General features: G+C 47.4%; 4 protein-coding genes and 1 pseudogene across 17 annotated transcripts; 4 read left to right on the top strand and 1 right to left on the bottom strand.

The window, feature by feature from the left end:
• The first annotated feature begins 244 nt into the window (after nt 1-244).
• Nucleotides 245-9,083, top strand: Chrna2 (cholinergic receptor nicotinic alpha 2 subunit). Its single transcript, XM_071609322.1, has 6 exons — nt 245-317; nt 1,319-1,470; nt 1,832-1,876; nt 4,136-4,245; nt 6,565-7,585; nt 8,600-9,083. The coding sequence occupies exons 1-6, from the start codon at nt 245-247 to the stop codon at nt 8,723-8,725; spliced, it is 1,527 nt and encodes a 508-aa protein (XP_071465423.1). The 3' UTR covers nt 8,726-9,083.
• Nucleotides 9,084-10,563: 1,480 nt separating this feature from the next.
• Ptk2b (protein tyrosine kinase 2 beta) lies at nt 10,564-119,177 on the bottom strand. Of its 3 annotated transcripts, none has more exons than XM_027926832.3 (31): nt 119,016-119,177; nt 60,683-60,923; nt 39,899-40,077; nt 39,515-39,602; nt 38,347-38,426; nt 35,198-35,260; nt 34,938-34,992; nt 34,364-34,504; nt 33,985-34,059; nt 33,377-33,478; nt 32,641-32,758; nt 32,049-32,088; nt 31,676-31,722; nt 30,874-30,924; nt 30,375-30,472; nt 29,533-29,617; nt 29,318-29,418; nt 28,956-29,071; nt 28,213-28,313; nt 27,956-28,045; nt 26,936-27,140; nt 24,046-24,154; nt 22,759-22,824; nt 21,007-21,132; nt 15,940-16,086; nt 15,762-15,797; nt 15,503-15,527; nt 14,169-14,215; nt 13,433-13,570; nt 13,158-13,238; nt 10,564-11,641 (listed from the first exon to the last, which is right to left on the bottom strand). In XM_027926832.3, the coding sequence occupies exons 2-31, from the start codon at nt 60,884-60,886 to the stop codon at nt 11,426-11,428; spliced, it is 3,030 nt and encodes a 1,009-aa protein (XP_027782633.2). In that variant the 5' UTR covers nt 60,887-60,923; nt 119,016-119,177; the 3' UTR covers nt 10,564-11,425. The 3 variants fall into 3 exon arrangements, with proteins under 3 accessions (XP_027782633.2, XP_034491767.2, XP_027782636.2); XM_034635876.2 differs by lacking the exon at nt 21,007-21,132 and adding an exon at nt 92,937-93,082 and having other exon boundaries at nt 119,016-119,176; XM_027926835.3 differs by lacking the exon at nt 21,007-21,132 and having other exon boundaries at nt 119,016-119,176.
• An 8,481-nt stretch (nt 119,178-127,658) lies between these two features.
• On the top strand, nt 127,659-128,983 carry LOC114085918 (centromere protein N-like; annotated as a pseudogene).
• Nucleotides 128,984-138,146: 9,163 nt separating this feature from the next.
• Trim35 (tripartite motif containing 35) lies at nt 138,147-162,172 on the top strand. Of its 6 annotated transcripts, XR_003581544.2 has the most exons (8): nt 138,147-138,651; nt 143,814-143,909; nt 147,452-147,682; nt 150,231-150,253; nt 151,074-151,192; nt 152,001-152,473; nt 152,915-153,014; nt 153,935-154,450. XR_003581544.2 is itself a non-coding variant. In XM_027926942.2 (7 exons), exons 1-7 carry the CDS (start codon nt 138,217-138,219, stop codon nt 152,576-152,578), a joined length of 1,269 nt encoding a protein of 422 aa, XP_027782743.1. In that variant the 5' UTR covers nt 138,147-138,216; the 3' UTR covers nt 152,579-154,450. The 6 variants fall into 6 exon arrangements, 4 of the variants coding, with proteins under 4 accessions (XP_027782743.1, XP_027782742.1, XP_027782741.1 ...); XR_003581543.2 differs by lacking the exon at nt 153,935-154,450 and adding an exon at nt 157,911-162,172 and having other exon boundaries at nt 152,001-153,014; XM_027926942.2 differs by having other exon boundaries at nt 152,001-152,092; nt 152,306-154,450.
• A 30,138-nt stretch (nt 162,173-192,310) lies between these two features.
• Stmn4 (stathmin 4) lies at nt 192,311-199,455 on the top strand. 7 transcript variants are annotated; one of them, XM_027927152.2, is made up of 6 exons: nt 192,311-192,372; nt 193,984-194,079; nt 194,642-194,722; nt 195,139-195,347; nt 196,654-196,845; nt 199,396-199,455. In XM_027927152.2, exons 1-6 carry the CDS (start codon nt 192,360-192,362, stop codon nt 199,453-199,455), a joined length of 651 nt encoding a protein of 216 aa, XP_027782953.1. In that variant the 5' UTR covers nt 192,311-192,359. The 7 variants fall into 7 exon arrangements, with proteins under 7 accessions (XP_027782953.1, XP_027782955.1, XP_027782956.1 ...); XM_027927154.2 differs by lacking the exon at nt 199,396-199,455 and adding an exon at nt 197,517-197,537; XM_027927155.2 differs by lacking the exon at nt 194,642-194,722 and having other exon boundaries at nt 195,142-195,347.
• Nucleotides 199,456-243,793: the final 44,338 nt, after the last annotated feature.

Below are 243,793 nucleotides of genomic sequence, written 5' to 3'. Positions count from 1 at the left end.
GTCAAGCTGGGGGGAGTGCAGGAGCCCCCTGCTCCTGGCAGGCCTTGCCCCCCTCCGTGGAGTGTCGAGAGGCACGACTCAGGAGTCCTTCTCTGGCTTTGGTCAGGTTCATCAGAAGGAGCCTTGCAGAATCCAGTGGCCCCCTGCCATGCCAGCTCGGTGACGCCCTGCCAGGTTAGACCACAGCAAGCTGGACGGGCCCTCTTTTGGATGTGCAGGGGAAGCCAGACCCTCCTCTGAGACCATGGGCCCCTCCCATTCTGCACTGCCGCCCTGGATGAAGTTTGGCCTGTGGTGGCCCCTTCTGCTCCCAGCAGGTGAGCGGCTGCCTTATCTCTGGGACTTCACTGCTGTGTGCTCATGTGCCAGGTGGGGGGATCTCCTGCAGGTGGGCTCATTGCAGTCCTCAAGGCCGCAAGGATGTTAGAGGTCATAGGCTGGTGCCTGGTTCCACAGGGGGAAGGTGGAGGGGCTGTCACAGCACTGATATTAGCAGCTGTGTCACCTTGAATGTCCCCGGCTTCAGCGTTGCTCATCTGCAAAACACAAATAGTGCTGTGGACCTCCCGGAGCTATTGTGGGGACAGAAGGAAAGCCTGTGCCTAGCACCTGGGTCACAGCAGGCACCCAGGACACATACGTGGTGGTTATTGTCCTTGCCCGGCTTTCTGTCCCAGTTGGAGCTGCTGTGGTTCTGGGTTTGGAGCAGTAGCTGTCCACTCGCTCAGTGGCAGGGCCTTGGTGTGCCGAAGCCGTTGGCAGAGTACTGAAAATCCCCCGAGAGACCCATCGACAGTGGTTGGCCTTGTAGACGAGAAGTGGCAAGTGCCAGAGGTTTAGGAGCAACTCAGGGAGGTGCCCTCAGTGGCGAGGGCTACAGCCGGCACTACGTCCCACCCTCTGACGACTGGGTGGGAAGGAACGCTGCTCACCACCAGGCTTGCTGTCATGGGGGGAGTCCCTTCCTGCAGCTCGTTCCTCTGGGACCAGGTGTCTGGGCTCCTGGGACCTGGGCTGGATGTCCCCCCTCCCTGCCGCAGCACCCTGGCTTTGTTATCTAATATCACACAGGTACTGACGTCCATTTGACGACCAGCACGAGCGAGTGCACCGTGGCCTCGGGGCTGTGCACAGCTCTGATGGACATTATCATAGCGAGTCCTCCACAGGGTTTGAGGTGGGATCTGGATTCACATCCCACCTGACAGCTGAGCAAGCTGACGCTCACACAGATGGCGGCCTCTGCTTTGATGGGAAGCCGCGTGCCCGCTGCCTCCTTGGCTTCTGGAGACCCCTCCTCTTCTCTCCCATCGCACAGCGTTGGCGCAGCGAGGCCCCCACACCCAGGCCGAGGACCGCCTCTTCAAACACCTCTTCAGGGGCTATAACCGCTGGGCACGGCCGGTGCCCAACACCTCAGACGTGGTGATCGTGCGCTTTGGACTGTCCATTGCCCAGCTCATTGATGTGGTGGGCCTGTCTCCCCAATCCAGGCCCCTCAGAACCCGCCTCCAGACCCCAGGCTCTTCCCCAGGGTCCCCCCTGCAGCCCCATCCCCCCGCCCTCCTCCATTACAGCGGGGACCTCAGCCTGTTCCTCCTGGGCTGCCCCAGCCCCTTCCCCTCTCTCACCCAGATCCCCTTCTGGGGCAGCAGGGGGCAGCAGTGGGGTTTCTTGTGTGACCCTGAAGAATCTGAGTCCAGGGGAGTGTTGGGAGGGACACTGGGCTTGGGTGCCGCACAGAGGCTCTTCCTGTGGGTGGGGGTCCCGGCAGCCCCTCTCTCTCACCCTGTGCTCTGGATTCTGTTGCCCTCTCTCTCTTACCGGCCAGGACGAGAAGAACCAAATGATGACCACCAACGTCTGGCTGAGGCAGGTGAGGATTCTCCCCGCAGGGAGGGGACAGTCATCGCCGGGCCCCGCCTCCCTGCACCTTTCCCTGACAGGGGCAAGCTGCTGCATTCACGGTGGGTGACACCTGCCACTTGGGTCATCTGGTTGCAGGTGGCCTCTCCAGAGGACTGTGCTTGTGTGGTCAGACTCTGAGTCCACTCCCTGGACATGTCACCAGAGAACCAGAGATGCCTTTCTTAGAAATGGACATTTCATAGTCCTTGCTGCTTGGGGACAGGCTGCATTGTCACCAAAACCCCATGGAGGTCTCATTCTGCCCATTTTACAGCTGAGGAAAATGAGAAGCAGGGTGTGGCTGGGCCAGTAAAGGGGGCACCCAAGTGCCTGGCTCTGCTCCTTCTACCAAAGAACGCCGAGTGTCCCTGTTTGTGTTGCCTGACAAACCCGAAGCTCGCCATCTAGAGCCACTTGGGTGCTTCCTATCTCAGTTTCATGGTCAGGAGTTTGAGTGGTTTCCTCTGCTTTGCATGGTGACTGCTTGGGAGCATCTGGCTGGTGGCTGTCCTGTTCTGAAGGGTTAAGGACAACTTTACTCACAGCAGGGGTGTTTGGAAAGTTCTGAAAGGGTGGGCCTGGCTGGCCTCCTGGCCCTGCCCAGGACCTCTCGGGGTCTTTCCCTGCGGTGTCTCCAGGAGGGAAGTCAGATTCCCACCTGTGGCTCAGGGCTCCCAGAAGGAGGGTCCCCAGACAGAAGTGGAACCTGCTGGTCTCGGGTGGCCTGAACGGGCCCAGCATCCATCTTGCCATATTCTGTAGGTCAGGGCAGTACAGGAGTCCAGCTGGATTCAGGGAGGGGCCATAGACCCCACCTCTCAGTGGAAGGACAGCCAAAGAGCAGGTGGCCCTCCTGGATGGGCCACTCCTAGGGCAGACTCATTAGAGCACAGGTCTCATGAGAACCCCAGTGCGTTCCCTCCCTTCTTACTCCTCCTGCTCTGTTCTGCTGCTCTGAAGGCCTCTGACATGGAGGTGGCAATAGAATGTGAGAAAGAGGAGCTGGTGCCCTGCCCCGCCAGCACCGACTGTCCCTGGGCAGAGGTAAACATGCAGAGCCACACCCACCAGAATGTTGATTGGCATCTCTGTTTGAGTCCTTTGAATGGGTGCCTGGCCCTCCAGTGCCCTTTCTGTAATTCCTGTCCACCAGGGGGTCCCCGGATGTTGTTGGGGTGTGGTGCTTCAGCTACTCAGTTTAAATTAGACCTTGGTCCAGAGGCTCTGAGTGGATACTGCTCATCCCAGAGCTGCTGGAGTGTCAGGAGGCTCATCTTTACAGATGTGCCAACTGGGGACCAGAGCAGGGAAGGTACTGTGTGTGGTGGGGGCAGGCCTAGAACCTAGGTCACCGCAGCTGTCCCCACGGTCTGGTCACCTGAGCCAGGGGCTGGGCGGGAGGTGAGGACATACACTGCCGCGGGACCTGGGCCATCAATCCGTCACCACCTCTGACCAGCCTGAGATGCTGAGCGTGTTATTCTCTGAGCCTCATTTTCCTCATCTGTAAAATGAATGTGATTCAACCTACTACCACATGCCTGGGGACAGTAATATGCCCCAACTTGACGTGGGTTCCCCCAAATGTTGGTTGAAACTGAAGACATGACGAATGGAATGGAGAGAGAATAAGACCTGATCCAGGGAGAGAAACACAAGTTAGCTTGGACGTGATTTGGGGGGAGCAGGAGTGAAGTCCAGAGATCTCTTGCTCCCTCCTGGGCCAGTCCCTGGGTAGGGAGGTCTCTGGAACATAGTCTGGAGGTCACAAACAGCTCCGAGCCTCAGCCGCTTGCCTCTGGCAGGTGGCTTTTCCCCTCTGTGGTCCTCACTTCCACCTGCTTGGCACGCCCTGGCCAGCTGTCTCTGCAGCCTCTTCCTGGATGGAGAATCTAACCACCTCTGAAACTGTGATGTGCTGAAACCCGACGTCAGCTCAGATCCTGCAGTGCCTCACTGGAGTCAGCCAGGGAGGCAAGAGAGGACCAGGGCATGGCTGGGGACACCGCCTGCCTGCGAGTTAGCTACTGAAGTGGGGGCAAAGCGAGGAAGGTGTTTATCTGGGAGGGTGTGCCTGGTTCCTCTGTCAGAGCCCTTTCCTGGCATCACAGCCTCTCTGTTCTGTGGGGCTGGGCGGGGCTCTGGGGGCTCCTGAATCCCTGGCTCAGCCTAGGTTGACAGAGGCCTCTCCCTGGCATGGCAGTGATGGGACCCCTCCCCTGCACAGGAGTGGAGCGACTACAAGCTGCGCTGGAACCCAGCTGATTTTGGCAACATCACCTCCCTCCGGGTCCCTTCAGAGATGATCTGGATCCCTGACATTGTCCTTTACAACAAGTAGGAAGACATGGAGCCCTGGGCAGACCCTTAGGAGGGGCGGTAAAGGGGACTTGGAGGGCTTCGTCGTTTCCTTCTCCGTGCTTAGCAGAGAACCCCCTCCTCTGTATTCTTTTATTCCTTTCATCCTGTTCTCTCCCTCCTACACACCAACGTTTACTGGGCACTGAAGATGTATTCATTTGTAGCACGGTGACAGTGGGACCGATTTGCCAACTCTGAGTATCCTTTGGAAAATGTGGTTCAGGCTCTCTAAAAATGCCTAGGAGTTGAAATTTTAAAGGATGGCAATACTGTCTGACCAGGTAAGTTGGCATCCTGTAGTTGCACCTTTGAAGAACAAACTCACTGGGTATGTTTTTTCTTTAATCATGTTATCTTATACTTGCCTTGGATTCAAGACCCAAAGGATCAATCTCACCCTAACAACTAGAAGCTAACAGAAGCTGGAGGGCGGGGGGAGTCCACAGAGAATCCCAGTGGGCAAAAATCAACGAATTAATATTCGTTTTCATAGGAGAAATAGAAATCTATATTTTTATTAGTATGTTTGGTATCAGGCAATTCTTCATTGAGAAGTTAAAAAGTTCACATTTAAAAGAAGGTGTTATGATTGTCTAAAACCATTTTCTAAAGCAGGTTGCTGCTTCCTTGAGATATGAATAGCAATGACAAGGTTCTGTGGTCACGGTTTTGGATCACACTGTATGTCTGTCACCCCCTGCCCAGGGCTTTGGAAGCCAGCAGAGCACAATAGCGTTTTAAATGCTGTTTTAAGTCCTGCAGCAAAGAAACCAGCTTACCCAGCACTTCCCAATCCCTCGGACCCTACCTTGGAAATGATATTTTTAAACAATAAAACATAGAGAGAGGGTCCATTTCTGGTCCTCCAGAGAGGTCAGTGGTTCCTTATACCAGTTCCTTACACTGTCTGGTTCTGGGCAGGCCCAGCGCCCTCTCACCTAAACACACACATGCCACTGGGTGACCTGGCAGGTCTGACACCCAGGTACCTGTGTTTGCTGACTCACGCCCCCACCCCCTTGCTCTGTACCCAGGAGCTGGTACCCAGGAGCATTCTAATTTCTGCTTCCTGTGCATTTGGCAGAGATATGAGCAAAGTCCCAGGGTCAGATACAACTTCACATTGCAGGATCGTCAATAAAGCCGTGACCACTAAGACTCGATTTTCACAAGGAAAGTCCAGTCAAACTTCCGTAGACACGTAAAGAAACATCTGCTCCACCCAGGCACTGCACTCTGGCCAATCAACAGAACTGTTCCTTCCCCCAAATGGGTGCACGTTGCCATCTAGCGGCAACTATGTGAAATGACCAAAATGCCTTTAATTTCTTTTTCTTTTTGACTTTTTGCCTGATGTATTTATTACTCTCTTTCAAAGTTCCTGTTTCCAGCCAGTCTGTCTCTCTACCCTGGAACTACTCCATGGGAAACTCCCTTGTATTCTGATTCCCTGGACTTTAGGACAGACGGTAGGAAGCGAAGGGGGAGTTGAAGAAGTCCCATCTGACTGGTCACCATTGTACCAGTGTCCCCATAGTCCTTGTGGGTCTTTGGATACTCATTCCCACAAAGTCCCCCAACCTCATCGACCACAGTCCCCATGATGCCCACCTGGTGGCCCCAGTGAGCACTGTTAAGATTTTCCTTGGCCCCACTCTTAAGATTTTTCTTGTTCCAGCAGGGCCCTCTGCTGTGGTGCTCCCTCCCCTCCCTTGGCCGAGTCCTCCCTGAGCACTCCAGCCAGCCTCCTGTTGGTGCCAAGCTGCCTCCTAGGGGGGCCCTAGTGGTTGAGGTTAGATGCGTGGACTCCAGGAAGTTTCCTCACTAGCCAAAATCTTAGGTGTCTTGAGCAAAGAACAAAAGATCCAGGTGGAAAAGTCATGATCTTCTACCTAAGAGGCTACTTGCTCACTATGTGCTAGGAAAGTACGGTTCAAGATCATCACTCTAAAATATTAAAGGAATAAAAACAGGCAAGGGAACTGCATACACCCCGTGACCTCAAATAAGCAAAACCATCAGAATCATTGTCCGTGTGACAGTAGAATAGACATGACATGTATAATATCACAATGTTAATAGTGGGTATTTTAAAAATTCTTGGTACTTTTGCAATTAAAACAATGTTATATGAAAAGAAAACTCAGCTGTGTCCATCTTCTGGGGAAGTTTTATACCCTTGCAAAAGACGGGACACTTGGCCAGCTGAGAACTGCCTTGTTCGGGTTGCTCTCTGCAGCAGTCTGGGTGGGTCAGGTGGGTGTGCAGAGCCCCCAGCTGGTCTTCTCTCTGCAGTGCAGACGGGGAGTTTGCGGTGACCCACATGACCAAAGCGCACCTCTTCTCCACGGGCACTGTGCACTGGGTGCCCCCAGCCATTTACAAGAGCTCCTGCAGCATCGACGTCACCTTCTTCCCCTTCGATCAGCAGAATTGCAAGATGAAGTTTGGCTCCTGGAGCTATGACAAGGCCAAGATCGACCTGGAGCCGATGGAGCAGACGGTGGACCTGAAGGACTACTGGGAGAGTGGTGAGTGGGCCATCATCAACGCCACGGGCACCTACAACAGCAAAAAGTATGACTGCTGCGCCGAGATCTACCCCGACGTCACCTATGCCTTCGTCATCCGCCGGCTGCCACTCTTCTACACCATCAACCTCATCATCCCCTGCCTGCTCATCTCCTGCCTCACCATGCTGGTCTTCTACCTGCCCTCCGACTGCGGCGAGAAGATCACGCTGTGCATCTCCGTGCTGCTCTCGCTGACCGTCTTCCTGCTGCTCATCACCGAGATCATCCCGTCCACCTCGCTGGTCATCCCGCTCATCGGCGAGTACCTGCTCTTCACCATGATCTTCGTCACCCTCTCCATCGTCATCACCGTCTTCGTGCTCAACGTGCACCATCGCTCCCCCAGCACCCACTGCATGCCCCGCTGGGTGCGGGTGGCCCTGCTGGGACGTGTGTCCCAGTGGCTGCTGATGAACCGGCCTCTGCCATCCTTGGAGCCACACGACTCCCCAGGCCTGAAACTCAGCCCGTCTTGTTACTGGTTGGAGACCAACATGGACGCAGAGGAGAGAGAGGAGGCAGAGGAGGAGGAGGAGAAAGGCCGATGGGTGTGTGCAGGCCGCCTAGCCCCCTCCATGGGTATCATTTGTGGCCGGGGACGCCTGCACCCACAGGCCTCAGGGCCCAGGGCCGAGGCTCCCTCTGGAGAGCGTGAGATCTTGCTGTCGCCTCGCATACAGAAAGCCCTGGAAGGTGTACACTATATTGCTGACCACCTGCGGTCAGAGGATGCCGACTCTTCGGTGGGTGAGGGCCTCCCCTGGGTGACCTTACCAGCTTAGCAGGGAACCCTCCCACCTCAAGGTGGTAGCTAGACCAACCTGGTCCCCTCCCTGAGGGCTGGCCTCCCTCATTCATGGCTCCAAAGAGTCTGGAATCAATTGTGAGAGAACATTTAGCTGGTGGCTCTTAGGACATTTGTTGGCAGTAGGTCAAGAATGTCCCTGCTCAGCCTCACTGGGAGACAGCGGGCAGAGAGGGTGTGCTCAGATGTGGACTCTGCCATGCCACGCTTATGCCACTACCTGCAGGAGTCAGCAGGGATACGGAGGTGGAGGGGGCATTAGGAGAGCCTGGTGGGCTAGCCCCTGTGGCAGTGGCCTTCCTCTTTTGTGCTAGATGGTCCCCTCTCCTCCTTTCTCATCAGGCCCTTTATGAAGCTCATGAGTCAACCACAAACTCTGCAGATTCTTGGTTGTACCAGGCTGGGCCTCTCCGCAGCCCCTGCCTTATCTAGCGCTCAGCATCAGAATTCTCTTATCAACTTAGGGAAGGGTGAAAGGCTGGAGAGGATCACAGGGTAGCCTTGTTGAGTGAATGAGAAAATTAATCATTAATTTGGGAGCAGCTAGGCATCCATCCCTGGCCTGGGCTGGGAGTCCAAGCTGCACAAAGCCCACCCACCCCCTAACCTGCCCCGAGTCACACCTACCCCACCCTCTCTGCACTGAAATCGCTGCAGCCACTGGGAGTCCATCTCCTTAGATGGTTCCAAGCACCTCTCTGTGTCCCTCTAATCCCTTTGCCCAGAACCTGTGAGCCCCGGCAGTGTGGAGGGTGAGACGGGTGGGACACAGGAGAGGATGGTATGGGGCTTGGGCCAGCTCTGTGTCTCCCTCCACCCCATCTCTGCACCTGTGCCAGTCTTCGCTTCCCCTCAGGTCTCAGGGGGCAGCTGCTGCCGCCCTGTGGTTGTCCCTACAGGGGCTGAGCATGGGAGGACTGCCTCTGTCACTGTGAGCCCATTTCTCCCGCAGGTGAGAGAAGACTGGAAGTGTGTTGCCCTGGTCATCGACAGGATCTTCCTCTGGCTCTTCATCATCGTCTGCTTCCTGGGAACCCTGGGGCTCTTTCTGCCTCCGTTCCTGGCTGGAATGATCTGATGCCATGTCCCTTGTGTCGGCTCCAAGGCCGTCCTGCCAGCCAGCAACGACCACCTTTAACTGCAGCTGCCTCCAGAGTGCCCTCGGGGGGCCAGCGCCATCTGCCTGCGGTGCTTCTGGGGAGAGAGCACCAGCCCTGAAAGTCTTCCTGGAGCACTCACTGTGACGCTATGAACCTAGTACTGGGAATCTGCTGGACAGAAAGCCCAGTTTAGGAAGCAGAGGAGCTAGAAAAGAAGGAGGACTCTGCCCTGCAGAGGGGTGGGACTAGCACAAGGAGAAACAATATGGCCTTGAGGGAGGGGCACATGGGGGAAGGGGAGGCTGCCTCAGGGGTGGAAGGGCTATGAGCAATGGTCTAGATTTAGGAATGAGCCCGAAGTAACCAGGGGAACCCCCAGGCCAGGGTCGGGGAGGCTGGAAGCGCAGGTTGGGCTCTTTAAACCAGGCTGAGGAAGTGTTCAGTGTGAGTTTGCAGGGCTTGGAGGTCTGTGGTGTAGCAAGGGACTTTACAGAAGGAGCGGGGAGCAGGTGTGGGGGGGCAGTGGAGCAGGGCCTTCCCATCCACCCAAAGCACCTTCAGCACCCCCTGGGGCATCGTGCCTCCCTCTTCCTTGCAAAGAAGCAGCCAGAACTGAGAGCCGCCGCTGTGGGCGCTGTGTGCCCTGTGTGCCCATGAACCTGCAGTGAACAAACCAGGAAGGCCATCCTGGCTGTTCTTCCGCAGTGCCCTGGTCCCTGTAGTCTGCGGTCAGCACACCTCTCTGGAGTTGGGGATCTCTGCTTCAAGCTCCTTCAGTTCTGAACTCCTCACAGCCAGGGACCCTTCAGTTTCTCCTCTCCCTAGGACCTAGCCCAGCACAGGGTGAGGGGCACCGGCACTCTATGTTGTGCGTGGTGGAGGGGAAACACTGAATGTTTTGGGCTCCACGCCTGCTGGGGGATGCCAGTGCCCTCGGGTGTCCCTCCAGCCTGCCTTTCCTGTCCTCCCCAGAGCCTCACCACGTCTGACCTGCTGTGGGCCATTCTGTGCAGCTTGTTCTTGCTCTGAGGAATGCCGAGCCCGGTGGGTGGAGCCTCTCCTGAGCTCTGTCCAGCCCCTGAGGGCAGGACCTCAGCAGCCCCCAGAGGTGTACACCAGGCTGTGCAGACAGTGTGGAGCCCCAGGCAGGAAGCAGAGAAGGGCAAACTGCTGACTTCCTTCTGTCTTGGGGTCCTGTCCTTCTGAACCTCCTCCTCCTCAGCACACAACACTCCATCACACATCTGGAAAGACCTGCCTACCTGTGACCCTGGCCCAGGCCCTGCTCCTCAGTTCTCTCTGAGACCCCCACTCAGTGGCCCTCTGGCCTCACGCCTCCCTACTCCTGTGAATGTAGCCCCTCCCCCGGTCTCTCTATCTACCTGAGGCTCCCAGAGGTGATCTCCTGCTGCAGGGACGTTCCCTGTGTTGTTCATGTCTCCTGTCCATCCATCTCGCATGTGAGTAAAGTGGTTAAATAAAGCCAAGTCTGCTGCTCCTTCAGCTGTGTGACCCCCCCAGAGCCCAAGTGGTCTGGGTGCAGCTGGAAGAGGGATGCCACATGGACGAAACTGCCCTGGGTCCCTCCTGGAAAGTGGCCCCTGAGTCAGGCACCCTATCGTCCAGTTGGGGCAAAAGGGCTGGAGCACACTTGTCCCACTGCCAGGCGCTTTCCTTGGCCACGGCCCAGCATCCATCAGCCCTTGATCTGCACCCAAGAAGAACACCATCCATCTCTTGCCGGGCTATGGTTCACGGCCAGCCTCCTCCCCCAAAGGGCACATCAAACCAACACCACAGTCCAACAAACCGCAAAGCAAATGGTACGAGTTTAATCCAACCACAAATCTGATAGAAAGAAGGTAAGAGAAGGCTCAACACAAACACTTGAGAAAGGAAGGGATCAGTTGAGAAAAGGGGGGTGGGGAGAAGAGGAGGAGTAAGAAAAGGCAGAGAAGGTAAAGGAAGAAAGAGAGGAGGTTGCCAGGGAGAGAGCAGATTGTGGTCCAAAGTCCAGTCCTGGCCGCTGTCTCTCTACTCCTTCCCCTGAGACTTGGTGTGATAACAACACAGTGTCCTGTGCCAGAATTCCCAATCCGTTTGTTCTTGGACTGCGTCCCAGATTCCCCATCAGGAGGGAACCCAGCTGTCAATCCAGACCAAACTCACATTAAATAAATTTGAATATACACTGTACAAGAAAGCCAGCCCATCCCCCATCTTACAAGCCTCCTGACCCCCCCCAAATAAGGCCCTTCCCTGGCCCCTCTGTGCATCAGGGGATCCCCGAGGGCTGAAGAGGAAGGAGAAGAAATAGCTTGGCTCCCATATGGGCCCGCCATGTCCATGCATAAGCCATTTTGGCTGCTAGGGACACCACTGTGACCCCAATGAGGCTCCACACCCAGGCTGGGGTGGGAGGAGTAGCTGGCGGTGACAGTGACCTCTGAACCATGTGTGTCACACCCACCCTGCGTCCATATCCAGAGTCCCCTCCATCCAGCTGCAGCCTGAACAGCACAGTCTGGGGTGGGGCGGGGAGGGGGTCGTGCAAAGTGGTGAGGGAAGGACCCCTCACCCCGGGCCTTCCCTGAGAAGACCACGTGACCAAAGGCAAGGCAGGGGAGGTGCATGACGGGTGGGGGTGGAAGACGCAGGCGGGTGGCCCCCACCCTAGGTCACTCTGCAGGCGGGTGGGCCAGATTGGCCAGGACCTTGGCCTGGTCCACGGCATCCAGCAGGTTCTTGGCGTCCACGGCCAGGGTGTGGGAGGCCGTGAGCATCTGTCGCTTGCACTCCTCACTCAGGGAGGTCACGGCATTCTGCTGCGCCAGCCGCATCTTGTTGATGAGGTCTGCCAGGTCCTTGTTGAGCAGCTTCTGGGTCCCCTCAATCTGTAGGGAGAGCACACAGAGAGGCGGGGTGCTTGGGCCTGGGGAAGGGTATTGGCTGAGGTAGTCAGCAGTCCCTGGGGACAAGGTGGGTCCAGGCCTGGCTGAATCCAGCCCCCCATACAGATTGGAGTGGGCATCCCAACCCCTAGCCAATCATGTGTGAGCATGGCCTGACCCAGCCCCATACGCCATCCAATCACAGCAACAACCCTTCACACCACCAGCATTTAAGTGAACGGTCAGGGTCCACGGGCCTGTGCCGTTTTGTAACTGTCTACTGTCAAATCAAGAGATCTGGGATTTTTCTTTTTTAACCACCACATGCCCAGAGCCTAGCAACTGAGCACATGAAACACAAGAGATGTTTGTTGAATGAGCGAGTGGTCATCCCTAGGATAGGGAGCTATCACATCACACCTGACCTCTCCTCAGGAAATTTGCCGTGAAGCTGGCTAGGTCCCTGGTGGCCATCTCAGCCCTCTGGTGGTACCTGCCTAGCTGGGGCTCCTCTGTGGGCTACTGCTGCCACCCAGAGGCAGGTTGAGAAATGTCCCAAGTGTCCCTGCTCTGTCTTGCCTTGAGCAGGCAGATGGTTAGGGTGGTGATGGGATGGGCCACATGCCACAGGCAGAGGATCCCAGGGCTCCATGGGAGGTCCACATTTGGTTTCCAGACGGACAATCGACAAATGTCCAGTGGCCCTGGATCAGCTTCTTACAGCTGGAGTAACAAATGACCACAAACCCAGCAGCTCCGAGCAGCATGGGTCATTCCCTGACAGTTCTGCAGGTCAGACTTCTGAGCAGGCCCGATGGGGCTAACACCAGGGTGCAGACTGGACTGTGTTCCTTCTGGAGCTGGGCAGGGTGTTCCCTGCCTTTCCCCATGTTGAAGCTGCACCTTCCAGCAGCAGTGTCCCTCTGACTTTGGTTTCTGTCATCACAGCCCTTCTCTGACTTCCCCCCGCTGCCCATTAATAAGGACACAGGCCCACTTGGATAATCCACCTAATCTCCCCCTCTCAAGAGCTTCACACTGATCACATCCCCCAACCCCCTTTAGCCTTGTAAGATAATGCGTTCACAGGTCCCAGGGATCAGGCTAGGTCCCTGTGGCCATCATAGGGCTGTGTCAGCAGGACACTGGGATTCCCAGGGCTTCATTGACAGCTCAGGATTTCAATGACACATTCACCTTGACCCCTCGGTCCAGTGAGTAGATAAAGGATCAAGGGTGGGGAGGAGAGGTAGGCGTGCCCTCTTGCACATCCGCATTCAATGAGAATTCATGGCAATCTGAGATCCGGATAGGAAATTCACCCCAGAAGCTGGCCAGGCTCCTGGGGGCCTCTTGGCCCTCTGGTGGTGGCTGCCCAGACATGCTGTGCAGTCTCCTGCTGGTCAGAAATGGGGCTGCCCAGGTGGCCCGAGGGGCCTCTGCTAGAAATGCAACTAGGAACAGGTGGAGGTACAGGGAGAAGTGACAGATTCGATATCATCTAGGATAGGACACCTACCTCTGTCCTCGAAGATGATGGCAAGGAGGGCAGGAGATCATCCACACTCCCAATGAGCTTCCTCAGGGTCAGCCCCACGTTCTGAGGGGAGGAAGGTGCAGGGCAGCTGTTACCGCCTGCTGTTTTCTTTTCCAGAAAGCCCTGTTTGCTTTGGCAGGAGCACTTCTTGGGGGTTCCAGGAACCAACTTCCCTTTGACCATGGGTGGAGACACCACCCCTTCTTCAGGGGTGCACAGCCCCACCTCCTCGGGTCCCCTTCCGCCTGGGCTCTCACCTTCACCACCACCACGTAGCCCTCGGGGGGTAGCTGGCACAGCTCATTCTTGAGATCCAGCACTGCCCGCACCAGCTCCATGACATTGAGGTACACCAGGTCATCGGTTCGGTCCAGGTTGGCCGTGGGCTGGATGGACTAAGGACAAGAAGCAGAGGGGGCTTGGGGGACCTGGGAGGACCCTGCTACCACTGCTGTTCTTTCGTGGGTAGGCAACTCAGCCACCAGTCACCAGGAAGGCCTCTTTTGTGGAGTAATAGTGACCTTTCTTGGGGGGTATCCCTCCCTTCTGCCTCCAGGACAATGGCTGTCCAGCCAGGGAGCCTAATCACGTTCTGGTGATGGCCTCACCAGAACCATGGAACCATCAGCCTTGGGGTCCAGGTTGGTCAGTGCCCATCAGGTGATTCTAATGGGCAGCCGACATGGAGAACCACTGTTCTAGAGCAAAGAATACCAGTGGCCACCCAGGCTACTGCAAGGACAGGGCGGAGGGGGGTGCCAGAAGCTCGAGGGAGGCTCAGGAGAGAAAGGGGCCACCCCTCCTCCCCCAGGGCTGCACCTATGAGCTTTCCTCTGGGTCAGGCAGTGGGGACAGGAGCCTGGCTCTACCCCTGCTTCTACAAGAACCAGCTGTGTAGCCTGAGGCAAGGAGCTTGTCTTTAAAGTCCGTGGTCCTCAGTCCTGGGAATCCCCACTCCAATTCACAACCAGCCTTGGGGGAGCCAACACCTACCTGTGCCCCCAGTCGCGGTGGCTTCTGTGGGGGTCCCGTGAACTCCGCTGCAATGGGAAGGACAGTGAGTGAGTAAGTGGGCGGAGGGGTCTCAGCAGCTGGCCTTTTCCTTCATTCACGCTGATGATCAAGCAAAGCCCTCTCCTCTGCTACCAGGAGACCCAGGGGGTATTAGGCCCCAATCCCAGGAAGATGGCAGGGGAAGAGCATGCTGGCCTCCGTGGTTTGTATACAAGGAAAAAAAATCAAAGTCACAGCAGAGATGGGGTGACCTCATGGGAGTTCCAGCTCTGACATGCTTCCTCCTTGATGGACACAGGCCTGAGGGACAGCAACACTGTGGCCTTGGCCACCCATGAAAAAGAAGCCTCACCCTCTGCAGGCAATGGGGGTCCATGGAGCCCCCACCCTGGTGTAGCAGCTGCTCATGGGTAGATTTGTGAGGATGCTATATTGATTTTCCTTGAGCATTTGGGGCTCAAGGAAATGAAATACCAGCAGAGCCTTGCTATTCACGCCCACTCTGATGAACAGACACACACAGGCCCTGCGCAGCGGCTGGAAGGGAAAGCCCAGGATGGAAGTCAGAACACCTGGTTCTGCTCACACCTCCGCCACCAAAGAGCCCTGCCACCCAGGACAGCACATCTGTATTCCCCACGTCTCAATTTTCATCTGCAGAATAAGAGGGTTAGCTCTGAAGTCACCTGGAACCAGAGAGCCTAGGCTCACCCCTGAGCCACGTAATTAGCAGCTGGGTGACACTGGGCAAGTTATCAACCAGCCGGCATCTCAGTGGCATCCTTTGTAAAATGGAGACACACCGCCCGTCTCTGAGTTGCTACAATACAAATGAGTTAATACTTGTGACTTGGCTGGTGCCTGCCCTGTGTTAAGTTCTCTGTGTCCATTGTCCTTGTTCTTCTTATCATTATCATCAGCTCCTCCCCCTCCTTTCCCTGACTTCAGCACAGGCTTCTGGAGAGATCTCCTAGGCTTGGTCTCATTCATCCCTTGGGCTTGGAGAAGACCTAAGAAGTAGGGGAGGTGGGTGGAGCTACTTAACCTTCCTCCACCAGGGTGAGGAGTGGAAAGGCGAGAATCACCCACTCTGCCAAATAAAGGCGGGCAGGAGATGGACCGAGAAGAGGACTGAGGAGGAGGGCGGAGCAGCTCTCCACTCTGAGCTGACCCCCTTTGCACATGCCACATTAAAACAAGGCAAATAGATGGTTCTCAACATTGCAGGCATACTCTGCTGCCCCCTGCACAGGCAGTGAACAAAGATGGGGTGCCCAGGTGGGGACTCCCCAAGGAAGGGCAGGAACACTCACTGTAGCCGGCCTCCTTCTCTGGGGTCTACAAGGAAAGAAGGGAAGAGAACAGTCACTTCTACAGCTCTGGGGACCACCCACTGTCCCCCTCCCTCAGCCTGCTCCACAGTGTGATTAGAGACTATGGCCATGGGGTGGGAGGGTCCCAAGATGGGCAGCCCCAAGGAGGAGACAGGCAGGCCCAGGGACTGGTGATTCCTGTGGCGACAAGGCCTTCCTAGGCCGTGGTTCTAAAAAGAGGCCTCCTCAGGTGACTTACCAATGGGGACTTATCGTTCATGTAAACCATAGGGTCCTGCAGAGGAGACCAAAGGCAACAACTTAGGGTTCTGGAACTGAACACCGGAATGCACGGCATGCCTTTGTCCCAGCCAGTGGGAGGCAAAGAGGGCACGGGGAGAGCAGGGAAACCCCTCCGGGGATCCGCGCAGGCTCACCAAGGACTTCTCCTCCTGCCTCAGCCACTGGGAATCTTCCAGCATCTGCTTCTGCTGCTTGTCCAGGATCTGCCGCATCTTGACCTTCTCAGCCTCCCACAGCTGCTGGGCCTCTTCTCTGCTGCTGGGTCGGATGAAGTCCTCCTCCTGGGAGGACAGCGGAGAGAAAGGAGAGATGCAATGAGCCCATCCCCAGGCTTGGAGGAGGGACGGTGTCCAGAAGAGCCTCAGGGGAGCCACAAGCCTGGGCCTCGCAGCCGCTTCTTTCTAGCTTGTTCTGAGCCCGGCAGCCCTATATGCAGACAGTTACTATCAGGGCCTCACACACAGCCCTGGAGGCAGCAGGAATGACGAACCCCAGCACACACTGCTAAACATGCACCGTACTCAAGCTGCGACGTGAACTGTCGATGACATTTTGACATTATATTTTCTCGGTTGGCATTGGTGATGGTGCTGTCATTTAATAGATTTAGAAATGCAAAGCCAGCCTCTGGAAGCCCTTTGTTGTTTTTTTTTTTTTTTCTCCACCTAAGTGCCATGGTGGCAGTCCTGGAAGCTTCACGGGACACAGGTACGGCCTCCAGCTCCCTGGCACGCAGTCCCACTCAGCTTTGTTAAGGTAGCCGCCAGGGTTATCTAACCAAAGGCCAGAAGTGCAGGAGCTAGAGGCAGGATGAAGAATGAAATTTAAAGAAGCAAAGCTCTGCAGATCTCAAGGCAAGTGCTTCCTCTCCCCTGCTTTATTAGCCTCACCCCGTTTTCACTCACCTGTGGGACTGCGGACCTACAGACCGAGCTGCTGAATGGAAAGCGCGGGTGTCTTCCTTTTTTCCCTCCTTCTTTTTATGGTTCAATTGTGTAATTATCTGCTTAGTCCCTCCTACTACTCTGCTTTCCCCCTGCTGTACAGTGATCCCCTTGGCATCCGGGACGGAGGGAGAATGCCAGGGGCATCCTTTTGAGTACTCCCCAGGGAGCCTTTGCCAGTGACAGGACTCAGCCATGACATGGAAGCCCACAGGCACTCCAGCTCCTGCTATAGTCTGAATGTGGCCCTCACAGTTCATGTGTTGGATGTTTAATCTCCTGCACAACAGCGTTGGGAGGTGGGGACTTTAAGAGACCACTAGGCCACGAGGGCTCTGCCTTCATGAATGGGTCAGTGCCACCAAAGCAGGGGTGGGCTAGTTAGCACAGGAGGGGAGACTGACAGAATCACGAGTTAGGCCTCCTTCCCTCACTTTCCCATACTGTTTTTCGTCACAGGGGTGATGCCTCTGCCAAGCTGTGACACAGCAAGAAAACCCTCACCAGCTGTGGCCCTTGATGCTGGACTTCCTAGCCTCCAGAACTGTAAGAGATGGATCTCTGTTCATCATACATCACCCAGTCCCCAGTGTCCTGTTAACAGCACCACAAAATGAACTAAAACAGTTCCTTTCCTTCAAAGTGGCCAGTGCACACACAAATCACATAAAGAAAATTCTAGAAAAACTCTATATACTTTTAGAAAGCTACAATCCCTGCCAAGCCTCTCAAAATAGTTTCCCCAGTACACCCTATAAAACAAACTTGAATATTACAATATAGTCTAAAAACAGCTGTTTTGGGATAGTTTACCTAGAGTTCATTTAGCTTCAGTTACCAATATTGATTTCTAATAATATTTTCCCTACAAGTTAGGTTTTTTGCTAAAATATTCCTTATTCAATGATCTATTCAATAAGTACTCATTAAGCAATACTATGAAGCAGGCATAGAACTGGGTGCTGGGAGAATAGTGATTTTAAAATAGAAGATGTTCCTTTTCTCGTGGGGATCAGTAAACAAGAGTTAGGCCAGGGTTGGGGCCAGACAATCAACCCTTTATTTCAAGGAAATTTCCTTGTAGGATGCAAAGCAGCCTCTGGCCTCCACCCTCTAGGTACCTGCAGCCCTCCCCACTGGGACAAATGTGTCTCCAGACATTGCCAAGTGTCCCCGCAGAAGCAAAACACCTCAGCTGAGGATCACTGAGCTAGACTGTTTTAAAAGAAAACAGATTTCAGAATGTAAGGGTATTTTACAACCCTGGGATTGCTGAATATATGATCTACTTTACAGAGACAGAGTGCTATGGTTTGGGCATTGTTTGTCCCCCAGAGGTCCATGTACTGGATGGAGGCTGGGTTCCATGTGGCAGTGCCAAGGTGTTGGAACCTCCAAAAGAAGTGGGGCCAGGTGGGACATAACTAGACTGCAGGGGTGCCACTCTTACAAATGGTTTAATGCTCTCTCATGGGAGTGGGCCAGCTGTGGAAGGAGTGCATTAATTCTTGAGAGAGGGGACTGCTATGAAAAATGTATCCCTCTTGGGATCTTGTTTTCTGTATTGCCATGTGATCTCTCCTTCCTATATGTGCTCCCACCGTGATGCCACCCATCAGACTGTGATGTAGCCAGAAGGCTTTCACCACAGCTAAGCACATGTCAGTGTCTTTGGATCTCTGAAACTATGAGCTAAACAAACCCCTCTTCTCTATAAAGTATCCAGCCTCGGGCATTTTTTTATAGACACACAAAAAGGAATAAGTACTCATTAAGCAATTGAAGCAGGCATAGAACTGATACTCCAAAATGAACAAATTTTGAGGCTACAAATATCCTTGGTTAAGTGTCAATACCTGTAAACACAATGGTATGGCTGCCCCATGCTATTGACAAATAGTGATAAAAAGGAACTAAATGCCTGAGGTTCTATATACAGAGATAAGAATTTCTAGGTGTAAGAAAAAAAAATACACAGACTGAGAAAGATTCAATGCAGAAAGGATCAGTTACTGGAGTCCGGAAAATACTGTATAATTTTACAGATGCCACCACTTTCATGCTTTGTGTGTTCCAAGCTTAATCTTAGCAAAAACCGTAACGAACCAATATTACAAGACCCAACAGAATGAGTCTTTCAATTTCATAGTAAGACCAAAGGAAAAAATGAGAGCATTTACAACCTTGAATCTCTAGGCTGGTTTTTCTGAAATGCACTCTAGGTATTCTTCCCAGGTCATGGACAGTTAACACTCCTTTTGTCTTTTAAAATGATGTTCATGAGCCACGACACCTGCCAGCCTCGTTCCCCCACCTCCATATATACCCTTCCTTGCTCAAACACCACCCCACTTGCCCCTGCCTCTTCCACCCCTACATTCCAGTTTCTTCCAGTCCATCCTTCAGGGCCCAGCTGAAAGCCAGCAGCAAGCAGGAGTCACTCTCCCCTCTGAACACCTGCTTCGTGGCCCCCACAACTTTCTGGCTCACATTACCCGTGAGCCTGCACTTGACCTGCTCCTTCTGACTGACTGTAAGCTCCTTGAAAGCAAAACCACGTGTTCCTCCTTCAGCACCCTGGACAGCGCCCGCGAGCGCACAGGCGCACAGGCGTACAGGCGCACCGTGGCCTGTGGAACTTCAGTACTGACTTGCGAAGACTCCGGGAAGGAGATGCTGCCATCCTGACTCTGCGGCATCCCACAGGCTCCCAGATGAGCCAGGCCATGGGGCCAGTCAGGAGGAAAATTGCTGTTACCATCTCTGAGCGTTCCTTTACTGTTTCCAAATGCCTTGCAGGGGACCTCGTCAGCACTTCGCCTGGGGGAGGATTTTCTCAGTGTTTCTGATCTATATTTTTAATCTTTTTTTGTTTGATTAAAGAAGTGCTCATTATGTTCTTGCAGGCAGATTTTTTCTTGGCAATTACTTCTAAACCCCTGACACAAAAGGTCTTTTTTCCTGCGGCACAGTCTGTCTTTATGGAACGGAACAAAATCCTCCCAGTGGAGCAGGGCTTAGACAAAGGCCACGCAGCCCCTCACGTGTACAAAACAGCTTCTTTCTAAAAGCACAGTTTTTAAAGGAAAGCTCCCTAAAATTTAATTAATTATGTATAAAGAGTCGAGGGCAGAAGGGTAGAGAAACTGCCTACTGCCTAAATTATAGTACATGCTTAGAACCATAGTTTTATTATTGTTAAGCATATGAAAAGACAGAAATTGTTTAAATTAATGTGAGAGAGAAAAACGAGGTAGGTTTATTTCACAACAGATCTCGCTGCCTGGAATTTGAAGCTACCATGGGCATTCAAATTTTTACTAAATAAAGAATAACAGTACAGACATATATCAACATACTTGCCAAAAATTTCCAAATCTGTTATGATAAACACATATTCCCATGCCCCCAAATTTTTAGAGACATATATCTTGAGCCTGAAATATCAGACATATATACAAGTTAGAGCTAAAATAATGAGTTTAGCCTGTTTTGTAACCCAATTTGGTAAAATATGTCAAGATTTCATGACAACGAACGGCAAGAGGTCATTGAATTAAAGGAGATGATTGGTGGCAAGTGAGCATCTGCTTTCAAGCAAAGATGGTTTTGCTACATAAGATCCGACAATCAACAGATATTCCACAAAGCACTCAGGGTCTCACAGTCACTGATGACAAAGAGATCACTGGGGAGGTGGCTTGGCCCCCTCTCTAGCAGCTCATGAGCCTGTAACCACAATACCCCCGAAGCTCCTTCCCACCCAGCAACACCTTTACAAAAGCAGCAGCAGGAGAAGCAGCCGCCAGGAAGCCTTTCTTTCCTCTGATGGAGGAGAGATTTAGCAATCAGGCAGGACGGCAGAGTGGGGCAGAACCTCCAGGGTCTTTTATTCTCCAGCACCACCAGGCCTGGCTGCACTCCACCCACCAGCCTCCACACTACTGCACTGCACCCTGCCTCTGGGGCTCAGAAAAGGAAGAGAATTTTACATCATTTGCCACAGCACCAGTGTGGACAAGGGCAGTTCCAGCTGGTGTCCAGCTGGTGTCCCCAGGAGCAGAGCCTAACTTCATCCCCACTCTGATGTATTTTGCAAAGGGAAGAGTCACAGAACACCTCGATGACTTGACTGGCACACAGAAGCATGGAGGGCACCCCTGAGGCTGAGGATGTGGGGTTCCTAATATCCCAGGCCACCTCCCTCCAGCAGCCTCCTCAGTCCGGGCTGGGACTCAGCATGCAGTGCCCTCTTACCCGCATGCTGTGGCGCTTGAAGACATTGTGCCGGTGGAGAGGTGGGGTATGCAGCGAGTTAACGGGAGATGGGTACTCCATAGGGCTGGTGAGCGTAGGGGAGCTGGCACACAGACCCTCAGGGACCTATTCAGGAGAAGCAAAGAAGCACAAGGCACAGGACAAGGCAAGGGGGTGGACAATCAGCTGCTACAAACAGGAGCACAAAGAAGTGATACAGGAGCATCATGGGGGACACAAACTTGCTCTCTCAGAGTTGCTGAAGAATGTGGTGTGGCATTTCCTTGGCCCTGTTGGAGACACCTGGTGGAGCATCGTGGCCTCTCATCTGCCTAACACTCCCCCAGTGGTGTTCTGCACACACAGGGTCCATGCAGGCTGCTATTGAGACCATGACTCCTCCCTTGGGCCCTTTTCCAAACAGTTATGTTTCATAGTCATGTTACAAATTGACAGATATGATTAGTCCATGGATAAGTAAATTCTCACACACATAGTTGTCCTTCCATATTCAAGGGGGATTCATTCCAGGACACCCTGTAGATACCCCAAATCTGCAGATGCTCCAGTTCCTTGAGCAAACTGGCACGGTATTTGCATGTAACGTACATACATCTCCCAGTATGCTTTAAATCATCTCTAGATTGCTTTTGCCATCTAATGCAATGTAAGAGCTGAACAAATAGCTGGCATACAGTCATTTTAGGGGAATGGCAAGAAAAAAGTCTGTACATATTCGGTATAGATGAGATTTTTTCCTATGTTAATATTTTTGATTCCTGGTTGGTTGAATCCATAGATACAGAGCCCATGAATATGGAGAGCCAACTGTGTGTGTGTGTGTATGTGTGTGTGTAATTATCAATAATTATATATAGTTATATGTAAAATTTAAATAACATCACTATTTTAAATATGTTTAGTTTTTAAGGACATTGCTTCCACCTTCTGAATCAAAGCATTTTATTTTCACATAAAGGAAAATATTGGTACTGTTGGTTCTTGGTTGGGCTTACTCAGGCATGGGGCATTTCCTTGGGAGAAAATACACAAACCTGGGGCACAGCCCCCTGTAAGGAGCATCAGTAAACTGACATTGTTGCTGTTGGTTGAGATATTCCAGTTCTGAACAGCAACTCTGATGGGGGGATGAAAGAGAGGGACAGAGGGGAAGCCGGGCTCCCTCTTACCCAGTCATAAGAGAAGGACTCAGGACAGGGGCATTCTGAGTCAGGGACCTACAGCCTTGATGAGATCCATGGTTGGTGGTGACAGAGGTGGAGAAGGCTCAGATGGAACCCTGCTCCCTTCACTGGCTACCCAGGTCCTGGCCAGGACCTCTGCAGGGAGCCTCAGGGATCCACTCCATTCTCTGGGGACATCAACCATCCCCAGTTCCTTGGGATTACTTCTCAGAGGCTCTGCTCAGGGTAGGAGGCCAGGGAAGTCTTGGACATGGGGAGGGAGCTACAAGCAGGTACACGAAGCAGCAGACACTGCAGACAGACAGACTAGGCTGCAGGAAGGTCTGCTTAGCTGAGGACAGTCTGGCAGGACCGAGTTGCTATTCTTTTGATGTGAGTTCAAACTCACATCAAAGAGCCAAACAAAGAAACAAAGAAGAGTCAACCCAGCTATCTTCATCGTCTGAGCAGATGGCTGCTACTCCTTAATGGCACAGGAATGGAATTTCAAGAAGCACCTGACAAGGGATGGGCCCGGCCATTCCCAGCCCCCTGGTTACACATTTACCTGGAACTGTAGCTTGGGAGCGAGCAGGTTGGTTTGTGGAGGGGGTCTATACTTGGGCCGGCTGGGCTGGAAAAGAGGATATAGAGCAGTGTCAGTTGCATCTCTCCCATTAATGAATGGATTGGCCCACTAAGGGGAGCATCAGCTTGAATATAGCTCAGCCTCATTCACAATGAAGGAGCAATGGTGGACAAGGTTATCATTAAATCATTTTGCATCCACTTCTGAGCACCAATTACATGCTGAGAGATGGGAAGTCACAGGGGCTGGCCTCTGCCAGAGGGGCTATGGCCAATTGTAGGGGTTAATGACCTCTGTGTGTGCAGCCTCCCTGTATGTGTGAGTGCCTGACAAACCAGCCATGGATAGCCACATTCAGAGCAGGAGGTCACTGAGGGCTCAGGGACCCACAGAAACTTCATGGAGATAAAAGCTGCATTGGGCCCCAGGGAAAGGGCAGCACATGCCTGGCAGGAGGAACAATGAGAAAAGACCTCGGTTCAGATTATACATTATTATGGACTGAATGTTTGTGTCCCCTTTAGTTCATATGTTGAAGTCCTGTCCCCCAATGTGATGGTTTAGGAGGCAGAGATTTTGGAAGGTGATTAGGGTTCAATGAGTTCATGAGGATGGGGCCCCATAAAGGGATTAGTGCCCTTAGAAGAAGAGGAGGAGAGACCAGAGGTTTCTCTCTCTCTCTCCACCAGGTGAGGACACAGCAGGAAGGTGGCTATCTGAAAGCCAGGAAGGGGCCCTCACCAGATACCAAAGTTGCTAGAGCCTGGCCTTGGACTTCCAACCTCCAGAAGAGAGATAAGTGCGTGATTTAAGCCACTCATTCTGTAGGATTTTGTTATGGCAGCTCTAGCTGACAAATACAGGCATGGTCTCTGGACCCCTCCCCCCACATGATGGTGGAGCAGTGGGGCTCTGGTTCCTGAGCCCAAGCTGCCATGGAGAGCATGGACAGAGACTGGACTTTGGGGGCCTAGGATGCTCTCCATCCATGCATCCTCGGGGAGAGCTAACTTAGCCCTAGGAAGCTCTCAGAAGAAAAGTGCCCAGCCTCCCAAGGGGAAGTTCTGAGAAATTACAAGGTATCTGCTGTCTCAGATGACACCTGCCAAGGCCTGGAGATGACAGGGGGTGATAGACAGCTGAGTTGCAGAACTGAGAGAGGACTGTAGGAAAGCCTCTTGCTTACATTGAGCAGGCAGTGGGTCACACAGGCCCTGGCTCTGTCATGGCTCATGGGACTAATAGCAAGGCCAGGGGCTGGCTTACCTTGGGTGGGGGTTCCTGGGAGGCGATGGGCTCCAGTATTTTAGGTGGTCGGTAGCGAGCATTCCTTTCTTGCTCTATGGCAATGTCCTTCTCCATCTGATATATGTCACTGCCGAGGCAGCAGGTCAGACAGGGTGAGAGACAGGGTCAAAGCGAGTCACTCCTCTCTACTACACTGAAACTAGGAGAGGCCTGGACAAGGGCCTTGATCCCATTTTCCTTTACGTTTCCTCTGAAGAGTGGCCTGGGGGACCCCTCTGAGATAGGCTGGGGTATGGATCCTGAGGGCTTAAATCACGCAACTTTGGGAGGACCACGGGGATGGGTCCAAGGTGGGAGGAGGTCCCTGGAGAGCCAGACTTAGCCCAACCGAGCAGCAGAAGCCTGCTGTATCCCCAGCTCCCCACACTTCCTGCCCTCCTGTGCCTGCTATTGGAGCCAGTCCCCTGTTTAGATTTCCAGGTCCCAGTCAACTTCATGATGAAGGCCTGGGTTTGACTTGTCATAAACAATCCACCATCTGGTTTCTGATGTCAGCAAATGGGCTGTGGATTCACCTCCCCCAACCCCCACCTGTTAGCTGTTCTAGTGCCCCTCACCTTTCTGCCCCAATTCAGTGCTTCTCAACCTGGCATCCCAGACCCCAGAGGCCTCTGGAATTACTGCAGAGGCTCCATCAACCCACATGTTCAAATGGGTATGAGTGTTACGCACTTTTGAATACTGCCTGGTACTGTGTTTTCAAATACATGTATTTTGTCAATCAAAGGATTCTAAAATTACGATAACATGGAAGAATTCTCCAAATTTGACCTTTAAAACAGCCCTTCCTACCCCTGCAAGATTGGGAAACACTAATCAAAACCTTTCTTTCCCTTAAAGAAGGGACTGTGACCTGAGGGAGGCATCTGGGGTCCTTTGGATCTTTGAGTATCCTTCCTTTGCATCAGAGAAGCCTGCTTCAAACTGCATCATGGCGGGAGGCTGGCCCAGTGCCTCCAAAGGAGACAGCTCTCATCTCAGGCACCCCATCACACTCGGCTGGTTCTCCAGGTCCCAGAATGGATTAAGACCACACCCTCCTCACTCAGAACTTCTGCTCTCTCAAAGTACAGCTTCCAATACATTTCTCCTGGAACTCCCTGGCTTCTCCAATCTCCCTTGTGAGGGATAAACTCAGATGAATTAATCAGGAGAGCCAATGAAGGAGGGAAATAATTCTTATTTTGAGACAGGGTCTTGCTAAGTTGCTTAGAGCCTCACTAAGTTTCTGAGGCAGGCCTTGAACCTGCAATCCTCCTGCCTCAGTCTCCTGAGTCACGGGGATTACAGGCGTGCAATACCACACCCAGCCAGAGAGGCTTTTTAAGCTAGAGGTTTTGCAGACTATGTTGGGGACCCTGCCCCACAAACAAATGCAGGGTTATCCCTGCTGCCCCCAGCCTGGGCATTCCCAGCCTCCTCCTTGGTGGCCCTCTAACCAGCCAGTTTGTAGGGGTAATTTTCTTGCCCTCACTAAAATTTGCCAACATGTTTATATGATATCAATGAGTAGTATTAACAACAGGTTAATGTTGTTAAAGGTCAATTAAGCAAGAGATCCCCTAAAACAGAGGTCAGCAAACCATGGTCCCAGGCCACATGTGGTCTCCTACCTATTTTTCTATGGCTTCAAATTAAGAATGGTTATCACATTTTTTTAATAATTAAAAAAATAAAAATAAAAAGATATTTCATGACACATGAAAATTATGAGAAATTCAAATTTCAGTGTCCACAGATGAAGTCTTATTGAACAAAGCTACTCCCATTCATTCACTACTGTCTATGACTATTTTTAAGCTGTGGAGGCAGAGATGAGCAGACTCGACAGAAGCCCCAAAGATTCACTATCTGGTCCTTTACAGAGAAGGTCAGCTGATTTCCTTGCTAAAGTATGCCTAATGAAGGGGACCACCCTTGGGAGCACTGATGGCAGGCATGCCACCAAGCAAACTGGGGACTCCTGGACCTCTGAAATGGACAACACCCTTCACCTGTGACCTTCCAGTACCAGGGGAACAAGTGTCTTGGCACTGAGAAAGATAAGGCCTCAGACTCCTAACCCCACTCAGGAGACAGGTGTTTTCCAGCCAAACTCTGCAGACCACAGGTGTCTGGGACATCCTTTTTTTTTTTTTTTTTTTTTTTTGGTACCAGGGATTGAACCCAAGGGGTGCTTAACCAATGAGCAACATCCCCAGCCCTTTTTATATTTTATTTTGAAATGGAGTCTCACTAAGTTGCTTAGAGCCTCGCTAAGTTGCTGAGTCTGGCTTTGAACTTGTGATCCTCCTGCCTCAGCCTCCTAAGCTGCTGGGATTACAGGTGTGTATCACCATGTCTGGCTGCACCAGACTTTTTTTGATTCCAATAGAGAAAATACCTTCTGGGCACGGCATGAGCAAGGCACAGGGCTGGGGTGGAGATGCCCTGATGAGAAGGCTTCCCCAGGCTCACCTTGTCTCTGGGCTCGTGTCTGACAGTGAACCTGGCCTCAGCCTTTCAGCCCCTGACGGAGCTGCTTCTGTACTGAGTGCCCGAGGCTCACCATGCCTCTGCTGGAAGGACCAGTTCATTCCGTGTGGTCATGTGGCTCGTGATGATCAGAAGGGAGGTCTGGGTACACGTCCTGGCCCCCCTGTCACTGCCTTGGGCAAGTCACTGACTTTGAACCTGCACCCTTCCACTCAGCAGATGGGAATGGGGCCACCTGCTGCATAGGCCCGAGGAGCCCCTGAGTGCACTGACTTACCTGTAAACCTCTCAGTGCCACCAGCAGCAGCTTGCCTCTGGGGCAACCCAGCCATCGCCCCCCCCCGCCCCCCGCAGCTCCCCATCCCATGCTCACCTGAGGCTGCACACGAGCTCCGTGAAGCGGGGCCGGTCACTGGGGTCATAGTCCCAGCAGCGGGTCATGAGGGTGTAAAGGACAGGTGGGCAGAGGTCAGGCTTGGGCAGCCGGTCCCCTTTCTCCAGCACCCCGATGACATCCTTGTTTTCCAGCCAGAAGAAAGGCTGCTTCCCAAAGCTCAAGATCTCCCACATGCACACGGCTGAGGGCAGAGGGGGAAGATCAGGCACCCTGCTGGGAAGTGGGGACCCCGGGGACACTATGGCCATTGCATTTGGTCCCAGCAGGGAGTGTCTGTGTTATCTTGCAACTCCCTCTATGGCCACTGGGGTCTTACCCACCATGGTGGTCCACTCAAGGGACCAATGACCTACATCTGTGGTACATGAACCAGGGCTTCCCCTCCCTGGACTCCCTCAACATGGAGCTGTCTGGATTCTGTAGGATCAGGAGGTGGCCCATGTTGGAACCCTAGAACCTTCCTGGGAAGATTAGGAGCTGCAGTAGAAGGCCAGGCACCACCCTTTGCTGCCTGTATGATCATGGGCAAGCCCCTTACTGGTCTGAGCCTCAGTTTCCTTATTTGGAAAATGGGGGTAACAATGATGAGGTTTATGGTCAGCTGTGGGAGAACTGGCAGGTAACCTGAAGGGCTGTGTTTGGTGAGGGTGTCCATTCACACCCAGCTGGGCACTCTCCACTCCCTGCTTCTCCTTACATGAAACACCCGAGTTTTGTGTTTGAAGCTCCCCTCCAGGCGTCCCCACATTTATCCTTGGAGCTGGTTGGTGGGGTCCATGCTTCTCATCAGAGCCTTTTATAGGAGGATGGACCCAGATTTTCTAGGCCAGTCCTTGGCTCATGTCACCCCTGACTCTACTACCACCTTCCCACCTCTGGGACTTCTCAGTGGCCACAGTGAAATGGGGTGTTGTGGGTTCAGGGATCCTCCTCCTCTTGGTCCACCCACTCAGAGAGTCTGAGCCCATTCCCACACCCTCCTGAATTGCCTCGTACCAAACATCCAGACGTCACTGGCTGTCGTGAAGCGGCGGAAGTTAATGGATTCGGGGGACATCCATTTGATGGGGAGACGAGTCACAGAGGCTTGGGGTGGGCAAAGAGGTTTACAGGCATTATTAAGGGAAGAAAGATCCAGAATTTTCCAGAAAAACAGCCTACTGTCCAGAGGCCCGTGGTCTGGGCTGCCCAGTTGTAGGCTCCTTCTGGGATTTTGGTTTCAGGGACAAAGCAGGGGCGGGAAGTTCCCTCACCCTTGTAATACTCGTCATCCTCAATGTATCGAGAAAGGCCAAAGTCCCCCAGCTTCACACACTCCGGGGAGGCCACAAGGATGTTCCGGACGGCGATGTCCCTAGAGAAGGATGTGGAGACCAGGGTGAGGTACTGCCTGGGACCCTGGAGCAGGTGGGAGAGCTGAAGGAAGGTTCCCAGAGGTGAGTGCAGGAAGAGGTTGCATACAGGTAGCTTCCTGCAAGCTGAGCTCCAGCCTCCTAAAGGAGCTACTGGTACTGATGGCCCTGGCCCTGGCATGGCTTCCCACCCCAAACCAGTGGGCCTGTTGGCTTCTCGCAGGCAGCTCTGCTCCCAAAAGTCTGCTTCCGTTGTTAAAAAGCTGACTTGAAAGCATGCAGGCTTAAGTACCCCGAGGGGCCCGGCCCATCATTCCACCCCCTTAGCCTACAACCACTGACAGGGTGTACTGGACGCTCATGCTAGGACATGAGCTTCACAAGGACAAGGTTTGTCTGTTTTGGTCACAACTTTGTCCCAGAACCTAGTCAGAGGCTGAGCTTTGGAGTTGCTCTGGAGCTACTCCCAGTGACAGTTCTCTGTCGCACAACTGTTTGGGCTTTTTAGTGAGGAAACACTCTGTAGAGGTGCTCAAGCACTCTAAGCTGCTGGGCGCGGGCCCAGGCTGGGAGTCCAGCTCCACCCTGTGTAACCCTCTGTGATCAGTTAAAGGCTTGGCTTCCCACTGTCCCTGTGCTCCCACCTGTGCACACAGCTGATGCTCTCCAGGTAGGCCATGGCTTTGCATATCTGCAGCGCATACAGGACGAGGGTGGGCACCTTCAGGGAGTTCTTATTTCGCTCCAGATAGTGGCCCAGCTGTGGGGAGGGAAGTGCCGTCAGGCCCCCAGCATGGAGCCAGGGCTGCTGGCAGCCACTGACCCTCCCCTTCCTCTGGGGGCAAACCCCAAGTCAGCAAGATGTTCTGGCAATTTCCTCTATCAACAGGGCCTCTGCTTCTGCTGAGTACGGAAATCAGGAAACTGGGAGAAGTGTCCTTTGCTCTAAGTGTCCCTTGGTGCCCCAGCTATCCTCAGGGTGCCTGGCCTGCCTCCTCCAGCTCACCTCCCCATAGGAGTACAGTTCCATGATGATCCAGGTGGGCTCCTCTTCGATGATGCCGATCAGCTTCACGATGTGGGGGTGGTCGAGATTCTTCATGATCACTGAAGTGGGAGAGGGAGGTCACACAGGAGAATGGGGGAAAGAGGGAGGAGAACCCTCCCCTCTCCCCTCCCCTTGAGGGCCAGGGAGTCTGGGCCCCGTCCAGGCGTGCCTACCTGCCTCGCTCATGAACTTCTCCTTATTGTCCAGGGTGCAGTCCTTCTTGCAGGTCTTGACAGCCACATTGATTTTCTCCCCTTTCTGCAACAAGAGGGTTTAGGGAATCTTGGTCCAGCCTAGTGCTCAAAGGAAACTGTTCCCTCCCTGGCCTCAGCAGGGCCTTCCCACAGACTTTGCCGACTGCTGAGGGGCGAGGCGACCTGGCCTCTGCAGGACACACCACCCCTTCCTTTCTTCCATTTCTCTTCTCCCCTTTACCCTTCCCTTCCTCTTCTTCCCCTTTCTTCTGGACCAGGCAGGGTTAGAACCAGAATGGGGTTTGGAGATCAAAGAGCTCAAGCCCAGCTGTGTAGACCAGGATGCTGAGACGAGGTTAGCAGGTGACCCCAGGCCTTCACGAGATGCGGGCTGGCTGGCCTCGTTCTCTCTACAGTTGGCTTCAAACTGTGCTTCCTTCCTTCCCTCCCCACACCCCGGCGCTGCCCTCCCCAGGCTTGCTGAGTATGACCACAAAGGCGAAGCCAGCCCACCTAGAGGTGCCCCGAGACGAACTCCCACTTGGCTGGGTCCACCCTCCTGCCCTCCGTGTATTCTCCTACCAAAGCCACCGTGACCTTTCTCCAGGGCCTGCCTCTATTTTAATCCCCAGTGATTTTCTGTCCTCCTTGGGAATGACTGTCCTCCCCATCACTCCCTGAGTATTTCATAAATACTCCAAGCCATGTGGATAAGCCGTGGTCCTCCATGTCACGGCTTCCACCTCCAATAGCCTCAGGATCGAGTGCCTGCCTCACCCCCAGACAGGTGGACAAAGAGGCGGGAAGAGTCTGGGACTCACGTGGTTTGTGTAGACCCCTTCATAGACCTCCCCAAAGAAGCCTTCTCCTAGAATACGGTTGAGAACCACCTCCTCGCGGGCAATGCCGTACTGTGGACCTGCACAGATGGAGAACACAGCCCCTGGGCACACAGACTGGCTGGCATCCCCTGGTGCCCCAGAACCCCATAACACCTCAGCCAAAATGCACAGGCTGGGCTGGGAAAGGGGATCTAGAATGTTCCACTGCCTCAGATCCATGGAGGAGCCATCACCCCGTTTCCTGGGTCCCAGGTCCATGTTCTTAGAACCCCCATATCCCACAGACACACAAAAACACATGATCCATCAGGGGAGGACCTCAGCTTTCAACCCACTGGAGCCCGGGCTGGCTGCTGCCTGAGCACACTTGGGGCAGGAGGAAGGGAGGGCAGGAAGCTCCACGGTGGTGTCCCAGGAGTCCTCATCATGTCACTTCCCAGACCCCTGACTGGTCGCCTTGGCGGGGTCCAGGACCTACCTCCCGGCCGCCTCAAGGTCTCGTCAGGAATCTCTGCATAGATGTCTGACTCTGGAACGACAGGAGGACACCCAGCGCACGGGTGAGATGCCTCATCAGGCAGGGCCAGGAACCAGGGTGTGGCTCCCACCCGGAGCCCAGCGCAGCCAGAAGTCAGGGTGCTGGAGGGGGAAGCTGGGCAGGCTTTGGGGCAGCCACTGAGTCTAGGGTGCCTTGACACAGTCTCTGTTTTGTTATCTAGGGCAAATCCATCTCCTTCAAACATACCTGTTACCCATTTAACACCATTATGAACTGGCTGCTTGTGTCTCATAGCCCTAACTCACAATTTGATGGTTTTAGGATATGCGGCTTGGAGGGGCAATTAGATGAGATCGTGGAGCCCCCATTACAAGATTAGTGTCCTTATAAGAGGAGGAATGGCACCAGAGTTCCTTCTCTCTGCATCACAGGAGCACAGTGATAAGGCAGTCATCTGAATCTGCTGGTTCCTTGACCCTGGACTTGCCAGCCTCTGGAACTGTGAGAAATCAATGTCTGTCTGTAGTCATGTGGTCTGTGGATTTTGTTTGGGGCCACCTCTCGTTATGACAAACTCAGTGTGTGCACTAACTACTCGATATATGCTCGCTATTACAACTGGCGATATTTTAAAGCCAGTGCTGAGAAGGGTTAGGAAAGGTTGTTTTCTGTAACTTGGAGGGAGCGGTCAGAAGAGCAGGCAGAGGGACCAAGCCCGGGGAGGTGGGCACAGGCCGTGGGCAGGGTGGGCACAGGCCGCGGGCAGGGTGGGCAGGCTTACCTATGCTGCAGCTTTCCGAGAGGTGGGACTGCCTCGCCTCCAGGTTTCTGCAGGAGGAGAGAGGGCAGGAGGCAGATGAACACAGAGCTTGCAAAGCTCCCCCAGAGCTTTCCCCCCTCACCCACCGCCCGATTGCAGAAGCAGCCCACCTGGCTGCAACAAGCAGGGGCATGGCCTGGGCCTAGAGATGGGGCACAGCAGCAATCCTCCCAGGATGTCACCAGCGGGCAGCAGGGAGGACAACGCGCTGTGTGAAAGGCCAGGGTCTCTAGTTCTCTCAAAAATGAGGGGGTGGGGGCACCCTGCTTGTCCATCCTCCTCCCAGCACACACTGGCTGAGCTCAGGGCCCTTCCAACTCCCCACTGTACTCACAGGGTGGGGATCTGGGGCAGGCTGTTCCGCTTCTCACCATCTGGAGAGACAGGAGGGGAGGGAAGATTGGAGCCAGGGACACAGAATCCGGGATGGATGGAGGGCCTGTCACTGCTCCACAAGGAGACCCCTCCCCACCTTCTGTCCCCTCTCAGCATCAGGGTGGAAGCTATGTAGGCCTTGGGCCAGAATCAGAATCCTCCTTGTAGGCTTCCTCCTGCCAGCACCCCGTGATCCATCTCAGACCTACTTTCTGACCCTGGTCCCAAAACGAGGAAGGTCCACCATGTCCTAGCAATGGCTCTGATCTCCCTGGTACTACAAATGCAGCTCCTCCTGAAGCTGGCCTCTATGAGGCTCTGACTGGCAGGACCAGGGGTGGCTGTCCAGGACCAGGGCCTGTAGCTGGCGACCCAGAATGGCCCCACAGGAAGCACCTGCAGGGCTGCTTGAGCGCCTCCCCACACCCCTGAAGAATGCATTTGCGCAAGGGCCAGTGGCTCCACGCCCCCATGCCTCCACATCGCCATGCAGGCTTGGCTCAGCGTGCAGCTGTCCACTGTTGGGCACTGCGCCTTTCAGGGAAACCTACCTTTCTTGGGATGGATGATGAGAGAGCCTTTATGTTCCCCCTGAAGCCGGCAATAACCGTCTATGAGGTCAGCCATGTTCTCAGCCTCTGCCAGGGATGAGGTTTTGATGGACAGAGACTGCAGAGAAAAAGCCAGCCAAAGGTGAGACCTCAAGCCTTGGCTACACTGTACCCCCTAGTGCTGCTAGAGAGGCTGCAGGACCTCCACCCCCAGCCCTGCTGCAGGAACCCCAACCCCAGCCCACGCTTCCTCTCAGCTCTGCTGGCCTTCCATGTCACCACTAGGGGGGGCGTGCGTGTGCTCCCTCCTACTGACCACCCTGAGCTCTGGGAAGACCAGCAAGAGAGCGTGATGCCTTGCACCATGTGGGGTGCTCACTATGTAAAGCAGAAACTGAGAAATGGGAAGCAGAGCAGAGCAGGGACAGACAGGGAGAGATAGACACAGTTGGAGGTCTCTGATTCTTCCACCATGAAATCCCCCTGTCCCTGGGATCTTGACCGATAAGTCATTTTTCACTTGGTCAATATTAGACCCCACTTCTTTCCTGACATTAAAATAAAAATACCAACCATCACCCCAACACCTTGTTAGGGCATGGGTGAAGTTTTCTTAACAAGATCCCCAAAGCCACGGAAGCCCTGGCTTCCTGCTTGCCACAGTCAGGTCAACCCAAGGGCATCCTAACCCATAGTGATACCCCTGAAGAGCCTCCAGGTGTCCAGGGATGCTCACCTGGGGTGCGCCTTCAATGCCCAGCTGCAGGACAGCCTGGCCCTCCTCCAGCGGGAGGCACCTGATGGACCTGATCTGCTTGAATTCAGCCAGGCAGGTGGGCTGTGGAGAAGAAGGGGCCCTTAAGAGCATCCCATTGCTGGGATCAGGCAATACAGATGGGTCAGGAGGGGGAGGGAGGAGCGACTGGGAATCTCTCTGCAGATGAAGGGAGTTAATCTGGAAGGATCATCATGTCCAAGCCCCTCACCTTTCAGAAGAGAAAACAGGGTGTGGAGAAAGGCAGAACTTGCCCAAGGTCATAGGTCAAGATGGCAGTAGAGTCAGAACTGGACCCAGAACTGCCTCCCCTTGCCACTTACAGAGCTACTCTTCTCTCTGTACCACGAGAACGCCAAGCACGTCCTTTTCTCTCTCTCTGCACCTATGTCTGCAATAAGGAGCCATCTGCCCAAGCTGCCATCCCCAAATACTGTCCACAGAGCTCACACCAAGGGCGTGGCTCTCTGCTCTCAGCAACGGGGAAGAAGAATGATTGGGCAGACAGAGAAGGAGTCGGGAATCTAAGACCCTGAGCCAGGGGCTGGTGCGGCCTCAGTGCTCTCTACCTTCGCATCTTGACTTGTCAGCTGGCGGATGCCTTTGGGGCCAATGACCAGGTCCACTGTAATGTTCCACCCTTGCTGGAATAGAGGAGAGAGGGGACTGTTACCTCTGTTCTGCCACCTGGTGTGTTGACACTCTAAGAGAGGCTCACTAAGCTACACCTCACCATGCAGCTCACCCCTCTGGATAACTGCCCACCTGCCCATCTCCCACAGCTGGAGGCCAACATTCAGCTCCCTGCTCGGCACATGGATTAACACGAGTTCTGCCATAGGCAGGTTAACAGCAAGGCCCTGCTGCCTGAGCTCCGTTCCTGTCCCCGAATAGCTCCCTGGCCCCCTAGCCTGCCAGCCTGGAGAGAATGAGGAGGGTGGTCATTACAACAAGTTCACAGCGATAGGTCTCCTGATCGATGTTGGCAAAGCCCGCCAGGGTGTTGAAGAACTTCATGACACACTCCTCCTCCCGGAGCGAGGCGTACTGCTGGAAGGTCTGCTGGATCATCTTCCGGAACTGCTTGGGCTGGGGAGAGGTCGGCAGTGCTGAGCCAGGCCCTGCCCTTCCTGGCACCTGTCCTTCCACTAGGTCTCACTGAGAGGATGCCCATGCTGGAAGATGCCCCCAGGGCTCCTGCCATGACAGCAACACTGACCTGTTCCCCAAAACACACTCAGTGGTCTCGGGCGGGGCCTACCCTAACCCTGTGCAGGAGGCAGGGAAATCGGCCTCCCAGGGCTCAGGCTGCCTCTTGGGAGGCTGGAGGGAGGCACAGCCCGTCCTGATTCTCCGCCACAGAAGTGGCCCACTGGGGGCATTTGGCTCTCCTATGTCCTGGCTCCAGGCAGCACAGATGCCCCAGCTTCTTTGAGGATCCCCAGCCCAATCCTTGTAGTTCCAGCCCAGGGGATCTGACAAAGAAGGGTTTTCTGGGCCCCTCACCCTTTGATTTTCTCACCTTTAAATTCTCCTGCATCTGCTTTGGGAAAAACAGGTCGAGTCCCACTTCCTTTCTGAAAACAGGGAAACAGAAGCAGCATTTGGCTCTCCTTCCCTCCAGCTCAGGACTTCTGGCCAGTCGAGAGGGGGTACCAAGGCTTGGGGACCAGGAGAAAGGCCCTGACTACCTGGCTCTGGTCCAGGGCTGAGTGGGAAAGGAGGCTCTGGAGGGAAGGAAGGGAGGGTTGGGAGGGGGTCGGGAGGCCGCCCCGCACTTACTCCAGGAGCTCGAAGTTGGACTTCTTGTCAAGGGCGTTGTGGGGCATGTCCTTGAAGAACCGCCTGGAGAGAAAGGAGTCACGGGGGGAGAGTCGGTGGCTGGAGAAGGAGGCCACCAGGGCAGGACACTCATGTCCAGGCATTGGCCTTGGGGCCCCTTCCCCTGCCAGAGGTGGGATTCATGGGGACAGAGCAAGGTGGCGGGGGGGGGGTGTAAAATTGGATCTTCAGAAAACAGCGAGGACAAGGAAATCACACAGACTTTGTTCCCAGAAAGGCACCAGCCTAGTGGTCTGGGAGACCCAGCTCCTGGGCTGTGGGCTCTGAGGAAGAGCTGAGGAAGAAATGGCGGCTCTCTCCACAGTGCCCGAGAACAACCAAGCCCAGGAGGCTAACCCTCAGGCCGTCAGCCCGGGGACGGGGACGCCATCTGCACCTTCAGGTCCTGGGTTCCTGGGCACTTTCTTTTTTGCCTATTTGCTATCTCTGAAATGTGTGCATATGTTTGTGAGTTCACCTAAACAATTATTAAATGAACATGTTAAAATTTTTGAATTTGTAAAAGAAAATAAAAATAATTCATAATCCTACCACCAGAGGTGGCATCTATTAATATATGACACATCTTCTTCAAGTCCCACTTCTCCTAAAAATATATGCATTCATGAAAACTTGTATGTACTGTCAGATGCCACATAATGACCTTTTGGTCAACAATGGACCACAGATATCATGGCGGTCTCATAAGATTACTTCACCTAGAGTCATAGCTGTCTTAGTTTGTGTAAATGGACTCTATTGTGCTGACGTGACAATGAAATTACCTAATGATGCATTTCTCAGAATGTATCTCCACTAGTAACTGATGCATGACTGTGGTATTTATTTGTAGCAATGGTGGTTTCAGCTGAGACCAAATAGCCAATGTCCCTGCATATGCCAGCCTCCCTTCCCTGTCAAGATTGCTGTGTCTAGTCATTTCACTGACTATTGCAGACACTGTCCAATCTTACATTAAAGAAACTGGTTCCTCCAGGAGCGAACCTTCATGTGCACTGTGGTGTTTGGGTGATAATGACACATCAATCGGAGCAATCGCTCCACACTCGCAGAGTGGCAATGATGGAGTGCTGTGCGGGTATGGGATAGGAGGCACAGGAGAACTCTGTGCCATCTGCTCAGTTTAGCTGCAAATCTAAAACTTCTCTGAACAAAAGTCTATTAGAGACAAATAAGTAAATAAAATAAGGGTTGAGAGAAAAATGTCAGCCAAGTAAATACACAGTTACAGAACACTTTAGTCCCTGTCATGGTTGTAAGTACTTGAAATATAGTAACTCACTAATTCTTCCTAACAACCCTGTGAGGTTGTTCCATCATTCCCATTTTACAGATGAAGAAACTGAGGCACAGGGAGATCAGATGACTTGCCCAGGATAACACAGTCAATGCAAGCCCTAGGATGCATGCTCAGAAAGCCCAGCTTCTGACCTGTGCTGTACATCATTACACCCAATTCTCCAGATAGGATCTGATCTGAGTCCACAGAGGATTCATGTCCCTAATCTCATGTCTGCTGCACCTACCATACTTCTTTTTTAACCAAGAAACAAGGCATACTCTTTTCCTGGTGATGTCGTTATCCATAGGCAAGGTGTATAATCTGTGATGCTAACAGGACAAGGGACTGTTACCCATGATTTTCAAGCAAGAGTCACATCCCTGGAAGAGTCGACTTCATGGTATGATTTTTCAGAACCATATCTGACTCCGTTAGTGGCAATAGTCAAAACTTCACTTTAAAATAGCCCAACTTCACATACAACTGCATTCTATCTATCCTTTTCATTTAAAAATGATCTGAAAAATATTCTCAGTTTTACAAAGTAGGTGTTTCCCACGCCCTTTCCCCATCAGCACACCCCTGACCTCAGGGGTCACCGGTAAGAATAGGAACATCTATCTGATGCTCCTGAGACTCAGGAGACATGAGGCAGCATGTCCTTTTCAGGAAACAGTCCTGGGAGCAGTCCGGGGCTGATCAGAGAGCAGCCTCTCTAGCCTGCCCATTCCTGACCTCACTCTCTCACAGAGCCTGGTCCTCCAGCCTCTTAGCACAGCCCCTGCCACTGAAGCCACAACCAAAAACAGTTTAGGGATGACTGGAGGGTGTAAAAATGTGAAGTGGAATGCAAATGGATCCCCTCTGGGCTGCTTTCACTAAGTGATGAGTGACAGGTGATTCACTGGAGTCTCCAAGTGATACCACAGCCCTAAGTGTGAGATCCACCAACAAAAAGGAAAAGATAAGCTCTTTAGAACTATCTAATTTCAGAGGGGAAGACTATAGGATGCCATGCAGGGTATAGGGCTGCAGTGGTCCTGGAAGGCAGGCCAGGGCACACGGTGTCTGTTGTCCCAATAATGTCATTAGCCTGCCATTGTCATGGCCTCTTACATGCCAGCCATCTTTGCTCTCCAAGTTCACCCCACCCCCATTCTCTAGTCTATGCCTTTATTCCTCCATCCCTCGGCGGGCGAGGATGCATGTCCCACTGGGTGCCATTATCTGCCAACCAAGAGGTATTTTTTCCTTCCAGGGGCAGTTCAAATCCCCTCTCCCTGCTGCCTGCAGGCAAGGTTAATGGCTTCACTTGGAAGTGGTACATGTTCGTTCTGCCTTGTATTATGATTAATTGTGTACACATCTGTCACCTCCCAAACACTGTGAGCTTGAGGACATCGCCCAATGCTGTGCTAATTCCACACAGAGTGCCTCCTGGAGCTGGGGTGCTATAGTGGGCAGCACAGAGGGGGACCCCTACATTCCAACAGCCCCAGGGCCTGGCCTGGTGCTCTGAAGCATTTGCAGAAACACTTGCAAAGGACAGAGGGAGAAGCAGGCAGCCCAGAGGCAAGGGCAGGGCAGGGCAGGGGGTGGGGACTGAGCAGAGGGAGCTGGTCCTTCTCTCCCATTTATTCCAAGGACCAGATGGCGAGCACCTCAGAGGCCCACTCTGCTGGCTTCCTCTCCTCCCCTTCCCAGCTCTCACGTGCTCACTCCCACTTCCACCCTAGATGCTCGAAAGTCCAGGCCAGCCTCGGACCTAGCACGACACTCTCCCAGGAGAGACCTTGAGGCCACTTACCTGAGCTCCAGACAGCCCAGCTGCAGGGCCATGCCCTCGCTGACCTTGCTGGCATAGCGCTGCATGTAGTCATTCCGGAGCTGGCAGGAGAAAGATCACAGGTCAGACTCACGCCCTCACCGTCCCCCTTCCCTGAGCAGAGACCCAGGAGGTGACGCACCCCTGCCCCTGAGCTGTCTCATGCTCACCCAACCACAGACAAGCACTGAGCAGGGATGGGGAGCAGGTTGGGAGCTTCCTCTTGGCTCTGCCTCTGCCCCCTGGGTCCCTGAGTCCCTTCACAGGGGAACGTTCATACACATTCTCTCCCTGCTCCAGAGTCTTCACCCCATCCCAATTTGGAGAGAACTCCCTCCACCCCTGATTTGGGGAGGAGTTATTAATTTTTCCAAAGCCCTGTTGATAGGTAGGAAAGATGCCATCCATGGTCCAAGAAATGTCTGGATTCGTGTCCAGGAAACCAGACGGGAGATGCTGGAGGGAGCTGAGACCAGCTGGAAAATACTGGCAGTAGCTCACTCTTCCTTGGTACTTCTTTGCATAGGTGCTAGGCACTTATTTAATGCTATGGAATGTCAAAGAGGCTTAGCAATTGTTCAAGAGAGCCAGTTATCACATCTTTAGAAGTTTTGTGAACTGGTGGATATCCCATTGGTAGCTTGAATCAGGTCTTGGCGGGAGCATTTACACCATGGGAACTGGCAGGTACTCTAAACCAGGGGTCTCGTCTTCCCAGAGACAGCTTACCTGCACACTGCCAATGATGTCATTTGATCCTCACAATAACCCCATCGAGTAAGTATTAGTATTTTATAGACGAGGAGACAGTTTTTTGCAGGTAAATGAAATCTCCAAGAATACAAAGTTAGTAAATGGCAGAGCTGGCTAAAAACCAGGTATGAAAGACCTCAGAGCCTGTACGTTAACCTGCTCCTGCTTCATTAGCCCAGTCACCTGGGAAGCCAAGGGCGTCCTAGAGGAGCTGGGAGCTTATGGAACAGGTTGGTCTGCACCAAGGTTGGAGCAGCTGACAATGATCCTCAGGCATAGCACTCGGGGCTTTTGGGTGGGGCCTTCCAAAACCTGGGCTTTGTCTTTCCATCTTCCTAAGAAAGGATGGATACACTTGGCCTGGAGGGTGCAATGGGACTCTGGAGGAACTTTTTACCTGTTGGTAAAAATAAAGCAGCGTGGTCCTGTCCTCTTTCAGGCTCTCCATGAAGTCTTCCGGCAAGTAGCGGATTTGAAGGTCATACCTGTGGTAGGGCGGTCAGACTCTGGGTGATGCAGGGAAGCTCGAATCTCGAGGAGGAAGTGGGTCCCTCCATCCTCCCTACCCTCTGCTCCCCTTCACCATAGCACTACAGTATCCCAACTGGGGACATTTCTGGATACAGATTTATTGTGAGTCCCACGTCATGTTTTGAAAATGCATGCATTAGACATTGTAGGAGGTCTAAGTCTAGGATGCCACTTAGATTTTCTAGAAGATTCTGAGGATGGGGAGTGCTGTGGGGAGGACCTCCAGGGCCTCCCTACCCCACATTCCTACCTCCACTCGGCCTCCACGTGTAGACATTCATACTTGTCCTGCACCTCACCCACCGTCATCTGGGGGTGCAGCCAGTGGATCTCATCTGACTTCATGTGCTTTAGCCTCAGTCCATAGCACTCAGCCAGCTGGATGTTGGGCCCAATCCGCCCACTTAGCAGGATGGAGGTGATGATTTCCTGCAGAGAAGAGAGGGACACAACTCAGGGGTGTTCCTTGCTGGGCCCCCCAGGGTGTGATTCTCTAGGATGGGATTCTGCCTTAACGATCTACTTGTTTCTGATTCCCTAGCACTTAGTGCAAGATGTGGTACACAGTGAGCTGTATGTTGTGAATGAACAAATGCTGTTCATTTAGCCAAAATGAGACAGAGACAGAGCTGAGGAGACAGCACAGGTGCTGTGCTTCTGCACTGCATTCCAGTTGAACCACTGCATTCCAGTTGAGCACCTACCATGTAAAAAGCACCTTCTTAATGGTTCCCAAGTTCAGCATCCTTACTGAGTACCAGACCAGTCATTGCTAGATACTTTACACACATGATTTCACATGGGGAAGCAAGCAGGTGTCACTGTCCTTGTGTGACAAAGAGGAAACTGATGTAGGTCACACAAGCCATGGCATTAAGCTGGGATTTTGAACCCTGGCCTGCTGGAATCAAGATTTCTACTAGGCCAAGCTGACTCACTGGGATGATGGAGAGGGCGAGACACAAGGACAAGACTCACCTCAAGGGAGCAAGTGGCACAGTGCCCACACAAGAAGGATGGTCATAGGAAATGAAGATATGACAAGAAAGGTGGCCTCTAGTTAACTGGGTCACTTGCCCACAGCCTGATGTCCTAGCTTCCTGGCCAGAGCCAGAGCTGGATTGACAGGAGGGCCACTTGGGCAGCTGGCTGCCTGGATGTGAACCTCTGAGGCGTTGCCTGGTTCCGACATCACTTTTGCAACATTTTCCCTCAAGCCTCTCATGTGGTTCCACATGTAATGGGTGATTGGAGCCCACTCTTGATAGCAGAGAGATGGGCTCAGATGCAAACTTAGAAGCCTGCAGGCACTGACCTATCCTGTTGGATGGCTTGGCAGTGTGAGAGACGGATCCATGCCCAGGCAGTTGCTGTTCTTACCAGGAAGGGCCGAGGTAGTTTATTATTTAGATTTCATGATTTTTTTTTGTTGTTATTTTTTACCATGCCTCCCAAGAAGTTCTCTAATTTAGTAAATGAAATGCAGTTAATCTCTTAATTGGAACAAAAAGAAGGAGATATGACATCTTTTTTTCTCTGAAGAAAATCTGTTTCTTTCTATCTCCACTAGGAAAATGTTAAGCTAATATTAAAATAATACGACTATGAAGGAATGCCCAGGTGTTCATCTGCCCAACCACATGCGTGTGTCCAGCTACCTCCTAACAGGATGCTAGAAGACCCTCAGCCTAAAACCTCCCTTTGCCCTCAGGAGAAAGTTGACTACTACAGAGAAGTTGACTACTGCTCTGTGAGAGAGCTGGGGAAACTGAGGCACAGCATGCACATGTCAGCAGTTGTAACAAATCAGCATGGGAATCAACTGAGGCTCAGGATGTGGAAGAGGGCTCTGACCTAGGGTACCCACTGGGAAAGGGACGTGGGTAAGAGGATGTGAAGTAGACAGTTTCATCACTCTCCACCCACTTATACCACTCATCTGTACCACTCTGTCCACAAGGTCCTTATGATATGGTACCCAGAACCCCTTTTCCCTCCTGAGCCCCACCTGGAGTTCCCACTTCAGGTGTTTAAACTGAGAGCCTTCCCTCTTCCCAATTAAAACCGATTAGGCTAATGTCTAATTTCCTTAGGGCTGGGCTCCCTGTGCTGTTTGTTATTGAAAATCTTTAACATATGTAAGGTAAACAGAGGAGCATAATAGCTTCCCTTGTACACACAGCCCAGCCTCAGCAATGACCAACATTCTGCCCCTCCTGCTTCATCTGTGCCACCCCCTACTCTCCAACTGTGACTCAACTATTAATTTATTTTGTGGTTCTTCTTTTAAGGTAAAACTTATATACATTAAAATGCACAAATTTCAACGGTATGATTTTGACACATGAATGCACCTGTGAAACCCACACACCAATTAAGAAAGTCAGTTTTCCAGATCCCTGGAAAGTTCTCTCTTCTCCCTCCTCAGTCATCCCTCGTGGCTCACTCCCACCTCTCCCTCCCAGGAACCACCCCCTCCAGAACTTCACGTAAGCGGGATCATTTCATAGGTGCCATTTCTTTTGTGTCTGGCACAAGTTTTTTTCACCGAGGATAATATCTGAAATTCCCCCACATTGTTGTATGTATCAGTAATTTCCTTCCTTCCTTCCTTCCTTCCTTCCTTCCTTCCTTCCTTCCTTCCTTCCCTCCCTCCCTCCCTCCCTCCCTCCCTCCTTCCTTCCTTCCTTCCTTCCTTCCTTCATTTTTGGCGGACACAACATCTTTGTTTGTATGTGGTGCTGAGGACCAGGCAAGCGCGCTACCACTTGAGCCACATCCCCAGCCCCCACTAATGTGTTTCTTTTTATTAATGGGTGATGTTCTACCTTTAAAGAAAACACAATATGTTTATTTAGCCCCCTACTCTTGGAAATAGGGGCTATTTCTAATTTTGACCATTGTGAATTAAATTGCTATGAAAACGAATTTACAAGTATTTTTGTGTGTAGATGCTGTTATGCCTTTGAATAGACACCAAGGAGTAGAATTATTAGGTCAGTGTATGTGTGGCCTTATGAGAAACTGCCACGCTTGTTCCACTTTTGTGTTTCCATCATGACACGAGGCTTCTGTTACCCTGCACCTTCTCCAACATTGGGTGCTGTCAATCTTTCTAATATGTGTCATCTCAGTAGGGAAACTGAGGTACGGCATGCATGTGTTAGCAGATCTGTGTGGGAACCACTTGAAGGGCAGGGCTAGTAGTATATTATTGTGCCTTGATGTGCATCTTCTGATGGCTAATGACATTGATCACATTTTTACATGTGTATTGGCCATTCATACTCTTTCTTTGTAAAGTGTCTGTTCAAGTCTTCTGCCCCTTTTTCTATGTTGTGTTTTCGTGATTGAGTTTTAGGAGATCTTTATACATTTTAGCTAAAAGTATTTCGTATGAACTTTTTTACTAATATCTTCTCCAGATCTGTAATCATTTCCATATTAGTGTCTTGATATCTATAATTTATCAAAAATTTCTTTTACGGTTAGTGCTTTCTGCATCCTAAGAAATCTTCACCTGCCTCCAGATCATGAAGATATTCTGTGTCTTCTTTTATAAGAGTCATAGTTTTGGAGCAGTGGTAGAGTGCTCACCTAGCACAGGTGAGGCACTGGGTTTGATCCTCAGCACCACATAAAAATAAATAAATAAGAATGAAGGCATTGTGTCCACCTACAACTAAAAAATATTTTAAAAAGATTCATAGTTTTAACATTTACTTTTAGGTCTGTGATGCATTTTAAATGAATGTTTCTGTGTGGTGTGAGGCAGGGATAAAACACTTGTTCATATAGTTCTACAGTCATTTGCATTGGTTGTTAACTTTCCTTTCCAAATGAATGGTTTTCCTGTCTTTGTAGAAGATCAATTGGCTATCTAAATTTAGGTCTATTTCTGAATTTTGACTCCTTTCTATTGATCTTTCTTCACACCACGCTGATACCATAAATGTACACATTACTGTAGTTTTAAGGTTCTTAAAGTCAAATGGGATAAATCTTCTGTTTCTTCCCAAGATTATTGGTTTTTTTAGATCTTCACATGTCCACATTGATTTTAGAAACAGCTTTCCCTTTTCTTTTCCAGAACTTTGTAGCATTATTATGATTGAGACTGTGTTAAATCTCTAGTTTAATGGGGTGGGGACGCAGGGATGGATCTCTTAACAGTACTGAGTCTTCCAATTCTGAACATGGTATCTCTCAGTTTATTTAGATTTCCTTTAGTTTCTTTAAGTAATGCTTTATAGTTTCCAGTTATAGGCTTTAGTCCTAAGTGGCTGGTGTATTTCGATGCTTTTCTAAATTGGGATTTTTAAAAGTTGATCATTTATTTTGCTCACCCTTTCTGCGACTCCCTTCTTGCTGCTCTGCCGGCCCCGGGTTCTAACCTCTTACCCCTTGGGTTAACAAGGCTGCTGCTTTCTGCCTGAGCCCCTCCCAGACTGGAGAGTGTCCTCCAAAGAAAAGCCAGGCACTCCCACTCATTCATCCAGTCCATGTCACAAGAGCAGATGTCCCTCTTGGTCTCTGCTTGCTGTCCCTCTTGGTCTCTGCTTGCTGTAGGCACTCTTCAGACCTTAGAGATGGCTTTAAAATTTTGTCCTGGTTTTATCATTGTTACCTGCAGGAAGAGGAGTCCAACCAAGCTATTTCACTGTTTTTGAAATCTCTGTGCTATTTTATGAACAAATCTGTGTCCTCTGCGAATGGAAGAGGCCCGGGGAGCTGAGAGCTGCTTTCAAGTCACTAACAGCCAGACAGCAGCACAGCCACTGTCAGGAATAGCCAGCTCTGGTGCCACTCTAGCAGTGCCCAAGCACTCACCTGTACCCAGCTAGATGTCCTGGGACAACACTGATGCTCTCTGGATTCCGTTTTTGTTTATATATTTATTTATTTATTGTTTTTAAATCTAGAACATGGGGAAAATGTCAGTATTTGGAATGGTTTTGTGAGAATTAAATTAGTTAGGACTCTTTAGACTATCACTTGACTCAAGGTAAATACTAAAAACACAAACAAATGAAACATTGTTTTAACAACAACCTCATGCAAAGTCTGGTGCTTCATACACTAGATTGGGAAAACAAAATTTTGGAACCTCCTGTTCCACTCCTCTTTTTCTTTTCTTTTTCCTTCCCTAGGAGGTGGTGGCAGGGCCAAAGGTCAAAGTGCTGAGGCTGAGGGCCCAGAGCAGAGTCGCTAGTGATTGGGAGATTGGCTCCACCCAGGGGGCTGAGCAAAGAAGAAATCTGTGAGGGTGCTGGGAAACTTTTACTGCTGGAAGGAGTACACAAACTGTGGAGAGGGGAAGGCTAGAGAGGACCCCGTATAAGGAACTGGAATTAGAAATAGTGTTTGACTCACAGTTGAAGACAAAGAGAGAGAAAGAGACTGAGCTTTGTTTACTGAAAGGGCTTAGGGGCAAGGACATTCCATAGTGATTTGCAAACCAACCATCAAGTCTTAGTTTCCAGATAAATACCCTTCTTCACTGAAAGTTATCTAAGGTTCCTTGGAGAAATGGGTGATTCCAGGGCTGGGGCAGAAGAAAAGAGAAAAGTACAAGATGAGCCTGAAACATCATTTTTGTGCCAGGAAAAGAGAAAATGTTTAGAGGACGTTGGGAATATATGACAATGAGACAGAATGAGCTTGAAGGGACCCACCATGGCCAAATCTGGGACAACCTAAGTATTAACATATAATGATAGAAATTACATCCCATGGAAAAAATAGACTCTGAATAGATAAATAAATGGGGGAGAAGAGGATGCTTTTCTTCTTAGTAGAAGGCCAACTAGTAAATGTAAAGAAAAGGATGGAAATAGAAATCACCGTATGGCAACAAGCTCAGTGTTGGTTAATCAGCTCAGGGTTCATCAAAGGATGATGAAGTTGGAGAGTGGAGTTCTGATGGTGGGCAGGGGATTGACAGTCTCTGGGCCTTGCTCCTCAGACACCAACCAAATACAAAAGAAAACCCGGCAGACATGAATGGCCCAGTTGTCCAGGTTAGCAGCTCCCAGTTTAGGACAGGCAGCTCTAGCACTCTTCTTGCCTCCATGCACCAAGAAAAGCACAGTTTTACTTCTGAGATGTTCCTGCCGAGAGTTTGAGGCCCAAGTCTGGTGATGAGACCCCAGGGTAATGGGTCTCCCCAGAGTCCCTGTGGAACAAAGGTTTGAGGAACTCTTCCAAATTGGAGAAAACCGAAGAAATATGACAGCAATGTATGCTCCTGGACTGGGGGACATGGACATGGCTGGCTCAGTCGGATGGAGTTTGTGGGTTGCACAGTGACGTCAGGGATATGGGCTGAATGATGGTGTCAGGGGTGTGGGTTGTGTGGTGGTATCAGAATAACACTGACTTCCCAATTTACATGGCTGTAGCGGAACTTGGCAGGAGAGTGCCCTTGTTTGGGGAAAATAAACACTGGAGCATTTTAATAATGGGCAACATTGCTACAACTTGCCCTCAAATAGTTAAAAAAAAAAGATGAAGGGCATGCTTGAATGTGCTTGAGAGGAAAAAGAGCTAGTAAATAAAGCAGATGACATTGGAAAACTGTGGAACCAGAGTGAAGGTGACTTGGATTCTTAGCGCTGCTTTTTCCAATTTTTTGTTAAATCTGAAATGATTACAAAATAAAAGGAGAGGAGAGACCCCTATAGGACCTAGCATATGTGAAAGAAAGACCCTATATCAAGGGGATAAATAAAACTTCTGTCAGGCCAGACAGAACCTTGCTGTTTTCCGAGGTGTCTGAGAGGGGTTGGACAGAGTCCAGCTCTCCGTTTCATGGTTGGTGAAACTTTCCAGGACCTGCCCTGGGCAAGAAATTTCCAGGTTTCTTTCTTGGAAGTGAAAGATTCTGTAGAGAAGAGAGTGGGGTAACTCTAGGTCCTTGGAGTGGAAATTCATAACTCCTTGCTTAACAGATGCTCGTAGAAAGATAGATTTCAGCCCCAGGAAAGGAAGAACTTGGGAGTTCTCTAAGCCGAAACACACTTTCTGGGAGGCTGTCCAGTACTGGGAAGATTCTTATCAGGGACAAACCTGATGCTCCAGGAAAACTACCAACATGACTACCACTGGTCACTGAGGTTGTATGGTAAAGAATCTGGCTATTCTCTTATTCTCTGACCTTGGTTCTGGGGAAGGAGCCTCTAGACCTTTGGAATTCCCAAGTGATAGGATTGCCTTTGAAATTCATGGTGGGTACCTGGACCACACTTGAATCTATGCTAATGAACGGAGAGGGACCCTAGATGATTTCAGGATGGGTCCTGGTCAACCATGTTTCAGGCTTTCAAGTTGGAAAGACCAACTCTGTGATTAGAGGGTTGGAGCTTTGAGCCACATGATGGCCTGACCTTGAAGGAGGGAAGGAAGCTGGAGATTAAGTTCAGTGTGGCCAATTATTCAATCAACCATCCAAACAGGCCCCCATAATAAACCCTGAGAAAACCCTGGACACTTGTGCTCAGGTGAGCTTCCTGATTGGTGATGCATCCTAAGGACATGGAAACTTCATATTTGGGATCCTCTTGGACTTTGTGTTATGCATTTCTTCCTTTGACTGGTCAAAACTAAAATCATTCATGTGTATGGCACTTTCCTGAGTTCTATGAGTTGGTTTGGTGAAACTTAAGCAGATAGTGGGAACTCCCACATCCATAGTCAGTTGATCAAAGTGTTGGTGGTCTGGGAATGCTGGAGCCTGCATCTCGGGTCTGAGGGGAGGGGTGTCCTGTGGACTGTGCCCCTAACCTGTGAAGACTATATGGACTGCAGAATTTGCATTGCAAAATGGGCTGATCCTTTAGGCACAGCAGGGAGATAAAAGAAGATTGATGACCACAAGTGACACAAAAAGAACAGTAACTTTGGAGTTTCTCAAACCAGGGTGTGAATCCCATTCTGACACACTTTCAGCAAGATAGGACAGTCTCCTCCCTGTTGTTCTCTATTGAGCTGCAGAATGGTTCTTCATTCAAACCATCTGCAACAATCGACCCCATTCACACCGTGCAGAGCAAATTAGGGGCTCCAGCATCGGCATGCAGAGCTCTCGGCTGTGGAGAAACTTATATTTTGTAGGTAGAATAAAGTGGTTGAGTTTCAGGGAGGAGTTAGAGAAGGGCAAGCCCGGGGCCTTGGGGCCACCTTCCCTGTGATGGCTCCCGTCGTGGTCCTGTCTTCTGTGCTCCCTGCTGCTCTCTGGTACCTGCACAGCTTCTCAAATGGTGGGAGCAGCAACATGGGTGCTCTACCCACTGCTCCTCACCTGTCACTAATGAGTCAATATTTCTTTCTCTATTAATAAATTACTCCTTTAAAATGACAGTACAAGATGTATACCTACTCACTCAATTGCCATATGGAACACGATTTTTTTAAAAAATGGTCTTAGTTTTCTCAGTTGCTCTTTGGATAAGCCCAGGATTTGTTTTCTGCAGGAAGGCCTGGTTTGCCCTGGATGAAGCTTCCAGGCACTCAGCCTGCCCTTGGTGCACAGCCTGGATGTGAGAAGCCTTCTGGTGCTTTCTTGCAAACGTTGGCATTTCCAGGGCTTCTCTTTCTATTTAGCTAATGATGATCTATTTGCTTTACCAAATAGCGTGAAGACCTCCCCCAGAAGTCTTCTCCTCTCTCCCCATTCTCTGGCTTTTCCTCTTGTAGGTCAGAAACAAAGAAAGAATATGACTGGGTGTCTTGTCCCCAAGTGCAGGAAAACTTACAGTCATGCACTACATAGGATGTTTTGGGTCAATAATGGACCACATATAGGATAGCAGCCACACAGAGTATACCATCTGGTGACATCAGATGTGTGTGTAAGTGTGCTTTACAGGGTTCACATGAGGATGAAATCACCTCGAGATGTATTTCTCCTGTCATTGAGTGACACTCGACTATGCTCCCAAAGAGAAAGGTCATCCAAGCACTTATCTTCTCCATTTACTTTCTCTGTCTTTAACCACATCGATCACACTGAGGTACTTCCCCTGTATCTCTGAGGTCTATTTTCTCAGGCTCATCTGTTTTTAGGCAACACCTAATCTTTTTGTTTTTCTTGAGCTTATTAGGCATACTGTATGTCAGTGGCTGGATTTTTTCAAAACAATGTGATAAATGAGGTCCCCATCATCCTCCACTAGGATTACTCTTTTGCAAAAAGTGGTCCTTGCCTAAGGTCACATCCCTGATGGGGGATGGCTCACACACAGTGACTGGTCAATAGATAGTCATCAAGGCCTGTCTTTTCATCCCGACTGGGACAATGTCACTGAGCTGCCCTAGCTCCAGAGTGAGTTGCATGTGGAATAGACTGTGTCACAGCCTAGCTTTCCCCCAGCTGATCCTGCATCTCCTATTCCAGGTGCATCTTGTGAGAGTCCTTGTCCACACTTCTTCCACCCAGGCCTCCAAGCCGGGTCTGCCTCTTGGGAGTCCCACTGGGACTCTGGCTTGTAGACTATGTTCTGGGCTTGATTCAGTTCACCCTCCTTACTCATTGCCCTACCAAGACCAAACACTCCTCTTTTTAAAGATGACAGAATTCAACCTTTAATGAATAAGATCTACTTAAGCCTTGGTTCAAGAGAGTCTTGCATCAACTTTGTCCAAAAAGGTGTCACTCTGAGACTGAGAACAAATTTAAAGCAAGTGACTTGAATTGAAAATTCCCATTGGTTCCTTGTTTTCTATATGATAACAGGATAAGAACCAAACTTTCTGTAGCATTAGGATTAAAAGGCCCTTTGGAATGACCCTCCACATGTTCTTCTCAGTCCTGTCTCCCCCTCTTACACACAAAGTGCCTAGCCCCAGGGCTGGTCTTTCCACCCTCACCACAGCATGCCATTGCATTTCTCTGTGCTTGACCACATCTTCTTCCTGCCTGGCTCCCTCTCTCTCCTGACTTCTCTTGGAGATCTCCCAGTCATCCCAGGTGTCCTTTAAGGCCCAGTCTATACTCTAGGTCCTCTGGAAATCCCTTCCTGACTGCCCTTGACAGAGTTCTTGTTTTCTCCCTGAGATTCCAAAGGACTTTGCTTATGAATCCAGCAAGATACTGTTATGGATTGAGTTTTGTTCCTGCAAAAAGACACATTGGAGTCCTAAACTCTAGTTCTTGGAATGTGACCTTATCTGGAAATAGGGTCTTTGCAGACTACTCAAGCTCAAATGAAAACTTTAGGGTGGGCTCTAATCCAATATGGTTAGTATCCTCAGAAAGGGGGAAATTTGGAAACAGAGAGAGAAACACACGCAGTGGGAATGCCAGGTAAAGATGTGGGATTTGAGTGACACATCTGCAAACCAAGGAACACCAAAGCATGCTGGAAAATCATCAGATGCTAAGAGGCAAGAGAGGGTTCCCTTAAGGTTTCAGAGGGAGCGTGCCCTGCTGAGGTCTTGCTCTTGGCTTTCCTGCCTCCAGAACCGTGAGATGATCCATTTTCATTGTTTTAAACCACCCGTTGGTGAGACTTTGTTATAGCAGCCCTGGGAAACTAATGAAGACATTTTTCAATATGAATTAAAGCAACAGCCTCTGTCTGTCCTTTGATAAGACAGACACCAACAGTCATTTTAGTTCTAATTGGTAAATGGTTCTGAGAATTTTAAGAAATTTTGGTACCTATCTTAACAGTGATCTTCCAGTGATACCTTTCCAATAAAGATTTAAATGTATTTCCAATTATTTGTAGATGTCAGACTAACATTTTCTGGAGTGTGACACTGTACGAAGACTGGCTGGCCTTATGTGGATCACAGAAACATAAAGAGCTTAGTGCAGTGGTTAGCATGTAGTAGGTGCTTGACCTGGCCCAAAGGTCAAGTCAACCTGAAGAGCTGAACTGATGGGCTCAGGAAGTCTGTGATTGAGTCTTGGGGTTGGAGCATCTCTCCAATGAGTGAGTGGGAGCTGGTGCTTAGGCAGAAACCCAGTAGGTAGGGGCCAAAGGAAGGGGCCGCAGTTGTGGGCCGCAGTCACTCAGTACCTGCCCAGCTCCAAGGAAGGGGTGCAGGGTGAAGAAAACAATCTTTAGAAAGGGACCCCAGGGTGGCTGGGGTTGTGGCTCAGTGATACAGCACTTGCCTAGCATGAGTGAGGCACTGGGTTCGATCCTCAGCACCACATAAAGTAAAATGAAGACACTGTGTCCACCTATAACTAAAAAATAAATATTAAAAAAAGAGAAAGGGACCCAAGGCTGTTGGCCAGCTGAAGCCAGTACCAGCAGAGGCGGGTGAAGGGTGTAAATGATAAATGATCCTGTGGGACAATCAGGCCATGGTCAAAGCTGATGCAGACATGCCAGCTGGATGAAAGAAAGAATGCAAAAAAAAAAAAAAAAAAAAAAAAAACAAAAAAACCCAAACCACTTCCTTCTGCTCAGAGCAAGAGCCATGAAGGGCTTTAGCCCCAGCACCCCACTCAGCCCAGCAGCAGCTTCCCTTTTCCCTTCTGTAGTGAGACCAGAAGTAGGCGCAAGGAAGCCGTGAAGAGGGAACAAGAGGCTTCTCTGTGGCTGTCTTATGGTGCTGAGAGGTGCCCCCCCCCCAAAAAAAAAAAAAAACGCTCTGTTAAAGATAAAACCATTCTATCAAATATTCAGATTTACTAATATACCGCCAGGTTGGGCCTTTTGCTAAGTTTTGGAGGAATGATGGATAATAAAGATTAGGAAGGAAAGTACCAGGTGGATTTCATGTATTTCTTCAAAAATTTCTGCCTGTTAAAGTAATGACTTTCCAATTCACTGTGAAGTCAACATGTAGCAAGCATGTGCCTCGGCAGGAGGGGTGGGTGACAGAGGTTGCTTCAGTGTGCAGGTAAAGCAGGTTTTTCTCATGTGTGGTGATGGGTCCCGGGCTCCCATTTTACTATAATGCTCCACAATTGTCATCAATGAGTCTCAACAGGCACCACTGACATTTGAGGCAAGAAGTTTCTTAGTCGTGTGGGTCTGTTCTACACCCATAGCTACAGCCCACTGACAGCCACGCCCCAAACCCCAATTGTGGTGACAGTGATGACAATGTGGACTTGTGGCCATTCTCTTTGGGCTTTATAACTGGAACCCATTGGTCCATCCATCATTAAATAAGGACTCATTAATTAATTCAGCAAATTGGAGGAAGTGAAGGAAGTAAGAGAGAGGGGAACAGAGCTGCTTTTTGGAGAAGAGCCTTCCAGACAAAGGGTCCAGAAAGCATGGAGGGCCCTGGGTGGGAGGACGTGAGGCTCCGCTGTGCTTGGTGCCACAGGAGCCGGGGTGGAGACAGCATGGAGGGAACTGATGGGAGGAAAGGTCGGGGGGCTCAGCCAGGCATCAGCAAATGTTTTCTGTAAAGGGCCAGAGAGAAGATATCTGAGGCTTTGTGGACCATAGGATATCGGTTGCAAATACCTAAAGCTGTTACTGTAGCTCAAAAGCAGCCATAGATACTACGTGAGTGTGGTTGTGTTCCAATAAAACTGTATTTACAAAAATGAGAGCAACAGGATGTATTTGGCCTGCAAGACAATGATTGCTTGTAAACCCTGTTGTACACCAAGATGAGACTGTGGATTTTGAGTGAGATAAGTAGCCACTGGAGAGTTTAAAGCAGAGCAATGATATGATCTAAGCTATGCCTTAAACATGTCCCTCTAACTGACCTGTGTTTTAAAAACTCACCATAGCTGCTACCTATAGGGTGGAGCATGTGGGGCTAAGGGCAGAGCAGTTAGCAGGCAAATGTGTTATTCCAGGCAAGAGATGCTGGTGGCTTGGACCAAGAAAGAGGTAATGAATGGTTGAAGGGAGTCAGGATCTGGGTGTTTGTGATGGTGGAGCCTGACAGGACTTCCCAACGGACTGAATAGAGTCTGAGAGAATGAACGAAGTCATGGACAACTCTAAGGCCTGAGACGTGGTTGGCAAAGAGTGGAGCGCCAGGTAATGGAAAAGACTGAGGAGAAGACCGGTGGTGATGTTTGATTCTGCACATACGGTCAGTGGAGACGGCAACCTGGCAGGTGGGGAAGAGACTGGGAGTCGTGGGAGACTGGAGTCAGAGGTACACATGTGGCACCACTTAGGTTAGAATCATAGGTAGGGGACCAGAGGAGATCACCTGAAGAGTGACAAAGCAACACCCTAAGGGGTCACATGCCTGGCAACATCACAGGAAGCCTCACATTAGGGCACACAACTGCAGGTGGCCATCAGCTGAGAATCCTGGGATGTGGAGAGGAGGGTAGACTTGTGTCAGCCAAGTTCAACGGTCATTTCCAACACCAGCTGTGCGTCTGGGTGGAGTGTGTGTGTGCAGAGAGCTCACACTTAGCTCTGTACATCTGTATGTCCTGGTTTGTGCTAGCCCACATGCAGAAACCAGTGAAAACACAGTGATCCTGAGAGACAGCTATCGGGAGTAGAAGAACGGGGTCCCCCAAAGTATGCCTATGTCCTAACCTCCAGAACATCAAGGTGACCTCATTTGGAAAGGGGGGTCTATATAGATGTAACTGAGTTGAGAATTTCAAGATGAGGTCATTCTGGACTGTGGTCATTCTGGCTCGTAACCCATATGGCAATGTTCTTATAAAAGACACACAGGGAGAAGGAGGGCGTGTGAAGACAGGGGCAGAGACTGGAGCAATGCTGTCATTAGCCAAGGAATACCTGGACTATCAGAAGCTGAAGAGGCAGAGAAGGATCTGTCCTAGAGCCCTCAGAGAGACCAAGGCCCCACTGACACCTTGATTTGGGACTTCCGGCCTCCAGAACTGCAAAGGAGCCACTCCTGTGTGTTTGAAGCCCCGGGTTTATAGTAATTTGTTATGACTGAAATAGGAAACTGATTCAAAGGCCATCTGAGTTCCATGTCCTCAACACATAAGGCATAATTTTTAAAAAAGTGATGGAAGAACAAAGTAATAAAAGTTAGCATAACTTATCACTCTGAAAGCATTCGGTTTGAGGTGATAAAAGCCTCTAACAAGGACATTTAGCAAAGCAACCACCAGGTTAAAAATAGAAGCGAAAGCTTAGACACCTGACTGCTAATTTGTCGATGTCATGAATCTAAGCATACAGATAAACAGAGGGGCCCAGAACTCTGCATGTTTGCCTTGTGCTTTCCTCCGTAGGTGTCTGTGTGGGTGGGTGGCCAGGAGCACTCACAGGAAATGGGGAGGGTGCAGAGAGGAGGAGGCCTGTGAGTGTGCCTCTTTTATATTATTCTGAGTGTCTGTGTGGTACCAGCTTGTGGCTTCCTGGCTGAGCCTTTCCTCTCCTGTTCCAGTGACGTTCTCATGCACAGGGGGCTGGCCTTCTATAATTCCATCTATTCTCATTAGGGTAGGTTTTCTTTTAGGACAGGTAGCCCTTCCCTCCTTTCCTCTTGTACCCCACCTTGCATCCCAAACTTGAGGCCTTGCCCTAGCTGCATCTGAATGAGGGCAGCAGGAATGCTCTGGAAACCAAGAACCTGGACCAATGGTCTGAAGGCCAGACTGCTCCTCCAAACACAGGGAGCTGCTGGCCCTGTGTCTCTGTCCCTTGGGCTGCTGAAACAACATACCACAGACAGGGCAGCCTAAACAACACTTCTTATAGTTCTGGAGGCTGAGAAGTCCAAGAGCAAGGTGCCAGTTCTTGGTGAGGGTCCACTTCCTGGCTTACAGACAGCTGCCTTCTTGCTGTGTCTCCCATGGCTAAGACAGAGTGTGCTCTGGCCTCTCTTCATCTTATAAGGGCACTAATCCTATAATGGGGGCCCCACCCTCATGGTCTTATCTAAATCTAATTACCTCCTATCTTAGTCTGTTCCTGTTGCTATAACAAAATACCTTAAGAGGGATAATTATAAACAACAGAGAATTACTGCTCACAGACCCGGAGGCTGGAAAGTCCAAGATCAAGGTACCAGCAGATTCACTGTCCGGTGAGGGTTCCAAGATGGTGCCTTCTTGCTGCATCCTCACACAGCAGAGGAGAAGGGAAGAGGATACTTCCTTCAACCTCTTTGTAAGGGCACTAATCTCATTCATGGGGCCCCACCTTTTGATGCTATCACACTCAGTATTAGGTCCAATGTAGCCTTTTGACCAAGTAGCTCCCAAAGGCCCCACCTCCAAATGCCCCCACATCAGGGGTCAGGACTGTACCATGTAAATTGGGGGGGGAGGAGCACAAAACATCCAGTCCGTAGTACACTGTGCCACATGAGGTGAGCGGTTTAAGCTTGAAGCTAAGTTGGATGGGTATCTGATGGTGTCACACAAGCATAAAGCACACTTGGGAACTGGACTCTGCCCTCATCCCGTGCCAGGGAAGCCACACCCAGGGACCACCCCTGCAAAGCAGAGACTCTGCTGTGGGTGGGAGGAATGCATCTGGAAGGACAGGAAGGACACAGAATGGCTTGAGTTCCTGCCCTCCTGGGGATGCAAATATGAATTCCCAGTGCAGTGACGCTTCAGGAAAAAATGAAGATGGATCTCAAATGTGGCTTTTCAGCCTAGTGGAGTCTGGCTGAGGGACAGGTTAGGAGTGGGGGTCCTGCCGGCAATTCTGCATTGCACCATATCACAGACGAATGCCCACTTTTTGCTTACTGCCCTCCTGAGAGAGAAACAGATGGTCTGATGATAGGGATGCACACACGCACAGAGTGGGTCTGCTGGTGACAGCCAGAGGGAGAAGACACCACGAAACAGGCAGTCAGTGTGCCAGGCACGGGGAGGACAGAACATGGCACTTAGAAGCAGGTGACCAAACAATTCAACCTCACATGCATCGTACTTTGGGGATTGGCAGGGACACTCCTAATGGTTATCCCTGGACATTATGTGTAAGCTGGGACTGAGACAAACCAGGACCTATAGTCAGCCCTCCCACCCAAAAGAGAATGAGAAGAAAAGGAGAGGGAGAAGGGGAGAGAGAGGAGGGGGGCTGCGTGCACGTAATCATGATCATGAAGGAGACGCCCCATGTGGGCACGTCTGGGTGATGCTCTGCCAGTTGTTTTCAGAATGTCATTTTAGCCCCTTTCCCAGACAAGCAAATTAGCACGTTAGAAGAAAATAGAATGATATAAGCCTCTGCTTGCTACAGAGATTCAAAGCTCCCAAACAAACACAATTTCCTCTGAATAGCAAACCAAAGGGAAGTGGAAAAATCAAGAAGAGCCAAGTATGGTTTTCATTTGGAACATTGCTGAGTCTCTCCAGCACCTACCTGATTTCTGAGGGGTCCTAGGCACCAAAGCCAGGGAGTACTTTCGTGATCTTGAACGGAGCAAGCATCACGAGTCTATTGTATTTGCACAGGAGTAAGTTGGGAATAAAGATAACTCTACGAAGTCAGCAAGTACGCCTGGAGTAACCATGTTTTGGAAACACGCTCCGGCAGGGGCTGTGCCAGGGTGAATCTCCATTGCTTCTATTTGATCAGATGCAGCCAAGTGTGGGGGGGGTGGTGTTGGAATTTCAGGAGTGTTCTTATGGAAGGACATGTGCTTGGCAAATCTGGAAGTGCTGGCAGCATTTTGAGTACTGGGAGGATGGTGAAAGAAGATATGGAGCTGGATATGAAAAATTGGTTGAAGTCAAAGCCAAGCTAGGGAAAGGAGGCTGTCAGGAAGTAGAGGGAGGGAGGCACTGCCCCAGGAGAATCTCAGTCAAGGATGCCAGGTCTGGGTTCCCTACTGGACATTCCCTACTGGACACATCTAGTGGGCTCTGAATAGCAAAACTAGTCCTTGGTGTTCAGACCCAACTCTTCTGTGTTATTTGTTCTCCTCAGCCCTGTTTCTTCCTGTCAGAGCTTTTGCCTCAGTTTGTAATCATTTGTGCTTTGGTTTGAGTCAATTTCGGTCTCACCCTTGGCCAGGAAGCCCTGTGAAAGCAGAGAGTGTACCTGTGTTTAGGGGTACTCTGCTGCCCCAGGCCACGGCCAGCACGGTGCCAGGCATGGGCACCCAACTCTGTTCGTGGAATGGAAGATGGAATTATTCAAGACTCTTTCCTCAGTGACCTCATCCACAGCCATGGTTTCAACCACCACCTTGAGGCTGACCACACTCGACTGTCTGTGCCCACACTAGTTCTCCCCTCCAGAACATGCACCAACGGTTACTCAACATTTCCATGTGAAAGTGTTAAAGCACCTCAATCACACTGAAAGATCTGGAACTGAACTGGGGAACACATCACTCCCCACCCAGTTTCTCCTCCGGTGTTCCTCATCTTAGGGAGGGGGCCCTGTCCACCTGAGCCAGGGCTGCCACTCTTCACACCTCCCTATCCCTCATTCCTGTACCTCCCATCCATCACCAAAGCCTGTCACTTCCATCTCCTACATTCTCTGGATATCGATTAAATTACATCAGCCTCTTCCCACAAGGGATGGAGTAAAGATCGAAACTATTAACATGTTCTAAGAAGCCAGTCTTAAGAAACTCTCAGCCTCCAACCTGCCATGCACCTTTCCACTTGAGGACTGCCACATGTGGTATTGCCTGGGCTGGTGACTTCGTTTCTCTTGCCTTCTCCTCTTTCCTTCACTTCATGGTCAAAACTGTAAAATGCTGTTATCACCATCTCTACTCGACCATCATTGTACAATGATTCCTGCCCCCGTCTCTCCACCGGAACTACCCAGCAAACAGTCACCCATGGCACCTGCGGCTGAAGGCAATGACCCTATTTCTGCCCTCCCCTGCCTTGACCTCTCTGAGCACCTGACACTGCTAAACACTCCTTCCTTAAAGCCCCTCGGCCTTTGGCCCTCCTGACTGTTCTCTCCATTTTTTTTTTTGACTCTTCTTTTCCTTCATTTGCTTCTCTTTCTTCCTCAGTCCTCTGGAAATCGACTTCCCCGGGTTTCCCAACTAGAACCCTTGCTCTTGCTCAACTCAACCTCCATGGCTGATTTGCCCTCCTGCCTGGCATCCAGTGCATGACAGTGCCAAATCCTTACCTCGAAGTCCTTTCTCCCTCCTAAGCTCCGGGCCCACGTTTTTCTGTGGAGGTGCTTCTAACACACTTCGAACACACCACAAGTGGAGCTGGAATCTCAAGGCCCTTCCTTTCTGTGCTCCTGTCTGAATGAATGGTGCCAGCTCCCATTCAGCTGCCCAGGCAAGAGCTTGACTCATCCTTGTCTCTTTCCTTTCTTTCCCTCCCTACATCCAGTTAATCATCAAGTCCTGTTGGCTCTGCCTCCCGAGACGCACTCAGATCGGTTGACTTATCTGTTCCCAGTGACGCTCCCTTAGTTCAGGTCCTCATCAGCTCCCTCCCACACAACAGCCACCACTTCCTAACCCACTTCCCATTGGCCAGCTTCTTTCTCTAACTCTTTGTGTTCTGCTGCCAGGGTTCGGGGAGAAAAGTTCCCTGAATGATTTTTCAGAAGACTAGTGGACCAACTTTTAAAAGAACATTTAGAGCATTTCTTGAGGTAGGAAACAATACTTCTGAGCCCCTGTCTCAGAGGCTCACTGGGCATATTAGCTTATTAAAGGTTCTGAGGCAGCTTGCTATAAAAGAATCTGTTCAGAATTGTTTAGCCAAGTATCTTCTAAGCTTCCTTGAGATAAGACCCTTTCTCCAGGGCAACCTCATTAACGTCTTTCAGAACACCATGTGCTATTTTAAAACACTAATGTGATTGTCTTCTCAGTTTGAAAATAAGAAAGATGAATGGATAAACACCCAAAGAAGACAACTTGAACTTCATTCTCTGGGCAATTAGTGATCCTCGGAGATTTTTGAGCAGGGTAATCATCTAATACCCATCCATGCAACCAATATTTCCAATTATTTGAGACCCTGCTGTGCACTAGGTACATCTCATCTACCATCTCCAAACCTACAGCAAGGCTGCAGATGGCCATGGTCCCCAGGGGGCAGACTGAAGTGCAGATGGGTTAAACATTTAGACCCAAGGCCACACACCACTAAGGGTAGGGCAGCTCATGGCTGGAAGTCCAAGTGGCTTTATGGCCACAGATGTTTGTAATAAGCAGTGACATTAGAAGGTGACCTTTAGCCTGCAGGAGACACTGGAAGCAGGAAAAATCAAAATGCTTGGATATAAACTCCTAGAAGGCAATTCCTTCCTCCTGTTCCCTCTCCTTTGTCCCCACACTCCTCCAGGTGATGCCCCCAGAACTGGTAGCCATTCTTGAGCTTGGGCCTTACTGCCCTTTCTGTAGGCCTCCTGCTCTTCCTCCCCTTAGACACCCACCAGGCCATCACACAACTCTAAGAAAATCTCTCTCCCCCTTCTTAAAAACTGGGTGCTATTCCCCAGTGCCTGCCCAACTCCAAATTTCTAACCTGATGTTCTAGGCCTCCATTATCTGCCCTCAATTTCCACCTTGCCTTGACTTGAGAAGCTTTTCTAAATAAATCCCATGCTCCCATCAAGCCAGACTACCCACCATCCAGCAGCCTCCCAGCCTCTGTCTGTGTTGCTCCTTTCTTACCCCAGAGTCTCTGCTTTAAATCCCACCCATCTTTCAGGGCCCTTCTCACTGCTAACTCCATAAAACCTGACCCAAGCTGAACCAACCAGATGTTCTCTGCTTCTCAGCACGAAAGGTCAGTGAGGTGCTCCTCAAACTTGAAGATCAGGTTAACTTCTGAAAATTAAGCTAGTGAGGCTCACAGTGGATGCCATCAGCTATGCACGAAAATGACATACCTGAAGGAAGATCCATGAAGTGGACAGTTAAGAAGATAGGAAAGCTTCCCCCTGGAAGAAGGGGGCCAGGGCTTATACTCAGGCACATTTATGCTCCCATATCAGAAACCATAAGACAAGTAATCACGGCCCTAATCAAATCAGTTACAGGAAACAGAAGGAGTCAACTGAGCCAGAATCCACAATGGGAACTGGCCAGCACAGTGAGCTAATCAATTACGCTCTGCTCGGGTGTGCGGAGGCAGGTGCATGCCGTAACAGACAGCAGGCGGGATGGCGATGTGGCCAAGCTGCCACAGCACCAACCAAAGGAGCCACTCACAGAGCTGAGAGGCACGGGTTTTCAGGACACAGGAAGGTTTGGCATTGCCATGGGGAAGAGCGCACGCAGGCAGCTGCCCCAGAGCTGGGTGCCTTTCCTCCGAGTTCCCTGCTTCCTTGTTCAAACCACAGATCCTCCAAGCAGCCTTCTGAGAACCCATTTGACTTTCCCTTCCATTATCAAGAAGGAATGTTCTGGGCAGAGGAAAGATGCATCCTCACTGAATCCATCTCTTGGGGCCATTAGAGGATCTAATGAGATCGTGAGTATAGAAAGACACACCTAACCGCTCCCATGTAGCCGTTGTTCAATACGTGTAGGTGGTGAAATCAGCCAGTATATTGGAAATCTGCTTTTAATGACAATTTCATATAGACTTAGTTAAGTTGAACTGAATTCCTGGTGTCTAGACGCCTTGATGAAGGTGGGTACCTGGATCTGTTAACAGATTTTAGGACCCTAAGTAGGAATAAGCCCATTGAGCTGTGGCTCTGGCAAAAGGGCCCGGTGACGCCCATCTAGCCCAGGGCATCTCTAGCTCATTACCATCCTCTAAATGCCCTACCAGCTCCATCCTCTAAATGTCCAGCAGAAATCTTAGATACCTTTTTTTGAAAATGTAATCACTTGCATATGCCTCTAATTCCAATTCCATTGGAGAGTATTTGAGGGGGCTTTTAAGTCCTTTGCAGAGCCTCAAATGTCATAAATACTTAATGAGTTGAAATGAATTGAACAAAGACCAAACAAACAATCAGGGGTTCAAACCAAGGCTGTAGCATCTGTCACCCAGGCCCTTAGGGAAGTGGAGCTACACACCTGGAGAGGAGTTTGGCCACACCAGCTGAGAACATCTCTCCTGATGGCAACTTCCCTCTGCCAGGCAGTACAGGAGAGCCTGCTGGGCTGAAGGAGTGCTGCTCGACTGTCCAGGAAGCAGAGGGCGGAACAGACAAACAGAGCGCACAGGTCTCCAGCTTACCTGGATCTCTGTCTGCACAGTGCATTTGACCAGTTTGAAGTTCTTCCCAGGGTTGAAGCTGTTGCTATAGAAGCAAACCTTGAGGATGCGCACATCTTCCTTCTCCACGTCGACGGGTACCACCACCATGGGCTCTGGGGGGCCCTCAGGCCGGCGTAATGTGCCCACCTTTACTCGGCTCAGGGGCTCGGACACCCCGGACATCCTCTCAGACAGCAGCTAGGACCAGCACATCTCAGTCCTGTGGAGTCAACAGAGAGGCAGTCCTGAAATGAGTGCCTACAGGCCCTCATGCCTTAGCCCCCCCCCGGGTGCAACCACCAAGCAAATGACCTATTCTCCTCTTCCTGAGGATCTCCCCTAAAGGCATCCAGCGTTCTTGGATGTTCTTGGGAAGCTGCAGCAGGTGGAAGCAGGATGCATGAACATTCAGGTATAAAATCTGGACTTGGAGCTCCCAAGCACATCAGCCCTCTCCTCTGGAAGCCCCCTCTACCTCCCATTTCTCCCCCCACCATGGCTCCTAGGCAAGGGCCCACACGGAGCTAATGCAGCTGTGAGAGGAGGCGGCCACAGCCTGGCTCCAAGGCACAGTGGAGCAGGAAAGTAAGAAGTGGGACAGAAGAAAATAGCAGAAAGAAACAGGGACAAGGGGGAGAAAGTGGAGAAGACACAGAGTTGGAGAATGGACAGCTCGGAGGGACCTGGAACTGAGAAGGCAAGAGAGGGGCTAGATGGTGAACCTGGCTCTTGAATGATGGCCTGACCATCCACAGCCTCAGCTGCTAGCCAGAGCTTTCATGATAGGAAGCCTGGATCCCCCAGGGACTCACCAAGTAGAGCATACCTCAGCACACCAAGGACTGTTCCCACCCTCTGCCCAGTATGTATGAAAGGGTATTCTGCAGGGTGGGAGGGGCTGGACTCTAAGATTAATCCAGTTCTCATGATAGCCTAGCTGGATGCAGATCAAGCTATAAGAATCCTATGAATCTGTAGTTCACCCCAAATTTCAGCAAACTGGTCCTGTCCTCTGGATCCAATAGGACTTCCAAGGACCTACTTTTTACAGGTCTAAACAGGGTGTGTCCAAAAGAAGTGATGGAAATGCTTTGGATTGATGGTGTCAACTGAAGCTCCATATTGGGGTTACCTGGGAAGTTTTAAAGAACACTAACTCTGGGTTAGTGTCTACAGAAGGGCCACTGAGGTCTGAACACTAGTATATTTTAAATTTCTAGGAGTGTCCTAACATTCACCTGGGGTTAGCTCAGCTCTCATGGTGAAATCTACCCTTACAGAAAAAGATCTCAAAAGATACTATGATTTGGAGGGAAAATTTCTGGACCAGAAGTTGGGGGAAACATGATGAAGTTGGCCATATTAAAAAACAAATGTGGGGTCAAACATTTAAAAAGTGGAATTACAGCCTATGATTTTAAAAAAAAAATTAGACATACTATGCTGGGCACTAGTTAAAAAAGAAAAGATTTAGACAGTCAGCAGCTTTGAGGAACCATTTATTTTAAAAAGCAAATGTGTACTAGGAAGGTTCAAAGAGATATTGTAATGATGAGGGGAAGAGCAGGGCTTGTCCCTCAGCTGAGGGGCAAATGGACAAGGGGACACACCAGGCTCAGAGTTCCCAGGGCAGCCACCTATACATGTACATCTTTATGTACGTATCTATACACTGTCCACCCAGCATCATGGAAGTGTCCACTCCATCTTCCCAGAGACATCACTGAACACATCCAGGTGCCAGAGTCTGCCGTGCAGTGGGATGGATCTCAGTTCCCCTTGACCTGCCACAAGAAATCTAGGGGAGGTCGTTTGAGAGGTGACCCCAGGAAATACCACTCGGAGAGTGCGGAATGTGTGAAGGGAAGGCAAGATAGCACTAAAGAGCTGTCTGGTGAGGGATCCCTGAACAGCTTAGTTAATTCTCCTGGGAATCCTGGGAGCCTGATGGAATATACCCCACCCAGACAGTGAGAGACCTGGGACATTTAGACTCTGCTTCGTACAGCCATTGTCCCCAGCATATCCAGCCAGTTCTACACAAGGGAGAAAGGAGGAATTCCTTAACAAAGATGCAGAGGTGGCGGCTTGGAGTTGAGGGAGAACTCCAAGAAGACGAGGAAATGCTGCTGGAGGGTGTGAAGATGAGAGGGTGACTTGTCCCTAAAGAGCATATACTCCAAATGGGGATGAGAACAGGTCACCATATATAACTAGGTAAACACTACACACACAGCTGGCCCTCGCTTCAGGATTTGCTGTGTCTATTGGGCCTGTGGTCCCGGGCAATTCTGTGTATGAATTAATCTTTATGAGGAAGATTTGAGACAGGTGTCAGGAGGAGGAAGTTGAGTGGCATATGGTGTCTATCCCCAGGGACTAGACAGCACCTGCAATGCACTGATGTGCTCCTTTACATCCGTGTGTGAAACCCTAACCCCCAAGGTGATGGTGTTGGAAAGGTGGGAACTCTGGGAGGTGATGACACCATGAGGGTGGACCTTATGGATGGTTTCAATCAGAGTCTTTTTCACAAGAGACCCAAGAGAACTCTGTCACCCTCTTTCTGCCACATGTATCAGCAGGAAGAAGACCCCCATCAGAACCTGAGCATGCTCACACTTGATCTTTGACTTCCAGCCTCCAGTACTGTGGGAAATAAAAGCTGTTGTTCTAGTCACCCAGTCTTTGGTACTTTGTATAATGGCCCGAACTAAGACAGAACTCCTAGGACTCTAAAACGAAAGCCGACAGCCCGGCTTCCCAATGGCCACTGGGAAACCTGGTCGCCTGTAATGCTGCAATGTCATGCTCGTTAGAACATGCTCTCAAAGCTGGAAAGCAGGGCACTGTACCCATATCTGCTGCTTATACCGCATGCTCCCAGATAGCCTCCGTGAAGGGAACTGGTGTTTCTGAAGCTTTGGGAGCCCCAAGAGGTGTCACCTCAACTCATCCAGCATTCTTGCCAAAGGGTGATGCTCCAGTGAGCACACACAAGACGCTTCAGTGACTTCCTAAAATATCCTGGTAAAAATGTGAGAGAGAATATTTAGGAATAAAATGTCTGTAGGATTCAGAGATCTCACTGGTAGGACCTAGGGAAACTCCATCTTCAGTGTTATATATATCGACTGGCAGGTGGAGTGTGGAAGCAGAGTGGTGTGGGACAGTTAGAAGTCCATGCCTGGGATAGGGACAGGGCAAAGTCTGAGGGGACAGTATTAGACCTGCAGGTGCTTCTGTGCCTAAGCTGCTACAGCTGATGGTACAGAAGCAGAGAGTGCTTTTGAACTTGAGAGAAAACAGGACACAAGAATGTGGAGCAACAGGAACTCTCCTTTACTGCTGGTGGGAATGCACCATGATGCTACCATTTTGGAAAACAGCCTCACAGTTTCCTACACAACTAGACATGCTCTTATGATAAGATCTAGCAATCATACCACTTGGTATTTACACAAAGAGACTGAAAACACATGTCCAGACAAAAATGTACACAGGGATAATTGTAAAAGCATTACTCATAACTGCCCAAAGGCAGAAGAAACCAAGATGCCCTTCAGTAGGTGAATGAATAAACAAACTGTGGTACATCCATACAATGAGATATAAGAACTAAAAACAAATGAGTCGTGGAGCCACAAAGTACAAGGAAGAACCTTAAATATTTATTTTTAAGTAAAAATGTCAATCCGAAAAAGCTACAAAGTAGAATTCCAACTGTATGACATTGCAGAAAAAGTAAAAGTATAAAGACAGTGAAAAGATCAATGGTTTCCAGGGTTAGGGGAAAGGGAGAGGTGAATAGGTGGAGAATGAAGAATTTTTAGCAGTGAAACTATTCACTATGGTAGTGTAATGGTGGATACAGGTATTTATGCTTCTGTCCAAAAAATAGGAAGTACAGCATCAGGAATGAGCCCTAGTGTAAACTATGCACTTTGCTTCTTCAGGGGTACCCCAAACTCTCACTAGTAGATACAGATCTGTAATAAACTCCCCAAACTCTCTGAAGTAGAGTACTGAGAGGAGTCACACAAGAAAGATCCAGGCTACCTGTCCTTGGGGTCTTGGAGAACTCACCCCTCTACACTCCCCATGCTCACTCTGCCTGTGTTTGGGTCCCACCTCACTTTCTGACTACCTCCAAGACCTAACACAAGTAGCTTAACCTCTCTCTGCCTCATTTCCCCCATCTATACAATGGGGACAGGGCTACCTGCTCTATTTTCCTTTTGGAAAGGTTGTGACAATGAAGTGGAAAACATAAATTGATGTTCATTAACAGCATCCAAAAGAGAGTCTCTCTCATCACAGTTATTAGTTGTCTATTTTCCAAAACTTGCATGTGTTCCCGTTATGGTTTGGATGTGAGGTGTCCCCAAAAAACTCATGTGTGAGACAATGCAAGAAGGTTCAGAAGAGAAATAATTGGGGTTTGAGAAGCTTAACCCAATCAGTAAATTAATCCCCTGAGAGGGATTAACTAAGAGGTAACTGAAGGTGGGTAGGATGTGGCTGGCAGAGGTGGGCATTGGGAGCGTGCCTTTGAGGTATATATTTTGTATCTGGTGAGTGGAGTCTCTCTCTGCTTCCCGATCGTCATGTGAGCCTCTTCCCTCTGTCACAGTCTCCTGCCGTGTTGTTCTGCCTCACATCTAGCCCCAAAGAATGGAGCTGGCTGTCTATGGGCTCAGACCACTAGACACTGTGAGCCCCAAACAAACTTTTCCTCCTCTATAATTTCTCTGGTCAGGTCTTTTAGTCACAACAGTGAAAAAGCTGACTAAAACAATTCCCATATTCCCTCGTGCCAATAACTCTCTACAAAGAAAAAAAAAAAGTTCTGATTATCAGCATTTGCCAATTTCCATGGTGTAAATATTCCCTCCATGGCTGATTTCCAGCTACTAACATTTGTCATTGAATGCTGAGTCAGGTAGAGGTAAGCACATTCCTCTAGAAGGCTCCAGCTCCTCTTCCTGACAAGCGAACTTGCTTGTTCCTTTGACTTTTGCCTGAATGTTTGAATTTCTCACCAATAGCCCATCTCTGGTTTTCCATAACTGCAGTCTTCTGACCCTCAATGTGTGAGACAAAACCCCGCCCCTTTCTCCAGACCTCTTTCCTGGCTCTCCCAGCCCTGGCTCCTGCTCCTCCCTTGTCCTGGTCTGCCCCAGATCCACTGAGTGGTGTCAGAGGCGCCTATATGCTGTGGCATTAGCAAAAACCCTGGCCCTGAGCCATGCCGGGCTCCGACTGGCCTCCCAGCCCTCAGGTCTGCCAAAGCCACAAAGAATAACAAACACAAGGAAATGGGCCCAGATTAAAACAGGAAAGGTCTTGATTGGCTATAAGAACTTGTTGGCCCTAACCTGCAACGGGTACTCAAGGAGGCTGTTCAATCTCTGAGTCCAAGAAGCTTCAGGAAGAAAATAAGTTATGTTCTTCCTGAATGGCAAGACATTTACCTGCCTGAAGGAGAGGCGACTGAGGCAGGATGTACAGACCTTGGAGATGTCACAGGTTGTCATGGTACCTGGTGCTCCTGGCCTGGAGAAGATGTTAGGGCTACAGGGGTAAACATCACAGAAAAAAGAGAATTCGTGCCCTTGAAGACATTATAGGTTAATGCTACGCCTTACTGAACATATACTGTGTGCCAGGGAGTTTACACAAATAATCTCTGATTTTCCAGAGAAATTCTGCAGGTAAGTTATATTCGTGTCATGCCTGAGAGAAGAAACAGGCCTACAGTCTTGTCCAGATCACTCAGGTGGCAAGTGGCAGACATTTTGCCTGACTTCAAAGTCCACAGTAAGTAATGTCCTAGTGATGTGTCATGGAGGCCCCGAGGACATAGTTTTTAAATCCAGGTTTGAATGAATCAGCTGTGTGAGCCTTCTCCGTGATGTCACACCTCCCTTCTCATTAATGCTAATTACCAAATGCTGGGAGCTGGTGTCATGTCCTACTACCACGGTTATGGGGTAATGTCACAGCTCTGCCGCTAACTGGCTCTGACGCCCGGAAACATAAGGCTCCCCAACAGTGGCTGGTAGGTTGATGTTGGTCTTGATGTTTTCATGTGTCCATGGCAAAATGGAAAAAATAAGGACACTGCAGAAAATTCATCATAAAGCTCAATTTGAAGGACAGTCCTATTCTAACATCATGCTGTCCACCTTTTCCTGGATTTACAATGCTCATTCATTAATGAAAGGAGAACAACAGGTTTTGGTAATTTGGGCTGGACATGTCTGCCACTTACCAGCTGTGCATCTGGACAAGGTGACTGACCCCTCTAGGCCTTGGTTTCCTTTCTTGGGGCATAAGGCTGAATTCTTCAGAATTTTTCTGGAGAATCAGAGGTTATTTCAGTAAAGTCCCTGGCTCATATGTTTTAAAAATGCATATAAATTGGCAGAAGAAAGAACTGGGAAATGTACTACAAAGACCCTTTCTTAAAAGAACACCTGGCCTTGTAAGTGAGGGACCGGGTGGTCACAGCAGCCTCTTCAGCTTCCAAAGCTAGACAGCTGCCTTCACCTCAAGGCCCACCTTCCTCCCTCCACCCGCCACCTAGGAAGCTCATCCCTCCCTCCTGCTCTGCTCACATGCAGGCCACTGCTCTGGCCTGAGCACTCAGAAGCATGTTCTGTGGAAGGAAGCTCACAGGAGACAGACAGAGCACCAGTCCCTTGGGTCCAGCTTGAAGTCAGAGTGTCACGAGAGGCACGCTTGATTTCCACTCTGTCTGAGTCACTTCCCTTGCCATTTCCCCATCAACACGATGGGGAACACAGGCCTTTCCTATTGCAGAGGCCTGCTGGGTGCAGGCCACTTAACTCATTGTGAGTGGCCTTGCAGTGTCAGGGAGCCATTCCTGTGTCTCTGGGCAAGGTTGGGCCCTGCTGGCTCCACGCGGCGCCCCCTCACTGCCCAAGCCCTTTCAGTCCCCAGTTCCTGCAAGGCGGCATTCTGCTGCCAGCCCCTGAGCCCAGCACTGGGCTAATCCCTTCCCTCCTCTCCAGGCATCCCTCCCCATTACCTTGTGAGGGAAGGAGCCAGAAAGGTTGTGATTACTGCCAGCTATAATTCAGAATAATTCTAAAAGCATTTGTTGAGACTTTACCACGTCTTTGGCTTCCCACTCCGGGGCCCATTATCCACCAGGAGTAGTTCTGCTGCCAGCACATGCCCACCCAGGGGCCAGCTGACTCAGGGCTGGCTCTCTGGAGGGCAGGAGGGGAGCAATGAGACATGTTACCTTGTTCTTCCTTGTGAGGGGACCTCTGCTTCCCTCACCAGTTCAAGGCCTTTGCCCTCAGCTGGCCAGATTCAGCTTTCCTCCTGTTTGATCTCTGGGTTCCACTGCTTTCCAGACCCTTCAAAAATTCACAATCCCCTTGTTCTTTATCTGGCAGTTCACGAATGGCTTTTCTCCTTCCTCCTGCATTCTTCCCCTCCTTCCCCTGTGTCCTCTCCTACCTTCTCTCCCTATCTACCCTCTTGTGCTCAGGAGTCATGCCAGAGCTTGGAAATATGAGGATAAGCAGAAGAGGGAAGAGGGTCTCTGCCTAACAGACAGACCCTTCTCATCCAGAACAGAGGGAAAAGACGACACACTCACACACCAGCCACAGTGTGACCTGGCATGAGAGGACTGCAGGACAGGGCTCAGGACCAGCTTGGAGACCTCAGGAAAACATGACCCAGCAAGATGAGGAAACCAAATGACCCGATGTCAGGCTGAGAAAGAGAATAGGTGAGGGGTCTCCGGGAAATAAGGCTAGAAGATGGCAACATGTTAAGAAATTTGAGCTTCATTCTGCCGAAAAGCAGATTTTCATTTTAAAAATATAAATCTGGCAACAGATGAACACCAGGGTGAGCTGGGAGACAGTAGAAACCATTAGGATAGGGTGGTACGTGTTAGCCACAGGCAAACCAGAGGTAGGAGGCCTCAATTCGTAGCATTGGCCAATTTCTCTGGTGTAAGTTTCTCTGGCCAATTTTAAGCTACAAGAGTAACCTCACTGAAAGCAGAATTCGAGAGAAATGAGCACCAACCACTCATGAGAGGTGGTTACAGCCCACCACTGCCAGGACAGTGAGAGAACCCAGGCAAGGAATGCAGATTTCTGGGTCACTGGTCTCCAGCCAGCATCTGACCCTTGATGTCCATTTGTTCCTATAGTGGTGTCATCACCCAGCACTGCAAGACAGTGAAGTACAGGAGACACAGAAGCTCCACAACTCAAGAGGTGGCCCTTCTGCAAGGAACTTGCTACTGTCCAATCTCCTAGAAGCTGTAATATTCAAAGCCACACTCTTTGTCGTCTCTAACCCCAAACTAGACTCTCCACTTTGAATCATGCTTTCAGCTTTTGCCACCAAACCCAGAAAAAATCTCATTTCCCTCTTCGAGTGGGATTCAGAGTTGGTGGTCAGGCAGGGAAATTTGGTGCCGTGATGAATCAATGCTTTGGCTGGATCTTTGCCTGAGTTCTTCCCCATTTGCTTGAAAAGTTAAGGAGAAGGCCAGATGATAAGTAGGAAAATTCATAAGTGGTGGAATGGTTTCTTCCAAGACTGCTGATCAAATGTCCATGCTAACCTGAAGGACCGACTGTTCTAAATGCCCCTCATGTGTACCTTTTAACTTGGTATGAAGGAGTTTGTAGTCATCAAATGAGAGGCAACAAGTTAAACACAGGATTGGGAGAAGTTATGACTCATGCCATGGATCAAGAAGGATTCCTGGGGTTGGGGTTGTGGCTTAGTGGTAGAGCGCTTGCCTCGCATGTGGGAGGTACTGGGTTCGATCCTCAGCATCACGTAAAAACAAATCAACAAAATAAGGATGTTTGTCCATCTACAACTAAAAAAATATAAACAAACAAACAAACAAATAAATAAATAAAGGATCCCTGAAGTCCTCACAAGCTGGGAGGACATTCCCACTGTAACAAAATGTAACTTAGAAAATGGAATAAATGAGGACTTCTTAAAGGCAAACAGCAACAAATAGTTCTCCCCAGTTTCTGATGAGGAAGATGTGGTTTGAGCACCAGTATGGTTTAAAAATACAGGGTTAAAGCTAACTGTAAACTCACTGTTAGTCACTGTGATGTGGCTGCCCAAAACAAAAACATTAATGCAGTGTGGGGTTTCTAGAAAACCCCTAAAAGGAGAATAGTAATTCCCCTGGGCTTTGCACACTTGGTCCCAGCTCAGCACTGCCCACTAATGGGCCCAGAGGCTTAAGAGACTGTGTTCTAGGTGTGGAAATTGGATCCTGGGAGCCTAGGGACCTTGGCACAGGATGCAAACCCCTGAGACCAAAGGGAGAAGTGAGTCTGGGGAAGGCAGGATGGATTACAGATTTCCAATGATGGTTGGGCTGCCATGTCAAAAAAAAGATGAATCTGATTTCTTCAACCAGGTCAAGGTTTAAAATAAAATGCAACACACAGAGGAAAGAAGGGAGGAGGATCTTTATATATGTATGCTGTTGTCCCTCAATATCTGCAGAGAATTGATTCCAGGACCCTTGCAGATATCAAAATCTAAGGATGCTCAAGTACCTTATATAAAATGGCACAGTACTAGCATCTAACCTAAGCACATCCTCTGGATGACTTATACCTAATATAATGTAAATGCTATGTCAATAGTCGTTTTACCCTTTTATTTGAGGAATGAAGACAAGTTAAAAATACTCTGTACATGTTCAGTACAGGTGAAGTTTTTTTTTTTTTTCAAACATTTTCAATACTCATTTGGTTGGACCCATGGATGCAGAACCCTCAGATACAGAAGGCCAACTGAATCACAGTTGCCCATTAATGTGTATCCTTGCTAATTTGCCGATGTCTCCCAAGGAAGATGTCCCTCCCAGTTTGATAAGAAAAATCCCAACAAAGCCAGCCAGCCTAGGGCCTCCTTTCTTAAGTGGCAGAGCCTGGACCAGAACTCAGATTTCCCATCTTACCCCACAATCATACAGGATCTAAGTCTTCAGCTTGCCTGCGCTTCTGTCTCTGTGCCCAAGAGGAGCTTGCTTTTTTTTTTTTCCCAAGAGGAACCTGCTTTCCAGAATTCTGATAGAACCCAAACTTCTCTCTGTAAGCTCATCAGCATCTAGCCATGTGGCCCTGGAAGAAATGTGGGCTTTCAACACTATTAATAGGTGTGGCAATGTCGGAGGCATAGAGCTTTCTTAAGGCATCTCATAAGACACATTTAAGAAACAACCCAAAACAATTGGTGGTTAAAAGAAGACTCAGTACTTTTTTTTTTTTTAATCCAAAAGCACAAACACGGGTCTAACAGCACAGGTGTTGTCCTGTGCATCCATCACCACCGTAGAAGCAACACAAACAGCCCTTGAACAAGCATCTCCACCTGCCAGCCTCCAATCTGCCACTCATTGCAAATGCAGTCTACACCAAAAACTTGCTTCATGTAAACAAACACCAAAAACATCCAACTTGACAATGCCCCCATCTGTACACTGCAGCAGTCAGCCTTCATTTTAACAAGAGCTGGATAAAACACCAATTTAGTTGCCCCATCAAGTGAACAGGACGCCACCTGTGTGTGAAAGACTTGGGAAGATTAAAAATTCATGGGAAACCCCTCAGGGGTTAAAACCGCAAATGAAAAAAATACTTTAAGGAATCACTAGAAACTCCTCAAACAAGCCAAGAGACCTAAAGACAAATAATATCTTTTTTAAAAACTCTACATTTATGGCTTATGATGAAACTGGTACAGTTGCCAATGAACTCAGCACTGGCTTCCTGAAGAACAACTTAGTTAAATATAAAATAACTTACATGTCGACCTCCACCTGTGGGAAACATACCCCACAGGTCCTCCACCTGTGGGAAACATACCCCACAGCGGGTGTTGGTCATTTGCATGAAGATGTTCACACCTGTACCACTGATCATAGTGAAATCATGAGAACCCAGACAAAGTGCTCAGGGAAATTCTCAGAGGAAAAGCTAAGCAATACCAATCATGATATACTATGAAAAGAATATGGGGAATAGTTGCACATGAAAAGATTTATATAAAAATGTAAAGTGACAGAGAATGGAATTTACATACTTATTATAACTACATAAAACACATCTATATTTAAAGTTACATGCAATTAAAAGATCTTAGTTCTCTTACTGTTATACTGGTTAAATATATTTAAAAATATGTACAGTCTGTCCCCAAGGATAAAGCTGTCCCCCTTTCCTGTGCATCTGCCTCTAGAGCCTTTTCTTGTGGTCTGATTTCCTGTGCTCTCCATGCAGCCCATGGAGAGGGTGGCCAATGTTCTTGCCACAAAACTAGACTAGAGAGCCCATATGGTACCTACAATGGAAATTTCTGGATCCTATCAAAAAATCAGGTTTGGGGTAAACAACGCAAAGAGACATCTCAGTGAAATTTGACAGGAGAGACTGAGACCACAGGAGTGGTCCCTGATTCTAAACAGTCCGTCAGGAGCCCAGAGTGTCTTGCAAGGGCTCAAGATTCCTTCCTACACTGTGACTGTGGGTCGCTCTCCAGCCCTCATACCCTAGCCCCACCTGGGCCTTTCTCTCACCCCTCCCTGCTGTCAAAGGGCGCATTTCTGAGAAATAATACAGAGCACTTCCCTCGCCCTGCACCAGCCTAGCACTTCACCTGCACCATGAGTCCATTCTGTCCTAATAACAGCTCAACAGGGAGGTACTGGTATCCCCTGTCTCATCCATGGGGCAACTGAGGCTGAGCAGGTAACTCCCAAGGTCACACACCAAGTAGAGAGCAGAAATGGGACTCCAATGGAGTTGGACAGGGCTCCAGACGAGGGCGCTTTGCCGCCCGGCCCCGCAGTGATGAAGGGCCTGGCAGTAAGTCAGAGTCCAGGCCCGTCCACCCAGGAGGCCTCACCCCACAGCACATGCAGAGAAGTGCCCTGGGGGCTCTGGATTCTAAACTTTCCAGGTTAGAAACATAACCTAGAGAAGCACTGTGCATCCCTCCCCCAACCACACATTCAGTGTGTCACCGGGAGAGGCGAGGCTCGGACCTCCCAGACCTGAGCTCCATACTGGAGGGCAGACCTGTGTGGATGGGGCTCAGCCTTCTCTAATTGTGATTTTAAAAAACATTTTTTTTTGACAGCCTTGCTATGTTGCCCAGGCTGACCTTAAACTCCTAGATTCAAGCAATTCTTACTGCCTCCCACGTGGTGGGACTATTGCCATGTGCCATCAAGCCTGGTTTTGATTTTTAATAGTTTTTAATTAAATTAAAAATTTTTTTGTGGTAGTGGAGGTTGAAATCAAGGGTGCTCTATCACTGAACTACATCCCCCAGCCCTTTTTATTTTATATTTGGAGATAGGGTCTCACTAAGTTGCTCCTGCCTCAGTCCCCAAGTAGCTGGGATTACAGGTGTGCACCACCATGCCCAGCTTTATTTTTTTAAAAAAATTTAGTTGAAATTTTATGTCCAATTGTACGTACAATGTGTGATATTTTGATATACATATACATAGTGAACTGAAAATTGTGATAAAGGTTGTTAACATATTCATCTCTCCATATAGTTACTGTGTGTGTGTGTATGTGTGTGTGTGTGTGTGTGTGTGTGTGTGTAGTCAGAACATGTCAGATCCACTCTCAGCAAATATCCAGTACATAATACAGTGTGATTAATCACAGTACATTAGACCTCTAGGGCTTACTAATTCCGTGTCCTAGAAGTTCTGTCTCCTTTGACAACCATCTCCCCATTTTCCAGGGGGTGATGCTAACGCCTGCCCAATGAGAGTGAGGAGCTACTGCTCTGGTCCTTGCCTTACTGGTGAGAACTGAGTTTGAGAGATTAAGTGGTGCAGTCTCTCAGCTGGAACTGGGGTCTCCCAGTTCCCAGATGGCAGACTCCCCACTGTGCATCCCTTCCCCGAAACCACACGTTCAGTGTACCAGGGTGGTGTCCGCACCAAGCTTGGTGTTGCAACAGATCTTAATGGGTTACTATTGGTAAATGCCTGTGTGTCTCTGGGCCTCTGATTGCAGAGTACAGTGCTGGTTTCTATTTTAGTTTCTTCTGGTTACCCAAGCCCTTTATTGGGAAATGGGCAGAAAGAGAAAAAAACAGTTTCAATTGTTCACAGCTTAGAAAATTTGGGGGAACTCTGGTCTTCTGAAACTCCAGCCGTGAAAGTACCAAGTGGAGAGTCTGGGTACAGACCCAAGAAACCCCCCAGCACAAAGCTCTTCTCCAGCAACTTCCCCACCACTGCTCAAGCTGAGTAGCCTCCTTGATTAGAGAGTGAAATAAAAGAGAAAACCTCATTGACACTCTCCTGAACGCGAACAGTAGAAAGACAACTCTTGGGGTTTTAAGAGTTATAGAAGAAAATGATCACATGGACCTAGAGCCAGGCATAAAAGTTTAGACCTGGGAGAGGGCTGGGAAGGAAAGAACCAACCCTTAGACTTTCCTGTGAACCACAATTTGAGTAGCAAGACACTGAGAATGGGAGTTTGTGGACAGATACCTTAGCATTCCAAAAAAAAAAAAAAAATAGAAGCAACATCATGTTTTTGCCATAGTACCATCTCACCTGGGTACACAGCCTCATTCATAATTAAGTAATTAATAAGCAGACGGTTCAATTAAAGTAATTCATATTCAATTAAAGGAATATGCAAACTCCAAATGTTATATGCACAGTCACTATATAAACGTACTCCCACGGTGTTATGGTTTAAATATCAAGCGTCCCCCAAAGACTTGTGAGTTGAGGGCTTGGAACCCAGTGCAGTAATGTTCAGAGGTGGGATATTTTTGGAAGTCACTGGAACATGACCTCATTAGTGAATTAATCCATCGATAGCTGGATGGATCCCGGGAGGTGGAGGAGGCTGTGGGAAGTAGGACCTGGTGGAGGGAGTGGGTCCTTGGGGACATGACCTTGGGGACTACACCTCCTCCCTGGGTCTTACCCCTTCTCTTCTATCTCTACCTGCTTCCCAGCTGCCCTGAGCTGAGCAGCTTTCCTGTGCTGCAGCCTTCCACCATCATGTTCCAGTTCACCTCAGGCCCAGAGCAATGGAGCCAGCCACCATGGACTGAAACCCCCGAAACTGCGAGCCAAATCAATTCTTCCTCCTTTACGTTGTTTTTCTCCAGTTCTTGTCACAGCGACAAAAAGCTGACAACATGCATATTTACAATTGAGTTTTTTATAGTAAGGGGAAATAGAGAAATTAAAGCAGTTGTAGTAGAGAGGAAATTAAGTTTTTCCCATCAACGCTGGCTTGGCTTCAACGGTGAAGGATCACTTTAGCTCTCTTTTAGATAAGTTTGACCCAAGTCCGAAAACAATGAGGGTCCTAGGCCCTACTTCCAGCCCCCAAGCAGTTGCATTTGCTCTGCAGCCAAGCTGGGGACAGAGTAGTCCGAATCATGGGTTTTATCTGTCAAAGTCATGGATTCAGCTCACATCAGATAGAAGCTGGTGTTTGGTGTAACGGTCCCTGGCCTTTCTTCCTTCAGCTCTCGTTCATTGAGGTTTCTGAAGAACACAGGAAGTCAGAAAAAAAGAACAGCAGCCCACTTCACAGCTCACCACAGTCTGAAGGCCAGAGGGAGAGAACGGAACCCAGAGGCTCAGGGGACTGCCTGTGGGTCGCCTTCCGGGGCAGACAAGGTTGGCGGAGCAAGCAGAGGAGAGTGGGGGGTTGGGTGGAGTACGTCCACATCCAGGTGTTCGAGAACCACCAAAGGGAGTAAGTTCTCTTTCTGCTGACTGGGAATTTTCTAGTATGTGCCCCCCCCCCCCCCCACACACACACACAGTCATGAAAATGATAAGAGTTTACATTCTTTGGAATCACATCCAACTGACTTTCCAGAAAGACACTCAGATAACTTGGGCAAGACATGGCATTTGTCCATCTGCTGGAACTCAGTTTTTCTCATCTCAGAATCGAGGAGGTTAGGCAAGAGAAAAAAGACGTGAGGGAGTAGTTAGGAAAGGAAAGATAAACAATACCGGGATATAGACAAGGGGGGAAATAAGGAAGATCTCGAGTTCCCCCGAGAGTGGGAACTGGAGCTTCAAGGGGATCCAGATCATTCGTTTTACTTCCTTTGTTCACAGATGAGACTGAAGCTGAGATGCTAGGTGACTTCCAAAGGCACAAAGCTGAGGCCTTAGGGAACAGAGTAGGGGTCCTCTGCTGCCAGAGGACAAAGGACCTCTGAGCTTGTCAGGAGGCCCACCTTCTCAGGTCTGCCCCGGTGGCTGCTGGGGCCCATGTGAGCCCTCGGGGCTGACTGTACAGATGACCCTAGGTACAGAGTTACACAGAAGAGGGCTGTTTTCCAGAAGCTTCTCCACCACATCCAGCATCTCTCTACCCTGCCCTGCCCTCCATGGGTTGCCCCCTGGGGAAAGGCTTCTCCTGGCCTGAGCCAATGTGCCCCTGCCCAGGCCCTGAGTCTTCGTCTAATGGCGGCCTCAGTACAGATGCTCTCCCTCTCACACATTGCATGTGGTAGCTTCCCTCCTCCCTCCCCGCTCTGGAGATGATGCTGGCCCCTTTGTAGGGAGGAGACACTGGCTCAGAAAGGGCTAAGACCTGCACTCAACTGGAGCCAGAAACTGAGCAAGAAGAAGCCTCTTGGGCTCTGCTTAGGGAGGGACTCTCGATAGGGCAAGTTCCACCGCTCTGGGCATGGAGGGAACTCATCCGTCAGCTCCTCTGAGACAGATCCTGGTGCCTCCCCAAATCTCAGTGTGCTTGTCCACTGAGGTTGGGCATGTGAAACTGTCTGTCCTACAACTGTGATGATTAGCCATACTCATGTAGATAAAGCACTTATTTGTAAACTACACGTCTCCAATGCCAGCTACTGGTCATGATCACAGATCCTCGGGTTCCTTCAAGAATCTGCATAAATGCTTTGGACAGAGGGATCCATCTTGTTGAGAACAGCCCATCTATTCCACTGCTGGACCATTTTCGGTGCCAGAGAGGTCTTCATGACAATGTGTTGAAGGAATTTTCCACAACTTCCAGCACAGGCTGCCTTGGAGTGCCGGGTCTGGCCCTCCCTGCTCTGGCTTTGCACAGCCAGTCTCTGGTTCTAAACACAAAACTCTAGAAAACACAAGGGTTTGGCGTTCACAGATCTTTCTATACCAGGACCATCTGCTATTCATATGCATTTTAGTCCCAACCTCAAGATACCTGTAGGCATCAATTTTGATGAGATCTGGTGACATCAGTGACGGAGCTCTGAAAGGCCACTCCCGAAAGGGACCAGGAAGACAGCCATGCCTGGTGGCCTTGCCCACATTTGCCCAGCCTGAACCTGTCCTGTAGTTTCCTCCTCTCTTGGTCTAGGTCTTGGGGTCTCGGGATTTGGGAGCTCAATGAGCCTTGAAGGTCGTGTGTCCTGACCCTTCTCCATGGCCTTGCAGCCCACATGTGTGGCTCCTGTCCGGTGCTCCGACCACTCTGAACTCTGGTCCCTGCTCATCCTCCAGCTGAGGTGACAACCACATCCACTTCATGCCCACAGCACCGGCTGAGCAGACTAACCTCCCACTCTGTGTTCTATTCTCGGCTGTCAACATCGCCATCGTTTGTCAAGTGTCTAATTGCCTGGCTGTGTGCCAGGTGAGGGGAAGGAGGATCCAGAGCACAGGCTTCCCTGCTCACTGCTGCAGCCCACTGCCCTTCTGGGAAAAAACAGGTCATGTGGGCAAATGCTGCACCAGATGTCCACGTGAATAGGCACACCTTACGTACAGTGGGCATCCCCAGTTCATTGCTCAGGGAGAAAGGGGCTGCTGCAGGGCAGAGGAAGAGCAATGCCCCAGGGGCAGGAGTTCTGCTTCTCAGCCCATGGGGCCTAGCAGCTTGTGACCTTCAAGCATAGCTTCCTCTGTCCAGCCCTCTCTGTGGTTCAGCGGTGATGATTTACCCACGTAGACTAGCCCAGACCAAAGGGTCTCAGAGAGCATCTGGTCTGCTGGTTTCCAGAGTTCAGATGCTTCTTGGAGAAAATCATTAGAAACACATAACTACCCTAGACCCACCGATCAGAATGAATGGGTGGGGAAAAGGATCCTCATTTCAGCAGAAGCAGTTGGTTCAGGGCTCAGCTGTGACTGGATCAAGGTCTCATCCCAGACTGCATCCAGGCTCTAAGACCTTGGGTTCTAAGAATTCCCTGTGTTTGTCCAGGCCAGGTTTGGAGTTAGGGCAGCCTCTCTAGTCTGGCAGAGTCTGCCCTACAGCCCCTACCTTCCTATTGCCCCCATCTTCCTAGTGCCCCAAGGGGCTGCAATACTGCTGGCAGGAGGCATCTCTGAGCCTCTGTATCGCAGTGTCCATGCATGCCCACAACTGAGGACCCCATGCCGGCTCCCTCCAGTGCCTTCCAACCTCGTGGAATGCTGGGAAAGCCTTGAGTTCCAGGTTCCTGGTTTAATTAACCATGAGACTTTGAACAGAGTGGATCAAATCTCTCCTAGGCTCAGATCTCTTTGAAGAGGAAGTAAGGCTGGACTCTCAGGTCACTTCTGGCTCAATATCCACCTACCCTAAGCACTCCAGCTAGGTACCAGGCAACTGGGGACAACCCCTGTTCCCCAGAGCCCGAATCATCCACTCCAGCCAATCCTAAACCTACTCACCCTGCTGTACCTGTTCCTTCCCATGGAAACCGCAATAAATGCTCCTTCAGCCTCCTGACCCACACAGGGTCCCTACATGACCCGTGTGGCTCCTATTACTAGGGATCTGTGAGTGACTTCCTCCTTCATGACATTGTGTCTGCACATGCTAGTCTTGTAGCACCTGATTGAAAGTAATCCTAGATACTCTGGGCTTATACACAGTCTTCTTTGGGGTTCCAAATACCTTCCAGTTTACCTCTTGTGTGCTATGCAAAATTTTCAGAGTTTATGCATGCATGAAAAAAGTTTGGAACCCACCCCCAGCAGCCTGCAGGATAACAACAAAGCCCTCTCTAGCCCCTGCTGCCCTTCAGCCTGGGCCTTCACTGCCTTCCCAGCCTTTCTCCCTCCAGAACAAACCTGCCTTCTCTTAGCTGGTGGGTGGACATCTGTCCTCTCCAACCCCTTTCAATGTGACATTTCTTCAGATCTTTAAAAGCTGTAGCCTTGAGCTCTCTGGAGGTTTTTCCTGTCCCATGTCACACTCCCTGTTCCCTCAGGTGCTCAGATGTGAGGTGGCATGATTTTCACTATTTGGTAGGTCTAGAAGATTTGATCCCAAGGCCCATCTCTCCTGCTTCTAATCTAAAGAATTAAAGACATTGTACCTGAAAAGACACCTGTTTATCAAGCAACTTTTTTGTATCAGGCATGGTACTAAGCAATGCCTATATGCTTTCTTGTGTAATCCACATAACAGCAGAACTTACAAGGCTCCTCAGGACAGAGCTGTGACAGTCCTTCCCAGGCTGTAAGCCACTCCTGGACCAGAACATGGTGCAGAAAAGGTGCTCAGAAACGTGATGCATTGAGTTAAAAAATGTGCTATTCTTTAAAACTGATACTGTTAATATCCCCATATTACAGATGGAGAAATGGACTCTCAGAGAAACTAAATAACTAGTGTAAGGTCTCAGGCCACAGGGCTCAGAAATGGTGGAACTGAGATATGCTCCCAAATTCACTTGAATTTAGAACCCTCTTTCTTTCTTTCTTTCTTTCCTTCTTTCTTTCAGTTATATATCACAGTAGATTCCACTTTGATATAATTCTATAAGTATGGAATATATCTTATTCTAATTAGGACTCTATAGTCTTGTGGATATACAAAATGATGAAATCCACTGTGGTATATTTATATATGTACATAGGAAAGTTATGTCAGATTCATTCCACTGTCTTTCCTTTTCTGATTCCCTCCTCCCACCCTTCCCTTCATTTCCCTTCATCTAATCCACAGAAGTTCCATCTTCTCCTCCCCACTTTATTATGGATTAGTTCCAAATATCAGAGAAAACATTCAACCTTTGTTTTTTTTTGGGATTGGCTTATTTCACTTAATATGATAGTCTCCAGATCCATACATTTAACAGCAAATGTCATAAAGTCATTCTTCTTTATGGCTGAGTAATGCTCCATAGTGTATATATGCCACATTTTCTTTATCCATTCATCTGTTGAAGGGCACCTTGCTTGGCTCCATAGCTTACCTATTGTGAATTGTGCTCTTATAAACTTTGATGTGGCTGTGTCACTGTAGAATGCTGACTTTAAATCCTTTGGATACCTGCTGAGGAGTGGGATAACTCGGTCAAATGGTGGTTCCATTCCTAGTTTTTTGAGGAATCTCCATGCTGCCTTCCAGAGTGGCAGGAGCCACGTTCTTGTCTTGACATTCTCCTCCCACTGTACATGCAAGAGTCAGTCTTGTTTCCACTGACACTGAAATTCACACCTATGACCCTCCTAGGTGGTGGAAATGCCCAGAGTGTGGCCCTTTGCAACTCAGGAAGCCATGACCACCTCTAGACAGACAGCTCTGCTATGAGCTAGCTATCCACTGAGGTTTCTAAAGGCTCATTTAGAAGTCCAACCACAGTTTTCATCTTTAAAAATAAAACAAAACCACGAGAGGAAATCCACTGCATGAGTCCAAGCTGCCTCTTTTACTCAGAGTTGCATTTGGTAGCAGAGGAGCTGGGCCACCTGACACTCAGGACGAGAAGTGAGACCACAGAGCAAGAGGAGGCTGACCACTCCGGGGGAGGGACAAGGGTCTGAGGCCCCATGTCCAGGGTCCAGGACTACCACCTCCTGTGCTCTCAAGCTGCCTGTGGGGAAAGCCACAGAGCAGGATAGCAGAGAAGGGACAGGGAGTGAGTGGAGTTGGGCACAACTCACCAAAGAAAAAACACATTGAGCACAGGGGCAAAGGACCCTGGGACCAACACAGAGGTGAGAGGCTCACATGTCCCCACAGGCTGCCAGACCCAGTTGCTGTAGAAGGAGTTAGAAGATGACAAATGACTTGGCTTCAGATGTGTCTACACACAAGTCTATTCCTTAGCTTGTTCATGACCAGAACCTCTCACTCCAGGTTCAGGAAAGCATCCCTAATTTCCCTGGGAGCCATTTCAGTCCATAAATACCCTGGGTAAGGCAAACCAGCTTTGTCTGAGACAAACAATAGTCTGGTTTATCTTTCTGTCCCCTGCAGCTCCCTTTTCAAGGATTTTAATACAAAACAGCTGTCCTGATAAAGACAGAGGGAGGCCCAAGGAAAACCTGTGTGGTCAGGTGTTGTGGCCCTATCTGACCTCTCAGGAGCCCTGAGAACCTGAGCACAGCAGTCCCAGGAGGGGACCTCAGTGGCCTCACTGAAGCAGGAAGAGGCTGGGCCAGCTTTTACATTCTTCCATTTAAGTCCTTAGTACAAGTTGAGCATCTCAGTCTGAAAACCCAAAATCTGAAATACTCTAAAATCCAAAACCTTTTGAGGATGGACACGACACCACAAGTGGAAAATTCCACGTCCAATCCCCTGTGACAGGTCACAGTCAAAATGCAGATGCTCTCAAACATTGTCTCAGATTACCTTCGAACCATGAGTATAAGGTCTATGTGGAACATAAATAAATTTCACCTGTGGACTTGGGTTCCATCCTCAGGATCACTCATTATTTATATGTAAACATTCCAAAATCTGAAATACTTCTGGCATCCAAGCATTTCAGATACGGGATACTCAATCTGTATATGAATCCTTGTGTCACTTGACATGGAGTCTTTGCGGGCAGAGACGCCTGCAGCCTCTGAGCCCAGGACACAGCCTGGCCACAGCAGGGTTCCCTACATGCCTATGAAGGGCCCCTATGGTTATAAGATGGTAGAAGAAGAGCTATAGGGCAGGGAGTGTGGAGGAAGGGGTATTGGGGCAAGACCTTTAAAAAGAGGGAAGAGGAGGTTGGGAAGCTTTGGGACGAGCAAAAACACAAAGAGGAGATGAGGTTCCTTTCTTCTTTTATCCCCATATCACAGTTCTGTTTATTCTGAGAAGCAACCAGCTGCAGCTCCAAAATAGATATGCTGAGAAACGCCTCTAATGACAGAGAACGCTTCTGTAGGAACCAAGCTCGGAACAGCCCTTTCCAAGGGATGGGAGCACAGGAGGGCCAGGAGAGGCGAGATGCTCCTGAGAGCTCCTTCTACTCCCACCCGCCTTCCCCCACTTTCTCCACTCAAGACAGTCCTGGTTTATCTTTCCAGAGCTCCAGGGAGCAAAGTCACTCCCAGGACCCAGGGAGCCTGGCCAGCTTGTCCCTCACAGGGACGCCTTGGCCACGCGGGACAGGTGATGTCTCCACAGACCTCAACCTCCTTTCCAAGCAACTTTTCTGAGAGCAGGAGAGAAGATGGTTTGTGAAGCACCTGAGTTAATAGTTTATGTGTGTTGAGTGCACAAGAAATCACAACAGATGGAGTTCAACAGGAGAAGCTTTTTCAAGAGTATTACTAAGAAGCCAAGACTTGCTGGGGGGAATTGAACTCCAACCACAGAGGAGCAGCTGGGAACTTAGAGCCAAGGGCAGGGAGAGGGAACCAGGATGGACAGTTACTAAGAGGACCTTGGTTAGGCAGCAATGATAGCAGGGTGAACGGGGTTTAGCAGGCCAAGGATGAGGCCTGGTCAAGAAGAGGGCTCCAAGGAGCCTAAGTTTGGCCACGGATGGCATCCTCATCAGTGGAAGGGAAGTAGAGAGAGCAGTGTGTTTGGGGACACAGCTCTTTCCCTTCCTCACCCCACGTGAGCATCAGCTCTGATGAGTCCCCAACTGTCATACGGTCACCCTGCAGCTGAGGGAGAGAATGGCCCAAGGCTATGTGGCAGGTGGAAACAAGGGCAGCCTGGGTTTGCCAACCTGGGCCCAGAGCAGGCCCAGCCAGGCCTGAGTCCTCAGCATTCCTATTCTGTAGGGGCTGCATTGTCTCCTGGCTCCCGATGAGGAATCGGAGACCCTGACAGGAGCTTCCCCAGTAACACATTCTGCACTTGCAGGGGCCTGACTTAGGGTGCCTAGAGGGAGAGAGTGTCTTCTTGAGGGCCCACAGCCTGTCTCCCTGGTGAAATGGATACTTGACTGGGTGGACCCAGCTGGGAAGGCCCAGACACTTCCACACCTAGATTGTTCAACCCCTCCTGGGCCCCAGCGGGTCATGAGGGTCCAGGAGCTATCCTGACATAGCACCTGGGACTTTTCCTTTAATGGTCTAAAAAACCTGCCTCCCTATGTCCGTTAAAGAATCTCTCAGGCTGAGGCTGCCGGGCAACTCCCCAAATCAGAAAGCCACTTGGTTCTGGCTCATGGGATAGATGAGCATGGACATTATTTCTAAATGAAACCGTTCAAGTCAATTTGTGTACGTGTGTGTCTGTGTGCGCGTGTGTGTGCATGTGGGCATGAAATTATTAATTGGTAAAAGTCGACATTTAAAATACATCGTACGGTCTGCTGCCCTATTTTGGCATTTCTTTTTCTTCTTTTATAACCCAGAGAGCCTCTAAAAATGGAAGTAGTCCAGACCTTTCTGGAACTTTCTGTTCTCAGCACTCTCTACCTCCTCAAATTGAGCTTGCAAATGCCAAGCAAGCAGAGGATGGCCTCCCTCCCTCCTGTTCTCTCCTCTCCGTTCTGTTTCTCAGGCTGCCTGACTACTTCCCTTTGTACATATCCCACCCCTGTCCCTGCCCATTAGTGCCTGCTCTTGTCACACACAAACGTGAACACCCATGACATACTGGGAGCAGAAGCCTCAGGCCCGGTCCTCTCCCAACCTCTACTCTGTGTTCTCTGTTTCACATGAGACTTCCTGTATTCTCAGGGGACATATAGGTCAGTCCCAGGCAATTTGCATATTGCAAAGACTGACCTGCACAGGACCCCTGCTCAGGAAATATCTGCCTGGGAGAGGGAGGTTAGCTGGTAGGGGAGAACTCAGTGCACTAGACGCCATTGCCAGGCCCAGATGCCTGCTCTGATCCTGGCCTCTGACCCTGTAGGATTTGGGGCAGAGCAGGATCTGGCTGGTGGAAAGACTTCCCAGATTTGATTGGGTGAAGGCTGGCCTACCACCACAAGAACCACCAGCACTCAAATCTGGAAGCTGGACGTTGTTGGGGAGACTGAGCTGTCCACACAGGAGACAAACTAGGTTAGCATAAAAGGAAGTGGAGAAGCTATCCATAGCCCTGCCCCACAGAAGGAGCCGCTGCCCCCGGGATGTAGAGATGGAGGAGGGGGGTGTGAGGGGTGCTGAGGAGGCTGAAGCCAGGGAAGCTGAACTAACTCTCAGGTTGGGCATGGGATGGAGTCACTCCAAGCTCTGTGTCACTCGAAGACCAGAGAGCTATGAGTCACCTCTTGGGTTTTCAGACTTCCTGCCAATCACAGGAAGTAGAGTATCAGGTGGGTCGTGTTCTGTTTGACAAAGAAAAGTAGAGTATCAGATAGGTCATGTCCTATTTGACAAAGAAGCTTGATTGGACCAGGGTATATGTGACAGAGGAAAGAAGTCACAAAAGGCAGGCCGGCCAGGTTCCAATGTCTCAGTGTCAAGGGAAATGCACAGAAACAAGGCATGATGGCCAGGCATGGTGGTGCACGCCTGTAGTCCCAGCGACTCGGGAGGCTGAGGCAGGAAGACTATAAATTCAAGGCCAGCCTCAACAAGCCTTAGTGAGGTTCTAAGCAACTTAGCGAGACCCTGTTTCAAAATAAAAAATAAAAAGGGCTGGGGATGTGGCTCAGTGGTTAAGTGCCCCTGGTTCAAGCCCCAAGGGAAAAAAAAAGAAAAGAAAAGGAACAAGGCATGATGTGTGTGTCATTTGGTGTCCTTTCCCAGGACTGTAAGCATTAAGTCCCTCATCATCTCGCTCCATATTCCAATCCTGAGGTTCAGGTTGGTGAGAGGAAGGCAGATTACCAACCAAGTGGTCCCCATCATCAGGGTCATCTCAAGCCTTTCTAGTTTTAAGCTGTGGGTCTGTTGTGTCTAGGAGTGGACACAGGCTATTGATAATAATAACCTTAAGATAATAAACATTTATTTTATACTTTTTTAAATGTGCCAATGGCAAATATTATTAATACATTTGTTTCTCAAAGCAAAGCAAAGAGATAGGTACTATTGTTTTCCAGCCATGATGCACATGGGGAAAGTGAGGCATGGACAGATCAAAGGGACTCTCTCAACATCACAGAGCTATGAAATGGCAGATCTGGCTCTTCTGTCCTTAACTGGCACACAATACCATCTCTGAAGGAGACATATGGCATATACCTTGGATCATGGAGGAAAGCAAGCAGGTCTTGGGCAGGTCCCTGTTCTTGCTAATTGTTTCTTTAACAACAACAATGACCAAAAAGCTGCCAAGGTTAAGTGACATGTATGGTCTCCTGTCTCCTCCTGTCTTCCCTCGGCTGGACTGGGGCTGAACTGAAGAGATTGAGATGACACTCTTGAGTATCTACCTGGTGGGTGGAAAAGAGAGAATACAAAGACCAGGAAAGAATGACCCAGAAACCAACATGGAGGTAGGCAGACTTTTCCACACTCGGCAGTGTGGAAAGTACAAGAGAGATACAGATTACACAGGAGGATGTGCAAGTACAAGCAGTTACTCTTACCTCATGGAGAGTGGCACTGCTGGAGCCCAGCCCTTAGGGCGGACGGTCTCGTAAAGAAGAGAAGCAGGGTGGCAAAGCTGTTAGCAAAACTCGGAGTGAATGGGGACGAAGCGGCAGGAAACTCTGGGCTTGCTAACAATTTTGTCAAAAGTGCCAGGGTTTACAAAGGTTATGGTGACTCCACCCACAGTAAGGAATGGACTTGCAGGAAAAGACCCTTGGGGCAGCATCCTGGTGGCCCATGCATTGATTTTAGCAAGAATAGAGTTTCACCAAGAATGGGGACAACACTAAAGAGGAAGACAGGTGAAGGGAGATTCCCAAGGTGGAATCTACAGGAATCCATAGCTGACTGGGGGAGAAGCATCAGCCAATGAGGGACCAAGTTTAGGCCAGTCGTCAAGTCAGGTGAGAAGTTGGTCTGGAAAGTTCTGTTTGGGGCTGGGGCCACCCATGGAAGGGCAGAGAAAGTGGGGAAGTCAGTAGTTAGCTCAAGAATTCATGGCAAAACTCTCTTTGGTCCCTCTAGCCCTGAATGCAGCAGCTTGCTCCCCTCACCCCATCTCTCGCCTGTCCAGGGCTCCTTTCTGCAAGTCCACCTAACTGTGCCACCTCCGCCCTGAAGCCTTTCTTCATACCTACAGTAGGATAAGCTCTTGCACCCTTTATAGTACAACTTGCAGATACGTTCACTCTGGGGCTACCGGTTTCTCATAAATTGGAAGAGCATGGGACAAACTTCTAAGTCATACTTGGCATGGGACCTGGAACATCCGGAGGAGTCTATCATTCACTGGTGAGTGAGGAGCTGAATGGGCCTTGCCCAAGACCCCGAGCTGTGCTCTGCAGGTGCACGGGACCCTCCTTGGATGCTCACTTCCAGCTCCTCTTGGCAGCTGGCAGCATAGACAGAGCATCCTGGGGGCAGGCCACGGCTCCACCCCTGGCCAGCCATGTCACAAGCCCTCAGCCAAAGGTTCCAGGCTGGGCTTCTTTCCCTGTAACAAGGCAATAATAATGCAGCTGTTTCGGAGTCGTGAGGATTTAAAGCCAGCTGGATGCATGTGGGCCGTATGGAGAGCGCCAGGCCCCAGGACCCTTGGCAGCTTCAAGCACCTGGCTGCTCTGCATGCAGGAGCACGTTGGGAGCAGCAACCACCAGGCTCTAATCTTAGCTCTGCAGCGGCCTGGCTATTTCCTCACTTCCTCCTCTGCAGCGCAAGGGAAAGTCAGTCATCGTGACCCACAGGACCGGGGGTGGTGAAACGACCGGTTAGAATTCACACATCCATGTCCCAGAGATGCTAAATGACGGTACCAGCTCAGCACAGGGCAGACATTCCTGGGGCTTCATCCAAGAGTCATCACATAACCCACCCCAGATACAGGCCTGGGTGACACCTTGGGCCTCTGCCTCGCTCCGAAGAGGAAGTCTGGGATGGGAAAGGCAGGGATTGGCTACAGGGCTCTGCTAGATCCCAGTCAGTCACAGAGGCTCAGAGAGGAGAGGGCTGTCAGAGGTCACCTGGCCACACTTGAGCCCAGCACAGATAGGCATTCCCTCTTGGCCACTTTCTGCTTGAATTCTTTTAGTAACAAAGGGGGACTCACTGTCTCAGCATTTCTGCAGCCTCTTCCACGGGCTCCAAGATCTAAGGTTTAGGAAGCTTTCCTTAGAAAGCCCAACGTAGGGGGCTGGGGTTGTGGCTCAGTGGTAAGGGGGTTTGCCTAGCATGGTTGAGGCACTGAGTTCGATCCTCCACACCACATAAATGTAAAATAAAGATATTGTGTCCACTTAAAAAGCTAAAAAATAAATATGTTAAAAAAAAAAAACAAACCTACTTCTCTGTAACTTTCTGGGTCTGCCTTGGGGACCAACGTGGCCACCTAAGCTATGAGAAAACCGCTCATCTGCTTTCCCAGTTTTTTTCATTCTAAGATGCCTCAAATCCTTCAAAGAGTTCTCACAAGATGTCCTCTTCAGGTCCTTCACCTTTACTGCCCCAAAGCCTTTCTAGCGGGTTCAAGAGGATCCTTCAGAACTGGGCCCAAGAGCACAGAAGTGCCACGACCTGACAGAAGGAGCTGGCCCTCATCCTACACCCCACAGACTCAGGGCCTTCAGCCAGCAACAGGCACTGAGCCTTCTCCCACTCCCCACCGTGAGCAGGGCAGGAGTTGACGCTATTGCAGGAGAAATACAAGAATTCCCAGCCCACTCTGGCCATGTGGGCATCTCAGGTGTCCTTTGCCACCAAGAATTGGGACAATGCTCCTGATCTGTGACACTACAGAGCTTACTGGACCTCACTTCCAAGGCCTCGTGTGGGGCTGGCTCTCTGCCCACATCTGACACTTTCACTCTGGTCTGTTGAGTTCCTTTGAGAGACGGCCAGTAGGGGACTTGGAGAACTGGTCCTTTTTGTCCTTCAGCATGGGGCAGGCCGCTGCAAAGGGCTTTGGGCAAGGGCAAAGGGTTGCAGGGGAGCACTGGTAGGGAAACAGACAGTGCTGGGAGTGAGTGGGGCGGGGTCTTGGTTTGCCAAAGACTCCAGGTGTCAGGGAAGAAGGGGCGGGTGGGAACAGGTGCCGAGGACAGGACAGATCCCTAGGAGCATGCGACTGTCCAGCCCTGCTCAGGCCAGGGAAGTAGCGGGAATGGTGGACAGTGCCATCTGTCTGTCATCCTCTGTCTCTCTAGCATAAGGAAATGACACATACCTGCCATGCTTATAGGGAGCTGCCCGTGAATCACACCCCGGAAGCGGAGTGGGAGAAGGTTGCCTCAGGGAAGGGCTGGAGAGGGAGGGGAGAGGGAGACACACGTGGGCAGGATCCTGGCCTTGCCAGAGGCTCTGACTTCAACTCAAGGCCCTGCCTCCAGGATGACAAACTGGGTCAGCAAAGTGATCAGAGGCTCAGGGCCAGACCTGGATTAGGACAGGCTGCTGGGGATTGGTCAGCAATTTGTATGCATAAAAGGAAGTTCCAAGTGAGATCCAGGCTTCCCCTCCAGTCAATGCAGACCAGAGCACACAGATTGCATTCTCTTGACACAATGGGAGGGTGAGGCAGCAGGGGGCTGTCAGGCTCCAGGCCAATCAATTCAGGTGCCAGGCCCAGGGAGGAGGCCACCCTGGGAGCCCTGGAAATGCAGGGTGCTGAGATAGAGGGTCCTTCCAGAGGAGCTCTGCCCCTCCCAGTCCAGGACTCTCCTGCCTCTAAAATCTCAAACCCTGCCTGCCCTCTCCTTCGGTCACCTCCCAGACAATTCAAAGACCAACACATTGTATTTAGAGAATAACTAAGATTCCTTCTCCCTGATATCATCTGGAAGAAGAAATCCCGAAATCTAGACCCAGAGGGCAAGGGAAATGGAGTCTTAATCCCCACACCCCAGTCGGTTTGTCAAGGTTTGGCAGGTGCAGCGCCCGCAGGGTTTGCTCATCCTTCTGCTTCTTAACCCAGCGTGAGCCGTGTCATTGCTTCACAGCGTTTGGGCTTCGTGTTGGGCAAGGCCTGCCCCCTCACTGCCCCTGCCCCTCAGGACTTAATCTTCTACCTGATCAGGAGCAGGTTAGCTCCCAGGTAAAGGTGGGAGGGCTGGGAGGAGGAAGGGCCCTGTAGCTTGGCCCTCCTTAGCCGACCTGGCCTCTGTGACCTCTCCCTGCCTCTTTCCTGACCTCTGGCCAGACCAGGCCTCCCTGACAGCAGGAAGCATTTCCAGAGCTGCAGAGTCACATTTATTTAGGCTGTTGGAGTCAACTCTGTGTGCCCCTCGGGATGAGGGGTTCTGGGAGGGTGGGGAGGACTCTGTCTCTTGCCTCATCACGGTAGCCCTAGGATATAGTTCCCTCAGTGACATTTGCTGCCTGAATTAATGAAGTGAACTTCCACCCATGGCATGTGGGCATGTGTGGGTTACAGTGGCTCCGACAGATGGACCTTATGCAGACTGGGCCTCTCTCCTCCAAATGCATGGATGCTCGGGGCGGGCATAACAAAAAAGCCTCAGTCACAACCAAGTGGCACCGAGGAAATCTCCAGGTATCAGAAATGACACTCAAATTCAGAGCAGTGGGTGGGCGATAAAGCTGGGGAGGTCCCAGGGGTATCAGAGGATCATCCCCAGGAACTGGGGCTGGGGACTCATGTTCACGCAGAATGGTGACATCAGACTTCAGATCCCTGGGAGGCAGGGACAGAACACAGAGAAGAAACAGCTGCCCTGCAAAGTCGGGCTCTAGACACACTGATTGCCAGTTCCCCACACGCGGGGAAGCCTGACCTCTGGCCAGGCCCCGTTAAAAAAAGAAAGAAAAAAAAAATTAAGAACCAAAGTCTGTGCTATTCTGCTCAGTGCAGCGGGAATTCCAACCCAAGTAATTAAAACAGAAACAAATCCAGAAATGGCGACAAACGATTCAGGCAGAGGAACAAGGAACACTCTGCAGGACATTTCCACAATCAAAAATATGTGAAAAGTTCACTCCCTTCCCCGTTCACAATTACGATCCACAGGCATCCTCCGCCAACCTTGAGGAAGGGGCAGGGGACACAAGCCAGAGTCGAAATCAAGAACTGCATTGAGCAGAGCCCTTGAGGACTAAAAACCAGTAGAGGATCTGGAGGGCAGCTGGGTGGTAGAACACCTGCTAACCTGGAGTGAGAATGTTAAAAGGAAGGCCACACTCAAACGCTAGTTGACAATAACTTAGAAGAAGGGGGCAGAAAGGCTAGAGTCAAGGTCTCACCAAGCCATTCCACCTTGAGGAGGAGGAGAATGCAACTAACCCATGTTTAGACTTTCAATTCAAGTCCATGTTCAAAATCATAAAACCACCAAGAGAGTAGAACCAATAAGAGGAGGAAATAATAACAATCAATCCAATAAAAGCAAGAGCATGGGAAGGTCTAATATAAAACACAGCTAATTGAAAAATGTGAAATAATACAGTAGGAATGTACTAAATATATGAGAAGTTGTCTTAGTCTATGTTGTGCTGCTATAACAAAACACCCGAGACTGGGAAATTTATAAAAAACAGATTTGTTCTCTCGGTTCTGGAGGCTGGGAAGTCCAAAGTCAAGGGCCCACACTTCATGCGGAAGAAGGCAGAGGGAAAGTTGGCAAGCTGCACGGGAGCAGCTACTTGAAGCCTCTTTTGAAAAGGCCTTAACCAGGGAATAGCCCTCGTAACCCAATGCCTCTTAAAGGCACCATCTCTTAATACTGCCACATTGGTGACAAGTGTATTATAAAGGAGAGACATTCAAATGTATCAGAATTTTAAAAATAAATAAATAAAATTAAAACTATTTTAAAATAAATAAATTTTAAAAATAAATGGCTTAAATTTCCCATTAAAATATAAAGATCTTTAGATTTAGTATTTTTTTTAAAAAATCTGGATTAATTGTGAATTAAATATGAATCTTCCAAGAACTAAATCTAAAATCTTAAAACAAAATAGTTGAAAGAAAGAGGTAGAAAAATATAAATCAGTTCATTACTAAATGAAAGGAAGTTGATATATAAAATAACCATTTAGCACAGTTATGAGAAATCAAGATGTTAAAAAGGAAAAATTTACCAAGAAGTTACAATCATAAACTTATATGCACCAAAGCACAGAGAATTAAAAACAATATGACACAAATATCAACAGAAAGACAAAAAGAATTCCTCCTTTTCTCCTTCACAACTTCATTTGGCCTGAGCTTGGCAGAACTGTGCCGTGTTCAAGTCAAAGGAACCTTCTATACTGAACTGTGTCCTTATCCCTGTGCATAACCTGCTGGAATTCAGACAATTCTGGGCAGTGCATACGGGAGTGGAGTCCAGAGAGGACGGGCAAACCTAGAGAGAACACACAGCAGCTCCTATTTAAGACATGGTGCTAAGTACTAGGTGAAATCTTTCGTGTGGCTGCACAGGAATCCAAGGAGGTTGGTTTTAGTTAATCCAATTGCTATGAGTAACCCCTCCCTCAACAAACAAACAAACAAAACACTAAGCTTCAAAGATAATAAGAAATTTTCAGAGATTACAAGAGAGGTGAGCCAGGAAGTCTGCATCCAGACCACCTGATGTAATCTCCATGAGACCAGCTGCCATTTTTACCTGGCCCGCTCATACAACCCACAAAGTGATGCCTGGCACTGAGACAGCAAAGAGAGAGACAGCCTGGCTCCTGACACAGGGCGCAGCATCATCGGTGTCTCACAAACACAGCCAACTTTAGGCTGGTGGTTGGGAAATGGTGCCCGGACGTTGGCGAGGGAGCAGGCAGGCAAGAGGTGGCCCGAAGCACTGAGGATCTGGGAGAAAATGAGCTTTCCCTTCCCCTCTGTGGTGGGAGGCTGGTTTCACCTCCCTCTCCACATGTCCATGAGCAGATGTCTGGCCGTGATGGGAAAAGATGAGGTAAACCCCAATTCAGATGGCCTTGGAACTATCTGGGTGGTAAGAAAAGCCCAGGGGACAGAAATGTCAGGATTTTTACCCTATTTCTTTCGATTTTTCATTTTGAAATAATTATAGACGCACAGGAAATTGCACAAATAGCACACAGAGTCCTGTGTACTCATGATCCATCTTCCCCTAATAGTGACATTTTGGACTATAACATCAAAACCAGGAAATGAACATGGGTATAACACTCTGACCAGACCACAGACCTTATTCCATTTTCACCACTTTTCACATGGAGTTGTTTGTGTGCATGTATGTGTGTGCATGTAGTTCTGTGCAATTTCATCTCACGTGCATAGTCATGTAACTACCACCCCAATCAAGACACGTAACTGCTCCATCACTATGAAAGGACTCCCTTATAGTCATATTCAGCCCCTCATCTCTACAATTATTGTGTGTTCTCTGTCTCCGCAAAATCGTCCTTTTAAGAATGCTAATAAATGGAATCAAACAGCATATAACCTTTCAAGATTGACTTTTATCCACTCCACATAACACACTTGAGATTTATCTAGGTGTTTGTGTGTTTCTGTGGTTCCATCCTTTTATATTGCTGAGTAGTATTTCACTGAATGGATATACCAGTCACCCACTGAAGGTCATGAGAGTTGCTTCCATTTTTAAAAATTTGCTACTGACTGCAGCTCTTCAACAAGAACATCACCTTTTCTGAGAAGTCTTTATATTAATAACCATCTCCATGGTCAGATTCATGCAGCTTCTCAGGATTTTTTACCCTGTAGCTATTTCTTTCTACTTTTCATTTTGAGTTAATTATAGACACACAGGAAATTGCACAATAGCACACAGAATCCTGTGAACTCATGATCCATCTTCCTCTAATAGTGACATTTTGGACTATAACATCAAAACCAGGAAATGAATATGGGTATAACACTCTGACCAGACCATATTATTCTTACCCTCAACTCTGGCCCGATGCCAGGCATGGTCATTGTGAAATTGCTAGATTGACAGCAAAGTTACCATCATAGTCATTTTGTAATATAGGCCGCCCCTTCCCACCTGTGATCACAACACACTGTTGGAGGCAACATCATCAGTGGGCGGTAGCCATGAGTGAGCAGGTCACGTCATCTAACTTGAGCCACGCTGTCACTGCAATAGAGATGAGGACAACCACTGGATTCTCAGGTGACTCCAAGGCTTTGCTATTAAAGATAATAATATAATGAATCTCTTAGTGTAAAAGTAGAATGACTGAGTCAAAAGTCATAAACTCTTTTCTATTTCTTGATCCACAATGACCAGTTGCTTTCCAGAAAGGCAGATTAATTAGTCTCCTGCAGTGGGTGTAGTGAATTAACCGCAGATTTGGTGGCTCAAAAAACACCAATTTATTTTACAGTTCTTGAGGTCAGAAATCCTAAGAGTAAGGTCATCAGGGTGGCATTCCTACTGGAAGACTGAAGGGACAGGCCAAGGTGGTTTTTCAATTTCAGACATAAGCCATAGAATACAAAAGTCATCCTTGAGAACCAGGGGTGATTCCGTGGGACTTCACAGACACTGACACTGAGTCAGTTCAGCAAAGGCAGAAAAATGAGCAAACGTGTGACCTGGCTGTGACATTCCACAAACAGGCCAACATGAGCAGGAGGGCGAGCTCGGTCACCTCTTTCCTCGAGTCACTGCTGTCAAACCCTGCAGCGGTACGTCGGCCAGCACAGCAGCCCAGAGCTGATTCATTGAGGGCCACTGCACGACCTTGTTACCCATCTTCCTGCAAAGGTTTACTTGACCTCAGCACTGACAAAATGTGGCCAATTTCCAAGCACTTTCTCCTTTTTTAAATATTTATTTTGTAGTTGTAGTTGGACACGATGCCTTTATTTTATTTATTTATTTTTATGTGGTGCTGAGGATGGGACCCAGGGCCTTGCACATGCCAGGCGAGTGCTCTATCACTGAGCCACCACCCCAGCCCAATTTCCAAACACTTTCGATGTCACCACTTGTCTCCATTTTCCAAGTTTGAGAGTCCTCCCAGCAGTGGTCCATACCTGCATCTGTGAATCATTATCTGCTACACAAGCCACCAAAGCTTGCAAATTTATTGCAGGGGACCTCAACTGCTTCCCTTGCCTTCAACACCTCCCCTTGCTTCAGAGAATTTCACTCACTTCCTTGGTGGGAACTATTCCTCCTCTAGCGCCCACCTCATACCTCTGGTGGAGGCTGTCCATCAGGGCAGGTCATCTCTTCCACCTCCTCATTGTGGTCTGGACACAGGGTGGGACACACAAATTGAGCTAAAGCAAACAGAGCACCTCTCCCTCCTGGCCGTGAGGATTGCTCCTGAAATGGACATATGGTCTTAGCCCCCACCACCAGAGTTCTTCCCTGGCATTTTTAAAATGTGGCTTCAGGAAAGACGCTTCTTTGTGTGAGGGATGGTTGAGGCTCGGACACAGTGAGCAGCCATGGTCCTGCTTATGGCAGATGCTGTTCTGAAAGAATAAAGCCAGTGTGCAGCGAGTCACAGAGGAACGTAAAACGGAGACTGAGAGGCGGAGGGACAGACTCAGAGGTTCTTGGCCACGTCTAAGTCCCAGGTTCCAGTCCTCTTTGGGTTCAGCTGATTCTGGATCTTCACTTAATTTGCATACCCAAGCCAGCAGATCTCCCCCTTTGGGGTTTCTGACACCGGCAACCAAGAGTGCCGTGACAGTCCACCGGCGGTGATGCCTCGTGGTGGCTTCCTCTCCCACAGTAGGCCCCTTGCCGCTTGGGCCGAATCTCCGGCTCCTACAGTGCTGTGCAAAGCCACGCGCAGCCAGGTCCAAGGGATGGAAGGGGCAAAATGAGCTGGCGCCCCAGGCTGTTCCCCTTCCCACAGCTGAGCCGTGGGAAATCGTGCCTCTTAAGCGGAATCACTTAGAACTGCTCAGCCATGACAGCGCCCCATGTGGCCTGGGTCTGCCAGGAGGGGTGGATAGAGAGATACGTCCTGAGGATCCAACTACGACAGGTGTCTACGTGAAAGAGGGAGAACACACCTGAGTGAGTGACTCAGGGTACTCAGACCCACAGGACAACACGTGCAGGTACGGTCAAGCCACTCGGGGGCCCCCCCTATACCACAGGAAAGGAGAGGAAGGGAATCGTACAGCAGAGGCCAGGCAACAGGCACTGCGTTTAGGATGTCCTGGCACGCAGTAGCACTTTCTTGGACAGGGCATGCCAGTCCCCAGAGCTAAGGGGACTCCCAGGCTCACCATGGTGGCCCCTAGCTGTCCTACCGTCCCTGTCATGGGTATCTGACAAAACACAGCTTCCACCATCAATAGTCTGCCAAAGCACAGCTCATGGAAAATCTGTATTACAGACTGTCTGGGTTTCCCTCCTAGTGGGTACTAAATAAATATTTGTGGAATCTTTTGGGATTTATTTAGGAAAAAAATGTTTATTTTGCTAAATAAATATTTTCAAAATTGAGTCCTCTCTAACCCAGGCAGGCGGTCTTGTGAACAGGCCACTCTCCGCTTGTGTGTCCTTGTGGTGACTACGGTCTTCGCTAGCTTAGGGGAGGGACACCGCGTACCTCTTATGCATTTGCTTTTTATTGTTCTCGTTGTGGAATATGTTACGGCCCTTGTTCTAGAAATCACCCCCTTGAGTTTAGAAAACACCCAAATACACAAAAGACAAAAGCTCCTATCCTGGCTGATTCTTGGGGCGAAGGCAGGTTCACAAGTGTGAACTGGCCCAGATGACCCTTTCTCCGCCCCTTCCCGCCACCCCCCCACCCCCCCACTCCCCCACTCCCCCACTCTTGCTCCGACAGGTATCTAGAACAGGACCAACAGCTGGGAGGCCTTTCCTGCCTTTTGTTTTTGTTTTTCACAAGAAGACGTTTTGACCCGTACTTGGCCCTCCATGCATCATGCATACACAAGAGACTAGGAATCCTATATGTGAGGAGGTGGGTGGGAAGGAGCTAGCTGGCAGCTTCCCAAGCCTGTCTATAATGGGGCTGGGGAGACACACCGAGGGCCAGCCATGCTGCAGTGGCAGAGGAAGCGGGTCAGAGGGGAGAGGAGAGCAGCCCCGCCAGTGGGCCCTGAGTCACCCAGACTGGCCCCACAGAGCTGCTGCTGTCAGCTCCCAGCCCGGAGGAAGTGCAGCCCGAACAGCAGCAGACTGAGTCATATTTATTGAAGAGACCCTGGGAACAAAAGCTCTAGACAGGAGCCTGTGCGGGGGACGGCGTTCCAACCGCTCTCACCACCCCATTAGCGCTGTTCCCCTGCCTCCAGTGGCTGGGCTACGTGGGACGTGGCTGACGAAGATCAGACACGAGTGCCACCTTCACATGGCCCTTCGGCAGGTGGCTTTAACCCCCCAGAACCAGGTGTGTTTGGAGATTGGCTTACCACTGACGTTTCATGTTTAACGTCCCCCATAGAACAAGTCTATGTTTTATTCAAAAGATACTGTTCCTGAAATTATCCTGGAAATTGTGAAGTGTTGATTATTTAAAGTTTTGAATGGTGAAGAGCCGTTGGCAGCATGATTACGCTGCTATCGTAAAAGATCCTTTTCCAGACTCAGTTCTGTCCCTCCGATGGAATCCCGCTGGGACAAGTAAAGGGATGGAAGGAGACGGATTTGGGGACCAGACAAGTGCTTCTTCCACACTGCAGCAGAACCTCAGGCCAGTCGCTTGCCTGGGTCTCACATTTGTATTTTTGTTTGAAAAGGAAAAGAAATACTTTCAAAATCCCAAATTAACCCTTGCTGAGGTCTCAGGGGCCATTTTCTCACCTGTACATAGGGGATTGGTGGGTGATTGCCAAGGTCTCTTCTAGCTTAACATTCTTTGATTTTATGTCTTACTTGTCTATCTGCCAAGGCAAATCAACATCAAATCTGTCTTCCCATGGCTCCATACCAAGTACCTCTATCTTCTTTTTTTTTTTTTAAATACCAGGTATTGAACCCAGGAGTGCTTAACCACTGAGCCACATCCATAGCCCTTTTAAAAATATTATATTTAGAGATAGAGTCTCACTGAGTTGCTTAGGGCCTCCCTAAGTTGCTGAGGCTGACTTTGAACTTGTGATCCTCCTGCCTCAGCCTCCAAAGCTGCTGGGATTACAGGCATGCACCACCACACCCGGCAGTATCTATGTTTTCTAAAAGCTGGCTATAAGGCAGCTCACAGCTGACCCCTGCATCACATGCACGTTCTCCAACTTTACTATGAAGAAGGAGTTCCTGGCTTTATAATAGAAGGCTCTGTGCATCTCTCCTGCCCCAGAAGTCACGGGTTGGAGAATAGGTGGTAGCCAAGTCCCTGACTGAAGATGCACCCTTCTTCCCAAGGGCTTTGAAATAGATATTTCAGGCAAAATCAGAGACTTGAGAGTGTCTGACATCCCCCATGTTACCTGTTAGTATTCTCTGTCACAAGAAAACCATCCCGAAGTCCTATTTATTTCTTACGCCTTCATTTGACTTCACATACATCACTTACTTGAATACCTCTGGCTCCAGGTATTGGTCATTTGTGAATTCAGCTTTTGTTTAGGTCACTCCTAAACTCTTAACTACTGTGCAAGTACTCATGCCATAAACTCCAGACACTTTGCTCTCTTGCCTTGGGCATGTTCCGACTCATGTGTTTTTCTTACTGCGAGGACAGAACAATACACAGTCCCAAGTCAGAATGAAGAAGAAGCAGCCTCTAGCCAGTGTCTGGACTAAGGTTTTGACGAGGTGATAACCAGCCATCTTGGTCGTGGGACCCCAGGGAACAAGAGTGGAAGTGTTGCTGCAATCTATTGGGCGGCCACACGACAAATAACTGCCTGTGAAGAAGGATTTGGTTTACCCGCTGAGGGCTTTAGGGGGCCAGTGACTGCATCTTTCAGTTCGCAAAAGTTGAGATAAGTTTAAGGGAACTTTAGGCATTTTGGAGTCTTTCTCTGTTACACAGGTACAAAAACAGCAACAGGTTTGTTCAAGAAAATGACTCTAAATTTTGTAAACATCTTGAAATGTGTAGAGGACACTGGTGCATGCCATCTTCTTTGAGCCTTACAGCCACTCAGTGTCTTTGACTACTCAGAGGCCCGTAGCCCCACTCCACAGCCAATGAAGGGGACCTCTGGGGCATTGAGCATGGGGCCCAAGATCAGAGGTGCTACATGGCAGAGCCAGAGCTGAGCATCGTGGCCACGGCATTGAACTTGCTCTTGGGCATCCAGCCAGAAATCTGGCCTCACTTAAGGGAGGGCAGGCATAAAGGAAAGAAGGGGGAGGTAGGGATGGAAGGAAGGGAAGGGAATATTCCAGAAATTTTTCAACTGAAAAAAAATTCACCAGCCGCATGCCATGTATTTTGCTGGGTTCATTCTATTACTTCATTTAATAGTCATCATAGCCTTGTGAGGAAAATGTTTTAATTCCCTTAGAATATTAAGACTTAGGTTAACGAAACATGGTCTAAATTACATAGTCAAGGGGGCAGTAAAGAAAAATATCTGGGTATGGAACACACATCTCAGACTCAGACACTCTTCCTTTCTATATTGTGTCACACCATGGACACCCAGGAATCCCCAGCGAAGTCCCAGTTTTTAATCATGATGCCAATGAGAGCAGAAGGTGGGGGGCCTCACCTCACTTTGAATGGCGTCTGGCCCAAAGACTGGGCACTGGGATGCACATGAATTGAGGGAAAGGGAGGGGGAAGGACATGCCTCAACCAGGACGTTGGTGTTGTCCAGCATCACAGAGAAGCATCCAAAAGGCAGACCCAGGGCACTGGGAGAGCAAGAGAGCCACCAGACAGGGGCCGGGCAGTGCCAGAGCTCAGAAGGACCCCCTGAAAGCAAAAGAGACATTGGGAGCAAGGCGGCTGGGGGTGGTGGGACAAAGGCTTGATGCAGGGCAGGGCTGCGTGGGAGCAGAGAGGGTTCTGCTAGCTGCCCTGCCCGCATCGCAAGCATCCTGAGAACAAGTGCAAGCAGAGAGATCCGGCCCTTCAAGAACCACCTACCCAGCCGCCCCCACAAAGATATTACCCAATGCCAAGTAAAAGCCAAACAGCAACCAATTCAGGCCCCCGGATGATGAGCACTATCTCTGGAGCATAATGCTGGCCACCTCTGACAGTTACCTTCCTCTAGCTGCAGAGAGAAACCAGGGAACTGTTTGTATTGTCTGCAGTGCTCCAAGTACAATGCTGGGAGGTGTGATCACACTTCCCTTACTGGTTGCTAAGCATATTGTTACTAGGCAACAGCACTGAGATGATGCACAAGGCTGAAGTTCTAGGAGGTGTGCATGTCGGAGTGCACAGGCTGGGGAAGAGCTGGAAAGTGAAGTGGTAAGAAAAGTAGGCAGATATTATTACTCTGTGTACGTACATGATTACATGACCAGTGTGATTCTACAACATGTGCAACCAGAAGAATGAGAAGTTATACTCCATTTATATGTGATGTGCCAAAATGCATTCTACTGTCATGTATAACTAATTAGAACAAATAAAAATAAAAAATAAAATAAAGATTTATACTTTGAAATTAAAAAAAAGTAGGCCCTGTTGATTTTGCTTCAACTGAGAGGTCTTGGCAAGTGCTGTTTAGTCTTGCAAAGGAAACAAGGCAGAGATCACAGGACTGCTGAATGATCAGGGTCAAATGAAGAACCATTTGAGTATTTGCAGCATAGGAATAGGGCCAGATTCTGCTTAAAATTGCTCCCCATGATCTTCAGATTGGTATAACCACTCTGGAAAGCAGTATGGAGATTCCTCAGAAAACTGGGAATGGAACAACCATTTGAGCAGCTATCCCACTCCTTGGTTTATAGCTGAAGGACTTAAAATTAGCATACTACAGTGACACAGCCACATCAATGTTTAGAGCAGCTCAATTCACAGTAGCTAAACTATGGAACCAACCTAGATGCCCTTCAGTGATGAATGGAAAAAGAAAATGTGGTATATATACACAACGTAATATTACCCCAGCCCTAAAGAAGAATGAAATTATGGCATTTACAGGTAAATGAATGAGCTAGAGAATATCATGCTAAACTGAATAAGCCAAACCCAAACAAACCAAAGGCCAAATGTTTTCTCTGATAAGCAGATTCTAATCCATAAGGGGAGGGGGGTAGGTGGGGAATAATGAAGGAACTTCAGATTGTGCAGAGGGGAGTGAGGGGAGGGGTGGGGCTGTGGGGATGGGAAGGATGGTAGAATGAGACAGACATTATTACCCTATGTACATGTATGATTACACTACTGGTGTGACTCTGTACCATGTACAGCCAGAGGAATGAGAAGTTGTGCTCCATTTGTGTACAATGTGTCAAAATGCATTCCACTGTCATGTATAACTAATTAGAAGAAATTCAAAAGAAAAAAAACTGCTCCCCAAGAGTATTACCTTCCAATAGACAGGTTTCAGGTATCAGGTTTCACCTTCTAGGATTTTTGAATTTTTTTTCATATGCTACTCAGGTCTCCTTTTATCTAGAGATCATTTTATCTGAATTGGAAAGAAAAGCACCTTCAGTTTGTGAAACAAGACAGCCTTGCTATGACGTGAGTCTCTAGAAGCAAGCAGAATGGGACACATCAGGAGAAATGGTCTGTCTATCTCCAGGGGCATCTAAGCAGACTGGATGATGCTTAGCATCAGAGATTAATGGAAGAGCATCCCTGGAAGACAAGAGGGTAGCAGAGACAAAGGCATGGAGATGGAAATAAAGGGTGTGCTCTGAAAAGAGGAGGTGAGGTCAGCATAACTAGAAAATGAAAGTAGAACACAGAGCTCTGGACTGAATTATGACCCACAAAATTCATATGTTCCACCCCCAGTATCTCAGCATATGGCTTCATTTGAAGATGGGTCTTTACAGAGGTGACTAGGATACTATGAGTTCATATGGGTCCAGGTCCTTTGTCCAATCTGACTGGTGACTTTAGAAGAAGAGGGCATTAGGACACAGACACACACAGAGGGAGACTATGGAAAGATTCAAGGAGAAGACAACTATCTGCAAGCCAAGGCAAGTGGCCTTCCAAGGAAGCAAACCTGCAGACAACTTGACCTTGAACTTCCAACCTCCAGGACTGGGAGAAAGTAAAGGTCTGCTGTTGAAACCACGGGTCTGATGCTTTGTTATGGCAGCCCAAGTTGACTAACACAGGACTGATGAGGAGCAAGGTTGGGAGAATGGGCCAGAGGAGAACCGCAGAGGAGTTAGTTGCAGGGTCGTAAATGTCAGGCTGAGGAATTCAAACATGAAGGGATTTGTAGATGCATTTTACTTATTAAACTTAATTAGCAAAAAAAAAAAAAAGTATTGCAAAACATAAAGTTCACGTATAGAGGAGAAGATAGGAGCTCACCATGGCAGGAGGCTGCAAACCACCAGCTGAGAGGTTCTGCTTTTTGTGGTTATGTCTACCGCTGGCTAGGACTTTTCAAGATGGTAACAAAATCATTTGTCCAGCCCTGGAGGACCACAGAGGCCGGGCATCTGGACCACCACAGCAAACAAGGAAATGGGAGCAACTTTCTATGTTAAGCCGAGATCAGAGAGTGAGTGGGTGGTGGCCCTCTTATCTCTCCGAGGGCTGTCGTAAGGAGCAGCCACCATCCTGGGCTATTGCACAGTGCAGTTCTAGCACTAGGGCATGTGAGATTTCAGCTCAGTGAGAGGAACAACCTTCTAGCAGTAAGAAGCATCCAACAATGGTACACATGGTTGAGACGAAACTTTCTAGCAGGCACTGAAGGAAAATAAAACCTCTCACCAAGAAGGAGTTCGCACTAGCTGACTTTGAGCAGTCCACTCTCTTCCCCCAGACGCTTTGTTCACTGGGGACATTTCCAGTCCTTTGTGATGCTCCCTTTCTCTGGGATGAGAGGAGACTCTATGTTACTTTCTCCTATGGCAGCATGGAGCAGAAAACAAAGAATTCTAGGAGAACAGACTCAACACGAGAACCCACACAGTCTCTTTCTTGGGCTCTTTCCTATCTGCAAATGGAACACTGGAGCTACAAGTGGAGAAGTGCTTCCAACACCCACCAAGGCCTTGAGCACCGGACACGTAGCTGAATCAGGTCCTCGACGCCGGGATCGCAGTGAACCACCTTCATGACATGTTGAATGGAGTCTAAAAGCTACGTGGAGAACTGATTACGTGCCAGATATTGCCCAGGTCACTAGACAGGGCTGAAAATGGGTTTAAAGATAGGCAAGGCTGTCTGCAGGCTCACTCACAGACTGAAGGAGGAAGGTGCCTGCTGTGGCCACTAAATCTGACCCAGGCAAGAGGGGGGCCAGGCAGCCTCACAGATGTGGTATGGTGAAAAGTTGGGGAGGACTTCAAGGTGAACATGAAGAAAGAGGAAGCAAGAGGGGACGAGGAACACTTGGGTAGAAGAGATAGCTCTTCCAGCAGAGGAAGGAGAGGTGAAAACCATCTGGGGACCAGAGGGTCTTGCCAGGCTCAGTCACTTTGTAACCAGTGGCACGCGTATCTCCTGCTTCCCTAAGTTCCTGGACGCAGCCTGCAGCCCTCACTGCAGCCTCCAGGGCCCGGGCCCCTGGGTTCCAAAGAGCTATTGGAGCTGCAGCTCCTGCTGCAGTTCTTCTTTGACTCACCCTCCCGTGAACGTGTCAGGCCTGCCGGAGGTCTCATTTGTTTCCCAGCCTACCTCTCCTCCATCTCCTCATTCACCAGAAAGTCAGTGCTACGATTCTTTATGAATAAGTTACCCAGTCCCATAGTCGGAATGTCAGGTCTGTAGTTTAGGGAAAGCAGCCCTTCCCCTCACAAACAGCAGAAGCCATCTGCACCCCACTTTGGCTCACTTTGCCAAAATGTCCAGGATGTCAGTTCCAGACGGTGGCTATTCTCCAGGCCACTGAGGCTTCCATCCCGGTGACGGGCAGCTCCTCACCGCCACCTTGCCACTTGCCTCTCAAGTCCACCCAGATGTCAGCACGGGCTTCTCTGCCTCAAGGACACAGAATCTTTATTTAAACACTTGTAAGAGATGAAGAGGAGATGGAGACAGAAGTCCCTCTAGGAAGAAAAGTATTTGTGTAGAAATTTGCCCCATTAAAGCTAGAAGGTGAGGCTCCAGGAGGGTAATTAGTGCCTTGCTCTGTGAAAGGAGGGAAAGGCAGGAGGAGAGAGGGGCCAGAGGAGTGGTGACTGCTACGCGCTCTCACATCACACATTTCCCTCTCTCCTTTTCTCCTCTGCAGCCCACAAAATCATCAGTGTTCTGTCTGGTCTGTGACTTCCTGGGTCACTGATGAAAGAGCTGAGTTGTGCACCTTGGAGTGACTTGGCTAAACAAGAGGTCAGTACAGAGATGGTGAGCAGGAAGTGCCCTAGAACCAGCAGAGATCACGATGAGGCCCTGGGGCTGACACCGGCTGAGGAGCTGGGGTTTGCACCAAGTGTGGTCAGCTAGGCAAGGGGCACGGCCCACTGACCTTTCATGTACACACATTTCTGTCCTCTAGTGATGTGGTGGCCACCGATACACAGAATAGCTAATAGATTGAGTACCTATTCATAATGCATTATGAATGCCAATATCTCCTTTTAATCTTTGTAATATTGCTGTAGGAAAAACACAATTACCATGAGCATTTAGCAGGTAGGAAAGCTGAGCTGAGAGGGGCTGAGAAGTGCTTAAGGTCACATGGTTGGGAAGTAGAGGGGCCATGCCTTGAGCTTGAGTCCAATCCAAGCCTTATGGCCTGCCTCCCTGATAGACTGGAGAACTGTTTAAGTGAAAACCAATGTCCCCCCACCCCAAACTGGGAGACTTATTGATCCATATTTTAAAAAGCAAAAATATCAGCTCCAACTTTGTGCTGGGGCAGGGAGGCCTGGAGGGACATAGCAGAGCGGGCACACAAATAACTGAGGGGACACACATGCCATTTTCCTGGAAAATGAAAGACAGGATCAGAAACCAAGACTAAGAGTCTTTTCTCCAATCTGAGACATGTACTCAGAGGGATTTTTTTTTTAAGAGAAAGGCCGGAATTCAGGGGACAATGGTAATGGTTAATGAATTAGGTACAAGTTGAAAGGCGGTTTCTAAGAGCACCTCTGTGGAGAAGCTGAACTGAAACCAGTTCAAGGACATCATGTGAACTGAATTCTCTCCAAGATGACGCTGCCATTTGATTAGACAGGTGTTCCAGAGATGCATCTTTCAGGTTTCTGGGACTCATGTCATGTGGGGTCTGCAGGTCAGGGGATACCATTGGACCTGGAGGACACGGTGGCTTTGTTGGAGAGGAATGAGGGACAAGAAATGAAGACAGGCCTGGTGCAGAGCAACTGTGTTTGGAAGTCACGTGAGTGTTGAAGGGATGCAGGGGAAGGCTTGGCTGTGTTGACGGAGAGATCCGGAAGGAAAGGATCTGGAAGAAGTACAGGAATGAAGGGAAAAAAGTCAACAATTAAAAAAAAAAAGAGGGATCAATCATAAAATGAAATTCCTGAGGTAGGCTTAGATACCAAAGACAGCACATTTCTTTGCCTAAGGAAAACATTCCTAATACAGCTCTGGGGGTGGCAGTTCCCTGACTAAGAAGATTAGTAATTGCATTATTTTCGAGGCTGAGGAGCCCACCCTTCTGGCAGTGGGCCACCTCATCTCGTGGTGGGCTCTGCAATGGCCACCCCTTCCCCATCACCTAGGCCTCTGTAGGTCAATCTCCAGAAGGTGGCCAGCAAGGGCCAATGCAAACCGCTCTTGGCTGGTTTTGGTTTGCTTTCAGCTCCTCTCTGCGGTCAGCTGACCCTCGTGGAACACGGTCTCTACTGTGACCCATGAGGGCCAGGGGCCCTTGACTCTGTCCCCCGGATTCCACATCTAACTGGGAAAGTCATATCTAAAATATAGGGTTCAGTAAGGCAGAAGGAAAGTCTCAACAGAGTCAGGAACAGGAACCCATTCAGGGGGAAGGTGGGAATCCAGGGGAGGGGTCCTGACTGAGACGACACTGTGGACAAAGGCAATCCAGGGCAGCCGCCCTGGTGGTCAGGGCACTGTGGGCAGACAGTTGGCAGAGTGTTTCAACCAGGGTGGGCGTCAGAACCATCTTTGGAACTCTCGGAGCAAACCTGAGTGAAAGAGGGAGAAATGGCCATCTGAGTCCTTCCGTGGACAGGCACAGGAATGTGAGAAGGGCACCCCAGGGTGAGGGGCCTCAAATGCACACCCCCGAGGAAGGAAAGTGGAAAGGTACTTGAGGTGCTGTCCTACAGGGCCTGTGCCCAGGTGGTTCCCAACGTGTCACCCTCAGGCCACCTGCCACCCTGTCAGAAGTACAGTTCTCAGCCCCAGCCTCCACATGCTATCAGAAGCCCTGGAGCTGGAGTTGTGGACTTGGGTTTTAAAGATCCTCCAGGTGACTCTGATACCTTGAAGAAGCATGGCCCCCATTCTACACTGGAGGACCTTATGGCACTGTGTGGTCAGTAAAGTGGCCATCGCTGCCACCTGCTCCCCTGGGTCATCACATATGCTTTCCCTTGGGACATTCTCCACCTGAGTGGCCTCATCCCAGGGCCAGGGCTCCCTTGTGCCTGCATTCGCCTCCCCAGCTGATGGGACTTTGTGCATCTTGTCTGAATCTGAATCCCTCTGATACCCTTTGTTCCCACGGGGACTGGAAACCATCTCCACATTTGTACTTTTTTCTTAGGTATTTTCCCTAAAACTTCCTCAGATCTGGATGAACGTTCCCTGAGTGCAAGCTGTGAATCTCTACATTTGCTGGATTAGGAGGCAAAGGGCACAAAGCAAGGCCCCTGCCTTCCCACCACTCCATTTAGCAAGGCGTGTACTTGTGAAAAATAATTTTTATCTCAAGAAAACATGTGCCAGGCACAACTGGATGCAGCAGCCAAGTGCTCTGGGAGGGGGGCAGGGGGAGGCAGAATGCCAGCCTCTGTCCTTGCCCAAGCCCTCAGCCTCCCCCAGAGCCTTGTCCTGGACATCCTCTGGCTTCAGCATTCCTCTGCAATTGCCCTTCCAACTCTCAGGCAAAAACACATGCCTGGCCACCCCCGAGCTTTCCAGGTAGGTGTGCTCTTTGTGGGTTCCCCATCCTGTGGAGTAAGCACGTCTCACCCTCTGTGCCTCCTGCTGGAGGCAGGTCTCATCTTGCTCACCTGGCCAAGCCCGCTGTTCTCTCCACGCCCCTATTGCAAACACGAGTACAGGGGAAGAAAGCAGAAAGTGGGCTCTTCCTTGGGACCAGCCCTGATCACCAGCCTCTCTGGCAGCAGGCAGCAGGCACTGTGGACCTGACTATGTCCCTGGAGGGCTTGACTTCCTGTGGCTGGGCACAGGCCCGGCCCTGCCTGCTGCCCTTGGCCACACCCCAGAATGCCTGTTTGCAGATCTCCCACCCAGAGCTTCTCTGTGCTTGGCAGAAGCACTCCTCTGGCTTGGGGCCAGAGTCCTCCTCTCCAAAACAACACGCTGACTCTCCTCTGCAGGAAAACTCGTACAGCTACATATCCTACCTTACACATCCCACAGCTCCCTGATGCTGGAGAATAATGTCAATGGCAAGCCACCGTGATAGAAGGCCTGTCTGCATCCCGCCAGGATTATTCCCACCATGGTCCTGCTGGATCCAGCCCCCCTGGGCTGTTCACAGCGTCCCCAGTGGACCTGCAGGGCTTTCATTCTAGAAAGCACCTCACCACCTTCTTCTGCCTGGGTCACTTCTATCCACTCTTCACAACCTTTCCTCATCTGTGATGCCTTTTGAGTCTTGCCTTGGGGACACTGGTAGCTCTGGCCTGGTGGCTCCATGGCATTTGCACCGCTGTCTGGCAGTACAATTGGTTTTCACATGACTGCGTGCATGGCTATTTCATCTTGAGGGTAGTTTCCTGCTCCCCTCTGCATCGCCAGTGTTCAGCATAGCTCCTAATCTGTAGTAAATACAGTCATCCTTGGTGTCCACAGGACACTGGTGCTGAGACCACCCTAACAACCCCATGGATGCACAAGTCCCTTGCCTTATATAAAATGGCACAGTATTTCCATATTTGCATACCTATATACATCCTCCTGTACATTCAATTCATCTGCGTATTACTTATAATACCTAATACAGTGTTTGTGCTACGTAAATAGTCGTTACACTGCATTGTTAAAATAGTAATGACACGAAAACAAATGTGCACACCTTCTGTACAGATGTGAACATCGTAGGCCCCGTTACATCCACTGTTGGATGAACTGGCAGATGCGGAACCCACCTAAACAGAGGGCTGACTGGAATGTGGTGGTCTCCAGACTCACTGCTTCAAAGCCACCAGCTCCACACCCCTGAAAAAGGAAGCATGGCTTTGGGGAAGAGTAAGGGCTTTTTCCTTGCAGATGTTCAAAACCCAGGGAAACATCCACCTGGAGGACAGGCGGACACTCTGACATAGCTTGGAAGGACTAGCTGTCACTCCACTGGAACACACTTAGTTCTACCTAGAAGTGGACTAAAGTCCTGCGGAAAGGATCTGGATGCTCATCTCATCCATGCACATCTGAAGCCCTAGTTCCAACCCCCTTCCCCGCCCTGGAACAGGAAGGGGTCCCGGCCCTGTCCAGCTGCCCTTTGCAGTTGCTCCCCCACCGCGGCTCCCAGCACCAACTTCACAGGAACCTGCCCTTCAAGCTGCTTCCCTTCTTCTCCCTCAGGGTCGGAGCCGTTAAAAGTCATCTCTGGAGAGTGGGACTATGCCTGCCACTTCTTCATGTCTGGCCACAGCTCCCTTCTTATCTTCTTAACTGATATTCTTCCTCTTTGCTTGGCTCCCTCTCACCCCAGACTTCAAGTTCCCTTTGCCAGCTCCCGTATGTCTTCTCGGGGAGGACCAAGGGGAAGAACGGGAAGGGAGTCTCTCTGTGGAAGCTGGTGGTGAATCATGGTGAGTTTGGTCCCTGAGATGACCAGACCATCCCATGCCGAGGCAGGAGAAGGAAAGGGGCCTGGGGAAAGAGCAGGGACTCAGTGTAGACAGGACCTGAATAAGGCAAACCCAACATCCTTGTGTGAATCACAGACACAAAGGTCCTCTCCAGTGACAAAGAATCTGAAGCTACATCACTTGATCACCGAGTTTTGACCACATCCAGAAACTGGGTAGCCTCAGGTTCCCCCATTTTAAAGGAACATAGTCAAGATATATGAGGCAACAGAAAATGCATCTTACTTCTAAACTGTAACCACAAATCTGTTTTAAAAACTCTTTTATATACAGTTCTATGAAATGTAAGTTAAAGGCTAATGCCAGTTTTCTAAGTGGATATTAGAAAAATCTTTTTTTAGCATTTTTTTATAACTTTATTTTATTTATTTATTTTTTATGTGGTGCCGAGGATTGAACCTAGTGCCTCCCCTTATGCTAGGCAAGTGCTCTACCACTGAGCTACAGCCCCAGCCCCCAGAAAATCTTGACTAAAGAGGGAAAGACTGCCGTGGCTGTTCCACTCACTGGTTTACTGGCTTGCATCCCTTTTCTTGTTCATTCATTCATTGGTCTGCTTGTCCATCATCCATCTGTCTGTCATCCATCCATCCACCATCCATCCATCCATCCACCCACCCACTATCCCTCCATCCATCCACATCCACATTCTTCTATCCAACACCCATTTGTGTTTCAATGTCACATATGGTAAAATATAAGGTAAACCTCTCCTTCCCTAACTATCTGTCAGAAATGAGGAATTCTATAGTCAAATCCTTACAGATCTTTCATATTATGGGTTGCTTTCTCAACTGCTTTATTTTAAACAAAAATAGACTGGGGAAAAATATTAGCCTGGAACCACTTCAGTAGTTTTGCTAGTTTGGGGTGCTTACAAAGGTCATTTGATAGAATGGTTTGTCTTTTTTTAAGCAGGTAGGGTACTACTATGATAGAGATTCAGTGACTTTTATCAAAACTAATGCTAAATGTCATAAACAAACCTATAGAAGGGCATTTTGTAAAAGCAATGAACTAAGTGGTTAGATTGTGGGCATCAAAAATAAATAACCTCTTTTGGGGGGGGCACTTGGGATTAAAAATAAAAACTTTCTAAAAAATTGTAATAGACATCTCTCCAAAGAAGACATACAAATACATGAAAAGAGGCTCAATATCATTAGTGATCAGGGAAACACAAGTGAAAATCATAATAGGATACACTTCATCCCCACTAAGATCCCTTTTTGACCAAAATCAAAATCACAGACAACAAAAAGCGTCAGCAGAAACGTGGAGAAATTGGACCCACGATGCACTGCTGGTGGAGATAGAAGATAATGCAAATGCTGTGGAAAATAGTTAGGTCATTACTCAATGATAAGCATGATAAGCACAGAGTTATTATGTGACCCAGCAACTCCACCCCTATGTATATAACTAAGAGAAATGAAAACAAAAAACCTTGCACATGATTGTTCATAGACGTATTATTTATAATGGTTAAAAAGAGGAAACAACACAAAAGTTCATCAGTGAATGAAAAGGTAAATTAAATGTGGCATATCCATACAATGGAATATTATTCATCAATGAAAAAGAGTGAGGTGCTGGTAAATACTATGACATGATACATAAAGAAGCCATTCACAAAAGGTCATTTACATGGAATGGCCAGAAAAGGTTTTTCCATAAAAATAGAAAGTAGATTAGTGTTGCCAGTGGCTGGAGAGACTGACTGCTAATGGGACAGAGTTTCTTTTGGAGTGATGAAACATTTTGCAATTAGTAATGGTGATGATTGCACAATCTGAAAAACCAATGAATTGTGCATTTTTACAGGGTAAAATTTATGGAATGTGAATTATTTCTCAAAAAGGCTGTTATTAAAAAATAAACACCTTCTGGATTAATAAGAAACAGCCAATTCTCCCTGGACTATAGGGATGGAGGTATGTGCAGAACCAAGAGCTGATATAGGAGGACCCTAGTGTTGAGATGGATGCTGGCATCACAGACGGGCAAACTGCTCAAAGCCATCCATATCAGGGAGCATTGGGGAATGCAGTATTTTTAAGATAATGTATTGTTTTATATAGTATGTGATTTAAAAGGTCCGTCACTAAAATAATATAGAAAATATTATCCTAAAAGTTTACATATTCAAATTAATGTTTTTCTTTTTTTAAAAGCCCTCCTTATTAGGAGAACACTCAGGTGCATGCTGTATACATTGAATGACGCCCATGTGTCTGGCACCAGGCTGCATCCTGGGGCAGCGATCGTGGCCATCAGAACAGTGTGGTTCTGTTGTCCACTGGGCTTTCAGCCTGGAATTAAAGAGGAGCCCAAGTTTATGACCATGGGTATGAATGGTCTGTAATGCTGATAACATCTCATAAGAGGCCTTCCTAATCTTTATGGGTCACATGCTCCTTGGAGAGTCAGATGAAAGCTATGAGCTTTTGCATTTGCCCAGAGGTTCATGTATACAGTCTCCCAACAATATATACAAACCCCAATAATGGTATACCCCCAATAAAATAAACGATCTCTTAACAATGCATACAGCACCCCAAACATTACATACAACCTTCCAATGATGTACACTACTCCTAACAATGTATATAACCCCACTTCAACACTTATAGTCCCCCCATAATTAATGGAACCGCTAACAATGTATACACCCCCCGTCAACATAGACCTCATAAGATGACCCCAGGGGCCACTATGGAGAGGAGCTGGGGCATCTCCCCTCCCCACTTCAGCTCTGGATGGGTCTATTCTCACCTGGTTTATATACTGGGATTCCACCTACCATCTGCTTTGAAGAAAGCTTTCCTCTTGTTAAAAAGTCCCCAACCCCCTTATCGAGTACAAAATGAGAATCCTAAGGCTCACTTAGGCTTTCTCAGGTGACCCATGCAGGAGCTTGTGGTAGGATGGCCAGAAAGCAGCCATTTACCCAGAGATCTCTGTCCCATGTCCCCAGGGGTCCTGGGTGAGAACACAGTGCGGGGTGGGGATTGAGCGTTCAGCACATGGGTGAAGGAGAGTCAGGTAAAGATAGAGGCAGAGGGCCCAGCGGTCACACTGGGGACAACGGAAGCCTCCTCTATAGATAAGGAAGTTAATGTACATGGAGTGTTTTCACCTCTTGGGAATGGAGGAGCTGAGGGCTCAGAGTCCAGGGACCATGGCAAGTCTGTGCACACTGCTAGGTCAAAGTCCAGGTCACTAAAACCTTGTTTCCCTACCCCCACGAGTCTCTCTCCTGTTTTCCCACTGCAATTTCACCCTCAGTTGGGGTGAATTTCACTCCCACCAGCTTCCTGTCTCCTGTCATTCACCAGGGCCCAGAAGGACTCAAAGCCAGAGGACAAAAGAGAAGAGAGAGCAGGACCTCACAGATGGGGAGACTTGGGGGCAGATCCATGACTCCTCTCTGGGCTACCGGAAGTCTCCACCTTCAGGAGGGGTTAGGAGGGCATCCTGTCCCCGGGGCGAGAACTCAAGAGGCTTGGGATACGGTCCTTGCCGGTCCTTGCCGTGTGGATGTCGCAACTGGCTGTTGTGACGCCCAGTGCAGGGAATGCGGAAGAGGCTGAGGGTGTCTGTGCAGGTGAGCAGGCGTGAGTGTGCAGCGGGGGCAGGGTCCTACTTCTGGGCCCAGGGAAATGGAATCGCCTAGCCCGGCAATTTGAGGGCAGAAGGAAGGAGAACAACGTGAAAAGTGCTTCCCTGTCTTGGGGGAATTTAGCAGCAGGCTGAGTTGATATATGTTGGGAGTTCAGGGGACACAGAGAAGCCTGGAGGCAGCAGTGGAGCTCGGGTTTGAAGGGGTGGGCCTGCCACCGAGTCCTGAGGGATGAGTATGCAGGACTGGGGGCTGGGGCACACAGACAGGGCTGGTGCTCCAGGCAGGACCCAGGACTCTGCAGAGGTTTGATGGTCACCAGTGAGCACAGCAGGCTGGCTGGGGTGAAGGGCTTCCTTTGGAAAGTACAGGAACATTGGGTTAGAAGGGGATATTAAAGTCAGGGTAAATTTAAGGGAATCTAGATCTGACTAGAGGCACTGGGGAACTTTCGAGGGATCCCAAGAGAAGCCCTTAGGAACTATTTAGTAACATGAGGTAATAAGGCCTGGGCTTGAGTAAGGAAGGAAGGAATGAGAGGCATGAAGAAAGAATCTGTGGGGCTTAGTGATGGGCAAGATATGAGCAGAGAAGAGCAAAGGCAGAGAGGTAGGGGAGAGACAGCCATGGTTTCCGACCCAGCCTGCGGGAGAACAAGCCCCGCAGAGGGAAAGGCAGATTGCAGGAGGAGGACATGCTCTGAGGAGACAGAAAGACAGGTCTCATTTCCAAGCTGCAGCACTTAAGATGAGCTTCTCAAGTGAGGCCGAGGAGGGCCTGGGGGAGGCGGAACCTGGGAGTCATCAGCACCCAGGGCCTCCAAGGTGAGGCCCCCCCGGAAAGGGACTTAGGTGTGAATCGAGAACATGGAAGAAAGAGAGAATTCAGGAGAACCGGGAGATTACCTATAGAGCCTACACCGATTGATGTTCCCACGAGCCTATAGTTTTCTAATTCGTCAAAGAACCAACTTCGGCTCTGAGAAAGTAGAAGCTTCCAGGTGATACACAGAAACCATTCAGACCCCACGATCAACCCAAGCCACACAATGTATTCACTCTCAGGACCTGAGCCACTGCGAAGTCCCTTATCCAGCAAGCGTAAGCTCCCGACTCTCCAATCCACTCCGCACCACTTCCTGAAGCTGACCGAGGCCCCTCCACCCAAGGCAACAGCTCCAACAGCTCCCCACCGCTTTCCCCATAAAATCCCATGGTGTCCCACACTCCTCCGCCTCCAGATCCAGGCCACCTCACTTCCACCCTCATTTTCTGTTGTCATTTGCCACCCTGGGCTCCGCCCCAAATGAGTCACTGAGACCAGGCCTTTCCACCTCTCTGCTTTTATTTACACTCTTCTTTGACCACATCACCCTCCCAAGTCCCCACAGCTGAATCCTACCTGTCCTTTCAGAGCTTTCCCAAATGCCACCCCTCATGAGGCTCTGTCACATTTCTTAACCAGTCTTCCTGTCGTCTAATCTCATAGCACCCTGTGCCCCTGTAACGGCACTGCAAATTCACATATTGCCAGTTATTCACCTCCACGCGCTGCTTCCCATGCCAGACTGTAAACCTGCGAGGACAGACAGACTCCTTCATATTTGGATGAAAAGATGGAACTCTGAGAGTGCAGGGAAGGGACACTCAATGAAGGCCCAGAATGAGTTTCCAGGAGGAGAGGACAGTTCAGAGCAGTTCCATTACCTGGAAAAATCAGTCAAGACTCAGGCCCGCACATCACTCTGTCCCCAAACTCTTTTCAATTCCCTGAGCCAACTCCCATGAGTTTTTTTGGAACATCATCACACAAGTAGTATATTTCTTTCAAGGACCCCATAAAAGAGGTGGGACAAAGTCTTCATTTTCAAACATGAAAGGGAGGCTTAGAAGAGTAGAGACACTCAAGGTCACACAGCTAGCAGGCAGAACAAGCCAGTGCCCAGGCTGTGAGCAGGACCCTCCTTCCATTTCCCAAGAAAGCCCCGCCTGTGGCTGCAGTGGAATATGGGGCTCAGGAATGGGAACTGTGGTGAGTCCCTTGCAAAGGCCTCAACTGACAGCTCTGTATATCAGCACCAACCACCTGTGCCACAGCAAGGGGACAGACCGGATGCTGCCAAGAGTGTCTGCACAGGTGCAGCAGAATCAGCTCTCTTGGAACCTGTAAGAAGCAGGCACTTGGGGTGGTGGGTGGTGAGGCCCCATGGAAAGATTCTAGAGCTACATACTCCTGCAGAACAAAGAGGAGCTTCGGGTGCCTGAGGAAGTGGTCAGGAGAACAAAGCACACTAACTAGAAACCAGGACAAGGCATGCTACCTCCTCAAGGGGCCAGGACTGCAACCTGGCCTTTCCCACACGGCTGGGACAGGAACCCCTGAAGATCAAAACCACCCTGGGTGCAATTCCCAGAGGGGCTGAGAGGAGCCTCCTGAACCCTGTGGGCACCAGAAGGACTGCCCTAGCTTGAGGAAGTCCCATAGAGTCAGGTGGAAGACCCTCCACAAGAGAAAGAGCGTGGAAAATGGGGAGCCCTAAGCCTGGGTGGGAGAGCTGGCCCACTGTGGAGGGAGACCTGTCCTGTGGTCAGTGAGTGATCTTCTTGTTGCCAGATTCTAGGGGTGGGGGCTCAGAACATTAAAGGAAGAGACAACTGGAGAGGGAGGAAATGTTAGTGACCCTAGACAAGATGCAAAACAGGAACCCTCTTCCTTCCATGGATGTTGGTGGCTGTGGATCTTGGCTCCAATCCCGCCCTTAACATGGGCAAAAGGGAAGAGCTGGAGAAGACCCCAAAACCTAGAGCAGTGCCCATCCCTGCAGCCCACCTGGAGAGTCTCTTAAAAATAAAACCATGCCGTTTTCTTCATCTGCCCATTGCATCTAGGTAAAATGTGCATCAGAATATGCAGCCTGGAGTCTGCTCTCTTAATCAAACTGTCATCGTGAGTAATAATTATACCTTGGGAAACAGCAGAGTGACTCAAAAAGCCGTCCCCTCCCCCAACCCACCCCCTCACCCAGCTCAGAGCTTTGCACACAGTATGAAGAGGCCGAGAAAGGACAGGCACCATTTTCTCCTGTCAGCTCTCTGAATACTTTCAATGATCACTGGGCTCCAGTTCCTGATGGGCATCGCTGGACAGTGTCTTTGCTGGCTAAAGAGTCAATTAGGCCTGGCTATTCCCAAGGTGCAGTGGACTGGGAGGGGGACGGGCAGGGGTAAATACTGTGAAGTGCCTGATGTGTGCCCATGAGGCAGCTCCCAGGGAAGATGTCTTTGCCTCCAAGAAGGTGGCCCACAGCCTTAGGAACTAAATAACTAACTAACTAACTAAATAAATAAAGTGCTTCCCACAAGCTCAGATATAGCTACAAACCAAAACAGAACAGCTAACATTCACTCGGCACCCACCGTGTGCCTGTTACTGGACTGAATGTTTCATGTGCAGCTGAGGATATTAAACTGTGAATAGGCCCTCTGGGTGTCAAAATGTTGAAATAATAGTCTGTACTCATTGGTACATGTCACAGCCCCCTGAAGACCTGCCTCTTCCACCCCCATAGTCCCCCTGATCTGGCACTATTTGGTGATCCTGAAACAGCGGAGTGCCTGTCCCGTCTGCTTAAGGTCATGCTAGTGTCATCTCTGGTGTGTGCCCCCAGTGTATACTATCTCACCCCAGCCTTACCAAAGCCCCATAAGATAGGGATATCTTACAGATGAGGAAACTACAGCTAAACGACCTGCCCAGCGTCATACAGAGAGTCCCAGGGCTGGGCTTGGAACCCAGGCATGCTGATTCCTAGCCTGGGCTGTTGACCACTGGCCTGCTTAGGAGGGAAGCACACATGAGACTTGTAGAGACTGTGCCCCTGCTCTTGCTCCTGTGCCCTGCGACTGGTCTATTCTACGAGGAATGGTCATGAAGCCAGACTGCTCAGGACCATACCCTCAAACAACTGACTTCTGCTCCTGTGCTTCTCTGCTCCCATCTCCCCTGTGTAACCACCATTCACCCAGGAGGCCAGGCCCACATGGGGAAAACTAGATCTGAGAGACCCCACACGCGGGTCCATGGGGGGACCACCATATCCCCTCCCCTAGCCTTATCAGCATCTTTAGGGATGTGGAAATACTGTTATCAGGGACAGGGACATAAGCTGCAGGGGAAGAGTTAGGACAACACAGGGAGAGTCTCTCAAGGGAGGATGTTGATGCCAGGAGAGTCGCACACAAGAGCTTGTTCCCCAACGATCTCTGAGGTGGACACAGCTAAGTCCAGGATGAGACAGGCTGGTCCTGGGTAGAGGAGGAACAATACCTTCAGAAGTCCTGTGTGACACCTGCCCTGTGCCCCCATCCACACTCACTTTAGAAATTTTCAAGGTTTCTAGGCTGCCTTCAATGAGTGCTTGCATAAAACCAGTGACGTGTACTTTACTCAGCAGCACTTACCATAACCTTGACCATGCCAGTATGAATGACACACCTCATTTGAATGTTTTGCCAATGGGGCACCTCTAACTATCTCATGGCACAGAGTCTTTCTGAACACTCCTGGCAAATGCTGCCCTAAAGGACTAGGGACAAAAATACTTATTGCTGGGCAGGGGGATGGGGAGATTTACCACTGGAAAGAGGGACACTTTATAACCCAGCAGTTCCCACAAGGTAGACACACTTTCCATTTCCTCTTTCTCTTAACAGACTCTAAGTCCCTCCAGGATCCATTTCAGGAAGCCCCTAATTTGTCCTTACAAATGGTCTTATTAAAGTCAAAGCCTGGTTTACAAGGCACCCTTCTTCCCTCCATCCCGGAGCTCCACTTTTCTAATAAGGAGCTCATAAAACTATGAATAATCAAAGCCTCATTTTATGAAGATTTTGTCAGCATCAGGCATTGTTAGGCGTCTGATGTGGATTCTCCTTTAATTCATTCACAGTTCCCTTCAGCTAATTGGGCTTGGAGTCATTCCCACTTGGCCTACCTGCCACCCTCCAAGGACAAGCCTGGGTATCTCCTGTTCTTGAAACAGGCCATGTAGATGGGTATGGTAGCCCTGAGAAAATAACACCAGCCCCCTCCCTGCCCAGGGACTATCCCCCCAATCAGGAACAACCCTACACATATTCCCCCAGCACTTCTGAGGGCTTCATGGATGGGAATGAAAACCAGGGAGCTCCAAGCACTCTGTGGGTGCTGTTTTGGTCACCCTCTGTGAATGTGTCATAACAATTAATATGGACCACTTTTTCCATAGTGCACTATCACCCATCCTCCCCATAAGCAGGAGCTGAGGCTCAGAGAAGTTAACTGGTTTCCACGAATTTGAATCCAGCCCTAGAGGGCTCTGAAGCCCAGTTTCTTTCTGAGGCACCACCCTCCTCCAGCTCTATAGACAAATGAGCTGACCAAGGAATTGATTTTCTTCACTACCATCATCATCATTATCATCATAGGTCACTCAGTGATGGAACTCCAAAATGGAATCCGGGAGAATTTGGTTACAAGATAAATGTATCCTGAGACGGTCTCAGGGCAGCAAGGCAGTTCCTAGTTTTGACTTCCCAGAAGAACTCCAACTTAGAGAAAGGTTGCCAGACAGATACGGGACACCCAGTTAGATTTGAATTGCAAATAAATGGTGAACAAGCATAAGTATGGGTATAAGTATGTCCCAAATTTTTGAACTGACATACTGAAAACAAATATTCAAATATGCTTATTTGAAATTAAATTCTGAGTGTCCCATGTTTTTATTTGCTAAATCTGGCACCTTCATCCCAGAGTTGAAGGCATGCTGGGAAGTCTCATGCTGGGCTCCAGGTCCCAAGCTTTGCTCCAACAAGAGTTGCCATGGCAGCCTGAGCATGCCTTCAGAGGCTCTGGGGAGCTGTCTCAATTTACCTCACAGCTTCCCCTCGCCCCTGCGCTCTCTAGGCTCCCAACTAACCAAGCTACTTTCAGTTCCACCATTTGTCAAGCTGCTTCTAACTTGCAGCTTTTGGCCTCTGGTATTTGCATTTCCCTCCTCTGTGCTGTCTTCTTCCCCCTCTTCCTCTTTCCTGGCAAATTCCTATAGACCCTTCAGTCTTGACTTACAGCCACTTGTGCCAGGAACCCTTCCTGGCCATCCCTGACTGGCTCTGCTTTCCCACCCAAGCACTGGATTGATTGCACTCTGCCCCTTCTCATGGCATGCCCTGCTCTTCCTCACTCTGTCCTGGCAAGCAAGAGACATGTCAGACTCACCTTGCCTTCCTGCACCTAGCCTCAGTACCTGGTTGCAGGTGAGAAGCCAGTAAGAGAATGAATGAATGCAGACTGTCCTGCCAAAGTTGGGTCTTCTGAGTGACTGCTTCCTTTCTCTCTTCTGTCCTGAGTCACTTTTTCATTGCTGCATCCTGCTCTCCCCTGCCCTCCTACCCCCAGCAGTGCTTAGGTCAGCAACAGCCCTTCAGATGAGCAGAGAACAGCTAGGACATGGAGGAAACTCCTGGCACCCCTTACCCTGTTCATGCCCTCATTAGGCCAGCCTAGCTGCAGGTCTGCCTAAACCTCTTCTGCCTCTGTTTTCCAAGTCCTGCTGGCTAAGGCCACCCTAGGTCCCAACTTGGTTCCTTAAATGATCTCAGTTGGAGCTTGCCCCTTGGGAGTGGGGACATTCTGGTGTCATATGGCCCAGGGTTAGGGCAGGTGGCAGCGTTTGGTGGGTTTCAGAACATCACCCATATGCTCCATATTCACCCACCCAAAGCTTTGCCCACGCACAGCCTGACAGCAGGAGCAAGCAGCCCAGAGCTTAACCCTTGAGGGGTATTTGGAAGACAGCTTCAGAAAGAACCAAGCACACACACCCGGAGTTAGGAGTTAGGCTTGAGTCCCCCTTGCAGTGCCCAGCCTGCTTCCAGTCAGAGCTCTGGGTTCAGAAAACTGGGAGGGAGACCAGAAATACCTGGAAGAGTGGAGTGGGATGGGGTGGGTGAAGAATGTGACCCCAGGGGGTGTTGAAGGGCCAGGAGAAGGGAGCAGGGCGGGGCAAGGGCTGAGGTCCCAGGCAGGATCTTAAGTTGGATTCCCAAGCCCCCAACTGGCTCTCGGCTCTGACTCTGACCTTTAGAGGCACAAGCTTTCCGTTCCTTCGTGCCGGTGGCCCCAGCTCCCCTGTCTATGTCAAGAGCACAAAAAGGGAAAACACCTTTGAGACTCAAATTAACTCCAAAAATAGAACCTCTGGCCCCCAGCGGAAGGCAGAGGGCTCGGGGCGTGCACCGCACCGCGACTCCCACTTTCTGGGTCAGTCGCGCGTCTTCCTGGAACCCCTAGTTCCTGGTACCAGGTACCCCGATGCCGGAACTGCCGCCCGCTCTAGCCCCTTCCACCCGGTCAAGCCTCCGAGTCTCCACCCGGCGCTGAGCCGCGAATCGCGAGAGGAAGCTCACCGAGAGCGAGGCGCGGACTCCGGAGACCGCTTCTCGGGCGCCGCCAGGTGAGCCGGGGGCTGCGCAGGTTCAGGTGAGTCGGGGTCCGCGACAGGTACGGCGCGGCGGCTTCGGAGGCTGTGGCTGAGTAAGAGGGCTGACAGGTTGGTGTTTTCCCCCTCCTCCTCCCAGTCGTTAACCACACCCCTGCTGCTCTCCTCCCCACTTCCTTAAAGGGTGGGGTGTGCAGTCTGTGCCTGCTCCAGCCTCTTACCATAAACTCTGAAATAGACGCTGCCGCCAATTCCCCGAGCTGCCGGGCTGACCTGGGGCCATCTCTGCCGTCCCCCTGACCCAAATGGGCTCCTCAGGAGCCGCCGGTTCCTACCGCCTCTCCCTCCTCCTCCCACTCCTCCGGTGGCCTTTTGGAGGCCACACTTCTTTGGCTGGCTTTGCAGTGGAAGAGGGTTACCTGTCACGCTCTCAGGACCCGTGTCCCAGTCTCTGCATCCACACTAGGCTCAGCCCCCTTGCAGGAAGGACATCAGGTGAATACCCAGGGCGCTGTCAAAACTGGTTCAGTTCCTACCTAAATGCTAAGGACCAAGTGCCTGAGCTGAGACTAGCAGACTCAGAGGCCGGAGGGGGAAGCATCAGAGGAGCCAGACAGTTTTCTGCTGGGGTCCCTCCCCATGCCAGTTCACTTGGATAACTAAAGAAAGGGTATGGTCACCTGGTTACTCAGGACAGTGAGATTTGAAGCAGGGACTCAAGGGCAACTTGCAACACTTCTTTCATACCTCTGGAAAGATCCCAAACTTTCTCCAGAGTGGGGGGAAGTGAACTGGACTCTGCAGAAGGTCAAAATGCAGGCATGCACTCATTGTCACCCACAGTTTCAGAGTTCTTCTTCAGAGTCCCTTCCCCACGACTCCAGAAGTTGTGTCATGCTGCTCAGCCACCTGTGACAGCCAGGCATATATGGCTACTTCAAAGACATTTCCTCCCTGAACTAAGTAGTTCAGACATCCCAGGAGAGCAAACGGAAAACTGGCTTTTGGCAAACATGTCCGGGATGTGACCACTGTGCTAAGGAAGCACTCATGCCATATGATTGCCTTGAATTCTCCCCATTTTCTGAGAATAAAAGGCAGACTTGATTGTTAACAAAACCAGAAAGTCAACATTTTTTTCAAAGCATATCAGTGGACAACCAGTGGCTTTTCCCTGGATGCTACTCTGCATCAACTGGATATCGGGTGCCTAAACAATGTGCCCCATGGTGGCACTCAAAACCCATTGTATGCAGCTGCTGGATTCCTCTCCTTGGTCATTATGCTCACAGATTGGTCACACTCTGTGCAATCACTTGCAGTCTTAAAGAGAAAGCTATGGCTGCCAGTGGTCAAAAGCTTGTCAGGTCGGAGACTTTGACTAGGACTTGGAGAGACAAGGCAGGTGTATAGGGCAAGCTGAAAGTAGGAAGGAAGGTGCTGGGATGTTGAGGTGGTAACTGACAACACGGCCCGGAGACTCCAGAGGACATCGGGAGGTAGATGGCCCTCCCATCCTAGCATACAAGGATGAAGGCTGAAGGCCAGGTGCTAAGAAAGTTAGATCCCTGAGTGAGGCTCTGAGAGTCTGCGGGAGGGTAGATGGTGCAGTGGGAATAAGACCAAAGCCAATGGGACCACTTCATGAAGAGGTGCGTTTGTGTGTGCTGCCCCTATGTGGCCATGTGGGTTAACTACAACTTCATCTCTACTGGACCTAATTCAGGGAGATTTCAGATTGCTTTCAGCAGTTGTTCAATTCTTCGGAACTTCTTTGTAGCTCCAAACCTAGCTCCAAGAAGCATAGGAGTATAGGGTTTTTTAAAATATAGAGACTTTGAGAAACTCCCAAGATGATCAGTTCTTCCTTCAGGTCTCCTTAGGTTCTGTCCTGTGTAGCCACAAGGTTCAAAGGTGACAGGTCACACATTTCCACCTGTCCCCTATCCTTTAAACAACCTGTCAGGAACTCTATGATTTTATATTGGTGCTCTAAAATACACTACCATGGCTCCTTGTAGATGTGATAATGACCTACGTCATGGAGAAGCAACATTTCTCCTTCTATCCACTCTGCTGCCAATGTGGGAGGCCCTGGTGGGGAGAGGACGGTGCCTGCATCACTAGGCAGAGAAAATGTAAGGAAAAGGATTCCGAGCAAACATTCCTTAGCCACTGGGCTTTCCGTTTAGATGTCCCTCCCTCGCTGCAGGCTCAGTTCTACAACCTGCATTAGACACGCCCCAATAGCTTCCCCTGCAGTCCTATCCCTGAGTGTCTCCCAAGCACCCACTGTTAGAATCCATGACTCCCTCGGAATCCCAAAGCCATGTAGTCTCCACATCATGGGAATCTTTCCAAGCATCATTGTTTTATAAAATTTTTTTTTCCTAATTCCGTCATCCCCACCTTGGCTCAGATCCTCTTTGTTGTCTGGACTTCTGTGAAAGGGCTCTCCTAACCTGCTCCCACCCCTGACCTGGGAGTCATCAAGACCAGAGGAGCCTGCACAGGTGACAAACTTTGGGGATGGCATTTGGAAACACAGGAATGGATAATTGTTGAGGGCAAGAGTCAGAAGGAACAGAGAGCTTGAGGCCAGACAGGCTTTATCCAGGAGCAATTATGCAGAGGCACAAGTCAAATGGGGCGGGCTGATGAGAATCAGAAAGAGGACATGGAAGTAGCACATGCTGGCAACTCTTGTGAAGAGCTTGGCTGTCATGGGGAAATTGAGGGGAGGATTGAGAGAGGGCTGCTTTGTGATTGGTTTAAGGTAACAGCCCGTGGAGCAGGTATAGTGCACATGGGAAGGACCCAGCAAGAGGGAAGAGGCTGCAACCTTGAGCAATTGAATCCAACTCTCTGAGCTTGTGCACATTGTGCCCCTTATCTGCACTTTCCAATAAAAGAAGCATGAGTAGGATATGATTAGATATTCTGAGAGACCATAACTCTCTCCTTCATAGCTTTTCTTATAGTGTTGTTATAATTATTCTATTTTATTATTAGTTATTGTTAATCTCTCACCTAACTAATGTGTATATTAAAGTTTCTCACATATGTATCATGTATGTATGGATAGGAAGAAAGGTTATATAGGGTTTAGCACTATTTGTGATTTCAGGCATCCACTGGGGATCTTGGAACATGTCCTCCTTGGATAAGGGGGGCCTACTGTACTTACTAATCTAGAAGATGAGAAGAATAGTATTATCTGTTCTACTGTTATGGTTTGGATAGGAAGTGTCCCCCAAAGGCTCCTGTGTTGAAGGCTTGATCCCTAATGCAGCAATCTCCAGGGGTGGAAGTTTGGGGAAGTGATTGGCTCGTGAGGGCCTGGATCTCATCAATGCACCAATCCATGAAGGGATTCCTAGCTGAAGGGACTGCTGGGAGGTGATGGAAACTGTAAAAAGTGGAACCTAAATGGAGGGAGTAGGTCCTTGGAGGAGGACCTTTGTTCCCAGTCCCCTCCTTCCCTCTTTCTGTGCTTCCCAGCTCCCATGAGGTGAGCAGCTTTCCTCCAACAGACCCTCCTGCCATGATGTTCTGTCTCACTTCAAGTCCAAAGTAATGGAGCCAGCTGTCCACGGACTGAAGCCTCTGAAACCATGAGCCCAAATAAATCTTTCCTCCTCTAAGTTGTTTTTCTCAGGCATTCTGTCACAGTGATGGGAAGCTTACTAACACATCTACCTATTTCATAGGTATTATAAAGCACTAATTAAATGATAGCTGTGAAAATGCTAAAAAATGCTATAGTTATTATTTTTAGAAATGATAGGAATTAAACAGCATAGAGTTACTGGGAGAGATTATACACATATCTGAACACAGATAAAACTTACCGAATGTTCACTGTGTGCTAAGAACCTTCATTTATCCTCTGTTGACCTCTACAACCATAGCTGAGGTAGATGGAATTATTTGCAGAAAGGAAAAGGAGGCTTGGAGAAGGGAAATGTGTCCACGGCCATGAAAGTAGGAAAGAGCAGAGCTGAATCTAAAACCATCATTGGAGGGGCTGTTACTATGTAACTGGAGCCTCTCCAGTGAGAGTGAGAGAATTTAATTTACATAATGTAAATTTACTATTAGAATAAATTTTATTCTAAAAGGAAAGTATAGTTATAAATGTTCTGAACAGAAATGCACAAAGCAAATATTCATGGAGACAAGGGCAAAATGATTCAAGTCCCTAATCGAGGGATGTCTATCTCCAGTTTAACCAGAAACCACTGAGTTTAGTAAAATGGGCCACAATTGAGTCCAAAATAAAGAACTCAAAAACACATTCTGAACTTGAAAAGAACCCTTTTATCCCACCCATGAAAGTACTGCTTGCTAATCCCCATTATCCATTTTCTTTCCCTTCCCTTTAATAATTGAATTTTAAATTTTTGTTAGGTCACAGCCTACCCAAAATCTGGACTACATTTCCCAGTCTCCCTCACAGGTGTGATCATGAGATGAAATGCAGGACAGTGGTTGGTGAGTAGAAACTATGCATGAAACCTAAGGATTATGCCCTTCAAGGGAATGGGCACACTGTCCAATATTCCCTTCTCCACCTCCAGCTGACAAGAAAACCTGGAGCAGCCATCTTGGTCTATGATGTTGAGAATGGCTGAGTGATGTGAGATGAGATCTGGGTCCCTACCTAGCCACATGCTCACTCTGGGCAAGATCTGGACCTAGGTGAACTTTTAAAGGAGAGAAACATTTAACGTGCTCAGGATACTACATTTGGGACCTTTCTGTTATATAGCCGGAACTGCATCTGTGATACTGTGAAGTAAGAAATACATATTTGGCATCCCAGGGGTTCCTGGCTCATAGCTCCTAAAACCATTGGAATCTCCAAAGTAATAAGTGTCTTTTGTATACAAATGGGACAATTAGTGGTAGGAGGCCCCTAAATAAATGCAGGATGGGGCTATATCCAGAAAGACTGAGGCAGGATAGAGGGATGGACATTGGGTGCCCTCCCCCAGCCTCTAGATAGGAGAGAAAAGTTGAGGTGATCACCTGGGGCCGTTGTAATTGGTTTATGGAATTGATCATGCCTATGAAGCTCCCTAAACACTCAAAAAGACAGAGAGCCTCCAGGTAGGTGAACACACAGAGGTGCTGGAGGGTGGCATCCCAAAGAGGGCCTCGAATGTCCACACTTCTTTCTTGTGCCTCTTCACATCTCTTTCATCTGGCTGTTCATCTGTATTCTTGGTATTATCTCTTACAATAAATGGGCAAATGGAAGTCAAGTGTTTCCCTGGGTCCTGTGAGCTCCTCTAGCAAATTAATGGAACACATGGAGGAGGATCATAGGAGCCCTGGTCTACAGTCAGAATCATGGGCCACAACCTGGGACTTGCAGCTGGGCATCTGAAGTAGGGGCAGTCTTGCGTGTCTCAGAGCTCAACCTTCAGGATCTGGTTTTATCTCCAGGTAGTGAGCATCAACATTGGGTTGAACTAGAGGACATCCAGTTGGTGTCCTACATCAGAGAATTGGTTGTTGGTAGGGAGACTTAACACCTGCTGTCCAAAGTGACTGTTGAATGGGGTGTGAGAGTAGAAAGAAGAAAACAATGTTGTTGCTTTTTCCTTCAGAGTTTCCCAACTAATATACCATCATGTAGCCGTTGTTCTAGCCTCACATTAAGGCAGAACCTCAATGTCCTCGTCTACTAAAAGGGGATTTACCTTTGAGGGTTGTTAAAAGGACGAGAAGTGGTGCATGTACATTTCCTTGCTAGTACTATAACTCATACATGACAATCCATGGAGATTATGGCCTATTGTTAAAATGGGTTCCTGAAAACAAAACAATGTTATTTTAAAATGTTCTACCTCTCTGGCTTCAGGGGGACGAAATAAAAAGGTGGAGGGGGGAGACGAAAGAAAACAGCAAAGTTGAAAATGAATGATGGGCATTTGGGGTTAATTATCCTGGTCTTTTCCAAATATTGAATGTATTTTAAAATGTTCACAATGAAAAATCTAAAATAAATGAACAAAACAAAAATCTTCCTACAGAGCAATGAAGGGGAGGGGGTACCTCATGGACGTAATCCAAAATGAAATTCCTTGGGAAAAGTGAAAATGTATTTAAGCTGCTGAGCTGTTGATTTGGGCCCCCAAGAGGGAGAGGGATACAGAAAAGGCAGAAGTGCTTTTTATTTTTCCATTAAAGAACAGACAGAGTGCGCTCAGTGCCAAGAGGTCAAGTGCCTCCCATAGTGATGGGCAGTGCCTCCAGCCCTGTGGCTCCCCAGGTGGCCAGAGGACTGTAGCTGCAGGGGAGAGGCACCTGCCCTGTGGTCCTGCCTGCTCCAAGTCAGCTCTATGACTTCTATGGCTTTGGTCTTCTTGACTATCAGTCCCTTATCTCATCTGTGGGTGGGCTCTTCTGTTACCCCACCTCATGGGTAAGCTGTGAAGCAATGATGAGACTAGGGGAAACTTGTTTTGCCACTGTTGACTCTGACAGTTCTAGTAAACCTCGCTGCCTGGTCCCAGCCCACAGTGTGCTGAAAGCATCAGCTACGAAGCGGAGGCAGACTGCTACAGGCAGATGTACTGCTGGTAGCAAGAACCTCTAGGAAGGGAAGAAAAACAAAAATTCCCTAGCAAATGCAAGAGCCTGGAAACACACACACGTCTGTGGCCATTTACGAGACAATGATAAACAACTCTACATAGTTCACTAACTCCTGAGGGAGTTTCTTTATCACCCAGCACAGGATGGGGTCATTACTGTCTATTTTGTTAAATCACAAAGAATAGTTTTGTATTCTGCATCCTGTTGTACAGAAAAACACACAATATGTTGCTGAAGTTTTTCTATTCTGAATGGTTGCAATAAATTAATTGGGTGTTTACAAATCATTTCAGGAGCATGGAAAATCAGATTTGATTTTGTTTTGTTCAGTTGTCAAGGTGCCTGCCTGTTCCAGAGTGTTCTACCATTCTAGCTCCTTCCTAATGGATAGCAGCAGTGTGTACCCACCGCTGTGGATGATCTAAATAAGGGGTAGAAGGCACAAATGCCTGCAGGGGGCAGGCAGGGAATGTGAGGGGAAGCTGGCCAGACAGGGGCTGTAGCAAACTGGAGAACAAATGTCCTCCTACAAGGAGCAGCTGCTGTTCAGCTCAAAACCTGCTGCCATGCAGGAAAGTCAGCTGATGGAGCCAGATTTTCTTCTTATTTTTAAATAAAAGCAAAAGTGGACAATGAACTATCTGAAAAGGAAATTATGAAAACAATTTCATTTACAATAGCATCAAAAAGAACAAAATACTTAAAAATAAACTTATCCAAGGAAGTGAAAGACTTGTGCTCTGAGTACAATAAAACACTGCTGAAAGAAATTCTAGAAAAATGGGATGACATACTGTGTTTGTAGACTGGAGACTTAATATGGTTAAGAGGTCAGCATTGCTCAAAGCAACTAATAGACTGAATGCAGTCCTTTGCAGGACCATATACCCTGATAAAATCTCAGTAGCATTTTAAGCAAAGATCAAAAAATAACCCTAAAATTTATATGGAATATCAAGGGGTCCCAAATAGACAAAACAATCTATAAAACCCAAACACCACTGAAGCCCTCACACTTCCAGATTTCAAAAATTACTATAAAGTTACAGCAATCAAAACTATATACTCCTGGAATGAGGTCAGATATACAAACCAACGGCAAAGGATAAGGAGCCCAGAAATAAACACTTGTAATCTATGTGGTCACATGATTCTAACTAAGGCGCTAAGACCACACAATGGGGAAAGGATGATCTCTCTGACAATGTGAATGTTAACCCACAACAAGGAAGAGTAGGGAGGGGAAAAATGGAAGTTCATTGGATTAGACAAAGGGGAATGAAGGTAGGGGACAGAGAATAGGAAACACAGTAGAATGAATCGGACATAACTTTCCTATGATCATATATGAATACATGATCAGTATTAACTCCTTATCATGTAAAGCCACAAGAATGGGATTCTAATTAGAATAAGTTGTACTCCTTGCATGTATAATATGTCAAAATATACTCATATATATCTAAAAAGAACAAATTTTTAAAAAGAAAACTGGATAGCCATATGCAAAGGAATTAATTTGTGTATCTTCCTTACTCCAAATACAAAATATAACTCAAAATGGATCAAAAATCTAAACATAAGATGTCAAACTATAAAACTCTTAGAAGGAAATGGAGGGGGAAAATCTCATGACAATGGATTTGGCAATGTTTTCTTAGATATGACATCAAAAGCAGAGGCAATAAAATAAAAAAGATAAATTGGAGTACATCAAACTTAAAAATGTTCATCAAAGGACACAAGTATCAGACTAAAAAGACAACCAATGGAATGGGAGAATATATTTGATGTGGAGTTAATATGGGATCATATATCTGACATGGGGTTAAAATCTAGAATACATAAAGATCTCTTACTCAACAACAGACTATCATCTTGGCCCTTGTGGGACCTCATACCCTGGAGCCTTAGGGTGGCAGGAATTGCCATTGGTGGCTTTGAAGGTGCCTTGGTGGACACCATTGCTAAGGGCACTGCTGGAGATGGGGGTCGTGCCCAAGAGATGGATGAGACTGTTGCCCAGTTTATCAGGAGGACCATCTTGAAAATCCCCATGTATGAAATGATGAGAACCTTAAAAGCCTGGGATTTTTTTTTTAATCTGCAGACCATAAGTTCCATCAGAGAAAGGAATGTCTTGTTCAGGACTTGGTTCTACTGTGTGAGAAGTATTTGAGTCTCATGGACGCAGCCCTTGCAGATGTCATTTATACTCAAGTTCATTGGCACCAAAAAGTTTGGGATGTACTCAAACTCAGATGAGTACAGAACCAGATGAAGACATTGATCTTTTTGATGTGGAACAATTCAAACATTCATTCAAGAAAATTCTTCAGAGAGCATTGAAAAATGTGACGGTCAGCTTCAGAGATGCTGAGGAGAATGTAGTCTGAATCCGAATTGCCTGGGGAACAAGGTGTACAAAGCCAAACCAATACCAACCCACAAATGTGCTGCGTTACCCCCAGACTCTCTACGCCTTCCCCTCCTCCCTGCTAAAGAACATTTTGCCCTCTGGGTCAGGCACTGGCAGTTGCTAGCAAATACCATTAGATGGTGAAAGTGGACCTGAGAAGTCGATACCTGGACTCTCTCAGGCTATTGTTTTTAACAGTATAATAAGAACTTTGAAAATCACAACTCTACAACACCTCTACAGGAAAGATGACTGGGACTAGATGTAAATATGGATTCAAGGATCATTCAGGAAAACACAGTAGAAAAAGACAGATTCCAAAGAATTACTCAACCACAACTATAATTTGCATAATATAAGCTTGAAATGGAGTTCAAAAGTGACTTAAATGGGGGCATCTTGGCTTAGAGATGTCTGGTGCCTAATAAATTTCTCTAGGCCACATTTTTGGAAGCACTGAAATCCTTAGCACCAGCTGGTATTGCAGATGTACCACTTTCTCCACTGCTTACCTGCATACCCAACAAGGGAATGGATTATTTTAGAATCAGAGACAAATAAGATGTATATGGTTTTGTAAGCCCAAAGGCTCCTTGGCGATGATGCACATGCATTCCAGTTAATGGCTAACTGGACAGCTTCTGGTTATAAGCTTATACTTCAGAAATTAATCCTTGGTATTGAAAATTTAGAAGTGTTCATATGATTCTTGGGACTGATTCTTCCTTGGGCCCCCTCTCTCATTTTCCTGATAAATATAGCAGTTGTGGGCATTTGAGAGGTGACAGTATATGTATAGGCTCTGGATTGACCTTGAGTGCAGAGAATGCTCTGAAGCCAAGCAGATGGCATCATCCTGTTGGCATCATATCTGGTGTCCTTTTCCCCCACTCTTACCTCTACTCCATCCTAAGGAGGTCTAGTTCCAATTATTGGTTTCTAGGGATTTTCTTTTAAGCTTTGATCACTTGAAATGAACACCAAGGAACTATGCCCAACTCAAAACTTCCAGGAGAATCAAAAAATTGGTCCATTTAGAGAGTAGAATTGGGTCCACTAAGTTGTTACTGAAGGAAGTTACATATCCAATGACTCACTTATTTAAAACAATTGTTTTATTGTAAATACGATACTTTTCATAATTATTTTATCATAGGTATTATATCCAAACTGACCATTATAATACTGATTTGTGATTAAAGATACTGAAAATCTGGTAAAAAAAATCAAATAATCCAATTAAAAAATGGGCAAAACACTCAAATAGACATTTCTCTAAATATGATTTCTAAATGCCAAGAAGTATTTAAAAAGATGTTCAGAATCACTAATAACTAGGAAAATGCAACTCAAAACCAAAATGAAATATCACCTTATTCTCATTAAAAGATGGCTACTATGGAAAAAAAACTGCAAAGTAATATATGTTGGCAAGGATGTGAAGCAATTGGAATGAAAAATAAGGCAGTCACTATGGAAAACAGGATGGTGGTTACTCAAAAAAGTAAAAATAGAATTACTGTATGATTTAGTAATTCCACTTCTGGGCATATACCCAAAAGAATTGAGAACTGGGTCCTAAAGAGACATCTATATACCCAAACACATAGCAGCATTAATCACAATGGGTAGCAACCCAAGTGTCCATGTGGACACTGCATGTGGAAGTCTGATTTCCTATATCATACAACAGAATATTATTCAGTCTATGATAAAACAATAGGGGCTACAGCATGGATGAACTTTGAGGACATTGTGCTAAGTGAAATAAACCAGCCACAAAAAAACAAATAACATTATTCCACTTACGTGAGTTACAGTAGTCAAATTCTTAGAGACAAAAAGTAGAATGGTTGTTTCTGGGTGCTGTGGGAAAGGGAAATTGGGGAGTTGATTAATGGGTTTTGGTGAAAAATTTTACAAGGTGAAAAGTTCTGGAGACCAGTTGCAAAGAATGAGAAAATAATACCACCAAACTACATACTTAAAAATGATTAAGATGATAAATTTTTGCTGCTTTATCTCAATTAAAAATCTAAAAATGAAAAAAAAAAACCAGCAAAGGTGCAAAGGTAGAACTATAAATTTTTATGTGAAATCTTCCAATTTGTAAACATTGGCAACTGTCCTGAGCCTGTAGTTGCCTGCTGTGTTAGTTAGCCTTTTCATCACTGTGACCAAAAACCTGACAAGACCAACTTAGAGGAGGAAATGTTTATTTTGGCTCAGGGTTTCAGAGGTTCAGTCAATGGTTAGCTTACTCCATTGCTCTGGGCCCCAGGTGAGGCAGAACATTATGGCAAAAGAGCATGGCCGAGGGAAGCAGCTTAGGATATGATATGACACCAAGGAAGAAAGAGCTGTGCTCACAAAATATAAACCCCAGAGGCGTACACTCAGTGACCTACTTCCTCCAGCCATACCTACCTTCCTGTAGTGACCACCTAGTTAATCCATGTTAGTGGAGTAATACACTAATTAGGTTATACCTTTCATAATCTAATAATTTCACCTCTGAAAATTCATGTATTGTCTCACACATGAACTTCTGGGGGATACCTCATATCACAATCATGACATTACACCCCCATACCCCCCAAACTTATGCCCATCTCACAATGCAAAACACATTTAGACCATTTCCAAGAGTCTCCATAGTCTTGAGAGTTCCAGAAATACTCCAAAGTCCAAGTCCAAAATCTCATCCGAGACTCAAGGCAAACTCATGGATGTTTTCCCCTATAAAGAACAAATTGGATATTATATATATCCAATATAGTGGCACAGAGTAAACATTTCTGTTTTAGTTAGCTTCTTTTTTGCTGCTGCGACTATAAACCTGACAAGAATAATTTTAGTGTAGGAAAAGTTGATTTGGGGGCTCACAGATTCAGAGGTCTTGGAATACAGACAGTCAAATCCATTCCTCAGGGCTCGAGGTGAGGCAGGACATCATGGTGGAAGAGTGGCAGAGATAAGCAGCTTATATGATGATCAGAGAGGGGAGAAAGAGAGAGAGAGAGAGAGAGAGAGAGAGAGAGAGAGAGAGAGAGAGAGAGAGAGAGAGACTGACTCTGACTCCACTCACCAGATACAAAATATGTAACCCCAAAGTTACACCCCTAGTGCCCACCTCCTCCAGCCACACCCTTCCTGCCTTCAGTTACCACTCAGCTAATCCATTAGGGGATCAATTCACTGGGTTAAAGCTCTCATAACCCAATTATTTCTCCTCTGAACCTTCTCAAATTGTCTCATGAGCTTTGGGGGGGACACCTCACATCCAAACCATAATAATCTCCATTCCACAAGAGAGAAATAGAGGTATAGAAGGAAGGGACAGGACTGAAGCAAGATCGAAATCTAAACAAAAGCTGAACAAACAAGTCCTATTGCTCCACATCCAGCATCTGGGGACATGGTGCTTTACTGTTTCTCTGAAGGGCTTATGTAACTTCACCACATGGCCTTGCTGGTTGTGCCCACGTGGCCTTTCTCTTGGCTTGTTTCTGCTTGATTCCTGCAGCTCCCTTCAGTAGGTGTCCTGTGTTGCTGGCATCTCTTAATCCCAAGGGTCTTCACTGCAGCTTTGGCTTCCTTCTCACATCTTTATGCATCACCTCCTCAGGGGCAGCCCACAGGGATATGACCCTGCTACACTTTGCCTGGCTTCCCGGGCCTTCCTTTGAAATCCCAGCAGAAGCTCCTAAACTCCAGCATCCTGCATTCCTGCAGAACCAGCACCACATGGATGATGCCAAGGTCCACCATCATCTCAAGTAGGAGCCATGGCTGCAGCATCCTCTGAGGGCCTGGGTGGCTGACTATGGTGAAAACATTTCCTAGGCCCTCATACAAGCAGGGTGCCTCATCGTCTTTATCAAAACGATTTTATACTTTTATACTCTTGAGCCTGAGATGGCTGTGGTCTTATCAATTCCTGAGTTGTCCTCAAGCCACCTTTCCAATTGTTTCTGGATAAAGTACTTGGTATTTCTTTAATGGTTATGTTCTCTTTAACAAACACACTTTCATTAGCCCCAATTTTACTCACATGGTCAAACTGCAAGATTTTTCAATCTTTCTGTTCCTGATTATCATAGTAACTTGGCTAAAAGCCAACAGCAATGTTCATGCTACCCCTGAAGGACTTGCTACTACTGAGGACTTGAAATTTAATAAGTACCTCTGAATGAAGTGTTTCTACTGAAAGAAAAGTTGGTGACAGACTGTTATAGTCACCAAAATTTCTTTTCCCTGATCTCTAGATAAATCTTTGTCACTCCTTCCTGAAATTATGTAAAGAATTAGACAGTTTCAGTGTCTGATCTGGTATACACTTGGAATTTTCTCTGCCAGATTAATTAGTTGATCACTTTTAAATTCAGCTTTATAGAAAGTCTCAAGACATGGGCAAAATGTAGACAAGTTTTTTGCTAGAATGCAACATGAATGGTTTCCAGCCCAATTTCCAATAGAGTTCTCTTCTCTGAAACATCATGAGCTCAGTATATATAGTCCTATCAACATTCTAAGCTTCTACCAGAATAACCCACTAAGCTCCATTTACAACATTCTAAAGCATCTCTAGCTTGCATCTCAAAATGTTTCAAAGTTCCCCCACCTGCAAACCAGTTCCAAAGGCTTTTCAAACATATAGTCAGGTTAGTCATAGCATGACCCCACTTCTTGGTACCAATTTCTATTTTAGTTAGCTTTTCATTACTGAGACCAAAAGACCTGACAAGAACATAGAGGAGAAAGTTTATTTTGGCTCATGGTTTCAGAAGTTCAGTTCATGGTCAGCTGAATCCATAGCTTTGGGCCCAACATGAGGCAGAACATCATGGCATAAGGGCATGGTGGAGGAAAGCTGCTCAGGACATATCAACTAGGGAGCAGAAAGAAAGGACACCAAGGATAAATGTAATCCCCCAGAGGCATTTCCCAGTGGCCTACCTCCTGTAGTCACCTGTCTACAGTTAATATTTAGTTAATCCATATTAGTTGATTAATTCACTGATTAGGTCACAATCATAATCTAATCAATTCACCTCTGAAAATTCTTGCATTGTTTTTCACATGAGCTTTTAGGGAAATGCCTCTTAAGTAAATACTAAAACCTGCATAAAAGTGATTTTTCTCTCTTTCATAGTAAATAAACATTTTTCAATGACCATCCCCTAATCGTGTTGTCATCATAAGGGGGTTCAAAGAGGTCTATCCAGGGGCAGAGATGCCTATTCGAACCTTCTAGGTTCTTGACACATCACCTAAAAGTATTGAAGGACACATCAGGTTTTAGTAAAGAGGAAGAGCTTTATTTGAAAGGCAAAGGGAAAGACACACATTCTTAGAGCACAGTGCAGACTCTCTCAAGAGCAAGAAGTGCTTTGGGGATCCCGGTCTCTTCTTTTACAGGAAACTTTGTAGGAGTAGGCATGGGAAGGTATATGGAAATGACTTCAGTCTGGTGAATTCAGTACTTTGATCATGGATTGCAAGATGTTCATGGTAGTCTTGTCTTCTCCCGGGATCTTCAGTTTGATATTGTCTCTTATTTAGATAACATGTGGGATGTGCCTTAAAATATACCCACTTTTGCTTTATCTAATCTGAAAATACATTGTGTAGTGACCTTCAGCTTTAATCAGAATGAGGCAGTTTTTCACAGATGAGTGAATTTATAGTAACCCTAAGATTTGTAGATTTCTCAGAATTTTTTTTTTCTGGAGAAAAAAAAAAAACAGGTTTGGGGAGTAAATCTGGCCATAGAGCTTTCAGATATACAATTATAGTTTTTTCCTTATCTTTTATCTCCTTTTACATATCTTTATTCCTTTTCTTACTGCAGTGTGACTTGGGTCAATCCAGCAACTTGAAGTTAATCATACAAGTCTGACTCCCCTTGCCAATGACGAATTTAGAGGCAGGCATGTGACCTAGTTCGGGACAATAAGGTGTGAGAGGAAGTCTTCTAGATGGTTTTAGGAAAGGTTTCTTAGCTCTAGAAATGAGACATAACTGGGAACAAATAGGTCAATTCAATTTCTTGACATTGGTTCATATCAGGATAAGATGCCTGGAACTGCTGCTATCATTTTATTATTTATCTAACCTGAAGAGCCACAGGCAGACTAGAAAGATGAGAAGAATCCAGGGAACTGACATAACCAACCCTGAGGCCTTTTTGCCTCCAGATTTCCTGTTATGAGATAATCCATCCCCTTATTAAAATATTTCATGTCACATATTATAAATGTGTATCTTAAAAAATGATAAATGATTAAGAAATGAAAAACATATGGATAAAATAAAAGATATCTATAGCCAAATCCGGAGGCAGGCAGTTTATTATGCTGATATTTCCCTTGACATTCACATTAAACACTCATATTTCTTTTTTTTTTTTTAAGTTTCTTTTTTAGTTGTAGTTAGACACAGTATCTTTAATTTTTTATGGGGTGCTGAGGATAGAACCCAGGGCCTCACACGTGCTAGGTGAGCGCTCTACCACCGAGCCACAATCCCAGCCCCCAAAACTCATATTTATTATGGAAGGTATCCCTGCATTTATTCAGATCAACTAGGAGACCCATATCTTCCATGTTTCCATGGTGTAGTCCTCAGAGAAGGTCCAAGGTCTAAGTCATCACTATTACTCCCCAAGTTTCAGACTAAAATGCTGTCCACCAAGATGTCCTTGAGAACAGATGAAAAAGCTCCATTAGGTCTGCAGCTCTGGCTGGCTGTCCCTAAAGGTGCTATTGTTAGCCCTGCCACTACCTTCCTTGTTCAGCATCTGGGTTCCTTATCCTTGTAATAATTTTTTGATCTGAAAGCTGCTGTGTCCTATATATACACACAGCCATGCTAGCTTTCTTTTGATTGGCACTAACATGGTGTATCTTTTTCCATCCTTGTTCTTTTATTTGTATGTTATGTGTAAAGTGCGTTCCCTGTAGGCAGCATATAGTTAGGGCTTGCTTTGTTTATGTAATCAATCTCTTCCTTTTATTTGCAGTAGTTACTTTCTAGTTCACTGCTTTAAAAAGAAAAGAGGACATTCTTCTCTGCTCTGTTTGAATGTGTCCTCTAAAATTTCCTGTGTTGGAAACTTAATCCCTAAATTCATATGCCAATGTTATTTGAAGATGCACCTTTGGTAGGTAATTCAGATTAGATGAAGATTTTATAAGATGAAGAGACCTGAGCTATCAGGCCATGTGATGTCCTCTGCCACTTTTATTTTGTACCAGGGATTGAACCCAGGATGCTTAACCACTGAGCCACATCCCCAGCTTTTTTTTTTTTTTTTTGGTAAGACAAGGTCTCACTAAGCTGCTTAGGGCCTTGCAGAGTTGCTGAGGCTGGCTTTGAACCCACAATCCTGCCTCAGCCTCCTGAGTCACTGGGATTACTGGTATGTGTGCCCTGCTTCCCTCTGCCATGTTAAAATGCAGTAAGAGGCCCCTTATCAGGCTGGCACCATGCTTCCAGAATTTGGATTTCTCAGCCCCCAGAACTGTGAGCTAAAGAATCTATATTCTCAATAAATTTCCCAGTCTGTGGTACTCAATTACAGCAACAGAAAACATTAGTCTCTCTTCTCTTTATACCCTAACAACATTTTAAAAAATGTTGCTCCCTACATAGATTTACAAGATGATGGCAAGGAGTTTGGAAATATAGCTGTGCCTGGCTTGGGACATGTGGTAGGGAGAGTTAGAGAAAATGAGAACTTTGTAGATTACTGTAGTAGTTTAGTTACTGAGGACATGAAATTTAATAAATACCTCTGAATAAAGTGTTTCTACTGAAAGAAAAGTTGGTGACAGACTGTTATAGTCACCGAAATTTATCTAGAGATCTTTTCTCTGATCTCTAGATAAAATCTTTGTCACTCCTACCTGAAATTATGTAAAGAATTAGACAGTTTCAGTGTCTGATCTGGTATACACTTGGAGCAATTAATGCTACCTTTCCTTATACAGTTAAGGAAAAGGAAATCAGAAAAGTAAAATATATGCCCCAGGCCATGCCCCTCCCTGGCTAGTGCTAGAGTCTGGAATATAACCCTTCCCTATTTCCAAAAGGACTGGCGAACCTCATTGCTCTAGTGTTAATTTTTGATTTTTAGTTAAAAAGGTACATGTTAATTTCTACTCTACATCTTTGTTTTGATTTGTGGTCCCACTCAGAATCTGAGAAAAAATAGCAACAAAACAAAGAAAATCATATAAGAACAGAATGAAACCCACAGATAGCAATATAGATAGTTTCGCAGAACAAATGGGACACATGGTAAAAGGACACAATGAAAGAAAATGACAGCATTTTCCAGGGAGGTAAATGTAGTACAGGATTATCAGCCCCATCTTGTGGCTTTCTTTAGATATTGCTTCTAAGATTCATTTAAAAAAAAAAAAATATTTATTTTTTAGTTGGACACAATATTTTTATTTATTTATTTTTATGTGGTGCTAAAGGATCGAGCCCAGGGCCTCACAAGTGCTAGGCGAGCACTCTACTGCAGAGCCACAACCCCAGGCCCTAAGATTCATTTTTGAACCACTAACCATCACTGGACACCTGACAACTTGTTGGGTGAGAAGATCTAGAACAATGACTCTCAAACTTTAGTGTGCTTGAGAATTACATGGTGATCACATGAAAATGCAGATTCCTGGCCAAGACAGGTAAGAAGGATGAAATGGGGTCTGGGAATCTCCATATACAAAGCTCCCCAGGTGAATATAGATCCCATATAAGAAATACTGAAGGCAATGAAAATTAGTGATGTGCATTCCCTATGACGAAAGGGCTATTCTGAAAAAATTTGGAAGAAAATTATCTAGAACTGTAAAGGGTTAGAAATTTTATCCTACTTGCAAGAAGTTAGCTTGCTACAGTTTCATGAACGCTGGTAGGAGATATGAGTCCACTGGGTCAGAGATAAAGGACAATTCTTAACAGCAGTAAGTGTAGTCAGCGTTGTTACTGGGCCAATTTCCTGAGCCTCAATTCCCACAAGTCTTTGTGATAAGGGCCCCAGTAGGTTGCATTATAGAAGAGAAATTCCCAAATTTAGGAAACTGGAATCTATAATGGGGACTACTTCTGCCAGAACTTTGTCTGGACGAGAAATTATTTCTGCCTTCCAAAGTTGTTCACCTTAGAAACATCCCTGGAAAATTCAGACAGTGCCTCTGCTCTCAAGACACAGGCGCCCAACACCAAGAGTCCTTTCTCAGCAGAAACCAGGAATAGAAGCACCGCATGTGAACGGTATCCTACTCGTGAAAGCTGCAAAATAATCACACTGATGCAGGAAAGGGGAATCGGAGGGGCTCAGCCCGGCAAACCCGGCAGGAATTCAGCTTGGATTCTGGTTCAAAGAAGTCCTTTATTCCTTTGCTTTAATGGAGACCTGCCTGATGTCAGGAGCATGTTCCACACTTACCTCACTTTCAGCCTCACACTTCATAGGGACGAGGTAAGTTACAGTCATTTCCCTCACAAGCAGACACATCCTGAAACACTAGACTCATTCAACCCCGGGGCAAGAACCGCGTCTTCTCAGAGGCCTTCCCACCACCCGCTTTCCTCGCTGCTGCCTCCAGGCCAGAAGACTGGCCAAAAAGAAGTGATGGACGATGGCTTGAGTGACAGGCCTTTACGAAGGCACCGCCACTCTAAGCGCGAGCCCACCGGAAGCTGCTTTAAGACCCAGCCACGACTTCGGAACCAAGTCAGGATCCCGGGTGTCTCCCATGTCGCGGGCCAGAGGTTTCCAGGACTCGGTTAAGGAAGGGGTTCCTAGACTTCATTTCCCACTTCAATAAGGACGCAGGCGTCCAGTGACACCAGGGTGCGCAGCGCAGCACGGCTGGGGGACGCGCCCGTCGGCAGAGGGCGGCGACAACCAGCTCCGCAGCCCACCAGCTCTTCCCGCCTTCTCGCGCAAACAGGAAGTGGGGCGGAACCAGCCAAGCACGCCACTCGCGATTGGCCAGCGCCGCCACCGCTCACCGCCGCGAGAGGAAGGGGTTGGGCACCGCCTACCGCCCGGCTGTCGGCGACTTGCCTGGTGGGAGGGACGCAAGCCAAAGTTACCGGTGCCGGATCCCGCAGCTCATGGGTCATGGAGCCCGGGCCCGCCGCGTCCCCCGGGCCTTCCCGCTCCTTCAAAGAGGAGCTGCTCTGCGCCGTCTGCTACGACCCCTTCCGCGATGCGGTGACGCTGCACTGTGGCCACAACTTCTGCCGCGGGTGCGTGAGCCGCTGCTGGGAAGTGCAAGTGGCGCCCACCTGCCCCGTGTGCAAGGACCGGGCGTCACCCGCCGACCTGCGCACCAACCACACCCTGAACAACCTGGTGGAGAAGCTGCTGCGCGAGGAGGCCGAGGGCGCGCGCTGGACAGGCCCGCGATCCCCGCGCCTCTGCCGCTTGCACCGCGGCCAGTTGAGTCTCTTCTGCCTCGAGGACAAGGAGCTGCTCTGCTGCTCATGCCAGGCCGACCCCCGCCACCGGGGACATCGCATGCAGCCAGTGAAGGACACTGCCCACGACTTTCGGGTAAGAGTGGCGGTGAGCGCCCAGTGATCCAGCGCACTCGTAGTGGCCGGGGCTGGACCGCATCCCTGCACCCGGGCTCCGCCCTCCAGCCTGCTAGCGCTGCGCGTGCTCAGGCCTCCCGGGCTCCCCGCTCCAGCTCCGGGGCTTCCTCAAGACCCCCACCGCGAATGTGGTTATCTGTTGGGTCTGCCTTCTTCAAGGCCGGCCCAGGATGGGTCAGAGAGTGCAAACAGGAAGTGGGAGACAGGGTCAGCGCCCTTCTCCAGACAGCCCCGCCCCTTTCTGAGCGGCGGTGGCCAGGTCCCTCTGAGCTGCACCAGTGTGGGTAACGCCCACGAACGCTCAGTTTAGAAGTGGGAGAGGAGCCCAGGACCTGGCAAGGGATGTAGAGCCTTAAGGTTTCCGCAGCTCAGTCACCGTCCTCAGCTGATCCCAAAGTTTGTGTAACTGCGGGGAGAGGCCCTTGGCTCAGGCCCACTGGTTGATTCTCTATCATTCTTTTAGCATCTTAACGCGGAGAGTTCCAATAGCTGTGGAGCTATTAGCCTGGGGAAGGAGTGAGGGAAGGTATGTGGCAGAGACAGTAGTGTCTGGAAGGGTCTGGAAGTGGGGAAACCTGACTTTCCAGGCACCTAGAGAATTTCAGTGGTTACAACGGGATGGAGATGCAGATGGAGCCTTGTGTCAGGCCAGTGGGCCCTCAGGGTGATGCCTGAGAGGCAGGGAATGGTCTAGTCCAGGGCAGCTGAGGACAATGCAAGCAGAGCCTGGCTGCTTGACTCAGGATGCGACTCATTCATTTACCAGACAAACGTGAGCTGAGGGCCTCCTGTGTGCCAGAACCTGTTCTGGGTGCTCAGGTCCCTGAGATAGCCCCTTATCTTATGAAGTTCATGTTTTAGAGGGGGAAGTCAGGAGTTAGTAGACAAGACATGGTTCTGCATGGTTGGACATGCGTGGTGGTTCTGGGGGGAGCAGTATGGGATCCCCCCTCCCATTCCACTGCCTTGTGAGAAGGAGCTAGGTCAAAAGCCCTGCTGGCTGTGGGGAGCCCTGTGGGATTCTCAGACCTGGTAGGGGGGGGTTGTGATGAGATAGTATGTTTTAGAAAAAAGTTCACTTTGGCCACCATCTAAGGATGAAGCAAAACTAAAAATCATGAGGGTGGATACTTGTTGAGTACTTGCTATATGTTAGATTCTCTTAAGCATGTGCATGTTAGCAAATGTAATGCTCACAAACGTTCAACAAGGCTGGGTGTGTTAGTTTTCTATCATTGACACAGTAAACTGGCACGAACACAGTGGTTTAAAACAGCATAAGTTGATTGTAGTTCTAGAGGTCAGAAGGCCCAAATTCAAGCTGTCTGCACAGCTGCATTCCTTATGGAGGTTTCAGGGGAGAACATGTTTCCTTGTCTTCTCCATCTTTAGGGAGCATGACTCTGACTTCTGCTTCAGTTATCTTATTGCCTTCCTTGGCTGACTACCACCTCTCTCATAAGGCCCTCGTGATTACAGTGGACCCACTCAGATGATCCAGAGAAATCTCCCCGTATCAAGATCCTTAATTCCGTCATCTGCAGAATCCCTTTTGCCGTAACATTCATGGTTGTAGTGATTAGAACTTGGGCCTTGCAGGATTGTGGAGCATTTCAGCTTGCTGTAGGTAGTAGCGTTATCCCTACCTTACAGTGTAATGAGGTACATTATAAAGACAGTCTCAGTTTAAGTAACTGCCAAAGTCACAGAGCTAGTAGGTAGACTTCCCCTGGGCCTAGTTTGGTCCCTGCTCTGGTCATGGGCTTTGAGAGAGCCTTCTCTCAGTGCTGCTGGTGCTCTGATCCCAGAGCTGTGGGCAGCCAACTGTGTTTGGATAAGCAGGCATCTGGGTGGCTGTTGATCATTGTCAATGTGCGGAGAGCAGATAGGTTGAACACCTGCAATGTGCTGGGCACAGTGTGTCCAGCAGAATACAGTCCAGTCCTAGAAACCCTGCCTGGATGAAGTTGACAGGCACAGTTGAATACTCTCACTAATAATTGAAGTTTCAGTGAAGGATGGGACACTCTAAGAGGAAGGCCTGCTTTTCTCGTCTGTTGAGTCATGGGAAGGAACCTCTGAAGATCTGATTTCACAAGACCTGAAGGCCCAGAGGAGTAAGGGAAGGCCAGTAGCAGTAGTGGGGGCATTGGGTGGGGCCTGCAGTGACCGAAGGACATTCTACATGAGGAATGAAGAAGTTTGGGACAGATCCCACAGGGCATCCAAGGACATGTTAAAGAGTTTGCCTGGTGTGAGATATGACCAGAAGGACTTAGGAAATTTTGGAATATAACGGAAATGTTTAAACAGAGCTCTGGAAAGAATACAAGTGCTTGGGGGACCTTAGGAAGTCCTGGAGCGCAGTGTTTCTCAAACCTGAACAACGTGCCTGCTCTTCTTAAAGGAAAAAGTGTTCCAACAGTGTGGCTTAAATATGTTACCATGTAGGTACACACAAGCACAAAACATATAAATTGCTCTTGCCTATATCACAGATATGCAATAAACCAAAGGAAGTTGCCAGATTAAGTCCAAGCAAAATTAGGATCTATACAATTCCAGTTAAAATATTAATTATAAGATTTTATTTTGCTGAAACTAAATCTTTACTCTTGGCAGAGATCCTTTTGATTGATTCTCTTTACTGTGTTCCAAGTGCTGGCTTGATTCAGGAGTCAAAAGCTTCCCTGTTTGAAGAACTCAGAAACTCAAACTCAGATGATGCACATGGCACATGGTTGGCCAGCTTACAGCACCCATACACTCTCTACCTGCTGAATGTACTGCTCTTCCCTCGTTAGGCCAAGACCATGACACTCATACAGACTAGTGCCATTTACACATGCTGGTGCTGATGTTGTAGGAACCAAGAGCATGTGTCACACTGTGTATGAGGTAACTCAAGATGGGCTTATCTTGGTGGGTTTTGTTTTGTTCATCATTCAGCGAAAACACTAACTCAGAATTCTCTTAGACTACTTGCAAATCCACAAAATACTCAGACACAGACCCTTCCAGGGGACTGTGAAGATAGTTACATTTACTAATGAGAAAATGGAAACTTGGGAAAATTCATGCACTTTTTGCAGCTTTGGGGTAAACATGGTAAAATTCTCGGGTCAGAACTCAAGTTTAGTGTTTTTAATACCAGACCCACTCCAAACTCTCTCCGAGGCCCAGGCCTCTAACTGCCTTGTCTGGACCCCTTTCTTATACATGCCTCTGGACTTTGATGTGGGTCCTCCCGAAGCCTTGGTCCCCTGCCTGGGGCTACCTTCTCAGAATCAGCCTGAGAAGTGTCAACCGAGGGATTCCAGTTACTCTTAGCCACATTCAGGGGTCTCCCCACCATGGTTTGCATGTGGTTCTCCTCTCCAAAAATTCAGGTTGACATTTAATCCCCATTGCAAGGTATTAAGAGGGTAGAAACTTAATGTGACTGGTGTTTAGAGGTGGAGCCTTTGAGTAGGATTAGATAGGAGTGTCAGAGCCCCCACCATCCTGGTGGCTTTATGAGAAAGGAAGAAACAGGATTCGCATGCACTTCCTGTTTCCCACTGTGTGATGCCCTCACCCATACTGGAACTCAGCTATTCTGGAAGACTGTCACCAGACATGGCCCTAAGTCTCAGCTCAGAACTCTGAGCCAGAATCAGCCTGTTTCCTAATAGCTTGTCCTATGCTGTTGTATTACTGCAAACAGAAAATGGACTAAGACATTCCCCTTCTAGTTCTTTCTGCCCTTTCCTAACTATTCACTACTTTCTGGGTCCTCAGCTTTCAATTCAAGCCTGGCAGATCCCTTGTTGCAATAGAGGATGGTCATTGCCTCCTTGTTAAGCCTGCGCCCCCGGCAGAGAGGGAGTCTCAATTGCCCACTGTGGCTCCTGAGTGAAGAGGTCCCAGCAGTAGGCACCATGGTAAACACCTATTGTGTGATGAGTCTGCATATCAAGGGGGAAGAAAGATCTGGAAAACAAATTGGAGTTGGATAAGGATGAGATCTAGATGAGGTTATCTTAGCATTTATGCTGTACATTAAGAAACCTGGAACATCTGGTAGGAGAATTAAATTTCTTGGCTCACAAGTGTTACTTATTGGTACTAAGAGCTAGACTTTGCAGCACATACTGTGTGCCTGCCTGCTTCTCAGCCCTTGACATGCACTGATTTGTCAACCCATGAGCTCCATAGTGATATCCCTCTTATCAGGTAGGAAACTGGTATTAAGTCATTAGCACTGTCCCTGCTACATGTAGGTGCTCCATAAATGGTGATGGTAATTTACCAGTACTATTATTAGAATCATTATTATTTTTATTAGAATTAATCTAATATTAGTAATATTAGATTATTATTATTAGAATATTTACTATTTTTCCAAAAGAAAATATATGTAAAGGTTTCTCACAATGTAGATGAAAATGTAGGAATCCAACCTAAAATTCACAGTGTTCTTCAGGGAGTCCAGAAAGTTCAGAAGCAATAATTAAAATTTAAAAAACAAAAACTACTGAAGAGATAAATATTTGAATTTGACAATTAAAGTCTGTCACATGATCTAAGCAATATGAGAATGTCAGGAGAAGGAGGGGTCTGGAGGGAGTGTTTAGAGAAGGCCTTATGGGAAATAACTTCATTTGATGGGAAATGAGGGGGTCAGACCCCCTAAGGTTAGTGACTTCAGACCAGTACAGTCTGGAAAATTTCAAAGGGAGACTGTGGTCCCTCCGCCTGTCTTATCCCCACAGCTCAGGGACTCAGAGCTCAGCCTGGACCAGTCCCAGGCTGAGCAGGATGCCCTTCTGTGCTGTATTATGGCCAGCTTGAGAGACAACAGGCCCCTCTACCTCCTCAGCCCTGTTCCCTGTACCAGACATAGGACAAGGGAGCTGGGCTACAGGACTTCTGAAGGCCCTTAGCATTATAAAGAAATGATTTGAGATCAGGACTAACATTCAGCTGTGCCCCAGGGGCTTGGCATGGACCAGGTTCAGTAAATGCTGTTTTCATGGTCTTGTCAAAGTGGAATTCCAGTTATAAATGTCGTGTTTGTCCTCCCTGTCTGGCCTCCAGTCCTAACTTGCCTCCCTGCCTCCTTCTCATTCCCCACATCAGGCCAAGTGTAGAAACATGGAGTACACACTGCGGGAGAAAGCCAAGGCCTTCTGGGCCATGCGACGCTCCTACGAGGCCATCGCCAAGCACAATCAGGTGAGTGCTTGGACCCAGCGTGCAGCCAGGGAGAAGCAGGGGAGGGTTGGCCTTGGCTCTGTTGATGCCGCCCATGGGCTAGCTGTGGACTTGGAAGTCTCATACAGCCTTGCTCTCAGCTGCTGACTGGGCTACACTGCCTCACTGAAGACCTGGGCATGGCACGCCAGCAGCACAGGCATGGCCTAAGAAGCCACCCGTGCCATTGCACTGTCATCTAAGAATAACCTCAGTGTGTGCTGCCTTTCGCCATTCACTCCGTGCAGGCCCCCGCCGACTGGGCTCCTGTGATTCCTGGTGTCCTTTCAGTGCCCGTGTCCACTCCACCACAGCCCTGTTCCCTGTCTCTGAACCACACATGTCCATCGAACTCCACCTGCATTGCTGCTCCTCCTTCCTGGCCTGCTCCCTGCTTCTGTTCTTGGTTTTCTGTTCTTTGTTCTGTTCTTTCCACTCTCTGAGCACTCCAGTGGTCTTTTGGAAAAGCACATCGCTGTGCCATTCCTCTGCTTAAAATCACTAGTGTAGTTCCGTGTCCCAGACTGCGGTCCAGACTCCTTCCCATGGCCAAGGCTATCATCTGCCCCTTGCCTGCCCCAAGTTCATCTGCTGTTCTGTGGCTTGGTGCTCTGTGCTTCTGCCACTTCTGTGGCCTTCTCTGTCCCTTAAATGAGCTAAAGCTGTTCCCCTGGCCCTATAGTCAAAGATGCCTTTAAAATTTCAGCTTACACGTCCCTTGGGAAGCTTTCCCTGCTGCTACCCAGACTAGCCCTTCCCTTTTACCCTGCTTCAGGTCTCCCTCATTTTCTTCAAGACACTTCATTATCTTGTTGTTTTCTAGTTTGTCCCCTGTCATCAAAATACAAGGAAAGTGAGCACATTCCCAATGTCTGGAAGGTCTGGGCACCTGTAGGGGACCAGTAATGAGCTTGTGGCTGGTTCCATAGCTAGATATTAGGAGGCTTCCCTGAGCCCAGTCCTTGGCCACTCAGGCACTGTAGGGACTTCAGGGGAGTGCCCAGCAGCCCGAACCAGGTGTGTCAGCTGTGGCTGAGATGAGTGCAGCTTGGTGGTAATTACTAGAAGCAGTCATCTCTCAGAAGGTGAGAGACCAGAGCCAGGGTCAGCGAGACAGTCAGAAACTAGCCTGTCTGAAGCTGAAGGAGCAGAGCAGGAGTCAGGGCTGTGAAATACAGAGGCCAGGGCAGTAAGCTGCAGGCTGACCTTGGAAATCCAACCCTGTGTCTACATGCAGATCCCTCGGCCCCCACCAAACTCATGCACTCACCTGTAGAAAGAAATTCCCTCTTCCTAGGATTTTTGTGAAACTTTGAGATAAGGTAATGCATCTTGAGTGCCCACAGAGAGAGGCCATTCAACGTTTGTGATGTTTTGGAGACCAAGAAGCTGAGTTGACAGAGTGACACCATTTGATCATCTTAGGTCAGAGCCATGAGTACAGACCGAGATTCCAGTCCACAAATGAGATTGCAGCCTGCCGTTTCTGGAGGACACCGTTTGTGGTGTTCTTCTGGTGCTGTCATGGAGTCATCAGGCTTCATTTCTGCCCTGTAACCCATGTCGTCATGGCCAAAGCTGTTTGGCTGGCTTTGTGTGTAAACAAATAATAAAGGGAGACACAGAGACGAGGTGCAGAGGCAGGGAAGGTGTCCAAGTGGCCACGTTTATTTATACCAATAAGTTACGTTTGGTCATCAGTACCATAACTACATTATTGTTTAGAGTATCAGTAAGGTTGCTTATTCTGCAGTTAAATTTTACAGTTATAGTATGCAATGTAGGAGCTTTGTGCAGTTCTCAAGAAAGTCCATTGTCTGAAGTTACTGTTAGGCGGGCAGCTCCAGGAGCAGCAGAGCTTGGTGAAACATTGTAGTTATCTAGCAAATAATTTATTCCAAGGAACTATGTGCCTGCAATCAAGGTCGAGGTTTGATGAGCCTCTAACACAGAGGCTTCTCAGGGCGTTGCCATACCAGCTAGACATTGCATATATGTTAGCTATATTTAAGAGAGATTGCAGGGCATTCTAAAGGTGGGAAACAAGGTGCCTGTTACCCCCCAGGAGTTTGCTCACCAGGGGAATGCTTCCCTGTACATTTCCATGATCAGAATACCTACATTTGTGGGTGTGGGGCTGGACTGGGGGGAAGTGGGGGTGCATCCATCTCTCCATGCCAGGCAGCAGAGAGCTCTTAGGCTTCTTGTGGAGGCCAGGGTTCTTAAGGTGGTCAGGTTGAGGCCTCCAGAGTTCTAGCTGGATGGGTGCTTTTCCTGTAAATTCTCTGAATCCAAGTCACTGAGTATACATTCTGTCGTTTACCCCTTTACCATGAGGCTGTCCCTGCCAGTGTGACAGTGGCTGGAGTTGCCTCGGCTCTTGCCGAGTTTTCCTCTTTGCTCCATCCTTCCTTGTCCTGTGTGAGAAGAATCAGTAGATTCCATTCTTCCTAGGAGGTCTGTTCTCGTTTGCCCATCTTTTCACAGTATAGATTTCTTCTGTGAATGATGTGAATGCCAATTCATATCCTTTTTTTGTTCTTGGAATATTTGTCTTTTCTCCCATGGGATTTTTGGAGTGCTTTGTATATTAAGACTAATACTAGTTTGTTGAATACATTGAAACATTTTTCCCAGTTTGTCATTTCTTTTTCAATGAATTATTTTCAGGGTTTTTTTTTTGGGGGGGGGGTCATTTATACAGTAATCATTTTGGAATTACATGCTTGTATTTAACCCTGCTTATAAGGTCTTGCCATTTAAAGCTTATCTTTTATGTACATTCATGTATCTCATTGTTTGAGTCTTTTTTGTTTCATATTATGCTAAGCAATTTCTTTCTTATTCTCAGGCAAGAAGTATTTCTTTGCTTTTTCTCTGAGTATTTGTATGGTTTGGGTCTCATTTTCTTAATATTTTTTGTGATTATGATTTAGAATGTCCACATTTTTATGGTTGAGTGTTAAATATTTCCCACTGTTTTAGTAAACCCTCTGGATCAGACATATTTAAGGGCAAAAGATTTGAAGGCAAACAAGTTTTAAAAATTGTTGCTATTTGAAATAATTCACTTCTGTCACACAGGGTTTTCCATGCTATTGAGAACCCAAATGAGATACAGACTGTTGTGTGTGACGAGGTTACAGGACTAGGGTTATCATCAATAAGCAGTGATTTCTTTTTTTTTTTTTTTTTAAAGAGGGTCTCACTAAGCTGCTTAGGGCCTTGCTGAGTTGCTGAGGCTGGTCTTAAACTTGAAACCCTCCTGCCTCAGTGTTCCAAATCACTGGGATTGCAGGCGTGCACCACCGTGCTTGACCAGTGATTTCTAAAAAATTATCAAAACAGCTTCTATGCCCTCCCATTTGAAATTTAAACTTATAAATTTGTGCTAGTCAAGTCTTGCGTCGATGCTTCATCTCTACGGTTCTACATAGGATTCTTTCTGAAAGTCTGAAGGTCACCAGCTTGGGGACAGCAGAGGCTCCCCAGGTCTGAGTCACTGACTCTGCTCTCTGCTGCAGGTGGAGGCTGCGTGGCTGGAAGGCCGCATCCGGCAGGAGTTCGACAAGCTCCGTGAGTTCCTGAGGGTGGAGGAGCAAGCTGTTCTGGACGCTGTGGCTCAAGAGACCAGGCAGAAGCAGCTCCTGGCCGATGAGAAGATGAAGCAACTCACAGAAGAGACGGAGGTGCTGGCCCACGAGATTGAGCGGCTGCAGATGGAACTGAAGGAAGACGACATCTCTTTTCTCATGGTGAGGAGCGCGGCCGCTGCGTTCTGTGATGGGGACGGATGTTCAGGGACCAGAGAACCATGGTCACCAGCCCCGCCATGCCAGTCTTCCTGTGGCCTCCTGGCTTTGGTCCTGAGGGATGTCATCGGTGTGCTGCTAGTCAGAGGCCACAGGCGTGACGGGGTGGCGTCTCCAGCCTCTTCTCTCCCCTGCCCTCCCTCTCTCTCGCTCCCCCTGTTCTCTTTGCTTTTGTGCCCTCCTTGGTTTCTTCTCTCTCTACCCCTAGTAAACGGGGTCTTTCAAAATCAGATTTTTTTTATATTTAAATATGGCTTGTTCTCTCTTAAGAATGATTCCATTCTCACTTAAAAAAACAAATGCCATTGAGTTAATTTTTTTCTCATTTTGGTTGATTGCATCGTTGGGCCCTGCAGAGAAGTTTCTGTAACTTGAAGGCTGGTTTGTAAATCAGGATGATCAAGACGACACGCTATCCTCTTCACCACCGACAGCTCACCTTCTGGAATGGCGGGTGGGGGTGGGTGGCAAATACTGTGTTCCAGCAGTGTGTCCCATCCTGGGGAGGACCTTTGTGGGTTGACCATCTCATGTCAAGCCATGATATGCCTTTTCATCAGAGGGCACTGATTACAGAATCACTCAATGGATTTAAATTGGTTCTTTCCTTGAAGATTCTGCTAAGGAAATCTTCATCCTGCCAATGATTTTGGTTTGTGATTTTGTTTTTCTAAATAACAGCTTTATTGAGATACAATTTACATACTGCACTGTGTAAATCACCCATTTTTGTTGTTGTTATTTAGCTTTTTAAAAGATAGGATCTCACTCTTGCTTTGGCTGGCTTCAAATTGCTGGGCTCGAGTGATCTTCTTGCTTCCCGAATAATTGGAACTACAGCCCCACACCACTACACCCAGCTTGTCACTTATTTAAAACATACAGTTCATTGATTTCAGCCCTGTACAGTTGTGCAACCATCATGACAGTCTATATTTCAGATCATTTCATCCACCCAAAAAGAAGCTCCAAATCCTTTAGCTGTCACTCTCCTATCCCTCCTGTCCTGGTGCCTTTCAGCCACCAATCTCTCTTGTCTACCTAATTTGCCTATTCTACACATTTCACATAAATGGAGTCATATAATATGTATCTTTTGTGACTGGTTTCTTTCACTCAGCATATTTTGAAACTTCATCCATGTCTTAGCATCTAATAGTTCTTTCCTTGTTATGGTTGAATGATACTATTCCATTGTATATTACATTTTATTTGTTCATCAATTTGTGATTATTTGGGTTGTTTCTACTTTTTGCTCTTGTAGGTAATGGGGCTATGGGCTATAAACATTCATATACCAGGGTTTTGGTTTGTTTTGTACTGGGGGTGGAACCCAGGGTGCTTTTACCACTGAGCTACATCCCTAGTGCTTGTTTTTTTTTTTTTTTTTTTCAATCTTGAGACAGAGTCTGGCTGACTTGCTTGAGGTCTAAGTTGCTGAGGCTGGCCTTGAACTTGTGATCCTGTCTCAGCCTCCCAAGTCACTGGGATGACAGGCACACGCCACCACACCCAGCTAATGTACCAGTTATATGCACATGTTTTCATTTCTCTTGGATGTTGCTAGCTTCTTTGGTAACTCTGACCCTTTGAAGAGCTGCCAGATTCTTTTGCAAGGCAAGTGCACTGTTTTATATTCCCATCAGCGGTGAATAATGATTCTACTTTCTCTACATCCTTGCCAACTCTTTATATATATATTTTATAAGTAGCCATCCCATTGAGTTTGAAGTGGTATCTCATTATTTTGATTTGCATTTCATGATGGCTAACGATATTTAGCATCTTTTCATGTGCTTATTGGTCATTTGTAGATCTTCTTTGGAGAAGTATCAATTCTACTTTTTTATCCATTTTTTTAATTAGGTTGTTTCTTTGTCAGTTGTAAAAATTCTTTGTGTTCTAGGCACAAGTTCTTTCTCAGCCTATATTTAGGCTTTTGATGTATTTTATGTCATTTTTTTTAATATGGCATAAAGTTAGGGTCCACCTTTATTCTTTGACATGTTATTGTGTACTTTAACAATTTTTACAACTTGTTGGAAAGACCATTCCTCTCTTAAATGATTTTGCTGCCCTCATAGATAATTGGCTGACAGTGAATGTGAGGGTTTACTTCTGGACTTTCAGTTCTGTTCCTTCCATTGATCTCCCCGTCTGCCCACATGTTAGTCCTGCACTGTCTTGACTACTGTTGCTCTATAATAAGCTGTGAAATTGGGGAGTGTGAGTCCTCCAACTTTACTCTTCTTTTTAAAGATTATTTGGCTCTTTGGGGTTCCTTGAATTTCCATATGAAATTTAGAGTCAGTTTCTACAAAGAAAGTACCTGAGATTTTGAAAGGAATTCTGCTGAATACCTAGATCAGCTTGAGGAGAATGGATGTCTTAACAATATTAAGTCTTCTGATCCATGAACATGGGGTGCATGGCTCCTCTTGAGGTCAGAAACTTACCATGCTTTCTCTGTGTCTGTGTCTGTGTCTTTCAGAAACACAAGAGCCGAAAGCGCCGGTAAGTTGCCAAGTCTGGTGGAGGGGAGGGGAAGAGCAGGCAGAAACACCAAAGGTGCAAAATCCAGTGGCTCCAGGGCCAGGCAGGTAACGCAGCCAGCTGATGGGATCCGCAGGGAGTGGTGGGGACTGCCAGATGGAGAGACTTTTCTTTGAGGCTCTTCGATTCTGGCTGGCATGGAGGGTCTCCAGCCACTGTGAGGGGAGGGAGAGCAGCATGCATCGACTCATGCTTCTCAGTGGCCTTCTAACATTTAGACATCTTTCTTGACCAGCCTCCTCCCTCTGAGAGCTTCAGGACAGGCCCTTGGCCTGCACACTCGTGTGCCTTGATGGCTTTGGGTTCTCTGGGATGAATAATTAAGAACTATGTCCCTGTCTGAGCTGTCCAAAGATAAAAGAGAGGGCTTTGGGAAGTAGGGGAAGTAGTGAGTTCCCTGTCATCAGAGGTGCTCAAGCAAAGGACTGAGACCTCTTGGTTTTGTTGGAGTAGAGCACTGTTAAGGTCCCTTCCAATTTGTTACACATCCCATAAGCAGATGTGTAAGTGTGATTTCTGTCCACAAGGATGGCAGCCGTGTTGGAGAACCTCCTATTTCTATCTCTCCCAGCTGGGGCGGGATGAGCCCTCCTACTGAATCCTGAAGGGTGTGGCAGCTCAGTCGGTTCCTGGACCAATCCAGGTTTGTCTTGGGGAAGGCGACCAGGAAACCTAGGCCTGAGGCAAGGGAGCAAGGCCTGTTGCCCATTTCCAGTGAACCCAGATCAGCCCAGGTGCTTTGCCCCAACTGCACCCACCATGCCCAGTCCTCCTTCCACAGGCTCTTCTGCACCGTGGAGCCGGAGCCCATCCAGCCCGGCATGCTCATCAACCCCTGCCGGTACCTGGACTCCCTGCAGTACCGCGTGTGGAAGAAGATGATCAGTTCCATCAAATCTGGTAAGGGGGTTCAGGGAGGTGTTCGCGCCCAGGGAAAGTACTTCATGCTAGCTCAGAGCTGCCAAGCTCCACTCTGCCAGGCTCTGCCCATTCTCTCCACTGGCCTCCCAGCAGGCCCTTGACCCTGGTCATCTCCCTCCTGCCTGATGGCTGCAGCCCCTCCTGGCAGACCACCTTCCTATACAGGCCCTGACCCTCTGTCCTCTTCAGAAAGAGAAATACTTCCTCTATTCAGAACTGTAACGTGTATAATGAAAGGCCTTCTCCGTCCAAGGTCACCAAAGGACCACACACAGGGTGCCTTAAATGACAGAAACCCATTCTCTCGTGGTTGTGAAGGCTAGATGCTCATGCTCAGGTGACAGCAGGGCTGTGGTCCTCTGAAACCTGTGGCAGGGACCCTCTGTGTCTCTTCTACCTTCTGGTGTTGGCTGGCAGGCCTGGCTGCCCTTGACCTGCAGCTGCAGCACCTCACCCTCTGCCACATGGCTTTTCCCCTCATGTGTTGTCTCCATTCCCCTTTTTATAAGGGCACAGTCAAGGTGGGTTCAAGTTCCACCCTGCTCCAGTCTGACTTCGTCTTAACTGTATTTATAGTAACGCCCATTTCCAAATAAAGGCACATTCTGGGCCACTGGGTGGGGGCTAGGATTTCCACATACCTTTTGGCGGATACATTTGAACCCATGATTCCCATCAACCCAGGGCAACTAGAACTGAGGTGGTCATTTTGGGGCCCTGGGGACACCACCTGGTGTGGCAGGTGGGAGAGGATCAGGTTTGCTGACTGCCCCCCTTCTGCCCTCAGTGCCCTTCAGCTTCGATCCCAACACTGCAGCAGGCTGGCTCTCGGTGTCTGATGACCTCACCAGCGTCACCAACCATGGCTACCGCGTGCAGGTGGAAAACCCAGAGCGCTTCTCCTCAGCACCCTGCCTGCTGGGCTCCTGCACCTTCTCTCAGGGCTCCCATGCTTGGGAGGTGGCCCTGGGTGACCTGCAGAGCTGGCGGGTGGGTGTGGTGCGGGTGCAGCCAGATACAGGTGCAGAAGGCCACTCACACAGCTGCTATCATGACACACGCTCTGGCTTCTGGTACGTGTGCCGCACGCAGGGTGTGGAGGGGGACCACTGTGTGACCTCGGACCCGGCCACCTCGCCCCTGGTCCTGGCCATCCCGCGCCGCCTACGTGTGGAGCTGGAGTGCGAAGAGGGCGAGCTGTCCTTCTATGATGCTGAACATAACTGCCACCTATACACCTTCCATGCACGCTTCGGGGAGGTGCGGCCCTACTTTTACCTTGGGGGTGCGCGGGGTGATGGGCCCCCTGAGCCCTTGAGCATCTGCCCCTTGCGCATCACTATAAAGGAAGAGCTGGACATCTGAACTGGCCCAGGCCTGCTGGATGCTGTGCCGTGGGCTTGCTTGATTCCTGCCTCTTCCTGAAGCCCACCCCCGGCCTCAGCACCTCTGCCCACTACCTTTTGAGGTGCCAGCATCCTCTGCCATTCCGTCTTGCCTTTTTCTGTGACTCTAGGCCCTATGCCTCGTCTTTATTTTTGGTCCCTTCTCTGCTCAGTTAAAAGCCATCCAGGAAGTACCTCACTGGGTCCAGGCTCTACCCAGGGTGTGAATTTTTAAGTCCTCATTTGAGAATTTCTGGAGAAAATGTTTACTTCTAGAACAGGCCTGTTTTAAAATGTAGGTTTTATTATTTTCCAGGTATGGTTAAACCAACTAATCAGGAGATGACTGCTGTTGGAAAGAGTCTGTCACTCATTTCCCAGCCATGCCACATGGAGCCACACAGGAAAGCACTAGGGTCAGTCAAGATGCAAAGGGAAAGAGGGGAAGGTGCTGGCAAAGCCTGTGCTGTGGTTTTCCTGGGAAGGAATGGGTGGGGTAGCATAGACCAGGTGGACGCTCACCAGTCTTGAGTAGTTGCAGTGGGTGGGTTCTGGCGTGTGAGGACAGCTCCTCGTTTCTTGCACCTGCCTTAAGATGATTAGGACAGGAGATGTTGACTTGGCAGAGAGCCTGCTACAGGAAGTGGTGAGATTCCATGGTCTAGGTTGGCTGGACTCACGGGACAGGCAGCCTTCAGGCCTGTTGGCTGTCTAGGGATTGGCTAGCTTAGGAGCTGCAGTCACTCCAGTACCGGAACATCAGGAATTCAGCAAATAAGCAAACAGTGCAGGGCTCAGCTTAGCTACTGCTTTATGTTACTAATTTAAAACTTGCACAGATCTTCCTGGGGGTCCTGTAAGGTAGGAGGCAAAGCTGCCCATCCCTATCCTTCAACTCCAGTTTATCTGGTTGTACATCAAGAGCTAATCTCCTCTGAACCAAGAGCTCCTAAGCACTTAACAAACTTAAAATCATATGCTGTGCACCTGTTCCCTCGCTGGGCCTCACTTTCCTCACCTGTACAATAGACAGTGGGACTAGAAGACCATGTCCTTCTATAATTCTGTGGGGTGAGTTCCTCTGGTGAAAGTATGAGAAGGGAAGGGACGAGGTGCCCTCTCCAGTTAGGAAGAAAGGAAGGGTGTGATCCAAGGGAGGCCGTTCGGAAAACAGGTGCTGTGCAGTGGGAAGGAAGGCAGTGTCCCTCGTCCTCACTGCTGCGTGTCACTGACCTCAGCTGGCTTGCTCCCTGTTGGGTTTCATTCCTGTTTCTCCTCTCCACTGTAAACCTCCACCTTTCCTTTCTCATGCCTGCAAATGCTTTCTAATTTCCAGCTCACTGTGTCCTGGGAACTGGCAACATGGAAGGAGATACTGTCCCGTGGGTACCGTGTTATAGTTAGGGGCACGTTCCAGCCTGGATTCCCCACTTCATAACAGCTGATGTTCTAAACAGCAATTAGGAGTCCTGGTTATAAGTGTGTTGTGCACATTGGTTATGTAACTAGTGGGGAGGGACCAGGTGTGACATGCCACTGGGGCCAGCTTGGCAGTTGGCAAATGAGCTCACTTGTGTCAGATTCTCAGGCCCACCCCCCACCCCCCCCAAAAAAAAAGCTCTATGCACTTTGGGACCCAAACAGTTGTGAGTGTGTGTGCTCTGCTGGGGTTTAACCTGTCAAGTACAGATTCTGTATGATCAGCCTGACTTGTTGGTTAGAATAAATGTTTAAAACTATTTTCACCCAAGCTATTACGAGGTTTTTTTTTTTTTAAGATATAGGATAATTTGGATAGCCTAGGCCTCCTTTTCAAAGAAATAAAAATGATGTGCTTTTTCTTTTGACATTATTTCTTTCGGTGTTTTTGTAAGCCAGAGTTTTTCCATGTTGTAGTATGTATTCTTATTGTAATATTCCGTTGTATGAAATGATGCACTGTGTTTTATTGTTCGCCAATTGATGGGTATTTGGCCTGTTTCCACGTTTTGTTGGTTTTGAGTAGTGCTGCTGGGAACATCTGTGTACAGATTTTTCTGTGGATCTGTCTCTCTTTCTCTTTGGTGTCCACCTAGGCATAGACATGCTGTGTCTTATGGTGACTCTTCTTAACCTTTTGAGGAACCGGCAAGCTGCTTTCCGATGCAGCCTTTGACTCCCACCAGCAGTGTGTGCAGATTCCGGGTGCACAGCACCCTTGTCAGCACTGTGATCTGTGTTCTGACTTAGCCCTCCTGTGACGGTGAAGTGGTACGGCTTTGGCTTTGATTTGTATTTCCTTGATGCTGATACCGAGTAGCTTTTTCATGTGCTTATTGGCCATTTGTATATCTGTTTGGGGGAACTGTCTTCAGAGCCTTTCCCCATTTTTAGCTGGGTTGTCTTTTTGTTGAGTTGTAAGGGTTCTCTATGTAATCTAGAGACTAATCCCTTTGTCAGATATAGAACTTATAAACTTTCCTCTTCATTTTAGGTGTGTCCATTCACGTTCTTGGTGACATCCTTTGAAACCCCCAGTTTTTTAATTTGGATATTGTCCAGTCTGGTATTTTTTTTTTTCGGCTGCTTACAGATCTTAGGAATCCTACTTTTGACACTGCCCTTAAGACCATCTGGCCTTGGTTCTGGATATGCTCATGGTAAGGTGGCTATCCTGTTGGCAGCAAGCCCCTCTCCAAGGGTCTTCCTTGAATACTCTCCCACCTGTACCTCTTACTCCTCATTCCGGCATCCACCCTGGAGGCAGCAGCCCCCTGTACACTGCCTGTCTTATTCTCCTTTTGAATCCATCTATGTGCTGCCACCAGATGCACCATCCTTTGGTCTCCAGTGGCCACCCAGAGTGGCCCCCACTCCTGACCTGCTCATGTGCATTTCTGCAATGCAGCTTTCGGAGCTCACTGTGGCTGGACTGTGTTCTACTGGGTGTCCTGGCTCCATCTCACATGGCTCCAGGCACACCAGGCTGTCACACACACTGCCTGGTACTCACAGGGCCATTTGTATCATAGTGACCTGCTGTTGGTTACTCGGACTGTTCTGGTTATATTTGCTGCACCACCTGTGTGCACACTCCTTACCTGCCTGGGCTTATGTCCTCATCTGCAGATCTTCCCTAACCCCTAATTGTGTGCCCTTTAGATGGGAGCCCGGGGAGCAGACTTGTGAGTGCCAAGGCAAATAGCAGGAGAGTCCCCTCTGGCTCCTTGAACTTGCTCATTGGCACCAGTGATCACTTGGTCATAACTCAGTGTGTAATAGCCATTTTCTTCCTTCTTGCTTCTGAAGGGTGAAGTTTTGGCAGAATGGGATTGTTGTTGGTTAACTATCAAAACAGTGGCAGTCTGGTGAGCCCCATGGTTAGTGATGGTGCCCGGCAGGAGTGTTCCCAATACCTTAGATATTAACAGAACTCTCCCCAGTAGGCTTCTGCCCACTTTGCTTCTGTTGTTATAGATCCTGCCCAGGGTTCCTGGGCTGCTATTGCGTGTTGCCCCTCCTGCTGGAAGGCACCCGACTATCTTCTCTGCTTAAGTGTAGGGACTACATCATTATCACCTTTGCTATCCTAGGTCCAGGGATGTCCCAGGCCACAGTAGGTGGTTCTTGTGTGGATGCATCATGTCAATGATGGGTCATAAATACAAAGTAGGAGCAAGATAATAATGGGGCTGAAAAATTCTGATTAGCATCTTTCTGTGCCTTCTCTGTGTTTAGATATGTACTGTGTCACGGTGGCCAGCAGTGCCACTGCAATAGCGTGCACACAGGTTTGCAGCCTTGGAGCGGGGGCTGTACCACACAGCCCAGATGTGCAGTAGGCTGTGCCATCGAGGTTTGGTAAGCACACTCAGTGTTCACAGTGACAAAGTGGCTGAAGAGTGCACATCTCAGAACATATCTCTGTCACTAATCAACATGCAACCTTTTAGAGGTATGACCTGCAGGTCAGGCAAGCTGTCCTCAACTACTCCACAAAACAACTGGCAGCATTTGGTAAGGAACAAGGGTCAGGATCCTGGACCCAGATTCCAACCCTGCGATGGAGAAGCTACCTGAGGCTTTTGGACATCTGCTGCAAGTAGAAAGAGGGTGACAGTACCTGCCTCAGGCTTCTCAGGGATCCAGTGAGGCAGACTTTGGAAAAATGCCGAGTATTCCACCCTAAACCTAGTATAGGCTTATTACTGTTGGCTAATTCTTCAGCAAGTGGGACGTTCTGCATGTTGAAATTATGATTCACAATCACGATGAATCCCAAAGAAAAGTGAGAAGCTGAGATGTGGAAGTTATGTTGGGAATGCTTACTTTCCTTCAGATTTTTGACAAGAGTATGTCTATACAACTTAACATTTGTGAAAAAGTTTCAATAACATGGAAAAGTAGTTGTAGTAACCAAGAAAAATAGGTTTCAGAGTTAAACATACAGACCTGGAATGCACTTACAAAAAAAGGCAAGCAGTAATTTGCCTTTAATTTGTGTGTGTGTGTGTGCGTGTGTGTGTGTGGCGCGTGGGCACGTACATGTGTGCTTGTGTATGTTTGATAATCTGTTTACATGGCAATAAACCCAAAGGTACAAAATATACTAGAACAATCTCACACCTCTGCACATTCAGCTCTCCTAGTAGGCAGTCCCTCCTATCTGTTTTTCATCTTTACAGAGAGATTCTGTGTATGGCACATAGTCTACAAGAGTATTCTGCCCCTCCCTGCCCAGCACACTATAATTAAAATGCAGATTGTCCCATACTGTATCTGTAAGCAACCCAGCATGAGGAGAAAACTCCAAGCATGTTATTAAAATAGTTTTACCTTCTCAAGGGGGAGGTTTGTCTGGGATGTTTTCATGCACTCAGTTCAATTGGTGGATTTTGGTTTTTGTTTAAATATTGCATTATAATTGGTGTCTAAAACCAAGAGGAGAAAAGCTAAATGGAAACCTTAAACCTAAGACTTCAACGTAGTTTTTTTTAAAATCTCTATCCTCCCAAAGGTGTCCATTGGCTAAAAGGCTGGATATGGTGTTGGACGCCCAGAGTTCATACTGACCACCACTGTGACCCTGGGGGGAGACAACCCCTCTGCTTCTTGGTGTCATCATGTGGAAAAGACCTAAGAGTTCCTGTCTCTTAAGGTGGTTATAGACTTTAAGGGAGCACGTGTGTAAAACTCTGGAAGTTGGACAAATATTGACAGCTGAGTTCACTATCGTTACACCTGGCCCTGGTCCTCACATAGCTGCGAAGCTTTGGTAGAGCATTGAACTTCTGTAAACAGGGCAACTTGGACACTTGCATGTTTTTCCCCAGGTCCACCCGTGTCATTGGCAAGAGCTATGTGTCCCAAAGAAGAGAAGACAGCTGCCTACAGTCTTCAAGAATCTGGGTGTGGTACCAGAGGCTTTGCCTCATGTTTTGAGCCTGGAGAAAAAGAGTCATAATGTTTTGGGCATAGCAGAAGATTCTAGAGAGGAGCAGATCTTTACAAATCATAAAATTAGTCATCGTATCATGCACAATGAAATTGTGTTGTCATGTTCCAAAATGGTTCATGTAGCTGTATGCATGAAGATGATGTCAAATACTGACTCATGCCCAGTGAAGGTGATCTTAATGATAGTGATTTGGATTGGACAAAGACAATCGTTAGTGATGGGAGAAGCTGAGCTTATTAATATTCCCTTCAGGATTTCAGAAAGAACAGAACTTTGTGCCCCGGCCTGTCCCACCTTCTCCTTCCAACAGTAACCAGAGGGTGGGAAGACAGGTCAGTAAGGACTGAGTCTGATGGCAAGGGAAGCCTTCCTGCTCTGGGGTGTTGTTTGTCCTTGTTTGTGGGTGTTGCTCCGGTGGGTTTCCTCTGCCAGGGAGCAGGCTGGGGAAGATGGGAGATTTGGTTTCTATGGATACTGGCTGGCTGGGATTTGCATAATGTAGTGCAGAGAACAGACAGTCTGGGAACACTGTAGACCAGGGAGGAACACAGAGGCACATGGAAATGAGTTGGAGGGCCAGGGTAGCCAGACTCCATTCAACCCTGTTCTAGGGAAGGAAGTCTGTCCCTTGCTGCTCCCTGAACAGCAGCAGCATGGAGCCTGAGGAAGGAGGGAGGCATGTGAACAGCGCCCCCCACAGGGCATGGCACACACTGGGCTCAACCAATCCAGGGCTCTTCTGCTTCCTCCCCTGAACTCCACTGTTGGCAAAGGCTGCTCTTCCATGACCACCTGCTGTGTGGACCTCCAGTTTACTCAAGAGGCATTCCAAGTATGTTCTATTTTAATCCTTGCTTCCAGCCAACCACCATGTGAGACAGATGCAGGAAGCTTATCAAAGCCCCATGAGTGATCCTTCATAGAGCCAGACCAAATCCATTTCCTGGAGTTAATATCCCCAGATCCCAGAGCACCTTCTAGGCTGTACGCCAGTAAATGTGGCCTAACTGGGACAATTCAGTTTGAGGGTCTGACCCTAGGTAGGGAGTGTGGGATAAAGAGGAGAGATGCTTTTGGAAATACTGGAGCAGGGTGGGATTGCCAGGCCGTGTGGACAGAGTGCTCTAGGTGAGGAAGGTTGGGAGTCTGGTGGCTGCCAGGCTTCTGGCTTGAGTGACTGGTGGTGGCCACTGAGGTAGGGACTAGAGAGCAGGTGAGTTTGTGCTGTGCTTGTGGGACTTTCCGGTGGAAGCCTGGAGAAAGCCATTTGTCACAAGAGCACTGTAACTCAGGGTCTGGATGTGAGGGAATGGGGTCAGGAGTCATTGGCACATGGTCTTGTTGAGGCCACAGGAGTCTGGGCTCTCACATGGGAAGTTAAATAAAGAGATGGACAAAATCCTGGGGAGCAATGACCCTTTAAGAAGTGTGCCCAGGGTTTGGTTAGAGAAGTAAATTGAGGGCAGAATGGGAACCCAAAGAAGGTGATGTGACAAGGAAAACAAAATGACAATAATGACAAAAACCATGTTGAAGGTAGAAGGGAGTGAGCTGTCGGAGAGCCGCGTGAGACGGAGCTGGGAGATACTTCACTGACTCCACTGTAAGGCTGTGTGTGTGGTGGGCGGCCCTGGTGCGGCTGCTCCCAATTCCAGTGAAGACAGATGAAAACCCCTGTCCCCCACAAAAGTGGCACATGTCCAACATATTGGCAGAAATTGGGAGGAATCCCCTAACTATAAAGCCCATGGGAGATGGAGTTTTAACGCCCACCTGGAAACAGACCCATGCCCACTTCTGCATCCTGAGGAACGGGTGCTACTGAGGTTCTGACATTGGATTTTGGGGTTCCAGCAAGGTGGTGGTTTTTGTGCTGCAGAGTTGTATCTATAGGTTAGTCCTTGGAGTCTTCCCTGTGGCTCTCAGAGGGCTTGGTCTCAGCAGTGGGGAATGAACAGGAAAGGACATCGACAGCAGGTGACAAGAGAAGCTTGCTGAGATTAATGTCTGTTGAGTGTAAACAAATGAAGCAACCCCCAGGTTGAAAGTAAATTTGGGAAACAAAAATTTAGGTTGTGGAAGCCGGCCATTCTCCTCACCTGGAAGAGACCTCCCCGTGGTTGAGGTTAAGGTCCCAGCATCATTTTAATTGGGGGAGTTTCCATACGTGTCCTAACTCTACTGATCCCATGCTATCTTTTTTAAAATCATTTTTTCACTTTATCTGATGCATAAAAGTTGTACCTATTTCTGAGCTGCCAGGTGATGTTCAATAGATGCAAGTCAGGGTAAGAATCTCTGTCTCCTCAAACATTTATCATTTATCATTTCTTTGTGGGGAAAACAGTCAAACTCCTTTCGTCTAGCTTTTTGAAATGGACATTATACATCATTGTTATCTGTGGCCACCCTACTATGCATGGCGCAGCAGAGCTTCTTGCTCCTGTCTAACCATGACTTAGTCCCCCGTGGCCAACCTCTCCCCAGCCTCTGGTAACCACCTTTCTACTCTCTACTTGTATGAGATCAACTTTTTGTCTGAACTGCTTTTTTAAGTGGTCAGGAATACTGTTCCCTTCTGTTTGTCTTGCTGTATCCATTCAGTTACTGCAAGCCCAAGAAAACGGTGGTCAGAGGAGAGGGAACCAACGATCACATCTAGCATCCTGGGAGGTATAATTTCTTCAAAGCAGTAGAACAAAGATAGGAAGAACCCTTACCAGTATGCATGCAGGTCTGTAGCTTATAGCTGGCTATTTATGTTTTATTTATTATTTTTTTTAGTTTTAGGTGAGTACAATATCTTTATTTTATTTTTATGTGGTGATGAGGATCAAACCCAGTGCCTCACACGTGCTAGGCGAGCACTCCACCGCTGAGCTACAACCCAGCTCCTTATGTTTTATTCTAATCAGTCTGCTTTTTCATAGTTGTGAGAGCTGTAGACACAGAAGATCCCACCTCCAGACAGATCACCCTACTTGATGCTGAGCGGAGCTGGGAAGGTACTGGGCATCCAATGCCCTCAGCCTTATGCATGTCTTCATCCGATGGGTCCTAATGATGGCCAGTGGATTTATCTTTTGGTAAACCAAACTCATTTTTATTCTTTTGCAAATAACTAAATTTTTGTTGTGTTGTTTGTGCCTCCTGGTTAGCAGAGTTTACTTTGTAAATTTTTTTTGAAGATAGAAGGGAATGAGCTGCTGAACATTCCAGACCCAAACCATAGAAGGCAAGTAAGAAATTCACTTACTTTACTTTTACAAGTAAAAGGCTGGTGGAGGGAGTGTCTAAAGAACTGTAACAAGCCAGAAACTGGGAAAGAAACATGAAGGCAAATTCAGGCAGCATTGCCAGAAGTTGGGAGAGGGGCTTTTCTTTTCTATTTAAGAAAGAAAAAAGATAGAAGGCAGAAAATAAAAATCAATTTCAAAAATCAGAACGGTGTGGAACTAAAATGATGGGTACAATTAGATTCAAATTCATGGGACACATTCCGAATTACAGGATACAAAGTAAATTCTAATAATCCAGGATGGCACAAACAAAACAACAAAAATTTAGTTTTTTGCAAAAGAATAAAAATGAGTTTGGTTTACCAAAAGATAGATAAATGGGGAAGAAGGCATAGAATCTTGAGCAAAGATTGTGAATCATTGGAATTTTATACCTAGACGAATTTTGTGAAGACAAAAAGAAAAAAAAAAGATTTCAAATATGTAAAGGTTCAGAAAATAAAATCTCCAATGAACTGTACTTGGAATAATTTAACTTTGTCAAAAAATATTTCTCGGAAGAAATGATGTATACTGTTAAGTATAATTTAATAACAATGATCTGATTAGATAACTTCAGGTCATATTAACCAGACCCTGAACATTTGGAGGCAAGGAAATATAGAATTTCTAAACTACTTCACAAAGAGGAAAAGGGGTGGAAAGGACAAGAATTTAAAAAAAAAATTTTGTTTTATTCTGTACTTTGATGCTGAAACAAGTATTAACTGAGCATTTATTTTAAGGGAGTATTAAAACACTGAGAGACTTTTAAAATAGCACAGTTTACTTCCAAAACAGGAAAAAATATAAAAGAAAAAAGAGTACATGCATTAAGACTGACATCAAGTAAATAAAGATCCACAAAATAAAGTCATTGCTGCTATGCCAACAAATAAACATTTTTAAAATGGTCTTATTTAAAAACTAAGGTTCTCAAATTAGAGTTTTAAGACAAATTATAATCAACTGTTTACAAAAATACTTCAAACTAAATGACCAAATGAACCACAGTAGCAAGAAATTTGGTTCTGAACAATACAAAGCCACACAGAAAGAAAACAGGATTGACAATAATTTCAGATAGGAATTCAAAGTGGGATATAAAAGGATTTTCTTATTTTAAAAAAATTTATTTTAATATATATTAAATATATATTTTGTATAAAATATAAATATTTGTATAAAATATATTTATTTTATATATTTATTTTTATGTATTTATATTCATACTTATATAAATATGTATTTATATGATATATATATATATAGCTCATTGTCACATATGCACTGCAAACGTGCTGGTATAATTATTGCCAAGAAACTGAAGAGATCCAATTGAAAACATATTAGAACTACTGCAAAACTGGTAAAGTGAAGTCTAAATCATGTTTATTTATAAATTAATACTTTTTTTTCGGAGCCCAGTTTTTTATTTGATCTCTTCTTACATTTGAAAAACTCTTTGATGATACATTTGACCTCCCAACAAGCCTCATAGGCTGGTGACTAGGCCTTTAGCATATGGGGGACATTCACAATCCAATCCAGAACAAGGCATAACTCTACCTATAATTTTGTTTCTAAAATTAGGTTAAGTGACTTTCAATTTAATTTGGAGTAACAAGAAAGCTAACCAAAATATTTTAGGTAAAATGACAATTTCACTAAACTTGTATTTAAGAAAATAATTCATACACTGGCACAAGAAAAATGTACAAAAGAGCCTCCCTTGTTCGTGACAGACCTAAAATAGGAGTGGAAAATAACCCAAATATCCACCAGTAGGGGAAGACTTAAGTGAATTATTACATATGATGGAACACTATGAAGCCACTTTAAGAAAACAAATTTAAGACATAAAGAAATGTTTTCTCGACTAAAGCCAAACATAAAACTCCAGCCGGTGCAATTCCAACCTTGTACAATCTTTCGTAGTAATATTGTTCTCCATGGAGGTTTGGGGACGGTTTGCTTATGCACAAGTTTTGTTTTCCTCTCCTTCCTCGCCCCCCACCCCCAACTTCTTCCTTTGTCTTGTAAACGAGAAAGCCTTACAACTGGCAGCCAGAAAAAGGTAACCTGTAGAAAACGTGAGTCACATTCAGCAATGAGGTGCCTCTTGGTGCCCTGCCACGGGTTTTGTTTTGACAACTGTGAGGCCAGGAGGGGAAACCTGAACACAAAAGCCAGGGGGACGGAAGCGCTGGGCTGCGTCCCAACAGAAAGAGGCCAAGCGCCAGGCAACAAAAGACAGCAGTCGCCTTCACTGATTAGGAATCAGGGTTTTGTCAGCAGGACCCAGGGTCACCCGCTGGAAAACAAGCAAGCGACAGCGGTGGCCTGAAAGCAACTGGTGAAGCTGCAACAGAAGGGCTAGGAGAGGACGCGAGGCCTGGAGGGGAGCCAGGCGGGGGCTGTGTGCACAACAAGCACGCCCAAGCCCCGAAGGTCCAGGTAAGTGGGACACAGGACCACGGAGTGGAGACGCAGCGTGCAGCGTGCACAGAGGGACTCCCTTCTCCAGAGCCGAGCCACACTCCCCCCCCCCCCCGCAACACGGAGGCATCTGGGACTTCCTAGGTAGGAACGCCACGATTGGCTGCTGCCACTGGCATGATGTCACCATCAGCCAATCTAAAGTCAGTGCTCCGCCTAAGCTAAGGAGGTAGTTAGGGGTTAATTAACTCTTCCTAAACCCTGGAAGCCAGAAAAAAAGATGTCCCTCCTTTTTGACTTCTCTTTGCCTAGATAGAGAAGTGAGGAGTTAGAGATGGAAATAAAGCAAATAAGAACAAATGGTGCCAAGGTGTTGTAGATACAGGTACAGACATGGAGACACACACTCACACTTGGTGGGTAAATGTAATGGAGGTCTATTTAGAAATTTGTAAAAAGGTTGATCCAGAATTCCACTATATAGGGTAGTGTTTTAAAACATTTTGATGCAGTTTCTTCCTATATTTTAAAACTTAAAAGCGTAAGATTTTTATGTAAATTAGATCACATTTTATTTCTTGTAGCCTTCTTTATTCATTTACTGTTAGAATTTTCCTTTGGCATTTAATAGTCTTCAACTGTAGGAGGCTTGCTGCTCATGCCTGCAATCTCAGCGGCTGGGGAGGGTGAGGCAGGACGATGGCAAATTCAAAGGCATTCTTGGCAAGAATGCGAGACCCTGTCTCAAAAATAAAAGAATGAGAAGGGCTAGGGATGTAGATCAGTGGTAGGGCACCTCTGGATTCAGTCCTCAGTACCAGAGGGAAGGAAGACTTCAAGTATTTAGTGGCTGCAGAATTTTCAACCAAATGGACAGTTCGTAAGTGCATCATTATCCAGCATATAAATACATGTCCTCAGTTTTACTGGCAAGAAATTGTACTGGGTATACCATATATATTTTTTTAAATGCCCAGGTCACTATCATAAACAAGGCAGTAATGAATGCAATTGTATTGTGAGAACTCCTGTCCAATCAATTCCTTAGAGAAACTCTCATGTCAAAGATGAAAATACACATCACCTGGGGCTGCGATGCGGCTCACTGGGAAGATGCTTGACTAGTATCAGTAAAGCCCTGGGTTAGATCCCAGACACTGCAAACAAAACAAAGCAAACACAGCAACAACAACAAAAAAACCCAAACATTGCCCGATTGCCCTTCAGAAATGTGGTAGACTGTCTCTTAGAACATTCAGTTCTTCATACCCTAGGAGACTTATTTTCCATCTTTGATGATCTAGTACAGGATGGTAGCCATGAATCTATTTTTTTCTCATTTCCTTCATTACTGGGATTTTGATTATGTTTTCATGTACCCAATGGCCTCTTTTATTTCTTTCTGGATTATCTGGGTTCTTTACCCATTTAAACAAAATCAGAGCAATTATCTTTTTCTAATCCGTTGTAAGACCTATGTTTTCAGCCCAGCGGCATTATCTGGACTCTTTTCTTGGTGCACATACTGTTTTCTTCTACTACGTGACTTATCCTCAGGCTTTTGCTCCAGTGTTCTGTTACTTTTGTTCCTGTTTCCTCTTTGCTGTGGCACAGTTTATGTGGCATGTTCTTGGGACATTTAAAGAACCAGAGCTGTCACTAGTGGTAATTCTTTGATCACTTTTAAAACATTATGCATAATTACTAGTCAATCCAATTCAATCAGTCAATTCTTTATTAAAATGTTTAATTTTAATTATTTTAAGTTAAAATAATTAAAGTTTTAATTAAAAGTTTATTAAAAATTTCTTCATTAAATTTTTTAAAAATTAGTAATAGTTACTTGGGTACAAAAGCAAAATTCAAAAGGAGGATAGTAAAAAGCATTTCTCCTCTGTTTCCAACCACCTATTTTCTCTTCCCATGAGCAACCCCCGATGCTGGTTTATTGTGGACCTTTACAGAGATATCCTAAAAATGAGCACATTCCTTAAAAAAAAAAAAAATCCACAAAATAATCACAGGTTACAAATACTTTCATTTTGCTTTTTAAAAATGTGATACATACTGGAGAGCATGTCTTATTTAGCACATGCAGAGTTAATTCATTCTTTTGAAGAGCTGTGTGATGTCCCACTATATGGAACTTATTACTTGGTCACTTGATTTTTCAAAGGAAATTAGGATTACTTCTAATATTTACTATTACAAATAATGCTATGATAACTAAAATTACACGTATCAATCAAATATGTTAGTGGTTTCTTTTTTTAAGCAAGTTTAGCCTATTTATAAGAAATAGCATGACAGATAAGCTTGATGACTTAATTTTGCGCCAACTTTATATTATGAGTTCTGTTTACTTCTAAATTTCTTAGATTTTATTGTATGTCTGTTTGCTTTGTTCCTGAGCATGTAGTTGTCTCTTCTGAGGATTCAGAAGATTTTACTTTTTGGTCTAGTGGTTATCTTTAGTTAACTCTAGTCAAATATTTTTTTTTTCATTGAATTCAAAGAATACAGTCTATAATGTCTAGTATTTGTAATTGTTGATGCTTTGTGGTTTTATATATAACCAATTTTCAAAAAGTGTCCTATACCCCACGAAGTGGTTTTTTGAGTTTTTGTTTGTTTGTTTGTTTTGGTGGGGGGATTCATAAATTCTTTGATGCTCCTCCTTTGAAGGAAGGGTTCCATTGAATGTTATTAAGGAGTTCAAGGTGTGATCAGGAACAGGTTCTTTTTTTCTGTTCTCCTGGCTCCCAGCCCAGTGAAGTCATTCTTTGTACGAGGGCAGGCTGTGATAATCATCTGACTTCTGCAGCCATGAACTCATTACCTAAAGACCTGTAGCTGCCTTGAGTCCCTGGAGTATGTGTCCCTTGGAATCTTGAGAGCATCGTTAGAGTCCTTAGAGGCTCAGTCAGCCAGGGTGATGTCATGCCCAATGTGACCTGCATCCTCCTGCCTCATGGACAGCACTCTTTGTGCCTGTGTCTGGTGAACTCTCTCTAGGCAGGGAGGGTGTGCCCTCAGGCTGGGAAGTCCAGGTGGTTGGTGGCTTTGGTTCATTTCACTTTCCAGACCAGCTCTGTTGGAGGAGGTGACTTATCTCTATGGTATCAGGCCCTTCTGGTCCAAGAGGGTGAACTGGGCCCAGTTCAGTGAAGACACTAAAAAATGACAACCAAGTAATAAACTCTCTCTCTCTCTCTCTCTCTCTCTCTCTCTCACACACACACACACACACACACACACACACACACACAGCTGGCCTTCATGGATCCGTGGATTCCGCATCCCTGGACTTAACCAACTGTGAATCAAAAATATTTGAAAAAGAAAATCCAGAAAGTTCTAAGAAACAAAGCTTGAATTTTCCCATGGGCTGGATACTACAATGAATCCATACAAATGAAATTATATGTAGGCATTGATTAGGTATTACAAGTAATCTAAAAATTACTTCAAGTATACGGAAAATGGGCGTAGGTTATAGCAAATTATACACCATCTGTGTCAGGAGCTTGACATCGTGGATTTTGGTATCTGTACGGGTCCTGGAACTGATCCTCTATGGATGCTGAGGGGTGGCTGGAAATAGCACCACGATGGGAAAGATGATTGACAATCTCTTTTCCTAGTTCTGGTGCACTCTGAAGTCAGTTTTCACAATATATTCCAGAAGCAGAGGCTCATCTTCCACAGACTTCCTTATACCCTCCCTCAGAGTCTATGGACCTTAAATTATAATGGATTGAGACCAAGAGCTCATTTGGGGAGTGGTTGGGCAAAACTAAAACCCATCACCATGAAGCAGTAAGTGTGCTTCTGTTGCCATGGAGTGAATTCTTCCTCGGCTCTGTCCTCCGGAGTCCTCATCTTCTCTGTTTCCCTCTTCTTGCTCAGAGCCTGCTGGGCCGATTCCCAATGGCTGCCCTTGGGTTTCTATTGAAATGCACCGGAGTCCAAGGAGAGAAGGGTCAGAGGTGGGCACCCTCTTCCTTCTGCCTTCTGCTTCCTGGGCTCCTTGAGAGCTGCTGTGACACCCTGGAAAGGGGCCTTAGAGATGACCCAGCCCAACCCCCTCTCAACCCACTTTCTCCATTCTAGAGAACACCTAAGACATCCTGCATATCAAGTTCTATAACCATATTCTTTATTTAAAATCTTTTTTGTTTGTTATTTTTAGTTAGTTATGCATGACAGTGGAATGTAGTTTGACATATCATATATACATGGAGTATAACTTCCCATTCTTGTGGTTGTACATGATGAGGAGTCACACTGATTGTGTGTTCATGTATGCACCTAGGAAAGTGATGTCAAGTTCATTCTACTATCTTTCTATTTCCATCCCCCCTCCCTTTCCTTCATTCCTGTTTTTCTAATCCAAAGTACTTCTATTGTTCCCTCCCCGAACCCCCCCCCCCCCACTATGTGTTAGCATCCTCATATCAGAGAGAACATTTGGCCTTTGGTGTTTTAGGACTGGCTTATTTCATCTAGCATGATAGTCTCCAGTCCCATCCATTTACCAACAAATGCCATAATTTCATTCTTCTTTATGGTGGCGTAATATTCCATCATGTATATATGCCAATTTTTCTTTATCCATTCATCTGTTGAAGGGCACTTCGGTTTGTTCCATAGCTTAACTGTTGTGAATTGAGCTGCTATAAATATTGATGTAGCCATGTCACTATATGCTGATTTTAAGTCCTTAGGGTATATATTGAGGAGTAGGATAACTGGGTCAAATGGTGGTTCCATTCCAAGTTTTCTGAGGAATTTCCATACTGCTTTTGCACCAATTTGTAGTCCCACCAGCAATTTATGAGTGTACATTTTCCCCCACATCCTCACCAACATTTATTGTTGCTTATATTCTTGATAATTGCCACTTTGACTGGAGTGAGATGAAATCTCAGTGTAGTTTTAATTCGCATTTCTCTAATTGCTAGAGATGTTGAACATTTTTTCATGTATTTGTTGACCTATCATATTTCTTCTGTGAAGTGTCTGTTCAGTTCCTTTGCCCATTTGTTGATTGGGTTATGTTTTTTTGTGTACGTGTAAAGTTATTTGAAATTCTTTATATATCCTGGAGATTAATGTTCTATCTGAGTTGTAGGTGGCAAAGATTTCTCCCATTCTCTAGGCTCTCTCTTCACATTCTTGATTGTTTCCTTTGCTGTGAATAAGCTTTTTAGTTTGATACCATACATTTATTGATTTTTTTATTTTACTTCTTATGCTTTGGGAATCTTGTTGAGGAATTGAGTTCCTAAGCCAACATGATGGAGAGTGGGGCCTACATTTTCTTCTAGTAGGTGCAGGATCTCTGGTCTAATGTCTAGGTCCTTGATCCACTTTGAGTTGAGTTTTGTGCAGGTTGAGAGGTAGGGGTTTAATTCCATTTTGCTACATATGTATTTTCAGTTTTCCTAGCACCATTTGTTGAAGAGGCTATCTTTTCTCCAATGGTGGCTTTGTCTAGTATGAGATAACTGTATTTATGTAGGTTTGTCTATAACCATATTGAGACCAGGTTGGGGTATCAATGGCCAGTTTACACCCTCTTTTTTTTTTTTTCATTCTGTCCTTAATTCCAGTTTTTGAACTCCTACCAGACACTGAGATTCATGCAGCCAGGATGTTAGGTTACAAAGCCACGGTCCTTCCCTCAAAGACCTCATACTCAAATGAGAGGGACAGATAAGTAACATACACGGTGAAAGTGCAGTGTCAACATTGAGTTCAAGCCCTTAGAGGAGGAGTGGGGTGGGGTGGGGTGCTATAAGGAGGAAGCACAGAAGTGTAGAAGAGAAGGAGAAGGCGATGACATATATCCTGTCTGAGTTGCACACTCCTTGAAGGCTGGTGCACAACCCCAGTTTCCTTTCACAGTATTGACCTACATAGAATAACACTTCTGGGTCTACTGTCCACTTCTGCCACATAGCAGTGTGACCTTGGCCAAGTTGGTTAATGTTCCTGAGACTCGGTGTCCTCATCTGTAGGATGGTGATAGTCATTCCCACCAGGTTGGTTTGTCATTAAAATTAAATATGGTGATCTATGTCAAGAACTTAGCAGAGGACCTGATTTGTGTAGGAGTCAGTATGTCCGAGCTCTTAGTGGTGTCATTTCAGGCTGAGATTCTAACAAAATAAGACCAAACACTTTCCTATTTTAAAGTGAAGAGTGGGACCCTGAAGCATAGGGTGGAAGGGGTGTGGATGACCTTTCTCCCTCAACCCATAACAAGTGGAGAAACCAAAGGGGAGAGCCGGGGTCAGAGGGAGTGTTTCTTCTTTTTTTTTTTTTTTTTAATATTTTTTATTTTTTAGTTGTAGTTGGACCCAATACCTTTATTTCATTTATTTATTTTTATGTGGTGCTGAGGATTGAACCCAGAGTCTTGCACGTGCAAGGCGAGAACTCTACCGCTGAGCGACAACCCCAGTGAGGGAGTGTTTCTTGTAGGAGCCTTGTTGGTGTGCTTGGATCCATGTTCCTCCCAAGCCACCAACCTCAACTCCTTCCCACCCTGAGCATGAACAGCCTTGGAGAAGGAAGGACGTGTTTCTCTCCAGCTCCATGACTAATGAACTACGTGGAACACCTACTGTGTGACTTCAGGAGCTGGGAGGTTACAGTGGACTGGTGTGACCAAGGCTTGAGGAATCACACTGGAGGGCTGGTGTTTGACTGGCAGTGCCCATGTCAGAGTCTAGGAAGGCCGCCCCAAATGTGGTTGTACCTTGCTGGGTTGCACCTGCAAGCTCTGTTAGAGCAACATGGATCTAGGATCCCCACGGGAATCAGAAGTGGCCTGTGAGTCATGACACTTAGATTCTGCCCCGGGGGGCTGCCCCAAGAGGAGAGGGACCGCACATAAAGAAGCTGAGGTGTACCCGCCCCCCCCAACTCACAGGGGATGCTAGAGAACCTGGCGATTAGCTAGAGGAGATGTACTCACCCCTCTGATTTAGGTTTTTTTGTGGTTTTTTTGGTGGCTGTGACCAGATGACTTGGCAAGAACAACATAGAGGAGGAGGAAAAGTTTACTTGGGCTCAAGGTTTCAGAGGTTCCGTCCATGGTCGCTGACTCCATTGCTGTGGGACCAAAGTGGGGCAGCACATCATGACAAAAGGGTTCTGTGGGGGGAAGCACCTCAGAGAGGAGAGAGGAAGAGGTGGGCAGGGTGAGATCTGCTCTCCAGGGATAAACTGTAAACCCCAAAGGCACGTCCTCATTGACCTGCTTCCTCCCGCCCCGCCTGCCTACAGTGACCACCGTTCATCCCTGTCAGGGGATTCATGCACTGGTTAGGTCAAGGCCTTAGGACCCCATCGTTTCACCTCTGAACTTTCTAGCATTGTCTCACACAGGAGCTTTGGGGGGACACCACACATCTAAACCGTAACACCCTCCTCCACCCTGCAAGGGACCTGCGAGGAAACAAAGGTCAGGAAATGGGGGAGGACTCTTTGCTCCAAGAAAAATAGTCACCTGTAGACACCTGCGAGGCCCAGAGGGTGACAAAGAGTGACAAATTCATTCCCATGAGGGCATCCTCAGACGACCAATACTTTCCCCCTCATCCCCTACACCGCCCCCATCCTGGTACAGAGGGTAGGAGCAGCAGAGGCCAAGGCGGAGGGCAGAGAGGGAAGTGCCCCCAACTCCAAATGCTCCCTGGTCAGAGTGGGTGGGACGGGTAACTTCAGCCAAAGCTGCAAACCTGGCTGGATGTGCGGGTTATTGAGCCCCAGTTGTTTGGTGCCCTATTATTTGAGCACAACCCCCAGGCACAAAGGTGAGCCCCCATTACAGTCTGCCCTGTCGACCTCCAGGTTGGGCCCAGGCTGGTCTCGGGGCTTGAATCTCCTCCTTTCCCTGCTATGAGAAAGACCCTGCCCCTTAGTCTACCTGCCTTGTCCACATGGTTTGCTTTGGAGAGTCTTTCATTTCTTTTTTTTTTTTCTTTATTGAGATATAATTGGCAAATAAAATCATATATATTTAAAGTGTAAGATGTGAATTGCTATACATGTCCATTGTCCAAGGAGTTCCGAAATCAAATTAATTATCATATCCATTACCTGATGTGGGTACCCCCACCCCCCAACATTTGACATCTGCTTTCTCATGCTAAGTGTTTTAAATATTAACTACAATCATGTGCTGCAGCACAGACCCTCAGAGCTCATTCATCTCATAACTCACCACCTCCCATCCCCACCTGCAGCCCCAGGCCACCATGTGGAGCCTTGTGCCCCCGGCCCTGCTGCTGTCCTCAATGGACAGAGGGAAGGCACAGCTCTTCCGTTTCAGGATGGTGGTGCCCGCAGTGCTCCTGGGGCAGCATTCCTTTCCTCATCATAGATCTCGGTCTAGATACAGACACAGACATTGCATTACTGCACAGCATTCTGTTGTTTTCAGATCAGTTTTATTGAGATATACTCCACCACCAACAACAAAAATATTCATTTTAAGTTGGAGAGTTTTGACAAATACATAAACCCATGTAGTCACTACCACAGTCAAGATGTGGCATATTTCCATCACCCCCCAAATCCCTTCCTGTTCCACCCTCACCAAAGCTCAACCCTGACCCAGCCCCAAGCAGCCCCAAGCAGCCCCTGATGGCTTTTCCATCCCTTCCGATGGGATTCATCACTTCCCGAAGTACCTCACAGAAGTGGATCATACGTGCAAATTCCATGTTAATCAAGAACAATCTGTCCAGATAATAAAACACTGATATTTTTCTAGAAAATCAGCTGAAAATGTGAGTTTTTTTCCTCCTAATGAGAAAACTTTAACCATTCTCTCTGGAAAGCACAATATGAAGCACAGACTTTCTAATCCATATTCCAGTGACCTCCAAATCTACCAGTCTCCTCTCTCGTCACACTTCCTTTAATTTACCTGTTTCTATTTTTCCTCTAATGCCCTACTTATTTGGCTGGAATACAAGAATGCCACTTGTGTTCTGCTTACGATCATTTCTAATTTTCTTGGATTTTTGGTTATGAACTGATTTTTCATGGGCAAATATATTTTCAAGATTACTGTGCTTAAATTCATCTATCATTGACCTAAACTGGTTTTGGATCCCTTGAACAGAAAGGATCAGATCCTAAACTACACCGGAAGGTAAGTGAAAGTCACAGTGGCTTTTTGTTAACTTTGTGTGTGTGTGTGTGTGTGTGTGTGTTTCTATGCTGCCCTTTTTGAAGCCTGCTTTCATGATCCTCCAAGTCTCTGAAGTCCTTAAACCTTTATAAGGGAGGATTCCAAGTCAACCCTTTCCCCATGTGTGCTTCTGAGCAGGGCAGGAAGGGAATGAGTCAGGATGACCCTAGTGCTGATTCCAGAACCCTGATTCTAGCACCCTGTGCACAGAGAAACGTGTAAACAGGCAGAACTGGCTGGCTGGGGAGGTGGCCACCTCATGCCCCAGAGCCTGACCCTCTGCTGAAGAGTCACTTGTGGGCTGCCTCCTCTGCATCCTTGGAGTGTTCAGCCCCTGGAATTTTTGTGGGGGGTGGGGAAAGGCAACTCCAGAGCTACAGATGAGGGCACGGGTACTGCAAACATTCTTCCCAACCCCAGTTTTCTCAGTCCAACCTAATTCAAGTGTTCTGCAGTGACCTTGTTTTCAAAGACATTTAGATGATGTGCACAACATTCCTGTCTCATTGGTGGTTGCTAATCCTTAGGCAGTAATCCTACTGGCCCTCCACTACCCACTTGGCCTCACTCAGAGCAAGACTCCCATTCCATGCAGATTTGCACTAGGACACCAACCCGCTGGCCCAAATCCCAGGCGCCACACACACATCTGTCCTGAGCTGAGCCAGAGAGATTCTCTTGCTTGGATATTTTGGAGTTGGGATAAAGAGAAGACTCGTCTGTCTTTCCAAGCTAGGAAACACAGAATGGTCAGGGCTGGGGAGTCACAGTCTGTCATGAGGTAGGAGGAAAAATAGCCTTTTAAACACAGAATGAAAGGGTGCGGGGAGCACGAGTTCGGGAGATAGAGCCCGGGACTTCCAGGTTCTGTTAGCTTTCAATTCCTGGCTCCAACCCAGCTGTCCTTTGTGTGTTGGTTTCTATGTGATGTTCCTTTAAACTTGAATAAATTTTCTGATTTTGCTCATGGTAATTTGGAGTAGTTTCCTGTTCATTTATAACCAAATGAACTTGGAATAAGGTGCAAACAGGAAATGAAGCTGCACGTGACCACATAGCTGACCCATTTCAGGGGTGGGGACACTTGGATTCCATGATGCTGGAACTGAAAGCTGGCCATCAGTGACCTGCAGACTGAAACCACTAGTGAAATGAGTGTCGGATGGGTTTTGGAACTTGGAGAATTTTTCTAGTGAGACTGAGGAATTAGGGGCTCAGAAGGTCAGGTTGAAGGATGTCAGGTTGTGTTGGAGACCCCCTGGGGCTTCAGCAAGGTGCCCGGGGAAGTGTCAAGTTTGAGACTGTCACTGCAAATGGATATCGACAATCAGGTCAGTTATGCAACCCTGCTCCTGAAGGCCTCTCTGCTCATGGTATAGGATCGGAGACCACAGAGAGTCCATCCTAGAAGGTAATCACAGGACCGACTGAGCTGCAGCTGTTACACTCTGCAGCAACCTACATCCAGAACTAAATTTGGCACACCAATTATGAAACAGGGAGGTTCTGGCAATTGGAACAAGGACACCCAGGAAGGGCTGGGGGAACTGGGGAACCCTGATCCTTCTCATGTGCTTCCGAGGCCTTCTGTGGTGCCCTCCTGCAAGACCAGGGTGGGATGCCTCTCGCCATGGACTGTACTTTAGGACCTGGTTTGGGAAGCTCACAGAGCCAACCAGGCAGAGGCAGAATTTCTTTGCTGGTGTCCTCCACACCTGAAGGCAAAATTCATCAGGCAGGGAACTCAGGCACAGCCCTCCAGCTTCCTTCTAAGAACTGAAGCCCACAGGCACAGCCCGGCTCCGGCTCTCCTGCTTAGCAAGCTGTCTGGAGTCGGCTTTGAGCAAACGCAGACTCCCTAAATTAAATCGACGGGCTGCCAGTTAAGATTTTACAGGTTTTTTTTGTTGCCAAGAAAACCGTAGCCCGGACAACAGGGTCTTTAGATGGACACAACTGCACTGGCAGGCATCTCGGGCCTTCGGGAGAGCACAGACCCAGTCCTGGAGGCTGCCAGCTCCCCGCAGAAGGCGTCAGGAAACCACAGCCAAGTTATTCTGCCCCAAAGTTGCCCCAGGGTGGCTGTGAAGGACCCTGGAGAAGGGCAATATCTTTATGGACAGAAGGTGGACTGGCACCACTGGCTACCACGGGACCCGCTCCAGGCGCCAGCAGGGATCAACATGCAGATGGCCATGAGCTTTGTCAGGTGTCCTGCCAGAGCTAATGTGCACCTCAAGCCGGTGACCAACGCGTGGCTGTGGGCCTGGAGTTGCCTCTTGTGTTTTTAAGTGGGAAAGCGATATGGCTGTGTCCAGCCTTCCTCCCAGGGTTCCCATCAGGTGGGACTCGAGGGTGGATGGTTGTCATTTCCTCTACAGGCTGGATGAGTCTCTCCTGGAGGAGAAAGGGGCCTTGCCTGGGACCCGAGCCTCACCTCTGAGTGCAACAGGAGCCGAGGAGGAGCAGGTGTCGGCAGGTAGAAATGCACATGGGCTCCCTCTGCCGTGGATCTGGGTATGGAAACCTGGCCCACGCAGGGCTGGAAGATTTTATTTTTCTGGGAATTTTGAATCGGATCTAGGAGACAGCAAATGGATTTCTCTGTGTGGCTGACGACAAAGATGCCAGTGCCTCTACTTAGCAGTGGCAGCCATGGGCACAAACAGCAGAAAGGTGGTCTGCAGAGAAGAAGCAGGCGTCTCTGCCAAGCAGGCCGGGTGGGCTGGGGGGCGAGAGAGATGCAGAGCTGCTTCGTGATTGCTTGCCTGACTCATTTCTGGGGTGGAACCATCTTTGGGTTCCATGAAATAGTCTCGACTCCTTTTTTTACTTTTTCCTTTTTGGTAACTGTCTATATTGAAGTCATCATAGATTCAGAAGGACTTGCAAAGATAGTACAGAGAGGCCCCATGTTCTCTACTCTCAGTTTCCCCCAGGGTTGCAATTGAGGTCACTACAGTACCATGTCAGGACCAGGAGCCCACAGTGGTGGAGTGCGTCCTGGGCCATTTCACGCCCCACACTGATTTGTGTAGACACCGCCACCCTCATGATGCAAAACTGCTCCGCCCAGGAGGATTCCTTTCTCTGATACCTCTTTAGTCACCCTCCACCCCCATTCCTAAGCCCCGATAATTACCAATCTGTTTCTCACCTCTGTCATCTGGTCTTTTTGTGACTGTTCTATCCATGGAATCATATAGTTGTAACCCTTTGAGACAGGCCATCCTTCCCCCACCCCCAGCATAATTCCCAAAGATCATTCAACTCACTGCATCAGGAGTCTATTCCTTTTTAACGCCCATCAGTAACTATCCGTGGTGTGGATATACTGGTTTGTGTAGCCGTTCACCTCTTGAGGGCCTTCTTGATGATTTCCTGTTTGGGGCTATGATGAATAAAACTGCTCTAACATTTGTACACAGATTTTTGTGTGAATATGAGTTTTCATTTCCCCGGGAACAATGCTGAGGAGAGCAATTGCCTGGTCCCCTGGTGTTGCGGTTTGGATCTGGGATGTCCTCCAAAACTTCCTGTGTGGTAGGCTTGGTCCCCAGCTGGTGGCATTATTGGAAGGTAGTGGAGATGTTGGGAGGTGGGGCCTAACTGGAAGAGGCAGGTCACCGGGGGCTGCTCTTGAAGGGTGTATTTTGTCCCTGGACCTTACCGCCCACCCCCACTCTGTCTGCTTCCCAGCTGCTGCCGGGAGGTAAGCAGCTCTGCTCCACCCTGGTCCTGCGCCATGATGGTCCACTTCACCCCAGAGACAATGGGGCCAGCCAACCATGGATGGAACCTTTTGAAACCATGAGCCAAAGTAAACCTTTCATTCTTTTAAGTTATCTCAGGTATTTTGTCACTGCATTGAAAAGCTGACAAACACATCTGGTTAGTGTGTGTTAAATCTTTTAAGAAACTGCCAAACTGTTTTCTGGAGTACCATTTTCCATTCCCTCCAGCAACGTCTCACTGATCTAGTTTCTCTGCATGCTCACTAGCATTTGGTGTTGCAACTACTTTTATTTTACTCTTTTAATAAGTATGTTGTGATTGCTCACAGAGACTCACACTTGTATTTCCCTTATGGCTAGTGTTGTTGAATACCTTCTCATGTGTGTATATGCTATCTGTATATTCTCATTGATAAAACCTCTCTTCATATCCACTGTCCATTTTCTAATAGGATTGTGTATTTTTAAACGTTTTACTGTTAAATTTTAATATAAACTTTTCTTGAAAAAAACAAGTTTGAAATGGGCTTCTGCTACTTGCACGACTGAGACTTATGGGTAGTCTGTGTTGTACTTAATGACAATCACAATAATGGCTGACATTTATTAAGCTTGTAGTTGTGCCAGGCACTGTTCTCTAGTGACATCCAGGTCTTAGCTTACTTGATAAATGTTTTGTTTTTCTAAACAGAATATATTTTGTTATAAACATTATCTGCCAATACAATTTAGTTTACAAATCTAATCGTTGGCATAAACAAACAGCACGGACAATATACATTGCTTAAATTCTAGTTGACTGCATTTATTTGTGTCTCAATTTACTCAATTTACTGAGAGAAATGTAAGCCACTGGCGTCGCAGGGGCTTCTGAGTCAGTGAAATAAGCATTCATGTTTTAAAAAGTGACGTCATGCATACATGTTTTTCCTTAGTGTTAAGTAAATTCCTGACAATTATCAGTTCAACTAATTCTACATAAACCCCCCAAACCTTTGTCTCCTCCTAAAGTAAAGGCAGAAAATAAACACCCATTTATGTTATATGTTTTTACAAATCGCATTTTTGCAAGTGATACGGACACACGTGTGTTGATCAGGTCTTCTGAAGTGAGGCAAACACCCCATTTTCTGAGATTTAGAAAGAGGTCAGAGGCTCCATGAATGTCCCCAGGGAGACTACCCAATTGGTCTTCAGTAGAACTACCTGGGTCAAAGGCAGGGGTCCCTTTGGGGACTGAGGTGCTCCTTGTGCCCCAGTGGCTGCAAGTGTGTGATTACAGGGTGATCAGGTCATTGGGCAGCGGTTGCCCTTGGATTCTTGGTTAGAGATAAATGAATCGGGTCCCCACGGTGCAGCCTGGCAGTGTGTGGAGATTCAGGGTCTGAATGCTGTTGCCACAGCGCAGCCTGAGCTGTGAGGAGCTGTGAGAGTCTACGCAGAGGCAGGGGCGTGGATCTGCGTGTCTGGGGGGCCACGCACCTTGACTGAGGTCCAAAGGCTGCACCTAGGGAACCAATCACCACCCCCCCACCCCCCCAACACTGACCATTAAACACCTACCCGCCCCACCCAACACTGACTCGGCAGGTGCAGGGACAGTCTCTGGCCATGTCTTCTTCATCAAGGCTCCTGGGAGCTTTGAGCACCAAGGTGTGACGAGCTCAGCCCCTGCCCAGCCTCTCCTCCGTCCCTGGTCTCAATGCCACCCTTCCAAGCTTCCTAGCTTTGACCTTGCTGATTCCTTTGGTCTCTCCTCACCCCTTCTCCTTTGGACTCGATGCCTGTCCCGTTTCCTACTAACTCTGCGCTTTTCTATCCATCACTGCTGCAGGTGGCTTTGCCTCACCCCAGGAAGCCCCAGGACTCTCCTCCCACTGGGAAGATGTCCAGGCAGTAGCTCTGCCCACCCCTCACTCCCTCTCTTTCCAATATTATTTTCCCTTCTCTGCCCCAACATTCAAATTGAGGCCTCACCTCTTAACAGGTGAGGTTGTTTGCAGAGCGTCTATTTGGTATAAATGGGGTAGATGCTCCCTGGACAGATTGTGTGTGTGTGTGTGTGTGTGTGTGTGCTGCCCACCACAACCTAGCACTCAAACAGCAGCTAGAGAGAAATGGAGCAGCCCTCCTCACTTCTCCTCTTTCCCCCTTGGTCTCTGCTCTCGGGTAGTGACGTCCTGCTCCCCTTCACCCCCACTGTCCCCACCCCACCCTCCTTCCCAGTCAGGATGGGGGGCTCCACCCGGTGCCTCCCTCTCCTGGCAGCAGAGGATCTCTTATTGGCTGCCATCACCATGGCAACCCCCTGTCTCCGCTCCCCCTCCCTCACTTTTCAGAGCCAGCAGATCTGTGGAGTTGCAGCTCCTCAGGGCTGGGAGGAGAGGCAGGTGGGGAAGGAGAGAGGGCTCCTGACAGCCAGGGCAGCCGTACATTTGAGGTTTGCTTGGATTCCAGATCCCGGCTTGGCATGCGGTGCGGTGCGGCCTCTATTGCCTCCACACCCTGAAGGAAATGCTTCTGCTACCCTCAGGCGCTTCAGTTCCCTCTGACATGGGCCAGCCTGGCCTGAGGGTCCTGGGTGGTGGTGGCCTGTGACATGCATGGAGAGTGTGTTGTTCAAAGGCACTCACTGAATGTGGAGCAGAATGACGTCTCTCCTGCTGTCCCTGCAGCCCTGTGGGGGGAGTTCAGGAGAGGACAGCTGCATGCGCTGCAAACCCCAAAGTCAGGCAGGGCTGTCGGTTTTTCTGACACCCCCAAGTCCCCTGACAAGCGTCCTTGAGTCCTGATGAGGAGTCGTCTTGGGAGACATATGTCCATGTGGGTCCCCCTGCAGAAGCCCGCAGGGCCTGGGCCCCAGCTGTGGGAAGCAGGTCCTCTACATTCAGCAGGCCACCTTCAGATCCTCGACAGTGCTGTTGTAGTTAGAAAAAGGATGTCAAAGCATGGGCTGAGTTCAAGGTAACCTTTAATCATTATGTGCAGTCTCAGTGACCAGAGGTGTGGCGGTCGAGGGTGAGAATGATGACATTGACGGGAGGTGATGTCATACCGAGGTGAGATGATGTCATACTGAGGTGAGGTGATGTCATACTGAGGTGAGGTGATGTCATACTGAGGTGAGGTGATGTCATTCTGAAACACACTGCACAGGGATGATCCTCAAAGTCATCAAGTCATGTGCAAGAATCCCAACACAAAAGGACAAACACTACATGATGTCACTTGTATGATATACTTAGAATCAGACAAATTAATAGAATTGGAAAGTAGATCAGAGGTTAGGGAGAAAGGGGCGGTTTTAATGGTTACAGATGAATGTCAGGGAGATGAAAAACTTCGGGAGATGGTTGGTGACAGTCACACAACACTGATTGTATATAGTGCCACTGAATGTATGGGATACTTAACAATGTCAGTGGGCTGGGATGTGGCTCAGTGGTACAGGGCTCGCCTAGTATGTGCAAGGCCCTGGGTTTGATTCCCCACACTGGAAAAAGGGCAAAACTTATGTTTTGAATGTTTTGCCACAATTAAAAGTGAGTCCTTCCCGAGAAAACTGAGTGAGGAAGGTTGGGCGGTGGAAAGCGAGGATGGTCACATGGAGGCGCCCCCAGGAGGAGTCCTGCTCTGCAGGGCACCTCAACCCTCCTGCTTCACCTGTCCTCTCCTGCCCACAGGCTGACAGTGAGCAGCTGAGCCTCCTTCATCAGGGGCTCCCTGGGTTCCCCAAGGGCACGGAAGGCACTGTAGATGACCCATCCCCTCCCCCCAGGATCCCACCACATTTAGGAACCTCTAGGGTAAAGATTAGTCTGGGCTCCTACCTGTGGCTCCCTCTGGTAGACCCAGGCTGGTCATGTGGGCTGTGAGGACCCACTGGTCCTGGGCAAATGCCCCAACACAGATGTGGCCGACACCTCCTGAGGGCCGCCAGGGGGAAGCCCTGCTCTCCTGGGACCCCTGCATGAAGCCCTTGCCAGCTCCACCCTGGGCTCTCTGCAGCCCCTTCCCACCTTGTGAGTTGCTGTCCTAACCCACCAGCCTTCTGACAGAGCTGGAAACAGGCATCCAGCCTTTTGGGAAGCTATTTTTAGGGTTCATCTGTTCTATCTTCTTGCTTCTCTAGATTCCATATTCTCTCACCCCCAGATTTGAAGGAGCTAAAGATTCCCCAAATCATTCATGGTTCCCCCAGTGTGCAGGCTGTGCCGCCCCCCACCTTCCCCCTACCACTCCCTCCCTTCCCTCTCGCCACCCTCACTCTCTGCCTCCCCGGCTCCACGGGCAGTGGGGAAAGCAGCCCTTTGTCTGACATCATCTCCCACTCCCTGGCCTGCTAAGAGTTACTCGCTCAGGCAATCCCCGCTCCACCAGAGGAGACTGTCCAATTGCCAAGCAACCTACTGCTGGCCAATCAGAGAGCTCGGAGGTGATGTCATGGCAAGAGGCGAGCAGTGGTGCTGATGTTGAGAGAAGCCCAGGGTACCACTAATTGAGGGAGTGAGGAGAGAGCAGCTCGCTTGCTTCTAACTGGACTGCAGGTAAGAAGACATGAGATGCAAAGGGTCGGAGGTTTTCAAACAAAAGAAAGAAGCAAAACAGCAGCCACGGAGAGGAGGGGCGGAGGGTCCGGGCCCTTTGTGTTGCCTTTGGTTTCACTCAGTCATTTAAACTTTGTCAAGCCTTGGGGGAAGCAGGGCGAGGCAGGGGATGGTGCTTGGTGAGGGGCAGGGGCCAGGGTGGGATCCTCACTTTTGTTCCAGAGCTCAGGAGAGAGGCAGTGTCGGAGGGAGGTCCCTGGTGAGTTATTTTTGCATAAAAATGTTTTGTTGCTGAGGGAGAAAGGGTTGGCTTGGAACCTGGTTTCCCCTGGAACTGATTCTGACCCGAAGACCCCTTTCAAGCCTGAAGCTGCCCTGTGTTTGACAGTTTCAGCTTTCCTGGTCTTTCTTTCCCGTTTTCATCCTTCTCCTTGTCTCTCCACCCCCTTACTTTCTCCTCCTGATCCTAAGGATGCAATGAGATCATCCCCTCTGCTTCGCCCCGCCCCACCCTGAGGTCAACCTGATCCTACCTGGCGGGGCCAGCGGGCTCAAAGTCTGAGGCTGCAGGAGCACAGGCCTGCCACGCCCTGGTCCTCTCTCCTCACTCAGACCCCCACCCTTCCAGGAGTTTAGGCATTTTCCTTTTCTCATGCCCGGGACCAGGACCTGGAGCTTTGATGTCCAGTGGCCGGCTCAGTCCCACGTGGTGGCCATGTCTTTGTTTTATTTCTCCCAGGAAGATGCCATCAGGTGTGGGGGAGCCTCATTGTCCTGAAGCTGGGCAGGTCTCCAGGGAGTCTTAGGGGGGTAGGTCAGACATGTTCGGGGTGCCCTTCTCTGCATAGCCCAGGCAGGGATGCCCCTGTGTCCCAGGGACAAGAGAACACTGCTGGGGGGTGCTGGAAGTGGCCTGTTGGAGCCCTGAGGGGTGGGTGGGTGGGAAGGTCGGAGGGAATGTGGGGGAATCTGTCTCCATGGAGGCTGAGGCCCCCTCTAGGGGGAGGAGAGCTCTCCCACGGGCGGGTGCCAGGGGGAATGAGATCATACATCAGATGTGGAGATGATCATAGTGCTGGAGGGGAAGGAAGGCAGAAGGGGCAGTTCTGATCTGTGGCTCCACAGAAGTGAACCGGAGCCTCCCAGAGCCCTGTCCTCTCCTGTAGCTCACGGAGCCCCTGCCTTGCTGTTAGGAACAGTGCTTCCAGCCCTCTCGGAGGCTGCCTAGCTCCTGCCAGCTCTTTCCAGACCTCTTGTTATCCCCAGCTCCGCCCAGCCACACCTGCAGCTTTGGAGTGAGCAAGGTTCTTTAACTGCTCGATGCTTCACCAGAGAGCATGCTTCCTTGTGGGAAGTGAGTTTCCCTCACTGAAGGCATTCAAGAAGAAGGGGGATGACCACCAGCAGAGAGGCGTTAGAGGAGGCTTCTGCGTTGCCCTGGAGATAGGTTTAGTCTTCCTCACTACAGACTAAGACCTGTTTAGTAGATTATGAAATGAATTTTGTGGATTATAACCAGTATGTCTTTTAATAATATGAGATAAGGTAGAATTGAAAAAATTTAGAACACAGCCAATATAATGGGTAAATTATGTTTTCTGTGCCTTTTTACTTAGGAATGCATTTTCAGTTATGTGTGTATTTGTGAGTACACGTGTATGTGTCCAATCAGGATGTACACTGTATGTTGTACACTATATGTGCTCATTGGCAGATACAAAATGAGTGCCTGAAAGTTACAGTTCATTCCAAGTGTTATTTTAAATGGGAGACTGTTTCTTTCGTGAGATACTGTGTTCTAAAGGTTTGTCTAGCATGTTCCCCCGGAGTCCAGTGTTTGGCAGACATACAGCAGTGCCCTCTTATCCATGGTTTTGTTTTTCTCTGTTTCAGTTACTTGTGGGCAACTAAGTCCAAAAATATTAAGTGGGAAATTCCAGAAATAAGCCATTTGCAAGTTTTAACTTACTTTTATCAGTATATTATGATAATTACTCTATTTTATTACTAGCTATTGTTGTTAATCTCTTGCTGTGACTTATTTATAAATGAAGCCTTATCATAGGTATGTATGTAGAGGAGAAAACAGTATATCCTGGATTTCAGGCACCTGTGGGATATCTTGGAATGTGACTCCATGGGTGAGCAGGACTCTGGGTTTTACTGTTGGTGGAGGGGTAGGGGTGTTCCTCACATTTTTGCTTGGATGAGTGGTTCATATCTAGATTCCATCTTGGCTCCATGAAAGAGATCTGAGGAACAGGTGAGACTGGCCACCTTCCCTCTTTTGACCAGGCAGTTTAAACCAAGTGCCTTCTCCAGGAGGAAAGAGGGTTGATTGACAGTATTTAAAACAGAGCAACACAGATTGACAAATGGGGATCTAATAAGATAGTGAAACAGGAAAGAAGGACACAGGGCAAAGAAAGCAGGACAGGTGAGGAGGGGAGGGGTCAGAGTCCACTTTCAATTGACCACGCAAGAAGAACAGGAATGTTCAGATCTGTTGTTGTTGATTTTACATATAGGATTTCAAATTATCAAGATCATAACCAAAGAAAAGACTAAGTTTTCCAGAACACTTAAGATCCTGACTGCTATGTCCCTTTTTACAGTTTTATATTATTTCCTGCTTACCCGAGGACTTTCATTGGAGACAGAATTCCTAGAAAGTTTGAAGAAATGACTCTTTTTTTTTTTTTTTGGAAGAAGCATAGAAATTTGGGTGGAATTATGTAATGGGGAAAAATGCAATTTTTATATTGCTTATTAGAGGACCGAACTCTTTGTTAGCTTGAGAAATGAACATGCATCATGCATTACCTGGTTTGCTTATTAAATTAGCATTTGTTATATTCAGAAATGTAACAGTGTGGGAAAGGTTGCTTTTTCTATTTTTGTTTGAGAATGATCAAGGACCCCCCCCATCCAAAAAATCACCCTTCCCATTTATAGTCCCAATAGGAAGGTAGGAGGATCCACAGATACATGCACCCCACACATATTCCTCTCCCACCTGCCCCCACTCACATGTACATACCTACCTTTCTCCCCCACCAAAGCCCAAAGCTTTTTGCTCCTTTGCGTTAGAGCTGTGTGCCCTGCCTGCTTTGGGTCCTGCTGTCAGAGATGAGAGGGAGAAGAACAAGACAGATCAAAAGGGGCGGTGGCTGGCCTGGTTTATGACAGGGCACTGGCAAATCTAGAGTTCATAGAACAAGCTGGAGAATGTGAATCTGGGGGAAGGAGGATGGGAAGTGTGCTGGGAGTCGGTGGGTCCCTGGGCGGGGGGGTGGGGGTCTGTGCCTGAAATCCAGACCAGAAAAGGGAGCAAAGTGCAAAGTGCAGAGTGCATACGTGAGAACAAGCGGACAGACAGCATCCAAGGCTAACTGCTCCCTGCACACGCATAGGGACTGACAACCCAGGGTCAGGGCTGCCTGCCACTTACCTTCAGCATCTCAGACACAGACACTCCCAAGAAACATACCATGAGGGCTTTCTGGAGAAAATTACTCCAAGAAGTACTGTAAATAGTCAAAATGATCAGATTAAAAAAATTGAATTCAAAAAGGACATATAATGGTCATGAACAACCAGAACAATAGCCTTTATAGACGTCTAATTATAGTAAGCGTATTTACAAAGCCGAATGCAAAAAATGTCAAATATCTTGGGCTAGGGATATGTTGAGTAAGGTGATCATGTAGTCTTACTACTTTGCATAGTGCATACAGTAGATTTTCAAAAAAATATTTGTTGAGTGAATAACATTAAAAAAAAAAAAGAAATCGATAATGACAATCCAAAACTGAAAAATCCAGATCATTCTGACAGAGCCAGGTTTGTAGAGAGAGGAAGTAAAATTTTGTTAAATCTCTTATCTCACACAAAGAAAATCAGTGGACACCATTTTATACTTATACTTAACTTGTATACTTACAGTTGTAAGTGATATCCATTTAAAGTTAAAATTAAAGTAATGTTAAAAAATAAGCGCTGGATAAGAATGAAAGAACAAAGAAATAAAAATGATGTTGCAAAAGATAAGGGGCTTCTTTCCGTGTAGTTTAATTTGGGCTGGAAGTAGGACTCTGCTCCTTGGGCCTCAGACAGGCACTAGATTTCCTAGACCCTTTGTCTCTTCATCTGAGAAGAGATGGGAAATAAAAATCTAGAGATCCCCGTGACTCCTTCCATCTGTGGGACTGCAGAATGGGCAAAGAACTTGACCCTCTGGGGATGTCGACAAGTTCTCTTGCTTTTTCTGTCCAAATATGAAAATGACTCAATTTATTATGCTTGATAGGTTAGGTGTAGGCTTTCAAATGGGGACTGTCTGAGGCCATAGCTGAACCCAAGGACAGCTTAATGGTAAGAATTTTAAGCATGAGGTCACCCAGGATAGGGAGGCAATTTGGAGATAGTCAACTTCAACCATGTGCCATGGGCAGCTGTCCTTGCTCCCATGTAGGGACAGGGCTGGATTTGAGAACAGCATGGAGCTTCGTCAGGAACAGCATGAAATTTGATGTAGAATGATTCTGGTTCAAATTATGCCTATCCCTTCCTCCTTGTCCCACTTCAGGGAAACAAAGTTGCTAAACTGACCATCTGGAAAATGGGTCTAATCATATCCATTTCATAGGTTTCAGGGAGAGTGAATGGTAAAATGTATACACATGGATTACAATAATGCAAACATAATAGGCACAGGAAAAAAAAAAACAAGGAAATGCTGAGAGTGTAAACTCACTAGAGTGCAAATACTTATTTTCTTTTCTCTGTCACATAGATCTTTCCGACATTCAGGGCTAGTATGTTTGCAATTGAAGCAGTTTGTGTAAGATGCATGAGCACACGTGCACCGGGAAGCTCCTGGTCAACCATGGTGCACTGTCAAACATCCATGTCGTTGTCAGGAGTGAAATTACAGAGCTTGCTTCAGGTGCTAGTGCCTGAGACTACTCCTGACTCTGGAACCCCACCCAGAGCCTGACTCACAAACCCAATTCTCTGCCTGTCCTGAATAAAAATTTACACCCTGAACTTGACTTCTGCCATGCTGAATCTCTTGTGTATATTGAATAGGAGATTAAAAAAATTAGCCTGGGAAGTCCCATCACTGTGGATTATTTGGGGCTGTCTAATGGCTTCCTCTCAGCATAGCCATTAGAACCTTGAGGGCCTTCTCAGACCTAGGCCTCCAGAGTTCTGCTGTCACCAGCAGGTCATTCCTAGAACACAATTATGCTGCATTCTGAAGCTCTCGACCATCCGCGTCTCCTCTTGAAGCTCTGAAAAGCAAACCTAAGGGGAGCTTTGATACTACCAGTCCCCAAAGCCAGTGAATCACACACCGTTCTGTCTGCCAGCCCCCTCTATGACTCTCTTGTCCCTAAATGGTCTTTACTGTAATCCCCTCCTTCTTCCTTGATGACATGGTCCATAGTATTGCAGAGGACCCTGCTGAAGACCTGCAGAGCATCTGTAGAACTCCCTAAGATTCCCCACCTGGGGTTATTCTGGGACTTAACAGAGGACTTGGCATGGAATTCAATATTTAATAAATAGTGTGGAAAGACTGAAAACCACACTCATGAAAAAAATAATTTAACTCCTTTTGATTTTAAACTCAAATAAGACACAAGCTGCGCACAGAGCCCCTGGTCAGTGTGAAGTAAGCTAAGTTACTGTTCTGAGATGGTACAATTCCAGTCCAATGTGAAGACATGTGACTCTGAGGTCACTTACGCAGCTAATACCAGGTGAACACAGAACTTGACCTGGACTCCTAAGAGGCCGGTCCAGTGCACAGCTGGAAGAAGCCCTTCCCACTCTGCCTGTGGCTGGAGGACCTGGCTCAGCCTTCATGGTTCCCCCACCGTGAAGCTGCTGTACCAATTCTGTGCCAGAGTTCCTATATTTGGCCTCCAGGACCCTTGCCAAGGAGAGCTCTACTCAAACCATTTGGGCATCCATTAGCTGCTTATCCCTCAAAAATAGTCCGCGTGGGCCTGGACGCATCCTGAGAGTGCTATTTGGGCATTTCTTAAGAGTGACAAGAACAGTGCGGCTCACTGTGCCACGTGGGCAGTCAGAGCACCTGGGAGGCTGTGTGCACGCTGGGGGGGTGGCGGCACCAGGTGGTGCCTGAGCACTCAGCACTCTCCTCTGCCTGCTCCTGTTACTACCCGCCTTGTAGAAAGCCGGGGAGCATGGTCCTGCTGAGGCTCCCTGTAGCATCCTGTCCGCATGCCCACCTTCTCATTGGATGCTGCTCTGCTGGCCCCGGGGTGGCTGTTCCTCTCATCCAGCCTGGTGTTTGGAGGGGAGAAGGGGCCAGTGTGAAGAAGAAAGGTGCCAACGCTGGAGTCCAGATGCATGGGCTCCTGACCTTTCTCTGCCAGCAACTTGCTGTGTGACCTCCGGACCTGTGTCCCCAGAGGAAGTCACTGGCATTTCTGATGGGGTATTTTTCCTGCATGGAATTGTTGTGTGTGATACAGGACATTTAGCCTACCTGGGCCTGTTGTGTCTCATCGCGTGATCATCAGAAAGTCTGTCCTGTTCCCCAGGATTGAGACAGCTCCTCCCGGAGAGTCCCCCTTTCTGTGATCATGCATCTGTTCGGTGATTTCCTCACCTCTGACACTCTGGTGTTCAAGGGAAATTGGGGATACTGATATTTCACCTTAGGCATCTTCTCCTCCCCACCATCCCGCCATGAGATCCCTCTCATCAACATCTTCCCTGATTCTAGGGCTTCCCCAGCAGCCATGCCCTCTCCCATTCAAAACTCACCCCTCTGAGTCTGAGGCCTCGTGGCTGACTCTCTGCTTGGTGGGATGATCACTCACCAATTTATGTACTGGTGAAGCTAATGGCTCATTCCACCCATAAAAACGCATGCTCACTTGCTTTTCCAGGCACAGGGGATGCCTGGAAAAATCTCCTTGTGCCTGTACTTGAACCTGCTTAGAAGCTGGAGCTGGGGAAGTGTATGGGTGAGTCTGTAGGTGGGAGAGCAGTGCTGGGTGGGATGGAAATGACAGCCCAGGTGGGTCCCCAGCCTGCCTGGACAAAACAATGCCAGCCTTCCCCTCCTAATCTTTTCCCCAAGCCGACACTGCTGCTAAATCTCCTTGTGCCTGTACTTGAACCTGCGCACAGAGCAGGCTTCCTGAGGGAACACACACAGACTCAAATCCCAACTCTGCTTCTTACTGTCTGTGTGACTTGGTATCCTTTACCCAACTGTGCAGAGCTGCCATTTCCTCATTATCAAAAATAAATTAGATACGCCTTTGCTTTTCCTGGTACAAAGTAGATGCTGAAGAAATGGCAGCCGTTGTTATTGCTGTCCCCATAAGCCTCACCACCGCCCTCTCCTCTCATTCAAAGGACACCAAAGCCTTTCTAACTGAATACAAGATACAGACTCCTTCGCTGGTGTGGAGGCCTCTGTGGGTTCCCTGTCCCATTCTAGTGTTTAGTCCCAGTGTACCTTGCATCAACCCAGTGGGTCCCCTCTGTTCTGAATAAACCCAGTCCACCACTCATCCCACTGTCAAGATGCAAAGTCAGTTCACCACCCTAGGCATTTCACCTAAATGGCATGATGGCCCCTCGTCACCTGGGGTAAGGCCGCACTGGCATCTGGGCCAGCTGAAGCTGAAGTCCTCTCCCACCTGCTGTGTCGATCCATGCCCAGCCCCACAGGGGCCTCTTAACTGACCAGTCGGTGTTCCTACAAAGTGCTTGGGAGCATGCACCAGCCTGTGTTTTGCTGTGGCATGACATGGCATGACTGTTGAACCGCCTGTGCAAGATGACACTTAGGTCACACCAGCAGGCCAAGCGCTGGGGAGGCTGCTGTCCTGGCTCCACTGACCGCTGATGCCAGAGGCTAACTAGGGTGCCGCCAGGCTCCTCTCAGGCCGGGTGCTCCTTGGCACTGCTGTGCTCTCCAGGAGGTCTTGCCTACCCTCTGCCCCCGTGTCTTCTGTGTCTTTCCTCAGAGCATCCCATGCGCAGCAGATCTTTCAGATCTTGGCTGAAATAGAAATGGTGTAGCAATTAGCAGGAGGATTTTTAAGGGTCCCGTGTACCCTGAGATTCTTGTACACAGATCCTCTTGAGGAAAAAATCAGACCAGGTACAAATGCTGGTTGCTGAGATACGGTGGAAGAATCATCGTGACTTTGGCTCCTGGTTTTGTTATTTACTGAGGGTACTGGTTTCCTAGGGCTGGAGCACCTTACCACAAAACAGTGGTGAGGATTCCAAACTCAAGGTGCCAGCAGGCTACGCTTGCTCCAGGGTTCTAGGGAGGATCCTTCCCCGCCTCTTCCAGCTTATGGTCACCCTGGGCATTCCTTGGCTTGAGGCTTCTTCTCTCCAATCTCTGCCTCCATTTTTGTATGGCTTCTCTGTGTATCACTCATAAGGACTTGCCATTGAACTTAAGGCCCACTTGGGTTATCAGAGATGATCTCATTTTGGGATCTTTAATGACATCTGAGGAAATCCTTTTTTCCAAATAAGACCACATTCACAGTCATTAGGATTAAGATGTCGATGTATCTTACTCAACTCTCTCTACTGAATGGAAATGTCACTTGGCCTCTCTGACCCTCAGTTTCTTCATTCATAATATGCAGATAGCATTCCTACTTCACCACACAGTTATGAAAACTAAAGTAAAAGAGTGTGTATGTAGCAAATATTCTATGAGTACCTTTTTTATCATGCAGGTTCTGATCCCATGGTCATCACCAATTCCTTGACCATGCACACTGCTGCCCACCTCTGTGACATCTCTGTTCCCTCCCTGACATTCTCTATGTTCCCCGGACTCCTAGCACAGTAGCTTCCATGTAGAATGTGCTTAAATACATAGCACATTTAAAAATGAATCCACAGCCCTAGGCCAGACTGGCTTTCACTGAGTCCTCAGGAGCATGGAGGAAGCAGTAGTGAGAATCTAGTTCCTCCCCTGGCCACTAGGGAGGAACTTAGAAGTCACAAGATGGGGATGCTCGACGTGGCTCTGCCACCTCAGAGCTGTGTGACCTTAGTCTAGCATCTTAACTTCTTTGAGCCCCAGGTTCCTCTTCTGAAAGTGGAGCTGATGGTGTCTCTCTTGTGGGCCTGGCTCTGGCTCAGTGAAGCGCAGCTGGGATGCTGTGGGTGTGAAGTGCTCCCTGAGCACAGCCTCATCCTCATTCCGGCTTGGGCCAAGGGCTACATCCTCTGACTCCAAGTGCTTGCCCCTGCTCAGCTCCCCTTCTTTCTTCAGGTGGGCTTCTCTGCCTCCTCCTCCATTTCTGATCCATCACCCAGGTTAAGGTCCGAGGCCGCTCCTCTCCTGGCAAGAGCTTCCTCACTCAGCCTGTCGCCTTCAGAAAGCCAGGCCCTGAGCAGATTGTGCAGGCTGCAGACTCTTGACTGGGGACTTCACATCCAGGCACTAGGCCTGCCTCCCCGCTCGGGTCCCCCTGGCACCATCAGGACCAGCCTGATACCAGAGAAAGAAGGTCCATTGTGTGGCACGGGAGAGGCCTGGCAGGGGCCTCTGGACCCAGCACAATGAGGAGACAGGAGACCGAGTACTCGTGGGCAGCTAGATCTAGGTCAAGTCTGCGCGCTCTCTAGTCACACAGACCCTCTGAGCCTCGTTCTCCTCTCCTGAGAATGGAGACGACAGTCTTTGCAGGGCTGTGGGGAGGACCACCCTGACGCAGAGGGAAGGCCCCTGACATCCATGACGCATTCTGTGGGCTGGTGCAGGGCGGAGGCTTTTCTCATCTAATTGGTACAACTCTGTGCAGAATTAAGGTCAGAAAAGCAAGGTTCGGACCTGTGACACGACTAGCCAAGAGCTGACATCTGCAATCCGCTCTGCACTGGTCTAGCTCTTACCCCAGAGCTGGCCCTGCCACTCCCACGAGCTCGGATCCCGGCCCCTAGTGGGAAGGCACCTTGACTCTTGGAGGAAAGGGGCTCCAGTTTGGCCTCAGTGTCACTTAGCCATGTGAGGACGTGGGCAGGCAGCCTGCTGGCTCGTGCCACCTTCCACTGGCAGAGTGACCAGTACCTGTGGTCAAAGATGGAGCGGCCTGGGTGACAGCACTCTCCAGAGCTGCCATTCCTGTCTTGAGTGAGCTCCAGGCAGTGCCTTCGCTGCTCCTCCCACCTCCTTTCCTGTCCCGCCTCCTTCTCACCTTCTGCTCCAGCACCAACCAGCTCAAGGGAGCCCCAGAACACTGAGCTTTTTCACCCTGACCCTGGCCTGAGCAGTTCTCTGGCAGAATGCCCTCTTCGCCAGATTCTGACCTGTCCCTTATGCTCTGTCCAGGGTCCCTCCCTGGCTCCCCTGGCCTCATGCTGAGTAGGGAGCCCCATCTTTGGCTCCCACAAAGCCCCCACAAGTCCACTTTTGTCTCTGCATCAACCAAGTGTGATGACACTGGGCCTTGATCCTTCTCTTTTCGTGGCCCAGGGGTGTTTTTAGTGGGGTCAGGGAGGGCCTGGGCCAGTGGTTCTTGGAGGGCGGGCAAGAGAGAGGCCATCTTGAAAAGGTTTTAACATCTCTGTCCAATTCCCTCTCACCCCGTGTCGGAGCTGGCTGGAGACAGGTGGGGTGTGGAGACAGAAGTTCAGAGGGGTGGTTATTTTTCAAAATACCTCTAGGCAATTCCTACTGGAGACTGGCCTCTCACCACCATCCTTGCCTTGGGAAGGCCACTGAGCTGCCCAGGGAGACAGAGGAACACCCCTTGTTCACAGGGGTTTGGGAAACTCAAGTTCGCACTCAAGCCTCGAGACAAGGAAGCCCACGGCGACATTGGCATTAGTGCTTGAACCTGACCCAGTGATGCGGAAGAGGGTGGGTGTTTGGGGAAGTGAGAGCTGGTGGAAAGAGGGCCTAGAGGTGACAGCAAGTGCAGTACCCCCGAGGTTCCTGTGCAGTTGTATAGAGACCCTCCTTAGGCTGATCATCTATCAGTGGTAAACTATTTCTTCTTTGTTTCAGGGTTTGACCGTGTCCTGAGCTGGTGAGAGACGCCTTCTGTGACTTTCAGTCAGATCAGCCACCAGATCCCAGCAAAAATGACCCTCGCAGGTAGGTCCCCACATGGCCCGGAAGCATGAGCTATTCCTCTGCACATAATGATTTATGGATGCACAGAGATGTGTCTACTTGAAGGGCCAAGTAGAATCTGACCCCAAAGTTAAGCAGAAAAGGAGACACACGTAATATGAAAAGAGGCCTTCAAGTTCTGAAAAGTAATGCAGGCCAACATCATCACCTAAACTCGGCTGTCAGCTAACCCACCACCACACTAGTGGGAAACTAATAATGTGTTGCCCAGCTGTGCCATCTCCCAAATCAGTGATTTTTAAAAAAATTATTTATTTATTTGTGTGTGTGTGTGTGTGTGTGTGTGTGTGTGGTATTGAAGATTGAACCCAGGGTGTGGTGTCACTGCTACATATCCAGCCCCTTTTTAATATTCTATTTTGAGGCAAGATCTCACAAACTTGCCAAGGGTGGCCTTGAACTTGTGATTTTCTGGCCTTAGCCTCTGAAGTCGCTGGGATTACCGAACACGCACCAGTACACCTGGCCCCAAAGTAATGACTTTGAAAGTGAATAAAAATAAGTGCAATTAGAGTTTTTTGGCCACCCCCCTCTCCCCCTAGTAACAATTTCTTCTTGTGCAAACATTCTGCCTCTGTGCTTTTAGCGGATCTAACCACAGGCCTGGGAAGAGAGCACAGGGGTAGAGCATGGAGATGCCTCCCATGAGGAGGAAGGGCTTTTCTTTCTCGTCCCAGCCTTTGCCCCACCGTGGTGGCTCCTGACCCTCTCAGTCCCCGAGTGGTGGGTGGGATCATCATTGAAGTTTTTCTTCCTTTTGCTCATCGGTGTATTTTTTCTTTTAAAGTTTTTCAAATGCCCATGTGGTATTTCTGCAGTCACTTATGTTTTCAATGGTGAAAGAAAACGAGGGAAGAGCACCTGGCTCTGTGCTGGGCAGGCTGCTGCTGAGAAGGCCTGAGAATGCCAGGCACAAAAGCATGTCCACTAGCTCCAGGGAACTGGGGAGGGACGGACAGGGGTCACCCCTGTGGCCCGGGCGGCTCTGAACTGTGACCTCCAAACACAGAGGGAGTTGTTGGTGGTGGAGATACACTCCTGCCTCATGGACACCAGCCACGCTGGCTTTGGCCACTGTGCTGGGAAGGTCAGGAGGAGCAGCCCCACTTAGCACCCAGCAAAGGTGTGGAGCAGAGGGACAGTGAAGACTCCCTGTCCTGTCTTCTTCTCCACCCTTTGTGTGGCACTACCCAGTGCTTCTGGTAGAATGGAGCATGGATTTCCTACATCCCAGTGCCAAAGAAGTGGCCCATCCAGGGTGGGCGCGGGGAGACAGAAAGCTGGGTCCCGGGGTCAAGCTGGGGCTGGTGGTGGTGCTTGGGGTCTATACCTGAGGGTGCCTGGCATTTGGTGCTAGGAGGGGAGAAATACTGGAGGACAGATGGGGCCACTGGGTGCTCTGGAGGGGGACAGATGAGGGGCTGAATCACACGCCAGAATCCTAAAGAGGTGGCTCCAGATGTGGGAGGAGTGGATGCAGGTGGCTTGGGTGAACTCCAGGCCAACTCATGGGGACGTGGGTCTCTGAGGCCAGCCAGGGTCCCCAACTTCACCTGCCGGATGTTTCCGCAGCCTACAAGGAGAAGATGAAGGAGCTCCCATTGGTGTCCCTGTTCTGCTCCTGCTTCCTGGCTGACCCTCTGAATAAGTCATCTTACAAATATGAAGGTCAGTGAGGACTCAGTTGGGGAAGAAAGGAGTAGAGGCTCCTCCTGTGCATGGGGGTGCAGTCCTCAGCCCCCTTTTCATGAAATTCTCCTTGCCGTGCACATGCTCCTACCCAGAATGCCAGGGTCCAAGCTGCAGGGGTCCAGCCTGGGGCACTAGATGGCAGCTGGGCTCTGAATCAGGCCCCCCCTAGAGCACTCCCTCTTAGCTTCACCTTTGTTCATTTCTTGAACAAACAACGCCAAGGGGAACCAGGCAGAGAGTCCACCCTCGGGAACAAACCAGAAGGGAAGAGGGGACACGGGGTGGTTGAGGGGTCTCCTAGGGAAGGAGGAGATGTCCAAGAGTCTGGACGTGGGAAGAGGGCTTCCTGCCTGGGCTGTGTGGCTGCACTGCTCGGGGCCAGTGTCAGAGATGGTTCCCAGACACTGGAGGTCCAGGGTCTCCTGCTGGGTGTGGGGGACAGGTCACCTCCTATTTCCTGTTGAGAGGAAGGGGTGGGGTTGGCCTGGCAGTAGGAGACGGCGGGTTTGGATGACCTGGGATTGTCTTTTCTGTCTAGGCTGGTGTGGGAGACAGTGTAGGAGGAAAGGTCAAAGCCAGCGGAAAGACAGTGCTGACTGGACAGAAAGAAGAGAACAGGGTAGGAGGAGTCAGGGTCCACAGCCCAGCGGTCAGTGGGTAGCGGGACGAGGAGGGGCCTGGGGGGGCAGTGGGTAAAATGCACCACTGTCTGTCACCAGCAAGGACAATGGGCGCAAGAGCTAACCCTCGGAGGAGGCTGGTGGTAGAGGCAGAAGCCAAGGCAGCTGCTGTTGCTGTGGCTGGTGTCAGACATCACATGTCCCCAGGGCCCTACTTGAGGAGCCTGGGGCCTCACTGTGGCTATGGACCTTGGGCCCTATCAGCCCTCTGACCTTAGGTAGCAGTGCTCAGGACAGAACCAGGCCCCTGGCCGCTGGTTTGCCACGGGGACCCAGCTCTTCCGGTCCGTGTGCATGCTTCAGGGGGGCCCAGCCTTTCTTGAGCAGGTAAGCAGCCCTGGCTCTCATCCTGCAGCAGACACAGTGGACCTGAACTGGTGCGTCATCTCGGACATGGAAGTCATTGAACTGAACAAATGCACCTCGGGCCAGTCCTTCGAGGTCATCCTGAAGCCACCTTCCTTTGATGGGGTGCCCGAGTTCAATGCCTCCCTTCCCCGGCGGCGAGACCCATCACTGGAAGAGATCCAGAAGAAACTAGAAGCGGCCGAGGAACGAAGGAAGGTAAATGCTCCCCTTTCTTTCTTTGCTCCATCTTAGCATGGGCAGGAGGGAGCTGGAGAAGACGGGTGGTGGCCCTGAGATGGGGTAAGGTCATATCTAGACAGGGCCTCCCGGGGACAGGGCAGAGGAAGAGGCTCCACTAAGGGAAAGAAAGAAGTGAGGGCTCCCGTCCTGCAGGAGCTCACAGCTTGGTTAGGAGGACAACGCACTGTGCCACTTGTCTCCCAGAGGTGGCCTTATATGAGTGATAAGAGTAACACAGTAAAAAATGTTAGGGATTTAAGGTAAGAATTTCTTCACTGGGAGGGAGGGGACAAGGCCATGGTGCCTTTCCTCAGTAGGCCTTCTGGGTTCTCTATTGATGCTCATGGCTCAACTCTGATGCCATCTTGGTATAAGCTCTTCTTCATCCTTCAGCAGAAAACAATCCTTTCCTCTTTGGAACTCCTGGGGCACTTCCTCTCCACTCTTAAAGGCTCTTCTCACATGTTAGTCTGAGTTTTATGTATGTATTTTTTAAATGTTTAATTTGTTCTAATTAGTTGTCCATGACAGTAGTATGTACTTTGATACATCATATATAATGGAGTATAATTTCTCATGTCCATGATGTAGACTCACACTGGTCATATAGTTATATATGTACGTAGGGTAATAATGTCTGATTCATTCTATTTTCTTTCTTACCCCCATACCCCCTCCTCTCTCTTCATTCCCCTATACATAATCTAAAATAACTCTATTCTTTCTTAACCCCCTCATTGTGAATTAGCATCTACATATCAGAGAAAACATTCGGCTTTTGATTTTTTGGGGATTGGCTTATTTCGCTTAGCATGATATTCTCCAGCTCCACCCATTCACCTGCAAATGCCATAATTTCATTTTTCTTTAAGGATGAGTGATATTCCATTGTATATATACACCATATTTTTTTAACCCATTATCTGTTGAAGGGTACCTAGGTGGTATTTCTTATTTCTAATAGACCTTTTCTTTCTTTCCTAGTGTGCTAGAATAATACCTGGAACTTAGTATGAGATCATCTAGTGTTTGTGAATTAATTAATTCATATGATGGTGGTGATGGTCCTGAGGATATTTAGAACAAAGCTGAGAAACATCAAGGGCTGTGGGAAGCTCTGCAGGTGGTGGGAGGGTGCGGGAAGGTCCCTGCTTCCTGCTCACAGGTGGGAAAGCAAGCTCAGTGAGGCAGGCATGTGTCCTGAGTGCTGAACTCTTAATCCAAGGCGGTAAAGTCTGGATTTTACCCTGAAGGGCCTTTCTCTCCCTTTGTGCTTCCTCAGTACCAGGAAGCTGAACTCCTGAAGCACCTAGCAGAGAAACGAGAGCATGAGCGAGAGGTGATCCAAAAAGCCATTGAGGAAAACAACAACTTCATCAAGATGGCGAAGGAAAAACTGGCCCAGAAGATGGAATCCAATAAGGAGAACCGGGAGGCCCACCTTGCCGCCATGTTGGAACGGCTGCAAGAGAAGGTAAATGGTCCTGGATTCCAAAGGAGGCTCCTGGGGTGCTCTGCCTTCCTTCCATGGCAAGTGTATTTGGACCTACATATGTTTCAGGAGGAAGCAGCCTCAGCAGGAATGGAAATAGTTCTGTTAGGCAGGATCCTTAGAGCTCCAATGGGATGCTTTGGAAAGTTACAGGCAAGAAACACAAACCAAGCTCTGGGTTTCCTCAGGGGATTTTCTGCAATAACACAACTAAAAATTCTCATTGTCTTAGGGACCTTGTATCCTTCATTAAATGGAGAAAGCTTGTTTAAGGCAAGGGAGTAGGGACAGACACATGGCTGTGCATTCCGGGCTTCATCCTTGAATGAACTGATCTAATGAAAGTTGCTGACTCTGAAGTCCAAGGTAGGACAAGCTGAGTCGCCCATTGAGCAGGAAACAATTCTCTCCAGACCTTTCGATGTGGACCAAGTGAGTCTCAGGTTCTTTCCACGAGGATGCTATTTGTCCATAAACCAAACGGTGTCACCTGAATATGAGAAATGTGAGAGACTGGGGTTGGTCCCCCGTGTCAGCAGGATAACAGCCCGTGCTGCGCTGGAGAACATGCTGGCCTCATTTCCTGAGTCTCAAGGCCGCCCCAGTTTCTCCTGCAGCTCCTGGGAAGCTCCAGCTCTGTGTTTTATTTCCAGGAGCCGCCTGCTGCCCGGTGACTCCCGGGACCCGATCGGTGGCCTCGTCCCATGGTGAGCAGCGTGGTCCCCACTCCTTCCCGCCCATCCACCTAGAAACTGTACTGGAAAGATCTGGTTTCTTCTCCAGGGATCTGTACATTGTGCAGGCCCTGGCTCTGGTCAGCACGTGCCAGCCCCTCACTCTGATGCTCTCCTATGAGGGGCAGCAAGTACCCTGTGGGCGGGAAGCAATCTGGGTCTGATTTCAGGCTTCCCCAATTAATAAGGGGTGACTCGAGACAAACTCTGGAAGAAAAAATAAAAATCTGCAGTCAGAATAGGAGGGGGCATGGGCTCAGAGGCCAAGTCCAAAACAAATAATTGAGGCTGGTCCCGTGATAGAGATTTTGAAAGACTGTTTGCAAACACTTCTGTCTCATTATACTACTGTCCTCCCAAGTCCACGGTGGTAAGCAGAACAGGCATTATCCTTGAGGCAGATGAGCAAACCAGTCAGAGTCAGATGACTTGCGCTGGGTGACACAGCTAACACGGGTAGAGTTGGGACTAAGAAGCCAGTGCTTCGGCTCTGGGTCCAGGTGGCTCTTTGCTTGCCTGTGTTAGGGAGAAGAGCCCACCATTGTGTCACTAGGCTTTCGTCACTGAGAGGGCCTTTGGAGACAAGGAAAGGGAGGCTGGAAACCCAGGGCCCGGGAGCTCACCTGAGAAGCAATTGGAAAGGTTCACACTGGGGAACATGAGCTGTGGAGGTAAGGTAGACTCCAGGCAGCAAGGTGCCAGCACAGACATTTGAGAGGGCACCTTTCTCTGGGACCTTGATCCCACTCACCTTTTTTCACTGGAGGAGACAGCAGGTGGGGAGGGAAAACCTTCTGGACCAGTCTTTGGGTCACCAATGGTCTACACCGGAATTATTTGGTGCAAAGTTTAAAACTACACATACTTGGACCCTGCCACAGAACTACAACCATGGCTTTCTAGGGTTGGTCTCTGGGGACCACAGAGGCTCCCAGGTGATGCTGCTGACACATGGCGGAGCTTGAGAACCACTGCTTGAGCTACACTGCTCTCTGCCTCCAACCCATGGGAAGTTCCAGGGCCTCTCTAGGGACAGAGCTCTAGATTAAGGTCTAGCTTGGGAGCCTGGGCTGCCTCAGTGGGTCTACTTCAGGTCAATTCTGCCATTTGAACGTGATTATACCAGGGACTGGAAAGGGGGTCATTTACCCAGCACCTGCCAAAGGCAGGACGCAGCCCTGCAGGTGGACGCTGCCATCACAGAGCTCCGGAGGTGCCAGAGCCGCCCTCCAGGCCCCTCCCTGATCAGAGAACGTGGCCCACCTGGAGGAGTCGGCTGAGGCCACGCAGCCTGACATGCAGCTGGCCACGCAGCTGGTGGGCCGCAGAGGGCGGGGCCTGCCTTTGGGCTGGATTTCAAATGAAGGCTCTCTTACCCTAAGTGTAAGAAAGCCGGTGGAGAGGCGGAGGGGTGTGGGCAATAAGCACTAAGGGGATGGACCAGGAATTCAGGCAGGTGTCGCAGGCTGGTGACTTGTAGGTGGGGCTTGCTCTCCTGCGGGCTCCTCCCGCACAAGCTACCCCAGCGGCTCCTGTAGTAAGTCAAGCCAAGCCTCCAGTCCAGCTGTCACAGTAGCCAGAGGAGGGGGAAGAGGCTGGGGGCCCTGTGAGGGAGGCTGGGACCCACCAGTCCCTGGGCTCACTCACCTGCCGCCTTCTGCCCCTCCCAGGACGCCTCGGCTGACACTGCTCCGCTGTTCCTGATGGCCATCCTTTGCTGCCCTTCTCTCTCCCCTCTGCCTTCCTTTAGGCCCCGGGCAGCCTGTGTGACCTGCCCTGTTCCTCCCTTTCTTCCCAGGACAAGCACGCGGAGGAGGTGCGGAAAAACAAGGAGCTGAAGGAAGAGGCCTCCAGGTAAAGCCCAGAGGCCAACGAAGTTTCCAGGACAGCCGGACAGTCCGCAGCTCGCGGTCCAGCAGCCTCGCCCGCCGGCTGCTCTCCCAGCGCTGGGGTTTGGGGGGAGGGGGGTGGCCCAGGGGCGTTTCCTCTGCTTTTGGTGTTTGTACATGTAAAGAATTGACCAGTGAAGCCATCCTATTTGTTTCTGGGGAACAATGATGGGGTGGGAGAGGGGAGAGAAGGAGAGTTTGGAAAAGGAGAAGAAGTCACGGACATTGCGACACTACCCACTGCAGACTCAGCCGACCAAGGCCTCCGATTTTCACAGCTCTGCCTGGAAGAGCAGCCTCCAGGCACCGTGCTGAGGGAAGATGAGAACCCGGGGCAGTGGAAGTTCAGGGTGAATGATGGGCAGAGTCCTGAGGGGCCGTGGCTGCAGGGCCCACAGGATAAGAAGCCCAGCCAGAGCAGTGCAAGGCAGACATGCCGCTCTGCCTAGCAGCAGGAGGAATGAGGTGCGTGTGTGTGTGTGTGTGTGTGTTAACCATCATCTTTTGATCATCATGACCAATGAAACATTTACTACAAGTCTCCAGTTCTTTATTTCCTGAATTTGTTTTTTGGGTGACTGGTGGAATGTTCTAGAAATTTATCCGCCTCCCATCTGATAGCAGGTGTCTCTTAATTTTGCCATCCATGTATCTGAGGTGCTGGGAGAGGTTGGTTAAATTATGCTGGCCTTTGGCATAATTGAAAGGTTTGCTTTTGCCTTCTTTTAAACCCTCTCTGTGGGTTGTTCCTTACTGGATTGAGTGTAATGAATTGATAAGAAAAGAAACCCAATCTTCCTTTCTATGGACTGACATTCTAATATGGTCCCCAGGATTCAATGTAAGAAAGAAGTTGCCTTAATCTGTTAGGCTGCTTTAACAAAATACCTTAGTCTGGGTCCTTTATAAAGGAAAGAGATTTATTGCTCACACTTCTGGAGTCTGGGAGGTCCAAGATCATCTGGTCAAAGCTGCTCTCCGCTCAGTCCTCATATGGCAAAAGGGTAAAATGAGGGTGAAGCCCTCATGAGCTCATCACCTCCTGAAGGTCCTACCTCTTAATACTATTGCATGGGGGGTAGGTTTCGACATAGGAATTTGGGGGAAACCTCAACAGTCAGACCCTGGCAGAAGTCCTTCTCACCCTGGGAGCTTTGGGATTCTCAGTGAATCACAAAATGTGAGCAAGAAAATAAAGTGTTTGCTAGTGGAAGGCAGAAGGAGCCATTCAGTACCAGCAGTCATGTTCTCCAGGACCAGCACCAAGGCTGGAAACAGAAGCCCCTCTCATTCCTCCCCTGCAAACAGGAGCAGGAGGGCAGTCTGCCTGACCCCGGGCCCAGGGCATCGCTACACCCTGCCCTGCACACTGTGGAGTTTTGTACAGCTTTGCAAATAAACTCTTTGATATTGCCTTTTTTTTTCCCACCAGTGGTTTTGCAATTTAGCCTTGTTTTAGGAAAGGATAACTGGAAGATCAACATTGGTAGTGGTGATGAAGAAGAAGGAGGAGGCGGCTGCTTATGCTTTGGACACTCTTACTAGATGCCTGGAAATTTTCTGAACTTAATATATTACCTCACCTAATTCTCACACCAGCTGGAGGAGAAACTTATTCTTATTATCCTATTGTGTAGGAAAAGAAATTGAGGTATAGAAAGCACCACTCTTGCCCAAATTCACAAAGATAGTTAAGTGGGAGAACAGGGACTTGAATTTGGCAGCTTGCTCCCAGGGTCTGTATTTTTAGCCACTTCACTGTGCTGCTTCTTTTTAAAAAACTTTTTATTGGTTCATTGTAATAATACAGAACGTTGGAATTCATTGTCATATTCATACATGCACACAATATAACACTATAATTTGGCCAACATCCTTACCCTTTCCCTCCCTATCTCCCCCCACCCTTCCTCTACTCTACTGACCTCCTTCTATTTTCTGTGCTGCTTCTTGACACTTCCAAACTAGGCTGTGAGTCCTAGATGAGTGTTTCTGAAGCTGTGAGATATGACTCATTGGATTGTGAGCTCAACTTTATTGGCCCTACCCAATCTTCCTTCCTTCAGAATAGAACAGAAAACTAAACATTAAAGTGCATTCCAGGTAATAAGTACTTTTTTCCACAGAAATTGTGTTTCAGTTTTAGATTTTGTGTATGTATTTCTAGCATGCTGCATAAAACATATATATATTTAAATTGGGGGTGGCAATCAGACCCTTTTGAATGAGCATGGAGACAGGATGTCCACTAAGCCCCAGCATCTGACCCTGAAATTTCAAATTATGTGCTCTGCATGGGGCACCTTCAAAGCATTAGGAAACAAATCCTGCCTTGAAAGTGTTTACAAACGGGGCAGGAAGCTAAGTGGCAAGGCCATGGTTTTTAAATTTCCAATTTACATCAAAATCTCTCTGAGAGCTTGATAAAGTGCGAATTTCTTTGCCCTGGGAGTTTGTAAATGAAAATGATTGACTAGGCTTATTGAAATAGGGTCTTTTGAGGACCCCATCTGCCCTGGAACCTACAATTTTAGCAATCAATTTCCGTTTTTTTTTTTTTTTCCTTTTAAAAAATGGTTTAGTAAGAGTAAATCTTATTTTAAATTATTTCTGGTAATTGGCAGGATTTATACTAAGTTGGTATACTCGTTGACAGCTGTTACCTGTCCTGATCTGCCAGTGTCCCTGTGTTTGGCTGCGTACCGGGCCCTTCCAGCTGCACAGCCCCTTCCCTGGGATTCTCAGGGCCTCCCCACAGTCCAGGAGCTGAAGAGTTTTGGCACCCCAGGGGGCCTCTGAAGACTGTCACTTAAGCCTGACAGCTGCCATCTATTCTTATTGGTTGTTAAGTACAGTATTTATTTATTTTTAATTAACAGATAAAATTATATGATTCATCATGAGCAATGTGATGGTCATAGTTTGAACCGTTCTGAACAACAGAAAACTAAGCCACAGGCAATGCATCCAAGGGCAAGAGGATGACAGGTCTCTGTCAACTGGAGTGGGAGAAGCCTTCCTGGAGAAGAGGGAGCCTGGGAGCACAAGGACACTTCCAATAGGCAGAGCGGAAGAGGCCGGCTGGGGCGCAGTGGGTGCTGTGCTGAGCGCTGGGGCAGGAGCTGCCCCCCTAGAAGGGAACCCATCGTCAGTCAGGAAGAGTGTGTGCAGGAAGGGCGCCTGGGGTCCTCATTATGATGCAGCAGGAGGAGGAACTGGGGCTGAGGAAGGGAGGACTGAAGCTGAGGTGTGTTTTAAATCCTGCTGCCCTAAATCAATGACCTTTGGTGGAGCTATAGCACTCCTGACAGGGGGCACGTTGGAAATGTGGCAGCAATTTTGGTTAGGACAGGAGAGGTTGCAGGTGGAGGCCTGGGATTCCACGTGAGCACCAGACAGTGTCTCAAGTCTTCCTTGACCTCCAAATGTAAATGAGAGACCTGTTCAGGATGATCCAAGCCCAGGACTTTCAGGATCTAGTTCAGTTCTGCATAAGAATAGGGTCCAACCCTCTTTGAACATACCCTGGCCTTTCTAGCTCTGCTAGTCCTGGGTTTTTCCCCTGATGGGGTCATGGCCTTGAATGTAGACTGAGGAGTGGGATAGCTGGGTTAAATGGTGGTTCCATTCCAAGTTTTCCAAGGAATCTCCACACTGCTTTCCAAATTGGTTGCTCCAATCTGCAGTCCCACCAGCAATGTATGAGTGTGCCTTTTCCCCACTTCCTTGCCAACACTTATTTTGTTTGTATTCTTTTTTTTTTTCAACTGCTCCCAGCTGTTGCTTCATAAAGGAGAAGGAATTTTAAACTAGGCAGTTGAAGAAACACTGTCATCTCAAACTAACCCATTTTATATCCTTTTTTGTAAATTTTCTGAACATGAAAATTTTGCTTTAAAACATTTTTTTTATTTTATTGATTTTTTAAAAATAAATGACAGCGGAATGCATTACAATTCATATTACACATATAGAGCATGATTTTTTTATATCTCTGGTTGTATACGAAGTGTATTCACACCAATTTGTGTCTTCATACATGTACTTTGGATAATGATGTCCATCGCATTCCACCGTCATTTCTAACCCCCTGCCCTCTCCCTTCTTCTCCCACCTCTCTCCCCTATCTAGAGTTCGTCTATTCCTCCCATGCTCTCCCTCCCATGCTCTCCCTCCCTACTCCACTATGAGTCAGTCACCTTATATCAGAGAAAACATTCAGCATTTGTTTCTTTGGGATTAGCTATGTTGTTTGTATTCTTGATAACTGCCATTCTGACTGAGATGAAATGGATGGAGTTAAAGAATATCATGCTAAGTGAAGTAAGCCAATCCCCCCAAACCTGAATGTTCTCTCTGATAAGTGGGTGCTGATCCATAATGGAGGGGGGCTTGGGAAAAATGGAGGAGTTTTGATTGGGCAAAGGGTAGGAAAGTGAGGGAGAGGGGCAGGAAAGATGGTGGAATGAGATGGACATCATTACCCTAGGTACATGTATGAGTGCATATATGGTGCAATGCTACATCTTGTACAACCAGAGAAATGAAAAGTTGTGCTGTAATATTACAGCAGAATGCATTACAACTCATATTATACATATATAGCACAATGTTTCATATCTTTTGTTGTATACAAAGTATATTCACACCATTCATGTTTTCATACATGTATTTAGGGTAATGATGACCATAACATTCCACCATCTTTTTTACCCCCATTCCCCCTCTCTTTCCCTCCCACCTCTTTGCCCATCTAGACTTCCTCTAATCCTCCCATGCTCCCCTCCCAAACCCACCATGAAACAGCCTCATTATATCAGAGAAAACATTCAGCATTTTTTTATTTTAGGGGGGGATTGGCTAACTTCACTTAGCATTACATTCTCCAACTCCATCCATTTACCTGCAAATGTCATGATGTTATTCCCTTTTAATGCTGAGTAATATTCCATTGTGTATATATATATACCATATTTTCTTTATCCATTCATCTACTGATAGGCATCTAGGTTGGTTCCACAGTTTAGCTATTGTGAATTGTGCTGCTATAATCATTAATTATGATTAATGTGGCTGTGTCCCTGTAGTATGCTATTTTTAAGTCCTCTGGGTATAAACCAAGGAGTGGGATAGCTGGGTCAAATGGGTTCCATTCCCAGTTTCCAAAAATCTCCATACTGCTTCCATATTGGCTGCACCAATTTGCAATCCCACTAGTAATGTATGAGTGTGCCTTTTTCCCCACATCCTCACCAACACTTACTGTTGTTTGTCTTCATAATAACTGCCATTCTGACAGGAGTGAGATGAAATCTTGAGTAGTTTTGATTTACATTTCTCTGATTGCTAGAGATGATGAGCATTTTTTCATATATTTGTTGATTGATTATATATCTCCTTCTGAGAGATGTCTGTTCAATTCCTTGGCCCATTTATTGATGGAGCTTTTTTGGGGGGGGCATTTAGCTTTTTGAGTTCTTTATATACCCTAGAGACTAGTGCTCTATTTGATGTGCGAGTGGTAAAAATTTTCTCCCATTCTGTAGGCTCTCTATTCACCTCACGGATTGTTTCATTTGCTGAGAAGAAACTCTTTAGTTTGAATCAATCCCATTTATTGATTCTTGATTTTAAAAAAATCTCGAAGGAAGAAACAAGGATTGTTTTTGTTGGAGATCAGTATCTTTCCTGCTTCCCTTCTCATCTGATGGGTGGGATTGCTTGTTGTTAGCTGGTATCTCTGCCTTCAGGATGGCGAAGGTAACCAGGGAGGAAGGATTGGTCCTGGGTGGAGGGTACCTGGAAGTGGGGTATGGGACCTCTCAGTCCCCAAAGGGAGACTGCACCTCAAGGATCTCTTTTTGGGCCTGCTCTGTGATGTGAATGCCTGATCTTATCTCTTTATCTCACCTGAAGACCTCCCAGTTCCCAGTCTCTGTGTTAGCCTGTAAACTATATCACACTCACCCTCTCCCTTACTGCTTCCTAATAAGAGTCCTTTGTCTCTGGGGCTCTTGTGTGCTGTGTACCTGCCCTGCTAAGAGCTGTTTTGTGTTGGGCAGTCACTGTGCCAGGTTAGAGACTGCTGGGGTGGGGGGGGGAGTTAGTAACTGGTACCTGACCAGCCTGAGTTCCAACGTGGGAGTTGCCCCCACTAAAAGTGGTAATGAAGGTGACCCAAGATGGAGGCGATTGCTTTCAGTGATGGGGTGTCAGTTGGGTGGGGAGAGCCAGGCGATAGCATTGGACGATGAGTTCAGAGACTAGCTCTGTGACGTGCAGCGTGTGGCTGTCAGCTCTCTTCAGAGTCTGGGTGAAGTTCCCAGGTGCAGGCAGGCTACCGCACATAGGGGACTATCTTCGCTGCTGCAGAGTCCCAAGACGGAGGCGACAGGGGAGCTCCCCGTTGGTAGATGGGGGTCCACATGGGAGTGGAGGCCAGAGTTCCTGCGTATGGGGAGCAGCCAGGTGTCCTGCATGGGAGCTGAATCTGGGATTTGTGCTTGGGTGGGTGGCCGAAAGTTCTGGCAGGTGCTGATGCCGATGGTCCCACTCAGGCACCCATCAGTCCTGCGTGGGCAAGTCGTTGGGAGACCTACTCAGACGCTGAGGCCTGGAGCCCTCACGGGCAGGGTGGCCATGATTCCTGCGAGGGGAATAGGAATACTGCTCGCAGAAAAGCAGTATTCTCGCTACTTGAGTCCCAGGTCACAGAGTGACACAGAATGCTGCCTCCCTCTGGCCCGCCATCTTGGATTACCCCAATCTTAATTTTTAATATCTTAAACATTTCACATACATGTCATACACATTATATATATATATATATATATATATATATATATATATATATATATATATATAAAAGGCAAAACCATCTGGGTTTCCCTTTCAGCAGAAGAGGGATGGCTGGATGCCACCTGAGCCCTGAGAATAAGGAGTGCTTCGCCAGCTGCAGGGTTACAGGTGGAGAGAGATATGGATGCAGAGTTGACGAGTCACTGTAGGTGGTCAGATAAGGATTTAATGACCCAGTTCAATAGAGTTGTCAAAGCAGAGGGTCCAGAGGATGGCAATTTCAGCTTCAGAGGGCCATCTTGTAGTGGGCCATGCGAGGCCATCATGGGCAGATGTCCCACTCTGCTGAAGCCTGTTGGGAAAAAGAAATTGGAGGTTCCTGGTCATGGTGAATTTCCTGGGAAAGGCTCGGATGACTGATGAGTGGATGAGGTCAGGGTGCTGTGTCCAGTCTCAGGAGGCTCCTCTTTTTCTGGGTCTCAGGTGAAGGGCTTGTGTCTGTGAGGTTGATAAGCTCCTGTCTGGCATTCCTGATATGATTTGGGATATCCACGAATCCAGGTACTTCTTGGTTTAGTTTGATAAGGTGGCATGTACGAGTTATTTATCAGTTGGTACCTTGTGGTGGTGCCAGGCAGATGGTGGTTGTGTTATGGGCCAGGCTGTATGGGCAATGACCAAACAGACTCCATTTTGCCCTGAGACTCTATATCATGTAAGAAACGCTTCTCCCATGGGAAAGCCCCGCCTCTGTACCCATTACTAATTGCTTTGCATAGCATACTTGGCAACACAAAATAGCAGTCCTTATACAATGTCAAATTGTTCTCTTTAATCTCAATTTTTCTTCGGCAGTATACCTTACTGAGGAATAATTGATTAAATGTTAGTATCCATTCTTTAACTTGTATTTGGCTAGGGTCACTTTGATCCATTTCTCTTTTGATCATGATCACGGAAAATCCCATGAGAAAACTGAATGTGAATGAAAATATGATTAAGGATGTTTCATTGTTTTGCTAATGTCTCAAATCAGGTTCTGTACTTGCAGCTTCGTCAACCTGGATGTGGTTTTTGCAGATTTTGCCTTTAAATAACCTAAAACACTGAGGCTCCAGGCTGTTTCCCACAGAGACAACTTGGTCCTGTGGGGAGCAGTCCCAGCTGGTCAAGATAAAGACTCTTCAATTTGGACAAAACGGGGACTTGGTGTTTTCTGAGCGACCTACCCCACAACATGGTTTACTTACATAAACAAGGTGTGGATTCCTTCTATCTTGGCACCTGCACTCAAAACAGAGTAACTTATAGCAAAGTGCTTCTAACATGGAGTAACTCAGGGTTAGACACAGCCTGAAAACTACTGTTCTATGTATCACGGAATCACTCAGGGTGGGGCACAACCTACTCCTCACCAGCACAAAAAAAACAAGTCAAGACAAAATAACAAAACCCAGGCCCCAACAATGTGAAATTTAAAATATCTGACATCCAATACAAATCTATCAGATTTACAAAGAGGCAGGATAGAATTATATGTACTTATTAGGATAAAATATCCATGGAAGCAAACATAGAAACAACCAATGGAATTGGCAGACACACATTAAACTAGTCACCAGAAACACGCGTCCTGTGTTGAAGAAAGTAGAGGAGAGGAAAATGGAAGGAGACAGAAAAATATTTGAAGAAGTAAGGGCTTTTATACTTATAATTTCCTAGAGTACAAAAGTATCAGATTTAAAAATTCAACAAACTCTAAGAAGAATAAATACAGAAAAAATCATTCTGAAAGAAACATCTTGGGCAAATTCTTGAAAAACAGTGGAAAACAAAATATTCAAAGAAGCTATGGTGGTGTAGCTTGGTGTAAAGTACCTGCCCAGCATGCACAAAGCCCTGAGTTCAATTCTCAGTACAGGAAAGCAAAACAAAATAAAACAAACAAACAAAACATTACACACATAGGCTCAAAGCTAAGAATAGTACATTTCTTGTTGCAAAGCAATTCTCATGTCTGAATATGTACCTCCCAAATTCATGTGTTGAAGTTCTAAACACCAGTACTTCAGAATGCATAGAGACCTTAGAGGTAATTAAGTTAAAATGAAGCCATTAGGGTGGGTCCTACTCCATATGACTGGTGTCCTCATAGGAAGAGAATAGAACACAGGAACACAGAGGGAAGACCACCTGGAGACAGGGAGATGATGGCCTTTCACAAGCCAAGGAGAGATCTCAGAAGAAACTCACTCTAGTAACACCTTGATCTGAAACTTGTCGTCTCCAAAACTGTGAGAAGATAAATTTCTGTGGAGCTTTGTATGGCAACCTGAAAAATTCTGTGTAATAATAGAGCAAAATCTTTAAAGGGCTGAAAAAAAAAATCCTGACAATATTGAATTCCATCTCCAAAAAAATATCTTTCAAGAACGCAGGTGAAGACATTTCAAGGTGGTGCACACCTCCTAGCAACTAAGGAGGCTGAGGCAGGAGGATACTAAGTTCAAGGCCAACCTGGGCAACTTAGTTTGACTCTTTCTCAAAAAAAAAAAAAAAAAAAAAATGGAGTAGGGAAGGAGCTCAGTTGTAGAGTGGCCAGAATTCAATCCACAGTACTCTAAAAATTATTTCTTAGGCATCAATATCTAAGAGAATTTACTGCCAGCAGACCTGAACTAAAATAAACAATGACAAAAGTTCTTTAAGCAGAAGGAAAAATGCTATTAGATTTGTACAAAAAGCTAAAGAGAATCATGAATCATAAATATGCAAATACATAAAAAATTATTTTTTCCATTTTTAAGTGTTAAAAGCAACATTAATAAAAGTTCACTGTGGGATTTACAATGTAAAAGTAAAATGAACTACAGTAAGGCACAAAGGATGGGATGGGCAACCTGTGACATACAACTTCCGTATACTGTACATGTTTGCATATAACTTCTTTAGATATACTGTTGTAAAGTTGCACACTATAGGTGAAGTGGTATTCTATTTTTTGAAAGTAGACTGAAATAAAATGATTATGTATGTTGCAAAACTTAGAGCAACAGCTAAGACAACAATGAGAAGGATGGCAACAGAAACAAAGAGGTACAGATAACAAGCCATTTTAACTTGAGATAAAATGGAGAACTAAAAATATGCCCAAACCCAAACAAGGCAAGTAAAGAAGAAAAAAGGAATAAAGAACAAATGTAAAAAGCAGGAAACAGGTAGCAAGCTGACATTTAAAGCTGACCATATTGATAATTGTTGAGAGCCACAGCCGAAGGGGCCCCAGCAAACTTCCAGCTGCCAGCAAACTTCCAGCTGCCGGCTGATGATTGGCTCACAGCAGCCCCAGCAACATCTAGCTGATTGGCTCCTCTGTGGTGATGCTCATTGGACTGTTTCCCTGCCCTTTCAGACCACGGAGCTGCTCACTGGGGGACTTTTTTGGCTCCGCCCACGTGACCCAGCCAATCGGCCTCAAGAGCAGGAGGATTGTGGGAGGTGAAGAGAAGCTTGTGGGGGAGAGAGAGGCTTGTGGAAAGCCGGTGGTGGCAGTTGAGGCTCTGAGGGTTTTTCCTGAGAGGCTGCTTTGTTTGGCGTGTGTGGTTCTAAAAATAAAGTTAGTTTCTTTTGACAAGTGGCTCCTGATTGTGCCCAGCCAGACTGCGGCATTTGGTGGGCCGCGGGGAGCGACTGAGGGTAAGTGAAACTGCTCGCCCCTGAGGGCAGGGCGAGAGGATGGGTAGCCATTTTAAGATTCCTCTTTTGTTATTTTGTTTCACTTTTGTTTTAAGTTGCCTGTCCCTGGAGATGTGTAAGATGGAAGAAAAACCGCTCACATCTGAGGAACAGATAGGGAGAAAGGACAGATGGACATTTCAGGAGGCTATTATAATGATTTTGTGTTGTTCCAATTTTGTTTCACTCAGTTTCAGTTTTGTTAGGCGTTATCTTGTTGGGTTGTATTATAGTAGAAATACGGGATCAGAAATTAGTAAAAAACAAACTGAAAGAGTGTTAAGTAAATTGTTAGAGGAAGGAGGCATCCCAGTAAAATCAAGAACAATCAGGGCATACGTTGATACAATACAAAAATGTAGCCCATGGCTTTTTAAGGAGGAGTTGTTAAATATATCACAATGGAACCATCATGGTGAAGATTTAAAAAGAATAGAAAAGAAAAGCCCAGGGACTCTGCCAGTTGGCACATTGCCATTGTGGACGTTCATATCTTGTTTGCTTAGTCCAAAGCCTTCAGTTCAGACAATGGTAGAGGAAGGAGAAGACATATTGATTCAAGTAAAAGAGAAGGTCTCTCAAGTTAGTCAGACAGAGGAAAAGATTCAAGTAAAAGAGAAGGCCTCTCAAGCTAGTCAGACAGAGAAAGAAAGTGTAAAACAGAAAAAGCCATCAGGGGGAAAGTTACAACAGGAGACTGCTACTAACACCTTTCTATCACCAGAGGACGTAAGTGTCCAACTAACAAGGCCACCTCCATATGCTGGGAGGTCCCCAACCCCCGCAGTTGATAGTTGGGATCCTGAGACAAGATCTCAAATATTAACATGCCCTGTATTTGAGGCAGGAGGGCAGCGATTTTACCAAGTTTTAAATTTCAAAACAGTGAAGCAGCTAAAAGAGGCTGTAACAACCTATGGTCCTCAAGCACCCTTCACTGTAAGCATGGTCGAATCCATTAACAACTTGAACATGACGCCAGCAGATTGGGCTAATATGTGTAAAGCTGTGCTAAATGGAGGACAATACCTGTTATGGAAGGTTGCCAATGAGGAATTTTGCAAGGAGACGGCTAGGCGAAATGCAGCAGCTGGTTATCCTCAGAGAAATCTAGATATGTTGTTAGGAAAGGGACCTTATGAGGATCAGCAGCAACAAATTGCATATGATGCTGGTGTATATGCACAAATTGCTGCAGATGCAATTAAGGCATGGAAGACTTTACAAGGACATGGAGGTTTACAAGGTCAATTATCTAAGGTAATACAAGGAGCTAATGAACCTTATGCTGAATTTGTAGATAGGCTTATTCAAACAGCTACCAGAGTTTTTGGGAATACAGAACAAGCAATGCCATTACTAAAACACCTGGCTTATGAGCAAGCGAATCATTGGTGCAGAGATATCATTAGACCATGGAAACATGAAGATTTAAACACATATATTAAATTATGTAGAGACATTAATGAACAAGAGCAAGTCGTGGCAGCTGCAGTAAAACAGGCTTTAGATGCCAGAGACATTAATGAACAAGGGCAAATTGTGGCAGCTGCAGTAAAACAGGCTTTAGATGCCAGGCCAAGAACATGCTACAATTGTGAACAAACAGGACATTTTAAAAGGAATTGCCCCATTGGAGGAGGGTTTAACAAAACTAGGTATCCAAGGAGTAGAATACCAGGTATTTGCCCACGATGCCGTAGAGGGAGACATTGGGCTAATGAATGCCGTTCTCAAACCACCATAGAGGGTACTCCGTTATCAAAAAACGAACAAGGACCAGGTGTTTATCCACGATATCGTGGAGAAAGGCATCGGGCTCCGTTGCCAAAAAATGGACAGGGGGGCCCAATGCTCCGGGGCCCAAAACCACAAATATACGGAGCACTGGAGGAACCCAGCAACCCCATCAGGGTAGTGCCCAGGACACATTGTCCATCAGATCCCTCATCAGACAAACCAGAGGGAGCGCAGGGTTGGACATCTGCGCCTCCGCCAGAGCAGTACTAACTCCAGAGATGGGAGTTCAAATCATTCCCACAGGGGTGAAAGGACCTCTTCCCAAAGGAACAGTAGGCTTATTATTGGGACGCAGCTCTTCTACTCTAAAAGGACTTATGATAAGCCCTGGGGTAATTGATCCCGATTATGAAGGTGAAATAAAAATTATAGCCAGTTCTCCAAAGGGTATATCAGTAATTTCACCAGGAGATAGAATAGCACAGTTACTAATAATACCCAGCCTACATGATAAATTTTCCAGTCGTACTGTAGAAAGAGGTTCCAAGGGATTAGGCTCCACAGGTGTAGATTGGGCTATGCTTTCTTTAAATTTAGATTCTCGCCCCATGCTAAAACTAAATATTTAAGGACATGAATTTAATGGGCTACTGGATACAGGTGCAGACCTTAGCATCATCTCTCGTCAAGAATGGCCAAAACATTGGCCATTACAACAAGCCACTCAAACGCTTCGAGGCCTAGGAGTGGTGACTAATCCCCATAGAAGTGCAATGGTATTAGATTGGAAGGATCCTGAAGGATGTGAAGGAACTATACAGCCATATGTATTGGATCATCTTCCCGTAAATTTATGGGGACGAGATGTCCTAGATCAATTAGGTTTGACATTAACAAATAACATCAACCAAAATGCACCCACTATTATGACTAGACAAGGTTTTAGGAAAGGAAAAAGATTAGAAAAACAAGAACAAGGTATAGCAGCACCAATACAAATAGATCAAGGAACAGACAGACATGGGTTGGATTTTCAGAAAGGGCCACTGAGACAATAAAAATTACTTGGAAATCAGAAAGACCAGTATGGGTTCCTCAGTGGCCCCTGACTAAAGAAAAGATACAAGCAGCCCATGACCTGGTCAAACAACAATTAGCAGAAGGACATATACAACCTTCTGTATTTCCCCATAATACTCCCATTTTTGTCATCAAAAAGAAATCTGGTAAATGGAGATTATTGCAAGATTTAAGAGCCATTAATAATGAGATGGTTATTATGGGACCTGCTCAATCAGGGATTCCTCAGTTGTCTGCTTTGCCAAAAACCTGGTATGTTTTAGTTATAGATATTAAAGATTGTTTTTTTTCAATTCCAATTCATCCTGAGGATAGTCCACGTTTTGCATTTACTATCCCTGCACTGAATCATGAAGGTCCTGATCAGAGATATGAATGGAAAGTACTCCCTCAAGGGATGGCTAACAGCCCAACTATGTGTCAAATTTATGTTAACAAAGTAATCCAGCCACTTAGAAATCAAAATCCTGAACTACAAATATTTCACTATATGGATGATGTATTATTAGCACACAAAGATAAAAACACATTGCTAGAATGTTATGCCACACTTACAAACTTATTAAAAAATTATAATCTAGAGATAGCAATAGATAAAGTACAATTAAATTTTCCAATTAATTATTTAGGAGTTCTATTCAGCAAGCTGACATTTAAAGCTGACCATATTGATAATCACATTAAATTTAAGTAGTCTAAATACTCCAGTTAAAAGACATAGACCATCTCACTGGGTCAGGAAGCAAGACTGAGCTATTTGTTAGATTTCAAGTTACACACTTGACATATAAATAGGATGATTGTTTAAAGTAACAGGATGAACAAAGATGTATCATGTCACCACGAATGAAAAGAAAGCTGAAGTGGCTATGTTCATATTAGACAAAGAAGATTTCAGAGCAAGAATTATAATCAAGGATAATGAAGGATTATATCTAATCATGAAGATGAATTCATCAAGACAACATAATTCTAATATGAACAACTAATAATAGAGATTTAAAATACATGAGGCAAAACGTGATAGAAATGAAAGGAGAAGTAGTTAACAAAGTAGAATGTTCTGTATAATTTTTCAAATAAATATAGAATAGTCATTAGAAAAGACCATAATGTAGACCATAAAACCACTGTCAAAAGATTAAGAGGATGAAAATCATATAAATCAAGTTCTTTGATCATGAGAGAATTAAGCAAGAAATTAGTAGCAGAAAGATAGCTGGAAAAGGTCCCAAATATTTGGGAATTAAATAACACACTCTAAATAACACGTAGATGAAGCATAGATCACATGAATGGTTAGAAATGTTTTGAAATGGTTGGAATAAAAATGCAATGTATCTAAATTTTTGGGATGTAGCCAAAAATGCTTAGAGAGGAACGGATATCTTTAAATGCCTTCTTATAAGAGAAAGATCTTAAATCCCAAAGATCTTAAAACCCAAAGTTTTCTCCTTAAAAGTTTAGAAAATGAAAAGCAAATCAAAGTAGAAGAAAGAAAATTATAAAGAGCAGAAATCAATGAAATTTAAAACAGAAAGACATCTTTGAAAACAAACAAAAAAATCCTGTTCAATTGAGAAAATAAAGAGTATTGAGAGAATTTTGAAGGTTGAACATGTAAAGCAGAAGACACAAATTACCAATATCAGAAGTGAAAGAAGGAATATGGCCACAGACTTTATTGAAAGGACAATAAGGGACTATCATGACTAACTTGATGCCAATAAATTTGAGAGAATTGATAAAATAAACAAGTTCCATTTGTCCAAAGACCCAAACTACAAAGCTTTTCAAAAACAAAGCTCATAAAGAAATATGGAATATATTTATTGGACACTTTTGGATTTTCAGTGAAGTCATTCACAAATAATAACATCATTGCTTCTGGAAAAAAAAAAAAAAAACTGGCTCAGGACCGATCACACACACACACCAAGGACAGAGGCAGAAAGCAGATTTATTGTCAGGCACCTGATGAGGCTACACTAGGCAGGCAGTGAGGGAGAGCAGCAGAAACTCCCCTTGAGAGTTATTTTTTATAGGCCAGAATCATGGCCACCCATTAAGGGCAGGTTTAGCCCTTGCAACTGGCATAACAAGCATCTCCTGATTTTGCGGAAGGCAAGTTTCTGTTTTTTGAGAACAGAGATGGGCAAGTCTTTATCTCTCAAGGAGAGAACAAGACCAAAGACTGGCAAGTTTCTATCTCAAGGACGGGCAAGTTTCTTTTTCTTGAGGATAAGAACAGTATTCATAAAATGGAGGTGGGAGAAGGAGGATGGCTGTAGTCATGCCAACAGCTTCCTTTTGGTTTTAATATGGGGGTTTAGGGTGGCTTATGGATGGAGGTCTCTTCCTCTTTGGCTACTTCCTGCTGGCATGGGGGCGGGCGACAGGGGCAGAGGCAGGTCCCAGAGGGGTTTCTTCTGCCAGGAGAGTATATTCCCTCAGAAGCGTCTCATTGACCACTTGGTTGGTGAAGGTCTTAGTTCTTTTCATGATGGCTTCCTGTAAACACTTACAAACACATGATAACAAAAACGTCAGGCAGAGAAATGGCAGTGAGAGATCCCAGAAGGGGTAAGCCCAAGTAAGGATGGGTTCCCTAGGCTGGTGAGAGAGGAAGCAGGGAGTGGCCAGAGAACTCGAGTTTGAGCGTAGCTGTCAGATTCTGTAAGGTTTGTGTGTTTGTTCCACCTTTCCTGATTAGTTGACATAGTAACAACATTGTGCTCCAAGGAAAAGGCAGGTGCCTCCCTTTTCGGCTATTATTAGGTCTACTGCCCTCCTGTTTTGTAGGGTGACTTCTGCCAGGGACAGGAGCTGAGCCTGTAGGAGGCGGATAGCCTCAGTTTAAGTGGCTACTTCCTCGCCAAGTTGGTCAAGTTGGGAGGCCAAGTTAAGGCTATGTCCAAGAGCTCCCTCTCCTGTCCCCAGGGTTACCAGTGAGGATGTTAGACTAATGTCTAGGAGGACTGGTAGTGTTACCGCTGTTGACCGGTGACGAGTCCTTGCTTCCCCAGTGTTGAAGAATAACACCAAAGAAGCACGCCGAGGCAAGGTCAGAGTAGAAATTAGAAGTTTATTAAAGGACAGCAGAAAAGACTTCTCCCGGAGGAAGAAGGGGACCCAAGAGGTGGAATCCGTGGAAGGGATGTTGTCTCCCCTTTTTATAGTTCTTTCAGTGATGGAATGTAGGTGGGAAGGCCCCAGGGGTGGGACACAGGTGGGCCAAAGAAGTAATCTGGTCAGGAAGGACTTCTGAGTCAGCACCTTTTTGCTGGGGGCTGTTCATTAGCATTTCTTTGAGGTGGACTTTGGCCTAGGGCCTTTTGGGACTTCATTAACATTCCATGAGTTGTCCTGTGTTTTCCCTGAGTCATTCTCCGCACGGCCTCCATTTTAGATTTCACTCGATATTAGACCCGATTTACCTAACTACACTGACTACCTAACTTTAAATCTGGCTTCAGTAGGACAACTGCCCACTTAGATTGTGTTGTCTTGATGGAGGGAAAATGCATACAGCCTTCTCTGCCGAAGTATAGAGAGCGAGCTGGGAGACAGGACAATCAAGAGCAAGGGCCTGGGGTGGAAGTATTGATGCATGTTGTGAGGGAACTATTTTGGCATAAGAAGTGAGTTCCTGGGGGGTCATGGAAGAGTCTGACCCCATGATGATATGGTGTAGAGAGCAAGGGGGCTGGTGTGGGTGTTAATCGGGTTGTTCCAGCAAGACCTGTTTAGCCCTGCTGTATGAAAGGGCAGCTGTCAGAGAATTTTTGTAAAATGGGGATACAAGAGTTGATGGGTAGGGCCACATTGGATAGGAGAATGGCTGATCTAGGTGGATCATCCATTGGGCCACATACGAAGCAGTCTTGTTTATAAAGGGACTGATTTGCTATTGACAGGAGTAAACATCAAGGATGAATAAACAACATGGATCAGAAGAGAAACTTGTTTGGACTTGTTTGGACTTGTTTGGACTTTGCAGTAACTCAGTGACTTTTTAGTGCTGGTCACAAGATGACCAGAGAGTGTGTCTATGTTAGATAAGTGGATGATATAACCTTTTTGAGTGTGGATGATATAACCTTCTAAGTTGTGGTCATAGGATAATAAAGTAGTCAGGCAGTATGCTTATGTTAGATAAGTTAGGTGTGAACAACTTGTAAAGTATATAAGCGCGGGGGAAACTCCATGTAATTGCTCACAACTAACTCTCGTCGCCTGAGAGTAAGATCGTGCAGTTGTGTGCCAGCCACCTCGTGTATTGCTTTGTGTGGTGTGCGAATAAACCAGCATTTCAAAAGGCAATCGAGTTCGTGCTTGGTGTTCGCGTACGTCGCGGTCCGGGGTCCAGTGCAGATATCCGGAAGGGAACTCCTGGTAACCAGACAAGGCTGAGAAGCTGCTCGTGACAGTTATATGGTGTAAGAGGGAGAGAGAATAATATATGATTGAAAGCTAGGAAGTCTGAGCATGTCTCTTTTGTAAGTTTTGGGAGATTTCGTGGGAGTCGTCCTTTACTGTATCAATGACCTATATCTAATGGGGTGTGTGGTGTTTGGTCACAGGTTCAGATTATCTGGATAGATCCATGAGGGTCTGAGTTTTCTACATAAAGCTCTATAGAGCCAGTTACTCCTTTTTCCCATTTTGTGTCCCAAGAATCATTAATCCTGAAAGTAAGTAAAGACAGGACCCTATCATAGGGGTTTGGAGAAGGAGGGGGTTTGTCTGTTGGAAAGCGACAGTCTGTTGGAAAGAGCCATATCCATGATCCATATGATGGTCATTGCAGGACCATTTGGAACATCCCTTCCAATCCATGTAGTTGCATGTGTCAGAGTTATCAGAAGTTAACCAGAGACAGAAATTATGATAGGAAAAGCTTGTTTGGGTGTATTTGGCCCAGTAAAACAGTTGGTGATGCAGATCTGGGCAAAGTTGAATGTGAGGGAGAGGGCCTTTTGACAGCCCTTAATGGGACAGAAGGTGGAGGTGACTGAAAGTGGAGGTTTTCTGCCTATTGCATACATCTTAAACTGCCAGGCATAACGAGTGCCAGGAGGGTTCTGGGAGCCGTGGGAGGGAAGCAGAGAAGGAGGGGTAATAGGATGATCATGGCCTATGGAAGAAGGAAAGGACGTAGAGGAGAGAGTGAGGAAGGAGGTTAGTTTCAGCTGGGGTGAAGTCAGTGAAGGATCCCTGAAAATGTAAGTCCTGAAGGAGCTGGAAGAGGAGAGAGGCCTTGAAGTCCTGGGTCAGAGGCCAGCTCTGTCCATAGGATGAAAAGAAATTGATAGAACGAGAAGGGGAGAGGTCCTGGAGGAATCTGGTATGGTCCAGGGTGAGGGTTAGAGATTGTATGGGAAAGTCCCTTGGAGAAGACAGGTTAGGGGGAAGTAAGTGGTGTAGATAGTGAGGATGGGTACCTTGGTAGTGTCGGGGGTGTAGACGTGTTTTAGACAGTGTCTGGGGGTGTAGAAAGAAGACTGGTGTTGGACTCTTTGTTGGGAAGGGAGAAGAGAGCTGCCTGCTGGGCCATTTGGTCTGCCAGGTTGTTGCCTGCTGTCATAATGGAATTATCTGTCTGATGGGCTTTGCAGTGTACTCTGCCAATAGGAGAGGAAGGAGGGAGCCTTGAGGACGACACTGACGTATAAAGCATTGGAGATGGAGGAGCCTTTGGTAGTCATGGGTCCCTGTTCTTTCCATATTGCTGTGTGAGCTACGAATATATGAAAGGCATATTTAGAATCTGTATAAACGTTAGAGATTTACTCTTTGCTAGGGTAAAGCTTGGGTTAGAGCGACTGGTTCTGCTTGTTGATTGGTGGTGTTAGGGGGTAGGGGGTTAGCCTCTATCACTTGTAAGGCTGTGGTGATAGCGTAGCCTGCTATTTGAAGGCCTTCATGTAAAAAGGGACTCCCATCCATGAACCAGGTGTATGAGGGAGTTGGCAAGGGTCCTTCTTGAATATGGGAGGGATGGGGAGCAATTGTTCTAAGGTCTCTATACAGGAACAGAGAGGATGATGAGGATTGGAGTCGCTGGGAGGGGGAAGCAGAGTTGAGGGATGGGCAAGTTTTGAAGGTTGGAGCAGGGTCTTCAATCAGTGAGATCTGAAGGGAAGGAATGCGGGAAGGGGGCAGGGTCTCAAGACCCTTGCAGGAGAGTAATCCAGTTATGGGTGGGGGAGAGGACAGTTAGAGGTGACCCAAATGTCAGTTTCCTTGACTCCTGGATCAGGATGCCTGAGGAGGCCAGTACCCGGAGGTAAGATGCCCGTCCCCATATTGCTGGGTCAAGACGCTCCGAGAGAAATGCCACTGCTGCACGAGTTGGTCCCACCTGGTGGCCTCGAGCTCCCGGGCGAATCCTTGGTTTTCTGTTACATACAGAAAAAAGGGGTGAGACGGGTCAGGCAAGTGAAGGGCTGGGGACTGCAGGAGGGCTTGCTGGAGGCCGAGGGGAGTGTTGATGGGTGTGATGAGGGGTTCCAAGAGGGGGTCCTTTGTGATGACATAAAGGGGTTGGGCCAGCAAAGAGTGATTGGGTATCCATGCCCGAAAGTCCTGTTAATTCCAGGAATGAGAGATCTTCAGCCTTGTTAGTGGGAACAGGAAGGTGAGAAGTGAGTGTTTTTCAATCCATCGTAATGGCCTTGTGGGACAGGGTTAATTGGAAGCCCAAATAAGTGACTATGGTAAGAGAGGGATGAACCTTAGAGAGGGAGACACAATATCCTCGCAAGGCCAAGAAGTTCAGTAATTTGGCCATGTGGGTTTTACTTTGGTATAGGGAGGGACTGCAGAGACGAAAGTCATCCACATACTGGAGGAGGAATGATGGTGACAAGTATAGGCGGGTGGGGCTATCTCTAAAGCCCTGAGGAAGGACTGTCCATGCAAGCTGAGTGGACACTTGGGTGTGTGGGTCAGGCCAGGTAAGAGCAAAGGGGTCTTCAGAATCTTTGTGTAAGGGAATGGAGAAGGAGGCATCCTTAAGGTCTAGAACTAAACAGTGTGCTGTGCAGGTGGCGATGGAGGACAAGAGAGTACATGGACTTGGAGCAATGGGGTGTACGGGACCACTGCTGAGTTGGTGAGGCGGAGGTCTTGGACCGGACAGAAGGTGCCTGAGGGTTTCTTGACATGGAGAATGGGTGTGTTATAAGGGGCATCTGTACAAAGTCAAAGCAATAGGCCTTTGGCTAGGAGGTCATAAATGATGGGTCTGAGTCCCCTGAGGCTCTTTAGAGGTAGGGGGGATTGGGATTGGGATGAGAAGAGAGACGGGTTTTTGGGTGTGATGAGGATGGGATCTTACTGTGTGGCTACAGAGGGGTTGTGTATGTCCCATACCTGGGATTGACCAAGGATGGGGGCCAGGGTAATGATGAGAGTGGTTGTAGGTGCTAGAAGGAGGAGGAGTGGGAGTGGGGAAGATTCTGGGAGAGAGCCCCTCATGGGAAGAAATGGAAGAGCCGAATTTACTTAGGAGAAGTCGACCTAGTAAGGGAGTGGGCTTGGGGAATAATGAGGAAAGAGTAGGAGAAAGGGATCTCGTGAATGGAGCATGTGAGAGGTGGGGTTCTTAGTGGTTGATATGGTTTGCCTTCTACCCCAACAGTGGAGGTTGTAGAGGTAGATGTGGGTCCCCCAAATTGGACAAGTACTGAGAATGTAGCCCGGGTGTCCAAGAGGAAAGGGATGGGCCTACCTGCTGCCACAATGGTTACCCTGGGTCCTGGGTTGTGATGGTGGTCTTCGGGTGCTGGGATTCTGGACCCTGTCAGTTGTCTGTAGCCAGTCCCAGAAGGTCTGCCTGTGGTACAGTGGGGCTGTGACCTCCTGTCTCTCTGGGCAAGAGGGCAATCAACAATGGCCCACCTGGTGATATTTAGGACAAGGACTGTGAGGTTAGCAAGGATTAGAGCAAAATTTGGCCCAGTGGCCCAGCTGACCACACCTATAGCATGTTCTGGAGGGTTTCCTGTGGGTGTACGGGCAGTGGCAGCAGCGGGAGGTTGCAGAAATGCTTTGGCTAGCATTTGATATTTAACCTTGCGGGATTTTCCATCTCTGCCATTGTACACCTTGAAGGCTACCTCAAGTACTTGAGCCTGTGGGGTGAGGGGACCTTGCTGCAGCTTTTAAGTTTGGCTTTAATGTCTGGGAAGCTATGGGAGAAGTACGTCATGAGTACATTTTGACCTTCAGGTGACTCGGGATCTAAGTTGGTATATTGGAATAGGGCTGGAGTAGTCAGGTGGTTTAAATAGGAGGAAGGGTTTTCATTTTTATCCTGAATGACCTCTTAGAGATTATCATAATTGATGGCTTTATGAGCTGCCCTGTCAGTAGGCAGGTGATGAATTGGTCCCTTCTTGTCTGACCCCCAGGAGAATTATAGTCCCAATTGGGATTTTGGTTAAGGATCTACTCAGTTGAGGGCTTGTTTCCAGACTCGTCTGCGCTCCTCTGGGAGGAGGGTGTTGGATAGGAGCATGTGCATATCATGAAAGGTGAGGTTGTAGGCCTGTGTTATGGATTGTAACTCCTTGGTATATATGTGGTAAGGTTGAAGGTCAAGGACCCTAGTTGTCCCTCAATTTGGGAGAGATCACTGAGAGAAGGGCACAGGAACAGAGAGGGAGTAAAGGGGCAGGTTCCTGAGCAGCCTGCAAGATCAGGTGACGGAGGGCTGAGGCGTGGCTGGGATGGTGGTGCGGAGGGAGCAGGTGGGTGGAACTCTGTAAGGGGGAGGCTGGTCAGTGGGATTGAAGGACGGTTCTGGGTCCCTTGTTTATATAAGAGTAGGGTTTCTGGAGGAATCCGGAGCCTTAGAGGCAAGTATAAGCTGGGCAGGGACGTAAGAGGAGCAGAGGGAAGGCTTAGAGTGGAGAAAAGAGAATGCCTGTCTTCCTTCCATTTCCTGCCATTTATCTGAGCACTCGCAAAAGCTATAAAGATCCCATAAAATTTTGGGATCAAAGGTGCCATAGGTGGCCATTTGGATTCATTGTCCAAGTCATAGAGGGGCCATGACTGAGTGGAAAGTCGTATTAGTCGATGGGTCTTTAGATCTGGAGCCAAACGGAGGGGGTCTAAGTGGGCAAGGAAGCAACCGAGAGGTGAGTCAGATGGGATTTTGGATTGGGAGTCCCCACTTCGGCGACTTGGAGTGCCCAAGTAGCTAGAGGCAGGTGTCCCCGGCTTTAGAGGAAACCAGAGGAGAGTGAGAGGGGACAATAGTAAAGGGGGGTGGGGCTTCACCACCCCAGGATTCACAGGCCCCAGGCTAACTGCCGTCTCCAGAGAGTTCTAGAGCTGAGTCAAGACTTAAGCTGACTGTTGTCTCTAGAGAGGAGACTAGTGAGGAGGAGGGGAGGGGAAGGGCAAAGTCACTTACCCAAATGAGGCCCCAGAAGGGATGCAGAAGATGGCTTGGTGAGTGGAAGGAGGTGTGTGGTGACCGTCCTGGGCCCTCAGGCCAGGGTCCTGAAGCAGCTCAAGTCCCCATAAGGGAGGGCGGGGGATATAGCTCCGTTGGTAAAGTGCTTTCCTGGCATGCACAAGGCCTTGGGTTCAATCCCCAGCAAAACACACACACACACACACACACACACACACACATCCCAGAGGGGAGAGCAAGGTTGATGGGAGAGCCTGATCCAAACCTTGGCATCAAGGACTGATCACACACACACCAAGGACAGAGGTAGAAAGCAGATTTATTGTCAGGCACCTGATAAGGCTATACGAGGCTGAGACAGAGAGCAGCAGAAACCCCCCTTGAGCGTTACTTTTTAGAGGCCAGAATCATGGCCGCCCATTAAGGGCAGGTTTAGCCCTTTCGACTGGCATAGTAAGCATCTCCTGATTTTGCAGAAGGCAAGTTTCTGTTTCTTGGGAACAGAGATGGGCAAGTCTTTATCTCTCAAGGAGAGAACAGAGTCCAGAGACCAGAAAGTTTCTATCTCTCAAGGATGGGCAAGTTTCTATTTCTTGAGGATAAGAACAGTATTCATAAAGTGGGGGTGGGGGAAAGAGGATGGCTGTAGTCATGCCAACAGCTTCCTTTCAGATTTTTTAATTTCTTAAGATTTAATTTTGTTTCTTGCTTTGTTATACTGGCTATGACCTCTAATACAAAATAGTGCTAACTTGAAGAAAAGAAGTTAGGTAGATGTGAAATGTTTTAGGTAGTTTTTCAGTCCTGTGACCAAAATACCTCACAAGAACAATGTAGAGGAGGAAAAGTTGATTGGGGGCTCACGGTTTCTGGGTTCTCAGTCCCTAGATGGCTGACTCTGTTGCCCTGGACCTGAGATAAGGCGGAACATCATGGGGGAATCCACAGCAGAAGAAGGCTGCTCATCTCATGGCAGAAAGAGAGAAAGTGGAGGTGTGTGTGTGTGTGTGTGTGTGCGCGTGCGCAAGCTCACATGCTAGGGGCTGCAGGGAAGGTGCATCTTCCAGGGTACACCACCAGTGACCCACCTCCTCCAGCCACATCCCACCTGTCTACAGTGACCACCAGTCAATCATTCCAAACTAGGATGGTCTAATTAGGTCACAGTTCTCATAATTTAATCTCACCTCTGAATATTCCTGTATTAACAGGAGCTTTTGGGGGACACTTTATATCCAAATTATAGCAAATGAATAGTTGTTGATTCTGGAAAACAAAATTCTTTGGAAAGAATAACTCAAAACCAAAATGGGATCAGAATGTCAACTGATTTCCTTCTCACTGGAGAGTATGAAATCGAAAGGATTTCCTTGGAATCCATTTTTAATAAAAATTCAGGGTAACTTTGAGGTAGCATGTGTACCGAGGAGGAAGAAATTCACCTCAGTTCCTCTAGGACAATGCCAGCCCTGGAGAGTGATGAAAGAAGTCAGAATCGATGAAACCCCTGAACACATGCATGCACACACATGGTCTTGGATATACACCAAGTGTGCACTGCTCAGCTGCAGGAAATCATCTCTCATTGAATCAAAGTCTTACTCTTCAAGGGGAAATCATATTGTTGAAGTTGGAGCCATGCAGATGCCTGCTCAAGGTGTTCATGGAAACCCCATTTTTTTGTCTTATTTTCAGTTTGAGGGGGCTGTTAAATATGAGGGACAATATCTTTTATAGCCACAAGCAAAGAACTAGGGGTCAGTAACTTAAGGCTATACCCTGAAATACCCTTCAAACATCCAAGTCCAATGTTAGAGGCAACACGCAGTCTGCCAAAGTAGGTAGAAACCATTCATCCTCTCAGTTCCTGTATGGATAGAGTACATGCCACGGTTAGCTCTTCTGTTTGGTTTTTGTTAATTACAGGCAAATGCCCACAGAGAGTTTAATAACGGAAATTTACATATTTGGAGATTCAATGTGACATGCCATGGATGTTAAATATTCAAAACTTAGGGACAATTACAACATAACTTAGCCACTAAAACATAAAATATTTAAGAGATTGATTCCCCCATTATGGTTTAGATATAAATTGTCCTCCCAAAACTCATGTGGGGGACAACACAAGAAAGTTTAGAGGTGAACTGATTGGGTCATGAGAATCTTCACTTAGCGGGTGCATGAATTCACTTGAATAGGTTAACTGGGTGGTAGCAGGTGGAGTATGGCTGGGGGAAGTAGGTCCCTGGGGGTGAATCTTTGGGGTTTATATTTTGTCCCCGGTGAGCAAAGCGCTCTCTGCTTCCTTGTTGCCTTGTCCTGAGCTGCTTACCCCCACCATACCCTTCCGTCATGGTGTTCCCACGGGGGACTCAGAGCAATGGCGTTGGCCCTCTATGGACTGAGACCTCCGAGTCTGCAAGCCCCAGATGAACTTCATCCACATTATTCTTTTCAGGTCTTTTGGTGACAACAACAAAAATGCTGACTAAAACACACAGCTGTCTCTCAAACCCATTAGGCATACGACTGGGGGGGGGTCTTCTGGATGAATCCCCTTCCCTTTTCTCCTGCTCTGTCCATAGGAAATGTAGAATTCCTACCTTATCTGGGGCTTAGAAGTCCTGCACATCATTTCAGTGGACTTTTGGGGATGAAGGTACAGAACTTTACATTCATCTCTAGTAAGTTTCACTTTGAATTCCAGATCCCATCTATCATTCCATCTTGTCAAAGTCACTTTAGATCTTTGTCTGGCAGCCTTCCCAGCGTTGTGTCTTGTGTATGCTCTCAATGTTTTCATCCAAGACTCTGATGAAAGGCATGGACTAGTGACCAGATGCTTCAGTAAAAGACTGAGAGTCAGGCTGGGAGAGGAGACGCGAGAAGAAGCCAAAGCTCTTATCATAATTTTTGAGAAGCTTAAAACAGCAGTTGCAGAACTTCCCATTCTACCGGTTAACCTTATGGCTATGGGTCTGGAGGAATGTCATCATTAGGATCTCCTTTTTAGAAAGCCAGTTGCTGCTGAAAGGCATGAAGTTTCAAGCCTGACATTAAGTTATTGATTATCCCTTAAATGGAAGTGGTGGTGAAGTAGGAGGCAAGTGGCTACTTGTTTCTCTGGAAATCACAGGACCCCTTGGGGAACGATGGGTTTGGCTTCTCCAGAAGTATGATGCAGAGAATCCTCCTCCAACTGGGCATATGATATGCAGGGACAAGCAAAGCTATAAGATAAAAATCACACATCTTTCTACAGGGTAAATTTATTGGCAAGTTAAAGGTAACATTGTTATGACAAACACAAAAGTAAATGAAATTAAAAAGTAAATGAAATACAAAAAATGTACATAGTTTTTATCATAGTAAAAATAACATCAAATTTACCATCTGAATCATTTTAAGTGTATAGCTCAGAAATGTTAAGTATATTCATACTATGATCTCTGGAAAGTCTTCATTTTGCAAAATTGAAACTCTATGCCCATTAAACCTCTCCCCCTTTCCCCATCCCTGGTAGCCACTATTCTTATATTTCCATGAATTTTGCTACTTTAGATACTTCACATAAGTGGAATCAGATGCCTTTTTGTGATGGACAATTCCACTCAGCATGTTCTCAAAGTTCATCCGTATTGTGACATGTGATGGAATTTCCTCTGTTTAAAGGCTGAATAATATTCCATTCTATGGATTGAGCATGTTTTGCTTATCCACTCATCAATCGAGGGGCATGATGCCTTGGCTATTGTGAATAGTGGGTGTGCTGTGAATGTGGGGGTGCAAATCTGGCTTCAAGACACTTCGTTTCAGAAAGACCTGGTCCTAATGGGTGAGAAATGATGGCCCAAAGTGGAAGATGCTGAGACACTTAAGAGGCAGACAGAACCAGGATGGTCCAAAGTGCCACCTACTGGATACTTGTAGACAAAGGAGTGTCTTAAGTGGCAGCAAGACAGGAGGGTCCTCACACGCCCAGGTTGGAGGGAGGAGTTTTTATGCTAAGCTAGACAAGGTGGGCTGCAGCCTGCAGGAATGTACCTGGCCTTTCCCCCCCAATACAAATATGTCCAATGTCAAGAAGGAGTCCAGGCATCTGTGGCTGACATAACACACACACGTGTGTATGTTATGACTTTGTGTGTCCTACAGGGTTCGAGGTGCACACTAGGGTCTTCTGGTGGGCAAAATGGCAGCTATGACCAACATGGCTAAAGTCACAACAAGCTGTATCCCTTCACCCTTCTTGGAGGTCTTGGGAATAGATACCCGGTAGTGGAATTGCCAGGTCATACAGTAATTTTATTTTTTGAGAATTGCCATATTGTTTCCCATAGCGATTGCAAAAATGTACATAGATATTTGAAGAGAAGACAAAGAATTTTGGATTTTGGAATTTTCTTGCTTAAATAGGGTTAGCTCTGTCTAAACCCCATAGACCCCAAGAATCTGCTTTCACTGTTTTCTATTGTTAGGTTCACCTTGATGCAAACATTTGGAAGTCTTGGTGACATGGTTAAAAATATGAGCTTTTCAATCATTGCGACTTGGATTTATGATATCAGATTGATTACTGATTTCCATTGTGATTAGGGTGTGACAGAAGCTCTTTGAGTCTTAATTACCTGTCTGCAAAATAAAGACTCAGTAACTATGACAGCTCAGATATATAGCACAGTGCCCGGCACAGAAAATGCTCAATAAATGTTTAGCGCTGTTCTTGGGAATGATACTGAAGTCTGTTTCCCCTTCCTCATGCTAGTGCGGCAAGTATGTGAAGATACCTATCATTGTTTCTCATTGCTCCTCTCTGGGTCAACTTTCCATGTGCCATCTAAAACGACTTGTGTGTGATGATTCACAAATTCTTCCAGTCATTTGCATTCTGTTGTGGATGCCTCCTGGCCAGCTTAGACCTCTCTTAAAATGAGATGTCACTCTCATACTCTGCTTGTGTGCATCCAAATGGGTTTGACAAGCCACTTAGCAATATTCACCATGACCTTCAACATCCATGTCCATTGACTTAGTGCTTCTCTTTCTAGAAATCCTGCTTCTAGGAACCTATTCTAAAGAATGCGTTGAATTACAAAGGTTTATCGACAATGATGTTCATCAAAGTCTGAAGTACAATATAAAAATACAGCTAATACAAATGTCTAGCAATAGGAAAACATTTTGAAAGTATGGGGCAGTTACATAATAGAGGTTTACAAAAAAATCAAGACTACAGTGTGCTTGATTTTATACATCAGCCTATATGAAACTTTTAAAAAGTCTATTATGTATTCAAGGAGGACAAAACCATAATATCGAATTATATAACCAACAATTCTCATCTGTACAAAATCATGCAGGCATAAATGCAACAGGATGCTTATTTATTTGCTTACTTGTTCATTCCATTGAGATTCTATTATGTACCAGACATTGTGCAATAATCTGAGGATGCAAACAAAAACAGTAAACATTATTGTTCCTAAATGTCTGGCAATCTACAGGAACTCATTAAGTAGTGTCCTTTAAAAATGTCGTGATAAGGTACACCATGAATGCAGGTGTTTTATGGGCGTGGTGGAAGGAGTTCCTCGCTCCCCAGTGGGTGGGAGGAGGGCAGGCAAAGGGGCTTTCCCAGGGAGTGATGTCGAGCACACTGAGAAGGGCATCCAGGAGAGGCTGAGGCAGGAAGAGGATGGGACAGAGGGGAAAAGCAGTGTCCTCCTGGAATTCTGGGAGTGGCTAAGGCTCCCTAAAGTAGCATCTAGGGCACTGAAAGGGAAGCACCAGAGCCTGTTGCTGAAAGATCTGCAGAATCCAGAGGATTCTCTTGCCAGTGGGGTGGAGTTAGGAGCAAGGGCCGATTGTGTGAGGGTGAGCAAGGTCTAAAGCAGGAGAGCCACACATTCACTCTTGGTGGTCATTCTGACAGCAGAGGAGAGGGCTGTGACCAGAGGAGGGGGCTGTGACCAGTGGCGGGGAAGGTATGGTGACTGGGCAGCCTGAGCTGAGAACTCTGGTGATGGAGTGAAGGGAAGGATCAGATCAGCAGAGCTTGGGGACCAGGTGGATGATGGTGCCAGTCTCAGGGTGAGAACGAGGGAGGAGGGAAGGGTCACGGGGAGGACCCAGTGTGGGAGTGGGGAACTGCAGATGCCACGTCTTTAGGCAACGTGACCAGGCCAATTTCTGATTACAATTACGTCGGGGAACTGGATCATAAGTTGTTTTCCGTTAGCATAATCAGGGAGACGGTGGAGCTCTATGTTTAACAACCACAGCTGTGGAGAGCAAGCCTGCTGAGAACCATCCTGACGTGATCTCAGGAGCAACGTCCTAACACGCGACTCAGTTAAACTTAACTCCTAGTCGTGAACACGTTTGGGAAGATACGCTTGAAGGCACAGTAACCGATGAATGCTAAATTCATGGCGCCTTAATATATCTCATGATGAACTTCAACTGATTGTACTCAGGGTCTTGGTGGAGTGTTTCATGAATATGTGTTTAGTTTGCAGGATGCAACTGCAGATAAAGGCTCTACATCCCCAGCCTGTTCTCTGCTGAGTGTTGTCATTTTGCTGGTGTCTGGAATGGAAGTTGAAATGGCATGTACAACTTCCAGGAAGTGTTTTTAATTGGATCTTTCTTCCTTTGCGATCTTCTGCTGGATGGAATGTGGGTCTGATAACTGGAGTCAGGACAGCCGTCTTGGGCCCCAGGTGAATGTTGGCAAAGCAGTTTGCACAGAGGTGGAGCAGGGTGGGAGAACCCTGTCTCTCTGGCCCCACCAAACGCTCTTTAGACCTTCTACCTCAGCTTTTAAAAAAGAGAAAACATTATTTGGAGAATTTGTTTTCAATTACAATTGGATCTAACCCCATTGGATATACTTTCTGTTCTCATTCACAAAATTCAAATGGCATTCTGGCCCTTCCTACATCCTGAGGTTATCACAAGGCATCAAAGGCACTGGGGTGATGGATACAAATGAAGGCTCTCACTATTCGAAACCCTGCCTTCTGCTGGGAAGACTCACCCTCCACCAAGACAAGGGGGCAGGCTCTATGACTGTCGTTCACAGGGGGCATGAGGGGGGCGTCACTAGCCCACCTTGGTAAGAAGTTCTGGATGAGAAGGCTGGCATCAAGTAGAGAAGGGGTGCTCAGAGAGGGCACCTGGAGGAGCAAGCACCATGGGCACAGGCCACAGTGTTGTCTGGAAGGCCAGGGTGTTTGGAGACTAGTACGTCACCCAGGGGGACAGGACGTCATGGAGGATGAGACTGCAGACAACCAGCCTGGAATGACAGGGCCAGGGTGAAGAATCCAGTAAGGAGCTGGACTTCATTTACAGGCAACCAAGAGCTCTTGAAGGATGCACGGAGACAAGGAGGCTGTTCACACCTGTTATTGACACGATCACAGTTTCATAGAACATCACGGCCTGTTACCAATAAAATAGTACAGGGGCTAATAGTGCAGGGGCTCTCCACAGGAATACACCATCTTTTCAAGGTTTTGCCAAGGGACTCAGGGAGGCAGGAAAGAGGGAGAGAGAAACAGAGAGGGAGTGTGTGTGTGTGTGTGTGTGTGTGTGTGCGTGCGTGCATGTGTATGTGTTGTTAATAGAAGCTTAATAGAAACTCCAGGCGGTAAATATTGGAGAAGAATAGCTGAAGACTCTTACCAGAACAAATTTTTCAAAGGAATGAAAGAAAAAAAATCAAGGCGAATTTTTAAACATTTGAGACTGTGGAACATTTCTGCCTCAGGGAAGGAGAAAACTGTCTCTATATCTGTTTGTAATGAGATCTTCACACTTTCTCCTCCATCTATTTATGGGGCTTTCCCGTCAGTTAATGGAAATTGATATTAAATGTCTTCGATTGGGTTTCTACAAGTGTTATATATGGTAAGTTATTTAATTTGAGATTTATACTCTATAAATACCAGAGGAAAATTTTGTCATCTTGAAATTGCATTTCATACCAGAGACAGAAGGAAAACAAACCGGAAGAGCCTTCCACGGGCCTTTTAGATGGGACACGCGGCCTGTGCTGCCACCTCATTTCATTTTATCACCACGGTCACCCTGTGGGGTCCATGATTTACAGGGGCTCAGGATTGCTCATTCCTATCTTACTGAGATCAGGGCAAGTCAACTGGTTTTCTAAGACTCTCCTCTGGTAGATTCAAGAGATCCAAATAAAAATTACCAACAAGATAAGATGTATGAGCGCTAGCTACCGTTCCCTTCTGGAGAAACGGCAGGCAGTGACACTTGTGTCTCTTTCAGGGTTCCTAGAAGCACTTCCCTTGGGGACTCAGAGCATGGTGTATCTCCCTGAGGCTGCTTGCCCCAAACAAGCTCCTGATGAAAAGCAGAGCCAGAAAGTTCTAGAAGTTTTGGAAAGAAGGAGGAAAAAACGCCAAGAACAGTCCCTGGTAACTGCAAGCGCATGGCCCACAAATGATGGAGGCAGGAGGTGGGAGGCCAGCCTCGGATCAGCAAGCTTCCTTTATTCTGCAGTGACGTCCATCCATCCGGCAAGAGAGGGCTCATTTTCTGGGTACAGGAAATGGCCCCGGGTCATGGAAGGAGTCTGGATTTTATTGTTTTCAATGAGGGAGAATTAATCATTGGAGACTGTGGACCTGCCGTTTGGACAGTCAGGGACCTGGCTGTGCAGGTTACGGTTTTAACTCAGGACGGCAGTTGTAGAAAGTTTGAAACTCCTTGTCGCTGGGAAAAGCTCACAACTCGGTGCTCCCTGGTTATCTTCCTTCCTCTGGGTCCCACTGTGACCTTGAGCTCCACCATTTGCTTTTCTCCTTCTAGGATTCATCTGCAATGGGAAAGGGTAAAAGTCCAGGGCCCAGGGTTTTGGTACCCGCCTCCTCCCTGCAGGACCCATTGTGGTTGGGAAGGGGTGAAAGTTTGCTTTTTCCCTCAGGACCCATTACTAATGTTGGGCTAATTTCCCCTCCCTCCTCCTGAGCCACACGTTTCCTCATTTTTCTTGAGAAGCTATACGAATATTATTTTCCATAACCCTCAGTAACCCCATGGTGTGGTCAAACCAAAGATAAGATCTGATGAGAAAACTTCGCCAAAACATGCCAAAGAGGTGGTTCAAGGGTAGATTTTGCCTCCGAGGCTCCCCAAGACTTTTTTTCAGTTGCCTGACTCTCTGAGTGATGAAACTGATTATTATCAACCAATCCCTTAGCTCATGCTCTGTGAGGAGGACTCTAAACACACACACACACACACACACACACACACACACACACACACATACACAGAACCAGAGAGATGTTGAAAGGGCCCAGGGAGAACTCAAGAATTCCAGAGCCATGTAGAACTGTCTTTGTTCAAGGATGTATAAAGGGAAAACCAACCTAACTCCATGAAAATGGACAGACGCTCCAAATAAGGCTTCATGGAGATCAGGTTGCATGGGAAGGCCTGGCACTGCTTTGAGAAAGAGTTATCATAGAAAAGAGAAAATCTTTGTAAGTAGCATCTGTCTGCCTTGTCTCCAAAAATTCAAAAAATTATGGACCAAATTGAAGATTAAAGATGATAAGAAAACAGATGAATACAAAATTGGCTGAGGTAGAGATATGAAAATGCATATGATATCTGAAGTATTTAAGGAAAATAAAAAGGGCATCAAAATCAAGACATGCATTAGAACAAAATATATGCATAAAATTCACCATGAGTGCGTGATTTAAGCCAAATGTAATACAAACTTAAAAAAATGCTCTCAAAAAGCACAGGAAAACAGAGAAATAAAAAATTCTAAATAAACAGTCAATAAATAAATAAAATACACAATGCATTAATAAGTATCCTTTTGATACAAATAATAGAACTTTATCTCTAAAACATTTAAGCATCAAAGGGAACTTGTGGGATCAGAAAACTAGGATATAGTTAAAGTAAGTCTCAGCAACAAGTCCACAGGGAAACTTATTTTTCAGGTCACGTGTGTTTGTTCCCTCTTTTTTTAGTACCAGGGATGGAACCCAGAGGTGCTTAACCACTGAGCCACACTCCCATTGCTCCCTGCCCCTTTTAAAATTTTATTTTGAGACAGCATCTAACTAAGTTGCTTAGGGCCTTGCTAAGTTGCTGAAGCTGGCTTTGAACTCATGATCTTCCTGCCTTAGCCCTTTGAGCCGCTGGGATCAAGTGTGTTTCTTAAAGATAAAATATATTTTCATGTTCTAGTTGCTACTTTCCTGTCTTGACTTTCTATTAGGTCTTGAGAATTTGCCGCTGGGTTTGGGACTTTTTTCATTGATATAATAATGGAAGTTTTGTGCTGTGCAGATTCTTCTTAGTTAAGATGGATTAGTTTTGGGGGGATTCCTGCAGCTGGGAGCCCTGGGTGTTGGCCTGGCCTGGCTTGCACGCCTCCAATTCAGCCGGAGCTTGCAGAAGACAGTCATGTCCAGCAGATGGTGCTCTTGTTACTTCTAGTCTGGGTGCCTCAGAATAGTTCTGCAGAAGAGATTTGCACAAAAGAGACTACTGCACCAAAGCTGTTGCAATTGGTAATTAGGGATAAGGTTGCTATGGTGATTAGGGGGGTCTTGGGATGTTTATAGCTTTGCAAGAGCCAATGACAATGAACCATCAGATTGCTTCCCTTGATGCTAATGGCTGGCATAGCAAGGTCATGAAAATACCCTAAGATTCTGCAAACTGCAGTGGTGGCTATATTATGTTGTTCTGTGATTTATGGGCTACAATTGGGGTGCTGAGAGTGGCAGAATATAGTTTTTGAACAATTTTATCTTATTTCACATTGGGCTTTTGTCATTTTCTGTATTTTTTTTTTTAATTTCCATTGCTAGCATTTCTCAATGTGGTTTTCATTAAAGTGCTTCATAAAGAAAGACTGCATCCCTCTAACAATTCTGGAAAGACTGCCTGCTGGTGCTCTTGGAGATTCACAGTGCACCACAGCCTACTCTAGTCTGAAAATTCTGTTTCACCTCTAAAACTCACACATCATTTGGAACCATTTTAATGGATTATTCATTAACTCTTAGGGAATCACTCTTCATCTTGTTCCTGAAATGTTAATGACTATGCTATTGATAATGGGCTCAATTACTGCTTAATGTTTATGTAGGTCTCCCCAGCAAAATGGTCAGTTCTTTTCTGTGGCACGGGCGGAACAAAGGCTTAGTTATGATGGAGACTCCATTAATATTAATTGTTGCTTATTGGCTCCTAAGAAATATATTTGAATTGAATTATCTATCCACAGACACCAATAATTGCAATTATTCTTTGCAAATAACTTTTTCTGACCCCCTCTGGTACTGGAAATTAAACCCAAGAGCACCTTACCACTGAGCTACATCTCCAGCCCTTTTTATTTTGAGACAGGGTCTAAGTTGCCCAGGGTTGGCCTCCTACTTGTGATCCTCCTGCCGTAGCCTTCCAAGTAGCTGAGATTACAGGCACGTGCCACCACACCCGACTCTAATGATCTTTAACCATAACTTCAACAGGCAAATGAATTCAACACCAAGACATAGCCAGCAAACAGCATTAGTAATAAGTCATTTGTAACTTTGCACAGGAATATTACCATGCTCACACAATAGGACAGAATATCGAAGTACTTTTGCTTCTATTCACCATTTATTTTCCACGTTGTCCCATTTTTCCTGACACTTTAAGATCAATTTGTTGCTAGCAGTTTTTCAGAAAGACACTTCCCCTTGTGAATAATTACTTTGTGATTGATCCTAAAACAACCTATACAAACCCCAGAAAAATGCAGGAACGCTGAGCATCTGCCCTGGCACGCTCTGTCTCCCCGGGGAGTCCTCGTCACTCACATTTTATCTTGCATATGTCACTGTGTCTCTTGCCTTGCTAAGGAAGTGTCCTGTGTGTCTGGCCCTCTTCCTGCTATCGAGAGAAGAACAAGGGCCAGGCCACTGGAGGAGACTGCTCATTACTGGGCCTGAGTTCGGGCACTCAGCAGAAAGCCTCTGGCTCCATCCTTTTAGTAACTATATGCGGTTTCCATGGAAGAAACAGAAAGACCTTTCTTTGGAGAAGAATTTGGTTCTTCTCCAAATATTCAGCCTTGACTCTGAGTTGAAACAACTGAGGCTCAAAAACACCTTACAAGAGTTGCATGAGATGAGGGATGAAGGGCCCCCGGAGCCCTCATGTGCTCATCTCTGAAATGGGGGCTAAGGAAGCCCACCACGAGCTTCTTGGAGAATGAGATGTGGTCACAGATGCAAGCAGGCAGCAAAGTGCCTGTCATGAAACTGGGTCCTCTGCAAATGTTACCTTCATTTCCTGTTGTTCTCATTGCTCCCAGTGTCACCAGCTACAGAAACCCATGGCATCCTGGGGCATCAGGAGGCAAGAGTCATGGGAAAGACCAACATCTGGGGTGGGATGCAAACGTCTTCACTCTGAGTTTTCCACTCTCCCCAGACTCTGTGCAATGAATTTTCAGAGCTGACAAATCCCACAGCCTCCCTCCTCTGCTGTGTGCTCTTTCTTTTAGAAGATGCGAACTTTAGTATTTTAGGCTCCCAAAGTAATCTAAACCTGGCCAAGGCGTCGTGGCTGGCAGTGCTCCTAGGGAAATTGGGGGAGGCTTATTTCATTGTAAAATAGAAACTTACATAATATGGCTTCGTGATTCATGCTGACTGGACAGTTTTAGTCAGGTGATTAGTGTTCACGCCCGCCTGCTTTTCTGCATCAGCCCCTTGTCTCCGGTTCCTCTATTGGGTCGCCATCTTCCCTTGCTTCCATAATGAGGGCTGAGCTTTTGAACAGAAGTTATATGTGTTTTTTCTAAAAACCTCTTCAGTTGATTTTAAATTTACAGATTCCCTTTGATGAAGCCCCCAAGTTTACCCGAAGGTTGACAGTCAGCTTCTACTTAGGATATTTTAGTTACCCGAAGGTTATGTGTCCTAGGATTCATTGATAATCAATGCATCACTCCTTGACATACCGAGCAGATGAGCTTAATGGCTTTAATTACCAGCCTAAGTAAAAATCAATGACCCTCACATTCAGTTATTCCAACTGTTTATTTGACTATAAAGAGTCATATAATGTTAAAAAAATTTATGTACACAATACACAATCCTTTAGGCACAGATTTCAACTTTTATACAAATAATCCGCAACATTAATCAGGAAGCTATCTGAGATCATATTTGGTTTGCTCTTTCAAGTTCACAAATTGACTACAGTCTGAAGGAATTTGAACATAAAGGTGGTAAATTAGTTTGATGTAGTTTGCAGATGCATAGTACTCAGGTGTGGCTTATGGTAACTATTTCTCTGTGGATTTTAGGTTCTTCTCCATTGCACTTTCCTCTTGGGTGGGCTACTTTCAAAGATCATTTTGTAGCATGGTGCCCAGCTCCTGCTGTTATCTAAGTAAATATTCATCCCATGAACCCATCCATATGTCCATCTGCTATCTGTTCATGTTGCTTCCACTTTCCAGTATAAGGTTGGGGAGCTCCCAGTTCCTTTGGTCCCTGGCAAAGGCATGAACTTTTTAAAAATTTTTTTGTAGGATTAGTTTGTCCATCCCTTGTCCTTGAATACACTTCACCGGCAGTGATGCAGTCCCTAACTCAGAGGTGCTCTGGACCTGCCCGCTGACTCTGAGAGCATTGTGGCTTCTCTCCATTCTTCTCCTAAAGTCGCTCTGAACATTTCCAACATTTTTCATGTTTTCTTGCCCAAATTCTACCAATCAACCTCCATTTCCAAATGGCCACGTGCCTTGACAGTCACTTGTCCACATTCTTGTCGTTGCCTGGCCTTGGGCTAACACTCCCTTCACACCAACATTGTTATTATTTTCTTTGTCTGCAACACAGTTGCTTCCTCTGTAATGTGAGAAATCCTTAGAAGAACACTTCTTCCTAAGACCATAGTGACCATTAAACAGATAAATTATACAAAGCTCCTGGAAATACATTTGAAAAATACTATTCCAGAGTGTCATTTTCCATTCCACCTTTCCATCCTCTGTCCTTCCTTCCTCTTTCCATAATTTTATTCTTTCCTGCTCTTTCTGACTCCCCTTTTCCTTCCTCTCCTCTTTTCTTTCATCTGTTTTTCCTCCCTTCTGATTATACTCAAATCTTTTGGATATCTCTGAAAACGATGCCGCCTGTTCCTCTCTCGATTCATTCATTCAGGAAGATTCTCCAAGTATCAGGTGAAGTACACTGAAATGATTGTTCTGGAAGCCTTAGGGGGGCTCCAGGCTTTCTCCCGCTTCCCACCCTCCGTCCCACTCTGGGAGCTGGGAGCCTACCTGAGGCACCAGGGGACACAGTTTTTGGAACTTGAAGTGAGGAGGTGACCCTCTCAGAGGGGGAATTCAGGGACTCAAAGGTGCCTCCCACTTGTCATGGCCGCCATGTTTTCCTGAATCACTCTCCTTTCCGGATCATTGCTCACTTCTAACTTGGCTGATGTGGTACAGTGGCAATTACTCCCCCCACTTTCAAACAGGCAACACCCCATGACTCCTTCCAATTCTCAGAAGAGAAAGCCCAAACCAAGGGCAGAACCAGAGGAGGTCTTGAGCAGTCTTATGCCCCATCTATGAACTAGGTAAAAAATAATTCTCCCAGTAAAATGAAGTCCAAAATTTCCCAGAAGAGTACAGATATGTAAAAAGTGGGTGTGCCAAAGCCCCAGTGTGGATCATAGTGTTCTTTTACATCAAATGTCCTCAAGGATAAAATATATATATTCCTTAGGGTCCTAGTTGGTATGTGTAATTATGAAGAATGTGGGCTCAGAACCGGGTTCTGGGCTCTCTTCTGCACCACACAAGAAGAATCAGTGTTTGAGAAAGAACTTTAGCAGACTGAAGGGTGCTATGAAAACAGGGAACTAATAATTGGGAAGAAGGATCATAAAGGTAATTGAAATTACAAAAATAACTATAAATCATGTGAGCACAGTCCCCAGTGAGCAAGCATGGCTTATGCATTAAGAAGATTCTCAGGCTGCTATCCGATGTCGGTGGGAAAGGGATACATTTCATTCTGGCACTCTGCTGGCCTCTGGTTTTGGGGATGTGTCTGGGGACTCAGGACCTGGGGTATGGGCTGGGATTGTCTGGTGCCCATGGGGGTTACAGTGTGGCTAATGCTTATGATGAAAAAGAACTCAGAGATGGATGAAGAGACAGAAAGGAGAAATCAGATGTGTCATGTCAAGCAAATAGGTGTAACAAATTATTTTAATGAAATATGTTTAAAACAGGGAAAAATGAGACAACACAAAAGTCAGAGGTTGAAGTCTAAGAGGATAAACGTGACTGCCATTCTCGCAGAGGCTCTGTGCTGAGAGAGCTATCAGTGAGACAGAGAGCCCGTGGGACTGACAGAATGCCTGACCGTAGAACTTAGGAGAAAATAAAGAGATCAAAGCATGCTTAGGAGAATTAGTGTATTTAAGCCATGGCTGGAACTCGCAGTTACACTTAAGAAGAGAAAGGGAAGATGAATATCATGGTGAGTGCCACAGGGGACTTCAAAACCAGGCAGGACATTCCCAGCCAAGACAATTAGAATAGCTACATAAAAACATTTACATCGAGGCACTGGTGGGCTCACTAAGTAGTAAAGACTTGTATGTTTGGCCAAGACAGAGTAACAAAGATTAGACCTATTGTTCTGCTCGGAAAAGTAAAAATGAAAAAAAATGGGCAAAATATATGAAACAGTGGTTTTCAAACATCAGACATCTGGTAGCACAAGATATTGGTTCCCCCAAGAAAGGAGAACAAAAGATAAACTGTATGGTGTTCCTGGCCCATTAGGTACAAAGGACTGATAGGGTCACAGTGCAGGGAGGATTCTCAGACCCAGAGGTCTAAGAGCAAGGAGCATGGAGATAACAAGCAAGCTGTAAGTGACCTTGTGTGGTATGCAGAGGACAGAGGTAAATGGAGAGTTCTAGAGATCTCCAGAAGGATCCTCAGCTGAGTATGGAGGTGAGGAGACTCCCCACGGCAGGGAAAGTTCTACTCAGAAGGAATACAGGGAAGAATCCCTGGCACCCCTAAAGGGCTGGGAATAATCCCCTGAGCTAGAACAAAAACCCTCAAGATGGGTATCCTGTAGAACATTTAGGAAGGTGTTACCTTGGTACATGAGCAAAATTAGTCCTAAACCAAAGACCACACTAACAGAGCTTAAAAACAAGTCTTGAAAGAATCAATCTATTTCCAAGTAACTTCACTGTGTTCCAAAATAAATAAAAGTCAAGAATACTTTTAGGAATACAGAACCATCCACTATGCAACAAGCTACAGTTCATAATGGCTAACATCTAATGAAAAAAAATTACTAGGTATGCAAAAGAATAGAAAAAGAATAGCCAATCAATAGAAAAAGATATACAAATTACACAGCTAGAACTAAGGGTATTAAATAAGTTATTGAAACCTAAAGTGCATGTGTTCAGAAAGGTAGAAAAATTTGTACATGTTAAGTAGAGACATGGAAGATGTTAAAAAAGTCAGAAATCAAACACCTAGAAGAAAAAGATACACCATCTAAGATAAAAACTACAGTAATTGTGATAAAACATTATTAGATGGAATTAAATATTTAAGAAGATTAGAGACTATAATAGGGGAATATAATAGGGGAATATAATAAGCATAGTTAGAAAGAGAATTAGTAAACTGGAGAGCAGATCAGAAAAAAATAACCAGACTGAAACAGAACAAAGGATGGAAAATAGAGATGAGAATGTAGAAGACAGAGTAGATACATATATGCATATTTTGAAATCTCAGGGGGGAAAAGTAGAGAAAGAATGAGGTAGAAACAATATATGAAGAACCAGGACTGAACAATTTTTCCAAGTGGAAAAGAAAATCAGTAATCCATTCGTTCTAGAATTAAATTGTAAGCAGTATAGAATCAAAGAAGAGCATATTTAGATATATCATAGGAAACCCAGAAAATGAATTGTGGGGAGTGGGAATGTGTGGTCATCAACTTCCTTGGAAAGTTAACTTTTGCAGGAGTGGATGTCAGATTCACAAGGCAGAATTATGGACAAAACTCATATTTGATTCATGCTTGGAACATAGGGACCTGAGGATAAATCTAGCAGGGGATACAGAATCTAAAATAGGAGAAATTGAGGGTGGGGGTGGCACCAAAAGATTTGGAGACTGGAGGCCCATTTTCCCAGGGGACAATAATGTTGTAAATTCTGCATTCTAAGAGAGATTGGTTTGGACAGGTGATGGACTTTTTTCCTTTCCACTCTGCCTGAAATTGTTATTTTCACAGATAGGCTATTCAGGAAAGAGGTGTTTCAGTTAATTATTAAAATTTAACTTCTGGCAGTTGCCTGATGCCTCTGTCTTTCCTTGCCTTGTAGATGCGTCCCTCCAGTCTCTGCCTCACCTTCACAGGACCCTCCGTGGTCTCACTGTCTGTATGTCCACGCCTCCCTGTCCTTTCTCCTACAAAGACAGCAGCTGTTGGATTTAGGGCCCCTGTAACTTAGTATGATCTCATCTTAATCTTTGACATCTACAAAAACAATTTTAATACTGGCTTTTTAGAAAACTGCATATGTTTATTATAAGGAATAATAAACAAAAATAAGCAAAGATAAACAAAAAGAAGAAACTAAAATTAATCTCACCACTCAGATTAAAACCATCTTTCTAATCTTTGTTTTATGCATGTATACCTATCTTTCCATATGTATTCTAAAATATTTCTAAAACAGGGTCATTTATTATATATATTTTTTTGTAATCCACTTTTTCTATCTGAAAAACATATCATTAACATCTTTCTATGCCATTGACTTTTCAATGGCTGTATTGTTATTCAATTTTTAAAATATACCCATGATTAAATTATATTTTGAGCAAGGAGTGCTTTGACTATTTCTTTTAAAAAGCACGTGTATTAATTCATTGATACATGATACAAAAAACAATGAGGAGATGTTTATTTAAGAGGCAAGTTTTTTTCCCCCATACATTTATGATTAATCCCTTTGGATAAATTACTGGAAGAACTGTTACCTTAGAGAAAATCTAAAAATTTAAGGTCGTTCAGATACACAGCCAAATTAGCTGGTATGAGTATCGATCCACTTCACATTCACCTGTGTTATAGGACCACTCGTTTCTCTTCCCCATGCCAGGATAGTCTCATCTTTTAAAACACAGATTCCAATGATGGATTTTATTGGTTTAGCAGGTATTTCTTTATAGAAAAGTAAGCACATTAAACATAATTTCTTTGGCATTATATTTCTTACTTTATGAAGTTGTCCGTTACTTATTTGTTGTCTCAGACTGTGTATTCAGTTATACTTCCTCTTAATACCATGACCATTTAACTTTTGAACTAGATTTGGAACGATCTCCCCCAGTTTGTTAAATTTCTTTATTTTTATTTCATTGTTTTGAATAAGCAGATATATTAAGATTTTATTTGGTTAAATCAAGTATTTTTTTCTCCTTAACGTCTCTGCCATTGGGTTACTGTTGAGAAAGTTTTCCTCTACTCCAAAGTTACTAAATATTTTACTATCCTTTTTTCTGATTCTTTTGAATTTTATTTCCTGCTCTACATTTGGAATTCATTTGGATGTATGCATTGAGGTAAGATTTTTATTTTATTTATTTACAACCTCTTGTTTTGATACTAATTTTGAGTAATCCATGTCTTTAATTGAATGATATTTTTTGTTCATTGACCTCTGTCTGGGATTTCCTTTTCTGTTCCATTAAGCTGTATTTTTATTTCTGTTCCAGTACTATGCCACTTTTATGCATGAAAATAAAGTGGAATAAATCTCCAAAATAATTTTTCTTTTGGCTCAAAGTTATTATGGCTAACTTATGAAGTTTTCTTGCACAGGAAAAAGAATAAATAAACTTTAGAAATAATTTTCCAGCCTTCTAAAAATTATATTATATATTTTGTTGGATTTGGATAAAATTAATAGTTTAAGTTGGGGGAACTGAAATCTTGGCTCATTAAATATTTTCATCTAGAAATAGTTTGACTTTTTCTCCCATTATTTAAGTGTCTTTTATGTTCCTCAGGAAAATTTTATAGTGTTCTTCAAATAGATTTTATAAATATTTTGTTAATGTTGTACTTGAGTGTTTTGTATTTTATGTAACTATTTTTTCTAGCGTGACATTACTAACTCTTTGGACGAATTTTGGTTTCGTAATCTCACTAATCCATCATACCTTTACCTAATTCAGTGAGAGAGATGGATGTTTCCAGTTAGACAATCATGTCATCTACAAAGATTTTGTTCCCTGTCCCAGGATTTATATGTCGTATCTCTTTTTCTTACATATCACATTTTCTAGAACCTCTTAAAACTATTAAACAGGAGCAAAGACAGGGGGTACTCCAGTCTTGATGTAGACTTCAAGAGAAATGCCTCCTTCTTCCAACATGGAGCATAATATTGGAAATACCTGGAGAAATGTAGGTGCGTTTGTCATATTTAAGGAGACGTTCATATCCCAGGGCAGGAAGCTTTAGCAGAAGCAAGAGGACATTCTTTAAGGGTCTGTGGCAGCCCTCGACAGGTGCCCCTTAGAGATCCTGCTGGGAGGAGGATGGATCAGGTTTGCAGAGCCATCTAGGTCCCAAGCTGCAGGGGCCTCCTCTGGTGGGCGCCCTCCCTCCCTGGAGGGGGTCTCTCCATCCTTGCTTGGGCTCCCTTAGCTCTACATTTTGGCTGTCTAAACCCCTCAGCAGGTGCCTTCCTTCCTCTCTGTCCCCCTCCCTGTCTTGGTCTGAAGTCTTTCCTTGCCTCCTCCAATACCCTTCCCAATGGTCTCTCTCGGGTATTTCTCCCCAGTAAATCTGCAGATACGGCAACCCATCTGCAATGTCACTGGGCTGTTGAGAGACTCAGCTGAAACAAGGAAGTCAAATGCCTGCCAACAGAAACCCTCAGCACGTGTTAACATAAAAGCAGGGGCCATTGCATTTTATTGTAATTTTTAATTGTGGTTCATGAATAGGCCACTTTCTTTTTCCTAGATTATATAACTGTGAAGGTTTTTGTTTTTGTTTTTACTTTCTCTCCTAAGTTGACTTGCTACAAAATTCTCTATATTTTTTTCAAAGAGCTAGCACTTGGATTCACTTATAAATTTATTTATTCCAACTCTAGTTTAATATTTTTTTTTGTTTTTCATCAATTTTATCCTGCTTTGTGGAAGTTTGTTTTGGATTCTACTTTATAACTTCCAGAATCAAGTGTTGAGTTCTTTTATTTTCATTCTTTCCTTGTTAGCATTTCCTGTATGTTTTTGGTAGAAACTCATCAGTTTTGATATGTCATGTTCTCACAATGCTTTATTTTGTAAATAATTAGTAATTGCAGTTTTGGTGTTCTCTTTGATCCAGTAATTATTTAAGGGGGGATATTTTTTATTTATACATTGATTATTAATTTTCATTTTTATTATAGCAATTTTACAAATACTCCGTACCAATTCTCCTTTAAAAAATACATTGAAACCCGGTGCAGAGGTGCACACCTATAATCCCAGCTAATTCAGGAGGCTGAGGCAGGAGTTGGCAAGTTCAAGGCCAGCGTCACCAACTTAGTGAGGCCCTAAGAAACTTAGTAAGGCCCTGACTCAAAATAAAAAATATAAAAGGGCTGGGTACGCGGCTCAGTGGTTTAGTGCCCCTGAGCTCAATTCCCAGTATCAAAAATAAACAAACAAACCAATAAAAATATTGAGAGGATTTTGTGGCCTAACATGTGACTAGTTAATGCAAATGTACTGTGGCTGGCTGAAAGTGAAGGACAGTTTCTATTGCATGATTTTAAGTTTGATACACAGTATAGAGCTACTGAGTCAACCTTGCCAATTTCATTGCTTAGTTTCTGTGATCTTTTATAGTTTCCACGTTTTTGTGGTGTTAAATTTCCCTGTACTGCTGCTTTCTATAACTTTCTATCTCTAATGTAATGCAATCCACTCATTCACCCATCCATTCAAGGCTCTTGGTTGAGTAGAGGCCAGAAGCTCTGCTAGACTTGGTCTAATAATACAGATTTTTAAAAGTCCCTGCTGTCTGGGGTCTTGCCTTCTAGAGGAGGGAGATAGATAATAAGTAAGATAAATAAGTAGAACAGAGAGCATGCCTGATGAGGAGGAGGATTATGGAGAAGAGCACAGCAAGGAAGGAAGAGAGGCTGTGGGCAGGGCAGGGAGTTGCAGTCTGAACAGGGCGGCTGGTGAAGGAGATAACTCACTGTCAGGAGATGGCTGAGCCAAGATCTGGTGGAGGTGCAGAAGGGAGCCCTGCAGCTGTCAGAAGGGACGATGCCTTCTAGACAAAGGGAACAGCAGCCCAAAGACCCCAGAGACACCAGGAGAACTCTATGCGCTCAAAAGAAGGAGCCAGCATTCCGGGAGCGGACGGATGATGGAGAACGTG

The sequence above is a fragment of the Marmota flaviventris genome, chromosome 3 (assembly GCF_047511675.1).
Source record: "Marmota flaviventris isolate mMarFla1 chromosome 3, mMarFla1.hap1, whole genome shotgun sequence".
Classification (NCBI taxonomy): Eukaryota; Metazoa; Chordata; class Mammalia; order Rodentia; family Sciuridae; genus Marmota; species Marmota flaviventris.
Note: the sequence above shows the minus strand (reverse complement) of the source record. Positions and strands in the feature narration are given on the sequence as shown.

Coding starts and splice junctions, on each gene's coding strand:
- Chrna2 (XM_071609322.1), top strand. CDS start 245: ATGGGCCCCTCCCATTCTGCACTGCCGCCCTGGATGAAGTTTGGCCTG. Junction 1,877..4,135: donor CCAACGTCTGGCTGAGGCAG/GTGAGGATTCTC, acceptor TCCCCTGCACAG/GAGTGGAGCGACTACAAGCT. Junction 4,246..6,564: donor GACATTGTCCTTTACAACAA/GTAGGAAGACAT, acceptor TTCTCTCTGCAG/TGCAGACGGGGAGTTTGCGG.
- Ptk2b (XM_027926832.3), bottom strand. CDS start 60,886: ATGTCCGGGGTGTCCGAGCCCCTGAGCCGAGTAAAGGTGGGCACATTA. Junction 30,473..30,873: donor GACCTTGAGGCGGCCGGGAG/GTAGGTCCTGGA, acceptor CCATCTGTGCAG/GTCCACAGTACGGCATTGCC. Junction 28,046..28,212: donor GGATGACGAGTATTACAAGG/GTGAGGGAACTT, acceptor GCCCACCCCAAG/CCTCTGTGACTCGTCTCCCC.
- Trim35 (XM_027926939.2), top strand. CDS start 138,217: ATGGAGCCCGGGCCCGCCGCGTCCCCCGGGCCTTCCCGCTCCTTCAAA. Junction 138,652..143,813: donor ACACTGCCCACGACTTTCGG/GTAAGAGTGGCG, acceptor TCCCCACATCAG/GCCAAGTGTAGAAACATGGA. Junction 147,683..150,230: donor ACGACATCTCTTTTCTCATG/GTGAGGAGCGCG, acceptor TGTGTCTTTCAG/AAACACAAGAGCCGAAAGCG.
- Stmn4 (XM_027927152.2), top strand. Junction 194,080..194,641: donor GTCATCTTACAAATATGAAG/GTCAGTGAGGAC, acceptor TTTTCTGTCTAG/GCTGGTGTGGGAGACAGTGT. Junction 196,846..199,395: donor TGGAACGGCTGCAAGAGAAG/GTAAATGGTCCT, acceptor CTTTCTTCCCAG/GACAAGCACGCGGAGGAGGT.